Raw genomic sequence first — 230,289 nt, forward strand, 5'->3', positions numbered from 1 at the left:
AGGACGTTTCTATTTTCATTGGGAAAATGTTGCAAGGTATGTTAGTGACATCATGAGGGCCCAACCCCATGACATCACCAAAGGACACGCCAATAGAAATATATCCTTGAAGAATACAAGTAAACAACTGGGAAAGTCCTGCCAGCCAGAAAAGCAGTAGCTATGGGCAAATTCCTTGGAGTGCAGGAATGGGGAAGCTGCAACAGCTAATTTAAAGGCAAAGATCAGAGCAGGAATCAATTATAGCAAACTAGATAGGGCTGGTACCTGCCGCCGATGAAAGAAAATGGAAAAGAAAGGTCAGGACCTTCAACGGTCATAAAGAACAGCGTTGTCAGACAGTAGCATATACAGCGCCAGGACAGAAAAAGAAAATCCTCTTGTGGAATGCTCAGAAAAGTCTTGGCGTTGGGGGAGAATTGCTTCTGTTAAAAGGAGGGCAGGAGTTGGAATGTAGAGAGATGAAGACATAGCGTTTTGTTTTATTTTTTTTTGCCAGAAACCACAGAAAGCTCTGGAGGGACCTTATACGTACATCAGCTCTTGATCTGTATGTCATCCATCAGAGCCTCTCCAGGGGCGGACATGTAAAAGATTAAGAGAGTAACTATGTTTAAGAGAGACAAAGAGACACGTAACTGCGTTTGAGAGAGACAAAGGAGAGGGGTCTCTGCACAGAGATCTAGCGAGACTTTTGCCCAACAATCCTCTATGGACAGAATTCAAAAGCGGCAAAGCAGAAGAGAGAAGAACACACTTTACTTGATGAGAGGTCAAGAAAAGACTTTTGCAATATTGAGGGGTGTGTGGGGAGGGTTGGACCCATATAGGTTCTGAATCAATAACTTATCCAGGGGCTGTTTGTGAGATGAGTGCTTCTTTTTTCTAGATGCATGCATGCAAGGGTGGACTTTGGCAGTCTTTGGTAATATGGCGCCCTGAGCAAAGGCCAAAATTTGGCAACCCCAAACGGATCTTCTCAATTATGTTTTTTCTCGATTTTGTGGCCCCTCTGCTCAGCAACCTGTGCAGAGGAACTGCCTGCAACACCCTAAACCTGATGCTGATGTGAAGTTGGGGTTCAACACTAGGCATGTGTGTGATACATAAGAAAACACAAAATGAGAGTATTGGAACCCCTACTTCATAACTTCATAAAGAAGTCACTATGACTGATTTTGTACAAGGTGGGGGGCTGGGAGAGAGCCTGACCAGGGAACAACAGCAACTACTACTACTACTACTACGACTACTACTACTAAAGGTAAAGGTAAAGTGACCCCTGACCATTAGGTCTAGTTGTGGCCGACTCTGTGGTTGCGGCGTTCATCTCACTTTATTGGCTGAGGGAGCCGGCGTACAGCTTCCGGGTCATGTGGCCAGCATGACTAAGCCGTTTCTGGTGAACCAGAGCAACGCACGGAAATGCCGTTTACCTTCCCGCCAAAGAAGTCTACTTGCACTTTGACGTGCTTTCGAACTGCTAGGTTGGCAGGAGCAGGGACCGAGCAACGGGAGCTCACCCCATCACGGGGATTCGAACCACTGACCTTCTGATTGGCAAGTCCTAGGCTCTGTGGTTTAACTCACAGCGCCACCCACCTCCACTACTACTACTTTTACTACTACTACTACTTTGTTATTTACAGTGGTACCTTGGTTTTCAAACTTAATCCATTCCGGGAGTCCGTTCGACTCCTGAAATGGTTTGAAAACCAAGGCACAGCTTCTGATTGGCTGCAGGAGCTTCCTGAACTCAATTGGAAGCCGTGCCAGATGTTTGGCTTCCGAAAAACATTCGCAAACCGGAACACTCACTTCCGGGTTTGCAGCATTTGGGAGCCGATTTGTTTGGGAGCCAAGCCATTCGACCACCAAGGTACCACTGTATATGCCACCCACTCTGGGTGGCTCCCAACAAAAAAAAACCCTAGCCTGGTCTACCACTGTGTCTATAACAGTAACTTTGTCCTTCTATTCATTTCCACTCCTTCCTTTACATTTTATGGCTGCTGACCATGCTCAGTCCTCACTGGGCGGTTTTGGGTGGCTTTGTTCTTTGTTTATTTAGTACTTCTGCAGATCTTAAGGTTCCCTTGAGCACCCTCATGCTGCTTCCTTGTTCCCCAGTGGCCCCAATTTGCTTGTAATCCTCCTGGCACTCACCTTCTGTTTGCTATCCTAAGAAGTGACACATCTATTGACGCTTTTCCAAAGCATTCGCAGCTGCAGAGGCTGTACTTTTGAGTGCATGCTGGTTAAACAGCTACATGATAAACTTTCTGGAGACTGGAAAGAGTTTCACAAAAAGTTTTCCTGGAGACGGCAGTGGTGACCTTACAATTTTGTATTTTGTTGCCGGGTAGATTTAATGAAGGAAATCGCAAAGGTCTGACAGATCGCTTTTGCCCCCCCCCCAACTTTGAATCATTCACAACTATATGTCTTTGTATTCTGGAGTGCTCATCAACAACAAAAAGAAATATTGCCCCCTCAAGCAACCCAACAGCTCTATAATTAAATTACAGATTATATCAATTAAAGTATAAACACACTATCTTATGATGAAAGCATCCATCTCATCAACGTCCGTGGAATCAATAGGCTTGTATCATGCAGGCCTCTGACCAATTTATTTTCTTGACACAGGGATCGATACAGCAATTTTAATGGCATTAATGATTAGATAGCTTTTATCAGCTCTGAAAAAAAATATTCTGCAAATATTCATCATGCTCCAAAACCCTTTTTGCTGAGATTTTTTATTGCTGTACAAACAATGGATGTTAGAATAATAAACTGGTGGCAATGACCACTGTAGAGAGTTATCACCAAGAAATGTTAGTAGGGATGCTACATCAAGATGTCATAAAGGACAAGGCAGGGGTGGTGTGTCCCATGTCATCATCTGAGGTGAAACAGGAATGTGCTGCACCCCCACCCGTCACCAAAGCAGTGGCAGCAACGGTGGGTTCCACTGAGATCTCATGAGATTTCATGAGGAAGAAAGCTCAGAGGAGGCTGGGGGAGAGAGAGTTCAAGTACAGTGGTACCTCGGTTTAAGAACAGCCCTGTTTACAAACTATTCGGTATACAAACGCTGCAAAACTGGAAGTAGGGTTCCAGTTAGCGAACTTTACCTCAGTCTACGAACGGAAGCCAAACGGTGGAAGGCACCGGTGATGGGAGGCCTCATTAGGGAAAGTGCGCCTCGGTTTAAGAATGGCTTTTGTTTAAGAATGGACTTCCAGAACGGATTAAGTTTGTAAACCGAGGTACCACTGTAGAAGAAGAAGAGTTTGGACTTGATATCCCACTTTATCACTACCCGAAGGAGTCTCAAAGCGGCTAACATTCTCCTTTCCCTTCCTCCCCCACAACAAACACTCTGTGAGGTGAGTGGGGCTGAGAGACTTCAAAGAAGTGTGACTGGCCCAAGGTCACCCAGCAGCTGCATGTGGAGGAGCGGAGACGCGAACCCGGTTCCCCAGATTACGAGACTACCGCTCTTAACCACTACACCACACTGGCTCACTAATGCTGATGTGAAACAACTCTCTTATAAGAAAAGGTTGCAGCATTTGGGACTTTTTAGTTATATGAGAAGGCAAGTAAGAGATGACATGAAGGAAGTTTATAACATTAGGCAAAACTTTTCTCCATCTCTCACAACACTGGAACTCACAGACAGCCAATGAAGTTGAATGTTGGAAGACCCAAGTCAGAGGAAAAATAAACTTAATGCAGCGCATAGTTAAACTATGGCACTCACTCTGACAGGGTGCAGCGATGGCCACAAACTCTGATGGCTTTAAAAGAGCATTAAACAAATTCATGGATGAGGGGCTATCAAAGGCTACTAGCCATACTAGCCTCCTCAGTTGGAGGTAGCAATGCCTCTGAGTACTAGGTATTGAAAACCATGGGATGGGAGAAGCCCCTTGTGCTCAGGCCATGCTTGCGGGTTTCCCAGAAGAGGCATTTGGTTGGCCTCTGCAGTGCCACAAATCCAACTCAATGGTGTAACGTTGGAAAATGTCAATCACTTCTACCTTGGCAGTTATCTTTCCACAAGGGCTGACATTGATGACAAAATCCAGCATTCCCTGAGCTCTGTGAGTGCAGCTTTCTCCCAAACAGAGTGTTTGAGGACTGGGACATTTGCAGTGAAACTATTGTAAAGCTACTGTAAGCTTGTGTAACCTTACTGTAAGCTTGTGAAACACAGACCACTTATAAACACAATCTCCAACTTCTCACAAGATTCCATCAGCGGTGTCTCTGAAAATCTTTACATATCACTTGGGAAGACAGGCGAACTAATGCCACTGGTAGGTCCCACACAGCAACAACCTTACCCAGGCTCCAACCCATATTGCAAATAGTGGCTCCACTCTCTGGTGAAGTCAGAGCAGCTGCGGCTGGTCTCTGGGCCAGCTGGCTGGCACACCCAGGGGTAGCAGTGCTGGTATGTCATGACCTAGCAGGACAACAGGGAGGGGGAAGAGGATTCTGGTGAGGGTGTAGCCAGGACTGGTACATAGCGGGGCAAGCTGGGGATGGAGAAGGGGAGGTTGGGGGCTTAGGAGGTACTCACAGGACAGCAGGGGACAGCGGCGGCTAGTTCACAGGAACCTCAGTCTCCACAAACATGGTGGGCTCTGAGGAATCAGGAACACCAGGAGGTGCACTCTAGGAACACTCTGAGGCAGGAAAGCTCACTAGTGGATCAGCTTGAGATAATGGGACTCATTAGGTCTGGCAGGAGGTTTGAGGTCCCTCAGGTGGATTAAGCTCAAGGCAGGTGAGGGTCACATGTTTCGTCAAGTGGAGCAACATGGCTGCTCAGCTGGAGCAAACCCAGATGCGTCAATTCAAGGTGTAGAAGGGAAGTTTGCTCAACTTCCTATATTGATGGACCATGACTTGGGTGTTCCAGGATCTTCACATGCTGTTTTTTTTTAGGGGGGGGATTGACCTCCAGGTTCCCTGACCCTGGATGGGCTGCAGTGGCAGGCGCCCAGCCTGACTGTTGGACTTTGGGCTTGGCTTACTTCCCTATTTAGGGAAGCTTTTAATGTTTGATGTATTGCTGTATTTTAATATTCGGTTGGAAGCCGCCCAGAATGGCTGGGGAGGCCCAGCCAGATGGGCAGGGTATAAATAAATTATTATTATTATTATTATTATTATTATTATTATTATTATTATTAAACCTGGATTGTTTCTCTTGACCTGTTGAACTGCCAAGCTACTTGCTAACATTTGCCCTTGGGACTGTGTACACCAGTGGGACTTGCTGCCAGGTATGCTGGGGTTCAGGACATGGCATCAGAAAATGTAGCCAGACAGCTGTTGGGTTCTACTCAACTGTGATTTTTTCTTTTCTTTTGTGCGCTGCAATGCAATGCCTAGCAAGAGGGAAATAGGCAGAGAGGAGGGTCACGTGACTAGGAAGCTTCAGGGGTGGGAAAGAATGACATTCACTAGCCATTTTTATGCCTGGCAAATTGAATTTGTATAGCCAATTGTGAACCAGTGCTGTGTGTGTGCATTAAAATGCCAGATGGAGCCAAGGGTTGTGTTCAGAACGAACTGTTCAAAATAGTAACTGCTTGTATCTGATGGTGAATCATTTTTTCTGTCCTGCGTATAAACCAAGTTCTGTCATTTGAAAGGTAAGCCTCATTATACCAGCAAAAGAGTGTTTTCAGCCAATATATCCAGAAGCTGCTTTATTTATCACTAGATCATAGTATTTGGGCTCGGCTGGGCGAGCAGTCAATGATCACACTGTTAATTTATAGATTAGTTTATTTCTGCCTTTGGCTGGTTCTTGCTGTTGTTGTCAAGGATTGCAGCGTGCTTTCATCATCCTGGCAACCCTACCCAGTTTGAAGGGACTTAAATCCCAGAAGATCGATTGAGGAAGAGCATCAGTTACCCCCACCCATCCCACCCTGTCCAGCTCTCGTCCACATTGTTGTCATCTGTCAAATCACCCTTGCAGGGAAACGTATTAAATGGAGAAAAATTATAAGAGTGTTCAGCTCTCCACTATGTTTGTATGTATGTAGATCGTTTTGCAAGCCAGAGGGGATTTTGTTTTTTTAAAGAACACTCAATATCTAACAAAAGAAGAATTTCTACTGCAGTCACTCATGCAGTGTCCCTTGATATCAGACGCTAGCAGGATAAAGGCATAGTTGAGCTGTAATCCAAAAATGGCAAACAGCGGGTTGAAATGAAGTAAACAGTCCATATGGAGTAGCAAAGCATAGTATTCCTGGAAGACAGGCTTAGTGGTAGAGCGCATGCTTTGAATGCAGAAGGGTCTGGGTTCAATCCTGGGGAAAGATTCAGGCGTGTGTGTGTGTGTGTGTGTGTGAGAGAGAGAGAGAGAGAGAGAGAGAGAGAGAGAGAGAGATACTGCCCTTCACTTTACACAAGGCAGTGTGCAGAAATAAAACAAATACAAACTAGTTTTTCCAGTTAGCTCAGTTGGTTAAACCATGGTGCTGATAATGCCCAAGGTCATAGGTTTGCTTCCCCTATGGGCCACCTACATATTTCCACATTGCAGGGGGTTGGACTACCTGAACTTTGGGGTCCCTTCCAACTCTACAATTCCATGATTGACAATAATTTTAAAAAAATCTATACCAAATTACAATCGCAACAACATATGCTGTAGTGGTTAAAGTGTTGGAGCAGGACCTGGGAAACCAAGATTCAAATCCTGCCCCTCAGCCATGAAGCTCACTGGGTGACCTTGGGTCTGTCACTGTTTCTGTCTGACCTACCTCACTGGGTTGTTGTAAGCAGGGAGTGGGTGGTGCTGTGGTCTACTCTAAACCGCTGAGCCTCTTGGGCTTGCTGATCAGAAGGTCGGCAGTTTGAATCCGCGTGATGATGTGAGCTCCTGTTGCTCGGTCCCAGCTCCTGCCAACCTAGCAGTTCGAAAGCACACCAGTGCAAGTAGATAAATAGGTACCGCTGTGGTGGGAAGGTAAGCAGCATTTCCGTGCGCTCTGGCACTCGTCATGGTGTTCCGTTGCACAAGAAGCGGTTTAGTCATGCTGGCCACATGAGCCGAAAAGCTGTCTGTGGACAAATGCCGGCTTCCTTGGTCTGAAAGTGAGGTGAGTGCCACACCCCATGGTTGCCTTTGATTGGACTTAACCATCCAGGGGTCCTTTATCTTTCTTTCTTTCTTTTTTACCAAGCAGGGCATATTTTTCAGCCGGAACTGAGTTCCAGTACCTCTCAGGTGGGCACCATTGCAGGACTACAAGGGAGGTGTTCATGTTGAATCTGGCACCTCTTTTTCTAGAAAAGCAGCAAATTGGGGGTCTTTTTTAAAAAAAATAAAAATATTTACAGCAAAGGGAAACTTGCATCCTTACTTCAGACACTTTTTTCAATAGCATAACTCCAAAACAATTGCAGGAATTGAGATTAGGGAAGTAGTAGTAGTAGTAATAATATTTATAACCCGCCCACTTTTCTCAATAGCACAACTCCAAAATGATTGCAGGAAATGAGATCAGGGAAGTAATAATAAAAATAATAAATAAATAAATAAATAAATAAATAAATAAATAAATAAATTAAATAAAATAATAATAATAATAATAATAATAATAATAATAATAATAATAATAATAATAATAATAATAAAAATAAAATAATAATAATAATAATATTTATAATGGGTTTTTCCAGCCACTCTGGGCGGCTTCCAACAAAAGATTAAAAATACATTAAAACATCAGTCATTAAAAACTTCCCTAAACAGGGCTGCCTTCATATGTCTTCTAAACATCAGATAGTTGTTTATTTCTTTGACATCTGATGGGAGGGCATTCCACAGGGCGAGCACAACTACCAAGAAGGCCCTCTGCCTGTCTCCTCATAAGGGGAGACAGGGTTGGGTTCAGTTCACTTTGCTCAAGTGCTTCATTGGTTTGAAGTCTATTCCCAACACCTCCTGTTTTAGAAGTGAATGGGCAGATACGTAAAGAAACAAAGTTGGGAGAGTGCACCTGGCCAATCCATGTTTGCAAGCATGTGCATTATACAGTTATGCAGGGCCACCTTGGGTTTCAGGATACCCTGCAGGGGTATAATTTCTTCCTTAGCCTGGTTAGGTCATATGTCAAAACAATAAGAAAGAAAAGCAAAATTGACAAAGTACCCTACCACATCGTCCATGACAATATTGAGCAGAGAAGCACTAAAGGGGACTTCATAAATCATGTCTCAGAATGTAGTCTGTTGATATAACCCTTCCACATCATGATTTGACTTGCTGGAGGCAGCAACAGCATCCCATCTTTGTTGACACAGGATATGAAAGGCTCAAATTCATCCCTTGTAGCAATCCCTCTTACAACACGGAATTGATAAGCTTTGGGATGTTTTTGTTAAGCAGCCCCCTGTTATTTGAGGGGGTGGAATAGCTGATGCATATTGGATGCTGTGGTATGGTGGCGAGGGTGTTGAATTAGAGCAGGTTTGAAACCCGTCCTCCATGAAACTCACGGCGTGACCTTGAGGCAGACACTCTCTCTCAGCCAAACCTCCCTTAACAGCGTTGTCATGAGGAGCTCCTTGCCGGAAAGGTAGGATATGTATGTAAATGATAAATACATTCTAAGCTCCATCTTCCTCCAAATTTGCAAATTGGCTCCCTTATCATCAGCAGCCTATTTTCTGAGGAAAGGCTCCAGAAGACTCTTATTTTTAACCAGTAAGAAAAATGATGTACTGTAGAGGTGAGAAATGGAATAGGATGGTAATTTTCATTCCCTCCACCAGCAAGTCCTTGCACCTACGACCTCCTTACTGTTTGCATTTCCTTCCTTCCTTCCTTTTTCTGGTCGCATCTTCTGTGCTCACAGAAGTGTAGCGGGCAGCAGCTTGATTCAGAGAGACAGCAGCTGTTCGTGTTCATGGTGTGGATCATCAAACCTAATAGGGCTTGTTAAAAGTGCGACAGACCAGGGATAAGCTCACCAGCTCACTCCAATCAACAGGGTGTCAAGCCAGGCCTCCGAAATGCCACCTTAGGATGCTGTTAACACTTGCATCCCTGCTTCCAGGTCCCTAACTTTTAAGGACTTCAGGAGGCTTACAGGTAAATAGAAGCTTCAGTAAAAAATCACCAAGGCTGTCACCACTATCCAAAGACACCTGCTTATCCCCTACCTGGATTTCAAATTTCAAATACTCTAATTAAGAAGCTTAAGTCCTCTAGGCAGGATGAGAACAGGACAAACTACAGTGATTTTGGAAGTTCCTGATCTTTGTTAATACAACCAACCTTTCAGCCAGTGGCTGAGAGGGATTAGTCAGGGCTATCAAAATTCAATCTCTCTCTCTCTCTCTCTCTCTCTCTCTCTCTCTCTCTCTCACACACACACACACACACACACACACACACACAGAGAGAGAGAGAGAGAGAGAGAGAGAGAGAGAGAGAGAGAGAGTTTGCAATGTATATTTGACAAGAAGCAAAGTGGCAAGAGGACTGCACTGTAAAAAGATGCATACAAGCAGGAATTCTGGCATGCAAATACCCTTCTAGTCTCCCAACCCACCATCTATGTTTACCTCTGAGAATGTAGAGATATTTGCACACCAGTGAATGAACAGAGCCTGTTGCCACATACAAGTATCTATGGACTGGAGAATGGGGGGGGGGGGATCACACAGAGGGAAGCAGTATTAGGAGAAACCAGCAGGACTTTCTGAGCTTCCTTTAAAACAACAACAACAAAAAAAAAAACCTTTGGGATAAATGGGACGGTGCCATTCTGCCCACAACCACCAAATCCAAGGTGGATCAGTGAAGACCCTCTGGTGGGGCATTCTAACCACCCAGATATTGACATGGCCTTTCTTGGGATTCCTTGGAACTTCTAATATGCACCTTTTCCAGGTGGCAAATGCTACTGTGAAAGGGTCCACACCCCACAGTTTAAGATGCAATGTCTTAAAATGATGGAGAATATTAAATAGAGTGAAGAGAGTGAAAACAGGCATACATTATTCCAAAGTTTCAGAATTTCAAATCAAAGGCTTATAAGGCAAGTCAGCACACGGAACCCATACCTGGTTTTATTTTGCAAAAGAACAAACAGTATTGCTCATTACAATTAAAATTTTACAAAAATATTCGCTCGTTCATGAGGCCCTTTTTGGTCTCTCTACCTTCTGAAAAAGCTGTCTGGCACAGAGCAGTCTTGTCATTCTGATGGGCACCGAAGCCTCCATGTGCAAACCAGTATTGCACTTCATCATCCCCCAAGCTGACATGCCCGGATGTTTTGGGCTACAACTCCCATCAGCTGCAGCCAGCACAGCTGGGGATAATGGATACTGGCTGGACCCACAAAGAATTGTAGTCCGAAACACCTGGCAGCCACCAGGTTAGGGGAAAGCTGCTTTGCAATGATGTCCCTCTCATCTTTGAAGTGCCGTGCATGGTTGTTTAGGAAATATCAGAAGATCCTTATTATTATTATTATTATTAGAATTTAAATACCACCCTATACCTGGAGGTCTCAGGGCAGTTCACAGAATAAAATCAAAATAGAAAACCACAAAATACATAAGCAAAATAAAAACAACAACCCAATAACCCCCCCCAAAAAAAACATTTTAAAAGGGGAAAGGATCCGCACAACATTTAAAGTAAGACAATTAACAAACCTGGACAAGAGTCACTCGCTGGAAAGACCATTATCTCAGAAATGTTTGCAGCAATATTTATTTATTGGCAACCAAATTGGCCAGGTGCCTTTCTGATACAAAGACAAAAATAGCTTTGAAATAAGGGGGGGGGGGGGTGGAATTAGTTTTGGTTGTTGAGCAGATGTAATACTAGCGCTTCATCTTCCGCAAGGGAAAGGCCTGTATCTAATGTTGCAAATGAGTCCTCTTTGCTGAGTTTGATCTTCTTTCTTCTTGGCACTGTTTCTACCGCTGATGCACTTCCACCAGAATGTTGTTTGTCCATCCCAGGGCCACTGCAGAAACAAAGAAATCACCCTTTTAATAAGTGCATTTGAGCCAATTAAGCACCATGCAAGCACACAATTCATTTTTAACAGAGGCAGGTTTATGCACGGATAAGGGACAAGCACGCTGATGGCTGTAAAAAGAGGAGCTATAGCTTGAAGAGCTCAAAAGTTGAGACCAATTCTGCTGACCAAGGAAAATGTGTCATTAGTTGCAAGAAACACAGATTTACCATTGCTTTAGATTAATTTACTGTTTGTTGATGGCAAGCAACAAAGATGAGCACATGTAAATTTAAACGCTCGCTAATATTGTGGACTAAACATGTCTTGCTCCTCGTAATCAGACATGCGATGTGACTTGTGTGGCTTCGACCAAGAGGAGCTCTGGTCAATCACAGCAAAGCAGCATCTAGTCCACAGTAGACAACCAGGTGCCCTCATGAAATCCATAAGTAGAGCTAAAAATGTAGTAGTCCTTGGCCACTCTTGCTCCTCTAAGCAACCAGTAGCTAGGTGATACACCATTTTCAAACATGCAGGTTCCACACAACCATCACAGCTATCACCCAGTGATAGAACTATCCTCTGAATTTGTCTATACCCAACTTTCCAAATTTAAATTTCTCCAAATTAACAAAAACAAATTGGCAATAACCTTGTCAAACACTTTTTTTTGGCATCAAGGGAGATGTTTGCAGCCGAATCTCTCTCTCTCTCTCCCCCTTATTCCAAGCAAGCAAATTGGCAACTAATCTTAAATGATCCACTCCTTGTGAATAAAAACCCCTTGGTTCAGATGGACTATTGTTGCTGGCCCTGCCTGGATTCTATTGGCAAACACAGCTGTTAATATTTTAACATCTATATTAGGGAACATATTCTGCTGTAACAATTCAGTAAGCACAGTGGTGGGGGACAGCAATCAGTTAATAGGAAGCTGGCCGAATTTTTGGAGGGCAACTGTCTATCATGGGTTGGTAATTTTTTTAAAAAAATTGGTCTAGTTATATCAGCATTGGCAATTCGCTCCCAGTCTGATCTGAAAATCATTCATTGGTGTATAGGTAGGTTTTTGTTTTTAAGAGGAGCATCTTCCTCCTGCCTTATAAAATCAAAATTTAAAATGTGTTTTGTTTAGGTCAGCACTGTTTATATTGACTTTATTGCAAGCACAAATAATTGCAGGGGCAACAGAGTGCCCACTATTATGAAACGCCTAGCAGGGCTTTAAAAATAATAACACAGCATATTAAAATGTGAATTTGCGAAGCAATAGCAGCACGGTGAAACTTCCCATTCCCCAAATAAACAAAATTGGGATTTTTTTTTCATTTTTGCTGTCTCTGTCAAAAAAGATAAAATTAGACCTATCTGTTTTGCAGTGGGATTGCAGGTGCGCATTCCATATGCTCTGCCTACCTGAGCTGTTTTTGTCGACACAACCACATCGTAAGTATCATATTCTATTAAACTAAAGAAAGATCTCTGTGCAAGCCCAGAACCTCATCTTTGTGGAGGATGGGTGGCAAAATGATGAGAAGATTGTTATGAATATATCACTGATCTAATGTTGACATTTTTTGAAGAGGAAAAACTGAGACATGCAGACTTTTTACAGCCAGGTCTTGAGACTGCCTGCACATCAATCAAGGTATCTGCTATCCCAACATTACTGCTAGGACTCTGGGGTTGAGAGGTTCACATAATGAAGCATGCATGAAGACCGGACATTAGTGGCAGCTCTTGTGGCAACTGCTACAGTTCCTACCGCTGGGTGCTGATGATGAGTAGGTGAGGATGAAGCTGTACCCTTGTTGGAGAGTATCAGGAGAGGTGGAAGGGCCAGCCGAATAAATTTTACTGCCTGAGACAAAGGACAAGGTGGCACCTCTCTCCATTCCAAGTACAGAAGCCACATGGAATTGCAGATGAAACTTCCTTGAACACAGGTGACGTGATAGCATCCTCCATTGCATCTAAGGCAGTGGAGGATTGCCAGGACAGGTTGTGTAACAACAGAATAAAATGCCTAGGAGATTCGGGAGTAACAGCGTGAGGTGGTTGCCTCTCTGTGCCTAATGGTAGGACCGGCCCTGAATGGCAACAGAAGCAACCTGGCTGCTACTCTAGCACCATGCATGCAGACAGAATACTTACTTATTGGTCCAGGCCAAGCACTCAAACAGCAATTTGCAGAGTATGGCACGCCCCCCGCAACAGAGTGGGAGGATCACAACAGGCTCCTCCTACGGCTGCTGTAGTCACTTTTTGAAAAGGAAACAATCCTCCACAAGATGGGAAGCCCGATTCCCTTCCCTGCTTGTACCAAGTTGCTGCTGCAGCAGCCACTTGCAAGAGAGAGTCAAACTGTAGTCATTTGCGGAGCCCGGGGAGCAGTGCATCCGACTAGTCCCAGGGTAAGGTCCAAACAGATGAACCAGACATTGTGGTTTATAAAAGAAGGTTATTGTCCTCGCCCATAGCTTGGCTTGTTTAGAAAATGACCAGGGCTTGTTATCTCTGCCATCAGTCAGGGGACCAAGGACCACTGGGAGTCAGCTCCCATCCCATCCAGCCTATCTCCCATCCAAAAGCCAAAGGAGGAGGAGCCACAGGGAACTAGCTTCTTGCATGCCCTGCTTAAAAGAACACTCCTTTCCACTGGACAGTTGCTTTGGGGCTGCAGAAGGAAGAGGGCATTTGGCTGGAGTAACGAGCAGAAGCACCAGCAAAGGTAAGATGAAGCAGGCCTGAACTGGGAATCAATGCCCTCTTACGGCTCACTGCTTTGTTCTGGCCTTGAAGAACTGCTCTCCCTCCTCTGCCTTTCCCCTCCCCTCTCCAATCACCGCCTATAAAGCGGGATGAAAATATAGTGAATGAATAGCAAGTCCGTCTGCTTTTCTGGCACGTCTCAGAACAGGCGTGCTTTGAGAAGTCCTGGGCCCAGAGCACAGTGCTTAGCGTTTGAAGTGAAAAAGAGGTGGATGGAGGAATCTGGAAGAAAGGGTTTTAAGCGCTAGCAAGATGACAGAATCGTAGAGCGAGAGAAAAGAGCTTTCAAGGCTGTGCAGTGAACAGTGGAGCCGCAAAATCCACAAGCGCAGACAATCCTCAACTGCATAGTTTGGAGCAGCTGTCCCCAGCCTGGTTCCTTCCAGAAATTTTAGACTACAACTCCCATCAGGCCCATCCAGCAAATCTCTGCCCTGGAGGCCCAGGTCCTGCTTCTCCTTGCTCTTCCTGCCTGTCCACCTGCTGTCCTCCTCCAAGTGTGTGAACAGTGACAAGCATGAGGAGAATGAGGAGACATCACTAAGGGTTTGTAAACCTGACGGCAGGGTCCATTTCTCTCTCTCTTCTCTCTTTCTTTTAACTGATGTGATGTGAGCTGCTTTGGGAGACAATTGTTGTCTGCCAAGCAGGGTGAAAATATAGGCATCACCAGTGAAGCTTTGACCTCTTCCTGAGCTGTGTGGTGGAACTGAAATATCTTTCCAGCACATATATAGATAATGGATAATGGTCCCTCAAACTTTCCTCCTGGATTTGTGGGGCAGGTTTAAAAATCACACAAACCAAACAAATAAAAGAAAACAGTAAAAGGCAGCATTGCAAAAGGAGCCTCGTTTATGTGTTACACTAGTCATGCACTTCCTGGCCTAAACAAAAAAAATTCCTTCCAGTAGCACCTTAAAGACCAACTAAGTCAGTTCTTGGTATGAGCTTTCGTGTGCATGCACACTTCTTCCTGGCCTGATATCCCTAGTTTCATAATTAACATGTTTCATAAGTAACATGGAGTCTTGTGGCACCTTAAAGAATAATGGATCTATTATTTGTGAGCTTTCTTGGACAAGTCCGCTTACCATACTTTTCCGATAAGACAAGTCAAAAATAAGATTAAAAATTGGGGGCATCTTATACATGGATAGTGAATATGCAGGACAGGCGATTGGTTGCAGCCACGAGCAGGAGTTTTTCAGCGGCGATTGGGTGTGTGATTTGTGGCTGTGCCAAGGGCTGCTGTGGATTGGCTGCCGCTGCGACAACTGGCAGCTACTGGGCAGACGCTTGTTTTTTTCTGTGACGCGTGCAATCGGCAGCATATGTGAATCGGTTGAGTGATTTTCGGGGCGTTCCCCTCCAAAAAAAGCTCAACAAATCTGGGCAATCCTCCCCGCATTTTCTTAAATTGGAGTCCCCAAAAGTAGGGGGTGTCTTATACATGGGAGCGTCTTATACACGGAAAAATATGCTAATAAAATGCATGAAATGATATCCTGAACTGCAGATATGCATATACATGGGAGAGGTGTGTGTATGTGGATTGCAAAAAGAAAGATCACGGGAAAATGAAATGCATTCTCTGCTCCCTTTTGTGCATTTCATTTCCCTCTGACCTCACTCTTTACATCCCAACTATGTGTATGGGTACCTGCAACTCAGGATAACGCTTCATGCATCTGATGAGGTGGGCTGTAATCAACAAAAGATTATGCCATAATACTTTTGTTAGTTTCTAAGGTGCCACAAGAGTCTCCGTTGTTTCTCGCTGCAAAAGGCTAACATGGCTACTCCTCTGGAAATAAGTTTCTTAAGGAAGCTGATCTGCCAGCAGCATGCAGAGCAGGGAGTTTAGGGATAGCCGGTCCCTCAAGAACTGCCGTTTTGCTAATCAAGGACACTGGGCGGCAAGCCACACACATACATTTTAATTTGCAAGGCCACGGCGAGAATTCTAATGAAGATTAATTAATGCAGACCCTTCTGCAGAGCCCCTGCGCTGCTGCTTCTTCCTCACTCAGTGTCAGAATGTTGACTGCACACCGCGGTAGTAATGAAAATACATTGTGCGTTGTGTTATTCTCCTTTTCCCCCAGCCATTCTTCCTAATGCACACTGAAAAAGTTCTAAAATGAGGTTTATGAAGGAAGCAAGGAATAAGGTTGATCTTGCCTGAGATTCATTATAGGTTCAAGTGCCCCTGAATTGAGAAGACTCAATGAGGCTGTTTTGGGCAAACCAAGTAACAAGAACACAGGATGAGCCAAAGACAATTAAAATGGAAATTAAATTAAATTAATCTGGGCAAAGTGAAGGTTGTTTCTCCTTTAATGGATTAAATGGCCAACAACAAATTCTACTCGTCTACCAGTATGATTAAGTTGCATGGGTGATGTCACATTACTACACTCTTATTATCAGTGACTGTTTAAAATAGTTTGCAATGCTTATTGCATCGGAATGGCATGTTAAAATGGATTTAATGGGCACAATCTGACAAATTAAGCCCACTGAGAATCAATGGGCATTTGAGCACCTAGATTGTGCCAGGCTGTGGTTGTTTTATGTCTGCTTTCACTCTAGCTGCTCTCAAATGGGCTCCTCTGCAATACCAAACCTAGTTATTTCAGCATCAGCAATCTTGCTTTCAGTTGCACAGTGTCATCTGCCAGTTTGCATTGTTAGTCCCAGGCAAAAGTCAGAGTGAGATTCCTAAAGTTGTGCTTTACTCACTCCTTCCCTCATTCCTGCTTGGTGGCAAGTTCAGGGCAGCTTTTACGAGATTAGTTTCCTTTGGAGGAAAGCATCGGAGACATCAAGTGTATTTGCAATCATTTGTTCATTTGCACAGGTTCAGCAGATATTGCAGGGGTGCAGGAGCAATCACACAATCATCACGGATAATGCATAAAGTCTTTCAGCCTCAAAGCCAAGCAAGAATGGATCAGAAGCAAATTCAACTACTTGCTTCTCAGCCATCTCAAGTATACTCTCTTAGCACTCTGAGGCCAGAGAAACTGCCTTCAACGTGTACCGCTTAATGGAGGGCAACCTCACTTAATTCTAAATTAGAATTAGACAAAGAATAGCCATATACAGTGGTACCTCTGATTACATACTTAATTCGTTGCGGAGGTCCGTTCTTAACCTGAAACGGTTCTTAACCTGAAGCACCACTGTAGTTAATGGGGCCTCCTGCTGCCACCGCGCTGCCGGAGCATGATTTCTGTTCTCATCCTGAAGCAAAGTTCTTAACCTGAGGTAATATTTCTGGGTTAGCGGAGTCTGTAACCTGAAGCGTAAGTAACCCGAGGTACCACTGTACAACATGGCAGGTATGTACAAGTCAAGTCCATAAAGCTCAGGTTGATTCTGACCTGCTTGGTTAGTTTGAACTGTGGTTAGCTCAGAACCCCCCAAATTTAGATGTTACTAGAAATTCTGGAAGAAGGAAGTGCTTCTTATGCCCTCTTCACAGAAGCAAAAGTTCTCTTTCCCTTCACCCACCTGTATGCTCTCTGGGGGTCCTCCTAAATAATGTGGAATGAGGTGTGGGAGAGGAGAAGATGGGAAACTTACCTTTCATGAACTTCCAGACGTTAACTTACTTACACCAAGACTTACTAAATAACTATGCTCCTCACCCTTCGATAATCTCTTCCAGCAACAGATCTCATTACAATATTTTAGAAATTAAAGGTATACCTGTTTTAAACCTTTAAAACTAGCAAAGCCTATGTTAAAAATGAGGGCTGAATAAAAATAATGGCCCACAAAAAAGCAGCAAATATACTAAAACCTAAACCATAACATGCCACTAGCTCATAATGAGGCCGGCAACCAATCATCTCCTGCTTTGGTCACCAAACCTTCATCTCCCAATTCCTTCAGGCTCTAAACTTCATCTTCAGTCCACTGAAACTGCAGCTGCCAAAACTGTCTTTGTTCTCCATCATTCACTGCTACACAGCTTGTGCCCTCTCCACCGCACTGCACACAAGATTAAAACGTCCTTCAGCAGCCTATGCTTTAAAGCCCTCAAACCACCTCTAGCCATTCCTAGGACCCACACTCCTCCCTCCTGTCTTCTCTGCTCCGTCTCTTGTTTTTCTTCCCTCCTTCCTCCCTGCCTTCTTCTGAACCATCACAGAGCATTTTCTTTCTTTATTTAAACAGATAGATCTGTGTCACTTCTCTGAAGCTCAAAGTGGCTTGCAACGGGACAAAAGACCAATACTAGTAACATTTGCAAAATGGGAAGTAAGTAAGTAAGTAAATGAAAGAAGGCCTTTACATCCTCTCTGAAAGGCTATCAGAAAGTATCTCAGGTAAAGCTCGTTATCCGTTCCTTAGGGCATTCGTGTATTTGGCTATGCTCAAGCTAGGCAGCAAAACTGGCCTTTGCTTGTTTTGGAGCAGTGCATACTTCTGGGCTAAGCACACTTAAAAAACGTGGGCCACAACCACAAAAGGATACTAGAGGTAAGTGAAGTGCTATGTGAACCGCCCTGAGACCAAATTTAATAAATAAAAATAATATACTCCAATATAGGCTCTGTGTAGAGCATGGGGCTCAATCCGCAGTCCTCATATGCCTTTATTCACACATTTGCTGGAAAATGCTACATAGCTTGGAAGCAGGTTTGCCTTCACCTTTCTTCTTAATCAGTGCAGCTAGAGGAAGGCAGATATACTGGGATGGCTCACTTGGTAGAGCATAGAATCACAGAATTGTAGAGTTGGAAGGGACCCTGCTTCAAGGGGTTAGGATGGAGGCCATGTTTGAGACCAACCTGTAACGAGGCCAGCCTCCTGAGCCTCTGCTCCCTTGCACCTTGCCTACTTCACCATAAATAAACAAAGCAACAGACAAGACATGGGATAAATGGAGAAAACAAAGAAGCTCAGTGTTCTGCCTCCCACTCAGACCACAATGAGAGTAAGGAAGAGGTCCTTATTGAGGCAGATTAAAAGTATTGGGTAGAGAGTCAGAGCAGCCCCAAAGCTCAGACTAAGCAACAGGAAAGGTCGGACTAGCTAGATTAGGAGCAGCTGTCCAATATTAGGGAAAAGAGTTCAGAACTGTTTGCTAGCAATGGAGCAGTCCCAACAGGTTGACACACCTACCTACCTGCCTGCCAAGCCTTGAAAGTCAAGGTGAAGCAAGTTTCCTTTGTGAATCTCCTGTGCTTTACAGGAACGCTAAGCATTCAGAAATGCATTACGTTGAGGAAATTGGGTCTACTCCCAATGGCAGAAGAGCTGCAGAGTCTTGGGTGGTTTGGCTGCACTCTGTCCTTCTGACTTTGCTTCTTACACCTCCAGCAGTTGGGTCAATGCCCTCCCTGGACTCTACAGATGCTCCCTGAGGTGTCCTGTCAGAGAAGGCCACCCAGAGCTTCCAGATTCTAGGAGAAGGGAGCACCTACCTCCTCTAGCCTTCACTCCCTGCTTTCGGGCCCTACCTTCTGGGGCAAGTGGAAGAAGCAATTTAGGGGAGGAAATCCTCCACTGTAGGGAAACAGCCAGTCCATTCTGAGAATGAACAGGGATTATGGAGCAATCTGCATATGAGTGCCATAGAAGAACAGCTCTCAAACTGTAGCTTGTAAAATAATATAATCCAGGTTTATATTATAGCTCCTCTAACTTCTGACAATTAAAACCACATAGTTAGTGGTAGTCAGGGATGAGAATTCACCCTAAAAGAACTGACAAATCTGAGGCCTAGACCAGGGGTCGGCAAGGTTTACCTTGCCGGGGCCAGTTCACTCCAGCACAGATCACTCCGTGGGCCAGATTGCACACACGCCTGCAATTTCTGGCATCTGCGTCTGTGCAGACGCGATTTCCGGCGCCATGAAAGTGAGTCCCCATGCCACGCTGCGCTGGTTTAGTGCAGTGCGCGGAGACTCACCAAGCAAGTGGCTTGGGGGCCGGTTAAACAGCCCCCGTAGGCCGCTTGTGGCCCATGGGCCTTAGGTTGCCTACCCCTGGCCTAGACCATGGCAGTCACATTTAAAAGTGAATGCTGAGATGAATAGTCCTATACGTAAGAGATTAACTGGAGGGGGTGCAAAGTCCAATCACAACTTTGTTCTAATTCAAAATTTCTTTTCAAAAATGGCTGAGGAACTGGACCTATTAAGAATTCAATCTGGCTGCCTAATGAATATTTAGGGCACTCACCTGCTGCTTCCATACCCTACCCGGCCCCCGACAAATGCTTTGTCTCATTAACTATTTAACATTATGATAGCCTTAAACAGAAATATGATAAATGTTCCTAGATATACCAAAAAATCATCTTGCATTACATGCTTGGATTCTTTAATTACTCATCTGGTGGAGGGGATAGCTCGAAGCCGTTTTCATTTAAAGGCAAATTTAAGAGAGTGGGTTGTGTATAGCTTCCCTCGCAGGAGGTGGTGGTGGGGAGATGAGTATGGCTGAAAAAATTAGCAATTTAAAGAAAAGAACAGAAAGCTTTCCACAACCAGAGACAGATCATTTACCTTTTGCTATTTCCTTCGATATAAAGCTTCTAAGGGAGCAATCCAAGATCTCCAAGGGTGAGCAAGTTAGGATCCAGTTGATTTCTGGCTCAACCAGATGATTCCTGATGCAGCTGGACTATGCTGACATAAGCCCCATGTCCCGGTTCAGCCAGGGATATGACAGCGTAATTCCCTCATCCCACCACAGCTGGCTCAGTTAAGATCAGTGGATCTTATACTGGCATAAGCCCTGCATATGGGTGTTTCAGGGGAGTGGCAGGGCAGGGCAGGGCAGGGAGGACTTCTGCTGGATCCAAACTCTGTTCAGCTTGGTCGCATGACAAAACTTGGGTCAAGGAAAAGGGTGGCATAAGTCAAATTCTATTTTCAAGGGTTGTTTTCCTCCTCTCTTCTGGTAGCAGCCTTGCTCCTGAGCAGAGTACGGAATAGGGGAAATTTAAGTCATCCTAATTTAACATAAAGGTAAAGGGACCCCTGACAATTAAGTCCGGTCACGAACGGACTATATGGAGCTTGCAGAAATGACTGGCAGAATCCGAGACCTGGGAGAAGAAGTTGTGGAGGAGGACTGGAAGAAATTCAAGGACTATTTACAAAAATATTGTAAATTGTATGAATGTTAAGAAAGATGTTAGATTATCAACAATATGGCACCAATAAGTTAGTTAAAAGGAATATGAAGATAAATGAAAATATAAGAAAAGATAAATTTTGGATAAATATTATGTTAAAATTAAGCTTTTAAGGTCTGGCTTAAATTATCTAAAATTAGGGATACAATATCAGAAAATTATAATATAAGAATTGAAACAAGGTGATAAATTGCTGGGTAAAGTTCGAAAATTTGGAACGCAGGAACAAGAGATGCGAGGAAGTCCAAAGAAGTGATGAAAATGTGGATATTGGAAAAATTATATGTTATTTTGTTTGTTCTTTCTATTGTTCTAAGAAAATCTTTAATAAATATTTATAAAAAAAATAAATAAGTCCGGTCACGAACGACTCTGGGGTTGCGGTGCTCATCTCGCTTTACTGGCCAAGGGAGCCAGCGTTTGTCCACTTCTACAGACAGTTTTTCCAGGTCATGTGGCCAGCATGACTAAGCCGCTTCTGGCAAAACCAGAGCAGCGCACGGAAACACTGTTTACCTTCCCATGTGCTTTCGAACTGCTAGGTTGGCAGGAGCTGGGACCGAACAACAGGAGCTCACCCCGTTGCGGGGATTCGAACCGCCAACCTTTCGATTGGCAAGCCCAAGCGGCACAGTGGTTTAACCCACAGCGCCACCCGCGTCCCTAATTTAACATAAGCCAGTGTAAATTCCACTGGCTTCCTATACTTAAGATTGCTCTGTAAGCCTGGTTGTATTTTTTTTTTTAAAAATGAGGGTACATTCTTCCTTTACAAAGAAACAATCTCTAACACATTTAAGTCCTAGAAACTGCAAAACCAACATGTATATCGCTGTTATTAAAGTATTGGAAAAACAAACAGTCTGGGTATGGGATACCGTAAAGACTGCATTCTCTCAGAGGATCCTTTCCTGTCCAAAGTACGATGGGCAGTGACCCAATGCAGGGACATCATGTCAGTGACACCAAGATTAACCTCCCTCTGTGGGGGAAGTCAGCTCCTCTGTCTCCTCCTGGTTTTTAGAGAGCTGGCTCTCTTTCAATAATGTTACCCATTTAAGGCAGATTATTTATGAACATTTGGACGTATTTACAAGAAGCAGCAGTGGCACAGAGTCTGAAAACAGAAGTAGGGTTCAGATGTAGGAGGCCACCAGCTCCTAACCAATCAGGTCAGATCTAGACAGACTGAGAGTCACCACTAACCAACCAGCCTCCCACCATCCCAGTCTGGGGTGAATGGAAGTTGGAGTCCAACAACTATTGAAAGGTGTCACGTTGGCTACTGCTGGCATAGATATTGTGACCATGTGCAGCAGCATCCATGAACACCAGGAGCCATTGGGATCCATGCGAAATGTTCATGGAGCCCTGGGATGCTAGCCCTTGGGGATGACCTTCCCACCTGTGCAGATATTGCTATGCATACTTCTTCTATATAGGAGATTACTTATTGCTTATTTACTATCAAGCAGAAGCTATTTTTACTAATAATGGACCGTAGAAACTGCCCAGCTGCTGCTTGGAAGGGCAGAGGGCAACATGGAGGACTCTCAGAATAGGAGGAAGCTGGGCAAAAACAGATCCAATTAGGTTTGGCTTGGATTCAGGCATTTGTATGCAGTAAATTATATTACTTTTCTTTGACCAGGGCAGGAGGGAGGAAACCATGGCTGCAGTAGTACCATGGGGGGAGGGGGAGGCTAGATGCATCAAGACTGCTGGTGTGCTTGTATCTTATATCTTAGTTCAATTGCGAAGATGGACAAGCAGTGAATACATTGTAATCTCCCCTTTTTTTACTACATATGTGCATTCTCCTAACCAGGAGGCAAACCCTTTCCAAGAGTAGGTACTCAAGCTTTGCGAAAATGACGACAAACTGGATATCTCGAATATTTCCAATCAAGCTTACACACAAATGATTCGGTGCAACGCAGTGTGTCCTGGCTCACAAAAGGAAATGTGTGACCCAATTATATTTCATACAGAAGCACAGAAGAGAAGAAGCACTTGAGGTGGACTTCCTTCCCCTTATTCTACAGTTAATCAATAGCCCAGCCAGCCACAAGGCTTTTATGCTGTGCCATGAAGCCTGCCAACAGACTCGACTGGGCTCCTAGTAGCAGCAAATTCCTGAACCGTGCAAGGTCCACTTGTACTCCCTTGTTCCCACAGCTACAGAAAGCAGACAGCCTCAGAAATGACAGCACGCCACTGGCCTGCAGGTCTTTCTCGATCTTCGTGGTATGGTAATGAACAAAAAATAAGGGCAAAAATTACACTGTAAGCTTTTTCTGAAGGATTTGGCAGGGGGTGGGGGGGAGCCCAAACCAGCAGTCAGTGATGTGGTACTCAATATGATTAAACTAAGCTGAAAAGTGTATTGGCTTTTTCACCATCCAGAGGACTTTGTTGAATGGGCAGCACTGTATAGAAATGTCATAAATAAATATAAATAAATAAACAAGCAAATCCTTACCAAGACCATGAAAGCGCTGCTGTGCTGCAGGGATTTCAAATCTGACTTGCTTACTAAACAGCTAGGAACTTGGTAGGAAAGAACGTAGAGGCCAACTGATACATTGCATGGTTTAAGGATGGAAATGACAATGGACCTGGTTGAGCAAAATTTCTGTTCTTTAGGGACACACAAGATGGACAAGAAAACATGCTTTTGTGGAACAATGGACAGACAAGCTATGCTGCTCAGCTTATTTTTCAAGCTAGGCTACTCGGCACGAAACAATTTTTATAAGCTGCTCTAAGAAAAGAGTGGGACATAAGCAAATAAATAACAGTTAGCATAAGGTGCCAATTGGGATTTTCCAAACCTGATCCCCAAATACATGGTAAATTGCCATAGCAGCGCATAAACCAAATGAACCAATATTGAGGCTGAAGACATCAGCATGATTAGTCAAGCAAGGTGCACAATTTAGGTTCCACAACCTCTTCAAGGGTCCAACACCACAAAATTGCTCTCTGCCGTTTTCATATTGTCATGAAGATACATGAATAAAAGCAGCTGAACATCCAAACATCAGCAAACCTGAAGGAACTTCAGATCATTGGTTTATTTGACTGTGGCAGAATAGTTATTTGCCACGGGTAGTTTTTGATTGGTTAAAGGTTTTGATAATATGGAAGGTGAAGACAAAGGGAGGGAGAGAGAGAGACCAGACCGTATTATCAAGATAGATGCAACACATACCCATGGCTTTCTGGATCAGCCTCTTGGTCCGAGTCTGTATATCTGTCAGGGTCTGGAAGGATGCTTGGATCAAAGTCATCATCACTTTCACTGCGATCCAGAAAGGCGACACATTCCTCTTCCACCTGAGTGAAACAAACAAAATACAGAATTAGACACCTCCATATTTCACGTTCGTTCAAAAATGAGTGTCGGTGTGTTTCTTCTTTCCTGGTCATTTTAGTCCAGTCCAGCAATTAAGCCAAGATTTGCGTACAGCTGGTGATGCATCAGAGGAGAGTTTAACCACCAGTCCGGGTGTGGTTGACAGGCTCAGCCAAACCTTGACTTAGCTGCTGTGTTGAGCTAAAAGGACCGAAGAGGAGCAAAGTGGCTATAGGCTCCTCCCCAAGAGACCTCACGTTTGCACCAAGCCATGGTTCGGTTTGGTGCTACAGCCTCCATCCTGCTCGTTCACATAGCACTAAACCATGGTTTAGCACTATGTGCAAACCAGCCCATTATGTACTCATTGCTACTCCCCTCGGGAATCCTTGAAAAAGACAAGATGCTTGTCCAAATCTACCACTGATAGTTATGATGGGCACTTTGCTAGCATACTCTAATGTTAAAAAGAAGAGTGTTTCACTAACATCTCTTAATATTTAAATAACTTTTTTTTTTTATAATAACTATTTCTTTCCAGTGGCCTTAATCTCTGATTACAAGATCCTTTTTAGAAAACTTCATTTCAATCAACTTGTTTTTATTTACTAGTTTTCCATCCCTCCAAAGCAGCCCAATAAAACAGCAAGACAGTACAATAAAAACACATTCTTCCCTCTGTTAACTGCTTTTATATTATTATGAACAAGCAGAGCCAACAACACAGTAATTTTGTGCTTTTCTTGCAAAGTTCCTCTGGTTGACCTTTGGAGTCAAGGGGACATGGAGGTGAATTATGGTTTTGACACCCCTGCAAGAGTCCTTTACGGCTTCCCAAAAAAACTCTCTTGTGCTATTTTAAAGGTCACAGAGAAAGAGGAGAAGGAGGAGGAAATCAGATTTATTATAAAAAGCCAATATATAAAGTTGGGTGGGGGGCAGTTAAGCCTGGAATATTCACTCTCAACAAACAACAGTAAACCATGGCTCATAATGATCAATAAAACCAAGAGATAGATTCACTTTACACAGCAAACTACCAAAAAGAGAGGGAGGGAGGAGTGGGGGCAGGGGAACAAAACAGACAGATGCCTTGCTGAGGGCAGCTTGACAGATTGGTTGCTTGGTCTTTTTCCTTCTTCCCTACCAACCGTAGAGATGCATGTGTGAAGTACAACACCACAGCTAATTTTGTCACCCAGCATTCTGGTTACAGTGCAGGTGCAAAGCAAGCAAAGGCATCTGCTTTCTCACTGGTGTGATGAAGTGTCACGCTTCCTACGTCCACCTCACCACAAAACACAGAGAGAGTTTAAAAAGAAAAGAGGAATGTGCAAAGAGGGAAATGCACCCAAGACAGAACTCTGCAGACAAAATGACAAAGATTTATAGAGATGAGATATTCGTTCACCTCAAAGTCACTTCTGTTGCATGAATCGTTTGCCAAGGAGAACACAACAAGAACACAACTGCTTGAAATATGGCAGGTTTAGTATGGCGGGTTCATTATGGCTATATGAGCTATAGTTCAGCCTTCGCCAACATATGCTCACCAGACATTTGGGAGTAAAATTCCCATCAGGCCCAGCCAGGACGGTCCTACTGTGTTGGCATAGGCTACTGTAGTAGAAAAAGACTTTTGTATTTATTCTGTTTTTCTCCATATTGCTGTTTCTTTACATCTGATGATGATGATGATCATCTGTATGGCATAAGCCCCCTGCCCCCATGGTTTTTCAAGATCGCTCTGAGTAGGTTTTAGTTGCCCTCTGTGATGCTATCACAATATCACTACATGACCCTTGACCTTTGTGACTAGACCAGGAAGCACTGACCTTGCTCTAAATCAGTGTTTCCCAAACATGGACCTCCAGCTGTTTTTGAACTTCAATTCCCATCATCCCTCACCACTGGTCCTGCTAGCTGGGGATGATGGGAGTTGTAGTCCAAAAACAGCTAGCTGGGAAACACTGCTCTAAATAATCTTTGCTTGCCCTCAGCGACATTAGCAACAGCAAACTGCGATGGGCTCTGCAGCATGTCACCAAATAATTCCTGACTGGCTGGGATCACCGCTGGAAGACAAAAAACCCCCTAAAGCTGATAGGGGGAACGGGCAGGAATGATGTGTGTAAGCATTTAACTATTTTAAGGTTTTGCTTTTTAAAAAAAATTGGAGAAAATATTCTGGTATCTTCAGGAAGCATTGCTTTCAATCAAAAAATTAACATAGCTGAAAAGCCATTGCAGGTCTCTTCAATAAAGAGTTGATAAAATACTTTTATCGTGCAATTTAGAACCTTTGCAATGTTGACATCCTGTTTTGAAAACTAATTTGCACTGACTTCAGTGGAATCTACGTTCAGATAAACATGATCAGAGTAATAAGTCTAAGCTTTATGAGGACCTTCCCAATCTATTGTATAACAAAATACAGGATGCTGAAAAACAAAGCTCTTTCTTCTCTAATGCCTCATTCTGATGAGATTCAGGAAGATTAGGGAAACACAAAATATGACAAAACTGACAAGTAAAGACATGGAAACAAAATGCAGAGAGAAATTATCTTCCTTTTAACGCAGAAAAGCATAACCACCCAGAGCCTAAATCTTTCTTATTCTTCTTCCACATTACACAAAATGTACTTGACGTGCCTACATTCTCTTATCTCACACACCCTTTTGTCACTTTCAAGGTTCACGGCAGTCACGGCTGTCAGCCCATGTACAGAACGTAATTCTCAAAAGTAGTCTCTTGTGTTCAAACATTTCAACACATCAGCCTCCTTCAGGGAGCTCAATAACTGCCCCTTGGGGAAATGTGTGCACAAGAGAAATGGGTTTATATAACTTTTATGGAACTTCTCAGTAACTTCTCATTGCAGTTGGAAGGAAAATGATGCAGAAAATGCTACATTTTCCTCTCTTTTTCAGTGCTAGGAAAACCCATTAAGGAATACTGTATGGATAAACAATATCTGGGAAGAGTTACTTGTAAAAGGACTTATGTTAACTGGTGGATTGTTTTTTTAAACTGCTTTGTTTCTTTATACAACAAATTCCCTATGCCATATGACAAACTTATAGCTCTCATCAATTGTAAAAGGTGACGTGTATCTTTAAAACCCTAAACAGTTTGCATCCCAAACACCTGCAGTAGTGCCTATTCCCAAATCAACTTGCTTATATTCTAATATATTCTGCCAGGGCCCTTCTCCGTGTACCTTTTTCATCAGATTGATTTGTGCCCTGATCATTCCCCAAAGAGGTTTATTTAGCACCAATGTTGCATTAGCTTAGATACAGGGCAAAACATTTTCCTTTATCTGGATATTTCAACAGATTTTAATTCACTGCATCTGACAAAATCTTAATCTGCTTTAAGATTTTATTCTCTTTCTTTTATCCTTGTTTTTTGTGTATTACTTTACTCAGTGTGAGGCACATTAATCAACTTTCTTGTGTTTATACAGCTGAGTTTTATTTTCAACAGATATGTAGTTTTCTGACCCTTTGTGACTTGGAAAATACACTTGACTTTTCAAAGTCCTTAAACCAAGGAAAATAAATTCAATTAAAAAAAACCCTCAACAACATAAAGTTTAACTATCTAATTTCACACTATGGTTTTGACCTTTGGGATTAAAAAAGGAGGGTTCTCCCCCTCTCCGCCCGCACTCCTCCTATGTTGGCTCTGAACATAAAATAAGGATGGCTCATCACAGATACTGAAAATGTCACACGCAACATGAAATTTAAAGTTTAGTGTGGCAAGCTAGGTGTTATATACTAGAGGTCCCAAAACATTTTTTCCCAAGAGAGTTTGGAAGTAATAAACTAAGCTCCTGAATATTCAAACAGCACACTTCCAGATACCGATTCATTATGGGCCAGTGTCATGGCGCCTAACCTCAGTAGGGGCTGCAATACCACAAGGATATAGGGTAGAGGCTACTCCGTACAGGGGAGAACCTTCAGTATGTTCTCCCATATCCTTACCCTTGTCCTCGGACTCAGAATACGAGTCCCCAACAGCACCTGAGCCTCTCCAACCTTGCAGGGACTGATGGGTACAAAACCAGGTACGTGTGACTTAAAAACACACAACTGGTTCCTGCAACAAGGCAAGGTCAAAGACAACACATCCCTTGTCAGTGTAATAAGACTCCAAGCTCTTTGCTGAAGCAACATCTCTTTACAGCTGCACTGGAGAAAGGCCTTAGCACAGCTTTGCCTGCAATGGTCCCAGGTTTAGCCCCTTATATCTTCACGTAGGGCTGGGAACACACTTTTCTCGGTAGAGCTGATGCCAGTCAGTCTGGAAAGTCCTGAGCTGTATGGGCCAAAAGCCTAACTCAGTGTATGTCAGGGAGAGGCAAACAGGAAAAGATCAAAGGACAGAAACCAGCAGTTATAGAGAGCCTAAAGAGATTATCAGCAGCGTGTTGTCTGACAGTCAGTCTGACGTAGAGGGGGAGGAGGATGAGCCTGGGACAAGTCATGCTGTACACAGAGGAAGTAAGGGGAGGAGTTTTCGCAGACTTGCATGCTGGGTGAAAAAAAGGAGGAAGTAACATTAGAGGGAGCAACTGCGCACAAGGGGAAGGAGGTTAATGGAAACACTGGAGATGTACATTTGAATTTTGTCAAATAAATCAATTGTTTGGAACTGGCTGGGAGCCTGGAGTCTTATCTATGGCCAGCTGGACAGCACTAAGCCTCTGACAGTGTAAAGCAACTTCCTATGTTCGCAGGAGAAAGGGTTCCAGCCAGCAGTACCCACAAGGAACTTCCGCTGGTTTTGACTTAATAAGATGTGATCTGATAGGTAACCCTGCCTGCCCAGGAGACATTCAACAGGAGTGCATCCACTTCCCCTGCAACCTTCAAACCTCAGCAGAACAAAATCTTCAAAAATTGAGCCAAAGGTTTCTGGAGGATGTAGTAATTTATAATTCTGAATATACAGGCGTTCCCCCCATTTACACACAATCAACTCGCACGCAACCGTGTATATGCACAGCACCAGGAAATAAATTGTTACACACCTATATAAGAAAAATATCTGTTTTACTATGGAGAAAAACAAGCTGACAAGATTAACCCTCAGAACATATTTGGACAAGCATTCCTCTATCTGAAATATGTGTGAGATCAAAGTCTTTGGTTTGTGTGTGACCTTCCTGAATCCCCAATAAGAAATGTATGATCAGGAAGCATTGCTCACAGGGTTCCCTAAATGTTTCCATGGAATGCACTTGCCTGGACCACTTTAGCTTGAAAACCAAGCCCTCCATGGTTGTTCACAGCCACTATTGAAACATCCCATTTGTGATTCCTCTAACCACCATAGTAAACTCTCATTTAGAGGTCATGTTGCATTTTTTCAGCCAGTATATAAACTGCTGCCAGAAAGCTGTTTTTGTGCATAGCATAGTCCACATATTACAGTTCTCCATGTAAATATGACCCTCTTGTAATGTGTGACCTGTCCCCACATTTACAGAAGGTCACTTTCATCTCTCTCTTTTTAATGCAGGTATTAAAGTTGTCTCTACAGAATACAGTAGTCTATGAAACACCAATTTTTCATCTGCTAGCACATTACGTTTCCAAGCTGCTCATTCATTTGTCTCTTTATTACAGGAATACTTGACAAATCCTTATACTGTGTAAAGAGTGTAACTTATCTACAGCAAGCAAGATGAAATACATTCTGTGATTGATGACTTGTGTCTAGCTTTCATAAAAATAGGAAACAAGGCTTCTCAACTCCTAGAAGATTACATTTGGGGACAATGCGGATAAGAGTGATCAAACCAAAGGGCTGTTGAGGCTGCAGTTATTAATGCTATATATTATTCTTCAAGTGTTATGCAATTGAAACATCTTAAATTAATTTAGTGAAAAGTAATGATATCTGATACAAGACTTTGTTTGTTTTATTGTTCATATACCTTCCCTGTAGTTATCTGTCAAGTGTGCCAAGGAAATCTGTCACAGATGGAAAACAAGTAAATATTTGTCTCAATTTGGTAGGGGAAATGGAAAATGCAAACTATTATGTACCAGTCTGGCCTCTACCATTCTTTGGCCATCTGGGCTATTTTCTCAGGTAGGTCTTGGAGAATACATTACATTGGTGCTCCACCATCTCCTTTGTACCATCACAACATCTAGGATGACCTGAAAGGTGCCTTCTTCACTATACAGTAGACCAGTGTTTCCCAACCATGGGTCTCCAGCTGTTTTAGACTACAACTCCCATCATCCCTAGCTACCAAGACCAGTGGTCAGGGATGATGGGTATTGTAGTCTGAAAGCAGCTGGAGACCCAAAATTAGGAAACACTGCCATAGACACATCCATTCTGAACAGCAAGGGCACTTAAGTATGTATTTTCAGTAACTGTCCCTCAACCTACGAGGCCACCTTATTCTAGACGTGCCCACTCAACCGCTTTGGTCGGCGGAATTGGCACTACTAAAGGTGGCCACATAATATCTGTTTCACATTTGTAAGATCGCGATCATTTAGGCTGACAGCACTTACACTAGGGAACTTAGACTGCCTATTGAGATCAAGCAGCTGCCTTCACTGTGCTCTTTTTAGAATAGGATAAACATCCAACAAATCAAATAAATACGCACATGTCCTTGCACATGCAAACAGAACAAATATGAGACACTTGCGGAACGCAACTCAGACCAGAGATCCAGTGAGTGTGATCTGTGTTAAACCAGCAGAGGTGCCATTTATGTTCAGGTTGGAATTATGCTTACTCCAACAGAATCCTGTACCGGGAATGCGGAAGAGCCAGGAGTGAAACTCACTTGTTTTTCTTTAGAGTCAGTTTATGAACACCATCCCAATGTAACTAGGCTTGCATTTGTTTGTGTTCAGCAGAGAATGGTAACACACATAAGTATGATAACATGTGTAAAGCTTGGTTTCTGGAGATAAGCTCCATCTCGCAAACGCGTCTAAATGAGATGTCTCCAACCTATTCAGCTGTTTGTTGTTTTTGTTTTTGTTGCTTTTAAAAATCTCAGTCATTTCTTGAAATATCTAAGTTGGACTACTTGTATAAGTGTACGCATTACTAGCTAACAAGTAGCTTTGTTCTGAGTAATTGAGCTCAGAATACTTTTCTTTTCTTATTTTACCAAAATGAAATAGTGTTCCCAAAAAGTTATTATCCATGCAGGAAAGAAAATACTGAGGTAAAAAACCTAACCATTTGTGGTTTACATGAGAACTCAACTGTAATCTCCAAAAGGCAGGAGGATAGCATGAAATTATGATGTATTTCCACCTAATTAATTCTCAGTATTAATCTGGATTTTACCATTAACGCAGATCTTATTATGTAGTGACTCTTTACTGCAGTTGAAAAGTGGGAGGCAGCCGAAACTGGTAAAAGACCAAACAAAATCCATCCTGAACGTTATCTTATATCGCTTTTTACTGTTGTTGTTCAACCCAAAGAAACAGTGTAGAGATTCAGCGACAGCTGGGGAAAAAAGGACAATTTAATAAGTGTCTGGGAGATTTAGATTTCCCAACAGAAAGTCACTTGGGAATTGAACCACATTTCAACATTGACTTGTTAAAGTCATCTCAAACATTTCTTACTTGAAAAGGGTATATGTGGGCTGGTACAGGACTGTCAAAAAAAGAAAAGGATGCCCAAGTGGAAGTAAACAACAGCTTGGTTCTCTTGAGTGTGGGATGAAATGATCATGGAATAGCTAACACCAGTGCTATTTTTTCTAGAAAAAGAGGTGCTGGAGCTCACCATGAACTTCTCCCTTGTTCTCTTAGAGTGGCAATAGCGCCCACCTGAGAGGTGTTGGAGCTGAGCTCTGGTAAACTAAGCTGGGAAAAGCCTATTTAAATTAACAACAAAAAAAGTTAAGCAAGCGAAAAACTCTTCTCCTCAAAATGGGAAATATTCAGTATGGATCTACTGAATAATCCAATACAGTGGTACCTCAGGTTAAGTACTTAATTCGTTCCAGAGGTCTGTACTTAACCTGAAACTGTTCTTAACCTGAAGCACCACTTTAGCTAATGGAGCCTCCTCTGCTGCCGCGCCGCCGGAGCACGATTTCTGTTCTCATCCTGAAGCAAAGTTCTTAACCTAAAGCACTATTCTGGGTTAGCGGAGTCTGTAACCTAAAGCGTATGTAACCTGAAGCGTATGTAACCTGAAGCGTATGTAACCTGAGGTACCACTATACCTACCCAAAGCAATATTTATATATTGAGACAAAGTAAAGAGGCGAGGCAGAGCTTTCTTTTGAGTTGTGTTTTCATCATCAGTTACTGAATGCCTATAATTTTGTTAATAACTATTTACCGAAAAAAATATCTTTTTTTCTCCTTTAAAAAATGAAATTAACTTTCTAAAACTGGGTGATGAACTGAAATTTATCTTGGAACTGCATGGACAAACACACTTGGGTGCTTAAACTAGACCGGGGTCGGCAAACTTTTTCAGCAGGGGGCTGGTCCACTGTCCCTCAGACCTTGTGGGGGGCCGGACTATATTTTAGGGGGGGGGGGAAATGAACACATTCCTATGCCCCACAAATAACCCAGAGATGCATTTTAAATAAAAGCACACATTCTACTCATGTAAAAACAGGCTGATTCCCGGACTGTCCGCAGGCCAGATTTAAAGGGCAATTGGGCCAGATCCGGCCCCTGGTCCTTAGTTTGCCTACCCATGAACTAGACTATCAACTTGTGCTCCAGGGTCCTGCCCTTGTGCTCCAGTCCTGCTTATGGGTTTTCTACAGGCATCTAATTGGCCACAGGGTGCTGGACTAGATGGGCCAATGGCCTGATCCAGCAGCCGCCTCTTATGTTCTTAACTTGTTACAAGAACAGATGCTGTTGTATGAACAACAGACTTGGCCTCGACAGATACGGTGCTTCTAGAGGGGTGTTTCCACAGGTTTAGCATGCCTGATACATTGGGCTCATTAAAATAATAATAATAATAATAATAATAATAATAATAATAATAATAATAATTCTTGTGCACCTGGAGGTCTCCCTCAACTCAATGGCTCTATTTGCATGCACTGCAAAGCCAAGGTAAATGGTTTAATTAAACTGTAATGTGGCACAAACCACAAGTACATGCAACAAAAGTGCTTCCATTTTGCTCCTCCCTTCATTCAACCAGCAACAACAAACCATGTGTCTTAGCCAGCACTCCTGGTTTGTTTCTTTCCAAACAAACCACAATGCAAAGCCCAGGTGTGCTCTTGGCTTCCTGCATACAGCTTGGGCACGTTATGGTTGCAACAGACGACATTAAACTTATGTGCAAATGTGATTATCATCCTAAAGTCCCAGGGCTGGTTACAACAATATAAAATACAACATTAAAAAGAGTTTTAAGAAACGCAACGTTACAAAATATGTGATTGTGAGAAACTGGGAGGGTCCTGAAAATATACAGCTCAGGTTTAATGACCAGGGTAAAGAAATATGTTTTCAGTATTTTCTGAAAACTGTACAGTGGTACCTCTGGTTACGTACTTACCCTAATTCGTTCCGGAGGTCCGTTCTTAACCTGAAACTGTTCTTAACCTGAGACACCACTTTAGCTAATGGGGCCTCCCGCTGCCGCCGCACAATTTCTGTTCTCATCCTGAGGTAAAGTTCTTAACCCGATGTACTATTTCTGGGTTAGCGAAGTCTGTAACCTGAAGCGTATGTAACCCGAGGTACCACTGTATAGTGAAGCTGCCAGTTGCACCTCTGTGGGGAGGAAGTTCTACAACTTAGGGGCAGCCGCAGAGAATGTTTCTGTGGGGGTGCAACTACCAAGAGAACTCCCTCTATCAATCTTAGCAACCAAGTGAAAAATAGGGCCAAAGTACTGTGCTGATTGCTACCAGCTGAGAAAGACTGGCGGAGTCAACAAGATGGCACGGCAGCAGAAGTGTGAAAGAGGCTGCAGGGTTACACTGAATATGCACCTTTCCAGCTAATAAGGATAACCTACAAACCTACAGGCATTTGGCAGACTCCTCCATATATATATATATATATATATATATATATATATATATATGTGTGTGTGTGTGTGTGTGTGTGTGTGTGTCAAGGGATGCTACAGCTCTTCATAAAATCATATAATTTTAGAGTTGAAAGGGACCACAAGAGTCATTTAGTCCAACCCTCTACAATTCAGGAATCTTTTGCGCTAAGTGGGGCCTGGGTCCATGGCCGTGAGATTAAGAGTCTCATGCTCTTCTGACTGAACTATCCCAGCAGCCTTCATATTATGCTGCACTGGGATAAATAGTAAATAGGAGCTTATAGCTCCTCTATCTATACTTTCCTAAGACGTCCTGCCATATTGCTACATACAAGAAGCTTGATAAAGACACAGCACTGTGGTCAGATCTCATTTTCCCTGCATTATTTTTCAAACTGGATTTTTTTTTTATAGCACTGTTAAGAATGCGGTATGTTTGTATTTGGAGAATATGCAACTTTCCCTCTCCAGGATAATCATTATGTCAATTTCTCATACTCCCTCTCTATCCCCCAACCTTTTTCAATCCCAAAGCTTGCATTAGTTTGCATAAGAAATACTGGGGAAGATTTTGATTTGCCAAAGGATGTTTTATTTGGCAGCTACATATACAAATTGCAGACTGTAAGGTTTGGAAATAATGAGAACTGAAATGAAATAACCTTCCTGCATTTTAAGCATGGCCACTGAACTTAAGCAAAAACTAAATCTGGGGTAAACATTTGTCCCTGGCACTGCCTCCTTTTACGTAGCAGCAATTCCAATGTCTGGAATAAAGTTGAGAACTTTTTAAAGAGGAGAATGTTTTCAAGATAACTTGTAATTTTATAAAGATCTGCATTATGCAAAAATAAGCACCCTGGAATAAATCTGTTGAGCTTTTATCACCTAACCAGTCTTAAATCTCTTCTTCAGGCATTGAAGAAACCGAACAGCTTCATTTAGAAGGGAAAAGAGGGAGGGAATGTCTCTCACATATGATTATTCAGTGATCATTCTAACTGCTGTGTGTACCAAGAATTAATTCCTCCCCTCAAATCACGCTTGAAGCATATAACATATTTAGGCCATATGCACGAATTTTCCCAGACATTACTGGGATTTCAAAGGCAGAATTGACAGAATTTCTGAAAGGTGGCACCTTGTCCTGGATCTTAGGCAAGTCAATCAAAAATTTGTGGGGTGGGGGTTGGGGCAAAGCTCAACCATTTGGGGGGTTTCCTTTAAAAAAAACCAACATATGACTTTTTGAAATATGGCAACCCTAACTTGTTGCACTCAATTTCATGTGTAAGGTTTTCCCCCCATAATTTTGTTTGATTTGTATTTGGTATAATGTTCATGAAATGAAGTACTAACAAGAATTCATTCAAAGCAATAGAACTCGACTTTGGAACACATTTTTAAAAGAAAAGCCTGACTAGCTTTTCAGACCCCCTTTAATTGAATAACTTTCTAAAGAAATGCCGGAAGCAACTGATATTATAGTCAAAGTCTTGGTTGTCCTGTTATCTTTTACTCCATGAAGACCCATTTATCCTAAATAGAACCCAATAAGGCAGACATGTATATACAAAATGATTTTTTTTAATGTGATCCCATTGATATCCTATGATGAAATTTTGCAGGTAGCTCTTATAAATATTAAATAATCAATACAATTTTTGGATTTTTAAAATCATATTAATTTTTTATCATTTTTAAATTTTATAACAAATTTAAAATTTAGTGTAAGTTCATTAGTTAACATATCATATGAAAGGCAATGAAGTCCTAAAGAGATTGGTGTTTTTAGTTTTGACGTATCCTAATCATGGGCTGAGCTTGTAAGGTTTTTGCTTAGTCTGTCAAGACCAAAATTGTCATTAAAAAAAAAATCAAACCCTCATAACTCAAAAAAGGATTGAGATAAAAAATTTAAAATTTTAGATTTGAACTTAGCTTTAATCATTCAACACGTGTACAGAATATTAAGAAAATTGAATGACATGAAGTAAAAAAAAGTTGGATCACTTGATATAGAAAAACTGAATAGAAAAAATGGCAAGGACTGTACTTGGGAGAAAAAACTCCCTTTCCCCCAATATGCTAGGCAACCCAGTCTTCATTGAAAGGTATTCCCTCCCCACTATGAGGACATCATTGTGCTACTGTTACATAAAAAGACAGAGTACTCTATGAAGCAAAACACAAAAACATCTCGTTACCATTATGATCCATCAGTAATTTGTAATAAAACATTCTATGCCCAGTCCTTACCAATCTGCTGCCCTTCAGATATTTTTGACTACAACTCTTTATTGGCACTAGTCAGTATAGCCTTGCTAAAAAATCCTTAAAGTACATAATATTTTTAGAAGGAACCCCCACCCCCAGAAAACTACTGTAAATACATCGAGTCGCTGGAGTCAATTTGACGGCAAAAGTAACTTGTGTACCTTTCTCCTTGTTCAGAATATCTTTGTGGCAAAATGAACACTTTAAGTGATCAGTCGTAAGAAAAAAAAAGAACCAGTCAGTTTTCTCACACATGAAAAATGGTCTCTTGCTGTAATCTAATGAACATCTATCTCCGCTACCCCTGAACGCATGAAACTCATCCCAGCGCCACACAATTTTTATTTCAGCAACTCAGAGACTTGTAATTAAAACAGAGATGAGGTTTTAATAGCAATTTCTCTCAATGGTAAGTTTATTCTAGTAGATATGCTCAGACTGACCCAAGTACCCACCTTGTATAAAATTAACTAATATGGTGCGCTCAATCAGAAGAATTAACCATCATGGTGCAGTAAATTAGAAGAGGTTTTATAGCAGTGTAACTAGATTTGATCTATGGCATTTACCTGTTGGAATCAAATTATTTTTGCCAGGAACTGTGTTTCCTTATTGTTTTTAATTAACTGTTATTTTATTATTCAACTTGCTTGGGTGCTTTCTATTAGTGTCTGCATAACAAAAGTCACACATTTATTTTATCAGGAGGACAGTTTGCTATTTTTTAGTTGCACTTTCCTTAATTATGTGCTAATAACATTGCATAGGAAGATGGAAAGATTTTAAAGTATATTCTCTTCATTGGAAATGCATGATTTTCAGAGAGAGGTGAAAGCACCTCCTATGTTGATACAGAAAAGTCTAGTTTTACAATTACTATTCATACCAAGCAATGATTTTTCTTAAGCTGATATTTAGACTTAAGGACAATCACAAAATGATAAGAGAAAAACCTTGGAAATCTCACTCCAACGTGAGCACTTTCATATTCCATCTATTTTTTCTTTAGGAGGTGGTTCAACTGCTCTGTGCCATACACCCAAATCTCCACTCTTATTGGTCGTTTTCACTAAAATGGCATTTGCGGTCAATTAGATGTCAATGAAAGTGCATAGGGGGGAAATTAGAACAGAAAACAACCTAGGCAAGCTTTCATTGAAAGGGTCTAAATAATTTCAGCCTACAACGCAGCAGCTCATAAAAACACAAGAAGCTGCCATCATTATACTGAGTAAGACCACTGAGTGAATAGGCAATCACTGCAAGTTCAGACAACATGAGCATATATATAAAATGTGGGTTTCTGTTCCCAATATGCATCACATTACACTTGCTTAAACTGAATTGCATTTGCCGTTTTACTGCATGTTTACCAATTTTTGGAAAGAGCCTTTTGATGCGCCTCATTATCTTTTCCCTTTTTTAAAACCACCACAAACAACCATCTCACTGCTTACCCCTAACTCTAGATCATTTATGAAAAAGTTAGAATGGATAGATCCCAATGCTGATTCTTGGGATCTATCCATTCTACTTCCTGCTTCCCATTTCCTGCTTCCCTGCATTGGGAGAGATGCCCCAACACCTGTGGACGCAGATGGCAAAGCCAGGTATCCCAGGTATTATTTAGTTCTACAATTATATAGGAAATGGAATGGATGCCTGTGATCAAATATTCTCCCACATACGCCAAAGAAATGGGCAGAAATCCCTATGATATATAAACCAGTCACTTCAGTGGGCAGAGAAAGAAAGTCTGAGGTTTCAATATATATTTTTTACTTTTAGCAATTAGACTTTATAAAATTACAGTGGAGTGGAAAGGCCCATCTAGAATTATGTCAAATATAGTTTCTGGGAAAGAAGCCAAGGCTACCCTGAGCAAAGGCAGTGTTGCCACTACTTACCATTTTGGTTTAATTGCATTGTAATGCTAGATTCAACAATAAGATTGGGGGCCATTTTAATTTAATGCACAGGAAACTGTTAGTACCAATTTTATCTGTAACAATTGCCAGAATTACAAAAACATTATTATTCTAGCACAGAAACAAAACCCTCAAGTTGACACACGGTATCATTTATGCATTGTGAATCTACTGGGAGCTACTTTACAAATATTTTTATGCTTTTGCCAAAGGTGACACAAAGCCATACTATTTCAGCAGAAGCCGAGCAGAAGTTCAAAGTACACAAGTGGAGAGTGATATACCTTAGTCCAGGGGACCAAATCAAGGCGTAGCCTGCCTGTACCATTAGACAACCATAATTTTATTTTATGTTGTGTTTGTGTGTGTGTTGGACAGCCCTGTGCAGGAGACAGATGGTCGGCTGTTATTGTACAATGCCTTGAGTCTTCCACAGGCAGAAAGGCAATAAATAAGCTTTGTAAGTAAATAAATAATACACAGAGTGAAACACGGAGAGTAATTCTGGTAGGTCAATTTGTATCATTGTTGTCTGACCATATTAAATGGATTGGTTTAACTGAAACGCTTGACATAACTGAAGGCTCTGTGTAGATTTCCGATAATGAAACAAAATTGGCAGATGGAGAAAACAGCCCCAAACTTCTCTTCATGAGAGGAAATTTTTCAGTTAGCACTGAGTCACAGTGAACATACAAGTTTTTTGGTTTCCACATGCAACTCGGAGATATAAACCTCTTAAGGAGGGCCCAAATTTCTGTGTTGAGCAGAGAAAGAGACCTAATAAAGATGTGCCTTTTCTCTGACATGTGCTGAGTGAAGCCATTGTTGTTGTTGTTGTTTTTTAAAAAAACATTATTAAGGTACATACATCATAAATTATGTACAGTCATATCTTGGATCCCAAACGCATTGCAAGTCTAACATTTTGGCTCCCGGACGCCGCAAACTCAGAAGTGAGTGTTCTGGTTTGTGAACGTTCTTTGGAACCCAAATGTCTGATGTGGCTTCCAATTGGCTGCAAGAGCTCCTTCAGCCAATCGGAAGCCGCACCTTGGTTTCTGAACGTTTTGGAAGTTGGACAGACTTCCGGAACGGATTCCGTTCAACTTCCGAGGTTCCACTGTGCTACATTTTGCATCAGTTGCAATTCCCTCAATAAACCCTGGGGTCTTTATAAGTTCTGTTTCCATCTGTATATTGATTTCCATGAAATCTGAACCCCCAAAGGCTTGGTAACATGACCACTCAAAGTAATATCCAACCCACGGCTCCAACAAACACTACAATGATTTTTTAATATGCTATTAGAGCTGCATCCAGGGCCGTCTTAACCGTTGGTGCTAGAGGTGCACGGCACCTGGGCGCCAGGCTCTCAGGAGTGCCAGGCCGAGAGTCCAGGGCCAAGCGTTGGAGTCAACAGCCAAGCGGAGTAGAGCCCATCTGCGCGCCACAGGCTCTTCTGCTGCAAGCGGCTCTTCCCCAGACTCCCAACACTCGCCCCCGAACTCGTGCCAAGCCATCCGCAGCAGAAGAGCCCGTGGCACTCCAATGAGCTCTGCTCTGCTCGGCTGTTAGCTCTTGCCCCAGCTGCATGGCGGCTAACTGTTTCAGTGCCGCACCTGGAGTACTGTGTAACGTTGTGGGCGCAGCGCGACACATCCCTTTACTGGCTTTTCTGCTGTGAGTGCACGCTCCCAGCACCGCCCAACATGGGGTGCCAGCGCAGAATGACGGGGAATGCAAGCGGCAGCGGAGGAAACATCTCCAGATGGGATCCGTCGCGCACCGACAGTGCCTACAGTAGCAACAAATCCGGCCGAATATGAGCACGCGGATACTGTCTGGAGATCTTTCCTCCACTGCTGCTTGCATTCCCCGTTGTTCCCCGGGCACTGCGCGCGCAGCCGGAACAGTTAGCCACCATGCAGCAGGGGGGAGGCAGTGGGCAGGCAGCACGGCGACTGTGCCACCCAACATTTTGTCTCCCCCCAACATGGAAGCCACACCCAGCTTCATACGCCCCTGTGGGGGGGGGCGCGGGCACCCCTATTGGTTGGCGCTGTGAGTCCCTGCAACCCGCAAAAGGTCAACAACTTCCCCCCCTCAAAGGTTGACACCTCTGGGCAACCTAGGGGCGCCGGGCGGATCTTTGCACCCCGGAGCTGCATCTGCTTAAAACGGCCCTGGCTGTACCATGCAGAGGAAATTTTAGCTGTCTTTGTGAACAATGTCATTTTTATTCATATATATATATATATATATATATATATATATATATATATATATGGAATATAACTGCTAGAATAAGGAAATCCCATGTGAGAGAAATCCCATCTATTTGAATGGAATCTATTTTCATACCATTATGCTTAGATTTACATCCTCAATCTAATCATTTTTGTCCTCATTAGGCTTGCTCATAGGTAGCTAAGAAGCATTTATTTCTTCTTAGTTTTTTCTCTTTTTTTGCAGCTGTGAAATGGGTCTTCATCCTTTCACTAAAATTTGAAAGATGTGATAGATCGCTCCATACCCATGCTTCAGCATCAAACAGCTGTTTAGAAATAACAGAAGATATAAGAATCAAAGGGGGGAACTCAACCATACTTCTGTGGGTCAACTGTAAGTTGGAATGAATAAACTTGCCTGGTGCAGGTCACTTTGACACACTAAATCAGAGCTTTCCAAACTTTTCATGCTGATGACACACTTTTTAGACATGCATCATTTTGTGACACAGTAATGCAGTTTTACTAGCAAACCAGAGGTAGCACTAAGCTGTTTCCAGCCCCAGGAGCAGTGCGGGGAGCATTTGCACGGCCTACCTACACACTGCAGCCGACACTCTAACGTGTCGTGACACACAGTTTGGAAAGCTCTGCAGTAAATCATCAGTAATTCAAGGAGAAGAGAAACAGATTCAATAAGAACAGTGAGATGCGTGACTGTTCTGGTACACGTGAACGTACTGAACACACGTACAATGGGCACAAATAAAGATTTGCAGACCTAATAAGCAAAGCAGCTGGTCATGTTTACTGAACATCACCAGCACCAAACTTTATTAACCGTGCCACACTCTTCCTTAGAGGTTTAGCAAACAGAAATGTATGTTGGTAAAAGCACTGCCACGCATCACCTCTCCCATTCTGCAAAGCCCCAAGTTCTCAAGGGCCCAGTGACATTGAAAACTGTAATGTGTGGATTAATCCCGTCAGAGATTCAGCCCTAGCTTCCTAGGGACGGGTTCCCACAATAACCACTGCTCATTTTTCAAGCACCATCAACATGCTATAGCAATTGATGTGAACACAACCTTCCCCCTCAAAAATGGGTTGCCAGGTTGCACCTGTAACACCATTTTGGGGCTTGTGAAATAGGAGTCTATAGCACATGTATATATGGGAAGGCTCCATAGTGTCTTCCCATTAAAGAATTATCTCTCCGCGCACCCCCTCCCCCATCCAGTCACTTAGCAGATAAAATGCAAGCCTGGGGCGGAACGAGAGAGACACCTTATAGTTCAACTAGGTTATTAGTTGGTTTGATGTAGCAGACAGGAGTTGCATCAGTATAGAGGTGAGAATTGCCTTTCCGCTCCATTCCTTCCTTCCCATTTCATTGTCGATAGCACGCAACTCAAACATTGTAATTAAACCCACAGAAGTTGGTCTAGTAAAAAGTTGCTATCACATTAGCTATACTTTTTTCTTCATGAACAGCAAAACATTAAAGCCAAACACAGCACATTTTTAAAAGGTTTCTGAATAGATTTTATGAGCAGTAACATTTGTAATTGGACAGGCTGTCTGAGTTTTTGCTGGATAGTGTTGTTTTTTTTAAAAAAAAAAAAATCACAATGCAGTCATCAGCAGAGTAGCCAACACTGTCTGGCTAGCTACCAACATCCAGATTTTAATATGAATGGTTTATGACTCAGCTACACTGGCTAATTGTTTTATTTTTATATTTATTTTTAGACCTGCAGGATTATGCAAGATGGTGTATTTCACCCTTTATTAGTTACAGTAAAAAGTGACAAATATTAACAGCTTACACAATAGCAGTCTCCATTCATAACTTATCCTAATTTTCATACGGTGACATAGCCAGTATTGTGTAGCAATTACCTAGTCAGTCTAAGACTAGGAAAAGAGGTGGTCCAGACAAAGGACAAGATGGTGTGTGTGTGTGTGTGTGTGTGTGTGTGTGTCTTTGTGTGTATGTACACACACACACACACACACACACACACAAACAGGCAAATATCTATGTACAGAAATTGACCAGACTTGAAGTTAATCCTTATTTCAGCACTGGAGATATGATAGATCTTTCATTGCACTCAAGGGAGATTACCTCCTTAGCTTGGGGCAGGGGCAGGGACCCTCAAGTCTGAGGGACAAATGTGACCCCTGTTAGTTTCTGTTCTCATCGCTGAGCAGCTGCTGGGAGTCACAGGACTCTGTTTACATTCCAGAGACCTTGCAGTCTCACGGGAAAGGGAGACGGGATGTGACGTTAGTGGTTTCCTGTTTCCTTTGTTCAGTTGCTCTCTGCTTTCATAGAGAGAGGATGTCTTTTCTGTTCTGCGTAGTTTAGAAATAAAACTCTTTACAATGTAGCCAAACCTCTCGTCTCTTCCCTGTGCTGGGAACCCTGCTGGATAGAATGCGCTTGAGGCCTCATCAAAGGCTCAGGTCATTAAACACGTTGGAGGCGATTTCAAACACTCAGCTCGGAGGAAGATGAGGCCTTATCAGCTTGGCTGAGCGGAGACTCCGACAGCCCCTCCACGTCTTTCTGGCCCTCACCACTTTTCCTGGATTACCATTCCTCTCCCCAGGCCACATCCGTAACTGGATCTGCTTCATACCCATTAGCTCTGTGGGGGTTGAAGGGAACTGGAGTCCAACAGAACCTGGAGAGCCATAGGTTCCTCATGCCTGGCTTAGGTGATAAATCATGACCAAGTTGGATAGGAACATTGGGAGAGAATTATCTCTGGTTAAACATTGCATTAGCCTGTAACAGTGCTCATTTGTCTTTTTATCTCCTATATGCAGATAATAATCTTCTGTCAAATTTACTAGTTGGCTTATATGAAGAGATATCATGCCAAGAATTTTGAATTATTTTGATACCGTCTCAGACCATTCTAACATTTATACAGGTTTACATTTATCTTCTTAATTCCCTTTTGTATTCCTACCAAGATGGCTTTCAGAAACTTAATTCACCAGAAAGACTGACAGTCAAATGCAATTAGCAATGTGCAAGAATATGAAAAATATTAAGTGAAGGTTACTTAGAAAGGCAATGTTTAATTAATGGCACTGGGAATTGTCTTTCAAATGCATATGAAAAAATACAATATAGCATATTTTCCTGAGCAGACTTGGAACTATACGGCCTTTTCATGCGTTCCTTATAAAGAAGCCATATCCCAGACCTTTGAATCTTAGTTGATTAACTCTGCAGGGTGGACTTTCAGTTAGGACAAAACTGTTCTAAGCAGCACATTGCAAATAAAATAAAACAGATCTTTAAATCATTTTCAACCACCAACAGTACATGTACGTACAGAGAACCACCCAAACTCTGCCACTGCCATTAGGCCATATTTCTTTAACTTCAAAAATATTCTTGTTTTATGCCCCAAAACAACTTCAGTGGCAGCAGATCAACCTGGCGGGGAAGGGGGTTATAGCTCAATCCCTGTCATCTCTAGGAAATGCTGGGGAAAGTCTCTGCTGAAAACCCCGGAGACCTGCTGCTCATCAGTGTAGATCTTACTAAATTAGATGTAGCAATGGACTGACTTCATATAAGGCAGCTTCCTATACCCTTAAGGGCAATAAAGATGACACAGGACAGCATTCATTGCAGCTCTGTGTATCAAGAGGGAACTGGGCAGGTAAGAACCAGAAAAGCCAAAGTATGTACCGTATTTTCCGCTCTATAAGACACACTTTTTCTGAGCAGAGAGGGGGGAAATTTTCCCCCCTCCAAAAATTAAGGGGAAATGTGTGTGCGTCTTATGGAGTGAATGCAGGCTCCTTGGCTTCAGCGATAGCAACGCGAAGCCTCCAAAGCGCAGAGGGAACGCTCCCTCCATGCTCCGGAGGCTGCGGGTTCCTTTCGCTGAAGCCAGGAGAGCGAGAGGGATTAGTGTGCACTGATTCCTCTAGCTCTCCTGGCTTCGCTTCGCTGAATAGGCGCTGCACAGCTTTCCCTCTCTGCGCAGCGGCCCTTCAGCGAAGCGGGAGGAGAAATGGAAGGGGCTCCGTTTCTCCTGCCGCTTTGCTGAAGGGGCGCTGAGCAGAGAGGGGGAGTTTTTTTTCTTGCCCCCCCCCCTAAAACAAGGTGCGTCCTATGGTCGGGTGCGTCCTATAGAGCGAAAATTACGGTATCTGCCTCAAACCATGAAGGGGGTGAGAATCTCTGTCCAACCAATTTTATTCCATATATTTCACTTTTCCCTCCTTCATTCGAGGCTTTTTAAACAAAGGTTGGATGGGCATCTGTCAGGGATGTTGGACTGGATGAGCCTTTGTGTCCCTTCCAATGCTACAATTCTATGATTCTATGATACTCCATATGGCGTATCCATTCTATGAAAAGCAGCAGAAAAGGTTACAATAGTTTAAACTTGTAAAATATGTGTTAGTGAGTCATAGGCATCACCTGACAAAACTAAGTTCTACGCAAGTACTTATTTTTAGTTTTGGGTAGCATTAGCAATTCCAAATCATGGAAACCGGGGAACTTTGCATTTTTATTTTTAGTCGTTTCCTATCATGATGGTATGTGACTCTATTTAAGGATATTGCTGACCTCAAGGGAAGGTGCCTCCACCAAGCTGCATGCGTGTTATGTTGCTCGTGCACATTGCCTTAGTGAACTTAGGAATACCAGAAAGGAGAAGTGTTCTCCTTGGCGACTCTCATCTTTTGTGTGGGATGATATTGTGAAAAGGTCTACCTATGTTGAGTGCTGAAAGAAAGACTCTATAAGGAAATTATTTCAAAGGCATCTCCTCTATGTGTAAAAAAGAAAGCACTCAAAATATATATATTATGTGACAAAAAGGTGCAAGGGGGGCTGGTTTTAAGAATGAAACAACAGTGTAAGTAACACTCTATACAGCTGGTTCAGTGGTCACATTTGCACCACTGCTTAGGAACGATATTAAGAAGCATCAGTGGGATACATTATTTTTGTCCTGGGCTGAGCATGTACTCATCAGTACCTGTACAACAACAACAACAACAACAACAGGCAGTATTCAACTAAATAACTGTGTGAGTGGAACCTGAAAACAACTCAGTTGTCCAAGGCAAGGGTAACCAGGTACATCTTCACCTTAAGGTGGAAACTATATAATGAAGGTGCTAGGCATATGTACCATTGTGGGGAAGGAATTCCCCAACCTAAGAGATTTCACTCCCCGGCTGCCGCCATTCCTGAACTTCTGGTGGTGGTGGAACTGCCAAGAGAGCTCCCTCTACTAATATTAGGATAATCTTCACCTTCCTTAGCTACTATTTTGCCCTTGGCTCTGGCGGGTGGATCTCAGGATCGGATTGGTTTTTTTAAAAAAGTAGATATCACAAGCCCAAAGTCTGCCTACTCGTGTTTTAGAATGCAGGAACCACCATGATGTGCTGAGTAGAGGCTCCTCCACAGAACGGTTAACACAGAATGTGTGCCCTGAATACAGAACGTTTGAAGAGCCCCAGCCAAATTCAACAGGCCTTCCTCTGCCTGCATATCTTATTTTTATTTACGTGGCCCTGAGATGGAGATGCCAGCAAAAGCTGCCAGCCAAACAGCCCAGTGGGTGGGTGGGTGGGTGGGGCTTAATTACTGTTGGGGTGATCAGTCTCAGAAAGAGCCAACTTAAGATCCATTTTCTCCAATCTTGAACTGATTCAGGTTTCAGCCACATATCATAAGCCAGAAGGCACCCCAGCTGCGTAAAATCTGCAGGCTTAGGAAGAGAGCAATCAAAAGCATATCTTCAGAGATGAGAAATACAAAACATGCGAGTGACACATTATCTTTAGAAATTCTAATCGTAAGTCAAGAAAAACATGACAGGGCAGCAGAACTCTCCCATCTGTTCCCTCCTAAAAGGGCTGATGGGGGGATGTGAGGTAATTGAGTTTTGTAAGGTAGCGAGTCATCTACAAATTTAATATAACAACTGAGACTGTTCCATTCGGAAGCATATGGCTGTTTAATCAAAAACAAAAAAAGTTGTGACTCAAAGCAGTTTAGCTGCTTAGAAATGTATTTGAAGGAAACCAAACAGCCAGGGGTATTATGTTTCCAAATAAGCAGATGCCACTTTTCCATTGAAAAACAAATAGTACGTCAGTGAACTCTGCCATATATTCTGACTCCGAGGGAAAACCAAGGGGGTGGGGGGTTCCCTGCTAAGATTCATTACCCTCCCCGGCAAAAAAAAATGAAAAATGATGGTGGAGGTTTGGATTACAGGTTACTGGTTGTAGACTGGCAGGTATTATGCTTTGGCCTACTCTCAAAATTTGTCTACTATTACTACTACCCAAATGCCTAGTGGTCAGTGTGTGGAAAATGGGCCTGTACATTGGGTTGTAGGCGTTTGTGGCAATTCCTTGTAGAATCTGGACCGGGGGTGGGGGGGACATATGACCAAAACAACTAATGTCAAGGGTGAACAGCAAAAATCACCCTCACTGCAAATGCCTCCCGTTTAAAAGACTCAGAAAGGGGTATTTAAAAATGAAAATTGTACGTTCCGCCCCTCCCCATCGCAAAATCAACATTCATTACTGAGATAATGATACTGTGTGAGAGCTTTTAAAAAGAAACTTAATGTTCTTTATGGATTTCCATCTCAAAGAGCAGCTAAATGGTAAATCAATTGTATAAGCATGAGTTGACTCAGGCTACAATTAGTGATCATTCTTTCTTGTCTATAGGTGATCTGCTTTGCTGACACAACTTCAAACGGTCCTGCACAAACAACCAGTCATTTATGTCAAAGAAGCTCACAAGAGTACCCGTATTTAATGATGCTGCAGTACAGATATGCAAACAACTTCGCCATTCATAAGGAAAGGGCAGGAAGACCACTGAAAACAGAATGCATTATATTAACAATGGAACACCCAGCGAAAAGCTCACAAACGGCAGAAAGAGGGGACAAGGACAGGTCTTACCTCAATACCACTTCATATTTCATGCTTACACCCATTACAGCTTAAGATGATTTACCTCTTTAAGGAGCTCTGCATCAAGCAGTGAGCACTACATACAGCCTTAGAAGAACATGTAAAAAATTATTCAGCTGTTTATACCAACTAGAAGAAGGGATGCGATGGCTGGATTTACTGCGTACTAATTATAATTGTAACAGTTTCTTTTTTGTTACAAAAACACTGCTTTAAAAATCTGCCTTCATCACAATTTGTAGTTTATTAAGGAGTCATTTTATGCACCAGACACTTTTATTGGTGGGGGGGATAAGCTCCCAACCCACTTTACAAGCTGAAGCAGGACAGTCTAGAAAGAGCTCACCATATAATTCTGCTGATTGTATAGCTCACCTCTGAAAGGAAAGAATGTCTCAAGAAAAAGCATTATCCAGAGAGAAGAAGAAGAAGAAGAAGAGTTTGGATTTGATACCCCGCCTTTCACTCCCCTTCAGGAGTCTCAAAGCGGCTAACAACCTCCTTTCCCTTCCTCCCCCACAACAAGCACTCTGTGAGGTGAGTGGAGCTGAGAGACTTCAGAGAAGTGTGACTGGCCCAAGGTCACCCAGCAGCTGCATGTGGAGGAGCGGAGACGCGAACCCGGTTCACCAGATTATGTGACTGCCGCTCTTAACCACTACACCACACTGGCGGGGGGGGGGGAGGGAGAGAGAGAACACTGATGGATAGGACAAAAGAGGTCCAAAAACCAAAAAGGTTTTGGTGAGTGTTACATACTGTAGGTGAATTTGAAGTTTTGAGTAATAGGTTACAGTGCATACCTAACTGTAACTACTCAGAAGTAACTCCTACTGAATTCAGTGGGGCTTACTCCCAGGTAAGTGGTGTTAAGACTGCAACCTTAATAAATCTTCAACAAAATCTTCTCAGGGTTTCCCAAGTTCTGGTTCTCTTGTTCTATACTTAGGCACTAAACCGCTGTGATTAAACCACCAAGCAGTTGTGTACCAATTCTTCTTGAATGGGGCATAATGGTGAAGAAACGAGGGTGTTTTGCGCTTTCAAAATCTTTGAAACAACCCTAACATATTTCAAAAGGAGAAGCTTGAAGGTTCAGCAGCAAACCCTTCCAGCAGCTGGAATCTTAATGATCCTCGCAGCCTCAATTAAATTGAATAATCGTTCCTAAAATAATTAACCAACACAGAGACAATGTTTTTCTGATTGCTGATTGTAACTATTATTATTTTTTCTGAGGCATCAATGATGGCATAGGGAGGCGTGCTGGCAGTAGGTCACGTAGAAATGTAAGCCACAAACAACTTTGGGGTAGGAGGGAAAAGAGCAGTAAGCAGAGTGTTCTGCTTTAAAACTTGAAGGCTCTTTGATCTACGAAACTGCTGAACACAGCCAAAGAAAAATAGCTAGAGAGGAGAGATAGTGAGGCTCATTCAAGGCGAGTTAATTCTCAAATCCTCTCTTGGACTTCACTGAAAGATTTAGAGCTCGGATTCTTAAAGGCTGCTAAATAAAGCTCCCCCAAACACGGCTTTGCTCAACAGCCACAGATCTGACCAGCAGCTGGAGAGAGCGGAGGAGAAGGGTCTTGCTCTTTCAAGGACAAGACCACTTGCAGCCCTTTTCAGACAACCTTAATTGGGAGTACTGAACTATGGCAACCATCATGGTGTCTCCCAATTCTTTGTACATCATGGCAACCAGACTCACCAACAACCTACATGCATTCAGCTATCTGTGTAAACTAGGAATGGGAAATCTGTGCCTCTGTCACCCCCCCCCCCCCAATGTTGCTGGACTCAGTACTTGACCAATGGCTATGTACTTGCTGTGGCTGATGCAAGTTGGAGGTCACAGGTCTCCCATCCTCATAAACAGAATCTACATATGCATACACAGATAGGATCAGCTGGGCCATTTCAATAGATGCTTGTTGGTCAGGGCTAACAGCCATGATAATCACACTCACCCACATTAGTCATCTGAAATGGGCTAATGACAACTAGGACCACTCTCCCTTCGTTCCGGCAGATTTGCTGCAATTTTCTGGGGGCTAGTGTCATTAAGATAATCCCCCACCCCAAGAAAAATGGAAGATAATGGGTTTAGAGTTGTGGCATGGCGAGGCTCTCCCTTTCTTCCAACTCTTTTTTCATAAATTAAAAAAATAAAATCATTTTCAAAGCTGCTGGATTTGTATCCAAAGTACTACTATATCAATGCTCTGCCAAAGCAAGGATTTTTCCTTGCACGATGGAATGTTCTTCCCCTTTCCTCCCTTCAAATTTTCCAAACCTCTGGAGCAGATTTGGAGTGGGTGCAGGGCATGCACGAGAGTTTATGTGAACAGTCCTGTTGCACAAGTGGAAATCCTTGTACTGACAGGACATGCTGATACCACACGACTGCCACTGTGAAGCTTTGGTCACTATCATTATTTCTGGATGCTAGAACCTTCCCATCCAAAACAATTTCAGAACATGAATTGTAAGCCCCTGGAGCAGAATCAAAATGGCTTCCCCCAGTTTTCCACCTGTAAACTGGTGGTGATCATTTTCACCCAATCTAACCTTCTTCCTATTCATTCCTTCGATCCTTGAGCAGAATTGAGTAGGGGCAGTGCAGACTATATCCAAACAGAACTTGTTATGATCAGGGAAGAATACCTTACACCTTCCATGTGAGAGATGGACTACTACAAAGCAGTCCTGAAGATTGGTAGCCAATGCTGGAAGCCTTTGACTTGGGAGTTTGATTTAACACACACATACACACAGTAGTTTCTCAGGCCAACGAGTACTGAATTTTTTTAAAAAACAGAAGCCACTTGAGACAGTTGCGTCCTCCTAAATTAATGAGATAACCAAACAAGAACCAGGAATATTGATTTGCATGGATAAACCGTGAACACTAAGTGGCAGGTAATAAATTAAGAAATGCTTTTGAAATGTAACAAAGAGCATGGGGGGAATAGTAACAGCTTGATGAAATGGGACATAATAATATTTGAAAGACCTGGAATATAAGATTAGGTCACTCCATTCATATTCTACCAAATGAAAAAAGGGGCTGAAGAAAGTCATTGTTTTCAGTGGAGAGAGCTGGTGTAGGATAATGGCTTGAGCTATGATTCAGAAAGTCCTTAGTTTTGAAATCACCGCTTCCATTAACTCATTCAGCATCAAGCCTAACTCAGGCTCACACTTTCAATGAGAACTCCAATTACACAACACTAAGGTTTGGGCAACTAGCCAAACTTTACAGGTTGTTCTAAGGAATGCAACATGATAATGAATGCAAAATGCTTTGAATAAATGGAAGTGTTATATAAATGCTGAAAGTTTTTGAGCATCAGGGAGAAGCCCTATTGCATATCCGAGCAATATCAAAGAACCAAGCTAAGTTTGATGTCAATTGTGTGAGTGCAATTAATGTGACTGGTTTTTAAACTTTAAATAGCAGCTGCAGGGGCAGAAATGTTAAGCTTTTCCCTACCCCTTCTCCACTCCCATTCATCTTTATTGTGTTGCCCTAATGCAATTTCCACAAATCTGTCCTCTTTCAAAAGGTATGATAACAGGACTGGGCCAACTTAATTTTTTCCCCAATATATTTTTGCATTTCTCCCTTGTGGTATATCATCACACACACCAAATAGGTAATGTGGAACTTTTCAGAGTTATGAGCCTGAAAGGAAAATTTAAAGTCATGATCATTTATTAAGTCAATGAGGATTAAGCACAATTTTTTATACACAGAGAGGCATAAAAATAGACTCTGAGATCTCTATTATTTCTCTTTGTTGGCTTGAACCTAATATAACTTTTCGCCTCCGGTTTCACACTGAGCTGGGATAATCTCTTTCCTTTTTATTATACCCACCAACTCTAATAAGACCGCCATGATTTGTATTCTGTGTGCAATGTTATCTTTCGTGATATGCAAAATTTCTGAAAGAAGTTCAAGATAAGGGCATGGATCCTAGCCCTAACTGTGCATGCTTTCACAAATCACAGAGTGGTGATAAGCAGCCCTACAGAGCCAGCTATTCGCAGAAGCCATTTCAAAAACATCTTGTAATGGTGTGGCGCTTTATGCCTAAATATGTTTTCATCCAGATAAGGATTCCTGGAAGCAGAAGACACTCTGCAGTCCACTAGGGTTCCAAAGAAAGGAAATGGTACCTAAGACACATTTTGGCTCTTAGGCAAGACTCCCTCATTGCTGCAAAATTGAAATTGCACTAAACTCAATTTAAGCCTGCCTGTGCCTAGTCTGCAGTTGATGAAAATATAACAAAAGATGTGTATGGACTCTGGGTGTCACATTGCTAGTAATGTTGTACCGACACACACTGCCTTGCTGAGTCGGACTGAAGTTGCATCTAGTCCACTATTCTGTCTTGAAGAATGGCCAGCCAGGAAGCCTGTTTGCTAGCACAAGGGAGCATTAATAACACAGCCTGCCGCTTCTCAAGTCCCTCTTTAAAATGTAGGAAAGGGCCTGCTCTTTCCAATTGCAAAATAAAACACCACATCCCCATATTCTAATAGCATTTTATTTTCCAAAATGGCACCACCTATGCACAAGAGAAGGCTGGGGAGAACTCAAGGTTTGCAGAAGTTGTTGTTGTTATTCTAATTGCCCTTAAGGGGCAACCCCCCATTCCAATAACCTCAAACAACCCAAATGAAACACTGAACATGATCAGCAGCTATAGAATATTTATTGACTGTTGAGGCAGGGGGAAGAGGAACGGGAGACCAGTGGGAGGAACAGAATGGAATGGATTATCCTGCACCAAGGGCACAATTGGCATTTTGAACAGGAGCCCTCCGCACTGCAAGATTTTGTTACAGGACCCACTTACACCCACTAATAAGGTTGTAAACCGCTTTATATTTTTTCCTTAAAAATATGAAATGGTGTAGAAATGAAATGAATATTAATAATTGTAATTGTAATAATCCAGATCCACAAAAACACACCGAACCTCAAGCCTTATGGGCACTGTTTACAAGCAAAATACACTGCTGCTTTCATTGTTGTTTTTTTAAAAAGTTGATAAATAAAAATAGCAAAATCCTGAAATCCTTTTCAGATTCAATTGATTCTTTAGATAGTTCCTTCCTGATTTTGTCTTGTCAAGAATAACCAGCTTTTTAACCCACATACACCTACGTGAACCTTAAGACCCCTTCAGAGGAACTGCTCTGTGGGCCCCCACCCAAGTGAGGTGAGACAGGTGGTTACAAAGGAGTGGCGATGATCGGTGGTGGCTTAAGAAATGCTCTCCTCATAGAAGTTTGTTTCCTCCCTTCTTGATGGTCTTTTTGGCACGAGCTGAAGGCCATTTTACACTTGTGTCTCCAAACAAACCCTATGCTTATTTTCTGTTTTAATCTGTTTTCAGATTTAAAACTTTACACTCTCACTCATTTCGCATAGTTTTAAGCAGAGCTGCAAATTCTTTATGTCTCAATTAGGGAATTTTGCTATGTTGTTACATTATTTTTTTGTTTCAATTATTGTAGTTTTAAACACTGCATAAATGTTTATTTTTATTGTGTAAGCTGCCTAGAGAATTTGATTGATGGACAGCCATGTAAACATAAAAAATTATTCAAGCCTCCTTCCTTTGAAATTGTTCCAAATTAACAAATTACACAGAATGGGATGTGTGCCCACAACCTTATACAGCAGTGACTGCTTAATTATTTGCACTAACCAATGTTTTGTTGTTTGTGGATATTATTATTATTATTAATTCCTATTCTTATTATTTTTCTATACCACCCTTCACCCAAGGATCACAGGGTGTTTTACAATATAAAAACACAAAAATGTGTAATATAGTAACAAACAAAACAATACTGCCCTCTGCTCCCCAGTTTAAAAGTTTAATTAGCCAAAGGCTTGGGAGAAGAGGATTTATTTATTTTTGCCCGGTGCCTAAAGATATGTAACAAAGGTTCAGAGTCCTGAGGTGCAAAGAGAAAACCTGTATTTTTGATTCAGCAGCAGCAGTTTCTTTTGTAATAGTCAGTGCTGGTTTTATAGCTTCTTTCCGCAGCGTTAAATATGAAAGCCCACATGGGACTCCTTGATCCTGACCCTGGGTGAACTTGTGAAAGTCTTCAGGCAGTGGTGCTGAAACTAGACTGATTTCCGATGCAAGGATAAGCTCGAAAAGAATCCCTCGGGCTCCTGTCAGTTTGGGACTGCCTTCTCTACACATCACTGTTGGCTCCCCAGGAATCTCACAAGAATTTGACTCCTGGTTCCAAGCTGTCAAAATCTCTTGACTAGGGGCTGACCATTCTTGAGCTCTCTCTTTCAAGCCTAACCAAAGATGGTGTTTTGGTGTTTTTTTAAGGCTCTGCAGGGAGTGGGAAACACCTCAAAAAACAACATGCCAGTCACTCCACCATGAACCACTGCTAAACAGTCTTTGTTAAGACAGAGGTAGGAATTGGGATCTGATCATGGCAAGGTAAAAAAGAAGTGCTTTGAGGCATTTCTGGAACTTGGCCACAGTGAGGTCAACTTCCCAGCAAGTGTCCTGACCCCATTCCATCAACATCCCAACAGGAGAAAAAGAAATATAAACCGAGAATATATAAATGATAAAAACTGACCTTGTAGGCTACACTCTTCATCTACTGACGTCAGGCAGGTGCCTTCGCAGTTCAATACTCTGTTCCATGTGCGTTTATAACAAGCATATTGAGACACGCAGAAGTTACACGTGTTTTAACCTGTGCATTATTTACTGTTCATTTTAATCAGTAATGGAATGGAATACCTGCTTTAGCTGTCTTTTATCGATAATTTTAATGGGTTGTTTTTTAATACTGCTTGAAGGTTTTAGTAAAGGTTTTACTAAAATCAGATGGTATTTAAGTTATAATGAGAAAAATCTTAATAATTATTCATAAAGGAAACAGCTTATAAGAAGTAAATAAGGAGGCCAGATACAGGGTAATGGTTGTATGTATTGTTGTATGTTATGCTCATTGTATGTTATGTTCACGTTTAATGAGGGTGGATTTCTGTATGGGTGGGTTATGTTGTAAATAAAATTTCCAATAAAAATTTAAAAAATAAAATCGGATAGTATATATACTAGGGGGAAATGGTGCTGACAGAAGATGCCAACAGAGGAACAGTTCCCAAAGAGAGGGTCATGAGAGGGGACCTTGTGCTCCTTCAGAAGTTGGTGAACAGCAACTCCCCATAATCCCTGACTGTCCATCATCCTAGCTAGGGCTGATGGGAGTTGTAGTTCAGCAACCCCTGGAGGCCACAGATTCCCGAACCCTGTGTGAGGTTACAGATAGGTAGCCGTGTTGGTCTGCCATAGTCAAAACAAAAAAAATTCCAGTAGCACCTTAAAGACCAACTAAGTTAGTTCTTGGTATGAGCTTTCGTGTGCATGCACACTTCTTCAGATACACAGTGTGATAATACCTGTGTGAGGTATTCAGGATGATCTGGGAGGGGGTGGGGAATCGCCTTAGGTCAATTTTTTTCAGGATTTCATGTTTCTCTCTACCTAACATTTTCTCAAATGTTATTTATTTGTTTATAAAATATATTAATTGCCTTTCTGCCTGAAATGCACTTAACATACAAATGTCTTATGAAATATATATACCAGTATGGTAAAGTGTAGTGGTTGGATCCAGATGAAGGATTCTCCAGCTGATCTCAGAGAGGTCCATATAAGAGATGTTCCCAAAACATTCTAGGCTCTGCCATTGCAGCGGGTCGGACTAGAGGTCTCTTGGGTCCCTTCCAACTCTATGATGCTATGATTGTGGTCATAACCAAAATCTTGAAGTGATAGACTAATAGGCTAAAGGCAGCTAATGCAGGTGAGCTAGGAACATATGAAACTGTATTCTACAGTCAGATCAATGGTCCATCTAGCTCACTACTGTCTATAACAGGGGTAGGCAAGGTTTACCTCGCCTGGGCCGGTTCACTCCAGTGGAGATCCCTCCGTGGGCCGGATTGCGTGCCCGCTCGTGATTTCCGGCATCTGTGTCTGCGCAGACGCAATTTCCGGTGCCACGGAAGCAGGCAGCTCGGTTCAGGGGCGGTTTGTGGGTCGGTTAATCGACCCCCATGGGTTGCTTGTGGCCCATGGGCCTTAGGTTGCCTACCCCTGGTCTATAAGAAGGGTAGGGAACCTCGAGTCCTTGGGCCAATCTTTGCCCATCAGGGGCTTCCAAGTTGGCCCATGAGGACAGTTTCCCATACACATCCACTTGCAACATCAGCTGATGGGCAAGAGGGTTAAATCAAAGCATCTTGCACCTGATGTCACTTGGCCAACAAATCAAGGACATTCCCCATCCCTGGTGTACACTAAATGTCAATAGCTCTTTGGGATTTCAGTCAAGAGCCTTTCCCAGTCCTACCTAGAGTTGCCAGAGATGAAATCTGGGACCTTTGCCCAGTAAACCATGTGATCTATGGCCCTTCCCTAGCATAGGTTTTGAAGACCCTCTGTGGCTGGTCCCTGTTAATATTCTGAAGTGCTTGAATTGGCCAGGTGAAGAGCAAATTCTCTAAGTGTGGCCTTCTGTCCATTCCTGGTCAGCACAGAGAAACGTCTTGTTATAATCAGGCTTCAGTTCCTGACTGTGAGGACCCTGGGCTGGACAACAGAAACATATTTGAGATGTAGCGTATAGGACCAGTACCCACAACCCCAGACATGATTTGCACGTCATGCTGCAATATGATATTTCTGAAAGCTACGTTTTAATAAAGAGTTGCTCATCACAACCAGTCTTTGTTTCTTGAAGTAGAGCACTGGTGTCTCAACTTCCAGACTACAATGCGAGTCATTTTCCCAGCCCAGTTCTCCAAGTTCCACTGACAAGATGAAGAGAATGCAGGAAGGGGATCAGCACAGCAGCACCTTGAGTTTGCTCTCAAAGGAAACCAATCTTTGCTAAGTGTCAAGTACAAATCATGGTTATTCAGGTAGACGAAATGACGCACACAATTGGACCTTCGTCCTGGAAAAAATCAGCATGTCCCTTGAACAGGATGAACATCTTGCCACAATAAATATGCCAATGCAAAATTACAGCTAAACGTGCGATTTGCATTCACATCTTCTTTGGAAGGCTGGCTCCTGGGAATTATGTGCGGCATAAGGATTCCAAACTTCAGTTAGAAGAAAACTCTTCCTGAACACTAAATCAGTAATTTTGCACTGCAGTTCCTTTAGTCGTGGCTACATTACATTCAAATGCGTTCATACATAATCCAAGGGAAATGAAAATTTACATTCGGGGGGGAGGGGGAGACAAAACCCCTGTTGTGTAAAATATAGAAATAAGGTACAAAGGAAGATAGAAATAATGAAGCAGTACTAATAGCAGGTGGCGCTGTGGGTTAAAGCCTCAGCGCCTAGGACTTGCCGATCGAAAGGTCGGCGGTTCGAATCCCTGCGGCGGGGTGCGCTCCCGCTGCTCGGTCCCAGCGCCTGCCAACCTAGCAGTTCGAAAGCACCTCCGGGTGCAAGTAGATAAATAGGGACCGCTTACCAGCGGGAAGGTAAACGGTGTTTCCGTGTGCGGCTCTGGCTCGCCAGAGCAGCGATGTCACGCTGGCTACTTGACCCGGAAGTGTCTCCGGACAGCACTGGCCCCTGGCCTCTTAAGTGAGATGGGCGCACAACCCCAGAGTCTGTCAAGACTGGCCCGTACGGGCAGGGGTACCTTTACCTTTACCTTTTACTAATAGCAAAATAACAAATAAATAAAAATAAATGCCCTATCAGAGTTCTGTCTGTCTGTCTGTCTGTCTCCCTCCCTTTGACACAAGGGTGGTGGAACTACAAAGAGGGCCCCCTCTGTCAATCTTAACACCTGAAAGGGTCTGAGGAGGTCTTTTAGATATTTGGGGGCCTAAGCAATTTAGGACTCTCAACATTCATGTGAACAACTCAGTTTGGGCTTGCAAATGAACTGGTAACCAGTGCAGCTGGTTCCAGAGTTCTAAATGGAACACTGGCCACTGCATTTTAGACCAGGTGAAGTTACCGAGTTGTCTTGAAGGTTCTCAATCGGGGAACACTACCTAGCTTCAAAACCAGGTTAAGAGGAAACTTTCATTAGTGATGGCTGCAGTTAATATAGAGGCCAATGTAAGGCTTAAACACACTTATAACTGGTGGGGAAGGATGGGAGATCTTCATATGCTGGTTCTAACAGTGTATTACCATGCAGTTTTGTATTGTTCTGTATAATTTTATTGCCGTGAGTCACCCTGGGATCCCCTTTTGCCAGTTCATATACAGCTGTTATTATATCTGCTGTTTTGCTTCCAACACCTTCTCCAGCAATTCTCAGCATTGAATTTCTCCCGCTTTCACCATGACAGACATCCTCAGAGAACTTTCTACCATGATCTCTTTTCCAAGATACATAAAGCCTATTTCGATTCCTAAAATAAGATAGTTCCCTCTTGCACTTCATAGTATGCAGAGGCCATAAAATTTCTGTGAAAGAATAAAAAATAGCCTTACTTTTGCATTTTTCTTTCTGGCTTCTCTTCTTGCTGCCTTTTCTTTCAGTCGTTTTTCCTGTGGGTGAAAAATTAAATATGATTATGATGATTACCTATAGTTATTAGTTGCTTTCCTCACAAAAGTGACCCAAAGTGATTGATGAACACTAAAACCAATAACAAACAGAAACTTTAAAAACATTTCTTTTTTTAAAAAAAACATTGTTCAGCCCTGACATTGAGATCGAGCACTGAGGGCCTTCTGGTGGTTCCCTCATTGCGATAAGTGAGGTTACAGGGAACCAGGCACAGGGCCTTCTCAGTAGTTGCACCTACCTTGTGGAACACCCTCCCATCAGATGTCAAGGAAATGAACAACTATAATGACTTTTAGAAGACATCTGAAGGCAGCCTTGTTTAGGGAAGTTTTAATGTTTGATGTTTTATCATGTTTTTAATATTCTGTTGGGAGACGCCCAGAGTGGCTGGGGAAACCCAGCCAGATGGGCGGCATAGAGTAATAATAATAATAATAATAATAATAATAATAATAATAATAGAGATAAAAGGCAAGTCTTGCACATCCTGCCACTCTAAAAGGCCACAAGTACTGGAAACCCTTCAAATTTAGGCCAAATAAAAGTTCAAATAGAATGAACATTTGTTGCCAGGCACTTAAAAATTGATAAAGATAATGCCAGGCAAATCTTCCTGGGGGGAACATTCCATGAGCAGGGAGCCACCACTGAAAAAGCCTTTTCTTTTGTTTCTGCCCTCCAGACCATCTGTGGAGGGGAGACACAGAGAAGGGACTCAGATGGGCCTTCAGGGTCCAGGTTGGCTTGTGTGGGGAAGAGTAAGTGTATAATGGAGCAGCTTGAGGGGTTTCAACATCAGCAAGTATGTCTTGTAGAGCACATTACACATTCAACTTTTAAAATGGAAGAACAGTCCCTATGGAACTGCAAAACCTCCCGTGTTTATATAAAAATTACACTCTACAATTGATTTATTCCAGATTGATGCTTTATGAGCAATTCAGTTCCTCCCATCAACTCAGCTTTGTCGTCTCTGATATTTTCACCTTCACAAAATCTCACTTTTCCCGAACAGTGCAGTTGTCCTGCCTTCTCAACACAGTCGCCCACTACCACATGCAACCAACAGCAACTTAGTATGTCTGTGAGCCGGGATAGCTCAGTCAGTAGAGCATGAGACTCTTAAAGCTCAGGGTCATGATTTTGTTGGGTGGAGGAGTCCTGCATTGCAGAGGTTTGGACCAGATGACCACCGTGGTCTCTTCCAACTCTACAATTCTATGATCTCGCAGCAGCAATGATTCCAAGGCCTACATGAGGTCCAACTAAGGCATTTAAACAAGACTCTCCCATCCCAATGCTAACTTTTCTTTTTATAAACAAGCTCTCCATGTGCTGCTTCTATTGGTAATGGAATTTTCACTTGCGCACATGTTCAGCTGACAAACCCGCAGATAAAAAAGACCCCCTGCACCATTGCTCAGCAAGGGATGCCAAAATATGTGCATCAAGAGATTATAAAATCAAGTTAGACACTGGAGGGACAAGAGGATAGGGATGAGATTTTCATGGATACTTCAATGCATATCACCAAGCAAGGTTGAATTGGGGGGAAATCTTCTTCAATGTTCTCCTATTAGTTTATTCAGCTACAGAGGTTTAAACTGATATGCTGCAGCTCTAGCAGGGCAGATCCCATATTTGACATCTTGGAAAGTCTACAGCTGAGTCATCTGAAAAGTCTACAGCAGTCTATTATTAACCTCTGCTTACTAAGTGTGACAGTGACGGGGACCCTGACATATTCCCACTTATGCATCCATTCTGGCTAGGAACAGGCCCTATTGCTGATGTTCCTTACTCCAATGCAACACAATTAAACTCATTAAAATGGAAATAAAAGTCGTATTTCTATTTCTGTAATGTCCTTCAGAGACAGGACAGACCTGCATACCAGACTAGTACATCACGACTCTCCGTTCCCTATCTTGCTTCTGTTGCCTTTTATAAAAAGAAAACCTTGAATTTGCCTGGCTTAATCAATCCACCTTTATAGGTTGGTTAAAAAAGTGGTGTTCAAGGCGTATGCTATTTTTAAACATTTATATACTTGAAGTATGCGCAGATGGGAGCCAAACGCATCCTTGTATAACTCAGCTTTTGATAACATGTCTGTGTAACTTCTACCCAGGTGGGTTTTTAAAAAAACAGAAATTGTCTGCAATTGATGTAGTTTTATAAGATGTTGCTGAAATTATTTTGCTTTGATGACAGTAAATTATGTTTAATCAAAATTATTGCAGAAGTTGCAGTGTATGTATTTTGGGAATCTCATTTACCACATCCTTTCATGAAGTTGGATATTTTGTGGAATGTAGTCTTGGTTTTCTTTGATAACTGAGAAAGGTTAGAAAAGTATCTCTCTCCCAAAGGAAAAACTGGGTATAAATATCCCTTTCTCTCAGCGTATATCACCTTTCACATCACCTTTTGCTTGCAGCCCAATTTTAGTGTTGCTGATTCAAATAATTATGATTTAATTAGAGCTTCTCAGCTCTATATCAATAATCAGTATTTTAGATTTGCAATACTAGCATTAGCAATGACAAACCTAGACAGCATCTTAAAAAGCAGAGACATCACCTTGCCAACAAAGGTCCGTATAGTTAAAGCTATGGTTTTCCCAGTGGTGATGTATGGAAGTGAGAGCTGGACCATAAAGAAGGCTGATCGCCGAAGAATTGATGCTTTTGAATTATGGTGCTGGAGGAGACTCTTGAGAGTCCCATGGATTGCAAGAAGATCAAACCTATCCATTCTGAAGGAAATCAGCCCTGAGTGCTCACTGGAAGGACAGATCCTGAAGCTGAGGCTTCAATATTTTGGCCACCTCATGAGAAGAGAAGACTCTCTGGAAAAGACCCTGATGTTGGGAAAGATGGAGGGCACAAGGAGAAGGGGACGGCAGAGGACGAGATGGTTGGACAGTGTTCTTGAAGCTACTAACATGAGTTTGACCAAACTGCGGGAGGCAGTGGAAGACAGGAGTGCCTGGCATGCTCTGGTCCATGGGGTCACGAAGAGTCAGACACGACTAAACGACTAATCGACAGCAATACTAGCATTTTATAAGGTTTTTATGTTATTCACCTTATTTATCTTCTTTTTTGTAATGCTTAAGTTACTTTTAAGTTAAGTAAAGGAAATGTATATGCTATATGCCCGAAGACTCATCCTTGAACACTAAATTCTCACCCACCCCAGACATGGCAGTCGTTGAAGGGAAACTAAGGTGCAAAACTTAACTGCCGGACTTAGTTTCCACTACATAGAAATCAGGCGTAGATTTGTCCTCTGAAAAGAGCAAAGTTGTCGCAATTTGTAACCGTGCAAATATTGCTGGACTCCGACTCCCATCAACTCCCAGCCAGAGTGCCCAATGATCAGAGTTGACAGGAGCCATGATCCAACAACATATGGAGGGCCATAGGTTCCCTATCCTTGATCTACAGCAAGTGTGGGGAACCTTTGGCCCTCTAGGTGTTGCCGAACTACAATTCCTATCAACCTCTGCCATCAAGGCCACTGGACTGAGTTGAGAGCAGCTGCAGAACCATAGGTTCCCCATCCTTGGTCTGCAAAATTCTGCCTATTGTGAGCCAGAGATAACACTGTGGAACTCAATAAGGTAACTGCAAAACCCCCTCTTCTGTGGCTGTGCAATGAAGAAGAGACATTATACATGTCTAATGTATATGGACCGTATAGTTAAAGCTATGGTTTTCCCAGTAGTGATGTATGGAAGAGCTGGACCATAAAGAAGGCTGATCGCCGAAGAACTGATGCTTTTGAATTGTGCTGGAGGAGACTCTTGAGAGTCCCATGGATTGCAAGAAGATCAAACCTCTCCATTCTGAAGGAAATCAGCCCTGGGTGGTCACTGGAAAAACAGATCCTGAAGCTGAGGCTCCAATACTTTGGCCACCTCATAAGAAGAGAAGACTCCCTGGAAAAGACCCTGATGTTGGGAAAGATGGAGGGCACAAGGAGAAGGGGATGACAGAGGACGAGATGGTTGGACAATGTTCTCAAAACTACCAGCATGAGTTTGACTAAACTGCGGGGGCAGTGGAAGACAGAAGTGACTGGCGTGCTCTGGTCCATGGGGTCACGAAGAGTTGGACACGACTAAACGACTAAACAACAACAATGTATATGGACACATCCATGCACATGCATAAGCGATCACTGCCTGGGACACCCACAACACAATTTGTCTAAGTTATTCTAAGAAGATTGTGATTGTTTTGATAACACAGCAGGAGGATGAAACAAACTGAGAATGAATGGCAAACCCACTCACTCCTCCCTGCCTCTCCACCAATGTGTTCCCATGATGTAGGTCATGTCTTACTGCCCCAACAACCCAACTGTGACTTGTTCAATTCTGGTGCATTTCGTGCAAGATCCTGGCCCCTCTAAGGCAGGACTCAATTTTCTACCTCCTGCAATCCAATTTCCAAACTACTTTGTCGTGACCTGCTTTGCTGTAGCTTGTCAACCTGTGTCACTTGCCCATTTCTCTGAAAAACCACCTGCTCTCTTTTCAAGTGCTACCTTTGAAAAAGGATTTTGGGGGGGGGGGGGAGTCAAGCTACATTAACAGTGACCTGGGAGGAATGGAGTGGGGGGGGGGAGGAGGAAGAAGAAGAAGAAGAAAAGCTCAGACAGCTGACAAACCAGAACAAGCTGAAAACAGATTTGAAAGAGGACAACATGAAAAATTCAACAGAGGAAAGATTCCTCCAGGCACCAGGTTATTTTGTTACCCTTTGCTATTTTGGCGACACTCATTTGTCTCCCATTTCATGTCAACCAAATATAATTGAGTCATATGGAAATGGCAGGGTGCATGTCACCAGGCATTGCTCCTCTGCAAGCTCACTTCGTTTTAATAGGGCTTCCAAGGGAAGCGGGTGCAAATCCCAATGAATTGCGTGGAAGTTACAAAGCAGGAGCCTCTTGTAGATTTTATCCATCAAGATGCAATACTAGCCAGAGAAGATGGTTGGTGGGGAAAGGGAGTGTGGGGGGGAGGCAGATGGAATCACATTTCATGGAAGAGTGGTAGCAACACATGCAGAACCGGGGCAATGTATTAGATAGGAGGACAGATGGCAACATAATATATGGAATAATTTATAGGGGGGAAAGACTGGGAGACACAAAAGGATGATGCAGGCTTAATAGAAATCTGGTTATGTGCCTGCTTGTAAGGGAGTAGAAGGCTTTTTGAATAAACTTATAGCAAGTGGAATTTCAGAGGAAAGGTTTATGCAAGGACAGGCACTGCCACCAGGTCCCTGTTCGTGTGAGACGGATGTAATTTGTGGGACAAAAGGTAAAGAATGAGTAACGCTCCGAAACAGAAAATAGCATGGCTTTCTTTTATTTAGCTTCCTTATTCAAGGGAGCACCCATGGATCCGCCTCAGCAAGATTGGACTCCAAGCAACTGAAACTGCAATTTGTGTGATGGAAGTTATGCAGAAGCCTCTACGTGGAAATCAGAGCTGTGCCGTGCCAGAAACAAAAATGGGGGAGAAACAATGAAGAAACACACAAATCATAATCATACTATTTTTGCTTCAACGGGTAGCTCTTATTTTACAACTGGGCTTTTATCTGCAGGCTTTCACAATGCTCAATATCACTCAGATTTTCAGATTTTGCTAAACCGTCATAACTTATTCAAGAGGCAGTGCTTTCTGGGAGGCTGCATGTCCATATTTCACATTAAGAATATGAGATTGTATCATTTGCTTTTGCTTCACCATAAGCCATTTACATGGAAAGAATTGGTGATTAAAATCAAATGACTTGTACGCTTGAAAAATAGAGCTATTGTGCTTTAAAGGGAAGCACTGTGTTTTATTCTGAAACACTGCCAGGCATGCTAATGTCCTCTAATATGCAGTTCTGCTTTTCATATGTGTTACACATCTCGAAATGAAAAAAAGCAACAACAACAAAGTCCCTGTAAGGTAATTCATTTTGGGGGGCATTGCATGCACGTTGCAAATATGTAACAATGTCAAAATGCAAACAGTAAATTTTATAAACACCACGTTTTCGGTTGGTTATTAAAATCTTGCTATGTTTCACAATTTCCAAAAAGCAACCCAAATTATATTTCCCCCCTCCATTATATTGCAGCTAATGAAATGTCCTCTCAGTAAAATGGATTGGTGTGATGGGTAATCTCTGCCACTTCTGCTCATTCTTGAAAGCTCTTTTTTACCTCATTCACAACTTACCCTTTACTCACTACAAGCTCTGCCTGTTTTCATTTCCACACCCGTCCCCATTGTAAGTCCGTAACCCTCAATAGACTGTGTCTCCTGTCTTTCTGGGGAACCAGGAACTACTGATCCCCCCCTCGCTTGGGCCATCAACTCTTTTCCGTGAGGGGCCTCCCCACGGATCACTTATTCCATGTTCACATTTGCATTCATTCTGGGCTTTCAATGAGCACACAACACATGACCACATTGCACCAAAACCCACCTGGCCAAACAGCAGAAGCAAAGAGGTGGCTTCTAAACCCACAATGCTCTCTCTCTCTTTTTTTTTTTGGCCAGGTATTATATTTTGCTTTTAAAGGCTGTAATCAGACTGATGTCTTCACAACTGATGACAACTAATTAGCCACCAAGAAGTTGCTTCGTTCCTATGACTGTTAAGAAGAAACCACTCAGCTCAAAATCAGGGAAGCCCAGCCGAACAGCTGAACTAGATATTTTTCTACAGCTAAAATGTTACCTAGGTACTTAACAGAACATGAATATGGCAGAAGACTGTGAAATTTCTGGCCGGGAGCCAAGTAAGACCGGCAAGACAAATGTGAAGCAGCATCAGTGCGACATAGGTGAAATTGTGGCAGTGCCAAATGAAGGTCGGTTTTGAGGAAAGATTCAAAGCAGCAGCTAACTGTAAGGTACTCCAATATCCTGATGGGCATGAACAGGTCGGTAGTCTTAGCATGTTATCACAGGATAAAATCACAATATAAAAAACAGAATACATAATCAAAATAAAAATAGAAACAACAGAATACCCCCCCCCCAAAAAAAGAACACATTTTAAAAGAGCATTGAATGACAATCAGGCAAAGGGTTTGTTAAAGAGGAACATTTTTGCCTGGGGCCTAAAGGTATACAGTGGTACCTCAGGTTAAGTACTTAATTCGTTCCGGAGGTCTGTTCTTAACCTGAAACTGTTCTTAACCTGAAGCACCACTTTAGATTTAGCCTCATGCTGCCGCCACACCGCCAGAGCCCAATTTCTGTTCTTATCCTGAAGCAAAGTTCTTAACCTATAGCGCTATTTCTAGGTTAGAGGAGTGTGTAACCTGAAGCATATGTAACCCGAGGTACCACTGTATAATGAAGACACCAGGCAAACCTCCCTGGGGAGAGCATTCTACAAATGGGGAGCCACTGCAGATAAGGCCTATTCTCGTGTTGCCACCCTCCAGACCTCTCGAGGAGGAAGCACACGAAAAAGGACCTCAGAAGATGTTCTCAGGGTCCTGGTAGGTTCATATGGAAAGAGGTGGTCCTTTAGGTATTGCAGTCCTGAGATGTTTTTGTTACGATATAGAAGCAATGCAGCTGCAAACTGCTAGCTTGAAAGCAAAACATAATGGGAATGTTGGGATTGTCCGTGGGAAACAGAGGGACAGTCAATTCACAGTGCGAAGCACTGGAATTAGCTCAGAGTGTAATATGAGCTCTTCCGTTTATTCCTGTCCAGGAAGTGCAGGAAGTGTTCGCCACTACACTGCTGGAGTTTGAAGAGAGCAGTCATGTTTTTTGTAATGCTGCAAAGACAGAAATAAAGGCATGTAAATACGTTTCTGTCTATCTTTTTCCCCTGCCAGGGGGCAGGAAAGAGGGGGGGGGTGTTCTTCTCACGTTTGAGAAGAATTGCCTATCGAGACCTCGCCTGGATCTTGCTGGGGAATGCAGCCAGGAAGGTCAACAGGGAATCATGCCAGGTGCCTGGGAGAGTTGCCAGTTTCTCCTGATAAAGGCTTGATTTCCAACAGTTTTAAGGCTTTATAGGTCAAAACCAGCACTTTGAATTGGGTCCAGAAACTAGTTGGTAACCAGTGCAGTTGGATAGGCTAGAATCCAGCCTTGGATCTCAAAGTTTAAGCTTTATATATACAAACACAGGTGCTGACTCCATGATCAGAATGGCATAGCATTTTGGCTAAGAATGAGTTCCACAAATCCAAACTAGCAGCCATTGGAATTGCAGGGCGTGGGGATTATAGAGGTACTACAGGGAACAAGCTACTGCTTCCAGGTCCACCTTTCGTTCTCAGAGTAACATTCTGCACTGAATTGGCTGAGCATTTCAGCTGCAGCATTCTCTAGAGTGACTTTCACACATTACATAACTAGCTCTGTATCAACTCACATGGGGAATGACTTGCAGAACCTTTTCCATTATATGTAGACGTTGTAGCCTAAGGGCAAATTGGTGGATGTTTGCGCTGCAAAATTAATTACCCATCCACTGAATTTTTCAAAAAATAAATGTTCTCCTGTATGCACCTAGTAAATTTTCACTATTTGAAGAGAGGGAAAATGTAATTTTCTAATCATAATTAATACATGACCTTACTGTTTGCCTGGGGATATTTGTCAGACCGTACCTGCAAATTAGGCAGCCTACAGATTTCTCAACCTTAGCTTTCCATTAAAAAGAGGGAGGGGAGAATCTTAAAAATCTCTGTGTGAAATAAGGTATGTTCGTGTGGGGGAACAGTAATACTTTTAAAATGTGTTTAATTTTCTTGTCATAAGGGGATGGGGAGAAAAGGCCAAAGTCTCCTCCTAAATAAAGAGTATTAGATTTATTCACTGAAAGGCTGCTGTAGGTTGGGACATTTATCATAATGTCAAAACTCTACAGGCAAGTGGGATTCAGATAAACCTCCAGACTCTTGACAGTCAATACTTTGAAGACATACTGTACTTCCTAAGTATTTTAATATGCCTGCCAAGGTGTCACATTTGGGGCACTGTCAAAAGTGGAGGGGGGGGGACACCTTAAGACGACAGAGGAAGAAATACCCAGAGTAAGTGGGTGAAAAGTATTACAGTTTACGAATATGTGCATGAGGAGATGAAAATTACAGCTGCTCCTGCATTGTTTGGGGGGGGAGACATCTTGACAGATTTGAAGGAAGTTATTCTATTTACTGCAGTAATGAACAACAGTGCGAAAGTTCTGCTCTGAGTATTTTGCACCCATTAGTATGCAAGAGCTACACCTGTTTTTTGGCCAACTTACTCAGAAGAATTAAGTTCAGCTATGTCTAATGGGGCCTACTACTCCAAAGTAAGTGCATGTAGGACTGCTGCCTAGAATGGCAGCATTTTTCAGCCAAACATATATCTTTGCATCACTGCATGCCAGCCACCCACAACCTCATGTCCTCCAGATTTTCTGGACCAGAACTCACCTGTGACTATTGGCCATCCTGGCTAAGGGTGATAGGAGTCATAGTCCAAAATGTCTGGAAGATCTCAGGAAGGAGAATGCAGCTGTACATTATCACTCTATATGCTATATACTGTTTAAAGACAGATCTTCCAAAACAGTGGTTTTTGCAAGTTCTTGTTGAGTAAAAGTGTTTGTTTTTAATTAATCCCAGTTTGAATTTATATCCAAATCAGTCAAATACTTAAAGGAGACCAAGAGAAAAATCCACCGAACTACTGGACCATTTTAAGTTCTAAGGGAGTAATTTAGAAGCAAGTGGTTGGCAAAGCAATTCTAATGAGTAACTTCTATAGAAAAACTTCCAATGATTCAGAAGGAAAAATCTCACTTCCCCCAATTTAACTATACCTTTACCTTTACCTACTTTAAATGAGGAACATTTCTGTCTTCAGGGGATCCACCAACATTAGGGTGGGATCAGAATGGTACTATAAATGCATATTACCTGCATTAGAAACCTGTGTTAGAACCGCAAAGCAACTCTGCCATCAAATTGCAGCCTCTGCCCTCACTCCCCATCTGCAATAATGGGGAATTAATACTGATCTACTTCGCAAGGTTGTTGTAAGGATTAATGAGATGTGTGCGAAGTACTCTGGGCACTTAGAAAGGTATCATATATACCGTTAATCTTTTAAAAACCATTCCTGTTGTTTGTAAGCCTGGTAAGGGTGTTGTAAACTCACAACTGCATAATATTAAAAAGTCAACCACCCCCCATTGCAGACAGTGTCTTGCTGGGTAAAATAGTTCCACCCTTCCCTTTTGATACAAGGCATTTGCCATTAACTTTCAGCTCCCTCTTGTTTGAATGCTGTGAAAGTACGGAAAGCAAGATCGATCTGCGTTTTATTATGCTCTTCATAATTTTAAGTACCTAAGTCAAATCTATTAACTCTTCTTTCAAGGTTAAGTAATTTGAGACATCAGATTTGCATACAAGTTCCATTTTCCTTCTCTTCAGAGCTTGGTAAAAGAGCTGCTTGTTTTTCCCCAACTTTATACAAAGGATAAAGGGACCCCTGACCATTACGTCCCATCGTGACCGACTCTGGGGTTGCGGCGCTCATCTCGCTGTATTGGCCGAGGGAGCCGGCGTACAGCTCCCGGGTCATGTGGCCAGCATGACTAAGCCGCTTCTGGCGAACCAGAGCAGCACAAGGAAACGCCGTTTACCTTCCTGCCGGAGCGGTACCTATTTATCTACTTGCACTTTGACGTGCTTTCGAACTGCTAGGTGGGCAGGAGCAGGGACCGAGCAATGGGAGCTCATCCCGTCACGGGGGTTCGAACCGCCGACCTTCTGATCGGCAAGTCCTAGGCTCTGTGGTTTAACCCACAGAAGGTATAAAACCAGGAAATTCAGTATTTGACTCCTTTCTGTTTAACATCTACTATTTAGGGACAATTTTGCAGGATTTCTATTGCACACAGTTGAATGTCTCCTACACAGTATAACTTTCTCTTAATTTCTATCACTTTGGTATGTCAAGTATTAGTTTGCTCAGATTATCATAGCTTTATGCATGCAGCTGTGGTATGGGAAATGGGCCAATTATGAAGTTTTCTAAGCATGGGGAATCCGAGAACAATATAATTCATTAAAATACAAACCCCAAATTAATAAAAAATAATTGAAAATGCAAGTAAAGCAATTAAATTCCAAGGATAAGAGGTAATGAAGAAGTGTGAGGTGAATGATTGCAGTATTATAAATCAATGAACCAGTTCACTGACAAATTCATGAACTCTGAAAATTAAGTTTTTGTACTTTTATTGCCAAGTTACAAAATACTTTATCAGTCACTCCTTCAGACTTTTAAAAATGTGTAAGTGAACAACCCACATTAATCTGACATTTATTTTAAAAAATAAAATCAGGTAATAGTTACCTTGGAAGAATGGTTTTATAGTACATTCTTCACAATGAAAAGCATTTTTTAAAAAAATATCAAATTTATTAGCACCCTTATTATTGGATTCAAAGGGTATTTATTTTTATACAATGGACTTCATTATCCTTCATGAAATGAAAGGAACTTGAAACGGTAATGAAATAGTATTAGCAGGAGTATTGACAAAAGAATCTAAGTGACTCTTGATTTAGAATACGACTGCAATTTTTATACTGCATTTGAGGATTCCTGTATAATTGCAGCTTTTACATACAGATCAGACAATTTACTTCTGTTTCAAAGAGATGCAGAAGTATTCCTTCTGGAGAACTTGTGGGCTGCATTTTCATGTTCCCATCTGACAATTCTGCTAAGCAATTTTGTGATTCATTATGAAATCTTACATATGTACCTGGGAGTCTCACAAAAGTCCAAGGAACTTGTTTCTGAGAAAGTGATCACTAAGTCCCAGGGAAATGTGTCATAAGCCCCCACCCAATTAGTCTGCAGGTAAAGGGGGAAAGACATGAGGTGGTACTAAGACCCAACAGCAGAGGCAGCCAAAATGGTATCCTTTAGATGTGCCTGGACTTCAACTCCCATCACCTCCAATGATACAGTCAACGGTCAGAGATGATGGGAGATATTGTTCACCTATAAAGGGCACATAATCTCTGCCAGCAGAGATTACCAGGATTCTAGACAGCAATACATGAGGTTGCTGCCAAGAATGGCAACTTCATGTCAAATTCTCCTCCTGTTCCCCTAATGTATAATTATGGAGATAGGCCACATCACATTCTCAGTTTTCCTACTACCACCCCACATTACTAACTGCCTCTACAGGGGCAGAGGCGAAAAGGAACATAAAATGAGGTGATCTCATCATACATTTCTATAAAGGTACGCTGTGGGAGAGGGTAAATCCATTTTTGGGAGAGAGTGCAAGGAGGAGCCTGGCTCCTGATATGATAAAACTGTAGTCAACAAGGATCCCAACACAGAATGTGCACTGGCCCATGGCTACTTAGGGAGCAGAGGTGAGCAGAAAGATGTGAGTAAAATAAATGAGAAAGCAAGGAAAATAAAAACTAGGAATGTTCCATGAGTGGATGAGACCTTAAGGAGCAGGAAAAGGAAATGATGGAAGATTATGGAAACAGAATTTTTCTACAGAGATGGCTCCACTTGCTGTTTCCAACATGGTGGTTTGAAGAATATACCCAAGGAGTCATCTCACCAGAAGGAATGGGGTGAGCAGCAATTTCTGGACTACAGCTCTAGAACAGGAGTGGTGAACCTTCCCCTCACCCCCTTAGGATGGACTGATGACCCACAGGAAAAGTCTATCATGGTCTGCTGCTGTCGGTGGACAGAGCCAAACCCAACCAAGAGCTGGAAGTGGGAGGGGCTTACAGGATTGCTTAATACTCTCTCTGTTCCCCAGCCTAATACTCACTCTGTTCCCCAGCCTTCACACACATGCACACACCACAGGAAGCATTTTCCAGAACGGCCGTCTAGAGAGCCTCTGCAGACCCAGATGCTGCTGTGGGCCACGTAAAAGCAGACTGAGGGTCTCATCCCAGTTCTAGAGCGTTCAGAAACCCCTTCCGTGCAGGTGAAAATCTGTATGTGGGGCTGCCCAGAGACTGCACATAGGAAGTAGGAATCAAAAAGGATGAGGGCCAGAACACTGTTAGCTCTGCAGTTCAAGAGCTTGGAGTCTGGGGCTAGCTTGAGCAAAAAAAAAGATGATATACTGTATTAGTATTAAGCCCCACATGCACAACACCAACATGCAATGTTAAATTACAGCTGATGTTCCTGGCTAATTACAGAAGACAAAAGTAGGCATGCTATTTCCACCCCCTGCCAAATAATAAAACATTCTGCTACCATCTCTTCAGCCTCTCCTTGTCAGGAACCTTTCAGTAAACTTTTAATAGTTCCTTAGATTCTTTGAAACATGGATTATTTCTTCTTGTATCTATCTAGAACAGGGCTCTGACCTGTTATAGACTTTTAGGCCCTATCAACAGAAATGCTATAAATAACAACAATGAGGAGAATGATCAATGAGCGTTATAGAGATAGAGTAACCTTTGTAACTATTCTCTGCTGTCAAGTTCACAAACTTTCAGCTCTGGTTTATGACAAATAAATGGCCCAGAAACAATCTTTGCATTTTTATGGCCTACAATTTACTTTTTTTTTAATGCCAAAAAGGGAGTTTAAAGTACCGACATTAAAGCTTTACATTATAGCTGAAATCAATCACATTATAGCTATGACATTTCCTGAATAATTCATTAGAGTTTCAATCACATCTATGAAAAATGTAGGCATTTAAATAAAATGTATTATGCCGAAGGCCTCATTGATACAGGACTCTCTAGTGGTCTCTTGGTGGTTTACAATATCATGTCCTCTGCTATAATGACCCTTCAAACATTGCCCTGCTTTCTGCCTATGAGCATCAAGAAACCAAAATTTAACACTGTCACAATACGGAACGAGGAAACTTTGGCTCTCTAGAATTTGTTGGACTACAACTCTCCTCAGCCTCAGCCAGTATGGATATGGGAGTTGTAGCTCAATGACAACTGGAGGGGACACAGTTTCCTCATTTCTGAAATAGAGTAAGGGTCTGTTAGTCAACTAACCAGTGTGGTTGGGTTGCATATTGGCTTCCATGTCACTTGTAATAATTGAAGCTAGAAGGTCACATGGGAGCGGCAGGCCAACACAGTCACTTGTCAGCCACGGTTGCCTGTCCCCAGGGAATAGCAATGGTGATGTGAGAGGCAGTCATGTTGTCCACTTCTACTGCCTCATCTCCCCAGTTCATACAGTGGAGAAGAACAGGAAAACATCATCCAGACTCTATAAAATGCTTTTAAAAATCCAAATGTTTTGGAATGGATAAATGTTATGCAAAATCCTTCATTCCCCAGGGTACACATGTCAGCATTTCACAGCGTTTTGTCTCCAATATTCTGACAAATGGAAGGAAATCAACTTACCCTGTGTTTTTCTTTAATCTTCTTCCTATATTCTTCTTTGTCAAATTTGTCCTCTTCCTGCAGCCTCTCTTTTGCTTTGTTGAGACTGATTCCACCACTGTCATCGTCATCTTCTGCTTCGTCGTGAACAGATTTTTGTGCGGGTGGCCACTGCTGAATTAGCTGGATTTAAAAAGAACAATGAAAAATATCACTGCATCGCCCTACATTCTAATTCTGATTCAAGAGTTGAATCAGACTTGAAGTACATAACTTGAAGTGCTGTCACTTATGTAGCCAAGACAGGAACAGCCACAACACAGCAAGAGAGGTGTCAACAGAGCTGGAGTAACCATAAGGTCTGCAGAAGTACAAAAAAAAAAAAGGAAATCTAACCTGGGCGGGGCCTGAAAATAGCCCTATGAGCACTGAGTGTCCTCAATGGCCACAGAATAATGACCAAATGCCCCCCCCCCCGAAAAAAAAACCTAGATAGTTGGGGCAGTGGAATAAAGTATGTCTGCCCGATGATAACAATGGACAGGAGCACACCATACTGAAAGTTTGTTGCGGGTCCCACTGGTAAATTCAATTCAATGTAATTGAACATTTAATTGCAAATAATTAGTTGTCACAATGTTTTATTTGAAGGCAACAATTGGGTAACTCAAAATCTTACACAGAACCAATAAGAGCTGCTTCAAGGAAAAGCAAGCACCCTAAGCTAACATTTGAAATTAAGTGAAAAGAAAGGTAGAGGGTAGCAGCAAGGCGTTTGGGATCCAAATAAAAGGATTTTGTGGCGTGGAAGGATGGCAAAGCGGCACAGCAGGATGATGAGCTTCTTGGAATTATTGGGAAATGGGGAGTGAGTGTGTTTGGAGAATCAAAAGTCTCAAGGTCTGCTGCATGGAGAGAGAGGGGGGAAGGAAGAACCAATGGATGTGCAATGGTGAATGCAAGGTCTCAGGCACACTGGAATGACAGGATTATAGACCTAATCAGCTAGTCCAGCCCTCTCCTCAGTGCAGGATCTGCAATGTGCAGGATCTAAGTGCAGGATCTAAAGTATGTGCTGAGTTATACAAGTATTATACAAACTGATATTGTCAAATGCAGAGGCTTCTGCAAAGGCCACCCTTGTGTCTTTAAAGTCTTGTTTTCATATTTCTCTCCCTCTGAGATCAGCTGAGAATATATCACCGAAGCCCATATTGCTACTTCACATTCTGAACGCAGCGCCGCATCCAACACGATCATTCCTCACACAAATTCATAAAAACCACTCTTAATACATCGACCTAATTATAGAAACTGACAGTTCAGCATCCATGGCTGCCACAGAAACACATTATAGGGCTTCCTAAAAAGAAGGAAAAAACCATGGCAACTTTTTATCAAGCTACTATACTCACTTATCCATCGTCTGCAGTTTCAAATTAGCCTTTGAAACAGCAATGCACTGTATTTATTTTAAGAAGCAAAGCATTACGACTTCAGCTTAATCAGAGCGTTTGTCGTAGCCTTCTGTGCAGCCAAACTAAATGCTTCGTTTTCAGGCAAGAAATCATGGGCCATTGTAATCTGCTTGCGATGCATTTCCATAGAAATTTAGTACCGCAAACATGGCCACAGTGATCCATCAGTCAGTGTAGTCTCAAAGACTGCATTTGGCCTATTGTGCCCTTGAGACTATAGAAGGGGGTCAAAAGCTGTTGCATGCAGGAAGGGAGAGGTGGGCCTCTGTTCTAAACAAATACTGTGAATAACCACTATTTCAGTGGTAAGGAGCCTGTGCAAATTCAGCAGCACCTACCTGCAACCTAGCAACACTTCCTCTTTCCTTCCACCCTGCATGTTACTGTACAGTCACATTAGATTGCAGAAGGAATTGAAACTGACAATTGTCACCATCTGCTATAGAAAAGGCCATGGAAAAGTATTTCTTCCTCTTAGATTTATTGTGGTTTTGCAGACCCCCCCCCCCCAAAGCACATTCCTGGTAATTAGCATTTTGCAAATCACACATCTAAGTGCCTGATAATAAAGACTAGGAGATAATTTTTATATTTTCAGTGAAAACACTGTGGTGCTCAGGCTTATGAAGAACAATAGATATTTTTTTGCTTAACTGATAGTTTTCAAGACCGTGATGAACTCTGAGGTTCCTCTTGGGAACTTCTTTGGGGGTATTCAACAAGAGTAAGATCACTAATGACAAATATATCTGGAGCCTGACAACCATTATCCATCTTCCCTACAGTGCGCGGGGAGTACTGGTGGAATTCTAATCGGCCAGGACAGTATCAACTGAATATGACAAAAATCCTTTGCAAGGTCTCAGTATTCCAAAGCCACTTCATAATTTATTGGCACACCCCAATGTGGGAAGTGTGTGCCAAAATTTGAAAATTTGACAGCTTGTGTTCTAGGCCCAACACCAACACACACACACACACACACACACACACACACACTTCTTAGTATAAGCCAGCCAGTTTTCTTAGATCTTACCTCTCCATCTTCAGTAAACACAATTTTTGTGTTTACTTTAAATTTTCTCTTCAATACTTTTTTAGCTTCTTTTGTTTTAGTTATTTTCTTCTTCGGCTTTGAATTCGATGTACTCTATAAAAGAAGAGCAGAAGACAGACAGCATGGTTAACTTTTAGCAAAGAGGGATTCCAGGACAAGGATGAAAATACGCCACTGCCATCAACCAAAAGGCACATCTGTGCTACAAAGAGCACATGTGGTGGTGTTGTATTAAAATTTATTAAATTTTTATACCACCCTTCATCCAAAGATCACAGTGGTTCACAACATAAAAATACAAGTTGAGAACACAAAATGCATAATAAGACAAAAACAAACACAAACCAATAGCTCCCCTCCCACAAATACATTTAAAAACTGCAGCAAAAATAAGTCTAAATTTATTCCCACCAGCTAATGCCCAACCCATAAAACAAGAAGCTACATTGCTTTCAGAAGACGCTCAGGCTCAGCCTTTAGTGAACCTTGTAGGGGAAAAGGAATTCTGAATATATCTTCAGAAGCATAAAAGAATTAATACGTAAACCAAGAATCGATTGCCACGACTTATATGTTTGAGTTTGGGATTTCACAACTGGACACAGCTTCCAAAGGTGTTGATGTGCAGACATCTGAATCACCTTCAGAGGAAAATTTTATTACTTTGTCAAGCAGCCCTCTGTTGCCAAACGAACCCCTCTAAGACACTACAGAGGCAGTGAAAAACTGCCTCCACATTCAAGTAGCAGCTCCACTACTGAAATGTGAGGAAAAGTTTGTGATATGGGACACCTGTATAGCCTGGAAAGTGTCCACTCTTTTAAAGTTTCTTACAAACATAATACATAATATTCGAAGTAAAACTGAGAAGAAAGACAAAGAAGAATTTAGCACTACAAGGTACCATGCAAACTTTAGCTCAGGTATCCTGCATGCCAAGCCCTTTTTTGCTGGAATCGTTTGAAATAGATGCATAGCATGCCCCCAGGCCAAGAGCAATGAAATTAAACAAGGAGAGAAAATTGTTCCTTATTTCCTGTTCTATTGCTTCCATCTTAGTAAGCAAGAAATGGATATCGTTAAGTGTGCTCTCCACAATGATTTCCATCCAGAATAAGGGGCAAAGAGAAATGAAGGCATGAATATACATTTCCTTGTGGGCTTTAATGAAAATTACATAGTCAATCATATCTTGCCCTCTGGAATCCAATTTTTAACCTGCCACTTTCAATAACTACCTCTAACATTAGGAAAACAGGCAGGCGGAGGCAATTCGGCAGGGAGGGCTTAAAACCGATTCAGATTTCATCCAGGTCTCCAGCAATGGCAATATTGATTCCGTTTTGAACATTTTGGAAGAGACTCTGCCGCCTTTCAGAAACAGGTGAGCAGGGAACCAGGGGCTTATTTCAACTGTTCCAGGAACATTTCAGCATCTACTGCACTTTACATCCTGGTAGAGTCCTGCTGTGTTGGATGAGTTTCAGTTGGTAAGGCCTGAGGATGTGGACAAGGTGCTTGGATTGGTCAGGAGAACAACTTGCACTGTTGCCCCTCATGGCTGAAAAAAACTTGCAGGGAGGGGACAGCTGGCTGGGTTAGGGAGGTGATCAACACCTCCTTACAAGAGGCGGTGGTTCCTGCCTGTTTGAAGGAGGCAGGGGTAAAACCACTCCTTAAGAAACCCTCCATGGACTCAAAAAACTTAAGTAACTACTGGCCAGTTGCTCATCTCCCCTTCTTGGGCAAGGCTCTTGGGTGGGTGGTTATGGACCAGACCTGAGTGCTCTTGGAGGAAACGGATTCTCTAGATCCATTTCAATTGGGGTTTAGGCTCGGTTTTGGCACAGAAACTGCTTTGGTCACCCTGTATGATGACCTTCATCAAGAGAGAGACGGGGGAAATATATCCCTGTTAATTCTCTGCAACCACTCAGCAGCTTTTGATACCATCAACCATGGTATCCTTCTGGAGAAGATCAAACCTCTCCATTTTTAAGGATATCAGCCCTGAGTGCTCACTTTGGCCACCTCATGAGAAGAGAAGACTCCCTGGAAAAGACCCTGATGTTGGGAAAGATGGAGGGCACAAGGAGAAGGGGACGACAGAGGACGAGATGGTTGGACAGTGTTCTCGAAGCTACCAGCATGACTTTGACTAAATTGTGGGAGGTAGTGGAAGACAGAAGTGCCTGGCGTGCTCTGCTCCATGGGGTCACAAAGAGTCGGACACGACTAAACAACAACAACAACAAGGGTACCATGGCACACTAGTTGAAAACCACTGCCTTATGCTATTTAACATCTACATGAAACTGCTGAGTGGTGTCATCTGGAATTTTTGGTGTGCAATGTCAGCAATATGCTGACGACACACAGCTCTACTTTTCCTTTGCATATGCAGGTGAGGCAGTGGATGTGCTGGACCGATGTCTTACCTTGGTAATGGTTCCTTCATCCGCTCCACACCTACACAAAACAGCCTCTGTGAGGGGTAATACTGCAGAAAAATCTGTTTTAGGGTCTGTGTTTCCAGTACGTGTGATGTAAAAGTGGCTGGGAGAAAAAATATGAAGTAGTTGTTTTGATGTTTCATCTTCTTTTTCTTTCTTTTTTTAAAGAGTTGTGCCTCCAGTTAAAAGAAGAAAAGCGTTTACCAAGGGCAGGTATGAGCTTTGATGCTGAACTAAGAACATTATTTTGCTGACATTAACAAAATGTTTCTTTCTGCCCCACAACACTCAGAAACCTTTGCTTTCGAAGTTGTGGAAAGTACTTTTGATGGAGGAAAGGGCAACATTCTATGATGAGATGAAAAGCTGCAAGCTATACGTAGTGCCAATTAATGCTGACAAGTTCATTTCCACTCGCAAAATGAGCGGAACTGTGATATATACATACACATACACACACACACACACACACACACAGCATGCAGAAGAATTTGCCTGAAGATGTGAAGGTTCACAGAGGGGGAAGACAACAGGGGTAACTCCAGCGAGTGCCACTCCCCTAGGCCCTCATAGATATCCCACACACCCTTGGCCCCCAATCTCCCCCACTGTGGTTCAGAAGGTACATAATCTTACATAGTAGGTAAGATGGTAGGTGTCAAGAGCAGGTTTCATGGTTTCAAAAAGCATGATGCAACCAGGAAGGCTAGATGAAAGTGAGTACAGATGGTGGCATGAGGATGAAATACATGGGAGGACATTGCTAAGAAGGGTTTAATTGAATAGTTTGAATTGCTGTACAACTGCTATTAGTTTGGCAAAGGCAGACTGATAGGTTTTTAGTTTATTACACTGTGGAGCTGACAAATGCAAATTGTGAACTATGAAAAACAACAGGCAGGGGAAATAATTATCTATACAGTCCCAAATGCAAATGTATGCCTTTTTGAATTAAGTTACATTGAAGTAAGCAGAGCTGCTAACATTTCGGCTTGCGTATGTGCCAGACTGGGTATTAAAGCACACCTGAATGGTGTCACATCATTAATTCAGAAAAATCGCACTACTTCACACTTCCTCATTATCCTTCTTCCAGATACTGTACAATGGCATACCTGGAAATGGAGATTCTGAGAGAATTTGATTTCTCAAATAAATGCAAGAGCAAAACAGGGGTGTTGTTGCAGAAGACAAAGCTTCTCCAGCCCAAACAAGCAAGGAGTTGCTACTTTTAAAGAGTTCCAGTCAAGATGGCGGCTGCAATCACCAACCTGGTGCTCCCCAGGTGTTCTGGACTACAACTCTCATCAGCCCCTGTCAGCATGCTGCCCATGATTTTCAATTTTGAGCTTTGTCATGGAAGGAAGATGGGACAGGAACATGAGCAAAGCAATGGCCATGCATTGAGAGGGTTTCTGGTGGGCCCACATATTTCGTATCCCAATCAACATGCCTTCGCTTCCTCCTCTACCAAACCAGCCTATGCCACAGACTCCAGGTTCTCTAAAAATCTGAACCCTGGAAGCAAGATAGAGTACGCTAAATAAAGAGACGAAGTAACGAGATGCAAATGTGCATAATTTATGACAGCACAATTTGAGTTTCCTTGGCACGGAGTACACACAGCCTTGGGTACAGCTGGCAATAAAAGGTCTTTTAGTCAAGGGTTTTATTGTGAGATTTCATAGCATGTAACTATGCAATTAACTTTGTCACTGTGGCATTTAATGGACTCTTTAAGCAAAGAATATATCAGCGTATTAGCTGATTTGGTAAAATAATTGACATAAAATTGCTTTGTAAGCAGTCTAAATCTTCCACATAAGGTAAAAGGGGAATCTGCAGTTAGCCTTCAATTTGATTGCCCTGGGAATTCTGCACGAAGGATCTTAAGAGTGTATTTACTTTGGTTAACATATACACGCTGAGCATATTTATGCAGAAAACAATCTTCTGTTTCACCGAGATGCTTTGTTAGTCCTGGAAAGGCTGAGTAGCATTGTTTTGTTTCACCCGCATTTAGAGATGCTTGTTTCTTAAAACTGAGGGTGTGTGCCTCTTAAAAAGAACTGCTTTCTGAAAGCCAAAGCAAGAAGTGCATTGGCAATGTTTGGACAATTCCCCCCACCCATGAAAAAACCATGGTAGGCTCAAACTTGATTGGTTCCTTCCTGTCCTCTTAATCTGCAGGGAATCTATAGCCCTCCAGATTTGTCTGAAATCCAAGAGAGCTGCTACTGGCCTGTGTAGATGATACTATTTCTAAGAGAGGCTCAGTGGAAACTGGGCAGGCTGAGGCTGCACACAGCCTATAAGAAAGCACTGTGCAGTTAATAATAATAATAAATGTGTATATATGCAGATGATGCATTGTCTCCAGGACTAATTACCATGCACGCACTGGGAAGTATATCTGTACAGAGCAGAGCTTTCCAAACTTTTCGTGTTGGTGACACACTTTTCAGACTTGCATCATTTCGCGACACAGTAATTCAGTTTTACTAGCAAACCAAAGATTAAACTAACCCCTTTCCAGCGTTCATGCAACACACCTACACACTGCAGCCGACACACTTAATGTGTCGTAACACACAGTTTGGAAAGCTCTGGCATAGGGGGCTGAGTCGCTGCTGCATACTAGGAAACTGAATGGGACAGACAAGGTGGTTGCAAAGTTGGCACTGTGCAAACGCATCAGCAGATACAACTAACTGGGTGCTCCTACCAGCACGTTCATCTTACTCCACCATCTCAATGTCCCAATATGTAGCAGCAACTCAGGTAGAGGAAGGTCAGGTGGGCAGCACAGCCCCAGCACACTGTCTACTACTGACAGGGACCTGCATTGATAGACCTCAACCATCATAAGCAGTTTGTGCCTATTTGATACAGACAGGGAATAAGACAGGATCTAAAACACACACTTTAACCCTGGCTTGTTTGAACTAACTAGACTGTGAAGCAACCAGAGCTCCCCAAGTTCAGATGCATCAAGGAAGTCTGGTTAGTTTAAATATTAAAAATGGAGGTTTTTCATCTCCTCGTCTTGTGTGCACAAGGGAAGAGAAGTGGTAGTGTCCAAACCTTGTGTGTATAACACTAAGCTGTGATTAAGTGGTATGTCCAAACCAAGCAAATGGGATGAAGTTTAATAATAATATAAAAGTTCCCGTCAAACGTGAAAAAAGTAATTTCTCTTGAATTTAATAAGCCATCGCAGTTAATTAACTGCATCCTCCTGCTGTCTACCTCTAAGAGCAGCCTTTAACACAGCCAATTCCAATTTGACCTTAAAATTACATTAATCATCTTCAAGTTTCTCAGCTAGGCTATGATATTGATTCGAACGGTAACTGGACAAGAAGCTTTCAAAAATGTGAAGTGAAAATTTCTTTTGAGGAAAGAGCATAATCTGGAAGGCAATCGTTCGTAATTAGCCATACACAATTCAAGAATATGATCCATGTCACCCAGCTGTCACATGGAGGATGGAGCAAGCTTGCTTTCTCCTGCTCTGGAGGGCAGCGCCCGTACCAATGGATTCAAGTTACAAGAAAGGAGATTCTGATTTAATACCAGGAAAAACATTCTGACAGTAAGAGCTGTTTGACAGAGGAACAGACTCCATCAGAAGGTGGTGGATTCTCCTTGGAGGTTTTTAAGCAACAGTTGGATGACCATCTGTCATGGATGCTTTAGCTGAGATTCCTGCATGACCCTTGAGGTCCCTTCCAACTCTACAATTCTATACAAAGAAATCTCACTTCCCACCACTGACATGCAGCCCCTGACAAATTACCCCCTCGGCAGATAAAAGGTTGTCCATTTTTGAGTAGCCCTTGCAATAATGCAAGCTTTCCAAACTATTTGTCATAAAGAGTTGCAAAGGGCAGATCTACTGAGGTAAGATTTTGGAATCTTACATCCCATGACAGTCTGCTTTACACTTTTGCTCTGTAAGCATTGGATTTGCTTGCTTGAGTCACCTGGAACTACTTGCTCTGCAAGCACATCTGAAGTATTGCCACCTTCTTTGGGCCAGCCTGTAAAAGGCCCCATACAACCCAGAAAAGCTCTGCCGGATGACATAATGAGGATGCAACGGAGGCAGCAACGTATGCCTTCTTTGCTGCCTTCAATGCTACTAGGTAGACTCAATAAGGAGCCCTTACCAGTGTTCTGTTGCATTCATTCAGATCTTTCCTCCACTTGCATTCAAGCAGTCTCCCAGCTTGTTTCCTCGCCCTAAACTCCAGAGTACACCAGGGGGCCAAAAAGGCTCCACGAAGTGGAAGAGGGCACTCAGGGGTGATTGTGTCAATAGCCCGAGCCACTCAGGCCTTCCAGAGATCTGTCAGGGCTTTGACAGGGGCACCATCGTATCAGCCGGAACCCCCACCCACCCAGAGCTATTTGGCATTCCACTGGATCCAACAACCTCCAAGGGCGTACCTTCCTAATAGGTCCCCCACCTCTGTGGAGGGGGGAAGGTGCCGGCAGCCTAAATCTCAACAGGAAGTGATCTCACCATGACAGCGGACTAATGTCAATATCCCTCACCTTCAAATCACCCTCTTTCTGCCCAGTTGAGATAACAAGGTCCAGAGCATGGCCTGCCATGTGCGTTGGGCCAGTGACATGTTGGGACTGCCCCATGGTTGTCAGGGCGGCCATGAAGTCCTGAGCCGCCCCAGAGCCAGCTGCCTCAGCATAGATGTCGAAGTCTCCCAGAACACCGCCTCCAAGACCTGTTCTGCCACCTGGGCAGCGAGGTGGGTGGTAAACCAGCAGAATCCCTAGCCTATCCCGACTGCCCAATGCCAGGAACATACATTCTAGATTCCCTTCCCCCTGTCGACTAGACAGAGAGCCTGAAGATAGAATCTCTATAGACTACAGCAGCTCTCCCTCCCTAACCCTCAAATCTTGTCTGATGCTGCACTGAGTACCCAGGCGGCACAGCTAGGTGAGAACAACACCACCCTGTTCACCCACCTAGGTTTCAGTGATACATGCCAGATCAGCATCCTCATCCATAATCAGATCATGGATGAGGCAGATTTTATTCTGGGCCAACCTGGCATTTAACAGCAGCAGTACACAGACCAAAGGGCAGCCCCCAGGTTGGAGGAGGGGCTAGCACACGACACAGTCACTAACTGCCAGTGTCATGTGCCCCTTGCCTAGTCTGCCCCACCTCCCACACCATCCCTACCCAGAACCACTGTAATTGGGTCTCCCTTGCTATCCCACACTCCTCTCCTCCCAGGCACATCCCACAAAGTGCCCTTACAACCCAGATAAAAACAGTTAAAACACTAAAAAATAAAAGGATATGAAAAACAATGTATTTCATTCCAGAATGGTTATACTGTACAGAAATCATCATCCATTCACACAGCTAGTCAGGCTGTCGAGCATGTCAGAAGTGAGAAAAATATGGAGTGGGGGCAGGGAGACTTGAAGGAAGCAAAGGAGGGAACACTGATCATTGCTGTCTGCAACCAAGATATGAAGAGAAGGAATGTTCCTGCAGAAAATTCTGCATAGGAAGACGATAATGAGACATGTGGATACTTTTGAGTTTGGTTTTTGAAATAAGCTGGTTTTACACATTTTTATCATTTTGGTTTTGTCAGCTGCTAAGAGAGGAACAAAAGGCATTAAATGAAAACAAATAAAAGCACAAGGAGTTGTGCCAGGAGGCGGGGAGTTCAAAAGGCATCCTCCAAAACCTTTTCACGATTTAATAGCATTCTGCCCATCATCCTGACAGGTGGGAAATGTGTTGAAGAAGAGCTACTGATCAAGAAACACCAGTCCAAAGAACAATCTTGTAGCATGAGTATTTGAATCCTGGCCTTTGGCATTACCCTATCATTTCGTCAATAACTTTCATTGCTAAAATGCTTAGCTAGTGGGAAAAAGAAAATGAGCAATAAAACTCATGCAGTAATACTAGCTCTGCTGTTGTAATGTTCTATAAAGCCTTAGGAACATCTACTCAGCTTTTCACTGTGGCCTCTTAAAGCAAGCAAACTGCTGCCCTATGTCAAGCATTTAAATCAAGCACTTAACCTTGGAAGCTCAATTTACTTTACCTACCTGAGCATTATTCAATTAGAGGGGTAATATTTATTATTTAAGAATTCTCATTTCTTGCCCAGCCGCAGATACACTACACAAAATGAATTTCCTATTATTACGGATATGAGATCTCAATGCATGTCAGCTTCACAGCAGAAGCTTGTAAAATATAAATATTTCAAAACAAAAACTGAAGGCTATTTCATATATTTTCTGTTCTCCTGAGATTACTACCAATTAAATATATAAGCTTACTACCCCAACCCAGAGGTTTCAAGATGTGGAAGTAACTTGAATTTTGAAAATTCTTCATCAAGTACATACAATTTATATGAAAGGTTCATGGGGCAAAAACTGAAGTACAAGTTCAAGGAAATAAATCAGATATAAAACTTCTAAAGGCACCTGAATATACAGAAATTGCAAATTACTTTTTCATAATCACCTCTTTTACATTATCAATTTACTTAAAGTTCCCAGGTTATTGCTACTTTCAGCTATTTTATCCCCAGTTCTTAAAAGCAAAAGATATCTTCATTGTCCCCCGGGCTCATTCCACTGAGCACAAAGAAGTTATTTTGGAACAATCTATGCCCATATGTGAATAGAAGGCCAGTCAGATATGACAACACTGTCATGATAAAGAGCCCAGGGTCTCTAAAGAAAGCACAACTATGTTCCCAATTGGTTATGGGTATTGTTACTCTCTACTGTTATCAAAAAAAGGAATACAATTAAAAAGTTTGAAGCAAAGTGTGTGTGTGTGTGTGTGTGTGTGTGTGTGTGTGTGTGTGTGTAGGGGGGGGAGAAACAGCCATCTGTACAGACCCCCTAGGACTGTACTGCTTCAGAATTCAGATGTGAGTCTACATGCTTGAAAGCTCCCCAATGGATATAGGAACATAAGAAACTGCCTTATATTAAGTCAGAACATTGGTCCATCTAGCTCAGTTCTGCCTACACCGTGGATAGCCAACAGAGTGCCCTCCTTATGTTGTTGGACTACTACCACCCTCAGCTCTAGTCAGAAAGGTATGCTGGGACAGGCCATCTAAAAACATCTGGAGGGCTCCACTAGGGCTGGACAATATACTGATATATCATCCCAAACTGGTTTGAAGTCCATATTGTGGTATCAGTTTCATAGTTTTTGACCTGGCAATATATTGCGAATCATGGTGTGTGTTAGGGCTGGGTGATATATCATCCAAAACTGGTTTCATTACATATCATGATATTGGTTTCATAATTTTTGACCTGGCAATATATTGTGAATCATGATGTGTCTCTGTGTATGCTATGCAAAAATCACAATGTGGGGAAAACCATGAAGCCAGACAATACCTCAACATAGCTCCATCCTTATTTCAAACATTGTAATATATTATTATTATATATTGCAATGTTTAGCTGGTGATATATCACAATGTTGAAAAGCATATATCGCCCAGCCCTGGGCACCACATTAGCTATCCCTGGTCTACCCTGGCAGGCAGTAGCTCTCCAGTGTTTGAGAAGGGAGTCTCTATCAGCTATACCTGTAGATGCCAGGGATTCAACATGGAACCATCTACCTGAAAAAATATAATGCTACATGCAAAATATAACTGAGCTATAGCCCTTTGAGCCCCAATGATAGGAAGCATTTCACATAGGAAGCAGCACATCACGGAGAAGGTTACACTCAACCCTTTCTGCCTCACATGCAAGCCAAACGCCTTGCGAGTCGAACGTTTTGTTTTTGTTTTTAAATTTATTAAGGTTTTTAAACATAAATGCAAAGATAAGAAACAGTATAACATATATCATAGCATACTTTCTTAACAGTCGAACGTTTTGGTTCCCGAACACCGCAAACCCGGAATTGAGTGTTCCGGTTTGCGAACGTTCTTTGGAAGCCAAACGTGCAGCCAATCGGAAGCCACGCCTTGCTTGTCAAAAGCACTTCCGGAACAGATTTTGTTTGGCTTCCAAGGTACGGCTGTATTCTAAAAGAAGGGAGCTTTTCACACAGCAGAGAATCCCTACTGCAGGGATGGTGAACCTGCACCCCCTCCAGCCATTGTTGGACTACAAAGCCAACAATTCCTTGCCATTAGCTATACTGGCTGCGGCTTATGGGAGTTGGGAGTCCAACAAACTCCACCTGCAGGGTCACAGGTTTCCTATTGCTGCTCTATAGGATTGAGGGTCGGGGCTAAATTTCACTTTTTGGTGTGAATTAATCAGGCAGATGCTGGACAGAAAATCCTGTCTTATGATCCAAGTAACAAACTCAAGTGTATAGCTGTTTTCCACACAAAGAGATGCGCGCGCGCGCGCACACACACACACACACACACACACAAATTCAATATTCATTCAACCGCAGTTTCACACTCTTTCATTAAAAACCAGATGAATAGGCAGCAAGTTCAAAACCCTGAGAAAATTAACACACTGATCTTTTTCTCATTTCAAGCGAGTTATCCTAGCATGTTAAAGCTGCCATAAGCAGATCCAGAGGAATGCGTTTTTACAGAAATTCCTGCTTGTTCAACACAATGATAAACAATTGTGATAATTTGAAAACATCTGTAAGTGTCAACGCCACTGTTTCAGCAAATGCTTCAGAAGGAATCGGTTGTGTGCAGCAGATATAAGTGCTAGATTTTTTTTTTTTTAATCCATCTTCAAGGTAATTTGGCAAAGATCTGAAAAACCATACCCTTGGAAATCAGGATGAGGAATTTCACAACGTATTATTGAAGCAAAAATCAAGAAAATGATAAATTGCTATGTTATCCAAACAATGAAAGCAGTATTAAAGAGTAGAGGTAAAAGCAGAGTGGCACAAACATTTTGCATTAGGACTTAAGACAGATAAGGAATGAGCTTTTCTAAAGTGAGGGACGAGGGTTTAAGACTCTACTATCAGCTCAATATCCGGACAGACAGGATGAGTGTGTAGGCAGGAAGGTGAGTGTTTGTGGGAATGAAAAGGAGCTGAGGAATGAGTTGTGCAGAGATTGAAAGGACCAGGCAGAAGTGCCCACAATTTATTTTCTGTGTTTGGGGTTGGAGCTGCACCTCAACATATCTCCTTGTTCTTTCCCATAACTTGCAAAACCAGAAAGATACAAAACAGCAAAATGTTTTGCAATGCATTATGCAAAGCAACATGAATCATGCAGAAGAACATGATAGCAGCCCTGCTGAATCAGACCAAAGTCCCACCTAGTCCAACATCCTGTTCTCACGGTGGCCAACCAGATGCCAGTAGTGCTCTTCCTTCACTTGGCATTCCCAGCAATTGGGAATACATATCTGCATAATTTTTGTTGTTGTTGTTTAGTCGTTTAGTCGTGTCTGACTCTTCGTGACCCCATGGACCAGAGAATGCCAGGCACTTCTGTCTTCCACTGCCTCCCGCAGTTTGGTCAAACTCATGCTGGTAGCTTCGAGAACACTGTCCAACCATCTCGTCCTCTGTCGTCCCCTTCTCCTTGTGCCCTCCATCTTTCCCAACATCAGGGTCTTTTCCAGGGAGTCTTCTCTTCTCATGAGGTGGCCAAAGTATTGGAGTCTCAGCTTCAGGATCTGTCCTTCCAGTGAGCACTCAGGGCTGATTTCCTTCAGAATGGATAGGTTTAATCTTCTTGCAGTCCATGGGACTCTCAAGAGTCTCCTCCAGCACCATAATTCAAAAGCATCAATTCTTTGGCGATCAGCCTTCTTTATGGTCTCACTTCCATACATCACTACTGGGAAAACCATAGCTTTAACTATACGGACCTTTGTTGGCAAAGTGATGTCTCTTAGCCCCATTTTAAAATGCTGCAGAATTTGCACTGCCTGTGTACGCAAGCTTCACTGCAGATTACACATAACCCTGTGTAAATCCTTTATTTTTAAAATATATTTTTACTACGTTTAAGTATATGCCGTTCTTAGCTGTTGTTTTTCCTGAAAGGTTAGAAGTATTCATTCAAGCGATATGAAATAACTCTTCCTCCAGAACTATTCCCTTGCCTCTGCTCTAGTTTTCATTTGCAATTCTCACTTCTCTGAAACAATATTTTTAAGTGTTATGCAATCATTTGTATTCATTGCACAGCACCATTCCAACAATATTCTCAACCCGCCCACAAAAAACCTAACCCCAGTTGCAAATGAGGTTTTATATTTTTAAACATCTAATAAATTTTTCATAGCCTATATGAAGATTTTTTTTGTTTGTATTTTGTTTGTTCTGGTTTCTTTTATTCCTCCTAGGCTTTCGGTTTTCATATATCATTTACTAAGGGTGCATATATCATGTCCTAAGACCACAGTCCTATACACATTTAATGGGAGGAAGTCCCATTGATATCTGCGTCAACAAAGATTAATTCTGAGTAAACATGTATAGGATTGCACTGTAAAATGCACATTTTGTGGTTAAACCAGTTTACTTGCTTCTAAACAATGACTCTCACACAGACCCATTCAGTCCATCTTTGGGTTTGGGGAGTAACAGCCTTGGTCATCTTATTAGCTGGCCTAAGCCAGAAACTGGAGTTGTGGAACATGATCCCTTGGTCCTGCTGCACCTCTGATAAGTACATGATACCATCTGACAAAGGCATCCTTCTGAACCACCTGCCAGGGATAGCTTTAGAATCTTAGTGTTGGGATACTGCCAGGGAGACAAAGGCCATCACTGCCTCCACGTCGACTCCGGACGTCCATCGATCTCCCGTAGATACAGTATCAGCAATTAGCGACACGAGCTCCAGAAAATAGCTTTCCACATTCCAGAACTGATGCACGCTCTATCAGCAGATAATGCACAGCAAAAGTTGCACTCAGAAGAGTATCATTTAGAAGTTTATTCAGCGTTGGTCAGAACAAAGAAAAAACATGACTGCCTGCTTGCGTGTTCAGGCGCAGAGAGTGAGAGAGACAACAGCTCAATCAAAACAGAAACATCCTGTGGACAGGAAATACGCAGGCTGTGACACAAACATCCTGCTCCCTTTTAAGGTGGAACGGAAATATCCTAACACTTAGAATAATAGAATCACAGAATCAGAATTGTAGAGTTGGAAGGGACCCAAGGATCATCTAGGTCCAGCGCCAAGGGCCTTCTGGTGGTTCCCTCGCTGCGAGAAGCCAAGTTACAGGGAACCAGGCAGAGGGCCTTCTTGGTAGTGGCACCCGCCCTGTGGAATGCCCTCCCACCAGATGTCAAAGAGAAGAACAACAACCAGACTTTTAGAAGACATCTGAAGGCAGCCCTGTTTAGGGAAGCTTTTAATGTTTAACAGACCACTGTATTTCAATATTTTGTTGGAAGTTGCCCAGAGTGCCCAGATGGGCAGGGTATAAATAATAAATTACTATTATTACTATTATTTTATAGTACAGGGGTAGCCAACTCCCAAGAGACTATCTACTCACATAGTTAAAAGCTGGCAATGATCTACCATGTCAAAGTTGTTGAGCTTTTTCTGGGAAAGAAAACCCTGTTTTGGGGGGTTCATGTCAAAGTTGTTGTTGAGCTTTTTTTTTAGGAGGGTTTGGGTCAAAAGCCCCGTTTTTGAGTGGGGTGCACAGTGAAAATGTTGACCAGGAGCCAAAGTTGTACAGCTTCTTTGCGCGAAGCCAGTGATCAAGCACAGACATTCACTGATCTAACGGTAGATCGCGATCTACCTGTTGGACGTGCCTGATCTAGTACAAACTCTTGTGATAAAGGAATCTCACCTAAAGCATTCTTAACATGTGGCCATCCAACCACTGCTTCAAACGTGCCAAGGAATGAGTGTCCACCACTTTCCAAAGCAGTTCACTTTGTTGTTGAACAGCTCTTACCATCAGAAACTTCTTCCTGATGTTTAGTCTCTTCCTCCTCTGGGGAGCGGCAGGAATCATTCTGTACACTGCACCTTCCACAACAACCTCAGTGTGTTCTGAGGTCTGCAACTGTCGTCCTTGCTTTTCTGGACAATAATCTGTGTCTAGGGTAAGGGCATGGAATCAATTTTGCAGCTCCAGCAACACAGCATGGCTCCTGACAGTCCTGCTTCTGTGCCTCACATTCCTCCAGGGATTTGTCTCCTGCACTGGGCAACCTTCTGGTCAGAACCTTGGCCTGCAGTGTTTTGCAGGGATGAGTCCTGCCCCGCTACACTGACCCTCTTGTACAAATCATCTGCATATTTGGGGTACATTGTCATCCATATTCTAATGATACTTAATTCTCCTTTTCATCTCATACCTGTTGGTATTCGGAATCAAAGACGGGAAGTGGCAACAGGCTAACTGAGGGCTAACTATTCTGCTCTGGTCCTGAGAAAGAGCCCAGGAGACGGAGACCATGGACAGCTCCAAGTGAAGCCTGTCCGGAGTTCTTATGTACCCTAGAGATAGACCTCACACGGAAATGGCGCTGCAATGATAACCACTTTGCACAATCTCACGCACAGTGTCAAAGTCTTCACAGCCAACATGGCTCTACATTAGGTTGCTGGTAACAAAAGCGGTTCTTCTCTCTTGCCTTGAGTGAGATGTAAGTTGCCCAGAGTGGCTGGGAAAACCCAGCCAGATAGGGAGGGTATAAATAATAAAATTGTTGTTGTTGTTCTGGCAAGGACTGGAAGATTTGGTTCAGCCACCTCCTAGAATCATAGAATCATAGAATTGGAAGAGACCACAAGGGCCATCGAGTCCAACCCCCTGCCAAGCAGGAAACACCATCAGAGCACTCCTGACATATGGTTGTCAAGCCTCTGCTTAAAGACCTCCAAAGAAGGAGACTCCACCACACTCCTTGGCAGCAAATTCCACTGTCGAACAGCTCTTACTGTCAGGAAGTTCTTCCTAATGTTTAGGTGGAATCTTCTTTCTTGTAGTTTGGATCCATTGCTCCGTGTCCGCTTCTCTGGAGCAGCAGAAAACAACCTTTCTCCCTCCTCTATGTGACATCCTTTTATACATTTGAACATGGCTATCATATCACCCCTTAACCTCCTCTTCTCCAGGCTAAACAGCACACCCTACCTGCTAACAGCGCACCCTGATCATCAGTATCAGGCATCATCACAGTTCAAGCGTACATTCTAGCTGGTCAGAATCAGAGGGTGAAGAGCAAGGTCAGCATTGGGGGGGGCAGCAGCGGGGGGAGATCTTTTTTGTGTGCATTGGGACCACCTTTCTTTTCTTTTGCAAAGTAAATAAGAATGGATAAAACACATCAAAACTCCTTACAGAGGTGCATTCAAACAATTTTCGCATTTCCTTTTTCCAAAATCTCATCACCACCTCTCTTGTTCAGAGCTGTCCGTTTTGGCAACTCCAAAACTTTAAGAATTATTTGCATACTCAGAACATGCCATGCCCTCCACTACCGACTCCCGGCAATATAATTTGTAAATGGATCAAGCTGTCAAAACACTGCATACAGCATTTGAAATTATTAGTACTTCCTCTCCTGGGGATACCACTTAACAGGCTTCTGTAAATTAAGCACCTTTTACTTACAGCCCTAACCAAAGCAAAACAGAACAAGCTGTCAATAGCAGCAATGTGCGGTGGTGGTGGTTGTTGTGTGTGTGTTTTTAATGCACTTAGTATGGCTATGAAGAGTACAGATATTTATATTCATCCAGTACATAACTGAAGTGTCTCTTGAGGCACACATATAAAATAATGATGCTCATGGCCCTTCTCCTAAACTGACAAATTATAAATCCAATTATTTGATAAAGATTTGTCTGTGCAAAGCTTCGTGAAATCTGGGAGTTTGCAAAATGCTCAGAATGCAGAAACTAACACAGCATCTATAAGTTTAAATGCGACAGACTGTCCACACATGCAACTGTTTCTTAAGTTCTGAATCTACCCTGAAGACTCAGGTAGACAACAAAGTAAAGCAATCCAATAAGGATTTTAAACATATTGTCACAGCAACCATGCCACCATGCCTCATCTGCATTCACGTTTGAATCAAATATTAAATTAAAATTAGTAAACTGCACAGACAGGAGCAAGCTGTGCGTATGAGCATCAGAGTGACAACAGAAAGCTCCAGGCAGGGGTACCTGTTTACTTCAGCCGAATGCAAACGTAACACTGCTGCAAGCTATCTGGCTGCTGTTCACTGTGAACCTTCAAAACTTGGTTTCAAAACCTATAAACTAACTGCAAATGCATTCTCAGAGCATGGACCGTTATGAAGCCAAAAGAGCAGCATCAAGAGGGAGATATTAGCAGGCTTGGAAGAAATCTGAGGTTTGCAGAAGTACAACAAAATCTTTTGGGGTGGAGAGACCAAGGAGAAGGGGACCTGTCTGTGCACATTGATGGTGCCCAATGGAGGCTGGTGTGGTCAAAACCACCTCTGCTTGTATCCAAGAGACTATGCTGGAAATTGTTTACCGGTGGTATTTCATGTCGGTAAAGCTACATTAAATCAATAACAACTTGCCATATACCTGTTGGAGGGGATACAATATGTAATGAAATTTACTATATGTGGTGGGCCTGCCCAGTGTTTAATGCATTCTGCTAAATTGATCTCATTGATAGTCCAGCAACTAATACTGATTTATTGTCAATACAGTGGTACCTCGGGTTACATAAGCTTCAGGTTACAGACTCCGCTAACCCAGAAATAGTACCTCGGGTCAAAAACCTTGCTTCAGGATGAGAACAGATATCGTGCTCTGGTGGTGTGGCAGCAGCAGGAGGCCCCATTAGCTAAAGTGGTGCTTCAGGTTAAGAACAGTTTCAGGTTAAGAACAGACCTCTGGAACGAATTAAGTACTTAATTAAGTATATCCTATGGAGAAAGTTGTATACACATACATAATAGCTTTCCTGCTAGCCGTTTCACATTTAGAAGTAACCAAGCACTGGCAATATAACATTCGATTTTCATTGCGAGGATGGTGGACAAAGGTGTGGGACATGGCACTGGCTGAAAAATGTAAAAGTCGAATACACATTTGCAACTGCATGGAAGACAGCCTTAGGCCTTCTGTCTGTTCCTAGCCATTGGTCTATTCTGGACTAGTAGCAGGGATGACAAATGGAAAGCAAGCCCAAAGAAGCTTGAGAAAGTACAAATTTCCAGGTGCCTAAAGAATGCTAGTGTCTCATTTTCATCTCCTCTTCCTCCATCCCCCTCTTGTGTATTTAAAATGTGAGCCTCACAGGAAATCTTTGTATTACATTGTCCACTGAAAAACGTTCACATAAGATGTTGCACTTGCATGTTTCTCCCTAATAAATTTTCTTGTCGTCCAAGTCTGTTTTGTGCATCTATTACAAATTAACTTATATAAGGAAACTATCATCTCATTAATTTCCTCACGTGCATTAAATATTGCAGCTACAGTCTTGTTCACATAGTACATATTACCCTTAAGCTTTGCATTTATTTTCTTGGGAGAATATTTTCTCTCGATTTGGAAAAATGCTTTGTTGCTTCCACTGGCTTTTTGTTTGTTTGTTTGTTTTTAAGACAGGATGCACAAACTGTGCCCCAAAACTTGAATGCAACGTACCAACCATTTTAGGGCTATTATTTTTAGTTCTGATTCTGATTAGGATTTCTAACGCTGATGTTTATTTCAACAAAAATGCAGCACATTCTTGTTAGCTGGTCATTAATTATAAAAGTGAAGCATGCTTTCTTTCTTTTTTTAAGAAATAAGAAAATCAACATTGTTTTCTGGGTGCAGGACAGCTCCCCTGTGTACTGGGGAAACAAAAACCAGAAGGTAGATTGGTCAGTCACAAATCGTGAAGGTCTGTTATTGGCAGTGACAAGGGGTAGAAACTCTGAAATGGAAACTATTCCACTGCTATATTTTTCCATAGATAGTTTCTCTTTCAGAACTACTTTTTTCAAAAAAATAGTAACACAATGAACATCAACCTGGGAAAACGCATGTACACTAGTAAAATCAAAGTTGTACTTATTTTTTCTCGCTCGTTGACTATCCCTCAGAAGCACACTTATTTATGCACATACTGTGGTACCTCTGGTTATGTACTTAATTCATTCCGGAGGTCCGTTCTTAACCTGAAACTATTCTTAACCTGAAGCACCACTTTAGCTAATGGCGCCTCCCACTGCTGCCGTGCAACCGCCGTGTGATTTCTGTTCTCATCCTGAAGCAAAGTTCTTAACCCGAGGTACTATTTCTGGGTTAGCGGAGTCTGTAACCTGAAGCGTATGTAACCTGAAGTGTTTGTAACCCGAGGTACCACTGTACCTCTTCAGAAGTGCTAACGTAGCATCTTAACAATTGTCAATGCCTCCATTTCTCTGCCCTGTACACTAAAGGTGGGATTCACCTTAAAAGTTTTGTCAGTGAGAGTCTATGATTCTATGAAGGTCCTGAGTCGGGGTTTCCTCCCTCCTCTTCCTCTTCCTCCAACCCCAAAACGGGGGCAGGGGAAAGAAGGGGGTGTCATTCCATCTAGAAAGTTGCAATGCTTGCACTAACAGGACCTTCACCGCAGCAGAACCCTGAATTTGACCCTATATATTATAAGGGAAGTGTACACTATTGGGTTGCCATGCAAGTATTCCAATAACAGCAATTTGTAAGTAAAACACTTAGAACACTGTGAGAAGATACAAGACAATACCTTTGTTACATACGTAAGAGCCATCCAGGTGTTAAGATACCGTGTTGGTTTGTTTTTCAAGTATATCTAGCTGAAAATGCACACACAAACCCTTTCCACTTTTAAATCGGTGCAGGATAAGCTACTACAGTGGTACCTCGGGTTACAGACGCTTCAGGTTACAGACTCCTCTAACACAGAAATATTACCTCGGGTTAAGAACTTTGCTTCAGGATGAGAACAGAAATCGTGCTCCAGCAGCGCAGCGGCAGCAGGAGGCCCCATTAGCTAAAGTGGTGCTTCAGGTTAAGAACAGTTTCAGGTTAAGAACGGACCTCCAGAACGAATTAAGTATGTAACCAGAGGTACCACTGTACAGAGTAGATAACGGTATTTAGCAAGATGAGGAACGCCTTCAGCAGCATGTAACAGCATCCAAGGAGAGTGTGAGCCTAAGTGTGGTGTCACCAGTATAAGAACTGCAATGTTACGAACATAGGAGTGTTCTGAGCTGTGAAGTGTTGGAAGAGCTGTTAAAATGAGTAGACATGCACAATTCTACACATTTGTGAAATGTTAGAATGTAAAACTTTTCAAACAAAATCTCTTGTCCTTCCTTTCCTCCAACACATTTATTTGACTCGTTGCACAGCTTTTCCCACTTGCTGCCATGAGTTTCACCAATATTCCTGGAACATTTGCATCAGAATAAATGCAGAAAGCGACTTCCCATTCTATGCTTTTAGCTCTAATAAAGCTAAGGCTTTGCTTGACAAGTTACTGAATTAAAACAATTTCAATTTAAATAGCATCAAACTGCACAGCTTAGATTTTAAATTAAAAAGTGCACTTGAAACTATTGTTTCAAATTATTTCACTGAAAGGCTAATATATGATTCTATCTCCACTTTGAACAATTTCATATTACAGATTTTTTAAGCAGCACTTTCTATCAAAAGGAAGATACACTGGGTAATTTTAGATCAAGCATAATAATAATTCTTCAAGAGCCTGATGGAAGCTTCTAAGTTGCATTTATCCTCTTCCTTATAGTATGAGCATTTAATTTTGCTTGCCAAAAAGAAAAAAAAATCCATATTGGCTTCCTGAGGCCTCTTACAGTAGCATCTGTTAATTTATATCTGGACCAGATGCACAAACATTGCTTTGCATGTTTTTAAATCAGTCTGAATAGGCGTACATAATATACTCCAATGCAGAAACAAATTTTAATGCTGCCATTATGATCAAGCAAATTTATTTCCATCTACGTATGAAATGGGATTTGCTATATCCTCTGCTGGATTTGGAAAAGAGCTATTTGAAAAAAAGAATAGATTCACATTTTAGGGAAATAACGGTTTCAGAAAATTAACCTTAATTTATTTGCACAGCAGCCTTGTATTTAACAACTTGCCTGGTAGCCATAGCAAATTCCATGAAGGCCAGCAAGCAAGCTGGCAGAGGACTGACGGATTGCTCTCACCCTCCTATGCCAGCCTGATTCATTTCTGTGTTCAGAAAAAAGCAGGCTACAAACCACTTATGGCGAGCCAATGATTTATTTATTTGTGCATGCCAGTCATTTTTGTGGGCATATTTACAAAGCTTTTGTGGCACAATCATTGTCCACAACACTGCATGCTCAATGTCATTTTAGGTATTATAGTCCAAATTTTGCCTCTTTATAGATTTTCAGCCTGTCCCTTTGTTGGGCTTATTTGTTGGGTTTTTATGTTGTACATTGTGTGAAAAATTTTGTTCACAAATCTGTACGCTGCCCTGGAGTCCTTTGATGAAGGTCATCTCGCCAAGGATTCCTAATGCCACCCACTGCATGGAATTCTAATCACCTAAATTTAATTAACTTTTCAAAGAAAATGATGGCTTCCGATAGCCTCTTTTCCCTGGTGGCTTCAAAAATACGAAGGAAGTTCTTCAGAGAAAAATGAGCTCAAGAGAATTTGTTACAGACACTTAAGAACATAAAAGTCATGTTGGATCAACATAGGAAGATGCCTTAGACAGAGTCAGACCATGGTCTATCTAGCTCAGGGCTGCCCACACTGACCAGCAGCAACTCTCCAAGGTTTCTGGCAGGAAACATTCCCAACTCAACCTTAAAATGCCAGAGATTGAACCAGGAGCCTTCTGCATGCAAAGCAGATGCTATACCTCTGAACTACAGCCTTTTCCTAGACCAAAGGTCACTGGAGTCCAGAATCTTGTTTCCAACACAGGCCACCCAGAGCCTTTAAGAGAAACCTGCCAAGTTAGGCCAGACAGGAACACATTTGCCAGTCCATTCAACATCTATACTAGTTACCTGTCTACAGTGGTACCTCTGGATGCGAATGGGATCCGTTCCGGAGTGTCTGCGCATCACAATTCACTGCTTCTGTGCATGACATCATTTTGAGCATCTGCACATGCGGCGAAACCCGGAATTAACGCGTTCCGTTACTTCTGGGTCGCCATGGAGCGCAACCCGAAAATGCTCAACCTGAAATTACTTCAACCCGAAGTATGACTGTATTTCCTTATCCATTTGAAAGGGCATGCCTTTAAAAGTTCTAAACCATGGGTAGGCAAACTAAGGCCCGGGGGCCGGATGCGGCCCAATCACCATCTAAATCCAGCCCGCGGATGGTCCGGGAATCAGTGTGTTTTTACATGAGTAGAATGTGTCCTTTTATTTAAAATGCATCTCTGGGTTATTTGTGGGGCATAGGAATTTTATTTATTTTTTCCAAAATATAGTCCGGTCCCACAAGGTCTGAGGGACAGAGGACCAGCCCCCTGCTGGAAAAATTTGCTAACCCCGGTTCTAAACTTTGTGTATTAGAATCCTAGAATTGTAGATTTGGAAGGGACCCTGAAGATTATCTAGTATTACAGGAATAGGCAACTGTCCCATGTGGGGATCAAACCTGCAATCTTGGCGTTATCAGCACACCACTCTAACCAACTGAGCTACGTTAATAATGGTTGCTCGGTCTACTATGACTCATTTTTCAGGTACCCATGCTCATCATTTTATGGCATCTGCAACATCTCCCCAGCATTTCAAGAAGTACAAAGTCAGTTTACATGCGGTGATTAAACTCAAAATATTAGAAATCAATGAACTCATTTAGAGTCCAGGCACTCGCTAAACACAGGAGACACTGAAGCTCGATGAAACAGATATGGCTGCTTGCAGCACTGTTATATCATCAGGCATACAGGTAGGCAAACAAGGGGCATTTGAAACTCTTAAGCATATTACATACTTCCCAACAGACCTGAACATTTTTATCACTGAGCGTTTCGGCATTTATGCAGAATAATTTTTTACCAGTGGAAGAAAAGCAAATGCAGCAATAAATATGTGATTATCCGAGAAACACAACCACATCCATCACAAAGTAGCACAGCTGTACCAGCTACAGACTCACTAAACAAACAGCAATAGCCACTAGCCAATGCTTCGGCATACTTCTTCCTAAGCCTGCAGCCTCCTCTCTTCATTTATAATGATAACCTTCACGCTGTGATGTGGGGAATTTTTCACTTGGACACCCCTTGGCATTGCACATACGTGTTCAAGCACCTTTGGGGTTTCCAGCTCTACGAATTGCACCATAAAGCCTTCAATCAATAGGCTAATGCTTCCTTGACATTTTAATTAAAACAAAAAGGAGCGCAGAATACATAACATTCTAAGACGACGCTGCTGCAACAAATACATTCAGATGTCATGATCAGAGTCGAGTATCATGAATTTGCTTGAATTTTTGTGAACTCCCTTTTCCTTTCAGTTTCATCGCTAGACTCCTAGGACTCGCATGTGTGCCTGCAGTCCTATACTTGCTTAACTCAAAGTAAGCCCCATGGAAACCCAAAAGGGACTTGTCGCTGAGTACATACATACAGGATTGCGCTTTTAGGCTCTCTTCTTATTTGACTACAATTTAATCTCATTTTACCATAGTACTTTCTCACTCTGTTTCCATGTGAGGTCATCTAGCATTATGCCATTTTGTTTCCTCCCTCCATTCCTGCCTTCAACCATTATTGATCTGCAATAACCCTGGTCTTTCTACATGTCAAGGTGATTTTCCCTCTATCCCGCCACTTCAAATGTCTCTTCTGTACCAATATGTATTCACTGGACCTCCACTGCCTCAGTTCTGCTGTGCTTTCTCCTACCAGTGAAGCCTCAAAACTGTGAGACACTTGAAAAGATACAGAGATATATTAAATAAGAACCGAGAAGTGCAACTGACATTACAAGAGGAAGGAAAACCAGATCACCATCTACGCTGCTCTGTGTTTATGGTGGTTGTCTAAGGGGTTTTAAAACATGTAGCAAGCACCATAAAAAGAGCTTTGTTTACTATTATTATTCCCACCGTCATCCCAATGCACATCATTTGCATCACTGGTGCAAGATGCAGTTCTTGCTTTTCCTCCTATCAATCTGTTCTGAATGACCTCAGGGAGGGGAAAAAACAGTATAGAAAACTATTCCTTGTCTGCTTGCCTACCCTGCTGCCTCAGACAAGCCTGTAGCAAATCAGCTGTCAAACTCAATTTTAGGACAGCTGTTAAAGTTACACTTTAATACACAGCTGGGCCTTCTAGCGTTTTTTTTTCCCAATCAGAAGCCCAAAGAGAAAACTTCCTTTGATTTTTTTTTTCTCCGTCTGAAAAAGCATTTTCCAGAAGCGAGTAAAATATCTCCTCTTCAGCCCTGTGATAGAATTTGAAGCTTCTGATCATCAGTCTAGGGCTGCAACATTCTGAAAGTTAACTGACCTTATAAGCAGTTTTGCAGCTTTTGCCCAGCCCATCTCTCGCACAACAGTTGGAGCAAATTCAAAAAGCTTTTATCATCTCACAGAATGTGCTGCTTCCCCCCTTTTTTTTGCCAATTCAGAGTACAAAGAAGTTAAGGATATAATGTTTTATTACCGACAAAAGGTGGAGGTTCTAAAGGCTAGGTTTCTAACTATGAAGGGGAAATGCCAGCACAGAAAGTAATGGTGAAAACGATTTCCTCCATTTTAAAATCTTACTATCTTGACAGTTCCAAAAATTTCAAAAAAATGTTTTATTTCACTTCCTTCTTTTTAAAAAAAAATAAATTCACCTTGCCTTTATGAGAGAAAGATTCCCCATGCCCCAAGGCAGCTACAGCCATTATAAACATAAGGAAGATATGCTGGATCAGACCAAAAGCCATCTAGTCTAGCATTCTGGGATTCCTAGCAACTAGTATTCAGAGGCAGTGGGGGTGGTACACAGCCATGGTGCCTAGCATGAAGTTGTCTACAACCCCTTTTGAGGCCATCCAAGTTGGTGACCATTGATGCATCTTGTGGCAGTCAGTTCCTTGGTTTAACTATGTGCTGTGTGAAGAAGTACCTCCTTTTGTCTAACCCAATATTGCCACATTCAGTATGACCCTGGGCTGTAGTATAATTGATGGTGAGTGTGAACTTCTCTCTAGCCATTTTTGCCCATGGAGCCCAAAGGTCGCCCGCGCCTTTGCTGTATGGCATAGCATTAAATTCGACATGTGCGGGGTTGTTGTTGTTGTTAATAAAAAACACAACCCTACACTTTCCCTCCTAGTATCATGACTGTGAGCCTTAGGATTGTAAAGTGAATGGCACCATCTTTGTTCAAAGTGAAATGCCAGAGGAGGTCCATTGTTATGAGGGTTAAGCAAGTGAGTTTGTCAACCCTGCTGGTTAACAATTCCCCAGCTATTCTTTTTGCAGTCTAACTTCTTCTGAAGAAACAGATGTAGAGCAGAGTGTGAGTTCTGCTGATGGAGACAGGAAGGAGGGAGCAAGATGCATCTCTCTGCTCTCAATGACCCATTCTCCCACAAAGACATGCAGGAGGGGACGCACATTCTGATCCCGATGGGGAATAGACTTTACCTACTCAATCCTATCTACATCACTTCCCCCACCTCCCCTTATTCATAGTCAGACAGATGGGAGAAAGTACTGACCAGCCTGCTGCATAAATTTCTGTATCTAGCATTAGGTTTTCATATGGAAATAGAATTGCTGAACGATGCTATGGAAAGCTGGCTACTGAGCATAGACTCACCTAGGACAATCTTGGCTTTCCCCCAAAAATGGATTTAATGGCAACTTGAAAAGTTCTAAATTTGTAAGTGAATGTGGTTCTTTGGAAAGGCTAAGTAGTCCGGCAGGTCAGCAAATTAATTCAAACAGATGAGGAAACAGGGTCAATTTCAATTCATCTCTGAGCAACCTGCTGACCTTATGACAACTATAAATCACAACTTTATTATCCCCACGATCCTATTAAAGTGGAAGGACACAATTTCCTCATGTGCTGTGAGCTTATGACTAAGAAGCAGTGTTAGAAACTCAGATATATAACCTAATAGTCAAACAGCACCTTAAACCTAGGTTATGGCTGCCACAATGTCTAAACACCTTGCCTTTTTACAATCGAAATAATAATGATGGTGATTAATAATAATAATAATAATAATAATAGGCACGGTTTGAACCCAACCCCCTTCTTTAACCATGGTTTACTTCAGGTACATCTCCCAAGACACCAGAATACAAAGGCATGTGTCAAGAGAAGCTGGACAACAACATGAGCATTGGAGAAACATGCCATGGTTTTGTGTGATAGACTGTGGTCAATTCTGTGTTCAGAGCAGCTGTCTACCAAATCCAATTGGTATGCCGGCTGAGACCCTACCTGCCCACAGACTGTCTCACAAGCTCTGGTTATCTTCCACTTGGACTACAGCAATGAACTCTACATGGGGCTACCATTGAAAGTGACCTGTAAACTACAAATAATCCAGAATACGGATGCTCGACTGGTGACTGGGAATGGTTGCTAAGGAAATAAACAACTATTTGACTTTTAGAAGACATCTGAAATGTTTTATTGTGTTTTTTATATTCTGTTGGGAGCCACCCAGAGTGGCTGAGGCAACCCAGTCAGATGGACGGCATACAAATAATAATAATAATAATAATAATAATAATAATAATAATAATAGTTGTTTGTTAAACAAACAGTGGCTTAGTGGTATGTGTGAACCAAGCCACTGGTAACCTTAATGAAGCTGGAAGCAGAGACAAAAGGGTAGGCAAACAGATACACAAGAACAAGAACAGTTATTTCACATTACAATCTCACCATTTGGTAGATTATTTTGTTGTTGGTAAAGAATATCTCTACAACCTCTAGATATTTATTTAACAATTGCAAGCCATTTTTTTTAGTTTGATTAGGAACCTTTACATACAAAAATTGAGAATACTTGGCAAAGGCTTCTCTTATTAAGGAAGGATGCCTTCGTTCAAGAGCAAGTTTCAGAACTGCTCATTTCCCAAGAGCGCAGCTCAATTTAGATTTTCTCCATGGCCAAGTGTCAAAGTGGCAATGTTCTGTAAAATTTAAATAGCTGCCCTACAAAAGCTCAAAGCGACAGAATTTACCCGAGGCTGCCTAATAACGTAACCACAACTTGGGCTGCATTAGACAGCTGACCCTTAAATTATCCTGTGTGAACTCTCACTGCAAGTCAGGAATAGAGCTGTGGTTAAGTGAAGTCGAAGTAAAGGGGCAAACAATGTTTTACAAACAAAAACTTATGTATTTAATATTTTTTAGGTATGACTAACCTGCAAAACAAACAAACAATAATGTGCTTGTTATGTGGAAGAGCCAGATTCTACTCCAAGTATCAAGACAAATTTCAGCTTCTTGTTTTCAACATTAATTATATTAAACTAAGAACTGGTGCCCCTGTAATAAAATCCCAGTTCCACTAACTAGGGAGCTGGAACTGGATGTTTGTGGCAAATATTATGTTTCTAACCGCAAAAGTAGGAACGCACCACTGACTGGCGGGGTGTGGAAGAGAAAACTCCAAGCCCTTGCAGTAAGATTTCTTCCAGGCCCAACGCATCTGCGAAAGGGCAATTGGAGGTATCCCCTATTTTTCCTGCCACTGTTATGCTGGAGACATTTGCCAAATTGTTTTGCTCCAATATTAGCTTGATGAATGCTACTCCAAGCAACAGAGTGGCTTAAAGGTGTAAAGCTAAACCCAATCTTCGACTTCACAGTTTTAAATAGCTGTGTCTTCTGATGAGGGCATTTCCACAAAGTTCCTAGCTATATGATGTGTGAAATCTTAAATGTAACTGACATTCATGGCTCATGCTTTAAGAAAATGAAGCCCAAGGGTGAAAGACAAGGGTCAAGGGGAACTGTAAATATGGAAGTGTTTTTTAAAAAGCACTTTATAAAAATGGCATCAAGAAATTCTTATTAGCTGCCCCTCACTTGACTCTGCATATAGGTTACTTCAATTTGCAATGGGGGAAGCAAAATACTCTTTCATACACAAGCTTCTTCCTACACTGAGCTTATTTTGTCATCCTCTCAGGCAACCCAATCTATGTATTTACTGCAAAATAAACACTTATGATACAATAATGCATACACTTTTCCGGCATAGATATTGTCTAATGACTTTTTAAATAATTTTATAAGTTGTGCGTCCTTGTTTCTCAATTTGCTCCTTTTACACGGTTTTGTGTGTATTGTGGTACAGTTTATGCATTGTGACTTGCCGTTATTTTTATTGATTATGGTTAGTACTTATTTATTGTGACTGTTAAGAGTGAATTTCTGTTTAATTATTATCTGTTGATATTTTTATGTTATTGTGTGCTATTATGTTCTAATGGAGTATCGAATATTACTGTATCTGATATAAGTTGTTTATTATAAAGTTATGTTTTCGACTTTTTGGTATTGGATCAGACTGTTTTAAAGGGTGTGTTGTTGTAAATGTTGTTTCTTCAGCTTGCAAACCACCTTGTGTACAGTAATGTAAAAAGGCAGTATACAAATTAAAAGTTAAATGGGCAATAAATGGGGGGGGGGAATGATTTGGGGTTAGGGCAGCAGTGCACCCAAAAACTTTGGGCAGTATCCAATGCTGCATGAGTTATGTTCCAATTGTGCCATGGGACTTCCCCTTCCTCTTCCTACATGTCCCCCCCCCCCAAAAAAAATGTTCCTGAGGGTTCTGCAACCCTCTTGAGCAGATTTTGAGAAGGCATGGGGGAGCTGCAGGAGAACAGGAAGCAGAAGTCTGTTGCACAAGTAGAATGACAACATTGGATGTGACCCTAAGGCATTTATTGTAAACTAATTCAGGAGCCTGGTGGGACTAAGTTCAGCCGGTTATATATTTTAAATAAAACTAGTAAGAGACTCGATGTATCTTTATTCCAAAGAAAAGGATGAGCATTCTCTCTCTCTCAATGATACACCAATCTAAAAACCGGTGCACGTTTGAGGCAGCACTGGAATGCAATAATGCATCTGCTTCACTCACAAATATCACGGGGGGGGGGGGGGGTCATCCAGGAATCAGAAACTGATGCAAGGGTAGCTTGACTACCAGAACCGAAAAATCAGGGGAGATTACAATCAGATAAAAGGCCCAGTTGTGAGTGTCAGATGAAAATACTGAGTGCCCCATTTGTCATTTTATGAAGTGCAGAAAAAAAATGCTTTTAGCGTGCTTTGGTCTAGGTCAGAAATTATAATTTCTGTATGAATTGCAGGCCCGGAAGGTCAACCACACTTCTACTTTTTTCGCCCCCCAAAATCACTAAGGGTGAGCAAGGAAGATGTCTAAGAACAGAGCACAGTTTATTTCCATCATACCTATTTATCCCTTGCTGCTGTGGCTGAGCTTATTAAAAACGATACGTAACCAAGAAGGACATTTCGGCAAGTATATTTGCAAGGTTAAAGCAGATCTGTTTTTAAATCAGCTTAATAAACAAGCTGCAGTTTTCAAAGGCATACTGACTCAGTGACATTCTCAAAGACATTGGGGAAGAACAAATGGCAGCGGAAGGAAATATCTATTACAGCAGAAACCCCGCTATCTGCACACAAATAGTTAAATCAATTTTGGAGTAAAGGAACATGTTGCAGCGGGTGTGGAGCTGCTGCGGAAACCAGCCCCCCTCTTCCCCCATATAAAATACAGGTTTCAGTTCACTCCACCAGGAACAACAGGGCACAATGAATGGCCCACAAAGGAAGGGACATGGGGTGACATTTTCAGTAGCAACCCCATGTGTGCCACAGTATATGGCTTCCCCCTTGGCCAGTCAAATCCCTAGTCCCATTACCCAGAACTCCTGGTGCTCTCCCCTCCGATAGAGGGGATAAGCTATCTTCCTTATGAAGGAAGGCTTAAACAGCTGCCCAATTTTAGGCTGGTGGGAGATGTGTCACTGGATTATGAACTAGTGGGTTTCCGGAGGCAGAAGTAAGCAAAATTGTAATTGCCCCCAACTACGGAACAAGCCAAGTACAATATATAGGCGTCCCATTAATCATCACTAAGCAATTAAAAAGTAGCACATTAATTGTCCTCTTGTGTTATGGTGTGATGCACTCGCTACAGTAATTTACTGAGACATTAGCACAATTCGGCTGCAATGCCACATTAAAAGTGAGAACAAGAACACATACTAAAACCTAGGTCCCCAAAGTGGGGGGGAGATCCTCATTTGTTCCTTACACGACCATCTAAATATTAGACAATAGTAATACATTTGAAATGACCAAGCAGATTGAATTATGGTGCTGGAGGAGACTCTTAAGAGTCCCATGGACTGCAAGAAGATCAAACCTATCCATTCTGAAGGAAATCAGCCCTGAGTGCTCACTGGAAGGACAGATCCTGAAGCTGAGGCTCCAATACTTTGGCCACCTCATGAGAAGAGAAGACTCCCTGGAAAAGACCCTGATGTTGGGAAAGATGGAGGGCACAAGGAGAAGGGGACGACAGAGGACGAGATGGTTGGACAGTGTTCTCGAAGCTACCAGCATGAGTTTGACCAAACTGCGGGAGGCAGTGGAAGACAGAAGTGCCTGGCATTCTCTGGTCCATGGGGTCACGAAGAGTCAGACACGACTAAACGACTAAACAACAACAACAAAAATTATGCAGATATGTATTCCCAATTGCTGGGAATGCCAAGTGAAGGAAGAGCACTACTGGCATCTGGTTGGCCACCGTGAGAACAGGATGTTGGACTAGGTGGGACTTTGGTCTGATTCAGCAGGGCTGCTATCATGTTCTTCTGCATGATTCATGTTGCTTTGCATAATTCATTGCAAAACATTTTGCTGTTTTGTATCTTTCTGGTTTTGCAAGTTATGGGAAAGAACAAGGAGATATGTTGAGGTGCAGCTCCAACCCCAAACACAGAAAATAAATTGTGGGCACTTCTGCCTGGTCCTTTCAATCTCTGCACAACTCATTCCTCAGCTCCTTTTCATTCCCACAAACACTCACCTTCCTGCCTACACACTCATCCTGTCTGTCCGGATATTGAGCTGATAGTAGAGTCTTAAACCCTCGTCCCTCACTTTAGAAAAGCTCATTCCTTATCTGTCTTAAGTCCTAATGCAAAATGTTTGTGCCACTCTGCTTTTACCTCTACTCTTTAATACTGCTTTCATTGTTTGGATAACATAGCAATTTATCATTTTCTTGATTTTTGCTTCAATAATACGTTGTGAAATTCCTCATCCTGATTTCCAAGGGTATGGTTTTTCAGATCTTTGCCAAATTACCTTGAAGATGGATTAAAAAAAAAAAAATCTAGCACTTATATCTGCTGCACACAACCGATTCCTTCTGAAGCATTTGCTGAAACAGTGGCGTTGACACTTACAGATGTTTTCAAATTATCACAATTGTTTATCATTGTGTTGAACAAGCAGGAATTTCTGTAAAAACGCATTCCTCTGGATCTGCTTATGGCAGCTTTAACATGCTAGGATAACTCGCTTGAAATGAGAAAAAGATCAGTGTGTTAATTTTCTCAGGGTTTTGAACTTGCTGCCTATTCATCTGGTTTTTAATGAAAGAGTGTGAAACTGCGGTTGAATGAATATTGAATTTGTGTGTGTGTGTGTGTGTGTGTGTGTGTGCGCGCGCGCATCTCTTTGTGTGGAAAACAGCTATACACTTGAGTTTGTTACTTGGATCATAAGACAGGATTTTCTGTCCAGCATCTGCCTGATTAATTCACACCAAAAAGTGAAATTTAGCCCCGACCCTCAATCCTATAGAGCAGCAATAGGAAACCTGTGACCCTGCAGGTGGAGTTTGTTGGACTCCCAACTCCCATAAGCCGCAGCCAGTATAGCTAATGGCAAGGAATTGTTGGCTTTGTAGTCCAACAATGGCTGGAGGGGGTGCAGGTTCACCATCCCTGCAGTAGGGATTCTCTGCTGTGTGAAAAGCTCCCTTCTTTTAGAATACAGTCGTACCTTGGAAGCCAAACAAAATCTGTTCCGGAAGTGCTTTTGACAAGCAAGGCGTGGCTTCCGATTGGCTGCACGTTTGGCTTCCAAAGAACGTTCGCAAACCGGAACACTCAATTCCGGGTTTGCGGTGTTCGGGAACCAAAACGTTCGACTGTTAAGAAAGTATGCTATGATATATGTTATACTGTTTCTTATCTTTGCATTTATGTTTAAAAACCTTAATAAATTTAAAAACAAAAACAAAACGTTCGACTCGCAAGGCGTTTGGCTTGCATGTGAGGCAGAAAGGGTTGAGTGTAACCTTCTCCGTGATGTGCTGCTTCCTATGTGAAATGCTTCCTATCATTGGGGCTCAAAGGGCTATAGCTAAGTTATATTTTGCATGTATCACACCTTAAGGCCTTTGAGCAAATAGTTTTTTGTAGTATCTTGGACACGTTTGCAAAGTGTCCTTCATCAAACGCAGTAAGGCAATTTATACATACTAATTTCTTAAATCCCAACTGTGGTCATAAACAGGTTATTCCAAGCTAATTATTATTCCATCTACAAGATACAATGATTTTTCCAACTAAGTTCTACTCAGAGTTAGATCCACTGAAATCATTGTACCTAAGTTAGTCATGTTCATCAGCTAACATTGGATGCAACCTGTCATACAGGGAACAACCATTTTACACACCACCGTCAATGTGTGAGCTGCTTTGGGCCACAGAAGGCAGAGGAATGGGGCAGGGGCAGAATCGGCTTATGCACGACTGCTGATGAATGATGACCCAGAATACAACCCCCTTGCAAACACGGAGTTGCCTGTAATTTTGAACTATTTTTCAAAACCTCACTCATTAAGAAGTCACATTCTTATGTTTTTAACAATGTCTAGACGTACCACTCTCTTTCAGTCTCTCTCTCACATACAAAAACACCTGATGAATTATTACCTGAAATAATCTTTTTCCATCAGCTTGCAGATAACATTCTTAAAAGCTTTGTCTAATCTGACAGCAAGTATCTGCTCCACAGTAGGAACTGAACCTCTCTACAAAGGACACTACACAGCTTGAGAAATACTTTGATAAAGATATCAAAAAAAATTTAATTTGAATATGAATTATTCTATCCACATCATAAGAGGCAAGAAATGCTAGGCTGATTGTAAGATCAATTAACACTGCTGGCCAACCAAGCATCTAACAGCATGGAGGAGAGAGAAAAATAAACCTCTAAACTATCTACCAATCCATCCATCTATTTCTACAAACTTTTTGCAGGTAGCATGGTTCAAAGCAGCCAACTTTAGCAAGCTCCCTTTCTTGAGAAAGATGAAGCAGGAGTGCCTAAAATATCTGATCAAAAATGATGGGGGGGGGGACCAACACTGATGTTTTGAAAGATGGAGATGCATTCTAAGGAGGATTTTACTTGAAGTAGAGGGAATTCATTTCCCTGTAGACAGGGCTCGTTAACCTGGAATGGTAGCTCGCCTAGGAGAAGGAAAACCCTGACCTTAAACCTCCACTGTCTTGCAGCTATATGCATTTGTAGGAAAGGCTTTGGGAGTAAATCCTGAGGAATAATCTCTATCCACTGCCTTGCGGGACATCTTCGGGAGAGAAAAAAGGTCAAGAAGTAACCACTACATAAATCTGGAGAGGATATTGGGACAGAGTGACTTTTGCAGCTGTTGTTAAAGTTGCAGAACAACGAAGCACAGGATGGAGCAATGGAGAAATTTCTGGAACAACAGTGGGATATCAGCTCGGCCCAAGGCATGCTGGATAACAGCAACAACTGGGGGAAAGAAAGACATAACATCTTACAAGTACAGGAATACAGTGGTACCTCGGGTTAAGAACTTAATTCGTTCTGGAGGTCCGTTCTTAACCTGAAACTGTTCTTAATCTGAAGCACCACTTTAGCTAATGGGGCCTCCCGCTGCCGCCGTGCCACCGGAGCACAATTTCTGTCCTCATCCTGAAGCAAAGTTCTTAACCCGAGGTAATATTTCTGTGTTAGAGGAGTCTGTAACCTGAAGCATCTGTAACCCGAGGTACCACTGTAAACACCATGGGCAGAATAATTGCCACACACAGGAAGAACAAGGATATAGTTTGAGTTTCTCAGTTGTAGCTTTATAAATCATTTAATGTGTCAACACGAATAGGAGCTATTAATATTGCAGTTGTTGTATAAGGGATTATTATTATGACTGGAATGTAATGGAAATTAATAAGATTTTAGAACACAGAAATAAAGCAAATAATCAATCCATCAAATCTAGCACGTGGGGGACCAACTTTATCTAAATTATATAATTTGGTATTTGAATGATTGGTATTATTAATTGTATTATAAATTGGTATTGTTATAATGAGGATATTATTGGATTGCAATTGAAAACTGATAAAAATTATTATTAAATCTGGAGTGGAGTCCATGAGGCGGTTGGATGGTGCCTTGTTCACCTCCTTCCGGCAACTCCTGCACACAAGTTGGTGCCAAATGTTCTGTTTTGCTTTCCTTTGGATTACATCAACAAGGCCAAAACAAGGTGTGTGCCTTGTCATCTGGGCTCACTGCCCAGGCTTGAACCCTGGAGAGTTCACTTCGGTGCTTCTAAAGCAGAAACATCACAGAAGACAGCAATCAGAACAGTATGGTAGAATGTGGTCTGATGACCAATACCAAGATGAAGGTCTGCCAAGCTTGTGAGTTGAGAATGCTGCTTTATGGAAGTGAGTCATGGGCAACTTACACCCGCAAGAAGCGAATCCTCAATGACTTCCATCTGCACTGTGTCAGGAAGATTTGAGGCATCACAAGGCAGGACAGGGTCTCAAACAAATATGTGCTCTTCCAAGCCCACCTTCCCAGCATGTTCATACTTCCTCCTCAATGATGTCTAGGCTGGCTTAGTCATGTACAGTGCTACCTCTGGATACGAACGGGATACGTTCCAGAGCCCCGTTCGCACCCAGAAGCAAACGTAACTAGCGACGGCACGTCTGCGCATGTTGCTTTTTGCCGCTTCTACGCGTGAGGTCATTTTGAGCATCTGCACATTCGCGAGCGGCGAAACCTGGAAGTAATGCGCTCCGTTACTTCCGGGTTGCTGCGGAGCGCAACTCGAACGTGCTCAACATGAAGCATATTCAACCCGAGGTATGACTGTACATTGAATGGAAGATGGCAGGATCCCCAAGGGTGGGCTTTACAGGAAGCTGGCTCCCGGCACCAGGCCTGCTGGCAGACCAACTCTGTGTTATAATGATGTCTGCAAACATGACCTGAAGGCTGGCAACATTAACTTTGCCTTGCAGATGACCACAGTGCCTGGAGACAGTCAGGTTGTTTACTGTGTATTCACAGCAATGACCAGAGGAGAAATGACCGCCGGGAAGAGCGCAGAGAGAAGAAGCAATATGATGCACCTGCACCAGCGAAATCGGACACCTTCATCTGCTCCAGCTGCAATAAAACATGTCTCTCCCGTATTGGTTTCTGCAGCCACAGCAGGCACTTGAATTCTCCAACACTTTGACTTCACCCCTGAAGGCACTCTCTTCCACTGCCTCTTAACACAGACAGATGCTGTGTACAACCTGAGGTTTAGAAGTCACATGAGGCAGGCTGAGATTTTGCCTGCTTTGAAAAATAAAAATCACTTGCCTTGTTAGATTGTATGCCCAATATTTAAGCCAACAATTTCTCTCTTTTCATTATTTCATCAAAATACATCACCAACTCCTACTCTCTCTTTCCCATATTTAAGAGAGTTATAGAAAGTCTGCCAAGGAAATACGTGTTTCGTAAGTTTTTTAAAGCTTTATTTAATTGGTAGGGCTGTCTTCATCACATTTTCCCCATTCAACATTTCAATTAGTTGCTCCTCTTGCTCGAGTCCTACGTATTCCTCCTACATGCTGTTGTTGCATCCTTTGCCCCACTCACTGCATATTTAAAAGGCCGTAAGGCTTTGTATTCCTATCATCACTTCTTCCTGGTAATTTCCCTTGCCATTTTAAAAATTCACCACCATTGTTATACTTGTACCCATAGACTCTAATATAAATAGCATTAAGGACCTCCACAAGTGAGGACAAATCCTAAGATTTAGCACTTAGCCAGAAACTTAGGTCCTACTTACACTTACCATCAGCTGTGTGGCTGCTGCTGTGCCCAAGGTTGCTGCGATGCTGGTCAAGGAGGGTGAGTGTTTGGTTCTGGCAGTTTTTATATACAATGCAAATAGCACAACTCTGAAAGGGCTTGGTGCGACTTGCATAGTATGCCAAAACAGCATCAGGATGAACCAAAGTGGGGGAGGGACTTTACGTGGCTTTGAAAGTACAGTGGTACCTCGGGTTAAGTACTTAATTCGTTCCGGAGATCCGTTCTTAACCTGAAACTGTTCTTAACCTGAAGCACCACTTTAGCTAATGGGGCCTCCTGCTGCCACCGCGCCGCCAAAGCACGATTTCTGTTCTTATCCTGAAGCAAAGTTCTTAACCTGAAGCACTATTTCTGGGTTAGCGGAGTCTGTAACCTGAAGTGTATGTAACCTGAGGTACCACTGTACTTCTGTTCATTAGTTATTCTCCTCCTGAGACTTTACGAACATGTCCAAGAAACTACCAAAACCTAAACTCTATTAAATGCTCTAAAAGTGTGACAAATGCATTTCACCGAGAAAAAGTGGGTTACTGAAGAACCAGGGTCAAGCTGTTATAATGCTGTCACCATGATTCTTTGGGGCGAATTCTATTCTCTGTAATGGAGTCTGTGAAAGGCTCTGATGGACCACTGTGAGAACAGGATGCTGGGCGAGATGGGGCAGGTTCCTACACATACGACCTCCCAAAAAATAAACTCAGGGGAGTATTGCCGGCATCCGTCTGTCTCGAGAGAGAATGGAACAGCCATTGGGAGTACAGTCACGCCGTTGCGAGAATTACAGCGCCTGCTGTGGCTGTAGCAGCCGATATGGGAGAGACATGTTTTGTTGCAGCTGGGGCAGATGAAGGCATCTGGTTTCGGTGGTGCAGAGGCACCATTGTGTTTCTTCTCTCTGCGCTCTTCCTAGCAGTCATTTCTGACCTGGTCACTGCTATGGATACACAACCTGACTGTCTGTCTCTAGGCTCTATGGTTGTCTGCAAGGGATTCCCACATAGCAGGGTAGGGGGGTGGAACCACATCAAAGAGGGGAGCATGACTCCCTTTTTATTTGATTATCCACCTTATTCAGATGAGTAACCCTCAGCGCTTTCACTTCAGACCATAAATCTTCTGGGTGCAAACTACCGTATTTTTCGCCCCATAGGGCGCACCGGCCCATAGGATGCACCTAGTTTTTTTTGGGGGGGGGGATAAAGAAAAAAAATTATTCCCCCCCCCAGGTGCAGGGCTGGGGCGGGGGAAGCCCAAGCTTCCCCCAACCCCAGCCCCCAGAACAGGCTGCTATCCGCTAGCCGTGGGAGAGCTGCGCAAAACCCGAAGCTTGGGGCGTGCTGAGCTCAGCGCGCCCCAAGCTTCTGGGTGCAGGCAAGCTCTCCGCTAGCCGTGGGAGAGCTGTGCTAAGCCCGAAGCCTGGGGGGCACTGAGCGCCAGTGTGGTGTATTGGTTAAGAGCGGTAGTCAGGTAATCTGGGGAACCAGGTTCGCGTCCCCGCTCCTCCACATGCAGCTTCTGGGTGACCTTGGGCCAGTCACACTTCTTTGAAGTCTCTCAGCCCCACTCACCTCACAGAGGGTTTGTTGTGGGGGAAGAAGGGAAAGGAGAATGTTAGCCGCTTTGAGACTCCTTAAAAGGAGTGAAAGGCAGGATATCAAATCCAAAGTCGTCGTCGTCTTCTTCTTCTTCTTCTTCTTCTTCTTCTTCTTCTTCTTCTTCTTCTTCAGCAAAAGCCTGCATTCGCCCCATAGGACGCACACACATTTCCCCTTCATTTTTGGAGGGGAAAAAGTGCGTCCTATAGGGCGAAAAATACGGTATGTTCTATACAACCACCACCATTCTGAAAACTTACTTTTGTTACTAGCTGGCGACCTCCACAATTTACTAGTCTTGGAAGACTAGTTTCAATGTGAAATTACCACATCCTGCCACATGCTCCTCCATCCCTCTCAAGAGCTTGAAACAGAGATGAGGATATCTGCCTCGAGCCTTAGTCCCCTCCTGATGGCTCAGCTGTAACTGCATCTAATTACCAGGCCATAAAAAATTCAAGACAGATTCTTTTTCTAACATTTTACTGTTTGAGTGATTTGTACTTTTTAGGAAATAAAACACTCCATTATAATTTTGATTTAGCATAAAAAAGCATTACAACAACAACAACAACAACAACAACAACAACACTGTAGATTTTCAGCAATGCAAGAATTCCTCTAATTAAAACAGCACAGCCGCAGAGCCACCTTTTCAAAAGAACGAGTTCTCCTTTTTGCAAAGCCCACATAACACATTCTACTTTTATGGAACTTGTGTGTTCTTGTAGAGTTTTCAAAAGAGGAAACGAATAGGTCCATTAGGAATCATTCAATGGAAAGTTAGAAGCAAGCAGCATTTCCAAGCAAACTATGGAACATCAACAACTGTATTTTCATCACTTCGTTTTCAATCAGTGATAACTGGCATTGTGTGAATTGGCCTTCCCAAAAGTAACACCTCTCCATACCACCTCAGACACAATTAACAACCAATCATTCTGTATAGTCATCAAGTTGATGTTCATGTTGGTGTCCAAGCAACAGACATCAGCCCGGTTTCTACAAAATGGTAAACCATGAATTAACATTACAAGGATGAGCCAAGCCTAAACTCAAGGAAATCAGAAACTTATGCTTCTGTTTTAGATTAACTACAGTTGAGGCTGGGGTGTAATGTTAATCTTAAGTGTGGTTTGTTGTCAGCTTCTTAAACTATAGCTTGTAGTTTGTTCATTTAAACAAGAATTAAGATTTAAATAGTTCATTTAAATAGTTAAGATTAAATACAATTTGTCGGATTTGGGAAACAAGGCAACCTATAGTTAATGTAAAATGGAAGCAAAAGCTTCTGAACTCCTCCTCTTCCTTGAGGAGAGTGAACAAACCAAAATCCTTGTGGCACTAAACCAGGGGTCGGCAACCCAAGGGCCATGGGCCACAAGTGGCCCATGGGGATTGTTTAACCAGCCCATGGGTGCCTGCTGCCCGCTCAGGGACCCCCACCGCCAGCTTGGTCGGCTCCTGTGCACCATGCTAAACCAGTGCGGAGCAGAGTGGGAATCACCTTCCGTGATGCTAGCCAGCTTCCCGTTGGCTGCAGGAAGCTCCTGCACGCCTCCTCCACACCGGAAGGAGTGCCGGAAATAGCGTTTGCACATGCGTGCACATGCGCACGCACACTCCGGCCCACTGCAGCGTCTGCAGGACCATAAACCGTCCCAAGCCACAAAAACTTTGCCAACCCCTGCACTAAACTATGGGTTGGTGTTACATCCAAACCACTTTACTGCCTTTGTTGTTGTTGTTTAGCTGTTTAGTCGTGTCCAACTCTTTATGACCCCATGGACCACAGCACGCCAGGCACTCTATCTTCCACTGCCTCCTGCAGTTTGGTCAAACTCATGCTGGTAGCTTCAAGAACACTGTCCAACCATCTCATCCTCTGTCGTCCCCTTCTCCTTGTGCCCTCCATCTTTCCCAACATCAGGGTCTTTTCCAGGGAGTCTTCTCTTCTCATGAGGTAGCCAAAGTATTGGAGCCTCAGCTTCACAATCTGTTCTTCCAGTGAGCACTCAGGGCTGATTTCCTTAAGAATGGAGAGGTTGGATCTTCTTGCAGTCCATGGGACTCTCAAAAGTCCAGCACCATAATTCAAAAGCATCAATTCTTTGGCGATCAGCCTTCTTTATGGTCCAGCTCTCACTTCCATCTTTACTGCCTTACTATGTCATTTAAGACAGAAGTAGCTGAACCCCCACTTACAGCATTCTATCTCAGCTTTAAACCTGTCCCCCAAGACTTCAGACCCTTCTCCCTTCAGTCACGGGTCTCTGCTCTAACAGGCCAAGTACAAAGCCACAGTTCTGGTCTTCATTTGTAGTTTCAAATAAAGGGAGAGAGGGAATGCAAAAAAAGAGGGGAAAGGGCACACAGTAGTTCAGAGAAATTTAAAGGACTGGCTGAAGCTCTGTGACTAATAAAATAGTTCATTTTATTTGAACTGTCTCTTTCCATATGCATTCTAACCTTAGCTGTCAACTTAAATAAATTCAACATTCAATAACACAGACAAGTAGTTCTAAGAAAGTCACATACCTTTTATAAACTCCAATTTGTGATAGACTTGGACAGTGCAGTTTAAGTAATCACATTTCCCTTATTACAGGAAAATGAAGTCAGTCAGCACTGCGATCTAAAGGGAAAGTCCTTGAGATAAATCCACTATAGAAGAAAGCCGACATTTTCAGATGAGGGGAAATGAAACTGATGTAAGCAATTCCTAGGGTCATTATTACCTAAATTTTGAAGAACGGACATAACTAATGCTGTAAAGATCCACAGCCTGAAAACCAGGGGTGATTAGGGGGCCCAGCTTGGAGCAGGCAGGGAAGATGGGGAATTTTCCTTCTGGCAGCTTCATGCTTCCTTCAGAAAAACTATGATGTGGGGTTTGGAGTTTATTTTGTTTCTTTGTTTACTTGTTGGTTCTACTTTTTAATATTATGTAAATTAACTATTACACAATCACATCTGCTTAAAATTGAACTGGAACACTTTTAAGGGCTCTTTGTAAATAAGCTGGCCAACTGTAGAACTTCCTGACACATAACAACCAACATAAAATAGAGAAAATAGCTCTCCTTTTAACAAAGCAGCACTTTCCAAATCCATATAAAGACAAAATTCTGCTTTTCTCAGCAGACTATCAGAACAATGGCAACCCACAATAGTGTTGACTTCAAGACCAAGTCCAACAGATTGTTGGTGGGGAAAGATAGCATAGACATTTTTAAAAAACCACACCACAAAATAAATAAAGCAACTTGTTGCTTCCATGACAACTTAGTAAATGAGTTGTCAATGTAAGAAAAATATGTGCCAAATGGAAATGATTTTTCTTAAAGGCTAAAAATAGAAGAAGCTAGTTTTGACATGCAGCGTATCTCTGCAGTTTCTCTTTGAAAGAAATGTCAAGGCTCTCCACCTGACCCCACTCTGCAATGTAAAAATTACCTCATGGGCCACACATTTCGTGAAAAATCATTGAGGAAGATATCACATATTTACCTTGTTATGTTTCCCTGTTCTGAAGTTTTAATTTGGGGGAGGGAACTGTTTTTAGCCCAGCAGACCAGATCTTTACCTCCCACTACTTGGCCAGATTTGACAAGCTGGTGGGACCGCTCACTTGCCAATCAACTGGTATTATAATGAGATCAGGTGAGTCGTCCTACCCACCTGTTAAAGTTGGCCCTTGGGGATGAGGGGAAGATGGTGACCAAGTGTGATACCCAACATGATATCAGATGCAAGGGAGGCAGGTATGGTTTAGGGGAAACAGTCTCACGGGTCAAATGGGGAAGGCTGGTTGGGCAAATGTAGGCCCCAGGATTGAGATGAAGATTCCCCATCCCTGTTCAGTAAGGTAAATAGGCTCCTCCCAATATCTGTATTCTCAATTTCTCACCCCTACCTTAGATAGGCATAGGTTCAGATGACTGTGTCATTCATATGAAAAAGGGAGAGGGAAAAGAGGGTGGGAGACACCAAGGACAAGCCCCCCCCCCACCCAAAGTGGCAAGCTGCAGAATGATACAATGGTAAAATGTCCAGCAAGTTTCAGAAGAAGCGTTCCCCAGGTGCACAAAAAATATCAATTTATTGTGCAATTTCCACTGAAAAACTCTCTCAAGCTTATTAGATGCTGGTTTTCTGGAACTCAAGTAACTGAAACATTTCCAGGGACATGTGTTGAGCCTGTTGCATTATTAAAGTTGCACTTATTTATTTATTTTCAGTACCATTTTGAACCTTACTTCTTTCCTTGCTCTTATTCATAGGAGGCAAGCACCCAAAAGCTAAGCCAAACTCTCCCATAGTAAAAAGCCATAAAGAGGATGAGTTTCTTCCTTAATCCTTCAGTGCAAGCTCATGGGCTGAACCTTTCTGGCCTTTTCTATATTTCATAATATGTATTTTCCCCATTTAGACAATTATTTTTTCTCAGCAAAGATGATTCCATGCACTCATCTACCTCAAGAAAAATAAAGCGGGTCAATGTTCTCACCAATGCATACCGCCAATTAAAACTTTTCAAAAGGGAAGAATAAAGGAATCACAAGTTGAAAGCACAAAGTATAACTTATGTTGTATGCTTTTTATGCATCAAATCTACAGTGCCTAATTCTTTCTAATGAAATAAAAGCTGTATCATCTCTTCATTCTTAAAGCAATACCAAGATCCAAATATCTATGAGAGTGCTGAAATAGGAGAATATAAACCTTTAACACTGTGCTTTAATAAGCAATATGCCACCCGGTTATTGGAAGAGTTCCTGAAAGCCAAAGCCTTGGAAAAAACAAAGTCTATAATGAATACTTATATTAACACGAATAACATTTTGAGATAACCGAGCTGTTGGAAAGAGTAAAAAAAAAAAAAAAGAAGGTACCACAGGAGACACTGATGGTCCCCAACTTGGATGGTTTTAAAAGAGGATTAAACAAATTTATGGAGGGCAATTCTATCAGTGGCTACTAACCATGATGGCTGTGTTCTACTTCCACTGTCCAAGGCAGTATGCTTATGAGGACCAGTTTTTGGAAGCACAGAAGGGGAGAGTACTGCTGCATTCATGTCCTGCTTGCCAGCTCCCCACAGGTATTTGGTTGGCCACTGTGAGAACAGGATGCTAGACTAGAGTGACCACTAGCGTGATCCAACAAGCTGTTCTTATGATCTTCCTCACAACTCTTCCTCTTGGCCACTGGGAACTGTTATAGCCAAATGCTGGATAATACGGATTACGTGCAAGCAGCATTTCCCTAGGGGGCCTCAGTGAATAGGTTTTGCTTCTGCTCAGGAGGGGCTGGCTGGTTGGCTGGCTGGCTGCCATGAGATTAGAGAAATTATTTTTAGAGCCATATTAGCCAACGGCCTGGATAGGAAGGGGCTTAGGTAATGTGCTTCCACGATGGAATGCTCCCAGAGTTCCTAAACCAGAAAATGTTATACCATTACTTTGTGAGGAACCTGATATTTTTTGAGGTGGGGCAGGGAAAAGGAAGTTTCTAGCCCACTGAAGCAATGATGTTTGACTTGAAAGTAGTAGGTGATGCTGTAGCCTTTGCCACTCTGATTAGCACATGCAGAATGAAGTCATCAAAATGAGAAAATATATGCAAATCTTACTAGTCTGAATGATTTATATAAGTCACCAAATCCAGCTTTTCACAGAGAAAAATCTGAGTTGTCTTACACACACACACACACACAGTTCGTGTGTCACCGCCCACAGAAAGCATTTTGAACAAAGAAACTAAAAGTGTTTGGAAACAAGCACTTCTGGATGTGTTGGGGGGGAAAGACCCATGAGCATCATTCTCAATTTGTAATCTGTAGGGATGGACAGAGCAATGTCTGCTTTGCATGTTCCCAATTATAAGTTCATTCAGTGATGTTTCAAGGAACTTTGAAGGGGGAAAATGCACCAAAATTTGCAATTGAAAATACATTTCCCCATTTTATACGCTTTTTTAAAAAGATGGGCTTGCACCACAAAACCCAGAGATGTGGGCAATCTGAAGGATAGCTGTGTATCTACTAGTCTGGGGAACACAAATTTGGTCAAACTGCTTTCAAATGCAGAGCAAACTAAATTGTCCTCCATTCCTAATAACCTGTCGAAAGGTCCTTCCAATTATATCTGTACACATGCAAAAACAGGCATGGCAGACACTTCCCTGTTCTGGCCTACAACTCCCATTAGCCCAGCCAATCGTCAGGAATGATGGCAGATGTATGGAGGCACCATGCCACCTAACTCTTGAGTTACATCAACAAAATAGCAACAAAATCAAACTTATAAGGAAAGAAAAAAACCTTACTGGTGCTACTTTTTCTCCTGGTTCCAAGCCAAAGACATTCCGCCGTTTCACCGTCAGCACATCGAGCTCCTTGGTGTCATCGTCATCACTATCGCCCTCTTCAAAGAACTGCAGGCGTTCAGCTTCCGAACCCTTGAGCGCTCTGGGCTCCTCTTCAGTCTTGGTCTGAGTCTGTGATGCATCGTCCTCGGTTTCGCTATCTTTGCTGGAGAGGGTTATGTCCTCATCTCCTCCCAACACAGCCGTTTCGCTGAAGAGTGCTCTGCATTTCTCTACATCATCGTTGCTTACAGAAAAAGGGGCATTTTGGGGCTCATCTGTTTGCTGCAATGGTCTTTCTTTTTCAGGCTCATTCTCAGGTGTTTTCTTCTGCAACTTCTGAAGAAATCGTACACGAGGGGCCACTGCAAGCCCAAGAGAGCTATAAAAACAGAGACACATAATACTTAAGAACAGGGCTCCCTACCTTAAGGCTTAAAATGCATTCCTCTACATTACAGCAGGACTTCCCAAACTTGGGTCTCCAGCTGTTTCCGAACTACAACCATCATCCCAAACTAGCAGGACCAGTGGTCAGGGATAATGGGAATTGTAGTCCAAAAACAGCTGGATACCCAAGTTTGGGAAACCTTGCATTAGAGCACATAAAAGAAAGCTCTCACCAGTATGCATGGCTTTTTTATAATTTATTTCTGTAACAGCAAGTCAGGACTTCTTTACTGCTTTCAACCCTTGACTTGGTTTTTGGTGCCCTGGTTGAAACCCTAACTTGGTGTCAGTGTTCATATCAGGAATGGGGAACCTGTGGTCCGCCAGATATGGCTGGACTCCAACTTCATCAAACCTGACCTCTGGCCATGTCCAACAGCAGGTCCCTCATCCCTGCTTTAAATGCCAGAGCAGTTTCCCAAACTTGAGTCTCCAGCTGTTTGGGGACTACAACTCCCATGATCCCAAACTAGAAGGACCAGTGGTCAGGGATGATGGGAACTGTAGTCCAAAAACAGCTGTAGACCCAAGTTTGGAAAACACTGTGCTAGAGTGACACAGTGCCCTACACAACACTTACTCCACACCTGTAAGAAATCAATATTTTAGTGTGGCAACACCTACACTTTGGAACTCCCTGTTTTATTGATAATTTTAATGTTTCATGTTATATTGTTGTAATCCACTCAGAAGTTTTCTTACAACCAAGCAGCATATAAATCTTGTTAAGTAATATAAATGCCCTTCTCCTCCACTGCTCTCACCCAAGATAATATAGAAGAACATCAAGAAGCCCTCTGCTGCATCAACCAAAAGCACATCTTGTGCGATATCCACTTCTCACAGTGGCCAACCAGATGCTTATGGGATGCCTACAAGCAAGACAGGAGTGCAACAGCTCTCTCCCTATTTGTGATTCCCAGCAACCGATATGAGACAGATTAATCATAGCTATTCAGTTGATCATCTGTTTGTACTCCATTTCCCCCTTCAAGCAGAAGCTCAACAGCTATCATCATACAAAAGCAAAATACAATTGCAGAGGCAAAACAATATAAAAAGTTACCCCTGCAACAAAAATTCCAATAAACCCACAAATTCAATTCAACACCGATATATCAGATGACACAAAATACAAAAACAATAGGTATGGAGATGATAAAATACAACTCATGTTTTAGCCAAAAATACACACGAATATCTCTGCTGCAACAGGTAATATTCTAACTAAGTTAAGGAGACAAATTCATCCTAGAGCCAGCAGAAGTGAAGAAAAGAACAGGGCACAGCCAATTAGTGCAGATGTAAAGAGCTCCCCAAACCCCTTTTTGTGAACATAATCCTTCCTTTCATCACACAAAATGAACCTTCATATGAGATGTGAACACAGACACACCATTATCTTACACATTATCTTTTTTTAATGTGCAACCAAAACGATTTAGCATTCACACAGGCAGTCCAGCTGTTATCAAAAACCCAATTTACCTTACAATGTTAAGACATGTAGCAGCCACAGTGCAAACCATTGCTAATTTGTTGTTGTTGTTGTTTAGTCATTTAGTTGTGTCCGACTCTTCGTGACCCCATGGACCAGAGCACGCCAGGCACCTCTGTCCTCCACTGCCTCCCGCAGTTTGGTCAAAATTGCTAATGGACACTTGCAAAGCAAAGGATTCATGTCCAGCGTAAGGTGCAGGGCTGACTCCTCTTGGATACCTGAGTCCAAAAGGGTCTGGGCATATTCAATATTAACTGCATGGTGTAGGGAGGGAGTGCCAGCTTGCTCTTTCACTTCACAAAGGCAAATATTGGCAGGCTGAGTGGCTCCCCCCCCCCCCCCCGGACTTCAGGTCTGATCACTCCCATTGCAGATTTCTTCCCAAGGAATACTTATTTATATACAGTGGTACCTCGGGTTAAGAACTTAATTCATTCTGGAGGTCCGTTTTTAACCTGAAACTGTTCTTAACCTGAGGTACCACTTTAGCTAATGGGGCCTCCCGCTGCTGCCATGCGATTTCTGTTGTCATCCTGAAGCAAAGTTCTTAACCCGAGGTACTATTTCTGGGTTAGTGGAGTTTGTAGCCTGAAGCATCTGTAACCTGAAGTGTCTGTAACCTGAGGTACCACTGTACTTTATATGCTTATTTATACTTTTGAATCAAGCCCAGAAACAAACCAGCAGTCATGAAGTTGTTCTAAGACTAATGAGACATATGTTTTTGGCCACTGGTCCCAGTTAGTAGCCTAGCAGCTTTACTTGGGACTGAACAACTTTCAAAAGCAGCCCAGCGTAGAACACATTACAGTAGCATCTGGCGCAGGCTTTCAACTGGTCGGCCGCGACACAATAGCTGGCCGCAGCCTGATCCAAGGTGGGTTGTAGCAGGAGCACTACCACCAAGTGAATACATGCATCTTAAAGATTAAGAGGTGGGACCCCAAAAGCATTTTGGGGTTAAAATTGGATCCTGGGTCTGAAAAGGTTGGACACCTGACCTGGTAGTCACCAGAGCATGGATAACCATGGCCAGGCAATCTCTCTCACAGAGCAGGGTCCGCAGCTGGCATACAAGCTTCAGGATATGAAAACTAGCTCATGCATCAGCTTAATCCTATAATAAACTATAACCAGATGACTGCTTCAGACTGACGCCACAATGCTCGAGGCCATACACAGCTGGGGAGACCTGTGGGGAGACTCCACACCCATTACCTGAACTGTAATGGACCAGTGAATGCTTTGGAATCCCAACCTAATTTTCTCCCTTCAGCTCTCCCTTTTAACATAAGAAAAAGGCCAGAGCAAAATTTCTTTAGGATCTTTATTTTATATTCCAGACACCATTTAATTCAATAATTATGGAGCATAGCTTCCCATTCCCCTCTAGTGGAAGAATCATGTAAAATAGTCATGAATGAAACTGTGCTTTGCTATGCGCACAATCTTTTCAAGCGCTACTGGGCACATTTTTTAAGCATTTCATTTGTAAGCTGAGATGGAAAATAGCAAGATGCTTTCAAACCAACGAAAAGGGTGAGGGAGTTCAAAATTAGATTTCTATGAGAAGAATCCTGAAATGTTTCGTCAGGCACTTATCTGCCACAGACCTATTGGTCTCTCTCTGGCTCCACTCTCAAATTAATTACTGCAGAACTGCATATAGTCTCTGCACGATTTGATAGAACTGTGCTCGCTATTTCAGAGGGAGGGGGAGGACATATGGGCAACTGAAACCATCACCCTTTCAGGAAATGGAAGCAAGACAATGAATTTGGAACCATTTTAATATCAAAAGATAAACTCTTGCTAATCCCCCAAGAGCGTAATGATTAAAACAGAATATGAGGTTATACAGAATTTAAATGTGGACACTGGAAGGCAAAGGAATATTAGCTGATAATAAAATGGCCACACATTACTTTTTGGAACAAGGGATTCACATAGCTGGGAGAATTTGACAGTATTGCCTTTTGACACAAACCTCGTATGTTCTGGACCAATATATAGTGTGCTCTAGGTTCTGGGGGCTGTAGCTCTGTGGCAGATCTCATGCTTTGCATGCAAAAGATTCCGAGTTCAGTTCCCAGAATCTCAAATCTGAAGCCATACAAAGCAGCTGCCAGTCAGTATAATCAGTATAATCAATAAGGAACAGGGGAGAGCAAGGGTGTTAACTCAATATAAGTCAGTTCCCTGTGTTCCCACCACTGAGGAAGATGGCGCCCATATCTTGGAGTGAAAACCACCTGGATGTGAGGTGTGAAATTCCAGGGAAGGAGACAATTCTGGGGTGACTGGAAGCTGTCTTCCTCCATGAGGCAACAGTAGGGAACCTGGGCTTTTGTTATGTTGCTGGACCCCACCACTCCTTACCATTGGCCACGTTGGCTGGGGCTGATGGGAGTTGGAGTCCACAATATCTGGGAGGGCCAAACACTCCCCACCCATGACTAATGCTTAGATCTAATTACAGATAGGTAGCCGTGTTGGTCTGCCATAGTCAAAACAAAAAAAATTCCTTCCAGTAGCACCTTAAAGACCAACTAAGTCAGTTCTTGGTATGAGCTTTCGTGTGCATGCACACTTCTTCAGATGTTTTGGCTTAGATCTAAGTTTATGTTTAGGGGAGCATTAGACACGCCCTACTTTAGTCTTCCTCCTGTGCCAGCATTTGACTTATGCCTTGAATAGAATAGCACACATACAGTCTGTGTCTAAATATCTCTGAGCACTCGTCTGTGGCGGGGGGGGGGGGGGACAGGTGGGTGCAGCTGCGGGAAGAAACATATATGGCCCCAAATTCAAAATATTTAGAAAAGCATTAGTTTACGTGTCTGTTTTCAGTAACTGGAGTGCACATTCTGTTGAAACTGTGCTCTGAAGTTGCTAGTTAGTAAACCAACATCAAATCACAGTTCCTTACTTCGAACACAATGGGAAACCAAAGGCCAAGATTGACTTTACCTGCCCTATCAGCCGTTCCATCTAGATGTTGCAACGCTTGTGCAGACAGAACGACTGGAAGAGTGTGGTGTTGAATTCCACCCAGAGTTTTTAATCTACGCTGGAACAGAAACCTGTGCATGAATTGAGGAACAAGAAGGTAGTTCTCATTCCAGACCTAGAATCACAAAGTTGGAAGGAACCTTGGGAGGTTGTCTAATCAAACCCTCAGCTTTAGGCAGGATCTGCAATGCAACTACACCACCCCTGACAGAAGACCCACCAGCCTCTGCTTCAATACCTCCAGTGGAAGAACACCCACCATATACGGAGGCAATCATTCCTGCTATCTAACAGTTCTCACCATTAGGAAGTTTATTCTGGCATTTAGCCAAAATCTGCTTCCTTACAATTTCCACCTGTGCTTGTAGTCCTGCCCTCTGGAGCCACAGGGAAAAAATCTTCTCCATCTTCTCTATGCAACAGCCTTCAGATATCTGAAGGCAGCTCTCACATCTCTCCTTAATCTTATCTTCTACAAACTATGCTGTGGTTCAGCAAACTAGGAATGTTACATCTGAACTGGGTCAATGATTATTAAGGACCCAATCCTGTGCCTTTCAATATCCACTCCATGGTTCACACGATCTTGCCTGCAAGAGGTTTTCCAAACTGGTCGCTCTCGTCTATGCACACATATTGCGAGACACAAGGGAGTGTCTGGTGTGTATGTGTGTTTGTGTGTGTTTTTCAGTTTAAGATACCATAAAACTATCTTGTAACAGGTACCTCTGAAATCTGTCCCTCAAGCAGTTGCATTTTCAAAGCACTAACTGTTGAGTTGTAGGAAGCAAGCTTACATCAAGCACCCTTATCTGGCATGTCAACACCAGAATAATGGACGCGTGTTTTGAAGGGCAAAATTTTAATTCTAGTTTCCGAGAAGAATTTGATTCGCATCGTATCTTGAAATGCCATCTGATGTGTCCACTATGTTTTCTTCTTGGCAGCTTGTAGATATTGCCCTTCTACCACCTTGCCTTAAAAACGCTTAACAAATGTTCTTTGCATGAAAGCAATTTGCTGAAATAATTCCAATTCCTCCAAAGTGTCTCTCATAGCCAGGTTTCAGACTTATTAATGACAATGTAATGGTAAACGTTCACATTGGTATTCAGGAACGAAACGGTAGGGTTTAAAGGTGGATGCAGGCTTTGCTTTAATACCTACTGTATGCAGAAAATTCCACCTAGTAAGCAGTTCTGATGAAGCTCGCAAAGAGAGGAAGCCCATTGAATTCAGACCTAGATTTCTGAACTGACTAAGCCATTAGGATTCATTATGTAGAATAAGGGCTGTGGGTACAATGAAAGAAGCACATGTTTTGCCTTAGCCACAGGTACATATTTATGCTGTTCAAGTAGAATGGCTCTTAATGTGCAGTCCCTTTCCTCTGGAACCGGAAAACAAGAGAGCTTTCTTGATGGGAGAGTTCCTCCATGCTTCCTCTGATCTGGGCTTAACATGGAAATGCCCATGAACGAACTATATGAAGCCACAACTGACAATACAATTGCCGCAGCCAAGACTGCGCCCAAGCAACACAGACTCTAGCATTTTGGGCAGCATCCCACCAAACAGGCAAATAAAAGAACGGAGAGGTTGTGATTCTTAACAAAAAGGAACTGGGAAACTTCCAATACCATGGTCCTAAGTGTGATGCAGACGCTGTGACCTCAGAGCCAGAGATTTTCCAATTCAATTTTGTCTTAATCCACAAATCCATACTATTTTCTGAGCACACATGTCCCACTTGCAGTAGGGGGACAACAGTGACCTTCTTTAGAAGGCCACTTTAAGGATTGCTGATAAAAGGCATGAAAAATGATCTCAACTGCAACCTTGATAGGAGAGTTAGCCAAAAGGGGCATATTATGAGCACATACAGTGGTACCTCGCAAGACGAAATTAATTCGTTCTGCGAGTTTTTTCGTCTTGCGAAGCACAGATTTCCATAGGAATGCATTGAAAATCAAACTTGCAAGACGTTTTCGTCTTGCAAAGCAAGCCCATAGGGAAATTCGTCTTGCGAAGCAACTCAAAAAATGAAAAACTCTTTCGTCTTGCGAGTTTTTCGTCTTACGAGGCATTCGTCTTGCGAGGTACCACGGTATATGGAATCAATGAAATTCTCTGATGGGCAGGCAAGGAGAAGAAGAGGAATCCAGAGGAAAGAGATGCAGCCCAGGCAATATAGGGAGGGAACCAGGAGATACAGGCAAGAGAGCAGTACCCAGGCGAGGTGAGGAATGGGGAACTAAAGGATGGAGATGTGAGCAGGGAAGCAGCCCAGGTGAGACACAGAGGTCTGGTGGAGAGATGTAAAGGGACAAAGATGGCCAGGTACAAAGGGATGGCAGCAAGGGAATGGGAGTAGGCAGGGTCCATTTTCCATGAAATATATTTATACAAGTGTCACATGCATATGCACATCTTTCATATTATTCTAATGAGAGGTGGCATATGCCTATTTCAAAACGAAATAAATAAAATGTATGCAACTCAATCTTTCACTCCTAATTCAAAACACGGAATGAAAATTGGTTTGTGCAGTTCAAAAGAAATCACACACTCCCTCCCAGCACCATCCAATTCAATTTTTTTAATTAGCATTTTTCGTAATGATTAGGGATAATAGCACTTACAGGGCATATTCAGCAATGGGTAACTTGAATACATCAAACACTTCCTTGTTCTTCATTAGGTAGACCGATCGCAGATAGGAAACAAAACACTACCAGAAAAAGAGAGAAGAGGTATTTGTTTAAACAGTAAAAAAGGCACACAGATACACTCCACATCTAAAAAGAGATCCAAAATGTTAAAGAACCAAAATTAGCACACTGCATTTCAGCTAAAACTAATTAGTCTTATAAAAACAGATTATTCTTTATTGCATTATGAGTCCCAAAGTTAAGAGTTTGTTTGTATTTCAATTATGCTTTATATGCGTTTTGAGCTTTGGGGAGTGTTACATTTCCAAACTTCTCTCAGTGGTTATGGTATCTACATATTAAATATGAAAACATAACCATAGGAACCTAAAGAGTACATGGAAAATCAGGAGACCAATATCAAGGGCTTGTGGACTCAGACTATGAACCTAAGAATTTGAAGGCAAGGAGACAGCCTAGTGAATTATCATGGATTCTGTGTGCTCAGAGCCCATCAAAGGTACAGATATAAATGCAATTTTAAGAAAACACCAATTAAATTACTGAAAGGTAAGCTTAACTATGACTGCAATCCTAAACACAGTTACTTGAGGGTAAGCCCTACTGGAACTTACTCCCAGCTGCCAGCTAACATTTCAAACCTCAATTCTCTTTTTCAGCATCTCTGCACATTTTTATGTTCTCATCCACCTCTCACTCACGCCCACTGGCCTTATAGCAGGCTTCTTTCCTTGCCTTTCAAAATAACCTTTTTCTCTCCTGTATTTCTTAAAATTGAAGGTATTTGTTCCGTCCTTGAAAACCCCTTTTAAACTGCTAATAGAACTTGTGGTATGGGATGCTTTTGCCGTTAAAACCCATCTTTTGAAGCAACAACAAGAAGAATTGTAGTAACAGATTTTGCTTGTAGTTTCATGTTACCCAGACTGCAATAAAACACTGGAAAATCACTTCTATAAAACCGAATAACCTGCTGCTACCAGCATGCCCTTTCGTTTGGCTGGTAACTCAAGTGTATCATTCATTAAATCATACTGTTTATGTTTCCACAAAACTGTTCTGTAATTTTTGTTTGGGAAAGGAGAGGGGGGCGGGAAACAGTTTTACAGATATATTCACTGGCTCACGTACGGAATCCTCATTTGCTCTTGCACTGCCTGCAAACCGCTGCTGAATTTTTCCAATCTTAACAACACTCAATAGATTTATTAAATTATTATTTACAATAGCTCACTGCTGTTTGTTTACTCAGTCTCCATCTCTCACACACATGCACCTTGATGCATATGCGGGAGCTGTAGCCCGTGCTGCAAAACTGCTCCTGCTGGTATCCTTGTGTGTCACTAAGGGGAGACAGTGCTAATTGGATGGAGACACTATACAAAAATCCTGCGCTACAACAACCTTTCTGCTTGCATTTTGCAGAGTATTGGTCAAATTAAATTGATGCAGTTTTGCTTTGTAAGTGCCGGTGGCTACATACTGTTTACAGCCCCCACCTGCAGACCCCAACCTCATCTTATACACTTTCCAAAGTCCCCTGAAGCTGCTCCATTTTTTTACCCCATCAAAATTCATTCCTTCTTCATTGCCTCTCATCCCCATCTTATAACTTATTTGAGGGTTGGCAGGGCCAGCACAAGACATTTTGGTACCCAAGGAAAACCACAAAATGGTGCTCCTCTCTCACCAGGGACGAAGCGGTAAGTGAAGATCTACACTGGAAACAAGTGAGGGAATCAAATCAAGTCAACCTTATCCAATGGTTGAAGTGGGAATCGAAGGGGCGGGGGGGCGCTCTAGAGGTGACATTGACAGACGTCTGCTGAGGAGGCAGACCCGCCCATCAAGACCCGTGTGGCAGCAGCAGGTCTGCTGCCCCTGTGGTCCTGCCGCCTGAGGCCGTCGCTTCACTTTGCCTCGTGCATGAGCCGGCCCTGAGGACTGGGAAGTCAAGCAAAGTGTCTCCATCCAATTAGCACTGTCTCCCCTTAGTGACACACAAGGATACCAGCAGGAGCAGTTTTGCAGCACGGGCTACAGCTCCCGCATATGCATAAAGCCTTCTGTTCAATCCCTTAAGCTCCAGATAACAGATTACTGGGAAAGGCCTCTGCTTGCTAGATCAGGAATGAGAACCTGTGGTCCCTCCAGATACCATTGGACTATAGCTCTAACCATTCCCTGCAGCTTGAATTTTGATGCCTTCCGTACCATGGTAGGCAGAAGTCCATTGCTGAAAATGCTGGTATTAAACATGAACCCCATACAGTCAATTGGTATATAATGGTTAAAAAAAGAAAACACCACTGCAGTATTTAAAGAAGAGGAAAGTGTTTATATTTTCATGGTATGATGCACTTAATTTTTTTTTTTTATGCACTTACGCAACAACGTGCTGCTTTTTCTTTTAATGTGGTTGCTATAACCAAAGTTGAAGCAATAAAGCTTGATTGAATTCAAAATCCAATTTGGCTATTCCACCGCAATATCTCTAACAGTGCCGCAGGGCTTGATGACAAAGTGATGGATACATGCTACACGACTACCGAAGGCTCCCACAGACAGAACAGACTCAGAAGAGGCAGTAAATATAGCAATCTACTCCTGTGCAGGAGAGACATTTTGAGTTGGAGATAATATAAGCGTACTCCTCTGTGGGCTGGTGCAGAGACGTACCATCAGGCCACTTTTAACCACAGTTAAAAGATTTTTTAACAGGGCCGCTGCTCCAACTCCTACAGCCTTAGCCGCAGCTATGAGAACCAACATTAACTATAGCTAGATAAGTAGATAAACGCTCTGCTTTAACCAGGATTCTTTTAACCAAACTCTGGTTAACAAGGAAACCTCGTCAAACTTAACTGCAGTTAGTGCCAGCGTGTATGTATGAATTCTCTAAACACAATTAAAGGAGGATGGGGAGAATTCACTCCTGTGAAGTAGGCACAAGGTCATAAGGCAGATGTTGCTGAACTACAACTCCCATCAGCCCCAGAAAGCATGGACAATGGCAGGGATGGTGGGAGTTGTAGTAAGAACTCAAATCATTCGGTGCGGCACTTTGGAACTCCCTGCCTATTGATATCAAGCAAGTGCCTTCACGGTATCCTTTTTGGCGCCTGCTAAAAACATCCTGGTTTAAACAAGTCCACCCAGATGCTTGGAAAGTTGGTGTGAATTTTAACTGGCTTTAATATTTTAGCTTCTTGTTAAAATATTGGTGCAAAGTATTGCTGTAAATCTTTCTTGGTTTTATTGTTTTACATTTTTGTAAACTTCGTGAGGGTGTTTGTTGCTTTTTTAACAATCAAGCAGCGTACAAATTTTACAAATAGAATGTCAAAATAAAAAACTAAGGAAGAGGTTTGCTGGATTTTAGGCCCAAGGCCTATCCATTCCTCTTCTCACTGTAGCCAACCAGAGGCCTATTGCAACCCACAAGTAAAACATGATCACTGTGATATTATGTAAAAATATAGTGTAAGGACAGGTATAGTGATATTTAAATAACCATATATGTATTTGGATAACAATAGCATTTAAATACCTATATATTAGACATACATACATGGAATTGTAGTAGTTTGCATATACAGCTATATAATATACCTCTTCCCCCTCCCTTTTCACTTTTTAATTGTTTTATGTTGGTCAACTGAAATATTCTCTATAAAAAATCAATTTAAAAATATATATTGAGGACTGGCCTTTATGATATCCCTCTCCTCCCCTCTGCCTTCATTTAAGCAATTTGAAACTGACCACAAGCCTTCAACAGAATGGAAGAACAGACTATATTTTCGCAGTGCTATGCAGTAGCAAAAAACAGTTTTAAATAAAGCAATAAAAGTTGGATTTACAAGGCAGGTTCATCACTGGATCTGTCAGCTGTGACAAAAGCTCTTGTTTGAACTCGTTCCATCGCTATCCCGAAACTCCAAGATTATTTCACTCCACTCAATTTAATTTTATCTATCTTTTTAGAGCGGGTTTTTAAAAACGGCTGCAAAAAAGCTGTTAAATGAGAAAAGGCTATTGCTGCTTCTTTTTTTCAGCGCAAACCAAAGTATTCTATTCCGTTCTTTCATTCACATTTTCCTGTTGTTGCTACACACTTATGATCCTGTCTTATACAGTTGACAAAAATCAAAAATACACAGCTATGTGCTTTTACAAGACATAGCTAAGCACTCCTGGTTTGAACCTCAACAAGAAAATATTGTGAAGAAAGCAGGTGTTATCCGTAATAAATTATAATAAGGTAATAAACAACGGGTTTTCCAGCCAGTGAGCAATCTGGCACATTCCACAACGGCAAAATTATCATGAAAAGTATTGTTATTTTACATAATGAGCTGTTCAGACACTATATGTTTCTATTTCTCAGTTATCACTACATCATTAATCTAGCTTTCTAGGCTTGGGAACTAGAGGCATTTAATTTTATTTCTTTAAACTTCTGTACTGCCCATTCATTATTCCTCAGAAAAAGGCAGTGTGGCATAGTGGTTACTGTATTAGATGTTAGCCCTCTTCACAAGATACTGCCTCTTTACCTTGGCTGCTGACAGTTAAGGTATTGCCACCAAAAGAGATAGCAAAGAGCTGGATTTATACCACTAAAATTGGCAGCTGGTACTAGCTGAGAGGATGCTGGCATTCCTGATCACTATTACTACCCACCAGCACTGTAGCTCATTCCAGAATTCCTGGCTCTGCAGAAACCCAGGCAAAAAGTTTAAAATAAACAGCAGCCAAGGTGCTGCAGGTGCTTAATGCTCCTTCATATTTTAAAACTTATTTAAAGCTCATTAAAAATCTCTCTCTTCATCTCTAGCGCATGTTCCACGGAAACTAGGAAGGTTGATAAAAGTCAAATTTAATGCACAGGAGACTCTGACTATGCATGTTCATGCAGAACTTCCCATGGCATGGCAGAACTGACATGTATACAACATTGCGTAGGATTTTCTACACCATAGTTGAGGAACCTATGGTCCTCCACATGCTGTTGGCCAGCCTCAGACAGCATGGTCAATGGTCAGGGATGATGAAAGCTGTAGTCCAACCATATCTGGAGGACCACAGGGTCCCTTATACCCCACCCATCTGGCAGTTTCCCCAGCCACTCTGGGTGGCTTACAGCATGTCTAAAAACATAATAAAAAAACATCAAGCATTAAAAACCTCCTGATACAGAGCTGCCTTCAGATGTATTCTAAAAGTTGTGCAGTTCTTTATCCTCTGGACATCAGAAGGGAGAGCTTTCCAGAGGGAGGGCGCCACTACCAAGAAGGCCCTCTGCCTGGTTACCTGTAACTTTGCTTCTTGCAGTGAGGGAACCAGAAGAAGACTCTTGGAGTAGGACCTCACTGTCCAGCCTAAGCAATGGGGATGGAGATGCTCCTTCAGGTATACTGGGCCGAGGCCGTTTAGCAGGGGTAGGCAACCTAAGGCCAGGGGGCTGGATGCGGCCCAATCGCCTTCTCAATCCGGCCCGTGGACAGTCCGGGAATCACCTTGTTTTTACATGAGTAGAATGTGCCCTTTTATTTAAAATGCATCTCTGGGTTATTTGTGGTGCCTGCCTGGTGTTTTTACGTGAGTAGAATGTGTGCTTTTATTTAAAATGCATCTCTGGGTTATTTGTGAGGCATAGGAATTCGTTCATTTTTTATTTCAAAATATATTCCGGCCCACCAAATGGTCTGAGGGACGGTAGACCGGCCCACGGCTGAAAAAGGTTGCTGACCCCTGGGTTTAGGGCTTTAAAGGTCAGCAGCAACACTTTGAATTGTGCTTAGAAATGTACTGGAATCCAGTGAAGATCCTTTAGGACCGGTGCTAGTCTCGCTACTGCATTCTGGATTAGTTGTAGCTTCCAGATCACCTTCAAAGGTGTATACTAAGAAAGTATCATAATAGGCAGCTTACCCGTTGGGCTCTCTCTTTCAGCTCTTGATCTTGAGCCAAGAAGGACTGCAACTTTTTCTGGATGTCAACAAGCTTTTCAGGATTGATTCTAGAGGATTGGGAGAGATGGAGAGAGAGAGAGAGAGAGAGAGAGAGAGAGAGAGAGAGAGAGTGTGTTAGTTCAGGTTGGTGTGTTTAAGTGGCAGGGTTTTCTCTGTCATGGCCCCATCCCTGAGGAAGATCTTCCACATGAGATACTTCTGCTTGGCTTCATTCCAGACTGATGTTTCATTCTGCTTTTTAAATGATGGTAGTTTTGTTGAAAGATGGTATAAAACCATTTCAAATAAATATCTCTTCCTAAAGAGTCACAAACCCCTGTTCAACAGGTTCAATTTTTTTCATTTCATATATTTTTTTAAAGCATTACTTCAAAATAGTTAAAAGGTACTGCCCATCTGAACAAAACTCAGCTGAAATCATGTCAGGCATGAAGACCGTTCTCCTCCCATGAATAATGCAGGGAAAGCAAACAGAAGCTCAGGCCTTTTATCTAGAGAACAGTTTAAACTGGAAGAGGCAACGATTTTTCAAGGTAAAGCCACACAATTAACATTAAATGGCTTCTTGAGCTTATAAAAAGGTGGAAAATTGAGCTCATGCTGAAGGAGGGGGGGAAGCAAAATATACAGCAATAATACCTCACATTGACACGGTCTCTCTCATGAGAAAACAGTGTGAGGGTTCCCCACCCCAAGCATTTAAATAAGACTCTTGCTGGGAATTTCCAGAGCCCGAGGCATTTCTACAGAACTGTGGCTTCACAGATAGGTAGTACACCAACTGATGTGGAGATTAAAGCTGTATTATTCAAAAAAAACAAACACCCAACAATAATTGCATGAGGGAGGAGAGCGAGGCTGTGTTTCCTCATCCTGCTTCTTCCCCACCAACTCTTCAGAGTTCTAGCCCATGTGCCACTATTATTATTATTATTATTATTATTATTATTATTATACCGCCCTTCTTCACAAGATCTCAGGGCGATTCACAAGAAAGAAATACATGGTAAAAGCACAAATAAAACAGAACAACAAGACAACAAGCCCCCCCCCCAACACATTTAAAAAGCTATAGAATATTAATCCGCCAAAGGCCTGGTTGAAGAGGAACATTTTGGCACCACAGCAGACAAGCCCCAACCAGTGGACATCTTGAAGAGGCCATCACCACAAAGGCAGTGTAGTGGCTACAGTCTTGGAATGGGACCTGGCAGACCAGGGTTCAAATCCCCACTCAGCCGCCAAGCTCACGGGGTGACCCTGAATCATCTCTCAGCCTAACCTTTGCCACAGGATAAAATGAGGAGGCAGAGAAGCACATATGTTGCCTTGTGCTCTTCAGAGGAAAGTGGGATACAGGTCTTGGTGGTGCAGATCTCACTCTGAGGCCAACTGAGCCCTGGTTAGAGCCCATAACTGAGTCTATTGTGTCACAGCCGCTCTGCTCCTATCAGCAATGTGCTGTCCACAGAATAGCATTAGGAGATTGCTCTTTGGCCCCAATGGGAGTGCCACAGGGCACTATTTTGTCCCCAGTGGTATTCAGCATCTATACAGTGGAACCTCGGAAGCCAAACGCCTGTAAACTCGAATGTTTCAGCTCCTGAACGATCGAAAACCGGAAGTGATTGTTCTGGTTTTTGAATGATTTTTGGAAGCGTGGCTTCCGATTGGCTGCAGGACGCTCCTGCAGCCAATCGGAAGCCGCGCCTTGGAAGTCAAACAGACTTCCAGAACGGATTCTGTTCGACTTCCAAGGTACGTCTGTATCCGGATTTCCCAAACTTGGGACTCCAGCTGTTTTTGGACTACAACTCCCATCATCCCTGACCACTGGTCCTGCTAGCAAGGGATGATGGGAGTTGTATTCCAAAAACAGCTGGAGACCCAAGTTTGGGAAACCCTAGTCTATATGAAGGCACTGGGAACAGTCATTAGGAGTTTTGGAGCAAGGTGTCATCAGTACACTGATGAGACTCAGCTCTATTTCCCTATTACATCCGAGGCAGAAGAGGCTGTACAAGCCCTGGACAAAAGCCTAGATCTAGTGGTGGACTGGACAATGCCTCTTGCTGGTCTACATGGAGGACAGAAAGGTGTTTGTGAACATGTGTAGAAACGACTACTGTGTCCAGTAAAATCTGCGTTTGCTGTTCCACCCATTTCGGCCTCTGGCCCCAATCATTGCTGGCTTGAGGCCCTCAGAAAATTGCCCAGAAGGCATTGTGGCTCAAAATGTTTCCCCACTGCTGCTCAAAAGAACTCTACTCTTTCTTAACAAGCTGGAGAAGTGGGGAGAAAGCAGCAGCACAATGAAATCCAGCAAGGCTAAATGTAATGAATACAGGAAGGGGAACAAAATACCAAAAAGGAGAAATAACTGGCTAGGCAGCAGAAGCATTCAGAATCTACAGTGTACATAAACAAATTGAATATGAGTCAGCAATGTGATGCTGTGGCTGGAAAGGCCAGTGCCATTTTTAGGTTTTATCGGCCGGAGAATGGTTGCAAAGAACTGGGAAATAATAATGCCATTTTATTCGGCATTATTGTGACCTGATTGGAATGCTGCTGTGAGCTCTGGGCACCAGGTGTCTCAAAAGATATTGGCAAGTTGGAAAAGATTCAGCTGAGAGGTACAAGGACGAGGCAGAGGCTGAGACGGAAATCCTATGAAGCTAAGAAATAAAGAAAAAGCAAGCTATGTACATTTAGCCTAGAGAGGAGGAAACATTATTGATTGGCGCAAGCAGCAGCAGAGGGAGATGCCAATATCCTTTTCAGATTTTGGAAAACTATCAGAAAGAAGGTGGAGGAAGGAGAGTTTTCACCCAACATGCTCTGAATAGGCCACATACAGCCAGTTTGCAAGCAACGCTCAGCCAAACTATGGCTTGGTATGAACATGTGGGCTCCCAGAAAGGAATTTGTGGCTGCTTTGGTCCTCTTCCAGTCCTGCCATGTTGTTGTGAGCTAAGCTAAGCAAGGCGTCCAAACCTGGAATCATGGTTTGTCTTACTCCAGACAAACCATGAACTGTAACCAAACGTTGTTTACAGATCGTGGCTTGTCTGGTGTGAGGCAAACTATTACATCAGGTTTGGGCGGCTTTATTCACAACAGTGCAGCTGAAGAAGGACCAGGAGCAGGAGCACAACAGCTTCAAAATCTTGCTCCAGAAACACTCCCATTTGCAGCAAGCCATGGTTTGGCTGAGCATCACAGGTGAGCCAGCTGAAAGATATGCTTATGTTCTGCTAAGAGTAGTTCAACAATGGAACAGCTGGCTGAGAAGAGCTAGGATTTCCTCCTTGTCAAGGCATAAACTGGGAAAGAAGACTGGATATTCCAGCCTAGCTCAGGGTGCAAGACGCAAAAGGATGGAACAGGAACATACCGTATTTTTCCGTCCATAAGACGCCCCCATGTATAAGATGCCCCCTATTTTTGGAGACTCCGATTTAAGAAAATGGGGGGAGATGTATTTGTGTATAAGACGCCCCCAAATTTTTGACATTCTTTTTTAGGGGGAAAACTTAGTCTTATACACAGAAAAATACAGTACTCCTGCCTCCCTTAGCAGCCAACTGCACATTTCAAAGGAACCAAGTATATATCAGGAGCTGTCAGAGCTTTATCAGAAATTTACATCTCAGTGCACAGATGTCCTATGTGGTGAGATGCCAAGTGGACAGGTTGGCCCATCTGCCTGGGCAGCTGAGTCAACTTGGAGTGAATCCTGCTTACTGAGGCTGTCCAATAGTTCTCCTCACCTAGGAAGGAATGCATAGGGCTCCTGTACAGGTTGAACTTTGCCTGGAACCCATATAAATAGTGCAAGCTAAGTCAATTTGCATCTCCTCCTGCTAGCAATGAGTTACATGGAGCATTGACGCCTGGAAATCCTATTGAGCTCTCTTCCAGCTTCTGAGTTCTCCCCAAACTTGACTTGAACATTCTTAAACCCATCTCTTCACAGCCATATCGACCAGAAGCTTCTCTCTCAAAGCAAATGAAAGCAGAAATTATCTGAATGTTGAGATCTATAACCAACACTAAATATCATCTGCATTTTTCTCCCCAATCCACCCCCGCAGTGTTTTCCATGGCTCATCAGTCCCACTGCAAAAATGATCTCTCCACAGTAAACCATTTATGCCACTTTGGCAAGTCATTATATCCCTTTAAGAGAGAGAAAAAACAAAGGCTAAAAAGGGCCATTTACAAGGATTTGCAAGCTTTACTGCATCCCCACATTATCACCCATGATTTAGAACAGTATTGTAAACAGCATTACTGGAAGCCAACAACTACTTCAGCGGAGCATGTGAACCAATTTCAACGCATATTGAGTGACTGAGATATTAGGCACCAAATGGTAATTAGGTCTGTATGCATGAAGGTATGAAACAGATGTCATTACGAGTAAAGAAAGGAAACTATCGGTGCACTCAGTTGAGCCTTCCTCAGAGGAAAAGGGCTAATACCACAGACTTAACATTGCCATGTTTCAGATTAGCATTTTAATACAGTAGCACAGGAATCTGTGTATTAGGGACAGCGTTCCTCAAACTTGTAAACTCTGAGATGCTTTTGTCCTGAATTAAAACCAGAAGCACACTTCCTTTTTCCTTTCTTTGAAGAACTGGGCATTTTGCCTAAGTCCTAAATTCACCAGCCCATTCACAGGTGGCGAAAAAGGGAGGAGGGGAAGTTTCTGCAATTTTTCAAAAGGAGGGAGGGGGAAATGTTGGGAGGTCCCTATGGAGGAGTTTAGCATGGGATACAATCTTCTCTTTTCCTTTTCGCCCTTTATTTTCCCTAGTGAACATTAGAAAGGCACCCGGGGGAAAAAGCTGCTGCTGCAATTGAAGCAAACAGCTTCCCTATCTATCCCTGCTACAGACACTACGGACCTAGATGGGCCAATGATCTAGCCTGGCTTAAAGGAAGCTTCCCACATTATTTCTGTGAGAATGAAGCAGGGTAGCAATCTATGCAGGAGGTGCAACAGCAAGTCTTTTCTGTGGATGGGCAATTCTACCACATCTATGTGTAGGAAGAGACTGGACGTTCCATTCACATCTGATGCAGAGAATGGAGGAGGCTTACCTGCCTGCAGAGGAGGAGTCTGCTTTAGATTAACCACAGTTTACTGTGTTGTCCGCACCCAGTGAACAGGGGTTAATCTTAATTATGGTTTGTTGGGGCAGGGGGAGGAAGTCTACTTCAAGCCACATGGAGTTAATAATACTCATGTACAACATGAGTACAACAATTAGGGCCTTTCTGTGACAGTCCTCACCAGTACAACATCCACCTTCCCTGGGGCTGCTTAAGAAAGAACTGTGTGTCCTCAGGGAAGGTAGAAGCAAAGGAATCCAGGCCTGAGAGGACTCTGCCACTCTACATTTTACATAATGTACATAATGTAAGCATTTTAAAATTGTAAACTGCCTTGGGTGCCTTGGCAGAAAAGTGTTGTGTAAATCCAATAAATAAGACAATAATACATAGTAGCAGCACCTCCCCCCCTTTTGCTGTCCATGGCTGCCATTTTGTGCAGGCCCCTTTGGCACCTTTATCAATAAATGAGTACTCGCACCTTGTTTTCAACAACAACAACAAAACACTGGTTTTTTTAAATAATAAAAAAGAGCTGAATTTACTTGATGTTGTTGATGGGAACTTTCTTCTGTGACAGCTGCTGCATCATTCCCTTTTCCTCCGAAGAAAGCAGCACAAGAAGAGCTTCCCCACCTTCTTTGTACCTAAGAAAGGAATTAGAAAACAAAATATTTCCTGATTAGGTTTCCAGATGGTAAATAAAACTGACAGATTCTTCTAAGGGCCAAACCAAACGTGGCATTAATCGCATCTTCACATCTAATGTGCAGGTTGTTGTTTTCTTTAAAACGCAAAAAATCAGGGATTTTCCTCAAGACGGTGGCAGCAGAAGAAAGCATTTAATTCCTCCATCACACCAGCTGGAATCCCCACACTTTTCAACCCTGGCCAGCAGAAGCTATTTGCATCCCAACATGGGTTTACAGGCTACAGAGACCTAAGAGACAAGGATCAGTGTCTTAGCTAAGCCTATCAAACATCTGGCACACACCCTGTTCTCTCCTTTTGAAGAGCAGAGCTGGAACAACTATTCTTGCAAGTTACATCCTGAGCTTTGGGATTGGGTAAGCAATGGGGTATTCCTCCATAAGCACACACAGTTTGCTCACATGATTGCCTCCGTGTCCATGGAGACAGAGGTAGAATTAGTGGCACCAACTCACTATCAGCCTTAGCAACAAATGCTTCCCCTGAAAGGGAAGGGGTCTCCGCCAATAGTGGGAATTTTGGGAAATGATATACAGTGGTACCTCGGTTTAATAACAGTCCAGTTTAAGAACAATCTGGTTTACAAACTCCGCAAACTCCGAAATAGTGTCTTGGTTTGAGAACCTTACCTCGGTCTAAGAATCCGAACGGTGGAAGGGTACTGGCGGCGGGAGGCCTCATTAGGCAATGCGCACCTCAGTTTAAGAATGGTTTTTGGTTTAAGAACAGACTTCTGGAACGGATTAAGTTCATAAACTGAGGCACCACTGTATAATTAATTGAAAAAAAATGTTTAAAATAACCTTTTCTTTTTTTAAAAAAACAACAACCCGAAGCTTTTCATTTAGGAATTTTAGGTGTTAAAATCCCAATGGAGCAGAAAAACTATTTATGTATGTGACCACAACTGCTCAGATGTTAATGGCTCAGAGATGGAAAGAAGACGAAGTCCCTACCAGAGAGGAATGGCAGATTAAGTTGATGGATTAAGCCAAATTGGCAAAAATGACCAGAAGAATCAGAAATCAGGAAGACCAAAATTTTAATAAGGAATGGAGAAAATCTATATTTTATCTTAAAAACCATCGTAAACTGCTAAAATCATTAGTAGGATTGGAATAACACTTGTAGTTTAATGTTCAATTTTGGATATAATGGAAATGTAAAAGATTTGGATTATTATAAAAGATACAGGAGAAAATGGTTAAAAAAAGAACCCAGAAAGGGGATGAGGGAAGTCCAGGAGATTCTTTGGAATCTTGTTTTTATGTTACTTGTTGGATAATCGACTGTAAAACTTTAAAGTGAAAAACTAAGTAAAATTTAAAAAATAAAAAGATAGTGGGAGACAATGAAGCCATCTAGACTAGGGTTACATAGCACTTGGGGTGTCTGGTATTGCAAAGATGAGACATTCTTCTGACAAACGACTAAGTCCTGGCTCCAGATCTCCTGGCTCCCCATCCGCTGGGACCCTCCCCTAGCTTGGATTCCTTCTGGGGTCCCCAGTTCTCACCACCTCCAACCCAGAAGGACCTTTCTCCGAGTTGGTCTCCTCCAACTCCCCAAGCTCCTCCCTTTCCTCCTTGTCACATGACCATCCATTCCATCCTTACCAAACGGGGACTGGGAAAACAGCAAAATACCTTGCTGCTACCCAAGGCTCTGCACAATAAAACAGTATTTTTGGAGGTATAGAAAACAGCAAATTTCCAAAATAGATGCTTGCTAGGGGCAAGCTGGTGATCACATTTGTGGCTGAAGAATACAGGACAGTTAGGAGTGATGCCTTCCAAAACCTCTCATTAAAAACTCACAAACCAAAGAGATTAGTGACACAGCTTCCTACAGAGATGGAGAAGTTGTGGCCTTTCAGAAGTTGATGGACTACAGCTCCCATCCTCTTTGACCCCTGGCCATGCCGGCTGGGGCTGATATGCGTTGGAAGTGCAACAACACCTGGAGGGTCACAGGGCCCCAGACCAATATTTTACAGGAATAACATAGACAGTTTTCCACTCTTTGTGTAAAAGAGCAGCAGCTTTTGATTTTTACAATTTTAGATCTCCTTCCCCAGACTCCCTTCATTCAAAATTCTTCAAAAATTGCTGTTGCTGAAGTTCTGATATATGCAAAATATGTGTATGTATAATTGAGTAATTATCCTATCCTTTAAGCAGCAGGCGGTGAGCCTAACAATTTTCAAGTCACACATATTCATTACGTATAAAGCCTAAACCAGACTGCCTCTCCCTGTTAGCTTAACTTACGGAACAGCCCCTTAGAAAATCCTAGAAAGCTGTTGCACTTCAAGGAATAAAGGATCTGCCAAGTAGAAATGGGCTCAGGCCATAGCAGTGTTTCTTACAGGTAACAAACAACCTATTAAATGGTTTGATCAGACTAACACAATGGGCTTTTTGAGCATCCAAAACCAACAGTGGACCAGAGTGCTTGGAATTAAGTTTTTAACATATTGTCAGATGGCTGTTGCGGCTCCTCGAGAGTAACCAGGCAGGACTCCAACCTGTCTTTTACAGGCTTTATTTTGGTGCAAACTATTTACAGTGAAGAGCGTCAAAAGTTCCTGTCTGGCTCAATCGCTAACAGAATCCGGGAGTGGTCTGTTTTTGGGCCTCCCCCAACATAAGAGTTTCTTTACTCCCAACCTTCTCCCTTCCTTCTCTGCACCTTAGGCTACTGGGCAGCACGGGCGGTGGCAAAGGCGTGTTTCCCTCCTGTCCTCCTTGCCTAGGAGTGGTGTTAAGGCTCCCACAAACATCCTCTGGTCCTTGCACCTCTCCCTTTCCTCCTCCCCGGAAGAGGAACTGCTTTGCAAGATTTTCGGAGGCTCCCTGTAACACAACTGCCCTTCTGTTCCTTGCCTCTGAGCCGATGGCAGTTCCCTGACACATATGGATGCCAGACGGCATCTGAAAATGTTGTTCACAAGAATCTTTACATTGTGTAAGCACACATAGGTACAGTGGTACCTCGGGTTACAGACGCTTCAGGTTACATACGCTTCAGATTACAGACTCCGCTAACCCAGAAATAGTACCTCGGGTTACTTCAGGATGAGAACAGAAATCGTGTTCCAGCGGCGCGGCAGCAGCAGGAGGCCCTGTTAGCTAAAGTGGTGCTTCAGTTTAAGAGCAGTTTCAGGTTAAGAACAGACCTCCGGAATGAATTAAGCACTTAACCACTGTATGTGTCATTCACAAGGGAGTACCATTCGAGAAGGATAAGAGGTCTGCTAAACATGTAGGGTGTTTATCCCACATCACTCCACATGTTTAGCAGACCACATGTGCTCATTCCTCAGGTGCAGCTTTAACCCTAGACACCTCACACAAGTTCTAAACACACAGAGTGGCAACAGCTAAAAGGCCTGAGAGAAGAGGAATGTATTTGCATGGAGGCGAAAGATATGTAACAAAGGTGCCAGGTGAGTCTCCCTCGGGAAAGCATTCCACAAATGGGGAGCCAATGCAGAAAAGGCCTGCTCTTGTGTTGCTATCCTGTAGATTGCTCATAGAAGAGGCACACAAAGAAGGGCGTCAGATGTTGATCACAGGGTCTGGGTCGGTTCATATGAAAGGAGGCAGTCTTTGACGTACTGTGGTCCTATAAGGCTCTATAGGTCAAAAGCAGCACTTTTAATTGGGCCCAGACACTAACTGGCAGCCAATGCAGTCAGCCCAGGACTGGGATTATATGCTCAAACCATCTTGCCCCATTGAGCAACCGGGCCACTGAATTTTGCACCAGCTAATGTTTCTGTACCGTCATACAACATGTTGCAGAAATCGAATGCTGATGCAAGCCACTCCATGCCACCAAAGCCACATGAGCCTCAAGCAACAGCAAAGGATCCATAAATACTCCCAAACTACGTATGCGCTCCTTCAGAGGGAGTGTAACCCTATCAAGAGCAGGCAATCTCCCATCCATCTGATCTAGGGAGCTACCCATTAACAGGGCTTCGGCCTTATCTGGATTGAGCTTCAGTTTGTTGGCTCTCATCTAGCCCATTACCCAGGCAAGAAAACAGTCCAGCACACCCACTGCCTCACCTGCAGATGTGAAGGAAAAGTAGAGTTGTGTGTCATCAGCAGTTGATTCCAGCCCTCAGCATAACTTTTTTAATGTGAACACCAACAACCATGAACTCTCATATGCACCCAACAAAATTATGGAAATATAGCAATAAAGACAAGTTTGCAACTGAATTGCACAAACATTCAGAACCACCATATGGACAATGCATTTTATGCTACACAGCGTTTTCAAATATCAGCCGCTGCATCCACACATTTGAGCTTTAAGTCTCCCCTTAAAGTATGTATTAAAAAAATATAATGTGTGAGGAAGCCCTGAAACAGTTGGACAAAAATACATTAACATAGCTTTCCAAAAATGAAAGCTAACTACTGCTGTCCTCTAGTGGCATTGTATTCCATTATATTATATCACACATGATCAAAATAGGCTTCATGGGCTGGAGCAAGGCTCATGAGCAGCAAGATAATCAGATTTGGGGTGACGAGTGTATCTTTAAAGATGTTTCTGCATGAAGACACTCCACTTCTATTATCCTAGAGGTCAACAGAATGTTAATGGCAACTTATCTTGAGAAAAATGGTCGAAAACTATGAATATTTATAAGAACTCAGTGGAAACCTTATTGCGGGATTTTATTTTTAAACACTACGTAGCATTCTCATTTTCTTTAAAATGTCATAAGGCTAGATGAATTTTTGCTACCATTTTTAAAGCAGAATTATTCCCCAACGACTGAAGCTGTGACATAGCTTTCAAACTAGCCCCCAAACCAGAATGAGTATGGAACACCAGCAAAAAAAGGTTCGCTTTTTTCCAACTTTTATCGTTTTGGACTAATCTTATTAGGACTCAGTTTTGTCCACCTTTGAAGTGGACAGGCTTTCAGAATAGGATTGCAGTCATGCTAATCTAAACAGGTTAGGCATTAAACCATGTCCTGCTGCTCTTTAGGGTGTATATATATCCGATCAATAACCCTTGCCTGCATTTTTTGACTATCCTTTGGTGTGTGGCTATGGGGGCTTAGCATGACAAGCTCCTGCACTTCAAAAATTCCTACTACTGAGACAACACAAAAGCCAACAAGCAGTTCTTAAACCACTATTTTTGTACTGTACCTAATGGAAGCCATAACCATGATTTAGGTTTTTAAACAATGTTTAGCACAAAACATGGTCAGGCTGATGTCTGAATTGAGCCACGATTTTGATCAACCCATTATCCATACCATAAAGAAAAAGAAAAATATTTTCTTAGATTTGAAAGCTAAAATATTCAAAGTGTGCATGGTGCCTGTGAGCAGAGAACTGGACCGTGACACAGAAACACGGACAGCTTAAGAACAGCATAGCATGCCATGGAATGTGCAATGCTAGGAGTATCATTAAAAGATAGGTAAATGAATAATTGGATATGACAAATTTCAAAAGTCATGGATGCAGTGGAAAAGGCTGTGAAGTTAAAACGGACATGTGGCAAGTGACAATTCAGGCCAATGAATGTTAAGTCTGCAGACCCTACAACTGTAAAAGACCAGGTGGACGACCACCTATGCCATGGGTGGACAACCTAAAACTAACAGTGGAGTTTACATGGATGAAGGAAGCCACCCAGAGTGGCTGGGGCAATCCAGTCAGAAGGATGGCATATTTATTATTATTATTATTATTATTATTATTATTATTATTACTGGGGAGAACCTGAAGAAGCATACAGTGATACCTTGGTACTAAAATGGCTTGGCTCCCAAACAAATCGGCTGCCAAACACCGCAAACCCAGAAGTAAGTGTTCCGGTTTGCAAACGTTTTTTGGAAGCTGAAAACATCAAATTCAGCTTCCGTTTGAGTGCAGGAAGCTCCAGAAGCCGTGCCTTGATTTTTGAACGGTTTCAGGAGTCGAACGGACTCCTGGAATGGGTTAAGTTCGAGAACCAGGGTACCACTGTACACTGGTACCTCGGGTTAAGAACTTAATTTGCTCTGGAGATCCATTCTTAACCTGAAACTGTTCTTAACCTGAAGCACCACTTTAGCTAATGGGGCCTCCTGCTGCTGCTGCACAGCCGCTGCATGATTTCTGTTCTCATCCTGAAGCAAAGTTCTTAATTCGAGGTACTATTTCTGGGTTAGTGGAGTCTGTAACCTGAAGCGTATGTAACCCAAGGTACCACTGTATATCCAAAGATGGATGTTGGACTCTGCAAATGAGGAAAAGGAAGAATCCATCCCATGAGGTTTTGGAGAAGATTAAATGAGAGGCCTGTGTACTCTTTCCTAAGCTCCCTTCTGAGAACGGCGGGATACAAATGCCAAACACTACTCCTTCAGGAAATGTTTGGGACATTTTCTATTTTAGTCAAGTTTTCACACAGCACTAATAATTTGATTTCAGACTTACAATAGTATCTGTCCATTCTATTTTAATTACTGCAAGCATATAGATTCCTAATTAGGTAAGGTATTTAACTTGGCTTTCGTTCTACGCAGTTATGCACTCTCACGGCTCGCGGAACTTTCTAATTATCTCTAACCTCATTAACGGCTACTAAAACTGTCAATATAATTTTTATGAAGTTTTTGAAAGTCTACACCACAACCTCGCTCACTAATTTCTAGTGGATTAAAGAGCCGCAGTCTGGTATTTGGAACATTTAAAGGAAGAGGGCCCCCCAGCCCCACCCCGCGAAAGAAATGAAGAGGTGCAATCCAGACTGCTCAATATTTCAATGACACTTAAGGATGTTTAATATTATTTGGCTTCTGTTGAGCAATTAACCTCTCTGACATCATGCTTTTAATTGAAAACTCATATGCACAGGAAAATATGGAGAGGGGGAAACCAAGCATACTCTCATTTATTTTAGTGTTCATCTTGTCTCAAGCCCTGTCTGCGAGGATTTCAGTTCTGAAGAGTGTCAGTGTTAGAACACAAAGACAGAAAAAAGCCGAAAAAAGCTACAGAAGAGGTTGTAGCTGTGCCCGTGGTTTGTGTCTAATGAGGGATTGGAAGGAAAAACTCTGGTTTATCACCCCTGATTAGTTCCTCACCATGGGGATTTGTTGCACAATTGTTATCAAGTCAACAAAACAAGATCTATGACAATGACTAGTTTGTATTTCAGTCTGCCCATGCAGCTACTGGAACTTAGCTGCTGGCATTCATCGTTTCAAAGCAAAAATTTCTTCTTCTCTGTAGACCAGTGATGGTAGATTGGCAGCCTCTAGATGTTGTGGGACTACAAACTCCCATGGCAGTCCAACAACATCTGGATGGCCACAGGCACCCCATCCCTGCTGGAAACTTTGTTGTACCCTAAGATCCCACCCCCAACCACCCCCTCCAAGCACAGCTTAAACTAATTAAGTCTGTAATTATCCACACCAATTCTATTTAAATATTACGTCGTCAATTAGGGCTTTCTCAACTTCCTTACTACCATCCTTTCCCACTGATTTGCTCTTTTCTTCTCAACATCCCATCTGACGAAGCATTTCTACAAATAGCTTGTTTGCTATTTTCATTTAGTTGGTCCTAATAAAAACATGCTACTGTTATAGATTCTCACCCGGCCACCTCAAAAAATGGGGAAATCGTCAAAACATTACAGATGCCATGTAGATGACTGCATACAAGACTTGAACATATGTCCATGTATTTCTCTTGCAATACTACACTTGATGTCTGGTAATTGCTTTAAAAATTGTCAATGGATTTCGTAAATTTAAAAAAGATGGAGAAATACAGTTATCCAAAATTTCTGTCACGTTCTCACAGAAGTTTTAAAATGGCTACATATTGAACAGGAACTGCTGCATGCAGCAAATCAACACTGTGAAGTTGTGATCATACTTTTCGATAGGCTGCTTCCTTTAAATGGTTGTGTCCTCAATGCCATTCAGCTCAAAAAAGCATCAACTCATGTTTGGTGGCCCTTCATCAATCATATGATAAGTGATCCACACCAAAACTGTATCCTGATACATCATTTATGTATATGGAATTACTCATAAGCTATCTTCTACCCGCTTAAGTCAATTATACTTTAAATCTTTCTGTGGATGATGACTGATATGTCTTTATATATTGAAACAGATGAAATGTAGCTTTGTTTTGATTTTATAAAGCCATGTACTTGTGGATTCTTTGGGGCATGTTTTCCTCTTTTTCTTTCAAATTTTCTTTTACTTTTTGCTGTGAAACAGGGTTTCCCAAACTTGGTGCTCCAGCTGTTTTTGGACTACAATTCCCATCATCCCTGACCACTGGTCCTGCCAGCTACGGATGATGGGAGTCGTAGTCCAAAAAACAGCTGGAGACCAAAGTTTGGGAAACACTGCTCTAAAACGTAATGGTGTAAGTAATATGTATTGAAACTTGTTAAAAATATATAATAAATAGAATACCTTTTTTTAAAAACTAGATAAATTATGCAAAATGCTTTCATGGGCTTGAATCCACACTTACAACATAATAAATGTGTGGGTCTTTAATGTGCTGCAAGGCTTTTTCTTGTATTTGCTGCATGGGGACTAACCCAACTATGTCTCTGGAAATAAAATCTGAAAGTCTCAAATGCACGCCTTTCCATCAAAAGTGTGATACTTAGAAAGCTTGTTTGATCCTCTTGTCAACCCATTTCAGACTTAGACACACACACACACACACACCCTACGATCAAAGAACAGCAGCAATCGCACATCACAGCAGCATTGCCTGAATATATTTCTCAGTATTTCCTTTCAAATGCAACTCAGAGGTCAGAAACAGGAGGTCGAAGGAAATCAAAAGCAGCTTTCTTTGACAGAAGTGGATTCTGTACTACAGGGATGGTGGGAGCTGGGATGGGGAACTGGATTTAGCTGACCCCTTCCAACCCCCAGGGCCATTTTGACAGGTGAGCAGAGCCACCCAACTATAAGTCACCTAACGTCATCAGGACGTCAGGTGAAACACCTTTCTCTGCCTGGGGGTTTCTGAAACCAAAGGACCAGGGGCTCGCAAGCATGGCCAGCCAGCTAATCAGGCTGCAAACTCCACTGTTGGCATGGAGCCCCATCTTTACCTGCCACACACCTGACATCAGCCTGGGAACAGCCTCCCAGGCCAAATTAGGACTCATGCCACAGCCCACATTCGACTTTACGGATGATACGGAAGAGGCAGGGGTACTTTTTAAACAACATACTGGAGAATACAACATTCTACAGCTGCAAAAAATCTGCACCGTTTTTTTATTTTTATTCTGGCTGAGACAATAGTTGATTGCAAGGTCAATCATTTGTCCCAAGGTCTGACATGTCTGGAATTTTATGGGTATTACTCTGAGTAGGGATTTTTTAGGTGTTGTGACTGCCATCTTGTAAAAGACCCTACAGGCCACAGATATTACACAGAAGGATGAAAGAAGAGAATGTATCGGAATATGTCCTGTGATCCTCGGCTGAAGGCCAGTATAGACATTCAATAAATAAAATAATAAATTAAAATATGTGTTGTGTTAATTGTTAATGAATAATGTGTTAGACTACAATTTTTCTGCAAAGCACTTTGAGCACAGATTTGCTTACGGACATTGCGGTATATAAATAGATTGGCATGGACAAAAATACAGTATCTGACCCAAGGAAGGCATGGGAAGTAAGGCCGATGCCTAAAACATCATGTTAATGGAGAGAGGTCAAGGATCCATCAAGGCCACAATTAATCCATTCCTCTTGATTTCATTCCTGGGTTACACAGAGGCATCGGGGTGGGGGAGGAAAAATCCTCCAAAAGAATTGCTGTTTTGCTGACATTGATGGTAATTCCTCTTTATGGCTTTTCATATTTGCTTCTGACATTTTTATGGTTCTGCTATTTGTGACAGATTGTATGATTTGTTCTGTAACTCTGTGCCTTGTTCCTTCCCGTCATGCCCTTCCATCAAGTAGCCCAGCAGTTTGTCGTTGTTGTTACATGATTAGTTTCAAGCTTCTTTTGTACCACAGGATATAACTCCCATCATTGCATATAACTCTCATTTGGAATGTCTGGGGCTGATGGGGACTGGTGCAGGTTGGTGTATATATTTATTAGATGAGCTGGGGTTGCGGCGCTCATCTCGCTTTATTGGCCGAGGGAGCTGGCGTACAGCTTCCAGGTCATGTGGCCAGCATGACTAAGCCGCTTCTGGCGAACCAGAGCAGCACACGGAAATGCCGTTTACCTTCCCGCCGGAGCGGTACCTATTTATCTACTTGCACTTTGACGTGCTTGGCAGGAACAGGGACCAAGCAATGGGAGCTCACCCTGTCGCAGGGATTTGAACCGCCGACCTTCTGATCGGCAAGCCGTAGGCTTTGTGGTTTAACCCACAGCGCCACCCGCGTCCCATTATATTTGTACACCACCCTTTATCCGTAGATCTCAGGGCAGTGTACAGAAAAATTATTGCCTGCTTTTATTGTATTTTTTTAATAGTATTTTTAAAAAGCACCAAAAGATACAGGTCTATAATATTAGCCTCCTAGGACCTTTTGGGAACGATGAGGAAAGAAGCTAGGAATGAATAAATTAAATGCATCAGAGTGTATAAAACATTTCCCAAACGATTATCTGTATTCTTATCTGTAACCCATAATAAATGCCAGGTCAGTTCTGATCTATATCATGTGCTGTTTCGGAGCCCAAGTAACAAGACCATATTTGATACAGATAGACCAATAAATACTGCAGATGCTTGCAGTTTTCGTTGAAAATTTTCGTCTTCTTACAAAATACCCAAAGACATAGTTTAATGATGCCTTTAGAAATTCAATTTCACATCTCTAGCCTAGTTTTCCAAAGTCTCCGGGGAGCCTCTGCTGTCACTCTGCTCTGCTGTCACAAGCACTAGAAGCTTAATAAATTAAATACAAGATTCTCGGTATCCTAACAAGCAACCGCAGAGTGCTTAAGAAACTGCAGCTGCTTATTTATCCCTGCAGACAACCTTCAGGAATAATGTTAACAAAAATAAGAGCCTACGGCTGCAATCCTGTGCCCACTTACTTGTAGACTAAGCTGACACGTGAGTAAGCATTTGGAATATTGCACTGTAAACTGAATCAACTTGTTTTTAATTAGCTTTGAAAGAGCAAACAATGATAAACACAATATTTATATGCAAACCTGATACTAATAATAGGCCCACTGAAGGGTCTGGAAACAAGATTCAGGAGCGATATTACTGAAGCTAAGCAGCCGTGAACCTGATCAGTAATCTGAAAGGCAGGCAACAGTCTCTCTCGCAGGAGCAATATACGCAGACAAAAAATAATTAAAAATCCAGGCAAAAAGTATAGTTTTGCTACTAATGTGCTATATTAAGGTATACGAACGTATCAGATTTTCAGCCAAATTTAATATAGCCAGAGCAGGGGATTTTGAGACCTGAACGTTGGAATCAGCTGTGCTCCATGAGCTGTGAAAGTTCCTGTAATTTAATCCATGGCTTTAAGAATATACGAACTGCTGGATAGCACAGCTGGTTTGAGCACAGTGCTGATAACGCCAAGGTTGCAGGTTCAATACCCGTAAGGGCCAACTTCATATTCCTGCATTGCAGAGGAGTGGACTAGATCATTGTTTCCCAAACTTGGATCTCCAGCTATTTCTGGACTATAATTCCCATAACCCTTGACCTCTGGTCTTGCTAGCTAGGGATGATGGGAGCTGTAGTCCAAAAACAGCATCCCTTCCAACTCTATGATTCTATGAGAAGAACATCCCTATTGCATCTAGACCAGCATCCTGTTATCACAGTGGCTGACCTATGGTATGCCCACAAAAGCAGGACCAAAGCGCAAGAAAATTCTCCACTTGCGATTCCCAGCACCTGGTGCTCAGAGGGATATATTGCCTCCAACAGTGAAGGTCCAACACAGGCATTGTGTAGCCTTTCCTCAATAAAATATATAATCTTGGTTGGAGTACTGGACCAAAAGAAAGACAGAGACATGACATTTAACCTAACCTAACCTGACCTAACCTAGAGGGATGCAGGTGGCGCTGTGGGTTAAACCACAGAACCTAGGACTTGCTGATCAGAAGGTCGGCAGTTCGAATCCCCGCAACGGGGTGAGCTCCTGTTGCTTGATACATGCTCCTGCCAACCTAGCAGTTCGAAAGCACGTCAAAGTGCAAGTAGGTAAATAGGTACCGCTCTGGCGGGAAGGTAAACGGCATTTCCGTGCGCTGCTCTGGTTCACCAGAGCAGCGGCTTAGTCATGCTTGCCACCGGAAGGTCTACGCCGGCTCCCTCGGCGAATAAAGCAAGATGAGCGCCGCAACCCCAGAGTCAGTCATGACTGGACCTAATGGTCAGGGGTCCCTTTACCTTTACCCTAATGTAACACGGAGCTTGTCATCTTTTCTACAACAATTAACAGTTGCTTTCACACAGAATCCTGGAACACAGAATCCTGGAACACTGAAGAACATACCTGGCTGTTCTGCCAACTCTGTGAATGTAAGTATTTGCGTCCTCTGGACAGTCAAACTGAATGACCCAATTCACAGCAGGGAAATCTGCAAAGAAGTGAGAAAGGGACAGGCCTTGAGTTCAGGAAACACTGAAAATGCATCCACAGAGAAAACGGCTGTATAATTTGCTACAAATTCAGTTCTCCTTTATTGTGCTGTATTAGCGGAGACTGTTCAAAGTTGCATCAATCACCTTCATTTATTTGTCAAGATAGGAATAAATTTAATAGCATATTCATTTCCTAAGTAATGACAGTGTAATTTTATACCTGAACATGGACAGGCAGATAATTTACATGTTTCGAATTCTAAAGCAGTGTTAAATCTTTCACAATTTAAAACGGTGGCTTTTAACCCTTCAATAGCCAGGAACCACCCTTAACCCAAATGTGCCACCCGAGACTACTTTTTAATTGTTTATCTTGGGCTGGATTCAAATAGTCAGTCCCACTAGTGAAAGCCAGTGCAAGGACTTCTGCTGGTGCAGTGGGGTTTCCTCTCCTGTCCTCCCCTCACAAGTCGCCTCAGGGATGGGGTTGGAAAACTCCCAGAATAAGGTGAGGGGGTGGAAAGACAACAATTTTCCATCAAGCAAGCAAAAATGCTTGCACTGATGCAGCAATCTCCTCAGTGCCATGTTGAATTCCTCCCCTTGCATCTCATTATTGCATTCACCTTTGAAACATGCCTGCCACCATCGTTACCTGCTTTTAAGCATCAGGCTAAAATAGGTAAAGGTAAAGGGACCCCTGACCATTAGGTTCAGTCGTGGCTGACTCTGGGGTTGCAGCGCTCATCTTGCTTTATTGGCCGAGGGAGCCGGCATACAGTTTCCGGTCATGTGGCCAGCATGACTAAGCCGCTTGTGGCAAACCAGAGCAGCACACGGAAACGCTGTTTAGCTTCCCGCCAGTACCTACTTGCACTTTGACTCTAGGTTGGCAGGAGCTGGGACCAAGCAACGGGAGCTCACCCCATCACAGGGATTTGAACTGCCGACCTTCTGATCGGCAAGTCCTAGCCTCTGTGGTTTAACCCACAGCGCCACCCGCATCCCATCAGGCTAAAATAGGCGTCACCAAACTTTTCAGAAGACTGGGTGTATTTTGAATTTTGAGAGAGTCCCCCATGTCTGCCATTGGGGGGGGGCGTGGTATAACACAAATGGGGAGCATGGCAGAACACAAACTTAAGAGAAGTAACCATTCCTCAACAACCTTATGTTTACTATGGAAAGTCAGCTATGTCTTGCTGATTATGCAGATCGCAGATGCTGTTGCTGTCTAGTGAGAATGGGAAACAATCCTCAGTACCAGGAAAAAAATATAAGGTTATCTCACAACTCTCATTTCACAGACATTGTTTAGGAGGTACCAGCACATTTTGCTGTATAGATTTCTTTCTAGCAAACTATAGGCTCTTTTCTTTTTTATATATAATGTAAGTTCACAGTCTGGGGCACCTGCCCTCTGTACAGGTAGTTCTGCAACTTTATATAAAGGTGGAAGAACTTGAGAGTGCTTACCAAGGCCCCGAGCCGCAAGATCCGTAGCAAAGAGAACTGCTGATTTCTTGCGCACAAAATCAGTGTACACTTCCATTCTCTTCATCTGCTGCTGCTTGCCGTGAAGAGCCAGTATAGGGAGCCCAGGTCGAAGACGGCAGAAGACTCTAAACAAATACTGGACCTAGAAACCAGTAACAATTCAGACTGTAGGTTCTTTGGGGCAGGGACTTGTTTTATGCTTATGCTGCTCTATAACGTGGCATGTACAACAATGGGGCGATAGGGCCAAACTGTACTTGATGCAGGAGAACCCTGACGGACTCTTCCAGTGTTTAATTTAATTTATTAGCGCAGTAAAGGGCTCTGCATCTGAAAAACATTAGCCAGGCACTGGGGCTGGGTGGGGAGGGAAGGGTGTTCAAGCCCATCCCTACTGACATCTCATTCCTTCCAATCTTTATCATCAAAGCTGTGGTAGCCCCACACTTAGGGGGCGGGGAATGAGTGAATTTAGAAATAGCAATCGCTATTAATATAAAGTTGCAGCTTAAATACTTCATTTTTCCTTACTTCAATTATTCAGTTTGATTAACTAAAATGTTCCAATTGACCAAAAAAGGCACCCCGATCTATCAGGGAGCAGTTTGAATAGAAATCATTTTCATTTTCAAACTCAGCTGCTAAGGTTCCTGAAGAATTATCCTGCCCTGTTTGCGAACTTGCCATGGCCACTGTGAGAACAGAATTCAGGTCTAGAAGGGCCTTTGCTATGATGCAGCAGAATTCTTCTCATGTTTTAAACAAATTTCCCAGGCTTTTTAATCACAACCCAGTGTCACGAACAGATTTACAGTTATGGACATCAGAGATGGTGCAATGTTTTTTTTGTTTTTGTTTTTGTTTTTTTTTACTTTCTTTAAGTTCAACAATATCAGAGGAGGATCCTACCTCTTCGTAATTACAAAAACAGCAGTATCTTTTTCCAAAACTCTTTCAACCCAGGGACATTTGGTGTGTGTGTGTGTGTGTGTTCAACACTTATTTGAAACAGCAGGCAGGCTGAGTCACAATACCTCCAGAGCAAAGGTCTGTATTTATTGTGAGGAAAGCTGGACACAATGAAAATACCACACGGAAAATGCTGTGGTGAAAAAAACCTATCAGTAGAAAGTAGTCAGTAAATGCTTATGTCAAACTCTGCCTGCAGCGGTCACCATTTTATACCTGGCTATGCCCACACAGCACTATTTTGTAACCGGTGGACCTCAGTACAGTGGTACCTCAGTTTAAGAACAGCCCTGTTTACAAATTATTCAGTTTACGAACTCCGCAAAACCGGAAGTAGTGTCGCAGTTTGTGAACTTTACCTCGGTCTAAGAACGTAATCCGAACAGTGGAAGGGCACTGGCAGTGGGAGGCCTCATTAGGGAAAGTGCGCCTCGGTTTAAGAACGGTTTCAGTTTAAGAACGGAGTTCCAGAATGGATTAAGGTTGTAAACTGAGGTACCACTGTAATTCTCAGCTGTCTCAAGTGGGCTATGACAGTAGAAAGTTTGAGAATTCCTGCTGTTTGGGATGCATATTTACCATCCCATCTTCTGCTTGAAAATGAACTAGGCCTAAGTTTAGATAGGTAGATATAGAGACACAGAGAGAGAAACACTGGCTTGAGGACACTTAAGTGTACAGTGGTACCTCGGGTTAAGAACTTAATTCGTTCTGGATGTCCGTTTTTAACCTGAAACTGTTCTTAACCTGAGGTACCACTTTAGCTAATGGGGCCTCCCGCTGCTGCCATGCGATTTCTGTTGTCATCCTGAAGCAAAGTTCTTAACCCAAGGTACTATTTCTGGGTTAGCGGAGTCTGTAAACTGAAGCGTCTGTAACCTGAAGCATCTGTAACCTGAGGTACCACTGTAATCTCTAGTAGAACTGCATGTTCAGCTTCAGTACTCAAACAGGAAGACATTTCGCTGGACTTCTGCACAAACCTTTACCCGCTATACCAAACTTTTAATATCTCCTGTTTTAAAGTATTTATTAACATATTCCCGCTTGCTGGGCACAGGAGAATATCTCACAGGTGCTTTAATTTATGATACAAGACTCTTGCCTGAAGTCCTGGCAGGAATGGTATTAACTTGATATTTAAAAAGAAAAGAAAAAGAGAAAGCATTTTTTATAAATGGTTAAGAGATAGAATTATAGATATTCAATACCTCTTTACAGCTTGCAAAAAATACAATACTTTTCTTATTCAGATGACTTCTCAAAAAGGAGTACAACATATTGATTTTCTGGTGCAGTTCACAAACAACGTAGTTCTGTTCCAAAGTTGCTGGAGTACTAAAAAATAATAATAATCACATATTTATCATCATTATTATTGGGCACAATTTATCATCCTGCCTTTCTACCAAATGGTGCACAAGGTGGCCAACACAAGTAGAATATGAAATATGTATGTTTATGTATAAATGTGTGTGTGTATAAACACACATACACAACCCTATCAATCTCAATCACAACCCATGAATTAACTAAGAGCAAAATATAGATAAACAAGGCATAAGTCATTAAAACCAAAGAACATATGTATAGGTCAGTGTACAAATGAAATAAATAATATTAAATCATATAGATCTAGTCATGTGCTGCCTGGTGGTTATAGTCCAAAACATGTGGTGGGCACCAGGATGGAGAAGGCTTGTATACTCCACCCAGCAGTGCCTCTTCAGCCCGGGGGCCAGATCCGTCCCAATTGCCTTCTAAATCCGGCCTGTGGGTGGTCCAGGAACCAGGGTATTTTTACATGAGTAGAATATGTCCTTTTATTTAAAATGCATCTCTGGGTTATTTGTGGGGCATAGGAATTCGTTCATTCCCCCCCCAAAAAAAATAGAGTTCAGCCCCCCAGAAGGTTGGAGGGACAGTGGACCGGCCCCCTGCTAAAAATGTTTGTTGACCACTGCTCTTCAGGGTCTGGAACAGAAGTATTTTCTAGAGATGCTTTTCTAACTGGAAAGGTCAGGGGTTTCCTCTGCACAAATCATACCCTCTCCCACTGATCTCTGGCAGAAAGCATCAATACAACTCACGGCGAACCTATGCAAAGGTGCATTCCAATCACATTGTGCACTGTGCCTTAAATTAATGCTCCCCCACCACGCTCAAAACTTAACGCAAAATACTTCATTATACCCTGCCATGGTTGAACCTGAAACCTTTTTTTAAAAAAAACCTGGTGTTTTATTGAAGATGGCTGTTGCTCTGCTGAAATTGCAGTGATCTGTAATAATTTGATCCAGCCCATTGCTCCGTAAATTACGCAGCTGACATCGCTGCCTTGTACTAATCTTGCTCGGAATCCCCACCCCCTCATTTTGGTAAACTGTGAAATACTGTTTCTCAAAGCAGTAATTCCCCTTTAAAAATATCCGTGCTTTGTTTTAATGTCCCAATTCAAGCTGCTTGGATTTTTCCAAAGAGCACAGAAGTGTCATCACCAAGGCATTGCCGTTTGCTCACCCACCAGAAAAAATAAAATAAAAATCCCTGCAAGAGTGCACATTAAATCAGACTAAGGTTCGACTAGATGACACTCAAGATGATACTTCCAGCTCTACAATTCTGTGAAACCTACGAAAAGCACCTCTTCCTTATCTGGATGGAGTTTAGAGAGGGGTCTCTGAATGTGTGCAGAAACTAGCCTAGTGTACAATGGTAAATACACGTTTTCCCACTGCTTTGCAGTAGTTCCCTGGGGAGCCTTCAATGTAGAGTTCCTCAGGGTTCACTATTATCCCCCCATGCTGTTTAACCTGAGTGGGGTCACCCAGACTTTTGGAGTACATTGTCAGCACTATGCTGATGACACACAGCTCTATTTCTCCTTTACATACCGCAGGGGAGGCAGTGGAAGTGCTGGACCTTTGTCCTGGATAATGGACTGGATGAGAGCCAACAAACTGAAGGAAAAGACTGAAGCACTCTTTGTGGATGGTCATGGACTAGAATGGATGGGAGGTGACCTGCTCTTGATGAGGTTACACTCCCACAGGAAGAAGCAGGTATATAGCTTGGGGTATATAGAATGCCAATCGAGGCCCAACTGCGCTGGCCACCAATTAGTTTCCGGGCCCATTTCTAAGGCCTGTAAAGCCTTAAACGGCTCAGGACCACATGCCTCAAGGACTGCCTCTCCCCTTATGAACTGGCCTGGATGCTTCAATCTTCATGTGCCTCCGCCATGAGAGGCCCAGAGGGTGGCAACACAAGAACAGGCCTTTTCCGCAGTGGCTCCCCGCTTGTGGAATGCTCTCCCCCCCAGAGACTCACCTGGTGCCTTTGTTACCTATCTTTAGGTGTCAAGCAAAAACACTCCTCTTCTCCCAGGCCTTTGCCTAACTGAGCTATCATTGGCCTTTTAAATTGGGGAGAGGAACGTTGTTTTTGTTTGTTACTATGCTATGTATTTTCATGTTTTTATACTGTAAACCGCCCTGTGAACCTTGGATGAAGGGCAGTACAGAAATGTAATAAATACAGTGGTAAAGGTAAAGGGTCCCCTGACCATTAGGTCAAGTCATGACCGACTCTGGGGTTGCGGCACTCATCTCGCTTTACTGGCTGAGGGAGCCAGCGTACAGCCTCCGTGTCATGTGGCCAGCATGACTAAGCCGCTTCTGGCGAACCAGAGCAGCGCACGGAAACGCCGTTTACCTTCCCGCCAGAGCGGTACCTATTTATCTACTTGCACTTGATGTGCTTTTGAACTGCTAGGTTGGGAGGAGCAGGGACCAAGCAACGGGAGCTCACCCCGTCGTGGGGATTCGAACTGCCAACCTTCTGATCAGGAAGTCCTAGGCTCTGTGGTTTAACCCACAGTGCCACCCACGTCCCTAATACAGTGGTACCTCGGGTTAAGAACTTAATTTGTTCTATTTCTGGGTTTGCGGAGTCTGTAACCTGAAGCATCTGTAACCCGAGGTACCACTGTAACAACAACAATAAATTTGTTGTTCTGCCCATTTTGCCTCTGATCCCAACCACCGCTGTCATGTAGCCCTCAAAACTCTACACAGGAGGGAATGCGGCCCTCTTACCCTCCCCCCCCCAAAAAAATTGGTTCCCCACCCCTGATTTATTGAAAGTCACGGAACACGGATTGTAGTCCTAAGCATGCATAAACTTAGAAGTATGCATTATTGTTTTCAGCTGCCGGGCTGGCCTTTAATTCAATTGCAAATTGAATCCTACATCTTTAAATTTTCTGGTCACCTGTTGAAATCTTGGTGATTGAGAGAGATGAGTATCAAATCAGGAATTACTTAGGCTGGCTTTTGACAGTCACACAGTTAAGCCAGTTTCATCTATTTTAAATTGGCTATTTTATATACTTACTTCTTACACTCCCTGCCGCAGGGCCAAAAAGTTATATATCACAGTGATTTGTAGCACACATAGTACTTAAAATGACAGAACAGGAGTTGAAGCAAAGAATTCTACAACCACACTTCAACTGACCCAATTAATTTCTCTCTCTCTCTCTCTCTCTCTCTCGTGTGTGTGTGTGTGTGTGTGTGTGTGTGTGTGTGTGTGCCAACTTCAGTTTTCTAGCCTGTGTTATCCCTAGGCCTCAGGTTGAATAACATGACTCTCCATCCCACCCCTTCCATAAACAGGCCCATAATGGAGTAAAACAGAGCTACACTTTACTTCCTTCGAAGTCTAGATAGAGAAGAATTATCCTACCTGAACTTTGCCTTCTCATGTACCCAGATATATTCCGGATCTTTCAAGCTCAGCCGGGCCAGGTCCTTCACCGATTTGGTTTGCGTGGCTGAGAAAAGCAGAGTCTGGCGCGTCTCGGGAAGGTTTTCTATGATTGCGTTCATCGTATCAGCAAAACCCATGTCCAGAATTCTGTCAGCTTCATCAAGTACTGGAATGAGAAAGGCCAGCTGAAATGAATTGGATTTTTTTCTCCCCCTAAGCTTCTAACCTTCAGACAGAGCGTGAGACTAACTTCCACACTGATAGCAGGGGCTTATCCACATGAAAGGCATCGCTCCAAAATACACACAAGAAGGGATTTGTTGGGAGTCAGCCTTCACAGGCAGGGCCTTGGGAGGTCACCTAATTGAACCCACTACAATGCAGGATGCAAACTACAGCATCCCTGACAGAGGACCGTCCAGCCTCTGTTCAAATATCACTTACAAAAGCTTCTGACACCCCAGTCAAGCCTACTTCCACATGTGAGAATTCATTCACATATAATAGCTTTCCTGTGTGAGTGTCTGGAAGCGGTGGGAGGATAGATGGCGGCTAACAGATTGAGGTTAAATCCTAACAGGACAGAGGGACTGTTTTGGGGGACAGGGGGCGAGCAGGTACAGATGACTCCCTGGTCCTGAATGGGGGAACTGTGCCACTGAAGGACCAGGTGCACAGCCTGGGACTCATTTTGGACTGACAGCTGTCCATGGAGGCGGAGGTCAATTCTGTGCCCAGCTTCATCTGGTATGCAGGCTGAGGCCCTACTTGCCCACAGACTGTCTCGCCAGAGTGGTGCATGCTCTGGTTACCTCCCACTTGGACTACTGCAATGCGCTCTACGTGGGGCTACCTTTGAAGGTGACCCAGAAACTACAACTAATTCAGAATGTGGCAGCTAGATTGGTGACTGGGAGTGGCCGCTGAGACCATACAACACTGGTCCTGAAAGACCTACATTGGCTCCCTGTAATTTTCCGAAGACAATTTAAAGTGTTGGTGCTGACCTTTAAAGCCCTAAATGGCCTTGGCCCAGTATACATGAAGGAGCGTCTCCACCCCCATCGTTCAGCCCGGACACTGAGGTCCAGCTCCAAGGGCCTGGAGGTTCCCTCATTTCTAAAAGTGAGGTTAAAGGGAACCAGGCAGAGGGCCTTCTCGGTAGTGGCACCTTCTCGGTAGTAGAACACCCTCGTATCAGATGTCAAGGAAATAAACAACTATCTGACTTTTAGAAGACATCTGAAGGTTACCCTGCTTAGGGAAGTTTTTAATGTTTGCTGTTTTATCGTGTTTTTAATATTCTGTTGGGAGCCACCCAGAGCGGCTGGGGAAACCCAGCCAGATGGACAAGGTATAAATAATAAATTATTATTAATTATTATTATTATTATTATGTAACAAACAGAGACAAGGGGCCACAGCAATGTGGCACAGTACATCCTTGGCAAGCAGAAGGCCCCATGTCCAATCCCTGCCATCTCCAGGGTAAGGGATGACCCTCCGCCTGAGACCCTGGAAAGCTGCTGACGATCAGAGTAGACAGTACTGGGTTCAATGGGGCAGTGATCTTAGCAGGTTCATATGCTTGGCTGTTCCAAGAGCTCTAAGTATGTGTATGCCTGCCTAGACCAAGAACTTAAGGTTACCTGTTCCCAGGGTGGGGAATCTTACAGCAGCCTGACCTATTGTTCTGCTGCTTTTATTGAAGTTGTTCATTTTGTGTGCGTTCTAAAACGACAGACCAACTCTGACACGCTGGCAAAGAAGAGGACTACAAAAGCAATAAATAAAATGGGACTAGCTTATCCAAGTGCACCGAACCACATCTGTGCACGGAGCACTGATTTGGTCTTCTGGCCTGCTCACCTCTCCACTGCCCACCAACCAAACACTTTTTCAGTGTTTAATGTATTTAGCTGCAATGCATTTAGTAGAAGTCCTGTCTGCGGATCAACAAAAATGGAACCAAATAATGGAGCACAAACAGGTTCTCCCCATTCACTTCCAATTCATGGAAAGGCTTTGTATGTTACAAAGATCAAGCACGGAAGCCACAACCCCAGTTCATCCTCTGTGTGCTTTAATGGAGCTTCAGCTCTGGGAAGTGGCTTCCAGTGCAAGCATTTTGGACCATTTACAGATTTCTGATTAAGCCTATTCAGTAAAAGCAAAAAAAGATAGAAAATAAATTGAAGCATTTCACTTACTCAACATATGCAGATTGCAGGCATGGAAATATGATGTTTCGTCCATGTGCTGTAAAAGCCGTCCCGGAGTACATATCAGAATGTTTATATTGTGGATTCTTTCCGATTCTTGTTTCAGGTCCTGAAAGATCAGACAGGTGTGAGGGCATGATTTCAGAATATATGGTTATGACGCAGGGAGCTCCTCTCCAAGCCCATTCAGGTGCAGCAGATCACAGTAAGATCTGGCCATACACACACACACACACACACACACCTGAGCGATTTCATACTGTGTGTCTTGTGGCACACAGAAAAATTCTATCTACACGACAAGCCACAACCCAGAGGCACCTTTAGAGATGTAGCAGCCTCTAACTAACAATGCAAGGAAGAAAATTTCCCAGTGCTTTATTTTTCCAGTTCACAAGTCCGTAAGTAACTGGGAACGAATGCCAATTGCAAATACATTATTAGGCAAGAGCGGCAGCTTCAAAATGCTTCGATTTGTTTAAGTACAAGTAAATGAACATGCTTAGGTCGTTCTCTAAGGCATCAGAAAGTTTTCTGACCCAGACTGAACTTTTACAAATTTTACAAAGTTTTCCAGTAAAACCAAATCACTGCCTCTGCTTGGGACATTTTCAGTGACTCCATCAAAGCTTGCTTAAATGCATCAAGCCTCTGTGGGACACCCAACACCCAGAGGGACACCAAAATCAGAATCAAAGCATTCTCAGGCAAGCCTGTGACAGCTCACTTCACTGGGACAGCTTTCAATGGGCAATACGTGCCCTTATGGTGGAAAATCAATACAGAGCTTTCTTGAAAGGCTGTACATTACAGTCAGCACATGGCCCATGCCTTTTAAATGGGGGTATGTATGTGCCAATGTTTCCTTGGAACCCATTTCCTTGGAAATATGTCACACCGAGTTCTAAGAAAATTACTTCCCAGTCACTTAGTGCAACATCCCAGTATAATTTTCAAACCATAAGCAATTCTTATGGGTTAGATAGAGGGAGCGGTAGGGGGAGATCCTGGATTTAAAAAAAATAAAATGGAAGGAACATACCTTTCCACCAATGATAAGCCCAGCCGAGAACTCGTGATTCTTCCCCACCTTACGCAGAACCTCAAATGTTTGGTACGCCAATTCTCGGGTAGGCGATATGATCAGAACTCCCAGTCCATCCATGGGAGTCCACTGTTGACGGTATAAGATTTCCAGAGCCTGGACAGTGACAAAAATGGCAGTTAGAAGCCCTATTAATTTCACTAAGCGAATTTTTTTTTTTAAGGGGAAAAGAAAAATCAGGACCGCAATGCCCATAGTCACTGGCCAAGCTCACTGGAGCTGATGGGATTTGGCAGTCCGCAACAACCAAAGGGCGTCATATTGGCTGCCCCTGGGCCTACAGTAGAATATGAAATTATGAGATACGTTACTTACAGGTACAATGAAAGCCAACGTTTTGCCAGATCCAGTCTTCGCAGCTCCCAATACGTCTTTACCTTGCAAGGCCAAACCTATGGTCTGCCTCTGGATTTCAGTCACCATGCGATACTGAGCTTCCTGCAGTCCTGGTGTGAGGAAGACCATATATATCAACCTGCTTGGAATCAACCATTCACCAGGGGGGAGGGAGCGAAACCCTCATGTTAAAAGCATGCGAGAGTCCAGTGGTGGTGGTATGTGATCTAGTGCCGCCACCACCGACTGCATTCAGCCGCTCTGAGAAGTAGGCCTACACATGTACTAATACTGCTCTTCTGCGCAAGGAGGAGACTCTGGTTGACCTAAAGCCTACGCCCTGCCCCCCCAGCTCTGAAATGGAGAAGCCCAATGCACACAGCTAAAGGACCATTGTCACAATTGCTGATGGGGTTCAAGGGCTAGTCCACAAGCCCTTGGTGGTTCTCAAAGGGTGAGGAGCACCACACTAATGTGGCAGGAGAGGATGGCAAGTGTGGCAGGAAGATTCAAGGACAATCAAAGAAACATTAAAACATTTCAGCGGAGTATTGTATTAAAATCGAAATATTTCTTAATTTTCAGAATATGGATAGATCCAATAGAGGAGCAAGAGCGTCAAGTGATCCTGAGGCCAATCCTAGTTGTGATTTTTTTTTGTTTGTTTTCCAGTGTATTTATTGTAATTTGGTGTGGTGCAAGATAATGAAGTTGCCCAGAGAAAGCAGTTTGAGGACCACTGCCCTTGCTTGTTATTTTAACACAAGGGTAGCTGACATGGTTGCCTCCAGACTACAACTCCCATCACTCCTGGCTGCGGATCATGAGTGTCACAGTCCACAACATCTGAAGGGTACTTCAATCTCTATCCAACATGTGAGAAGGTTCATCTGAACTTCCCATCCTCCAATTACCTGAGATGAGTAGAGAATGATCTCTTAACAACTAAAGGGTCATTTTATAAACTGAAAAAAGACCTGAGAGGTGGGTGGCTGCAGTTTCGGGGTTTCAGCATGTTAAAAATAATTGAAGGGCATTCATACTGGTAAATATTTATGTGAACCGCTTTGCAAGCCTGTGTATCAAATACGGCTATAGTCGAAGGCAAAGAACATTCACTAGATCTTGCACATGGTTTACCATGTGTAATCAATGTGCAAGGGCCCAATTCATCCCATACGTGCACCTTAGATGTGTGCATTTGTCACACATAGCAAACTCCACATGGGATTCTTGCAAGGCCCTACACCGGGGGTGGGGGTGGGAAACTGGATCTGTCCCGTTGTCCAACTGTATTTCTCCACTTGGCAGTTGATCCTAGTCACTTTGAGGCAGCGATGTCACTCAAAGTTATTAACGAGTTAAGAATATTAGAGCAGAATATATAATTATATGAAGTTTACACGTACCCTAGGACACCAAATAAGGGTATCACACGTTAGGAAAACTGTTGGAAAAGCAATACATTCGTTGGAAAGCAACAGTTAAGGTATTGCTTTTCCCCCCCCCAACTTAAATTTTTATTAGTTTTCATCAAACATACATTCCAATACATTCATCGTATTAATACATCTCATACATAGCATTAGCTCTATTGAGCTTTGGACTTCCTTCCTCCCCTTCGGTAAGTATCATATATTTTCTTTATGTCACGTATTTTATACATTTATCTCTTTGATCATAAGCTGCTGAAGTTAATCAAATCCTGCCAGTGTCTTTAAAGATTTACAATTGTCTCTTATATAATCCAAGTATTTACTCCAATTTTCATAAAACTTTTGTTCATCCTGATCTTTTATTCTCCCCGATATTCTAGCCAGTTCTGCATAATTAATCATTTTGACCTGCCATTCAGTAATAGTTGGTATTACTTCTGTTTTCCAATTTCCAGTTAAGGTATTGCTGGGCAGGTGATGATTCGTTGGATAATATACTTTCTTCAACCGGCTAATCATGCAGGATTGTACATAACTGCTGCCAGGTTACTTATAGGCAAGTAAAAAAAAAATCACCCCATGCAACTAAGAAGGGAATGTTTATAAAATATTTTTGGGAGCAGAAAATGCCTGGTTGTAGGCTAATAACTGCCATAGAGATTCTTGCTAAAGTATTGTACTTACCTTTCAGTGTTTTCTTAGATAATGGAAAATCCGAAAATCTTACAACCTCATTTGCATTTATCTGAAAATAAGCAAAGAAAAGTGAAATCTGAAAGGATCTCGTTTAGATTATTGAACAAGAGGATCTGTCAAGTCAGTCCCCTCTCAAATTTCTTAATTACACAGAATTAGCTACCATGAGAGAGATTCTCACATCAGAGTTGAAAAAAAGAGTTGCTGGTTTGTCACATTTTATTTGGGAACAAGCAGCCTGCTAGTGGCACACTGCACAATCACCCCTCCCCTGAAACAAGGAGACGGCACAAACCAAGAAGTCGCAATTAAGCATGGCTTTCCATGTCAGTCAAACACAACACCTGGTTTGTTGCTCCTTAATAAACTAGGGGTCACTAGCAATCTTAGACTGCAGTCTGTCAGTGGTTTTCGACCTCTTGATTCTTAGGCCAGGCCAAAATTGCAGTTCCCTACTTAATGGCTACGGGTCGCAGGTGGCGCTGTGGGTTAAACCACAGAGCCCATCAGAAGGTCAGCAGTTCAAATCCCCAGCTCCTGCCAACCTCACAGTTCAAAAGCACGAAGTGCAAGTAGATAAATAGGTACTGCTCCGGCGGAAAGGTAAACAGCGTTTCCATGCGCTGCTCTGGTTCACCAGAAACGGCTTAGTCATGCTGGCCACATGACCCAGAAGCTGTACGCCGGCTCCCTTGGCCAGTAAAGCGAGATGAGCACCAGAGCACCAGAGTCGGAGACGACTGGACCTAACGGTCAGGGGTCCCTTTACCTTTTACTCAATGGCCGTGCAGCAACACTTGGAAATGTAAGGCCAACATCTCGGGGGGGGGGGATATGGCAATCAAAAGGAATACTGTATAGCTCTTGCCATGTTCCCAGAGGCCACCTGTTCCTGGTTTGTACATACACCCCAGACATCTCACTTCAATCAAAGCCATCATCTAAATATACCTACAGTAACTGCATCCAACTCTAATATTCACAGCTTCCCTGAAAGTAATGAGATGAGAGGGTGCACGTCTTATGTGTGATTTTTTAATACGAAGAGGAAGCGATGCCATCGTCACATTTTTCAACCTGCTACTTCCCTCCCCCAAAATGAGGCGTCTAATTTGCATTAGGCGTCTATCTGCAGAGATTTTTAAAAAGCTGATTACAGACCTGCCTCGCTTAGAACTCTTGAAACGCACATCTATATCTTCATTACAAATTTGCCTAATCATTTCTACTCTTGGGATATATATATATATAAAGCGGCTGCTGTTTTTGCACTCCACGGGTTTCTCTCAGCACTGCTCATGATGCTAGTTTCAAAACTGTATTATTGCCATGCAGAGCAATCATCAAAATGGAAATTAGTCACATAGCTTTCATTTCAGTGGGAGCTTTTTTTTAAAAAAAAAAGGATTTCTCAAAAAAAAGATGTGTTGGGTTCAGGGAAGGGACGTTTCAGAATCACATTGGCTGAGAACATACTGGCTTCAATAGCTCTGTACATGAAGAGTGGTGGAAACTAGATCTTAAAACTTAAAATTTACAGCTTGTTATTTAATAAGAGAAAAATTTATGAAAATGCAATACAGGTGGTATTTGACCCCTGTAAAGCTGGCAAAAATCAATAAAACCCATAATAATAAGTGTTGGGGATGCAAAAATCAAGCAGGAACCTTCTACCATATGTGGTGGGCATGCCAAGAGATGAAGAAATTCTGGGACATGACCTATGAGGAATTGAAAAAAATTATTAAGAACCACATTTTACAAAAAACCCGAGACAATTTCCCTAAAGATAAAATAAGACTATTTTTCTATGCTACGTCAGCAGCAAGAGTATTGGTGGCTAAATATTGGAAGGAGGAACACAAACCCACCAAAGAGGAATGGTTGTGTAACCTGAGCGAGTACTTGGAACTCACACAACTGACAGATATAATAAGAGACGAGTCAAATAAGACAGGTAAGAAAGAATGGGAGTACCTAAATAAATATCTGAAGAGTCAAGGTTCAGCAGTGAAAATCTGGTTGTGTCTAGAATAACCCTGCAAAGGTAAAAAGCTCCCTGATACCAAGATGAGGGATGTACTGAAATACAGCTAAGTTAGTTTTAATTAGGAATATTGAACTGTCGTGAGACTGACCAAAGAACAAAAGAATATGAAAAATGAAATACCTAAGAAGTGTCAGCTTCTTAGGAAACCAGACAATATGTCAAAGGTAACTGTTTAAAGTGTTTGTATTTGGTTTGCAAAGTCTTAGTTTAATAATGAATGAATTAACGCTGTTCCATCTATGATTTTTTCTTACCTTCATTAAGATTTAATTGTATTAGTTTATGTAATTTATTTAGATTTCTTCTTTTTCTTTTTTTGTGAAGAAAAACTTTTTAAATCCTTTTCCCTCTTTTCACATTTAAAAGTTTTGATTTGTATGTATTTGCAATATAACTCAATAATTTTTTTAAAAACTTAATGTACTGGTATTTGAAATGACAGTAGCATTAATTCATGGTAAACATAGGGTGCTTTGAGTACATCAGCAGCCTCCCATGAAAAAAAGACTGGGAAAAGATTTGTGGCCTGTACAGCAACAAGCTAAGAACTTTATTAAAAACCCAGATTTTTCATTTTAAGATTGAGCTAAATTAAATATTGTTGGTTGTGGCGTTTTGAGAGTTTTGTTACTGAACAATTTCGTTCGCTGCTGCTCCTGCAGCAGCTATATGCTGCATTTTTATTTGTTTTATGGTGAAGAATTGCATTTTAATGCTTTCAACGTTACTGGAAGCTGCCCAGAGAACTCTTGTTATTGGGCAAAACAGTAATACGGTAAATAAGTACCGTATTTTCCGGTGTATAAGACGACTGGGCGTATAAGACGACCCCCCAACCTTTCCAGTTAAAATATAGAGTTTGGGATATACTCGCCATATAAGACTACCCTTCTTCCAACGCACACCAAATAAAAATTAAAAAAAACAGTCTCCAGTCCAGCTCGGAAATCCGCTCCACTTCCCAGTGGCCGGGGGCTTCTGGGGCTAATTTTCAAGTGTATATTTGCTTCATCTAGAGAGCTTGGTGCCCTCTGATTTAATTTGCTGTCGTTTTATCCTTTGGTGGGGAGTTGCTGCAGGAGCTGCTGCTGTAGCCGACGTATAAGGTGACCCCCGACTTTTGAGAAGATTTTCCTGAGTTAAAAAGTAGTCTTATACGCCAGAAAATACAGTAAATAAAATCACTGTAAAAGGGAGCCAGCAAGCATGGGGAGCCAGCAAACAGGCTTTCTATCATGCACACAGGACAGGAAAAGGGAGAAGCAGGTACACATGCCCCAGCAGCAAAATCTCCTTCCTAGAGGAAAAGTCCAACTCCATCCACTTCACACGCTGCAGGTAGGAGAGATCTGTAGTTGAAAGAGAGGAAAGTGCAGGAGGACCCATGGATCATACTAGCAGTAGTAGTAGTAGTAGTAGCTGAGGCCGCCGAACAGACTCTTAGGCTAGGATGTTGCTTACAGGGTTTTGTTGGTGGGGGTTGTTGCTGTTAAAATATATTAATTGTTTGTATCTATAGTACGATTTATGTTGTTCAGTTTGGTGGTATAGTTTATTGCTGTGTTATTATTGTTTACGACTACTTTCGTTATGTTTTGAATTATGTGTTTTCCCATGCAGTAAGTTGCCTCAAGCATGCCTTTAACTACGGAAAGGTAACATACAAATATTGATTGAAACATAGGGGTTTTTTTGGGGGGGGGGATTCCACCCCACATCACATCAGCAAATGAGGCAAACAAGGGGGGGGGGGAAATGTTAGATATAACCCTGTGCTTTAGATTTCGCTCACGTGTCATAGAAGACTGGCGACTACTGTTAAACACTAACACCTTTCACAAAGAAATTGCAAAATTGTATTGTTCAAAGTATTTGCGTGTGTACATAGATCTTCTTGGTTCACAACACGAAGGCATGCAAGCCCAAGGAAGACAGAGTGCTCTATCACATTTTTATATTATTGCACCCAACTCCAATCTCTGAGCGATGCAAGAATCCAGGGGTTTCAGGCACCTAATAATAATAGTAATTTTTTTATTTATACCCTGCCCGTCTGACTGGGTTTCCTCAGCAGTGCCATGCAGTGTTAGAAACTGAGATATGAAAGCTAGGAGCTAATCGGCACCTTAAGCCTAGGCTAGGGCGCAACAACGGAATGTTTAGGCACACTTTTTAATAACAGGAATACAAAGCAGAAAATGAATGAACTACAGCTAAAATATGTTCATTTTTCACATGGTCTAGTCTTTCTCCTGCCCACCCTCTTAATATTCTTAAGAGGGTCAATTCTCAGAGAGCAGCTGGGAGTGGGGAGGCAGAAAAAGTTTCTCCTTTCCTTCCACTTTGCAGTTTTAATCCGAAATCTTAAGCCCAGTACTGCACCCAAAGCTGAGAAACTGCTCGCGCTAATGAAATTCCTTGCTGCAAAACACGCCTAGAATAACGGGAGTTTCAAACACTGGTACCAATCAGTACCCCCAAAAAACTAATGTATGTGATCCAATCTGTATTTCTATTTCCTTAATAGGAACTACACTCCATCCTTCTGCACCCTCATCTGAAACAAGGCCAGGGAACCCCAAGGAACACCTTTTCCAACCCTCTACACTTCAGGTCATTGGACATCCTGTTTTGAGTCCACCTTCCAATGGAGGCAAGCCAGGTTGGTACTAGCACTAGATGCCCTCCCCAGGGAAGTCTGCCTGGCCCCCAACATCAGCATATGCCTTCCAGTAGCTGCTAAAATGTGGCTTTTTACATTTCTATTGCTGTTGGTGGAGAAGCATTTATTAGCTACTGGTCCCCCCCCCCCTTGTCTTCTAGAACACTTAAAACATTTCAGTGTGTTATAAAAGGTAAAGGACCATTAGGTCCAGTCGTGGCCGACTCTGGGGTTGCGCCGCTCATCTCAGAGGAGGGGAGGGGCAGTTTGAGAACCACTCCAGAACACATTTGGAGCATGCACCCTCCTTCCCCCAAAGGATCCTGGTTGCTGTAGTTCCTGAACACCGCGAGGGGCCAGAATCCTTTGAAGGAAGGGGTGCGCTTTCAAAGCACCCTGCGCGCCCAGCTGCCTTCTCTCGCGGCTCAGCCCATTCGTCCATCTAGCTCCGTGCTGCTTGCACTGACTTGCAGGGCCTCTCCAGGGGTCTCTCCCAGCTCTATTGGGGATGGAACCGGGGGGTTACCTGCGAGTAACTCTGCTGCAGCCTGGCGATGCCTTCCTTCTCCACCTCCCAAGCGGGGCGCTTCTGCTTTTGGCGCTGCTGGCGCAGCCGGTCCTTGCGCTTAGCGTAGTTCTTCTTCCAGCGCTCGAAGTTGCGCACCGGGTCCGCGCTGGGCCCACCGAAGGTCCCCCGGCTTTTCTCCATCCCGCCTCGGAAACAGCCGGCGTGGGGAAGAGACGGCAAACACGCTTCCCGGCAGCGTAACGCACGGCGGCCGGAGGAGGAGCCGGGCGCACGGAGAGCGCGTCAGCCTCACCATCTCCGCCCCACGGGAAGGGACAGCCCAACCCCTCCGCGGGCGGGAGAGGAGCCTGCCCTACGGGAAGATCCTCCCCGCAGATCCCCAGATCTGCGAGGGAATCTGCCCCGCGTGGCCTTAATGCATCCTTTGATTCCTCCATTGATTTCAATGCGTCCATGGATTCGTTCCACATGGTTGTCCTTCCGCCAGATAACTTATATTAAAAATGTACGGTATATTTCTATGCAGCACTTCCGTATTGGCCGCTTGGGCTAATGCTGCTCGTTTTTTAAATGCCGCTTGCTAAAAGCCATGAGAACAGGGGGCGGGGATGGCTGGGGCAAAAAGAGAAAAGAACGGTATTATTGGGCAGGCAGCAGAGCGAGACTTCATCTGAACCTAATTTTTGCTTTTTTGCCTCTCTGGAATTATCATATGGAGTTAGAAGGGACCGCGAAAGTCATCTAGTTCAGGGTTTCCCAAACTGTTTGGGGGACTACAAATCCCGTGATCCCTGATCACTAGTCCTGGTCGCTAGGGATAATGGGAGTTGTAGTCCAACGGGAGAAACCCTGAACCCCTGCAATCTTTTGCCCAACGTGGGTCTCGAAACCACGACCGTGAAATTAAGTCTTGTGCCCTATTGACTATCCAATCCAAACCTACTTTCACAAAATTTATACGCTGCTGCTTAATTGGAGGCGGGGAGAGAGAGACAGCAACCTCAAAGTGGTTTAAGCTCATCTCCCTGGGGATGTGCAACGTTAATAAAAAGGAGACTTGTGCTACGTGTTTTGAAATACTGTGGTACCTCGGGTTACATATGCTTCAGGTTACAGACTCTGCTAACCCAGAAATAGTGCTTCAGGTTAAGAACTTTGCTTCAGGATGAGAACAGAAATCGTGCTATGACGGCGCGGCGGCAGGAGGAGGCCCCATTAGCTAATGTGGTGCTTCAGGTTAAGAACAGTTCCAGGTTAAGAACGGAACTCCAGAATGAATTAAGTACTCAACCCGAGGTACCACTGTAAAGCCAGCAACGTATGGCTAGCCCCCCGCAGGTTGCCTGGACCATTGTTGCCGTTCAATCACGTTTACCTTTGAGCTGAAGTTACATTTGTACAGTTAAAAACCACTAGAGGTCGTAACTCTTGCATATGTGTATAATACTCATGTAAAACAGGCATAATAGCTGACAGAAGTGACTTGAGCTTTGGGTTTCCAAAACCTGAGTTGAGGTTTGCAGTATATAGGATGACAAAGAGTATCTCTGTACATGTGCAGAGTGCCTTTCCTGCACCACTCATCCCAATTCATCCTTGCACTCTTAGAAAGGTTGCCCGTTAAGCTTCCCCCATGCACACAGAGAAGGAAAACATCAGCTGATCATGCTCATTATTTTATGGGAAAGCCTAGGATAGCATGCATAAGGTATCGAGAACTGCTGAGATCCTAGCACCTGAAATCCGGAAGAAAACTATTTATAAACTTTTTTCCATCATGGGCTCTGAAGGCACCATATATAATAATAAAGATAAATTTTGTTCCAGAGAAACCAACTGGAGCTATTGTGGACCATAGGGGATCACATTTGCATGGTTCTGATCTCGGCTTTCAGCTACATTAGTAAAGAAAGTGTTTTATATGCATTATAACACTGTGACACCAGATGGCGCTGTGGAGTCCCGTCTTTTGCCAACGTGATTTTCCTTTGAAGCTTACAAGCGTTTTGCTGAAACACGTTTTTTGATGTGTCTAGATCCAGCCTTTCTTACAGGGCAGAAAGTTACACTATATTTAACTAAACTTCCAGATGGGAATCCAAGGCTCTGTACATGCATTTTATTCCAGAACCAATGGAAACAGAGTACTTGGGTGTGTTTTCTATGTAGTACAGTGGTATCTCGGGTTAAGTACTTAATTCGTTCCAGAGGTCCATACTTAACCTGAAACTGTTCTTAACCTGAAGCACCACTTTAGCTAATGGGGCCTCCTGCTGCTGCTGCTGCACCGCCGGAGCTCAATTTCTGTTCTCATCCTGAAGCAAAGTTCTTAACCTGAAGCACTATTTCTGGGTTAGCGGAGTCTGTAACCTGAAGCGTATGTAACTTGAGGTACCACTGTATTGGTTCCGCCCATGCCTGCAGTGAGTCCATTTGAAAACAGATGTAGGTGTGGGTGGGTGTACAGCAAGATCACAGTGAAGATCACTTCTTCATTTACCTGGGGCACCTGCAGGGAGGAATAGGTAGGGATAACCTAATCAAAGGGAGGCATTTCAAATGCATATCAAGTAACCTGGTTCCCAGCACGTTTCCAAGAACAATTCAGTGTTGGTGCTGACCTTTAAAGCCTCGGTCCAATATACCTGAAGGAGCGTCTCCATCCCCACGGTTCTGCCCAGACACTGAGGTTCAGCGCTGAGGGCCTTCTGGTGGTTCCCTCGCTGTGAGAAGCCAAGTTACAGGGAACCCGGCAGAGGGCCTTCTCAGTAGTGGCACCCACCCTGTGGAACGCCCTCCCATCAGATGTCAAGGAAATAAACAACAGCAGCCCTGTTTAATGAAGTTTTTAATGTTTGATGTTTTATTGTGTTCTTAATATTCTGTTGGGAGCCGCCCAGAGTGATGGGCAGGGTATAAATAAATTTATTATTATTATTATTATTATTATTATTATTATTATTATTATTAATAATAATAATAATAATATTAATCAACCTAGATTGACATTGAGAACAAGCATGAATGCTTTTGCGTGAAGAAAAATACATGTTTGTGCTACAAACAAATTAGTGTGTACACAGCTTTGGTCACATTTGAGTGGGACATCGTGTTGAGAGGCTTTAAGATGTATAGATTGCAAAACACTACACATACATATGCACCGTGATTAATAGCCAACAGAGGCACCATGTTGCATCTAACATTGGGGAGGGCGTCACATGTGTGTGACATTACACACACGTGATTTCACACATGCGGCACTGGCACACTGGGCTCCTCAGGATCATGACAGAAAGCTGGACCAACTGTTCTACTTTTGATTAAACAAGATTTTCCCAGTCTTCAGTGTTGTGACGTGGGGTTTGTGATTTCAGCTCTCTTGACATAATATGCTGGAGACAGTTCTCTAGTAACACTTCTTTATTAAAGCAAACAAGACTGAGACTTGAGGAGGGGAGAGCTACATTTATAGGGACAGGGAACTAGCTAGAAGGGATACATTTTGGAGGGAACAATATCAGGCAATCACAGTCCTGCCTTTTGGAGGCAACCAATAAGACAGAGGATCCAAATACAGCAGCTTAAATGAACCAATAGTAGCTGTACCCTCTGGAACCAAAAGGCAGTCACTTTACCCTAATGCAAATACAGACAATAATAATACAGATATAAAATCCTTTGACTCAATACAGAACATTCAGACCCAAATGTTTCAAATTAATTCATTTTCCTTTTCACAAAAAAAAGTCCAAAAAGGGCTTCTCTTAAGTACAGTGGTACCTCGGGTTAAGTACTTAATTCGTTCTGGAGGTCCGTTCTTAACCTAAAACAGTTCTTAACCTGAAGCACCACGTTAGCTAATGGGGCCTCCTGCTGCCACCAGAGCACAATTTCTGTTCTCATCCTGAAGCAAAGTTCTTAACCTGAGGTACTATTTCTGGGTTAGCGGAGTCTGTAACCTGAAGCGTATGTAACATGAAGCGTATCTAACCCGAGGTACCACTGTAATGTTACTAATCAAAGTCAGCAATGTTTTTTCTCTAATCAAGCATACCGACAATCACTTTATTTATTTACTTACTTACTTACTTACTTATATTTATTAAAGTTCTATACTGCCCTTCGTACGAGGACCACAGGGCAGTTTACAATATAAAAACGCAAAACACATAACGTAGTAACAAACAATAACCCCCACAGAAACAGTTTAAAAGACCATAGATTGTTTAATTAACCAAAGGCCTGTGAGAAAAGATTTTTGCCCGGCGCCTAAAGATATGTAACAAAGGCACATGGCAAGCCTCCCTGGTGAGAGCATTCCACCCACCTCAGAAAAAGCTCGTTCTTGTGTTGCCACACTCCAGAACTCTCATGGAGGGAGCACACAAAGGGCCTCCTATGATAATCACTGGGTCCAGGTCAGTTCATATGGAGAAAGGCAGTCAAAATAAGTCTTTCTGCCTTTGTCCACTGTGATCATATATTGAGAAATTATTCCATAGTTCTTTTCTTGTACAGTGGTACCTCGGGTTAAGTACTTAATTCGTTCTGGAGGTCTGTTCTTAACCTGAAACTGTTCTTAACCTGAAGCACCACTTTAGCTAATGAGGCCTCCCACTGCCGCCACGCCGCTGGAGCACATTCTGTTCTCATCCTGAAGCAAAGTTCTTAACCCGAAGTAGTATTTCTGGGTTAGCAGAGTCTGTAACCTGAAGCGTTTGTAACCCGAGGTACCACTGTAATGTATTCATTAATTCACACCCAGTTGTGTATCTTCCGTTCCCATTTCCTGTTGTGTTTTCCCATCCTTATTTGAAAAATTGGTCCTTTACACTTCTTCCATTCTTTTTTCCAATAAAAGCACCAGAGGCTTGATAGCTTTTTCCACTAAGTTCACTCAAAGTTGTACACAGAGCGCTTTCTCTCTCTGCTCTATCAATGCCAGATCAGAATGCCTCACTTATCTATGGCTTCATTCCATTCCTCCAACATCACAACTCCACCATTCTCTCTGTTCAAGATGACCTGACGTGAGCTATTTAGGGACAGTGATTCATCTATTCTTTATAGTGAAATTGCTCTAGCAATCCAGGTTTGGCCACAACCTATGCTGGCTGGGGAAAAAGAACCAAGCTGAGGGTTCAATATAATTTGGGGGACCACAGGTTCCCCTCTCCTCTAATCCACCTGAGCGTGCAGGTTAGAAATGAATGGCTAGAGCATATTCTATCCTTCAAAAACTCATAAAGGCTCTGAGAGTGGCATGACACAACATTAATTGCAAATAAAACTTGAAAGAGCTGGTAGAAACTTAATGCATGATGCTGAAAAAGCTGGACTAACCGGAAATGAACGTCTACGTTCTGCTTCTTAAATATTCTCTTAAGAAGCAACAACAGACTCCAGTGTCACTTTATCGAAACACAGATCTGTTTCCTTAATCATATTTTCCACAGTAGCAGAAGCCAAACCCATTGATTCATCTCCTAATTGCCATTCTTACGATGACCTACTTTTGCATTGTCTTAGGGTGTTGCTCCACCCCGTTCTTTCTCTCCCATGTCTCTTAATACTTCCTGTTTGTGAGTCTGTTTAATTCAATAGTTTCAGCTTTTAAATCATGCCAAGAAGAGCTGGATATTGATGGCAGACATACTGCACTTCACTACGGATATCTATCTGATGGGGAAAGAAGTACAGAGAATTCCCAGCTTGACTTCTGCAATTTGATTTCTGGATCTTCATGAAAGACATGGAGAAAGGTTTGTTCTAGTTCCTTTTCTAATGTATCCCCCAGAATCTAAGAAGCTGGGTTAAGACTTGATAAGTACTAGAAAGTAAGAATATTTGCTTTGTGGGTTGAGGAGGCACTAGCCGGTTATAGGAAAATAAAAGTCAGACCCTAAAATAAATCCATTGGAAGTTTCAAAAATGGCGATAATCATATTCTTGCAGCCAGGAGGTTCAGCAATTGTAATTAAGTCTCCTCCTTGGAGCGACACTTAAATATTATGCTGACGTTTCAGCATATATATATATATATATATATATATATATATATATATATATATGAACCTGCTTTGTACTGAGTCATTAATCTATTTAGCCCAGGATGATCTGATTAGACCCAGCTCTCCAGGTTGTTAAGAACGCATATTTCCTGGCCTTCCCTAAAATGTTTTGAGTAGCAATCCTAAGAACTGAATGGGATCCTCTAAATGGCAAATATGCATTCGGCCACTGAGCTATGTACCCCCCCCCCCAACGTAGCTTAGCTGTAGCAAATATTATCTACATTATTTTCTCTTTGGTGTTTGACCAGCAGCCCACATTGGTTTGTTCCCAGATGCCATTCAGGATTTTGTGGTTAAGCAACCACATTGGCTGGTGTGGTTAATTTAGCAATTGTTCTTCATGCTTTGCAACCTGATGGCAATTAGAGGTCTTGAAATTATATGGTATTCTCCGAAGAGGGCTCGGGTCATTAAATCTCATGGCCTTTCCTAGTCTTCTTCTTCTTTGGTTGGTCACTACCGCACAATTAATATATTTAGGCTACCTATGCTAGTTTCTAATATAATGGAAGACATCATGACTGGATGGATGGATGGCAGTACCTTGAACCAGAAGTTGCAAGTTTACCTGTTTAAAAAGTAAAGCCGTCCTGGGTGCATTAAACAAGAATGAATTGATCTTTACTGCCATAGCACTCGCTGTGTGTGTTTTACATTAGTTCCTTTGATACTGTCAAATATATGATACCAAAATTCAGTGTATTTTAATTGTTTTGGAGACTGAGCAGTTGGATTTGCAGTTTCAGATTTAAATAAACGAAGTAAGCGCTGCTTATCACCATCCAATTTTTCGGTACAGTACAGTGTTTGGTCTGGTCAAGTGCAAGTAGATAAATAGATACCGCTCAGGTGGGAAGGTAAATGGCGTTTCCGTGCGCTGCTCTGGTTCACCAGAAGCGGCTTAGTCATGCTGGCCACATGACCCAGAAGCTGTACGCCAGCTCCCTCGGCCAGTAAAGCGAGATGAGCATCGCAACCCCAGAGTCGGCCACGACTGGACCTAATGGTCAGGGGTCCCTTTACCTTACAGTTTCAGGGAATTTGGTTGTTTTGAATCGTTTCATGTGTGAATACATAAACAACAATCTTACATCCATGCTACCAATCAACCCACATTAGGGAAGGGTTTGCCGGAGTATTCAAAACAGAGGTGTGTGGTTAGCTGCAATATTGAAAGGCAAGGAGTGTATAAGTAATGTGCTAGTTTGTCCATGAAAGCTGATAATGATGCATAGAAACCCAGGAACATCAGCTTAGTACTGAGTACATGCATGATCCAAGCCAATAGACATTTCTGGAAAAATGAAATGAAAGGTGGCAGAGCACATACCACGCTCAGCATCCCCAGTTGCTGATCAGGTAGCAATAAAGCTAGTGACAGCTTTTGCAGGAGACCTGGCAAAGCTACTACCAGTTAGACTACAGCAGACAAAGGCCACATTGTCCTAGATGTGGCTAGCTAGGTGGGGAATAGAGAACAGGGCTCCTGTACCTTTAGCAGCATAGATCCTGCGTTTTTCCTCATCAGTTGACACTTGTTCAAAATAGAGTTGATTGGAATAGGAGGAAGGGAGACAGGAAACCAACTCTTAAAACATGCCAGTTAACACCCAACCCCTAAGCCAGTTCTTCAGCATGGAAAATTTAGGGTTGCATCCAGTTTCAGTCATATTCAGAGGAGACCCAATGAAATTAATGGACACTGCTTAGCTCCACTAATTTCAGTGTATTTACCCTGAGTAGAACTTAATTGGATCTAACCAGTAATTTAAAAGAAGCTATTTTTTGGAAGCAGAGACACAGCTCCTGGGAAAGGTAAATTTACTCTCAGGGGAAACATATTGGGTTCCATCCAGAACTAGGGTTGCAACTAAGATTCACTTATCTGGGAGCAAACTTCATTCAATGACGCTTTGGAGAAAACTTGTATAGGATTGTGCTGTAACTTAGCTGGATTTTGGCTACAGTCCTAACCTCTGGGCAACAGGGGTGAGCTTGATGGAGCTATACAGCCCTGTCACTCACACCAGCCAGATCAGAAGGTGCTGAGCAAAAAATGCCCATTTACTGTGCCAACTCCAAGAACAGACCCTTTGTCATTTGCTTTGGGAGATGCTACTGGCAGTAGCTTCTGCAGCCCCTCCCTTCCCCATCCGTGTGGGCCCATTGGGGTACTCCTCACCAGCAGGGCTTCCTTGTGATGGCACAGCCAGGCAGGGCTGGGCAGAGGGACACCCTCACTTCATCTGTATGGTGGATCAGGGTTTGGAAGGCTTTGCCAGATCTCGTTGGAGTCAGTGGGACAGCTTAGTCATAACAATTTAGTTCCCACCAAATAAATGGAACTCAGTTGTGGTGGAATCTTGTGGATGTGATGATGCAATGCAAGTCCTAGACAGCTGCCTGGAAACTGTAATTAGCTGGATCAAGGGCCAATAAACAGATATTGAATCCTGATAACACAAGAACATACAAGAATTGGTAGTTCCCATGTCCAGAAATGAGGTAGGCCATCTGTTAATGGCTAGGTTGCACGCCCACTAAAGAAACGGGTGTGGAACGTGAGAGTACAGTTAGATCCAACCTTGTCACTGGGAGGCTCAGTGGCACAGTGTGTCTTTCCTTGGCTTTGGTTGGCCCTCAAGCTATGACCATTCCTGGACAGGGTGAACCTAGCCACAGTACTGTAGTCCATACTCTGGAAACCTGACTGGAATACCGTACTGTGCTGTATTTAGATCTGCCTTGAAGATGACCCAGAAACTGCAGATAGTGCAGAATAATGTGACTAGGTTGCTAAGAGGAATGTGTAACACCAGTTCTAAAGCAACTATGCTGGCTTCCAATACTGTATACTTCCAGTCCAACTCCAAGCTGTTAGTTGTTGTTGTTGTTGTTGTTTAGTCATTTAGTCGTGTCCGACTCTTCGTGACCCCATGGACCAGAGCACACCAGGCACTCCTGTCTTCCACTGCCTCCCGCAGTTTGGTCAAACTCATGCTGGTAGCTTCGAGAACCCTGTCCAACCATCTTGTCCTCTGTTGTCCCCTTCTCCTTCTGCCCTCAATCTTTCTGCCCCTTCATGGGTCACTGCCTTGCCGTGGCGAAGGGGCTTGAATAACTCAGAGAAACTATGAGCTATGCCGTGCAGGGCCAGCCAAGATGGACAGGTCATAGTGGAGAGTTTTGACCAAACATGATCCGCCTGGAGCAGGAACCGGCAAGCCACTCCAGTATCCCTGCCAAGAAAACTCCATGGACAAAGACAACAGGCATATAAAAGCTGTTAGTAATAACCTATAAAGTCCTAAAGTCTAAATGACTTGGGAACTTGATATTTGAGGGAGCATGTCTTCCTCTGTTGTCCTGCCCAGCCATTACATGACAATGAGAGAGAGAGAGAGAGAGAGAGAGAGAGAGAGAGAGAGAGTCTTCTTTGCTGTGGTGTCACAGCTCTGAAATGCCCGCCCCTTGGGTGCCCGCCTGGTGCCTGTGGTGAGTTCATTTCAATGCCAGGCTAAGTCCTGGTTGTTTACTCAGGTAATGGGGCTTGTTGACTACAGTGCAGTATTGTTTTATCTGTTTGGCACATTTAGGGCTTTGTCCCGGATTAATTATGACCGCAAAGCAGTATTTATGTGCTCAATTGTTGCTTCATGCAATATGTATCTTGCCCTGAGATCAACTGATAAAGGGCAGGTTAGTACAATTTAAACGAAGAAATAAATTAGTGCCTACTCAAAAGTAAGCCCCGTGGAGTTCAGTGTGGTTGCAGTCTTAAGCTGAAATCCTGCACTCACTCATCTGGGTTTAATTAACTCAATGGAACTTATTGTTCAACAGATATATGTAGGCTTACAATTAAGTGCCAGCAGGAATATCGCCTTAGCCTGAACCAACCCATTGTTTTGGGTTCCTGTTTCTTCAGTACATTCCAGTTTTGAGCCTATTACACAACTATTTTTTTTTTTACCTCCTTTGACTAGGTGCAAATTATGATGGTGCCTCACTAACAGAGAGCAAGAGCTGCAAAAAGATGCAAACCAGTAATGTCAAAAGAGTGGTGAGGAAGAAAGTTGAAGGATAAGAGGCAAGAACCTATTTAAGTCAGTCCCTCTTCCCAGGGAACCCTGGGAATTGTAGTTCTGTGGTGGAGGTAGTGATTTCTTTCAGATAATCTCAGCACCCTTATCAGCCTGTGAAACTCACAATTCCATGGCAGATAAACTGGTATACAATCAATAATGTTGATAGATACTTATCCAAAATGAAAAAAATGGTGGGTTTTGCAGGTGGGAAATATACCTGAGACCACTTCTCTGTGACCAAATAGGAAAAGGGGATTCTTCCATTCAGTTATTTTCTATCCTATCCTTAGGGAAATGAATGAGAGCAGTAGTTGGACCTTTGTTGTAACTGTGATGGAACTCACCTTTCTGTAAACAAGAATGGGAAATGTCATGTAAACAAGGAGTTTACATTCCTCACAAACCACACCCACCTATGTTACACCTGACATTATCATATGTGACACCAGGTGTGTAGCAGGTAATCTAGGTGGCTACAAAGCAACCATCAGGAGCTCCCAATTGCTCCTTTACTAGAACTCATGGGCAGTGACAGGAGAACTGGGGGAAAATTCACATTTGGCACCAATGTGCCCCTTTGGTTTCAGATAGTACATGGGTAGACAAGTCTAAAAAGCCAGGGACACAAATTTCTGTGACCCTCTAGCAGGTATGGTGGTTCATTTACTAGAAGTAATGCATTTTTTGTTAACTCTGGAAGTGTATACGCAGTTCTGACCAAACGAAGACTCCTACAGCAAAATATACATCGGAAGGCTTAGCTTACTCACTACTAATGTATACCAAGGATTTCTTAAATATTTGCCTTTCTGGTAGTCAGCAGTCACAGGTGGCCCACGTCAAATATTTATAATTGCTGGTAACAGGACTGTATTGCCAGACTTGGCACTGGAAAGCTATCGCATTTTATTCTTGCCGGCTTGATCTTTCTCTTGCAGAAGATCTACATCCGTTTAAATGTCCTTCTTGCACTGTGGGGATTGGCAATAAATATAATAAGATAATGATCCATGGGTCTATTGTTGCTCTGGCCAGGGTAAAACTGAGAGGACAAATTCCTGACTTCCTCTTGTTGTTGTTTAGTCGTCTAGTCGTATCCGACTCTTTGTGACCCCATGGACCAGAGCACACCAGGCCCTCCTGTCTTCCACTGCCTCCCGCAGTTTGGTCAAACTCATGCTGGTAGCTTCAAGAACACTGTCCAACCATCTCATCCTCTGTCGTCCCCTTCTCCTTGTGCCTTCCATCTTTCCCAACATCAGGGTCTTTTCCAGGGAGTCTTCTCTTCTCATGAGGTGGCCAAAGTATTGGAGCCTCAGCTTCACGATCTGTCCTTCCAGTGAGCATTCAGGGTTGATTTCCTTCAGAATGGATAGGTTTGATCTTCTTGCAGTCCATTGGACTCTCAAGAGTCTCCTCCAGCACCATAATTCAAAAGCATCAATTCTTTGGCGAACAGGCTTCTTTATGGTCCAGCTCACTTCCATACATGACTACTGGGGAAACCATAGCCTTAACTATAAGGACCTTTGTCGGCAAGGTAATGTCTCTGCTTTCAGAATTCAGAACTAAAAGACAATGAGCTGGTTTGTACAATACACTAAATTAAATCTTAGCAAACATGTGGGATCTTGAAGAGGAGCTTGCAGCCATTTTTCTCCTTCCCATGCTGAGAGCTGAACCACAAGTCTCAGTTCAGACAACACACTGTCAAACCTTGGCTTAGCACAGTGAAGCATGGCAGCAAATACTACCAGGTAGCAAAGTGGCTGCAAACTCCCCTTCGGAAGCCTGAAAGGTTTGGCTCAAAGTGTTGTGGGAACTGGGCCAATACAAAAGTGAGGACAAAAACCTTGCAAATTTTACTTAAAATATCATTATATACCAAACTTAGCTTCTAAGCACAATGATTATAATTGTATTTAGGAGCTAATTTTTGTATACTGTGCAAGGATACATTTTATTAAAAAGATTTCCAGCATTTTATACCATTTTGCAATTATTTGCCAAGTAATAAATCCAAATTAGTGTTGCTAATTTTTAAGGACTCTGTGCGCACCTGATACCTTTAACCTGCATGCTAAACAAAAAATAGTAGGCAGCTTGCTATTAAGTGTCATGGTATTCTAAACCATGGTACCAATTTTTAAATTTGGATAAAATCATTTCATCTCAAAAGCAATGGCTACAATACATTTACAACAAAGAGTGAATGTGGGTGGGTACCATATAAGTGTGGGTTTCTTTAGGATTTTAGACACATTCAACTAGACAGAGTGATGATTCTTCTTTCAGACCTTCTTGCCCAATATGCAAAAGTTGGGAGTCAAGCCAGAATGGACAGCAGGATTGGCCAGTGCATGTTTTCTGAGAGTGCATAGAGGCAAACGCCTACACAGAACTCAGCTGGGAGCACAAACTGTTTTCTGTTAATAGTGGGAGTTATAATTATTGTGACTTTAGGAATAATAATTATCAGATGTGGAGTTACTGACATCCTCCACCCACCCACCCACCTTCCTGGTCAGCCTCTCCCCCAGGTTCCATTGCAATGTTTACATTCATAAGACATGAGAGGATACATACACATGGTTTTTTTCCTGGTTGGAGTAATGATTGGACCAGCTCTTGGCTGTGTTGCATTTCATACATCATTGTAGTCATACACCCCATTAATTTATTTTTCCACAATGCTGTTTTTGTCTACCTCGTGATACAGCAGATCAGAATGCTCTTCAGAGGGCATCATTTTTTTTTTTTTTAATGGCCTACATTTCAACTCTGCCTTTTGTGATTTGGCATCAACAAAGGCTGGGACCTGCTGAAACTTTGCCCTTCCCTGGAATTCCAATTGCCTTCGGACATTTTAGATCATATTGGCTAAACTTATTTTTAGGGCAAGGGCTGTTTACCCATGGACAAGCTGATATAGCTCAGTTGGTAGAGCATGAGACTCTTAATCTCAGGGTTGTGGGTTCGAGTCCCACCTTGGACAGCAAAAATCCAGTCCATTCCAACTGTTCCACCAAGTATATGTGTTAAGTACTGAAGTTATCACCCTGGGCCAGCAGGGGAATACTGTAGATAGTTTTCACTCAGGTCTACATATGCAAATAAGGGATTGAAAATGACGTTCAGTGATTGGATAGTTACAGAAAGTGGTTACAGTTGCGTTGTAGTGGAGCTCTATATAAGCAGGCTGGCTGAACCCTTCAGTTCAGTTCAGTTCTGTTCTGGCCTGTGAATAAACAAGAGCTGTTTGAAGAATCGCTGTGTCGTCTGATATGTTCACCCACAACTTAACAATATGGGTGTTAGTGAGGGTTCTATCGTACTTTACAGCTCAGGAGCAGGGACCTGAATCTGGCCAACACCACCAATTCCTCATCCCCACTCACTCCAATACAGACCTTCTCATATTGAGAAGGGGATTTCTAAGCGGGTTTGGCTGAGCGTGCTTCAAGGCCTTCCCAGGAAGTCTGTTAATGCAGGAAGGTGAGGATGGATCAGGCAGGGAGAGAGGGGTGTTAGAGGTGGGGCATGTGCAACCTCGTAGCCCCTCTGCGCTGCCCCTATGCTTTATTTGAACACATGAATAGGGCTAGTGATGTATTACTACATCCTCTCCCCTGGCATGAGCTAGTATTGGGGGGCTGGGGGGTAGTCCGTATAAATTCATTCCAATTCACAGCACACCAATCCGAGAGAAATGCTTTGCATTTACATCCACACCGCAGCATGATTTTCTCCCTTCTAATTTAATGCATGGGTTTAATTAAACTTGCCTGGCACAATACCTGCTAATCTTCGCAGTTATCTCATATAGCAATTAATTCAAACAGGAACAGACTTGATCCTACAGTTCTTCAGCGCCTCTGGGCTAATTGCTGCAAGATCCTGCCGATTATTTTGGAACACTTTCCTGTACTCTGCCTTAATTTTTTAAAACATACCTTCCAGCTTTTTTAAAAAAAAACACACAACCCAACAACTTTGAAAACACTCGTTGAGAATGAGGGAGTTTAAAGTCTCCCACGCTATAGCACTGTATCTGAATGTGCAAGCAACGTAGCTGAAGAATTCTCACGTCTTCCCATTCATTAAAACTATATGTGTCAGCAGGACCTGCCACCAGCAACATTAAATTTTGGCTGTGGTAACCATCACAGTCAGGCTTTCCCCCCTTCTTTTTGGCTAGGTGCAGAGACTTTATGCATGATACACAAAAGAGCATCTTGGTTGCTTGACAGAATACAAGAGAAATCAAAATGGCCACTCATGTTTATGTGTCTAAATGAGTCTGGGAAATATATCCAAACATGTTGGTCAGCTTGTGTGGTTTTTTTTGGGGGGGGGGAGGAGTTTTAAAAGCAGAAGTCTTTAAGAAATATTGTCTCTGGATGAATAAGTTTCACAGCGGGGCATCAGAGGAGATGGCATTTTTAAAATGATGATTTTGCAGTTCACGAACCACTTCAAAGCAAGCTGGGAACAGCCTCTGTAGGAGCAGGACCTTGGAAAAACCATTTCACTTCATCATGCTTACCCAAACCAAGATGCTAAGGAGCAATTGAAGCCAGAGAATGATTCGAGCAATACAACAACCAAAGGGAAGAGTCATTTGCCAGTTGCGTTATTTGTTACCTGTCAAAAAAAATATGATTTGGTTAGGGGATAAAGCCCCACAACCTGTTTTCAGCACTGAGGCTCAGATTTGAGCAACAAGGTCATCCAAAGAGACTCGTTCATGTGCAGAGTGCCTTCCTATGCTGCGAGCTGCAAAATCAGATCCAGTTGCACTATGTTTCTTACAGTTCAAAGACTCTCCCCACTGCCAGCATTATGTACTACTCACAAGTTGAGCTCTCAAAGCAAATTCAAATCCTGAAAACTACCAGCGTTGTTTTATCTAGTTCAGTGGTAGTTCTAAGCAGGGAAACACAGACAGGAGAGTGTCTTGATGGAGAGTGATCTTGATGTGCCCAGCTGTACGCACAGGGGGCCTCTGCAGCAGGGATGGGAAATTTTTGGTCCTACAGATGCTGATGCACCTCCAGCTCCCATGGCCAGCAAGATCACCAATCATATATTTTTAATTTATTGAGTAACATTAAACACTGCTTGATTGCTAAAACAACAACAACAAATCAAAACAGTTTACAAAAAGAGCTTTTTAAAGGAAATCACAGTTGTTGAGCTTTTCTTGGAAAACCATGGGGGTAAACACCCCATATATTCAGCTGGGGGGGGGGGCAGAACCTCAGATAACTGAGTATTTTTTAATGTGGATCTTCCCCCCTGCTCCCCCCCCTGGCTACGCCCATGCTGGGTAGGCTTGTTTAAACAAAAATGTTTTTATGTGATCTCATGGGTTAATTGGTCCCAAGTTGTTAAAGGCTTTATACACTAATATATATCTTGATCTTGGCCTAGTAGCAAATGGGCAATCAGTGCAGATACCTGAACACAGGTATTATAACGCTATCAAGGGACTCAGCTACATTGGCAAAGAAAGAACGCTTTATATGTGCTGTTTATGCATTCTTACACTGTGACACCAGATGGCGCTGTGGAGTTCCGTTCTGCCAACCCAATTTCTCATACAGTACAAAGTTTGCAACACATTTAACTGAAATGCTTCTTTGATGTGTCCTAGATCCAGCCAAGGTCTGACTTCTGTTAGCAATTGTGCTGCACCATTTGGCAGCTTCTGCATCAAGCGCTAGGGAAGCCCCCCCCCCCCAAAAGCAGATTGCATTTACCCCATTGCAGCTTTAAAGATGTACTACTGAATGCACACAAGCCAGGGGCAAAGCTAAGGGGATACCCTTTCTGATGCACTTGTATTGGGACTGGTTAGAATGGAAGGAAAAGAGGTCACCAGTAGATGGTTCCAGAGTTGACAGCAGGTATGGCCAGAGGGGTCAATTAATCATAGGTTTGTCCCCATCCTCCTCTTTGCTGAATTCTACAAGAGCAGCACTGAGATTGAGGAAGAGGAAACCGAAAGGTGGTGCCCCCCCCCCGAAGCTGACTGCAAGTAGGCAGGTAAGGGCAGACCGAGGTTGGGGCAGTGCCCCAAAAGTCCTTAATTAGCCTGCCTCCACTTCTTACATTATCTACATTCTGAAAGTGCGGCAAGGCATGTGCCTGTATGCAAATGCAGATTTAGGGCAGAGCGACCAGTTCCGCCGCCCTAGGCGCCAGGCCTAGAAACCACCGCAGGGCATCACAACTATGACCTAGTAAATTGAGCAGAATAGAAGGCGGGAAGGGCGCCGAATTTTGGCTTGTACAAGACACCACTGACATCTGAAAGGCCAACGTCCGTCCCTGGCAAATTATATACCCTTACTTCCTTACTACACACAAGGGACAACTACAAGGGACATGGGGGGCGCTGTGGTCCAAACCACTGAGCCTCTTGGGCTTGCTGATCGGAAGGTCAGCAGTTCGAACCTGTGCGACAGTGGCGAGCTCCCGTTGCTCTGTCCCAGCTGCTGCCAAGCTAGCAGTTCAAAAGCATACCAGTGCAAGTAGATAAATAGGTACTGCTGTGGCAGGAAGTTAAATGGCGTTTCCGCGCACTCTGGCACTCATCACCAGTGACGTAGCGTGGGGGTGCAGGGGGGGCCAGCCGCACCGGGCGCAACATCTGGGGGTTAGGGGGCGCAAATTACTTGCCTTGCCCCGGGTGCTGACAACCCACGCTACGCCACTGCTCATCACGGTGTCCCGTTGCGCCAGAAGTGGATAGCTGTCTGCGGACAAACACCATCTCCCTTGGCCTGAAGTGAGATAGTTGCCTTTGACTGGACTTAACTGTCCAGGGGTCCTTTCCCTTTCCCTACACACACTTTTCTCTCAACATTACAGTGCCTTCTGTTCATTTGCAGCTACACAATGATGCAAAACTGAATGAAAAAAGAGAGGGGGAAGAAGCAAGTGTGTGGCTTCAGTTGCTAATTGGACCTGCTTCTGGTGGACAAGTGGCACTGTAGTTTGGAAGCTGGATCTGGGAAAGTGGGTTGGGGGAAACAGACCCACTGAAATCAGAAACTGTGCAAAGTCAATAGAAACATTCAGCAAGGCTATGTGGGACGTCCCCGCAAAAGAACACCATGTGTGGGGAATGGAGTCCTGAACAGCAGCAATTTGTGCTGCAACCTTTTGTTGCAGGTCCTGTTTGCAAATAAAGAATGCAGATGGGACCCGCAACCAAAGGTTTCAATGCATCCCTATTCCCCTAATACAGATGCTCCTGTTCAGGTTTCCAGCCACACACTCCTTCCTGCAAGCTTACAAACTTATCTACTTCCACTTACCAGAAGAGAGTGTCCCATGAGTACGTAGAATTCCATTCCTGACGGTGAGGAGCAGAGTGCTTTCAACCCAATAGGTGCTGCACCACCTGAGTTTGCCTACTGCCTCATCCATGACAACTAATAATATAACAGTGTACCCAAAAAAGCTAAATGTGAGCAGGGCTGACCAGTGCAGCCTTTGTCGACCACGTGCCCTCCAGACGTTTTGGACTACAACTCCCATCAGCCCTTGCAGTCCTAAACATCTGGAGAGCAGGAGGTTGGCAAGGCCTGGGCTGGCTGTACACACCCTCCATCCTTTGGATAGCTTTATGTCAGGGCTACCTCACAGGCTTTATAACTTTTGCTGGCTCTGGCCAAAGCAAATATTTCCATCCCTGCTCCAAGACTTGAAAAGCAAATATGTAGCCAGAATGAAGCGCGGCCTGCTCTTTGCGTCTCTCAGTCTCTTCCCGTGTATGGACGGGAGCTGAAGTTCCCAACTACTGTACACTCCCCAGCGCAACCCCTCCGCCGCCTTGGGGAAGGGAGAGCCCGCCTCCCTGCAAACAAGGGATTGGCACGTTCCCTCCCTTCGGCCCCGGGCGGCCTCGCCTGGATTAGCCGAGCGGGGAAGGCAGTCACCCGGAGGCTCTGCGGGAGCCTCTCCCGGAGGTGTGCGCGCCGCGCGCCTCGCACCTGCGCGCCGCCCCGTCGCGGCAACCTGTTTCGCTTCGCCCCGTCCGAAGGCAGGAAGGGCGCCGCCGCCGGCGCGGGAGCCGCACCTGGCCGGCGAGGCGCGGGGGGCTTGCCAGGTGTTTGGTGTGGGGGGCGATGGTGTGGGCGCATTGCAGGCGGCTCAGGGTCGTCGGTCCTCCGCAGAGCCGGATCCACGATGAACAGGGATCCTCGCCGGGTAGATCTCAGCTTCTTGAACGAGGAAGAAGCCAAGCAGATCTTCCGCGTGCTGGAGCGGGACTCGCAGCTCAAGAGGGCCGAGAAGGAGAGGATCAGGTACAGCCAGGTCCCTTTAGTGCTGCACCTCTGGGGGGGGGGCACCTAAGTTCTGGGAACCAGCTAAACCCGCGGGGTGATGGAGTCCCTTTTAGGAGGACACGTGGAGATGTTGTCTAGACCTTGTAAAATGGGTGCTAATGACTCTTTCAATCTTCCCTTGATCCCAAGCTAGTTGATCTAACTTTTTATTGTGCACCCTGGAGCTATGGTGTTTTCCTCTGTTGTTGCTGCTGCTGCTTTACGATCCAATCCTGCATGCATTTATTGGGGCTTTTAGCGGGAGGTGATTTTCATGTCGGCAATAAATTTCTCTCACAAGAGTGGTGCCAAGCTAGACTCTGGACTTCTTGACCTTGAAGCGCTATGCCTGAGTTTTAAAATGTCTGGCAAACTGGAAGTATACTTGTTGAATGTTTTGGGGAGGCAGGAGGCAGTTTGCACATGCTCCAAGAAAACACTGTTTTTTATTTTGAATTATTATCTCTAGGTTCAGAGCTAGGCCCCAGAATTCAAAAGAAGCCGCAAGGCTGACCTCAGAGGAATCTTGGTTCACACTGTGTTACTTATTTTTCAAGTTTATAAACCGCTTTACAACCAATAGCTATCAAAGCAGTGTGTTGTAATATAAAATGAGAGAACCTGCAAAAGACACAGACTTTAAAAACAATTTAAAAATACACTTTGGGAGAAACTTTCTTAAACAATAAAGAGTCTGGTGGGGTGTTATGACATGACATTAAAAAAGAAAAAGCTGAATATTTTTCTTCTACTGTAAGCTGGATAAAACAGGGCATTTAATAGAATGACCTTTGGATATTTAGGCTGCCATCATGCACCTGCTTACCTGGAAGGAAGTCCCATTGAACTTGATGAGGCTTACTTCTGAGTAGACATGTATAGGATTGCACCTTTGGGCTACTTTCCAGGTAAACTTGCGTAGGATTGCGCAAATAAATGTTCCTTTTTTGTTGTCTGTAGACTCTACCATATTTACAGCATCCACACACTGCAAGAAGTTCTTGCCATTCCTGTTAAAAAAAGCCTTACGCTTGGCTCCCATGTGATGACATGGGTTTTGATGCTTGCTTCAGCGCTTTCAGCCCATAATGAGCCGGCTGTGCGCATAGGCTGGCATGCAGAGGCTTTAGTGTTGGCATGCCACCACAGATCAACCTCACTGTCAATGCCAAAACCAAATATTGTGCATGCAGGTGAATATGTAAGCCTGTCTTAACGCAGATGGAAGTCAGCAAAGGCTTTCCATGCAACCTCATGTGCTGAATCCATTAGGAGAATCGACCCACACAGTGCAATCCTGTACTTTTCTAATCAGAAGTAAGTTTCATGGGGTTTACTTTTGGGTAAGTGGGTACAGGATTACAGCTAGTGTGCACAACTTAAGGCCAGAGCTTTCCTGGTCATTCTTCCTTGAGAGCAAGCCCCACCGAAATAAACCTCACTGGGTGCCAAAGTAAACAAGCATAAGGCCTGGTTCTTAGGCCTTTCACCTACACAGGAAGTTAAGATGTGTGTGAGCCTCTCTGTTTCTCATCATATAGATATATATTTGGCAGTGTTAGAAACTGATATATAAGCTAGACACCAAACCTTTACACCAGGGTTACAGTCGCCAAATGGAGTGCCTAGTTGCCAGACAGCTCAGAAGTCGTATTTTTCAATACAGCTTTTTGGCTGTATTGTGCAGATAAAATATAACGGATAGACTTCTACATGATGTGTTGCTGGTGTGTGGAAAGCGTCAAGATCCAAGGATTCCCCAGGCATGGACCTCCAGATGGTGGAGACTTCAGGCGCCATCATGGTGCTGAGTCTTCTTCACTTGGTTGCAAGTGGCCAATAACCAGGTGCAAAATGTCTTTGGTGCCCAGAGAATTCCGAACTCTGATTTGGCATATTGGACACTGTTAACATGGGGCTGACCGTAGCAGAGAAATAAAACGTTCAGTGTAGGTTTGAAGATTTGAGCCTCGATCCAGGCTCTGCTGCCTCCTCATCTGTGTTTGTGTAGAGGGGGAGAGGTGTCTTCTCCATGTGATTTTTGTACAGTAGGTTAGTGTCCTCATCTAACAAAGCAGGAAGGGACAGGGTAGCTATTTCCTGGGTTTGGTTGCTATTTTAAGTCTTCTCCCAAGTGGCTTGTTTCCCTCTCTCACTCTCTGAGGGACTTTGCCCTGTAGCTTGGGCAAAACAAAGAGTACAGAGCTGTTTCAGATGGTCACTATTAGTGGTGTGTTGCTGAATTTGGCGTCTCTGCCTTCGGGACAGCAGTTCCCGAATTTTTCACCTGCATGTGTTTTTCTCTCTGTGTGTGTCATTCCAGCACATGGTGTCATCAAGTGAAATTGACCAATGGGAGGGGTCAGGACAAAGTACTTTTTGACAGTGCACATGGTTAAACTGAGACGTTCACTACTACAGGACGTAGCAACCGGCAACTTAAGATGTCTATAAAATAGGCTTAATTAGATTTGTGGGCAATATATCGCCCCAATCCGGTTTGAAGTCCCTGTTGTCATACTGGTTTCATAATTTTTGACCTGGCAGCATTATTATTATTATTATTATTATTATTATTATTATTATTTCTATATTGCCCTATACCCTGGGATCTCAGGGCAGTTCACAGAATAAAATACCTAATAAAATTAAAAATAACAACCCAATACAACACCCCCCCTACAAAAAAACACATTTTAAAAGGGCATAGGATGTAAATCAGATCAACCAAAGGCCTGATTAAAAAGGAATGTTTTTGTCTGGTGCCTTAAGGTATATAATGAAGGTGCCAGGCGAACTTCCCTGGGGAGAGCATTCCACAAATGGGGAGCCACTGCAGAGAAGCGCGCATGCAAACTATGCAGAAATCATGGGGGGGGGGAGTGAAGCCAGCCAATGTCTCTACATAGCTCCATCCTTATTTCAGACATCACAATATATTGATATATTGCAATGTTTAGCTGGTGATATATCACAGTTTTGAAAACCAGATATTGTCCAGCCCTAATTCCCAACGGGTCAGAGGCAGTATACCACAGGAGATCACTGGTCTGTGGGAAAGTTTCTCTCACAAGTTCCAAAGATATAAGGAGCCCATTCCAGGGTAACTTGCAGCAGGGCTTCTGTGGCTGCCCCTGATCTGTCTGTTAAGACATTGGACAGGAATGGCAGTATCCCTGTGGTGCTCTGGTTAAAAGGTAAAGATAAAGGGACCCCTGACTGTTAGGTCCAGTCGCAGATGACTCTGGGGTTGCGCCGTTCATCTCGCTTTATTGGCCGAGGGAGCCGGTGTACAGCTTCCAGGTTATGTGGCTAGCATGACTAAGCCGCTTCTGGCGAACCAGAGCAGCGAATGGAAATGCCGTTTACCTTCCTGCCAGAGCGGTACCTATTTATCTACTTGCACTTCATGCTTTCGAACTGCTAGGTTGGCAGGAGCAGGGACCGAGCAACGGGTGCTCACCCCATCGTGGGGATTCGAACCGCCGACCTTCTGATCAGCAAGCCCTAGGCTCTGTGGTTTAACCCACAGCACCACCTGCATCCCTGATGATGCTCCGGTTAACCTGCCTCTAAAACATTCCCGCTCTGTTTCAGAGTTGATGTCTTGGATATCCAAGGCGTGAGACATGATACACCACAACGTCTATTTCCCTATACAGTGGTACCTCGGGTTACAGACGCTTCAGGTTACAGACTCTGCTAACCCAGAAATAGTATCTCGGGTTAAGAACTTTACTTCAGGATGAGAATAGAAATCGTGTGGCATCGGCGCAGCGGCAGCAGGAGGCCCCATTAGCTAAAATCGTACCTCAGGTTAAGAAAAGTTTCAGGTTAAGAACATACCTCCGGAACGAATTAAGTTCTTAACCCGAAGTACCACTGTACTGGGAAATTTTCTATGTGTGATGTTTTACAATTTTTAAATGTATGCTGTAAGCTGCCCAGAGTGGCTGGGGAAACCCAGACAGATGGGCGTGATTTAAATAATAAAATGATGATAATAACAGCAAGTATTTTGCTAGATAAATAATTACTTAGCATATATTCAGCACTTTTCTCAATAGTCCAAAGTACTTCATATATTTCAGGCTGTACATCAGCCCTGCAAGGTATGAGGGTACTGTTAGCTCCACATTTCAGATGGGGTCTTGGAGTGAGAGATAAGAGCTAGCCCAAGGCCACCCATGGCACTTGTGGCTGCGTTGTGATTTGAGCCTATGATAGCTGAAGCTCTTTACCACAGAATTACAGAGGCTTAAATCTCCACTGTTAAGTGGTGCATGCCGGCACCTCATATAAAGAAGGTTGTCTTTTATCTGTAACCACAAGAATGTGAATATTCATACTATGGCACCTTCATGAAGGGCTTGATAACTTTATGAAAAGGTGCTTACTTGATGACTAGGTGAATTCTCGACATTATCACTGTACCAAAGAGCAGGCTCTGCTACGTACTTTTTCTTGTACCAACTAGGTTCAAACGTTGTTTTTAAATAGACAATGTTATGCACCAGACTGGTAATAACCTGGCTGAGAGCTGAAAAACATGAATGACAGAGTTGCCCTAAGTATCTGTGCATGGACTGTACCATTTCAAATGGCAGGTGGAAGATTACGGTAGATGTATAAATGTTTTTCCATTTATTATTCTTATTCTTTAAAAAAAACAGTTTCAAACTAGACTATTGTCCTGGACTTGTTAGTTATTTATGTGCATCAATTTTTTTATATGATGGCACATTTAAGACATTCTGAAATGTGTAATAGTGCAGCCAAGCCACAGGCCCACCCCATGAGTCTGCCAGTCAGATAGCTTGGTTTCAAATCTACATCTATTAGAACAAAGAATGGGATTGGTGGATCACAAACAGGTTCAGGCATGCTGGCGAACTATGGTTTGGCACTATGTGATGATGCGCTTGCTCCTCTCCTTGCATGCTAGGATTCCCTGTATCTGTTTGCGGTAAAACCATAGTTTGTCATTTCATCCAAATTAACAAAATGTGGCTTGTACTTGCTCTGCAAATCAGAATGTGAAACTGGAGCTCGGCCCGGATTTTGAGGGCAAGAACAAACCATAATTTGCCAGTTTGGACAAAAGAGAAACTGCAGTTTGCTATAGAAAAGTGCAGGGCCAAACCAGTACATCATTGTGTCTAAACTAGCCTATGTTTTATATGATGAATCAACTAAGATTTCTTTGAGTGGGGAAAGCCGATTTCTCTCTGAGATGGGAAACAGTGGCATGTGTTCTGTTCTGTCGTGTATGAATTACAGTAGCTGAAATTTATGCATTGCAATGGTTGGGCTAGATGCCCCTTGAAGTCCCTTCCAGCAATAAAATTCTATGATTTTTGGAGTGAACTTTGGCATCGAACATGTGTGTGTGCGTGTGCACATGCACATGCACGTGCAACAGAAAGTGTGTTAACTTGTTGGCATCTGAGCCACAGGTCAGGTGCAAAACACTAGCAACAAATTCCAAGGAAGGAGCTGCAGAGAGGGAAGGATGAGCAATAATGAGAGGAAATTTCCCCCTAAAGGGTTGCAGGAGGAAGAGGTGAAGAATCAGCTTTTGCCTGTGGTTGAGGTCAAGAAAAAGAGCTTCCGGCCATGTTTTCTTCACCTGCCCAATACAATTTCCTTGAGTTAAAAATGAGGAGAGGCTGGGGGAAGAAAAATGGAAGATGCATTTTCACCGGTGAACCTTTCTGTTTTTGTGCACTGCTTCTATAAGCAAACTCTGGGGAGCAAATTAGTTGTCCAAGGAATACAGCACTGTTCATACAGCAAGGTTTTCTCCAGCAATAGATGTGTCCCTCAACTGGTTTCTATTGTTTATCAGCAGCCTCCTAACAAGTATTTATTCCCCAGAGTTATGTTGCAGAGTCTTGTTTCCCTTGGCTCAGGATCGGAAGGGGCATTCGCTGGGGATGGCAGTCATTTCAGAGTGATCCTTTTTGTGTGCTTTGAGTGGCTCATGGTCTTCCTGATGGTCACAGCCTTTGCGCAGACACAAGCAAGCAACTTCCCTAACAAAGCTACTTTTCTCGCAGACTTTTCAACGGTTCACAGTCGGATTTTGCAAAAGCTATAAATGAACAGGAGGAAAAAGAGCCCAAGGTGTTTTAGCTGTAAGACTGTACCATCTTAGCTTTTTATAATTTGTTCTGCTGAAGCATGTTTCTGGAGCTCATTGTTCTGGATCTCACATGGAGGGCTTTTCACTATGGAGAAATAGGTGGGGGCAACCTTTAAACACAACGTGTACATTTCTTCCCTTGGCCTTTGTTGTTAGGACACGGAGCAGAGAGACTGTTAAGTTGTGGGCGAACATATCAGACGACACAGCGATTCTTCCAAAGCAGCTCTTTATTTGTAAGCTGAAACAGAACTGAACTGAGGAGCTCAGTCAGCCTGCTTATATAGAGCTCCAGAACAATCGTAACTGTTGCAACTTTCTAAAACTATCCAATCACTGAACGTCACTTTTGAGCCTTCATTTGCATACAGACTATCCAATCACTGGACGTCACTTTCGATCCTTCATTTGCATAACTATCTACAGTATCCCCCTGCTGGCCCAGAGTGAGAACTTCAGTACATAACAGAGACCTTAAGGGGAGAGGGCCTTCTTGGTAGTGGCGCCTACCCTGTGGAATGCCCTCCCATCAGATGTTAAGGAGATGAGTAATTATTTAACATTTAGGAAACATCTGAAGGCAGCCCTGCATGGGGAAGCTTTTAAGGTTTAATGTTTTACTTTGGTTTTATATATGCTGGAAGCCGCCCAGAGTGGCTAGGGCAACCCAGTCATATGGGTGGGGTACAAATAACAACAACAATAATAATTTATTATTATTATTATTATTATTATATTTATTTATTTATTTATTTATTTACAATCTAGTGAATTTGTATTAATCTGAGGGACACTGCCTTAATAATCTGATTACAACCTGCCCCTTTAAGTCCTGATCCAACACTCTTAACCCCACACTTTCTCTCTCATTGGACTCCAAGACCCATCAGCCTCAGCCAACATGGCCATTGATCATGGACAATGGGAGTTGTAGTCCAACATCTGGAGAGCCACAGTTGCCCCCATCTCTGCTGTAGTGTAATCCCACACAACTATAGTATGTGTGTGAACGCTCAAGGCCATATCCATGCCATACAGTTAAAACACTATTATTGTACTTTGAACGCTCATAGCCTTCCCCTCCCAAAAAATAAATAAATAAATTCTGGGAGCTACAGTTTGTTAAGGGTTCTGAGAGTTGTTAGGAACACACACCCACACCCCAATTTGCACCATTTTGCTGCAATGCCCAGAGTTCCCTGTGAAGAGGGATCAATTGCATTGGTCATTGATATAGGGCAATTTGCACTGGGAAACATTCACTTTGCACTGGGAAATTTTCTGATGCTCTTCAGAATGAAGTCATTTAGCATCTTTTTACTTGTACTTAGTAAACAAAGCTAAAAACTTTAAAACTTCCAAACATGCCTAATGTTGTATTTTAAATTGCCATTCATTGTTACTGATGAACATATGAAACAGAAAAATTTCTGTGGAAAGATAAACCCTGCAAAGTGATCATAATTGTAGTGGGTGTGTGTGTGTGTGTGTGTGTGTGTGTGTGTGTAAAAAGAGAGAACGAGAGATAAGTCAACTTTCCATGACAAGAATTTTATATCAACAAATGTTAATGGATGAATAATAATTGTACAGCAAGTACACAAGATACCAGCATAAATTGTATCAATTATATTTACTTGCCCCCCCACTCCAATTATTAAAGAAGGAAGGAAGGAAGGTCCATTAAAAACACAACCTTTTGAGTATTTAGCAGCTTACTGCTCCTGTGGTGTCCTAATAATTGTTATTTTTTAAAAAAAAGCTGAATCATTGGTAGTAGTTTTAAGACAACAGGCCCTTATCTAACAAACTGGATAGTACGCTGAAATGAGATGGATGAAACGGATGTTATTTAAAAGTAATTAGCTAGGTTGGGCAAATGGTCATTTAAAACAGGCTCACTGAGGGCCATAGGTTTCCTCTTGTGACAAAGCTATCTATCACCTAGTGTGAATATTTACCACAATCTGCTATTAACATTACCTCAAGGGCTGGTTAGGTTACAGTCACAACACTTCATTATAACTGTGCGGAAATACGAAGAAGTGGCATGTAATTAATGTTATGTGAGTGACATTAAAGGAATCTGGTGGGAATTGGATATGACGTGAGAATAAAAAAAAATCTAGCGGTGTCACATCAAAAGTGATTCCCAGGTTTACTCTTGACTACTGTGGGGAAATTACTTCTGAGAGGGTTTTTAACCTTCAAAAATAAAATGTGTAGTTAAAAAAATAGAAGACAAAGGATTAATAGTCCTTGGTCAATTTGCTTTCTTCTTCTTCTTCTTCTTCTTCTTCTTCTTCTTCTTCTTCTTCTTCTTGTAGTGCATCTTGAAAATCTGGAGCAAGTGGGAAACTGACAGTAATTTTTCCCCTGGCTTAGTATCAGCTCTTCTTTTTTTGGGGGGGGGGGGCAGGCCTAACGTCCTAGGTCTGCAAAATAAAAATAAAAATCTGATAACGTCCTAGGTTAAAAAAAAAGATCCTAGGTTAAAAAAAAAAGATCTGATAATATCCTAGGTGCAATGACAAACCTAGACAGCATCTTAAAAAGCAGAGACATCACCTTGCCAACAAAGGTCCGTATAGTTAAAGCTTTTCCCAGTAGTGATGTATGGAAGTGAGAGCTGGACCATAAAGAAGGCTGATTGCCGAAGAATTGATGCTTTTGAATTATGGTGCTGGATGAGACTCTTGAGAGTCCCATGGACTGTAAGTAGATCAAACCTATCCATTCTGAAGGAAATCAGCCCTGGGTGCCCACTGGAAGGACAGATCGTGAAACTGAGGCTCCAATACATTGGCCACCTCATGAGGAGAGAAGACTCCCTGGAAAAGACCCTGATGTTGGGAAAGATTGAGGGCACAAGGAGAAGGGGACGGCAGAGGATGAGATGGTTGGACAGTGTTCTTGAAGCTACCAGCATGAGTTTGACCAAACTGCGGGAGGCAGTGGAAGACAGGAGGGCCTGGTGTGCTCTGGTCCATGGGGTCACGAAGAGTCGGACATGACTAAGTGACTAAACAACAACAACGTCCTAGGTCTTATCTCCAGAAGATGACAGGGATAAGGAATGACCTTAGAGTGCCACTGGCAGTCATGGTAGACCAGGGATGGAGACCTGTGGGCCTCCAGAACTTGTTGGGCTCATAGAATTGTAGAGTTGGGAGGTACTCCAAGGATCATCTAGTTCAACCCCCTGCAATTAGGAATTCAGAGGTGAGTAATCCTTGAGAGATGGCTATCCAACCTCTATTTAAAAACCACCAGTGAGGGAGACTCCATCACCTTCCAATATAGTCTATTCCGCTGCTGAACAGCTCATACTGTCAGAAATTTCTTCCCCACCTCCCAGGATTTTAGATGACATGCAAATGGCATTCCCCAGATACAGTCGTACCTCGGAAGTCGAACAGAATCCGTTCCGGAAGTCCATTTGACTTCCAAAAGGTTCAGGAACCAAGGCGCAGCTTCCAATTGGCTGCAGGAAGCTCCTGCAGCCAATCGGAAGCCGCGGAAGCCACAACTGACATTCGGGTTCCAAAGAACGTTTGTAAACCGGAACATTCACTTCCAGGTTTCAGCATTCAGGAGCCAAAACGTTCGTCTCACAAGGCGTTTGACTTTATGTGGGCAGGAACCCTGATAGAGAAGTTCCCAGATCCCAGACTCAATTTTCTGTTGCTGATCAAAGTGAATATATTTGTTTTAAGGGGTCCTCAGATCAGTGTCAGAGGTGGGGTCCTGCTAGGGCTATCTCATCCTATTTCTCTTCTGAAAAGAAATGTGTTTGTGACAGCAGGAATTCAGGAAATTTGAAATGGAATAGGAATGCCTGTGTGTGTGATGCACACATACATACCTCAATGCAAACACTTTCAATATTTAAACTGATCCCTTCACTGTTATTTGAACAGATGGGCTTTTTAAAAAATAATTGCAGCAATAATTGCAATTTCTTCCGACTTGTAGATAGGTTGACTGTTTGACAGGATGTCAGACTAGGAATCTGTGTCCTCTTTTTATCTGTGAACCCTTAGATCTCTAGGCAGCTAAAAGAGGAGCAATTTGTGTGTGCGTGGAGGGGATAATTCTGTCTTCTCAGATCTGACAGTCTCCCTCTGGCAACCTGTTATAAAGTTTCATAGGGTTTGGCTTGGCAAAGAAATCTGATCAGCCCACGCTTCTGCCCGGAGGTGGATCCACAAAAGTTTTAACAGGGGAGATGAAACATTTGAGTTTAGTGCAGACAAAATGGCAGTTTAGGGGATAACAGCAGCAGAAGAGAGAGGCACTTAGGTGATCTAACAATGTTCTGAATCATAGCTTTGGAGTAAATAAACACGGTGAAACAAGTACTGAAAAATCACAAGGAACGCACAGCTCACGAACCGCTAGGCAGTGTCAAAGGCAGCTCTAGGGTAGGAGAATGATCCTGGCTGCTTTTTTCTTTGGCCTGCATGCAATATTTATCTAATGTCTATTTGGAGATTATATGCTTCCCAAATGTTCTCTTGCTCCTAAATGCATCTTACACGGGACTGTGGTCTGTATCACTCCAGAGTGCAGGTGGGTGTGCCATTTTTTAATGTCCCAAATGTTAAAACGAAAAACCTCAAACATCCCTTCAGTTAAACAATAACCACCTAGCAGAACAATAGCCACCAGTTGTTAATGTGAAAGTACCAGTACTTGTCTGGAATGAGAAATGGGTTGCAATCAGGGTTACCCATCCCAAGCCTGCAGGTAGTTTCAGTGGCCAGATGAGAAAGCATTTGGTCAGTCTCTATTCTAAGTCAGAGGTTGTGTTGTGTGCACAAAACCATCCACACCTAACATTGTTTTTTTAAAATGCCTTTGCTGCATCTGCACACCCTAAGGGTGTGGATTTAGAGAATTTTATGCAGAATTAGGCACTGGCCCATTGAGATTCTGGCACAACTACTTAAGGAATGCAGCTAAAGCAGAGGAGTGCCAGAAAGATAGGACTGAAAGTTATTTGCACAATCTTTTTCCTAGCTTCTGCAGAATTACCGTATTTTTTGCTCTATAAGACTCACTTTTTCCCTTATAAAAAGGAAGGGGAAATGTGTGTGCATCTTATGGGGTGAATGCAGGCTGCACAGCTACCACAGAAGCCAGAACAGCAAGAGGGATTGCTGCTTTCACTGCGCAGCAATCCCTCTTGCTGTTCTGGGTTCTGAGATTCAGAATATTTTTTTTCTTGTTTTCCTCCTCCAAAAACTATGTGCGTCTTGTGGTCTGGTGCGTCTTATAGAGCGAAAAATGCGGTGACTAACCTTGTTGTGCTTTCCATCTAAGGGAAAAATAATAATTAAGCTCCTGTTCAGTGTTAGAAACACAGATATATAAGGTAGGCGCCAAATGGCTCCTTAAACCAGGGTTATCATTGCCAAAATGAAATGCCTAGTTGCCATTTTGGGAGTAGACAGCTCGAAAGTCGTATTTTTCAATATAACTTTTGGGTTTCTGAAATTCATTCTGATTGTGCAGATAAAATATAATGGATAGAATTATACAGGATGTGTTTCTAGTGTGTGGAAAGGGTCAAGATCCAAGGATCTCCAGGCATGCACCTCCAGATGGTGGAGTCGTCAGGCGCTATCCTGGTGCCTGGGCTTCTTCATTTGGTTGCAATTTTCCAATAGCCAGGTGCAAACTTCGCCTGGCGCATTTCGAACACTGCTCCTGTTTCAATTCATACTTGAGGCTTTTCCTGTAGAGTATAATGAATCAGGTCCTCAGGGGGTCAGGTTGCAATCCAGACCTTTGATCTACCATGCTGGGTGTTGGATTGGGTGGAGATCTGTTTACACATACAGAGGTACCTCGGGTTAAGTACTTAATTCATTCCGGAGGTCCGTTCTTAACCTGAAACTGTTCTTAACCTGAAGCACCACTTTAGCTAATGGGGCCTCCCACTGCTGCTGCGCCGCTGGAGCACAATTTCTGTTCTAATCCTGAAGCAAACTTCTTAACCTGAAGCACTATTTCTGGGTTAGTGGAGTCTGTAACCTGAAGCGCCTGTAACCTGAAGCGTATGTAACCCGAGGTACCACTGTACATGTTTGAACTCACATGCATGTCCAGCACTCAGATGTATTCATGCACACACTAACAAGAGGTTGCATCCGTTACAAATATGTGTTTTACCCTTAACCTTATGCCCACACTAAGTTCCCACACAAACAGAATAAAGAAAGCTTGGTTTATTATATGGAACGCAAATGACAGAATATATGTTTGTCCCAACAGACATCGCTTTATGCTTGTTGACGTTCAAGTGCGTTTGCCATTTTATAACAATCTGTTTCTTCTTAACTATACCAGTGACAGACTGTGGGAGGGTAATATATATCTGTATGTAAATCAAAAGCTGTACCAATAATATATGCACACCAGGGGGCAGGATGAGGTCGCATTCAATTTTGGCATTGTCTAATTTGTTATGTAAAATGTACTGCAACTTCATGGGTGTTGCCGAAGGTGCTCTTCCAAAAATAGCCGTTCCAGGTTCAGCATGTCGACACACCAAGTGAGAAAAATAAGTGTTAAAGATTAACAGACCAAACCCAGGGCATGTTTACTCAAGAGTAAGTCCAGCTAGAGTCAAGTTGCCATAACACTCCTCTCTCAGGGCAGCAAGATTCGGCTGAGTGCCAATACTGTTGTGTATACAGGAGAGCACTGGATCTTTTTAAAAAATCACATTGACTTGAAATTTAGCTTAGTTTTCCTTGAATGGTGTAGGCCACTGTGGAGGAAGTGACCTGTCTCTCAGTGGCCCACGCCATTTAAGGGACATTTACTTGAAATGTGGCTCAGTTTAGTTTACAATTTCATTTTAAGCATGGTTGGGCTCTCTTACACTCAGGTATCACACTGGGGGAGCACATATACAGCTGCTGAGGTCATAAAGATGATTTTGGCTGCAATTCTATGCATTGAGAGGTCATTCAAAGGGGGCATATAGCACCTTAGATCTCCCTTTCCAAATTTGGGGAGAGAGAGCTTCCATGTTGGATCATCACTCCCAACTGCTTCAGAAATGTCTGTGGTCCCTCAGGCATTGGAGTGCTGACATAAGTAGAACTAGAAATCATCTTCTTCTTTGGTGATTACTCATAGCCAAGTAAGGTTGTCTTCGATGAACACTGTCATGGAAATAGGGTGAGTGTGTTGCGGTGTTATATTAAAATATAGTCCGGCCCACCACATGGTCTGAGGGATGGTGGACCGGTCCACGGCTGAAAAAGGTTGCTGACCCCTGGAGCCTTGAACAATGGAGGCGGGTGATGAATGAGTTCTGTCGCTCCTAACAAAGTTGTCATAGTTACTCTCCCACAGATCCAAATGATGGTTGTGCAAGTTTGTGGCAAGCTGCCTTGAGTACAGAGTAAAAGAAGGGAGAAAGATAAACCAATAAATAAACTGCACTGCATATGCTTGTGACTGCTGGGACAACTATGATGTCTTGTAGTGCTTCCCATCACACATACAAGATGTGATGCATTTATTTGTGAATTGAAATTGATTTTTTTTTTTTTTTGGTAGTACATTGGAGCATTCAGCTATTGAATATCATGATATTACTAGACGTGAAATATGAACATGTGTGTGTGTGTGTGTGTCACATTTTCAACTCTTAACAATCAGTGTACCAGACCTTACTGGGATCAGATCCTGGGTCTAACAATCACACTGCCGTCTTGCAAACTGCAGAAAAGGCAATATAGTCACAGTTGTTTGGAAATCGTGTCCTCTAGTTTTTGGCCTCTAGAGGGGGTGCAATACAGCACTTTGAATATTATTTGACAGATGCCTGCTGTGAAGCAGGATGTGAAAGTGTACTATTGGCTAATGTAGCACTTTAGGAAAGGATTGCAGATGAAACCATGGCCTTTGACAACTAAAGCTGAGATGTGGCTGCTCACCAGGCTGCTGTCAGGGCCAATTGCATTTCAGTTGCTGGTTTAAAATGTGCTTTGGTGTATTTTAATTGTTGTTTTTAACTGGTTTGTTTTTATTGCCTTGCATTTTATAATTAGTGTTTTTAAATGTTGAATCCCAGCATGGGATATATAAATATATTAAAAGTAAGAAACAAACAAACCACCTAGTAAATTGCTCTGACTTGAAGGTGATACTAGAGCAATGTCATCGCAAGGTCTGTTGTATCATCCTTTGCCACCACTGGGTGAACTGGGAGGAGGAGGATAACAATAACAATAATAATAATAATTTGCCCATCTGGCTGGGATAGCAGGTTAATACTAGCCTCTAAGCCAGGGATTGGCAACCTAAGGCCCATGGGCCACATGGACGCCGACGCTGGAAATCGCGGTCAATTGCGCACAATCTGACCCAAGGAAGGATCTCCACTGGAGTGAACCGGCCCAGGCAAGGTAAACCTTGTCGACCCCTGCTCTAAGCATACCAGTACAGTGGTACTTCGGGTTAAGAACTTAATTCGTGATGGAGGTCCGTTCTTAACCTGAAACTGTTCTTAACCTGAGGTACCACTTTAGCTAATTTTAGCTACCACTTTAGGTACCACTTTAGCTAATTTTAGCTACCACTTTACCCACTGCCGCCACACTGCCGCGGTGCGATTTCTGTTCTCATCCTGAAGCAAAGTTCTTAACCCAAGGTACTATTTCTGGGTTAGCAGAGTCTGTAACTTGAAGCGTCTGTAACCCGAGATACCACTGTAAAGCAATTATGGGCTGGGAACTTTTGTGGGTGTATTTGCAAAGCTCCTATATGTGCCTCACAGATTAGCATCCATTCTCTCCACCCCCTTTTAGGAGGAAAAGAAGACCACTCCTCCAGGGATGTTACTGAGAATGTTAAAAACAAACATAATTCCCAGTTAAAATCATGTATGTGTTTTCTTTCCTAGCAAACTTCACAAGGAAAAGGAAGATGCAACAGGACTACCAGGGGTGACCGGAGACTGGTTTGAAGAAATCCAGAAGAGAAAATTTCAGAATGAGGCTGATGTTGGCAAAATGTTCAAACAACCCCTAGTTCACAGACTGCGAAAGTCCATCGGAAATGGTGAGTCGCCACTCGTGCATCCAAACAAGGCCACCTCCAGCTATAAAAATGGGCGATATATGACATTACGAGTTTTAAGGAAGAGAAACAGTCACCGGAGATTTTTCAGGTGGAAGTACTGGTAATATCTCAAAGTAAAGCACATTAAAAGGCAATTTGGCAACTTAGCTGTAGCTTCTCTGGAAATGTGTTGTCAAGGCAGGGGTCAGGCTGCTACAGTGAGTGTTATCTGATCGAATTGCCTCAGTGCTGGCCTTTGTGACAGGAAGAGGATTTAAGAGCTTCGTAGGGAAGGAAATTATATATTGTAGGGAAATATAAATATATACGTTGTGTATTGACTTATCACACGCAAGTGCTGTAGTCCTCCCGGAGATGAGAGAAATCAGGTCTCAGATAAAACAGTGCGCCTCTCCAATCTGCTTGTCAGGGGACAGGAATTCAATTTAGATAAGTGAAATGGATAGACAAAACCTTGACAGATTCAACGGGGCTCAGAAAGCAGGCAGTTGATGATGTGATCAGAATATCAGGACAGGAAGATGGAGCCCGTCTGCTGTCTGGCTCGACACTGATACAGATGTAGGGGGAATTTCTCTCAGACTCTTGCTTTGATCAGTTTCTTAACTGTCCTACATACTGTTGTGGACATTAAACAATGCTCAGATTCACCTTAACATTTTTTTATTCAGGTACCAAGAGAGAGGCATGCGCACACAAACACATACACACCCCTAAATATTTGTACAAAGTTTGTCGCGTGAAGCACAGGGTTTGCTTCCTCAAAGAAAATGGAAAATACAAAGCTTTAATAATGACGTTGAGTGTGGAAGGCTTTTTATAGATGCTACCTTCCTGTCCCCCCTCCCATATTTGAGGTGAGGCTTCTGGAGACACGGCCTTCTTGGTAGCTGCACCCTAGTTGTAGAATTCTCTCCCCAGAGAGCTTCTCCTGGCAGCTACTTCTCATCATTTTAGCAAAGACCGTTCTATTTTTCCCAACCTCCTTATGCACAGTTTTTAATTGCTTTTTTTTAAAAAAACGAATTTGGCTTTTAGCTTCTTTTCTTTTTCTGTATTTGCATTTTAATTGCTTTATTCCTTTTGTAAATTGCCCTGGGATTATGACTGAAAGACTGTGTTGATGCTTCAAATAATAAATAAACCCAGTTCAAAGGATTGGGGGGAAACAAATAATATTTATCATTTCAATTTCCTTTTCAGATGCAAAACCCTCCGCCCCGCCGATCCCGCAAGCCCAGAAGAATGCCTCCCCTTCCATCCTGGGAGGGCTGCGTATGCCTTTTGCATCTCTCTTCTCCTCCTTCAGAAAATCGAAACGGCAGCATTCAAAGCCTCTGCAAAAGCAGCCCCAATACCCTCCAAGGTGAGCTGGAAGCTTCCTGTCTGTGTGCATTCATTTGCTCTGGTTGCAAATCCAGATCTTTGGGGGCCAGGTTGGAGTCAGCTGCTCTGTTGCAGAAAGCACTTTTCTGGGATTGGTGGAGAGGAGAGGTCTTCATTGTTAGCAGTTATTCCTGCCTGGCAAGTTAGACTAGACTCCCAGCTCTATGATTCCATGAACTTTCATGAGCTTGTGCCTCATGAATTTGTTTCTTTCCTGTATCTGCCTCGGAGGATTTCACACTATGCTACGTTACAAATGTTGAAATCTGCTTGACCGCCAGTGTCATTCTTGCGTTCATCTTCCTCCTGCCCAGAAGCCTCTTGGGCTGGAGGTCTCTACCACTCCTCCTCCTACACCTCCTACAGTGTGGTGTAGTGGTTAAGAGCGGTAGTCTCGTAATCTGGTGAACTGGGTTCGCTTCCCCGCTCCTCCACATGCAGCTGCTGGGTGACCTTGGGCTAGTCACACTTCTTTGAAGTCTCTCAGCCCCACTCACCTCACAGAGTGTTTGTTGTGGGGGAGGAAGGGAAAGGAGAATGTTAGCCGCTTTGAGACTCCTTCGGGTAGTGATAAAGCGGGATATCAAATCCAAACTCTTCTTCTTCTTTTCTGTAATATTTGAAGGTGTGGCTGCATCTCAGGGAGCAGGCAATTTGGACACAGCTAGAAGAGCAGCTGGCCGAAATTTCTGGGGACATGACCCACGCTCACCTCCACCAACCTAGTTTTCTCCAGATGTTCTAGACTACAACTCATAGGAACATAGGAAGCTACCTTAAGACCATTTCACCATCCAGCTCAGTACTGCTTACACTGACTGGCAACAGCTCTCCAGGGTGACAGACAGGAGTCTTTTCCCATCCCTGTCTGGAGACGCCAAAGATCGATTGGGGACCTGCTCCATGCAAGCGTTCAGTCCGCCACTAAGCTCCTCCCTTAAAATCTGTTTTGACATAGCTATTCAGCAACGGCAGAATTGGCTGGCAGGGAAATCTGGTGGGCTGAAAGTAGATCACACTAGAGTAGGATATGTAACTACTTGCTAATTGCAGGGCGTGAGCAAAGCTAGTCTCTGGATCCTTCCGTTGTTGCTTTTATTTAATATGAAATTCACGTTGCATCTAATGCATTCCTCCCATGTAATTTGGTGTCTCCCCTTCTAAGTGCACTCACACAGGAATTTCCTAATTTGTGTGTTGAGCATTTTTGTGCTCAAAAAGAATCTGGAGAAGCCCCTGCTTGCATACACCCATGCATAGTTAGAGCTGTCAGGGTGGAGGCCTCAAATCCTGTTTCATGAGATAAGATGGATACTATAAGAGGCAGGGTCTTTTTGATGGTGGCGCCAAAACTTTGAAATGCCCTCCCTGCAAAAGCCCGCTAGGCTAGGTTCTCTCCTTGTTTGCTTTTAGACATGCACTGAAAGCTTTCTTTTCTCATCAAGCTTTTAATAGCTAACTATCTGCTGCTTCTAAAGTTGGCTTTGCTTTTAACTGATGGCATCCCTCGTTTCTTTTATCTCCAAAGTTCACAGGGGCGTGTGGATGATTATGTAGCCAAACATCACCACCAACACCCAAAAGCGAGGCATCAGCAGGGTTGTGGAAGCCCTAAGGTTTGCAGAAGTACCAAAAGAATCTTTAGCGCAAAAGCAGCAAAGGAGCAGGGAACCTCCAAAACAAACCAATGATGAGGACTGAGTGTTTTCAGTGACCACAGAATATTAACTGACTGTTTGGGTGGCAAACTGGGAGTATTTTGGACGACTCCCTCCATAATGCAAACATTTTGTCGCAGGTTCCACTTGTTTTATTAGTTATTATTGTTAATAATAATAATAAAGTAGAATAAAAAATAAAAACCAAAATGGAGGGCACCCCATTGTCTACCCCACGCCTAGGTGGGACTTTGGCGTCATCTGCCAGGGCTCTTATGTTCAAAGTACTATACAGTGGTACCTCGTATTAAGTACTTAATTCGTTCCGGAGGTCTGTTCTTAACCTCAAACTGTTCTTAACCTGAAGCACCACCTTAGCTAATGGGGCCTCCTGCTGGTGCCGCGCTGCCGGAGCACGATTTCTGTTCTCATCCTGAAGCAAAGTTCTTGACCTGAAGCACTATTTCTGGGTTAGCAGAGTGTGTAACCTGAAGCGCATGTAACCCGAGGTACCACTGTAAATGAAATCCCATTAGCGGTTTTTATTTCTTTATTTTTTTGTGGTTTGTTTTGCATCTGTTCACAGTCTACCTGCTTTAGCTGTCCCAGTCCTCCTCGCCTTGTTCTCCTCTCAAGTGTATGTTTCCTTTCTCGCTGTTGCCTAGAAGCATTGGGTTACGTGCAAACGGGGCTTTCCCTTTGGCGGCTGCGTGGGCTGGATTTGCTCGCTTAGCACCTTTCTCAGGGCCTCGGATGATGTCATGCTTCCCGGCCCAGGAGGGCGTTTGGAACAAGTCCCACAGAGGTGTGCGGAGTGCCGTGCGAAGGAGCATAAACAAATAAGCCCGGCCACCGAACTGATTGCTAAATGCGGTATTTATGTCTTCTGCTTGAAAAATCCCCGCCTTCTTCAAAAGGTTGCTTTGCAATGGCGTTTGCTTTCAGAGCACTGAAATCTCTCTGGCACCATTAGGAGGAAGTTGTTTAGAAAGCAGGTGAAATTCCCTCGTCGGCACTGCCGTCTCGTCCTGCAGGTAGGCAGATCAAAGCTGCAGTTAAAGGCGCGAGAGCAGGCCAGGCCAGATTTTTACCCGGACACTTGGAAACCTGTCTCCACCTGCTTTAAGCAAACAGGTCTCTGGTTTTTTTTTATTTTTGTGTGTGTCCTTTAGCAGGTGGGAGAGGAGGAGGGTCGATCGATAGATTGTTAGAGCAGTGGGAGAGGGGATGTTGTGGCTTCATTCTCTGCTGGGTTTTCCAAAAAGACGGATCCCATTTCGGAGAGCAGAACTGTCAACACAAGAACTGAGCATGTGTGAGAGGCTGCCTCCAGACTGCCAGATTTTTGCTTCTGAGCACAGACTGGCAAATTTGGGGAGACACAATTACAGTTAATCAAAGAGCTGCCCTAGTTCAGGGGTGGGGAACCTCTGCCCTGTGGGCCAAATTTGGCCACCAGGCCTCCCATTTGGCCTGGCAGGCAGTTTAAGGGAAGGCACACCCACCTGCCATACACATGATACCACCTCTGGGTTGGGTAAGGGCAGGGCTTCAGAGGATCAACTGGGAGCTTAAAGTAGGCTCCCAGTTCTTTCTTTCTTTCTTTCGTCGCTGGAACAAGCTGTACTCAGCTGATGGGCATGAGGAGGGTTGGTTCACAATGGGTGACCCTGCTGCTGCTGAATCTATATATTTAAATGCAGGAAATCTGGACCATTAATCCTCCTGCAACTTGTCCTCTTCGGTAAAGGGTAATTGCTAGGAAGGAAGTGTTTGAACAAACCCATCAATCTCAGGCAATGTTTTTACCCTGTGTGTTTATTAATACGTCCTTGTTAGATATAATTCTTGCTCTGCATTCTGTAGCTTGGGCTTTTGGGGATTTCTTTAAAGCCGGCCCTGGGTTCTTTCGCTTGAAAATAGCAGCTTGACTTGCTGCAGTTAGCAAGTGATCTCCTTGAGCTCCTTGCCAAGGAAAAAGTTTCGCTTGCCAACTCCTGCATATTATCAAACCTCTGTTAAAGGACAAAAACAGGCTGGGCTGGTTTTTCCCCCTTCCCTTTTCTTTCTGGCCGGGTAGCAGCCCTGTCTAGCTTATTAATCCAGCTACCAAACTTCATGAAGCGAGGCAGACCGGCTCACTGGAAACTGGCCTCTGATGCCCTGATGTGGAATGGCAGCTGGGATATTCCTGAGCTCCATGGTAATTAAACATGTGGGCATTGGTAAACAGGCCTTTAATTTCAAAATGCTGACAGGAGCAATTGACATCTGCAGGATCCTTTTACTCTTCTGCCTCATAATTGGCTGAGGCAGCTAAGGTGGGTCTGTTTATTCTTTGAAGATCCCTAATAAAGGAGGGGAGGGGATCGTTCTAGTGTAATTAGGAAGAAACCTTTTAGAAAGGTGTCCAATCTCTCTTGAAAGAGAAACCTGTAAGAAAGCAGTCCTGTGGTACAAGAAAGTCAGAATTTGGAAGAGATGAGAAAGAAATCCTGAAGGCAAGTTCAAAAATAGAATTAAAAAAAATTATATACAGTGTGGTTAAAATTGCCTGCCTGCCCCAGAGTCAAATCCTTTCACTCTTCAAAGTAAACCTAAGAAGCTAGTTTTGCTAACCTGGGTTGTAATTCTGTACACACTTACCTGAGAGTAAGCATACTGAATGGAGTGAAACTTACTTTTGAGTAAACATGCCCAGGTTTGAGCTGTTGTCATTTGATTTTCAGAGCCTGTATGAGGCAGAAATTTGAAAAGTAAAAAGCCTTTCATACTGCAAGATCTACTGAGGCTGTTCTGGCTAGTTTCAGACCCTTATGTCATAATATGCCTTACTTACTTCTGGCATGTGAGAAGTGTCAATGATGCAATTTGATTTACAGCAGTAGTTTTATTGGGGCAACCTGACTTTGTATGTTAACTTCTGTTCAAAAGCAAGTATTTTATGGGTAATGTTCCTGCACAAAAGCAGAAGGGCACCTTAGCCTTGGTGGACTGACTTCAGCAGGGACATAGGCTATGAAAGCTTGTGCCATAATTATGTGGAACCTTATTTGTCATTTTATTGTTTTGCATTGGATAGCTTTCCACATCCTGCCAAGCCCCACAGATGATCTGCTGTGAGCCTTTCTTTTAATTAATCTGTGTTTTTATTGTTTGTTGCAACGTAGACGTTATTGTTTTAAATAATTTGGAAACTGCCTTGAGCGTTTATTTAAAGGGCAAAGTGTAAGGGAGGGGAAAAGACAAAGTTAATAAAACAGAGGTCCAGGACTTGAGAGGCTGGAACAGCGTATGCAGAATGAGGTGCTTGAGATGTGGGAAGGATGTGCCCAGGAGGTTACAGGAGGCAAGCAATTCCAAGACAATTCATTACGTTGCGGTTTCCAGATTTAAGGGTTGCAGAGTGGGGGAACTCCAGAACCTGAGATAGAGAGAAGCAGGACCCGTAACAAACCGTTGCGGTACAACCTCTCTCCCCATAGGAGTACTGCACTTCAACGTTCCATGACTACTGAAGTTGATCGGTCTTCATCGGGCTGGGTTTGTTTTGGAGTTTCATGTGCTCACTTAAGTGCCTCCTCCCCCCCCCCCAAAAAAAGACTTCTTGTACTTCTGCAACTCTGAATTCTACCAAGCATCATGATACCTACCTCTTCTCTCCCAGTGGCCCCATTTGGGCTCCATTTCTGCTGGTGATGGGTGGCATGGGGCTGCAGCCCGAGAGTTGCTTGACTTGCTCGGTCACCTATCAGCTCCTGACTCCATGGAAGTAACTCCAGTTTCTGCTTTTTGGCTAGAAGTCATAATAACTCAGGAAACTGGTACCCATTCCTTGAATATTCCCATCACTCAAGATTTAGGGTTCTCCTTTGGTCCTGAAACGTATCCCTATGAGCGCATCTGCTGAAAAGGTGTTAAAAGGGTACAGCAGCCTGAGTCTCATTTGCATCTGGCCACCTACACCAGACCTAAGGAATCTGTGGTCCTTCAGGTATTGCTAGATGACACCTCCCATCTTCCCTAACCATTGCCCTACTGGCTAGGGCTGATGGGAACAGGAGTTGAGCAACATTTAGAGGGCCAAAGGTAACTTAGCCCTGACCTCTCTGTGTTACAGGCTTCTGATGTCAACATATAGCCTCATTCTGACCTGGTATGGTAACTTCCTATTTCATCCATCTAGCCTAGTTTCTTTTATTTTGATTGGCAGTAGTTCTGGGGTTTTTTTTGCCTGCCATCTGGAACACTTTTTACTGGAGATACTAGGGATTGAGCCTGAAATGTGTCCTCTTCCCATAACCACATCTTTTAAAAATAATAATATTAATAGAATTTTATTTATATCCCGCCCTCCCCAGCCGAAGCCGGGCTCAGAGCGGCTAACAGCAGTAAAATGATATAACATTTTCAGTGTTCTTTAAACACAGTGTGCAAATTCTAATTCTGAAAATGTTCACCTGGAGTCTGAGGCACTTGAATTAGCCTTAACAATACTATTTTTCAAGAATGTGCATTGCATCTAGGAAATAGTCGTTCACTGGACATCAGGGCTTATATTTCAACAAGGAAATGCTATTTAGTAAAAGTGCTTCAGCTGCTTGCATGAGACTCTGTGGGCCAATTTCTGGACCTGGAATATCCAAGTCAGAGCATCAACATACTTCACCTCCAAAGCTCCTTGACCTATGACCTATGAGGTGGCAGGCATAAAGTCAACAGGCACATCCTTTCCCGCCATGGGAGGGGGTGTGGTAGAGATGAGAAACTTCACCTGTTGATTTTCTGCCTGTCAACAGCCCTGAAAAACACAGGAATAGAAGTGTCAGTTGTTAAACGCAAAAGGAGGCAGACAGGCACACACCCCGACCCCGCAAAGCTGTAGAGCAAGAAAATAGATCCTGCCTGGATCTCTCCAACCGCCTGTCGGTTGCAGGGAAAAAAAAAGCGCAAGCACTTTATACCTTTCAACTTGTTCTTCCCTGCCTGCAAGGCGCATTACAAATAAATGACAAAGCGTTTGGGGAGGGAAGGCTCATGCAGGCACCCGGAGCATGCCAGCGAGCCAGTTTATACTTGCTGCTGGAGTGTAATAAAGTCAGCTTGCTTGAATGCACAAGCAGCTCCTGAGGACCAAACGACGGTGTGGGAAGGCAGCAAGGAGGGGGGCGTGTCGGAGAATGCTCCAGTATGGTGGCTTCCGATGACAAGCGAACTGTGCGAAGAGACCGCAAGCTGAAAGGGAAACGGGACTGCCTGGCACGGCCACCGGCAAACCCAGCCAACTCCGGCAAGGAGAGTGAGGCAGTGTGGTAAGCAAAACTCCTTCCAACCTCGAGAGAGAGCCTTCGGAAAGACCGTGCGGAGCTGCCCTAAGTGGCTTAGCACTCGCCCTGCTTGTGTGCTCAGCCGAGTTCCACTGCTGTTGTTTGTTTGATGTAGAAAGTTGGATTAATCATCAAACAGTTTTATGGAAAGAGAAGGCCTACCCTATGCTCTGGAATGCTGAAGGGTGGCTAACTCTGCCCACCTCCAGTTCTTTGGAATAGCTGCTGGGCCTCTCTTAACAGGTTATATGTCAGGCAGGAGCTGAGCAGGTGATTTCCCCCCCCCCCTCATAAGAAGCTTCCTTATATTGGCTCTGACTCCCTAGCTCATTAAGGTCTACAGGTTTCTCTGCCAGTCTTCCCTGGAGATGCCCAGGTTTGAAACTGGAATGTTGTGCAGGTCCGGGACAGGGAAAGTATTGGTTTGTTTCTTTTCTGCTTATGGTGATAAAACCCCAGTATCTCTGCCGGGGGAAGAGATGCCAACCCTAGTAAGTCATGTTGTGTGGTGTTTTTTTTTTTTTTTAAACTGTACAGTAGTTAAGGGAAGTGTTGGATTTACCACAGCAACATCGTGGGTGTTTTTTGATTGGCGCTTAATGCATGTCGGTAACTCGGCAGGGTAAATTCAGACTAATAATGTCTATAAAGATGCTTGTCAGTCCAGCCTCTCCCTCTCTCTCCTGCTCCTCCCCTTTAACAAATGACAGGTTGTTGCTCTGAAAAATGTGACAGGTGGAAACTTGCGGATTGTAAGGAATGATATTTTAAAGCCGGGAGTGATCTGCTGACCCTGTTGGTGCATTGCTTTCATTTCACACTTCTTTAAGTAGATGGATAACTCTAACCTGAAGCAAAATTTGAGGCAAACTGATTTGCCTCGATATTTTGGACTTCAATAGCCTGACACTTAAGTCAGTTAATACGCTATACTTAAATTTGAACTGATTTAATCCCATTGGGGACGGAAATGTTTTCAGCCCATGCACTTTGCCAGGATTGGTTAGGACCAGGCTACCTAGTAAGCTTTTTGGTTTAAAGTCTGTAGTTTAAGAGGCTGCAGGGGCAGGATTTATCCGCAGTTCAGAATTAGGCCATTCAACGAGAGGCTCCCCTATATTAGGGGAATCTAAATCATAGAATCAAAGAATTGAAGGAACCCTGAGGGTTATATGGATACACTTTTTGTTAAAAGAAAAAGAAAATAAAAACATATAAAAAATAATAATCAAGAATTAGCAAGTCTGTCGAGCAAAGAAGCACCAGACATCATACTTCCTTCTGTGGTGGACAAGAGAGTCACCATACTCAAGTTCGTATCCCAGCTATGTATTTATAATTTCCCCTTTTGAAAGAAGGGGAAACAGAGGCAAAGAAGTGAGTTGTCTGGCATAAGGCGAGCCTTGAAGGGGCTTGTATTATTCCTTTTACTTCTGACGATGACGCTGCGTGGGCCTTTCCTTTGTAACCAAAATGGCACTATCCATGCACAAGGAACCCAAATGTACAAAAGTGTAAAAGATATTTAGAGGGAAAACTCGGATCCAAATGTTACCTTTTTTGAAGGGGGGAAAACAGGGGTGGGTGAGGAAAGGACTAGAGTGTTTGTTGTCCTGAACACTGCAATGGCATGTCCCACCTGTACTGATTATATGATACAAAAATTCATTCGTATGGTAAGTGTTGTGTATAGGCATATAAATGTAATATTTTATTCCTCGGCCTCCTCCCTGCTGCCCGCCTATTCTGACCTAGGCAGTGCAATCTGATGCATGCCTATGCAGAAGTAAGTGCCCCTGGATGCAGCAGGACTGGCTTTCAAGGTGACATGCAGAGGCTTGTGCCATCAGAGCTGAGTGCGCCTGGAAAAGCATTAGAAAACCAGCTAGAGAAATGAAAGATGCAAGGAGGAATACTTAACTGGGAACGCTTTCCAAAAGTGTAAGGTTTAAGCAACAGCTCTAAAGCCTTACTAGGGACTAAGGCCTATTGAGACTTACTTCTCTGAGTAAACATGCTTAGAACTACAGTGTTAAAGAAGCAGAAGGATTTTTGAAAAAATTATTGTTTTGCTTTCTGTTCTGAATGTACAAGGCTCTAATGAGCACAGGCAGTGTAAATCTACTCTACTAATTGTTTCGTGTGGTACCTGTTTTGGGAGTTTCTTTCGTGAATTCTGTACAGTGGTACCTCGGGTTACAAACTTAATTCGTTCTGGAGGTCCGTTCTTAACCTGAAACTGTTCTTAACCTGAGGTACTACTAATGGGGCCTGCTGCTGTGCTGCCGCCGCACAATTTCTGTTCTCATCCTGAAGCAAAGTTCTTAACCCTAGGTACTACTTCTGGGTTAACGGAGTCTGTAACCTAAAGTGTCTGTAACCCAAGGTACCACTGTATACTGAGACTTGCTCAGTGCTTGACAGTCGCCACATGCATATGTCTGTATGTGTTTTGTAGGTTCGCTCAAGGTACGTAGAAGCAGCAGGAGGTTTACTGAATAGAAGTGGGTGACTTACCATACATGACTGATGGGCTGAGATTCAGTTATGTGCAGTGTAGGCCTGCCCTAATTCAAGATTCCTCCTCTAAGCTAGTTAATTGATCCGTTAATCTCCCCATTCACAAAGCAAGTAATTAGAATTGATAGCACAGTGGGTGTGATGTCGTGAGACTCTTGAGGAAAGGTAACTGGTTCCTCATTGCGCAATTAATATAATTTTGTATTGTCTGAGGGAGGGGAAATCTTACGCATTTGGCCTGATCCACGGAACTATGGGACCTGAAGAAGAGTGTACACGCCTGGCTGTGGGAAAACAGTGACACTTGCAGATCCCTTTGGGGTATCCCGTGGCATTATATGTAGTACGCTCAGTGTTCTGTGCCCACCTGTTATGGACTGGCTAGTGCAGAGGAGGTCCCAGCCGAGGAGCCCCCAAGGGAACCCCCAGGGGAAAGAAGCTCAGAGCCAGGGTGTTGGTGGTGGGACGACGGAGTGGTTGAAGGGAGAAGAGGGAACAGACTGGGAGGAGGCGGTGTCGGAAGCTGAAGAGGCAACAGGGTTTAGTGAGCAGGAAGAAGCTGAGGCAGACAGCAGTCCTCATTCCGAGGTTGGAGAGGAGGGGGACCAGCTCCCCTCCCCATTGGTCTCCCAGAACATGCAGAGAAATGACAAGAGCAGAGCAGAGATTGGTAGCACGCAGACACAATCTATGATTGCTTTGGGGGGGGGGACCCTGTAGAAGAGGGAAGTTGGGCAACTGGAAAGGTGAGGACCTTCATTCCTCACAACAGCCTCATTGGGGCAAGAGCTACTGGGAAGAGTTGCTGGGATCGGTAGCAACTGTTTTGGTTTCTTTGAATAAAGAGCTAACTTCACAGACATCGGTGTTTTTATATCACTGACCTTCAGGTGATTCCAGCTCCTGACACCACCCTGGATCAAGCAGTGATGTGCTTGGGGCAGGACATTGGGGGCAGAAGTCAGGGGCCTCATTCTGCAGAATGAGCAGGAGACCACCAGCACCCAACCCAGCGGGGCTGACTTACTGCATTTTTTTATTATTGTCATTATTTTTATTATTATTGTCATTATTGTCATTCCATTCATGAACTGCTTCCTAGGAAACCTCTTGAAGCAATTTAACCGGAAAAGCATGCATGTGTTGTGCATAAATTCATTTTAATTGTTTATTCTAAGGGTAGTCAGTGTGCTGAACCAGGGAGCTGGACTGAAGTATGGAAGGGACCACAAGGATCACCTAGTCTAACCCTTTGCAATGCAGGATCTCTCCCCCCCCCCCAACATGGAGCTCAAACCCATCACCCTGAGATTAAGAATCTCATGCTCTACCGACTGAGTTATTCAGCAAGCAGCCTAAATGTTTTAATGGTGCTGTCTTCCCCAGAAATACCGAATTCTGAGCAGAGCACTTAGTAATCACAGCCCAAGATGTATAGGAAGAAATAGATGGAGGAGGCTTTTAAAGCAAAAGCAGCCCAATCCTGGGCATGTTTACTCCAAAGTAAATTCCATTATGTGTGGTCGGTCTGACTCCGGAGAAATGTGCCCAGGATTGCAGCTGAATTTTTCCTTCTTCCCCATCAGCTGTACCTTCCTAGGAAGCTTTTAATAGGATATTAAGGCAAAATAATCAAGTGCTGATTCCTTGTAATCCTCCCCCCCCCCCCCGTTTTATCTTCAGAGCAACCATTTAAATTCTTTCTTGTAGATATGACCCCTTTGCTGCGGGCTCCCACATGTCTTCCAAGGTGGAGGAAATGGCAACGGTGAGTCACTTAACTATTTTATTAACCTATAAATGTCCATTTAATTAACACTTGCTTTGCTGTGAGTTTTCTTGCTCTCCACACCATCTTCCTTGCTGTCACTGGTGGGGAGCTGCACATTTTAATGGCACAGGGGCATTATACTTTGACTTGGGCTTTGGAGATGATGTCCTGGGCTCCTCCTTGTACTCATGGCTCCGTGTTTATTTTTGTCTCGTGATTATGCCACAGGTGTGACTCTGCCAGTGACTGTTGCCATTGCATCACACATCACTGTGTGTGATTTTGTCATTATTGGCTGTTGCCACTTTGCCAAAATAATAATTATTTTCACAAAGGTATCCAAAACAGAGCAAAAATCCTTTTTTAGGCACATTTAAAGGTGACCAAATGCAGGTTTAAATACACACAAGGTGATATTAGTTGGAAGTGAAATGCAGAAAGAGCAGATAGGGGCAATCATGTTGCCAATAACGATTGTTCACGATGACCGTGCGGGTGATAACACAAACATCCTGGCATCGGTAAGCTAATTAACACACATAGTGTAATAAAAAACCCGCTATCCCAATTAAAGCCACATTTGATAGACTGGAACCTCTTGATAAATTGTAGTTCATCGGATTCCCATTGCATCCTGCCTTTTTGAAGTTCCTCTGTTTGAGAACATCCACCTTAAAAGTCAGCCACAGAGAGGCTGAAATGTTCCCGCACTAGTTTTTTAATATTGCCATTTCAAATGTCAGATTTGTGACTGATTGTTCATTCGCTTAGAGACTGCCCTGTGAAGAAAAGAAAAAAGAGACTGCCCTGTGTATATTGTCTGTCTGTCCGTCTCTCTGCTACATAAGGGCAGCTACTGGCAGGTGATATAGCATATCTCGGTAGTGTCGCCTGCCCTGTGGAACGCCCTCCCAGCAGATGTCAAGGCAATAAACAACTATTTTACTTTTAAAAGACAACTGAAGGTGTCCCTGTTTAGGGAAGTTTTAAAAGTCTGACGCTGTATTGTTTTTAATATTAGGTTGGAAGCCGCCCAGAGTGGCTGACTTATTATTATTATTATTATTATTATTATTATTATTATTATTATTATATTATACATTATTGGAATATGGGCAGAGGAATGAACCCTAGGTGTTGTGGCTGACTTCATTAGGGTTTGTTGCCTGAGTAGATATGGGTCATAACAGAGTCATAATAGTTGCCAATTCTGTCATTGACTACATTGCCTATGTCACAAGTGGAAGGCATGCAAGCCCGGTGGCCATGGTTTTTATTATTAATTCTTTTGACTTGGGCTGCTCAGCCAACTATTTTGTTCCTTGCTTTATGCCGGCTTGTTATGACCTCCTTCACCCCCTCGGGAAATGCAGAAATCATCGACAAAGTTGGTTCAGTGTCCTGCCATTTAATCTAACACAGTGATTCCTGACAGAGACGGGAGTATTGGGATTTTGGTTTTTGGAAAAATTAGGCTGCAGTGTTAGATGCATTCATCACTTCATGCCTGTTGGAGCAGGAACGGCCCAGTCAGCAATGACTCTTCGCGTAGGGTCTCTGCCAGTGTGTGGGTGGTGACATCATCTTCAGAACACCCTGGGAATTCCCATTTCATGCTGCAGCCAGTGGCGTAGCGTGGGGGGCGCTCACACTTGCAGCTCTCTGCCCCTGCTAAAATCCACGGGTTAGGGGGCGCAAATTACTTGCCTTCCCCCGGGTGATGACAACCCACGCTACGCCACTGGCTGCAGCCCAGGTCTAAGAGGCATCACTATTGCCTAGTAAAGATAGTGTCTTCCCAGATCTCTGGCTGGTTAAACAGGGAAAAGGGAAGGGCACTAAAAGGCAAAAATAATGAGCTGCGTTGTCCTTCAGTTGCAAGGAAGATGCCCACCCATTGTGCTGGGAGCAGATCAGCAAGATGTGTGTGTATGTGTATCTTCAGGTATCTTCTTTGTGTGTCCATGACATGCCTCCAGCTTTAATCCAGAGGAGCACTGTTCCCAAGGCATCAGAAGTTTAGTACACTTTTATTTGATCCAGCAATGAGTGGAGGAACTCAGGACCTTTGACTCCTGTGACTTATTAAGCCTTCAAGGCCTTCCCATTTGTATATAGCCAGGGTAGCCAATGTAGTGACCAACAGGTGATGTTGGACTCCAGTTCCCATCAGCCTCAGCCAGCATGTTGAATGGTCAGGCATGATGGGAGTTGTAGTCCAGCAACATTAGCTGCCCCGGCATATAGTATATACAAATAGTGAACTTCTTCTCTGAGTGTGGATTCTTATGTGCACCAAAAGGAGATAACTGCAGGCGCTGGGGAAAATCCCTGGTTAGTAGGGGTGCCAAAAAAGAAAGAAAGAAAGAAAGAAAGAAAGAAAGAAAGAAAGAAAGAGAAGCAAACAGTTGGGTTTTGAAGTAATGCAAAGCAATGTCGCTTTTATAGCCAGGCTGCTATTAAAATTATCAGTACAGTATGGTTCCTTCAGATAAGCAGGCGTTTCTTCATTTTCTTTTTTCAAATTGGCCAGTAATAAGCTGGCTTTGATCTGTTGCAGAGGTGAGGGAGGGGAACATAACTATTCATTTCCTTGATTTTGTCTTCACCACCACAGATTGAAACATGCGACAGCCCTTTGCCCTCTGAACTGGCAAAGAAGGGTCTGGATGCAAACCAAGCTGAGATGACAGATGACAACACGTGTACATGGAACGAGCAGCTGGAAAATGAGCTCTTACGAGGTAAGCTCATATTTTCCCTTGCCATTTTTCTTAGATCAGGGGTCCACAAATTCAAACGGAGGGTTCTGGCACTAGGTCAATATGTCTACCTTTGTCTTCTGGCTTGATAATAACAATTTGAATTTTCTTCATGTTCTTATTGTTATCATCATTATTAATTACCCACCCTTCACCCTAAGCTTCTAGGGCAAGTTACAACATGAAAACAAGTTTAAAACAAATAGCAATCGCAAAAATAAGGCAGGAACTAAAAACATAGAAGGTCGATGTCTTTGATTTCCCCTTTCTCAAGGTGGATTGTTCCAGCGGTTATGGTGTTTTCTTGCAGACACTGGCACCATCTGTCTGGACAAGAGCATAATATATTGATTCAGGTTCAGACAATCTTCTAAAGCAGGCACAGGGAACCTCAGGACTGGGGTGCAAATGCAGCCCTCCAAGCCTTTCTTATCGGTCCATGGGTATCTCTTGAGGCCGCTCCCCTTAGCAGCCCTGCTTTGAACCTTCCTTGAGTGATGATGCCCAGCAGGAATGAGCCCTTGAACTCTGACGATGCTTCTGGCTTGTGTGGGTAGAAGATAAGCCCCTCAGGACTGCAGTATCTCAAGGACTGCCTCTCTCCATATAAGCCATCCCGGACCCTGAGATCGTCCTCTGAGGCCCTTCTTGGTGTGCTGCTTCCATGAGAGGCAACACAAGAACGGGCCTTTTCTGCAGTGGCTCCCCATTTGTAGAATGCTCTCCCCAGGGAGGCTTGCCTCGTGCCTTCATTATCCACATTATCCTAGGCAGCAGGCAAAAACATTCCTCTTCAACCAGGCCTTTGGCTGTTGTAACATCCTGTACTCTGTGGGAGGAGAGATTATTGGTTGGTTTTTGTTCCTATTTTTAATATGCATTTTGTATTTTTATGCTGTGAACTGCCCTGACATCTATGGATGAAGGGCAGTGTACAAATTTAATGAATAATTATTATAATATAATATAATATAATATAATATAATATAATATAATATAATATAATATAATATAATATAATATGAGAAGGGCATGTAAGTGTGTGTGGAAACTAGCCTATTGTACACAATAGCAATGCTAACAGTTGCTCTGCCCACTTTTGCCTCTGTCCCCTCCCACCACTGCCATGTGCCCCCTGAAAAGGTGTCCGGAGGGGAACACAGCCCCCAGGCTACAAAAGGTTCCTACCCCTGGTTTAAAGAGTATTGAGGCTGAGCCCTCCTCCACCCCTCCTCCTGTCACATGCTGTCAAAACTCCCAGGCTCGCTGCCTAGTGAAATCAGAGATGTAGAGAGCTTCTTCCAGTTCTTTTATTTAAATCAACAGAATACACAGAGAGACCATGAATTATGCTCCCCTCAGTCTCGAGAGTGCCCGCTCCACCCCCACCCCCCTTTACGGTACTTGCTAGCTTCCAAACCTCTCCTCGCTGCCTATAGTGGCCGGCAACAGAATCTTCCTGTCTCTGGTCTTCTGCTCTAAGATGCGAAGGGATCACCTGGTCCTTGGAGAAGGAGGAGGTTCTACCAGGCTTTCAAGTGACATAGTGTCCACTGTCTGCTGTACTGTTTCTCCCACTTCTGAATCCTGTCTCTGTTCCCAGGACTAGAGCATCTGCTAGCTTGCTTCTGTTTCTCATCCTCCATTATTTCCCAGCTTCTTTGCTGCTGCTTCTGGGGTGTGTCTTGTCCGTTACCACCACCACCAACTTGCTTTCTTACTTGCATTCATCTTCCTCCTGCCCGAAAGCCTCTTGGGCTGGAGATCTCTACCAGTCCTCCTCCTCTGCCCAGTCCCTGACACATGCCAGCTTTGGTGCAAAGATCCTAGCTAGTATTAACCTGGAGTTATGTCCGAACCAGAGACTTTTAATGTCTGTTAAGAAGGCAGGAAAATAAACCTGCGTAGCTCTCTAGACTTGGGCTGTGCAGGTGGGTACAAGTAGCTCATTATCCTTGGCATCCCTGAGGGTGAAAGTATCCTCTGTAAATTGCTCTCGCTGTATTCTTGGCAGGTAGAATGCCTGGGTGACCTGGAATCAAATTTAATGTTTAACCCCAGTTAAAGGAGGCTAATGTACGACTGCTTGTTGACGGGGCAACTGAGCTCTCAAGTTCTTAAGAGATTTACAGTACTGTTGCTATAGTTCATTAGCCCAGAATTGGGGATCCAGATCCAGCCACCCTGTGCAGGCCAATTTTGACAGATGGGTAGGGCTGCACACCCATACACACACACACACAAGCAGCAGTCCAGACAGTCAGAGAGCATTTTTAGCTCTTCCACTCCAATGCTGGGCATGGATCAGATTGGGAGATAAAGTTGGTGGGTCACTTTCTGTGGTTTGGCGGGCCGGTTTCAGCCTTCGAGTTGTCCACTTCTCTTCTAGGGAGCGTGAAAGTAAAAGGAGGTCAGCTTTACCCAAAACACTTGTAATTGGATAAAGATTAAGTGTGAAAGCACACTTTAAATGAGTGTAGATTTTTGAACAAAGATTTAAATGTATTTTATATGCTGTAACCCTTCATAAAAGACACATGTTCCCAATTCCAACATTCCCAGATTTGTCCAGAATGATACTTGTTCAGTGTGATTTAACTTTGCTTGTTGTTCAGCTGCAGTTTTCTTCGAATATCTAGAATAATCTGATAATCTGGGATGTGTTTGACAAGGATTTTATGGTACAAGTAACGAGTTGACTTTGTATATATTAATCAATCTCTTTCTTTCTTTCTCTCTCTCTCTCCCTAGTCCTGGGGAGTCTGGATGACCAGCTTGCGCAGGAACAATCCCGAGGAGAAGCAGGGAACAGGAGGACCCCAGCCGAATCTGGTTCCAGAGCACCAAACATCGATCCCTATTCAACTCTTACTCGACCGGGTTTCCTTGGAGGGGTGCAGAGAAATGAACGGAGCATGTTTTTGTCAGATGGGGCAAGGACGCTGCGAGCCACCGATGATCACAAAGCTTTATTCAAGCCGAGGGTGCCGTGTGATACATATACAAAAAGGCAGTGTGCGAAGGACGGCATATACGGGGATGTTTATGGCAGAAGCTCCCCTGTCTTGAAGAGAGGGAATTCTACTCGCTCTCTTGGACATTCCTCAGAAGGCAGTTTGCATCTCCCTCTGGGACAATGCAGCAGTGGATTCGGACACAGGGACTTCACGCCCAGAGATTCGGTTGGCAGGAGTTACTCTCTGTCTTGCCTTGCAAGGCGCCCGTCTTTGACGTCGGTGGACCAGCTTCCCCCAGCAAGCCCACAGCACCCTCTGGAAGGCAACAGAGTCTTCGCACCAAGGAACTATCGCCAGCATCCCAGGCGGACCCCCCTGTCATCTATTGTATGGAATACACCGCCGCCTTCAGAGCATCCGGTATACCCCGACGGGCTTCTTAGGACGCAGTCATTAATGGAGTTTGGCCCAGTGTTTGAAGACACGTACCCTTGTTCTCTGCAGAAGGACACGAGATACGAATTTTACAGAACAAAAGTAAATTACAGAAGAGCAGTGCCAGTTATGGGCAATCCCGTTTTTGCGGAGAAACATACAGACCCGCTGGGGTTTGACAACCGGGAGAATTTTCTGTTGCATCAGCTGGGAATGAGTGCTTCAAAGCCCCGCTATAGATACCCATCTTTTCATGGCAGGATGAGCCTCCCCCGCAAGAGTTTTCCTTCCGGAAGAGTAGAGGAGAGGCTTCTTATGCCCACTGACCACCCTTACTATAACGACGAAGTCTTTGTCGGCCCTGATGCTGACGTGGAAAGGATTCCGCCGAATCCCAGAAATTGGCAAGGGGCCTATGCGAAAAAAATGGGTGAGAGGGATGCTCAGAGCCGCGTATCGGATTACATCAGGAGGCACATGGATCGTTCAGAAGGTATACGAAACAAACCGTTTGCAAAGTATGCAGAGGGCATGCAGAGCTGTCCAGCACTTGATTTATCTGTCCGAAATGGCCAGACGGAATATGCATCGCAAAGACAAAATCCTTTTGTTAGAGCTGGACAAGCTTCCTCAAAGGCTTTGGCCAAACACTTTGAAACCAAGAGAAACTTCAAAGCAGAAGAGGAGAGGGGTGCTGACCGGATGGACAAAAGGGACAGTGAAGCGACATTAAGACTAATTTCTGATCCAGTGGACACACATAGTCCCGCTGATTCTTTGATGCCTTCTTGTAAGAACTCTTCTGCAGTTGACCCACAAAGCTGCACATCTCTTAAACCACCTCACTTACTGTGTTCAAAGTCAGATTCCATAACAGATACCGGAAACAGTTATTTATCAAACATTCACAACAGAACTGGACGAAGAAACGAAGGTGATTGTGCCATAAATAGTGATCTCGATCAAACTACTCCCCCTCAGTTAACTGCCAACAACCCAAGGACATCCATTCTTCATCTCTTGGAGCGAGAGGGGCGTGCTATGGAAAACTTGGGAGCTCTCACACCCAACAAAACGCCTGGGAATATTTGTTTGTCTGCTTTGAGCAGAGGCCCCAAAATGCTTGTCGACGATGAATTGCCACATTCTTGCACTGACAATTTCAACAAGTGCAATAGGTTTGTTAAACACACAACTAGCAATAGCGTCACTGGCTCTCCCAGTAACAGCCCTCCCAAATCTCCTGTAACTTATTGCACCTTACCTAGAAAATCTGCCAGTATTGATGGTAGTCTTATATCGGAGAAACCTATTTCTTCTGCTGCAAGGCAAATCTTTTTTAAAAACAACAGAGCTGTGGGAGATAATTTAGAAACCATTGCATCGAATAGAATGGGGGGGAAATTTCCAAATCAGAGAGCTAAAAGCTTCTTGCTAAATTCAGCCCATTCTTCCTTAAGTCCATCACCGAAAGATGTCTCCTGTAATCTTTCACCAGCTAAAGGCAATCCTTCACTGATAACCCAAGAGCCTAGCAAATCTGTCAGTTCTAATAATACCAAGGGGAGAAGCACCATCATACAGAGTCCAGACAAAACTGAAATTTCTGTGCTTTCTGAATGTGAGGGAACTGATGCAGGAAATCCCTTAAAGCAGTACAAAACCACCAGCACACTTACAGTTAGCATTGAGGAAGATAATGTAAAATATCACGAGTTGATTTCGGTTTACTACACCTTACCACGGAAACAGTCCAGAACGTTGAGCAACCTCTTTCTAGATGATAACCAGAGCACAGACTCTTCCCCGCCCAAAGGCAAATCTGAGCTTCCGCAGAAGAAATATGAAGTCCGCATTGGTTTAGGAAGAGTGGCTTTTCCTTCCAGCTTAGAAAAAGAAGGAAAAGCCGATTCTCCTGGCAAAATGGCTGCCACACCTGATTTGTCGCAGAACGCAAAAACCTCTGGTGATGCTAATAAAGAAGACTGCTGTGTCACGGAAAGAGAAGGTGCTTCTCCAAGTTTGCTGCATAATAGGGAAGGAGTGTTAGGCTCTCCAGCAGAAACGCCAGACCTTGCATTTTCCAAGAGGGTAGTCTCACATGGACCTTCAGGTGACCCGAAACCCAGTGAAACCACGAATGAATCTGTTAGTGCAACTACTACCAGCAGACAGTGCAAGGTGCATATTTTAAAGTTTCCCTCTCGACAGCAGGAAGAGTCAAAAGTTGACTCACCATTAAGCCACAGCTCATCAAATACCACAGACATTAGACAAGATATAGAGGTCAAAGAAAGGGCATGTTATAGAGGCCCTAGTGTTTCCAAAAAGGGCAATGGATTACAGTCGAGAAGTGAAAACATTGGGAGCAGCACAGATGAAGCATTCATTTCAGAGGCCAAGGTGCATTCTCAGTTCCAGAACCAAACATTACAAGTCGATGCAACTTCCACAGCTGATCCAGCAGTCCGACCAAACCAGAGTTCTTTAGAGTATGCAAAGAAACAGAAGGAGATGCTTCGGAATTCTCTGCTACACAAAGATTGCACAAATGCACAGAGATTGGTGAGAAACTCTGCAGAGAACTCTAAAGATCAAGCTGCAGGGACTGCACAAGATCTGCCTGACTCTTCAGAGACTGAAAATAAGCTTATCTTGGATTCCACTAAAGATAAAGCTAGCGACATAGAAAAAAGGAAAAACAGGCCTTCCATTAAGAACAAGCTGGCAGCCATGTACAAAACAAGTCGAAAGTTTTCCAGCAAGAAAACCTCAAGTCCCAAGCCACACATAGGTAACATCTTTTCACAGAACAATGCTCCGTTGGAGATCAGCCACCCTCATAGTATGTTGATTTCACCTGATGGTCCTCCATCACTTCTCCAAGCAGGAAACGAGAACCAGAATAGGAACCCTCTGGCAGATGAATTCGACAACATGGTGCTGGACAAGCCTGACAGTAAGAAACCTCAAACGAACGAGGGTCCCCCATTGCTTACCAATGAGGTTAGGAGACCTTTTACAAACTTGTGCAACCAAAAAAGAGAGAGCCCCAGAATTGAGACCCCGCAGAATCCTACAGCCTTCTTTCCAAAAGGAAGTATGTCCACAACATGTAGTAATTCCCAAACAGATGATGGGCTGGAAAATATTAGTTGTTCCGTCCCCTCCAAAATTATATTTGCAGATTCAAAGCAAATGAAAAAGGATGTTGTTAATGTTGGCGAGCATTTGCTTTTCCCACTTTCATCTGATAATACCTCAAACATTCTTAACAAAAGTTATTCAAAGATCTGTCCGCCACAAAAGATGACCTCCCCTACAGAATATGACCACCATCCAAACATCAAGGAGCCAAACAGGTTGAGAAAGCTAAGCCGACCTTACATTGAACCAGTCCTCAATCCCAGCAAAGCTCAACGCGAACGGCATTTTTCTGAAAGTTCCTATACTCGGGCGCCCTGTGATCGCCTGGCCTCCAGGAGCAACTTGATAAGCCACGGCAGTAGGTACAATCGGAAGTTCAAATCCCACTCTGAACTGTTGTCTTGCGATGAAAATGAGAACTGGGAGACAGACAATGAAAGCTACAAGACCTTTGGTTCCAGGCGTGTGTTGTACCCATCAATTGAGTTTGGCATTTTTGGGAAAGAGCAGCAGCAGGCTTTCTTGGATAACATAAAGAGGTCGCTCACAGAGGGACGGTTGTGGAGTCCGTGTCTTCTGAAGAACTCTAGTTCTCTGAGGAAGGAAGAGGATTGTTCTTTGAACAGATCCCAGTTGCTGAGCTCCGGTTCCGCTGAGAAAAACACATCAGCGGGAGTCTCGCGCCCAAATGAGCCGGTTGATGTCCACGGAGAAGACCCTACAGATTATTCAGATTCAGACTCCAGCACCACCACAGATGATGAATACTACCTGGATGAGAACGACAAGGAGTCAGAACTTTGAGGGGCTATGAGGCACAATGAAGGGGGGTGGGGGAACTTTACCAAAAGGCTGGCTTGTCTGTTCCTTGGGTAGTTTATAAAATATTTGGGTGTGAACACCTGAGTCAGATCCTGTAGATGTGCTGATTAGATCTCCAACCCTAATACACACATTACCTTGACCACCTCACAAATCAGAGCTTTTTCTGCAGTGCCCAAGTTTCAATCCCTCATGACAGTGTAAAGTAGTAGTAGTAGTAGTAATGAAAATGTTGCTAAAGGGTCTCAAATAGGGTTGCTAGCTCTCTCTTCCCAGCTCCAAATTAGGCCTCTGTGCCACTAATAATTGCATATGGAGCAGTTGTGAAACTTTTCCAGGTATGGAGATTCAGCAATGGGAAATTTGTATGCTGAATTTAATGGCAAGAAAATACCCAGAATATAGAGGGTGGATGTATCAGTGGTCTATGAATCAAGGATGCACTTGGCACAGTTTCTGTGGCCTATTGTACATTCATGTTTCCTTCTCCATCCATCCTACCTCTTTTTCTCCAGTAAGGAGTTGGGTAACTTCTATGTGTGTATTTAATATCTGATGTGAATATATTTTCTTTAGATTGTGCGAGAAAATTAATGTTTAATATATTTAAACATTGGAGCACTGCTTGGTGGATTGTTACCCAAGAACTCATTGACCCAGCCAAAGTTAAAAGAATGTCAAATCCCACTCATCCTGGTGCAAAAAACTCTCCCATGGGAAAAAAGTATGACTTAAAAGTGCACTTGCCCAATTTTTGCCTTATGTGTTGTTGTTGTTTTAAACAGCAAGTATGAACACTTCAGAAATGGTCCCAAGGTGGTTATTTTTAAATCACAGAATATACTTCGTTAAAAAAAGTATATAGACAAGTTGAGTGTGTGCCTTTAAAATATTATTTTCTCGCGTGGTATTGCTGTTGAAATTATGACTTGAAATAATGAATGAACTACATATTTATCGTCAGTGGTTTGTACACTGTTCTGGTAGAATTTTAAAGTACAAGGTGTATATCTGTATTGTTTAAATATGAATTATTTTGACAAGAAATATTCTGTGTGCATTGGGCATGTGTCTCTTAATTTAATATGTATATAGCATTTTGTACCCTAAAGTGACAAGAAGTTCAGCATGTATCATAAGTGGTGCACAAGTGTTTACATTGAGCGGTTCTAGAATTGTGTGTGCTCCTTTTTGTGCTTTGTACAATATTTGTAAGTATTGTAAATGTTTTGAGATTAATTTGGAAGCAAATCTCAACCCCTTTTAATATTCTCACTCATCTTTCTGAAGTATGCAATATATGCAAAGAAGATGATAACTTTGATTTAGATTAATTTTGTTCTTTATTTATTTAATGTTGGCTTTGGTTTGCACTGTTGCTGATGCAAGCAGATGCATCTTCCTATACAGTGCAATTATATACATGTCTACTTAAGAAGTAAGGCCCACTGAGTTCAGGGGACTTATTCCCAGAAAAATTATAGGATTGCACCCTTAAGTCTGTCGTAAACGTCAGTCCATGTGCTAACTTCACTGGTTATCTTGCACACCATGGTTTACTCGTGAGCATTGTAACACCAGAGAAGAAGTGTGAAACGCCACGGACCAGCTTCTGTATAAGCAGGAAAAGCTCCAAAAGTAATAATAAAATAATAAGAAAACACTCCAAAGGTGGTGATTTTATTTATTTATTTTGCAAGATTCTTCTATACCACTTGATTGTAACAAAACATCAAAAGTGGTTTGCAAAAATAATAAAACCAAGGGTATTGACAGTCATAAAAACAGTTAAAAGCAACTATTTAAAACATTCAAAAAGTATTTAAAATCTAACATGAACTAAGAACCAGATTTAAATATATGTCAACATTCTACCTGTCTGGATAGGCTAACAGTTCAGATCTCTGAGCAGAGATGTGACATGCTGACAGGTTCTCTTGCAGCAGTTGTGCTGCAGTATTCTGCACTAATAGCAGCTTCTGGGTCAAGCACAAGGGTCAAGCCCCACATAGAGCACATTGTGGTAAGCCAGTCCAGAAGTAAACAATGCACGGACTACTGTGGCCAAGCTTTCTTGGTCTAGGGATGGTTGTAGCTGTTGTACCAGTTAGAGATGGTAAAAGGTGCTTTTAGCCACTAAGGTTATTTGGGCCTGCAGTGACAAAGCTGCATTCTCCAGAATGCATTCTCCAGAAGCAAAGCTGCTCTTTCAGGAGGAGTGCAACCCCATCCAGGGTAGGCAATGGACCAGTTTCTCAGAAATCCCTGACGGAAGCTGACCTACCAAATTCTGAGAGTCCCCCTGCTCTGCTGTTCCGTCGCTCATGCAAGCAGGCTATCGAGTGCCAGCAAAGCTAAAGTGTGACACTCAGTGCTAGACTTGATCCATTTGCTTCTGTAATTCAAGCTCCAAAGCACACACAGAATATGCCTTTCCTGCAAGGCTTGCTCTGCTCATTTAACCAAGGTAGGTCATCGCTATATCCATGGCCAGCCCATCCATGAAGCAAGGTGAGGTAGCTGCCTCAGGTGGCAGCATCCACAGGGGCAGCAGATCTGGTCTTCAAGAAATGCATCACCCACTGCTGCTTGCTGAGGTAGCAGTAACCTCTACAGCAGCATCTTGGTGAGTGGGAGACACTGGTGGTCTCCTACCCTTGTTTCCAATGTAGATATTTATCCCACCCCCCTCATGTACATCATCCCTTTGCTCTTCTTAGCAAGGGATGGGGCGCCATTTTGTGGCTCGCTTCAGGTGCCATAGCATATTGGGCCAGCCCTGGCTGTATGTATATTGCCTTGACCTCTCACATCTGCTGCCTTCACTGAAATGAGCAGTGCAACACACAATACAGTGATACCTTGGGTTAAGTACTTAATTCGTTCTGGAGGTCTGTTCTTAACCTGAAACTGTTCTTAACCTGAAGCACCACTTTAGCTAATGGGGCCTCCTACTGGAGCACGATTTCTGCTCTGGAGCACGATTTCTGTTCTCATCCTGAAGCAAAGTTCTTAACCCGAGGTAATATTTCTGGGTTAGCGGAGTCTGTTACCTGAAGCGTATGTAACCCGAGGTACCACTGTATACGCAAATTTTATGTGTGTTTTGAAGCACAAGAGAGATAGCTGCAACCCTTTAATAGACGTCTATCAGACAGGGCTGTTTTCTCGAGTTTTCAGGCCTCCCAACATCCCGTCTTGCTCAGTGGTGGCCAGTCATTTTGGCAGCTCAGTCTGAAGTTAAGTCCAGAGTATGAAGAGTATTATATGCAGCTTCCTGTGCACCTTGATGTGGTTTTGCCTCTGGCATACAAACGTAGGAGCAGTGCAATACCAAAAAGGCAGACAGGAGTGTGACTCTGGCTGTGGGGAACCTCCAGCTGGCGTGTTTAATTACACCCAGCAGACATCCCCGTTTTGCCTCTGAAGCTGTTTCAACCAAGCCACGTCCACCTGCTCTTCACCTGGCGTCATATTATGACTAAAGGCTTGGAGCAGGTGAAGGTGCAGCTCCCAACCGAAAGCAGGATTTGCAGGCCCTGCTGGGCTGGCAGCACCTGCGAAGAGCCCTGTTTGAGAAACTGTTTGCCTGATAGACAGGCGGGCTGCCCGCTTTAGCTGCCAAAATGGCCCCATGATGGTTGGGAAATCCAAGGATCTGTCTCACAATCTAGAAATGGCTCCCAGCTACATCAGTTCAGGGATAGGGAATCTGTGGCACTCGCAGATGCTATTGGAGTCCCTACTCTCATCAGCACCAACAAGCACTGCCATTTGGATGATGGGAGTTGTAGTCACAGCGACAGCTGGAAGGCCACAGGTTCCCCACTCCTGATTTAGTCCTGCAGACCCTTCTCCCTCTCTCGCTCTCTCTCTCTCTCTCTCTCTCTCTCTCACACACACACACACACTTTCTCTGGCTCTCCCATGATCTTCCGGCTTGTGGCTCCTGTAATGCAGGTTGGCCACTCTCATTTTATGCAGAAAAAACTTTCGATTTAAAAATAAGCCATTAGTATGGACTACCACTATTTTTAAATAAAGGGAGTGTATTTCTTCTGAAATCACAGTTCATTTTGTCTTATTCATGTCTTTTGTATCCATTCTTACAAATGTTTTTTTTAATTTTCAAAGGCACACACTGTTTTCACAACAGTGGTGGCAAATACGCATACAGAAATTCCTATGTGAATGGTTTCTTCCTCTTTAATCATTGTGGGATATGTTTCAAGTGGAGTAGGCCTAGCGCCTGAAGGAAACATGAACCACATAGCTAAGCAAGGACTGGCCAGAGCTTGGGTGGGGGATAACTCTGTTTTGCCCTGAATTTTATTAGAGAAAGGGAGGTTATTACTGTAAAATAA

At 43.0% G+C, this 230,289-nt stretch overlaps 2 protein-coding genes and 1 long non-coding RNA gene across 10 annotated transcripts; 2 read left to right on the forward strand and 1 right to left on the reverse strand.

Moving 5' to 3' along the window:
- Window positions 1-10,758: 10,758 nt before the first annotated feature.
- DDX10 (DEAD-box helicase 10) lies at window positions 10,759-169,681 on the reverse strand (the record flags this gene model as incomplete). Its single annotated transcript, XM_083736392.1, is given in 19 exon segments — window positions 10,759-11,033; window positions 24,179-24,303; window positions 58,363-58,419; window positions 72,881-73,042; window positions 75,374-75,487; window positions 119,010-119,430; window positions 126,654-126,742; window positions 132,621-132,708; window positions 138,331-138,432; window positions 151,026-151,110; window positions 152,591-152,753; window positions 154,792-154,918; window positions 158,327-158,516; window positions 160,561-160,681; window positions 161,615-161,773; window positions 161,993-162,123; window positions 164,134-164,194; window positions 169,384-169,593; window positions 169,595-169,681. Coding segments are annotated over 19 exon segments (2,667 nt in total). The 3' UTR covers window positions 10,759-10,858.
- Window positions 46,182-48,048, forward strand: LOC310843957. The gene is made up of 3 exons (XR_014563823.1): window positions 46,182-46,432; window positions 46,528-46,669; window positions 47,562-48,048. It is a non-coding gene; the product is annotated as an uncharacterized lncRNA (long non-coding RNA).
- A 5,278-nt stretch (window positions 169,682-174,959) lies between the features above and the next one.
- On the forward strand, window positions 174,960-227,588 carry EXPH5 (exophilin 5). 8 transcript variants are annotated; one of them, XM_083735860.1, is made up of 7 exons: window positions 174,960-175,151; window positions 202,962-203,119; window positions 204,344-204,506; window positions 215,742-215,799; window positions 218,420-218,546; window positions 221,316-226,345; window positions 226,379-227,588. In XM_083735860.1, exons 2-6 carry the CDS (start codon window positions 203,071-203,073, stop codon window positions 225,905-225,907), a joined length of 4,989 nt encoding a protein of 1,662 aa, XP_083591986.1. In that variant the 5' UTR covers window positions 174,960-175,151; window positions 202,962-203,070; the 3' UTR covers window positions 225,908-226,345; window positions 226,379-227,588. The 8 variants fall into 8 exon arrangements, with proteins under 8 accessions (XP_083591986.1, XP_083591985.1, XP_083591988.1 ...); XM_083735859.1 differs by lacking the exon at window positions 174,960-175,151 and adding an exon at window positions 186,882-187,869; XM_083735862.1 differs by lacking the exons at window positions 174,960-175,151; window positions 202,962-203,119; window positions 204,344-204,506 and adding an exon at window positions 206,651-207,057.
- Window positions 227,589-230,289: the final 2,701 nt, after the last annotated feature.

The sequence above is a fragment of the Podarcis gaigeae genome (genome assembly GCF_964106915.1).
Source record: "Podarcis gaigeae genome assembly, chromosome: 4".
Lineage (NCBI taxonomy): Eukaryota > Metazoa > Chordata > Lepidosauria > Squamata > Lacertidae > Podarcis > Podarcis gaigeae.

What these genes read in the sequence shown, in the direction of transcription:
- EXPH5 (XM_083735859.1), top strand. Translation starts at nt 187,751, where the DNA reads ATGAACAGGGATCCTCGCCGGGTAGATCTCAGCTTCTTGAACGAGGAA. An exon ending in GCGAAAGTCCATCGGAAATG is followed by an intron (nt 203,120 to 204,343) that starts GTGAGTCGCCAC and finishes TTTCCTTTTCAG; the next exon opens with ATGCAAAACCCTCCGCCCCG. An exon ending in GGAAAATGAGCTCTTACGAG is followed by an intron (nt 218,547 to 221,315) that starts GTAAGCTCATAT and finishes CTCTCTCCCTAG; the next exon opens with TCCTGGGGAGTCTGGATGAC.